Source organism: Rhineura floridana, chromosome 12 (assembly GCF_030035675.1).
Source record: "Rhineura floridana isolate rRhiFlo1 chromosome 12, rRhiFlo1.hap2, whole genome shotgun sequence".
Classification (NCBI taxonomy): domain Eukaryota; kingdom Metazoa; phylum Chordata; class Lepidosauria; order Squamata; family Rhineuridae; genus Rhineura; species Rhineura floridana.
The window spans coordinates 43,149,065-43,437,422 of NC_084491.1; the positions used below are offsets into that span (position 1 = coordinate 43,149,065).

General features: G+C 45.0%; 2 protein-coding genes and 1 pseudogene across 8 annotated transcripts in view; 2 read left to right on the plus strand and 1 right to left on the minus strand.

Annotated features, from left to right (window-relative positions):
- Positions 1–4,629: 4,629 nt before the first annotated feature.
- ZBTB16 (zinc finger and BTB domain containing 16) lies at positions 4,630–212,123 on the minus strand. 7 transcript variants are annotated; one of them, XM_061592324.1, is made up of 7 exons: positions 212,067–212,123; positions 206,439–207,766; positions 121,004–121,101; positions 88,281–88,367; positions 22,257–22,427; positions 14,508–14,675; positions 4,630–11,264 (listed from the first exon to the last, which is right to left on the minus strand). In XM_061592324.1, exons 2-7 carry the CDS (start codon positions 207,683–207,685, stop codon positions 11,035–11,037), a joined length of 2,001 nt encoding a protein of 666 aa, XP_061448308.1. In that variant the 5' UTR covers positions 207,686–207,766; positions 212,067–212,123; the 3' UTR covers positions 4,630–11,034. The 7 variants fall into 7 exon arrangements, with proteins under 7 accessions (XP_061448308.1, XP_061448310.1, XP_061448311.1 ...); XM_061592326.1 differs by lacking the exon at positions 212,067–212,123 and adding an exon at positions 211,610–211,629; XM_061592327.1 differs by lacking the exon at positions 212,067–212,123 and adding an exon at positions 210,882–211,209 and having other exon boundaries at positions 88,281–88,364.
- A 24,776-nt stretch (positions 212,124–236,899) lies between these two features.
- LOC133368351 (NXPE family member 4-like) lies at positions 236,900–275,357 on the plus strand (annotated as a pseudogene).
- A 10,964-nt stretch (positions 275,358–286,321) lies between these two features.
- The window catches only part of LOC133368352 (NXPE family member 4-like), a 7,651-nt gene continuing 5,614 nt past the window's right edge, over positions 286,322–288,358 (plus strand). Inside the window, exons 1-2 of the mRNA XM_061592491.1 lie at positions 286,322–286,402; positions 287,134–287,203. Coding sequence (XP_061448475.1) covers positions 286,322–286,402; positions 287,134–287,203 — 151 coding nt within the window. The remainder of the gene's footprint in view (positions 286,403–287,133; positions 287,204–288,358) is intronic.

Sequence of the window (288,358 nt, forward strand, 5' to 3'; positions counted from 1 at the left end):
TGGACCCAATGACCCAGGGAGGTGGTGGGCTCTCCAACTCTGGAAGTATTTAAGAGGCAGCTGGACAGCCACTTGTTGGATATGCTTTGATTTGTGTTCCTGCATGGAGCATGGGGTTGGACTTTATGACCTTATAAGCCCCTTCCAGCTCTACCATTCTATGAGCAGTAATTTTTAGAACTGAACTGGCTGCTGAAGGTGTGAAAACTGACTCTCAAACTAATGGGGTTGTGAGGAACCAAGAATGTCTTCTCTTGTGGTTCTGTGCAGCCCACTCGGGATCCTTCAGTAGGAAGTTGCCTTATACCAAGTCAGATCATTGGTCTATGTAGTTCAATGTTGTCAACACTGACTGGCAGCAGCTCTCCAGGGCTTCAGGCAGAAGCCTCTCCCAGCCCTACCTGGGGATGGCAGGGATTGAACCCGGGGACTTCTGCATGTAAAGCAGGTGCTCTGCCACCGAGCTGTGGCACGTCCCCCAACAGACTTCCCTCCCTGCTCTTAAGCAAATCTTCTGAAGGCATTCCAAGACATTCCAAGTTGTTTGCCCAAGAAACGATTGCCAGGGCAAGGTGGGAAGAGAAAGGCCCAGGTGACGTTGGCAGAAGCCAAAGCAAGAGAAAGGCTCTCCCAGTCGCTGGCCACAAGGCTCAGCATGATCCAAAGAATCATGACTGGAGTGGGAGACGGTCAGATGATCCACTCCAGTCTGCGAGTCTGCAGCAGGAATGAGGTGTCCCTAGGGGCAGAGACCCACTCCCTGCCCTGCCGGTTCCAGTGTGTTTCCACTTCTCTCTTCTGAAAACGGGGGCACATGACGCTACTCAAGCCCTGCCCCTTTTGACTGTAACACCTGGTTGGGTCAACTCAACTGTGTTTTTTTCAAAAGTTTGACTTCAAAGGCACTTTGCAACTGATCAACCCGTTCCCCTGCCAGGTGTGGCTAATGGAAGTGCTTTGCTCTAGATGAGCGGTGTGCTCACACCCTACAGCTCCCAGCATCCTAGGCCATGCTGGCTGAGGTGGAATACAGGCTCCCTATTCCTGGCCTAGGAGCATTATTCTTGCATACAGTGTGCAAAGGGGACATGGGTGGTTCTACCTTTGGGGACTGGGCTGCAGCACAGTGACAGACACCTGCTTTGCTTGCAGAAGATCCCAGGTTCAATCCTCAGCATCTCCAGGTAGGGCTGGGAGGGACCTCTGCCAGTCAGGACAATGTGACACTAGATGGACCAATGGTCTATCCCAGCATAAGGCAAGCTTCCATCCATCCATCCATCCATCCATCCTTTTATTTGTATGCCGCCTTTTCACAAAAAATTGTGCTCAAGGCGGCTTACAACAAGGTGAACAGAAATACATCTCAAAAACAATTGCAACAACAATTTCCTAATAACAAAAAATAATAAAACAGTAACATAACAACAAATATAGCAGCAAGCAAAAATAACGTTTCAATATTATGAACATAAAACAATCTTTAGAAACAAAGAAGTAACCATTAACCCCCCTTCCTATGTTTATATATGTTTCGCTCACTCACAGCCAGCGAGGGGCTGAGGGCGAGAGGTCTGCTGCACCTCTTCACATCGTGCCATTCTCTCAGTTGTCCAGGCTTGGGTAGTCGTGCCCAGTGAGGCCTAGTCTGGCAAACCAAGCATGTTTCCACACAGATTTTTTCTTTCTTTTGGGGGAGAGTTCAGCTGTGTTTTTTCTGCAGAGCCAAGACCCTGCAAATTACTGGGCGCACTGGACTCTGCCTCACAAAGGAAGCTGCCGTATACTGAGTCAGATCACTGCTCCATCTAGCTGAGTGTTGTCTACTCTGACTGGCAGATCTGAAGTGTTTCAGACAGGAGACATTCCCAGCCCTACCTGGAGATGGGGATTGAACCGGGGACTTTCTGCATGCAAAGCACATGCTCTTCGCTCTTTGATGCCCCTTCCCCCTTTGATATAGGCCTCAGCCCCACAAATGGCTATTATTGGAGGCTGCTTCCTTGCTTGCTCCCACACATCAAATGTAGACTCGCCACTACACCACATTGCCTGAAGGAAATGTTTGATGTGATTTTGGAGGTTCCTGCTTGGGCAAAAAACAGCCAAGGACATGTCAAAGTAAGGGGAAACAGCCTCAAGAGGCCAGCAACATTTTGCTGGGAATGGGTATGGGGAGAAAGGTGTGCCCACTGCAAAACCTGGAGTGGGACTGAGGTTCTCGACAGGGCAAAACTCCAGGCAATGATTCTGCCAAACAGAGAGAAAAAAGGATCTCCAGGGAGTAATTTGGGAAAACCTTTGCTTTGCTTCTCATCAGAAATCAAATATAACTATTCTCCTTTAATCACACAAGCGGAGGAAATGTATTTCCTTTTCCTGTATGGATTTTTTTTAATTCCAAAATTGCTCCATGTGATGAGCGAAAAGTATGACACCATCACATACAAACATTTTAGCAACCCAGGAATAAAAGCCACATGCTGTAACATTAGCAATTACCAAACAGGAGATGTTAAGTTCCAATGGCTCTTTCATCTGGACCAAATGGCAACTTCATCTGCCTCACCCCCTCCTGCACAAAATAAATGGGCCACTCCTCGTTGGGAATCTCGTGGAAGACCCCTTATGACAGACAGTCATGGCTGAAAAGTCTTTCTCATTTTCGACTATGGGATCTAACCACCCCGATGCCCACACCAGCTCAGTTTTCCTTCTGTGGCTGAGTTGCCCCTATGGGGCGGTGCAGCAGCTGAGCCTATCTATAAATATAGGACTTTAAGCCACCACAAAGCTTCTCCAGGCTCACATTGTCAGGGTCCCTTTTCTATCCATTAGATCATATCTGGGTCAAAGAGCACAGAAGGTGGGGGGAAGCCCCCCGCCACACAATGTCTATTCAACCTCAGGCTCTATTCATTCACTCCGGTCTTCTCCCCCCACAGCCAAGAACACGTGACCGTCCTCCCTGCCCCCTGCCTCTTTTCCTAAGCCCTTCCCTTTTGATGTCTAACAGCAGAAAACCGCAATTAAATGTTGTCCTCAAGAGTATGCCCTAAAGTAAGCTCGGGTGGGATTCGTTCAAGCAGGCAGCAGGCAACGCAAATGTACGTTTATCCAAGGGATGGAGAAGGGAAACCTTGGACCAGTCAGAGATTTAAGATGACATTTCTTATGCAAAGAAAGTGACATCTGGAGACAGTAAAAGTTCTCCAGCACAGGAGGGACAATGCAGACATGCAGATGAATCCTATGTATGTTTACTTGGAAGTAAGTCCACTGACCAAATTGTATTTCTGTTTTGGGGTGGTGAAAAAGCTACCTGGGAGTCAGGTTTGAGATACAGTTGTGATGACTCGGGGGTGTAGCTTGTAGATTTCATTAAAGGTCCTCTATCTTTCCCTCCTTGATTGGACAACCCTACTGAGTTTAATGGGACTTGCTTCCTATGAAGCATGGCTGTGGGGTAGCAGCCAAAGAGAAGGATAAAATTGTACTGGATATGACATGCATTTTATGGATATAATGTACAGTATTTATGCAACACTGTTTATTATGCTGTAAGCTGCCCTGTAGCCTTTGGGCGGTATACAAATGCCTCAATAAATAAATAAAATATAACACTGAAAGCACAGGAACTCGGCAGTGCTGCACAGAGTAAAGGACGCTCTATTTGTCTCGCTGGTGAGCCTTCAGTCTCCCATTTTCAAATACCTTCTCTGTTCTGTCTTCCGGAGCACTCGTGACAAATTGCTAGAAGTTCTCCTTTGGACAGTTTTGTACCTCACAAGGCAGAGGGTGCCGAAGGACAGCTCCTCCTAGTGGCCTGGATGTTTGACTTCTGGTTTTCATGCAGCAGGAACACCAGGGAATCTTGTTGGCCCATCATTATTACATCTTTGATACAATCATTTGGAGAACCTTGCCCAAACTCTCTCTGTCATTATACATTTTGAAAAGTTCAAAAGTTCAAAGTGAGCCTGTTTAGAATCAAAACATATATTACTGTCAATGGTAGAAACTGGGGGTTGTTGATATTCATCAGAGAGTGTTGATAACCCCTTCACCATCAACTGCAGCATGGAGGTGAGCCCTGGAGATCCTCACAGCTGGAGGGGATTTCATGGTCTGCCCAAAGTTTTGGTGGGGCAGAATGCATGTGCATCTAGTTCCTTTAGATCAGGGGTTCTTCACCTGTGGTCCATGGAACCTTAGGGGGCCCACGGATGGGCATCAGGGGGTATGAACTGGACTTAAAAAAATCCAATTCAATAAAATAAATTGTATGCAAAATGTTGTGTTTATGTGTTTGTGTGTCTAGGGAGGGGGTCCATGGTGTTCATCAGATTCTCATAGGGGTCCATGTCTTAAAAAAGATGAACAGCTTCTCTAGAGTGCTCTAGAATGAAGTGAAGTGGTTCAGCAGGCACATTCCAACATGCGTCCCTCTGCTCTTCACACTGCCCCTTTCCCCAGCAGAAGTCATGGCCAGGGGTACTTGACACGAGGCAAGTTAACTGACCACAAACAATCGGCAAAAACGGAAGAAGTGAAAGGAAACAGCAAGGCGACAGGTATCAATGACTGAATTAACTTTATTTTTTTTCTAACTGCAGATTCAAGGTATACAACTGAACATTGCTATTTTCCTTATGAGACTTATAAATAAAAATACAAAAAATGTCCACTACAAAAAAATCTACTGTTAGTAGGATGTAAAAAATATTCTCTTTGCTATAGAAGGCACAAACTTCACTTAGTGACAAATGGAGAGAAAAAAAACCTGCAGCAGTAAATTCTTTATTTTTTTTAACCTTTTTTTTTTCCTCGCCAGAAACACTGAAGGTTTACAAAGGACCACACCTGCACCCGACACAGAACAGATGCAGAGGTGGAGAACAGCAACTAGTAGTGGGGGACATCATGATTTTTCAGGGGTGGGGAATCTGATTTATGTCATGTGTGTGTCTGTGTACGTGTGTGTCTTATCTTGAAGCTAACTGCATCTGTGACTCTAGAGAAACACATAACAAGACTCACAAGCAGCACTGCAAAGAAACTAACAGAAGAGTATTTTGTACAGGGGAAAAATACATAATGGGGGGGAGTCCCTCAAATTGAAACATAACAACGGCATAGAACAACAACCAAAAAAAAACAGGCACCTTCTAAAGTTAGGCTAACAGGAGGTGCTGAGGTAGACAGAGCCAGGACAGCAATTAAAAACACTATTTTTTTTTAATACGAAGCAATCAAACTGGCACTTGTGCTGTCACAACGTTAAGAGACAAGCAGAAACAAAAACAAAATTAATAATAAGCTTTAAATTTGCTTGGTCCAGAAGGACAAAATTGGTCCTCAGTGCTATAATATATATTTATATATATATATTTATGAACATAAATGTCGTGGAGACTTAGCATGGCTTCTTAGCCTCAAAAGATCATGCATACTTTTAACACCATGTAAAACAAATACCGAGACACACTCCCAGATGCTGGCACCCAAGGGCCAAAGGACGTCATGGTAGCAGGGGAGCAAAGGTGGCTTCGGGAGGTTCCAGGCCCGAGGAAACCTTGGATTCTCTTCCTTTCCCTGCCCCACAACACAACTTGGTGAGCTACTGAGCAAAGGAACCTCGCAGTGCAACAGAACAGGAAGCTTCAGAAAAAAGGGTCTGGCGGGTATATGTGCCAGAATAATTGTGGGGCAACTGGAGTGAAAACAAATGGAAAAGCTGGCTGACCACAACCCTTCCTTTGACAGAGGTGCTTCAGCACTTTGGACAGCTCCGTGAAAGTCTGGACCTAAACCCGGAGTGGATTCCACTGCCCCACTGACATGGAGCCATTGGCTGTCTTTTTTAGCACAACCGAGCAAGTTCTTTAATGTAATGGCATTCCAGGACAAGAAGAAGCAACTTCAGGGTTTAAAGTTCTAAAACCTACAGCATGCCAGGAGCTCTGAATTGTAGGTGAGGTTGAAAAAAATTGCTCAAATTAAGGATGATACAATACCATGGCATCCCTTAGCAAGACAGTCCAACCCATTTCCCCAAGGTACCACATAACTGAGGGACCACTGTAGCATTTCCCCCTCTTTCAAATATGAAGAAACAAACAAACCCTACCCTCTTTTTCAGGCACAAAGATAAAACAAGCCAATTTCCAAAGGTGTGTTGGGGATTGTACTAAAACAGCGCCAGTCTTGCTCCCCACTACAAAGCAGCGAAGAAGAAATAAAAAGTTATATTTCTCTCACACACAGACGTGCACAAAACACACACTCACACATGTATGTATACAATACATCTTAAATGCTTTCAGTTTTTGAAGTTTATTCCCAAAGCAACAATCACAGACAGGTAGGAATATATACTTGCAGGGGGATTCTGTGCAGCAAATAAAAGCGTTTTGTGAACTAGCCAGAGTTGGAGATTTGCATATTGTGAATGGGTAAAGTTTGAAGAAAATTCTGTAAGGCATTTGCAACTCAGTATCATAAAGAGTACTCAAAATGGGGTCTTCAAGTGGGTGTTATTTGTGTGGCAAATGGAACGCAGTGAACAGGCAACCTCACAGACTGCCTCGTAAAAATTGCCAGTACTTGAAAGCTGGGGACTCCATTTCCCGTCTAAATTCAGATCTGGTTTGAACAGTCCCAACTTTTAGGTCAAACCAGTGGCTCCGTCTTCTGGATTCCATGCCTTCACCACACTGCCACAGATCAAACACAACCTCACCCAGGTTCCCATCAACATTCACAATGTGGCAGAAGCAGACTTCTTCCAAAAAGCTCAGGGAGAAACTGCGTCTTCCTGCAGTGCAGACGTGCAATTCTGCAAGGAAGTATTGCCCCCTCCCAACCTCAAGCCCATGTTCCTGGATGCAGGAAGAGCCCACACAAAGGGTACCCAGATAGTTAGATGCATTTCCCCATGTGTGCTTGGAAGCTGTGATTTCACCCTGATTCAGTACTACCCTATGTGGCGATGCTAGATTGCAACAATACTGCTATTATTTAATTCGAGGATTCACACGCACGCAGACGCCCACACGCACAGGCACACCCACTGATTCCTGTTCACATTACAAAAGGAGGGGAAGCAGGGGAGGGGAGAAAACATCCTGCTGAAAACTGACATGGGGATTAACAATTGCTACAAAAATATTCCACTTTGCCAATAATGTATCAGTCCAACACTTTTTTGGTGGGGTGGAGGGGCAAAGAGGGGGAAAGGCTCCTCGAGCGAGCAACCATTCATAAAACAAGAACAACAACAACCATCAATAACCCAACAATGTTGGGAGCACATAGGTACAACCTTGTGGCCATCTCTGGCAAATGTGACATTGGGACATTTACTGCATATTTCCTTTAAAGGGTCTGCCTTAAATGACGTCATAATTTTTTCACATTATAAACAAAACTCTACTTAGCTACTCACATATTCAAGTTTAACTGTTCTTTTTTTTCCTTTACCAAATTGCTAACTTTTCACTAAATTGTCAACTCTCTCAACTGTTACAATGACATATACTCTTTCTCTCCTCCCCCCCCCAAGTTTAAGGCCTTTAGTATTTACCAACAGTTGAGACAACATCAGTGTGGAGGAGGACTGGGCAGCAGTACAAAGACCCCCCTCTTCACAATTCCCTTTTCTTCTATCTACACAATGCTTCCCTAAGACCTCCCCCACCCATATATAAATGAAGCTAAATTACAAAATAAAATTTACACTTGCAAAATATAAAGCATGAGATGAAAATTGAAATGAACATCACAATGCAAAAAAAAACACCAATCTAACAACCCCCCACAAATATTGCAAAAATGTGCTTCCGTTACTGCAGTCCCCCCCAAACCCCAACAACTTAAAAGAGGTAGCTTTCAAGATCATACAGCCCACTTTCCATCAGGTGGGCCATTAAAACAAAACACCAATTTTGGTAATAATAATACAGGATAGAAACAAATAAAAATAAAATAAAACATAAGGCTGACGTGGGAACTGACGGCCACGCTGCTTTTGTGGCTGTGCTGTGGCACTTTGGCGCTTTGCACAAATACTCTCTCTGTAGGCCCTGCGATATGGCCTTTTCAACAATCAACCAAAAACACATCTCCCTGCACCCCCCCCAAAAAAATGCCAATGCAAACAAGCTCATGAGGTCACAAGAAACCGAGGTAATTTCAAGTACAATGTGCTAAAGGCAGAAATCATTAAACATATCATAAAATTAAGAGAGCAAACGCAAAGAAAAGCAACAGAAACCCTTTATCGCTCAACTCCTTCACAGGCAGAGGACTGGGCAGACAGATCAGGCGGGCGGCAGGTTTCAAAAGCCACTGCCAGGATGGATGGGTGGCCATGGAGGCTGGTGGCTCCATGTCTGTGGGGCAGTGGAATCCACTCCAGGTTTTAGTCCAAACTTTCAAGGAGCTGTCCACAGCTCCTTGGAAGTTCAGACTAAAACCCGGAGCACATTCACTGCCTCACTGACATTGGAGCCACCAGCTGGCACGGGTGGGTGCGTGGGAGTGGGCAGAGGGTAGAGGAAGAAGAGTCTCACCTACAGAAGGGGTGCTTAACATCAAGACGAGAGGGGCAAAGAAAAATGAAGAGCGCCACCAGCTTGCAAAAAGAGGTGTGCATGGGAAGGGAAAGAACTACACACATCAGAAAAAGAGAGGGTGGGCAGCACCCAAGGGCCTAGGGGCACATCTGCATTCCTGCTACTTTTGCCTGTGTGCGTGCAGGGCAGGATTTTCCCCTGCCTCTAAGCCATGGGTGGCTAACCTGTGGCGCTCTTGATGTTGCTGACATCGTCTCTTGCTGTTGGCCCTGCAGGCTGCTGGGAGTTGTAGTTCAGCAACGTCTGGAGGGCCACAGGCTCCCCCTCCCTGCTCTAAGATGATGGCAGGCAACCAGTGGGACAATTGATTCCCACTTGGCCCGCCCTTCCTTGATGCCCCTCAAAGTGGCTAAAATAAGCCCAAGCTAAGTCCTCTCCGATGGAGCCAGGAGGGGAAGTAGAAACCTGCCAGAAGACACAGCAGGCCCATCTGTGTCTTTCAGCCTTTGGCTGGACCTACCAGGATGGGAGATCTATCTGCGGACTACTGCAAACTGTCCTCGTCCCTGCCTTAGGCAAACCACCCTTGCCTCCCTGGCTCTGCAGTTGTGCAGATGATGTGAGGGCTGGCACTGGGGTGGGGGAGCAGACTTGTTTGGGGAAAGCGTGCGTGTGCGATGCCCAATCAGCCCTAGGAAGGATGACCCATGGCGATGTGACAATGCTACCAGAGCGGCTGGCTACAAAGAGCCCTGTGCATTGCAGCACATCACTGTCCCAATTCAACAAACCATGTGCCACACCCGGGCACCATTACTAGCTATGGAAAGCATGAATCTGCAAAAAGCAGAGTGCTCCATTGCAGTTTTTATGGGTCACTGGCTGGATAGCTGCCACACATCTGGCCCTGGCCTGTCTCAAGGTCTCAAAGACTGCAAATGGACCTCCAGCTTATGTCAGTCGCCTCTTTCAGTTCAGTGGTGAGGCTGGCTCCATGCACACAAAGGAACACGAGCAAGGACCTCACCCCTCCATGGAAGGAAATGGGGAAACTCTTGAAACCCCTATATGCAATCGGCTGCCTCCCCAGCTCATTAGAGCAGAGTGCCAGAAGCTCTCAGAGGCCTCTGCTGCATCTCCTATTAACTAGGAGGAGCTGAAAAGTAACTGCACCCCTTCCTGCAAGAAGGATGACCACTCATATTAGCAAATGTGCAAAGTTATGCTGTTTCTATCTGGTTTCTCTCTCACCCAACACTCTCTCCCACCCTCACTAAAAAAAATTAAAATTAAAAAGTTAAAAAATGCATAGAATGGTCTTTGGTCAGGAGAAAGGTTTGTGGGCTAGAAGGAAGGGTCTACAGGTGAGATGTGTGGTCTTGTAAACTCAGCTTGCCCTCGGTCAGGCTCTGTTGGGAAACCAGATTTCGCCTAGTAGCACAGCTGTGGCACAAGCCTTAGGCCAAAACTGGAAGCACAGGGAGGGGTGTCTATGGGGTAAAATAAGACGATGTGATGTCAAGACATCAGTGCTTCAATTGTCCTCTTCCCCTTGTAGTCTGGGAAGCACAGCCTTCAGTCCCCTCCCCCATTGGCTAAGGGTAGCCCCAAACATTCTGCACTCTCTCTACCCCACAGCAAATGCACCATGAACTCTAGGAAGAGCGCCTGTCAAGATCCTTTGTTCAGGAGTCAGGACACAATGCTCCACATTCTCTTTCACCCCAGCACCTTCTGTGCCCCACAGTTCTGATTGCACACTACCACTGGTGCCTTCCCAGCCCCCCAAAGACTCCCACCCCAAGATTGGATTGGGCAGTTGGGTTACCTGCCAAAGGGACAGGCAGGGGAAAGAAGGGGAAGAGCAGCTGTCAGGGAATGTCTACACTGTAAACTGAAGCCTGTTCCAAGGGCCATCCCTCTCCCGAAGGATCGTGGGGTGCTGTGGATCTACATCTGAACAAGGGCACAAGATACCTAACAGGGAATCCTCAGCAGCCTTGTAAAACTACAATTCCCAAGGTTCTTTGGGGGAAGCCATGACAGCAATGCAAGGCGATGACCTGGTTTCAGTTTACAGCATGAATGAGGCCTCAGTGGACTCCTACAGCCCTGCCACCAGGAGGCGGAGGCTGCATCAAACCCCTTCTAAGGCCCTGAGGCGCATGGAGACATGGAAACACTCATGAGACAACTGAACATGTGGTTAGGGCTGCATTTTGGCCGGGGTGCTCCAAAGAGTTTTGCTCCTCTTCCTCTCTTATTCCTGCTGCAGTTGAAGCAAGGACCCTTGCAAGCTGGAAAGGAGACAACCAGCAAATCCTAGTTGGGCAGAAACAGAAACAGGGGGGAAGCAAAAAGAAAAACGAATGAAAAGAAGAAGAGAAGGGAGGCTAGAGACCTTCCAGGAGTTTGGCTTTGCCCAGTCCTTCCCAACTTCCTCCCTCCTCTTGTCCCGTTAGACATAGCAAAGGTACAGATAGGTCTTCTCTATCCTCCAGTCGGCGGGGATCTCTTCTGGCTTGTGCCCCTTCATGTGCTTCTGCATGGCAGAAAGACTCGGGCAATATTCCAGGCAGATGGTGCACTGATACGGGGAGGCTCCATTGTGGGTCCTGAGGTGCTTGATCATGGCAGAGTAGTCTCGGGACCGCTGGTGGCAGAGCTTACACTCAAAAGGCTTCTCGCCTGTCAGGAGAAAGAGGAGAAAGGAAGAATCACTCATCCAGGGAATGACAGTCCTGGGTGGTGCTGGGCTAAAACCAATCCTTCAGTCTCTCAAACATTCTCTTCCTTTGCCAAAGAGGCTTCCATTTTTTCCTTCCCACTCTCAAGGCACTCAAGAAGTTCTTTATTGTTTTGGGGAGCGCACAAGGCGGCCGAAGGTGATGGGTGTGTTTCTCTTTCCAGTAAACATGCCTCCAGCACTCTGGAGCCTCCATCGTTACCCAAGGTTCCAGATATGACAAAGCCCCATGACAGGAGTTAACCTCTAGTACTTCCCCTGGGCTTTAATTGAAGCACAGGCACTTGGATAGGCTGCAGAGTACAAACTACTGCTGAGATGATTTGTAGAATGAAAGAAAGGACCTGCACAGACACCCCTTGGCCACTATATAAAATAAGGTAAGTGTGATAAAAACTCTGCATCCCACTGATGACAATTTCACCAATGACAATTTTTGAATGCCTTTCCCCCCCTCATTAATTGATGGTGAATGGTTAAAAAAGCAGGATTTCTTTTTGGCACAGTGGTAGTTCTGGGCATTACCAAGAAATAAGCAAGGAGTGATTGGGTCAAACACCAGAGCACCAGATGCTGGAAACTTCCAGAGAAGCAGTGGTGGTACCTAAACTAGGCAGGGGCATAGTTATGGGGTGGCCTAGGGGGCTAGGTCTATGGTGCCAGGGCTCAGATCACCTGAGCTTTTCCCTCTCCATTAAAAAACTTTACTTATGGGCTGCTGCAAAATGTAGTGACATCAGCCACCATCTGAGGCCACCCACCATCTATGCATATAAATTAGCATATGGAGATTTTATTCAAATTTGACTTTTAATTACCCAGCAATGCCCCCGACCTAAACATTTGAAAGTACTTCCCAGCCCTCTAAAAGGAGCCATTTGTTCTTGGCTGCATAATTTTCCCTTCCTTTCTTTTTAAAAATGCTCAGATGCAGACATATAAATAAGTAGGATGCAACTTAGTTTCCTTCAACTCTTCCTCCTTCCAGCATCCACAGGGAATTAGGCACATGTAAGCAGCTGTGGGCCCAAGGCTGATTGCTGATGAGCCCCCGTGCAGAGGGCAAGTTGTTGTAAGCAGCACTGTGTGCTCTGTGCTAACATCAACATACTGTGCCACGGGAACCCAACAATTCTGCAATAAAGTAAGACTGAATTCTGCAACCTGTGTAAATAAAGCAAATTTGACCCTTTTTTTTTTTTGCATCATTCATTCTGCCTTTGCCAGTCATGGGGAGGGAGAGGAACTATGCACAATGTCTGAGAGTCCAGCAACCATTGATCATCTTCTGAACTTTCAAGACTACAAGCTTTAAAAAGGGCAGAAAACATTATCCTTGGGAACTTATTGTGTCCAACCTTTTCTGCCCTCCTGTGCAATCGCAGCACACAGAGCTCTGGTTAAATACAATAAAAAGGAGTACCCTCAAGTATTTTGTCAGTTGGCCATGGGCTTATTCCATCCTTCCAAAGGGCTCAGGTTTCCAGGCAGGGGACCATCACCTTCCAACTCAGTTACTTGGTATTTCCCAGAGACATCTCTCCGATACTGCCCGCAGCAGCTGCAGTCGAGAGCCGAGGGGGCTCATTTTAACGCAGTAATTAACTGCCTCAGTCTTCTCAATATTGATACCTGCTCTGTGCACAGACAGAGCGAATAATGAAGTAATGAACAGCAAAAGTGATCTTAATATTGATCTGCTGTTTACAATAGTCACGTGCTGCTGATGCACCCAGCGATCCGCTAGCTGACAGCAAGAAACCTGGATTCTGCAATATACAAAGACCTTCCGTCTTGTACTCACAAAAGCTCCCTAACTGTTCTCAGAGTGGGAATTTCCCGGTTTGTGCCAAACCATGGGGAAGGGGTGGATGAAATAAGGGAAACTGTCCTTAGGGGAGAGGACTAGGGTGCCTATGGAGAGGGTCTCCTTCTGCCCTACTGATGAAAGTAGATATTTTAGCACAGGGAGACCTTACACTGAATCAGGTCATTGGTCCATCTAGCTCAGTATTGCCTACACTGACTGGCAGCGGCTCTCTAGGGTTTCAGAAGAGTCTTTCCCAATCCCTGCCTGGAGATGCCCTCGGGGACTGAAACTGGGACCTTCTGCATGCAATGCAGATGCTCTGCCCCTTGAGCTTTCCTAACAGATTGCACAATGCAGCAGTTTTTCAAGTTCTTATCTTCACCTCCTTCCAACTCATTATTTATCACGGCACCCCTGAATGTCTCCTATGAAGCAAAGGGCTCTGGGTCCAAAGGCACATTTGCCAGCTCATCTTGGGCATGGTGGGGGTGGGCTGAAGCAGGGAGGGGGGCTCCACAATGCACTCAACCCTTGTGGCATTGCAAGGGCATTTTGAAGTGGTGTGGGCAAGCTGTCTTTCAAGGATGTGAGCGCCTTCTCCTTGAGGGGGCCCGGTCCACTTTCATAGGGATCCAAGGGACGCAGCTTGGAGTCACAGCTCTAGAAAAGCACAGGAGCCAAGACTGAGCTCGCAACCCACTTTTCACACTTTTGCTCTCAGGTGGCCACTACACCCAAACTTGTCCAGGACCAAGGGAGAAGGTGGAGTTGGCAATGGGAGCCCCTCTCAGGAGCTTGCTACGGGGCCAGGGGCCACCAGTCCTCTCTCCTCAGCCCCCAATGCACATAATCTCCCATGAATCTGGGGCTCCTCCTCCAGTTTATATGGCGTTTAATGCTTAAACTGGCCTCTAAGCCATTTACAAAACATAGCGTTGCAAGAGCTAACAGGATGATGTTAGGAGGCACAAAGGCCACAGGGCCCAGTTTGAGGGTGAGCTTTGAACCTTATATTGAGTCAGACCATTGGCCCATCTAGCTCAATACTGTCTGCTCCAACTGGCAGCAGCTTTCTTAGGTCAAAAGACCTACTGCTGGAAATCTTTTCAACTGGAGACTCCAGGAACTGGACCTGGGGCCTTCCCCGTGCAAGGCAGGTGTGCTACAGCAGAGGGAGCAAAAACATATGGAGCTGCCAGATCCTTGCCCCTACTCCCTCCATCCTGGCTGCTCTGACTGACAGCGGCTCTCCACATCCTTCTCCGGCCCTGCAGCTGCTGGTCCCTGAGCTCCTTTCACCTGGAGGTGCTGAGCACCGGACCTGGCACCTTCTGCGTGCAGAGGATGAGCTCCCCTGCTCGGCTCCATTCTGTACCTGTGTGAACCCTGTAGTGGGTCTCCAGCTGATGCTTGAGGCTGAACTTCTTGCCGCAGCCGTTGCATTCGTAGGGCTTCTCTCCGGTGTGGATCCGCTTGTGGCCCTTCAAAGTGCTCTCGTCCCGGAAGCAGCTGCCGCAAAACTCACACTCATACGGGTGGTCACCTGAAACCAAATTGGGACATGCACAAGTTGGGCATAAGTCAAGAAAGGCAAAAGGGGCCACGAGCAAGAGGCCACGGGGTGCAACAGACCCTGGAGGCGAGAGGGAAGACTGCAGTGAGCTGGAGTCCTAGGACCTTGGACAGCGCCCAGCTGACTGTTTGCTCTGTCTAGAGACTCCTTCAGGTGTGAACAGTGTGAAGGGGGGATGGGGCCCTCTTGGCCTTACCAATTCCTGGATGAGACTGAATATCTGGATCCATTCCAGTCTGGGTTCAGGCCTGGGTTTGGCTTTAGTCACTCTTTTTATAACAAAATTTATATACCTCTTGGATGTAAAGACCTCTTAAATGGTTTACAAAAAACAAGGATCACCTTTATAGAGAGAAGGACAGGAGGAGTGCCATCCTGCTCCATGATGATGATCATAATTTTCATTTATTACCCTCCATTTGCCCTGAGGTCCGAGGGCAGGTTACAACAGTTTAAAATACATCATTAAAAACATATTCAAAGTCTCATCATCACGAAAAACAGGGTGGGGCCTAGAAATATACATCTCAGGTGTCAAAGGCCAGGCTTAAGGAAGTGTGTCCTCAGCATTCACCAAAACTGTACAGTGAAGTTGCCAGACACACTTCTGGGAGGAGGGAGTTCCACAACTCAGGGGCCACCACAGAGAATGCCCTCTCCTGGGCTGACAGTCCAACCCAAGCTTCTGAAGGAACTGCCAACAGGGATCCTTTGGCTCGATCTCTCAGCAGCTTTTGAAACCACTGACCATGGTCTATAAATATTTAAATAAATAAAAATAATTCAAGTAGTCTCTAATGGAGCAGCACCCCTCCAAAATCACATGTACCCTCCTCCAAAGAATGTACTGCAAGGGACAGAGACAAAAGCCCTGGGGAAAACCTGTCCCAGTTCCAAGTAGTCATCACCAAGGTGTCTCAGGAAGAATGGCAAGGCATCCTTCCTAAATTCACCCAACTTGGCTTTGAACCCGGTGAGTACCTTTGTCACCAAAAGTGTCCCAGGGAGACTATAATAAAAGGCGCTGCCATTAACCGTACAAGCACAAGAAGTTAAAAAGATCCTTCTTGGGAATTACAAGTTTCTCGGTTGAGCATCGGGGCTACTGTACCTATGCACAGCCTGCCTTGACTTTGAATCCGGTGCCCTCGAGGGGATGGAGACCCTCACTCTGGACAGGCAGGTGCTAACAAGGCAGGCCACTTCCTACCCTGAGAAGCAAATCCAGAGAAGGGACAAGGAGTGCTCAACAGAGCAAGGCAAGGCTGACGGCCAGGGCTGCTGTGGTGGAGACAGGAAGGGACCCCATTAGGGAGAGGTCACCCCCCTCTGCATGCCGCTAATAAGAACGAGGAAGTCGATGTAAGAGGCCCCTTCTGTCCCTCTCCAATACGTCTCTCCATCTCTTGCTGGGAATCTCTTTAGGGGTGCCTTCATGAGGTTGCAGTGCATGGAAACGGATGTTCTGCTCAGTGTAAAGGTGGGGAAAGCAACAGCACAAAGCCTCAGGATGGGGAATGACTCAAGTGTGCCATCTTGCAAGCTATTACAGCAGGTGAAGGTAGTGCAGAGGTCACAGGGTGGAGGTGGGGAATGAATATCAATGATCTGGCACATCCTTTGCCAACCTGGTGCCCTCCAGATACAGATGGACTCCCATCAACCCCTGCCTGCCCCTGATGGAATCTGTAGTCCAACAAGAACTGGAGGGAGCCAGGTTTGCAAAGGTTGATCTAGCAGATCTAAATGGCACTCAAGTGGCAGAATAGCATCCTTGTGGCAAAACACCACCTCTCCCCCCTGGAAGCACCCTTGATGCCACATATTTGCTGTCTTGTCCATGTTGATTTAAAACAGCTTTCTCCACTACAGCATTTGTCGATTTGGTTATGGAATCTAGCCCCAGTCCCAACCCATCTAGCTTTGCTAGAATCTGGGGGTCCAGAGTTCCACCCTGCCCCCACCCAATCTGCCCTAGCTTCCCTTCGAGGTCCTCGAAAAGCCATGGTCCCGCTCAGCCTCAGGGCTCCATCTACAAAATGAGGCAGGCAGCAACTTGATTGACAGGTTGGGTCTTTGGGACAAGAATGTATGATCAAGCCCAAGGTCTAACGCAAGGGCAGCCAATGAAGGATCCTCCAGATGTTGTTGGACTAAAACTCACATAACCCTTAGTCATTGATCATGTTGCCTAATGGGAGCTGTAGTCCAACATGCCGCTCCAGGTGTAATGGATCCCGATGTCGATGATCAAGAAATGTTTTCACCCAGGGTGGCAACTCTCTAAGAGTATTTTGCCTTCCCCTACAACCTCGCTCCCTTTCTTGGAACAAGATCCCCATTCATACCATCTGCTTCCAACGTGCCACTGTGCCTTGGGTTAACCAAGTGGGTTAGAATTAAAGAATCATAGAATCGTAGAGTTGGAAGGGTCCGGTAAGGCCATCGAGTCCAACCCCCTGCTCAATGTAGGAATCCAACTTGTGGGTTAACCCACAATTAAGTGAGTAATCAATGTACATGTAGTTTCAATCAGATTTCTAATTGACTATAACCATAGACTATTACAAAAAAGGGCATATAATTAAGAAAAACGTGTGTTCCTGATGCTTCTGGTTTTGGGCACAGGGATTGGGTGAGTCTTGGTGGAATTCACATATGAAGTGGAAAAAAAGGATGGACACTCTTTTGAGGAACAGTTAAGGCATGCTCACGCAACTTCCTTTGGCCTATACTCTTCCCATCTCGGTCAACAACCCACAATCCAGATGAACCAGGGCCCATCTCGTGTCTGTGTATGAATGAAGATATATTCTGTGGTGTTTAGAGGACAATTAGCCTGCTTTGTCACAGGTCTCTGCTGCCAAGGAGAGCTCATATCCTAAGAAACCACTCTGGAATTAAAGTAAATCTTGGGCACAATCCACTGGGCAGTTCGGTTATGGAAGCCCCATTGACATAAAGGGAAGCTGTGCGAGGGCACTAGTGCCCTCGCACAGCTCCCCTTTGCGTCAATGGGGCTTCCATAACTGAACTTCCCAGCAGATCATGCCCTATGTCTTTTGCTCTTTAGGGTGTCAAGCACAGATTTTTGCCACTGGCTCAACTAGTCTATCCCTCCCCCACCTCCAACCCCTCGTATCCCTTCTTAAGGCAGGAGAAAAAAGGGTGAGGGGCTTCCAGCTCCTTTTAGTTTTTTTTTTAAAAAAAAATATTTATTACAGAAGCTGAATGGAAGGACAATAAAGATAGATTGATCACCCAAGACTTTGTTCATGAATATTTAAATATCGCTGATTTGTCTTGTCAGTGTAATTACAATCTTCTCCGGGCTTGGTGCATCTGACGACCACAAGTTTATGGTAAAGAATGGCCCAACTGTATTTCACTTGTCCCGTTGCAGATGTGCAGAGCCGCCAAGCGTGTAATGCCGCTCACATTTCATACATTTTCCTCAGCTGCTGAAGGCTTAAGTCATCCACAATGACCTACGCTTTTTCATTATCCCCATGTCAAACCGAACTCGTGCCTGAGCATAAATTGTCCTTCTTGTTATAGACTCGCAAGCTGCCTCCTCCGCTTCCTCTTTACAGTGATATTTTACTCTCTTCCTTTCCTTTCCCTCCCTCCTTCTCTGAAACTGGGACCCTCATTGCATCAGTTACAATCCTGCAGCACAATTTCCCCCCAAACGTTGTTAAATATACATCTTTGTGCCTCTCTTTCTATATCTTTATATCCCAGCCCAACTTGCCCACATGATACTTCTTTTGTTGCAGAGATGAGCACGGCGCTCACTGGGCATCCCAAGAGTCTGCTTGGCTCCAGAGCAGGGGCCCAAAAATCGAGGCCAACCAAACATGTGTGGTCGCCAAGACCCCGCTCCTTCTGTAAGAGATGGTGTGCCTGAAAAACCCAGCATGAAGTCAGGAACATGAGGTCCTTGGTCCCCTCCCCAGCTCCCAAATGGGGAGTGAGGTGGGGATGCAAAGCCAATCCCTGCCCTTGTGATGGGTTTCTGAAGTGCTCCAAGTATCTCAAAAGTGCAGTGTGTGTGTGTGTGTGTGTGTGTGGGGAAGACCTGGCTTTGAACCTGCTGAGATACTGAGCCAGCTCATGTGATTCCACCATTCAACACAACAAATGTGGGGATGATCTCCCACTCGCTGGAAATCATTGTTGCTCACCAGAGGGTGATAGAACATTTGCCATGGTGAGCGTGGTGAGTGGCGCTATGCGCTCCTGCTCTGGGAACTGTTTTTAACAGAAGACTGAGCTGTGGAAGGTGCATGGAGACATCACACAAGGCTTAAGGCTGGCCCCTCACTTGTAGTGAGGAAGAGTCGCCTTCTGAAGACTAACAGGGGAGATCTGGGAAAGTGGAAGAGAGTCTGTCTTTCCTCTTTCTCCTCTCCCTCGTTTCAGCCTCGCTAACAGAGGCAGATGTGAGCAGGCAGACTTGCCGCTGGCGTGAAAGCCAGGGCGGCGTAGTGACAACTGGAGTGTTGGAGAGAGCCGGGTTCAAATTCTTACTTAGCTGTGAAGTTCAGTGGATCACTTTGGGCCAATCACAGCATCTCAGTTTAACCTTCCTCACAGGGTTGTTGAGGATAAAAATGAGGGGGGAGGGAACCACCTTTGCCACCCTGAGCTCCTAGGGAGAAGGATGGAATTAAAGTGCCATAAATTAACAGTTAAAAATATGGTTTGCTAGCAACAGCTGTGTCCTTATTTACAGCAGGAGTGCAACAGTGCATGTTAGGGTGTCTATGCCTGAGCATGGGCAGACTGCACTGAGCCCTCATGTCTCATTTCCACAAACTGGCTGTGCATATGGGTCCAAAGCACTCTTTGCCTCCAGTACCTTTGGTCAGGAATTAACCACTGTGAACCCCCAAAGAGCTTCTGCCGTTAGAACCGGTTTCTGTGCCACAGTTCAAGCCTAGGACTAGTGAAGCAGTAATTGGGAAGTGTTTCTCTGGGCATGTGTAGATTGCTTCCTCCTCTTCTCTGGGAAGCCATAAGGTGCCTTCTCACATCTGAGATTAAATGTGGACCTCCCACATCAGAGCAGTTCAGAAATGCTTGAAGCCATGGCAGTCTCGGTTGTTGATCACTGGGGGCAGAGGCTATGTGTTTTGGGAACTGAGTTTGAATTCCCAGCTCAGCTACATGCGCACCCAACAAACTTGGGCAAGCCACTAGTCCTCAACTTCAGCTCCCTCATTTATACAATAGGAACCAGGCAAAACAACTTTGCAATGGTGGTGGGGAGCTAGAGGCCACACAAAGGCTGTGAAATGCTTTGCGGTGGAAATAATGCTATCAACATTCCTGCTGCGGGAGGGATCCTGGATTTTGCTTCTGTGCAGCCATTCTCAACTGTCATACTGTTGGTACTTTTGGGTCCCATAGGAAAAATACCTCTCAAAACACAGCCCTAAACAATATCCATGCAACTTCAAACTATGTCAGAGCGACAACAGTTCTCACTGTCAAATTAATATTTGAAAAGGGACAACTAATGAGTGTTAATGGTGATCAGCTGCACAATTCACATCTTCCAAGTACCTGCATTCTATGGAGGGTTTCTGAGAGTTTAAAGTAATATAAAAAAAAGGTTTCCCCCCCCTTTCACATAGGCTCACCATTCTAAATGGAGCGTTGAAATTGTGGAGCCTGTATGAGCAAATTCAATTATCAAGCCAATCACATGTTAAATGAGTTTAAATCTGGATACTTGAAGTACTCATACCAATAACACCTGCTTTAGAAGCCGTACAGAGGGAGAAAATTGGAGCTGCATTTGGGATACTGTATATACACAATCAAAAAACGGCTGCCAGAGTTAACGATGACAACAAAGAGCAAAAATTCCCATTTCTGGCACACTGATTAACTTTGCAAGGCCTCTTAATGAGGTTGACATTAGGTCCAGGACAAATGGGACTAATTAGAGCCCCTCTGGCCGCCCAGCTGCACCTGTGACCCAGCCTCTCCATTGTTACCTGGCATATTCGTTAGCCAGCTAAATGGCCAATCCAGAGGCCTGTAGACCGCCTCGCCGGCACAGCTAAGTCCTCCATTATATAGCCAGCCAAGCAAATCAGGGCTCCGACAACGTCAGCAGCTCAGTTGGCCCTGTGTACTGAACGCAGCTGCTGATACTAAACACGCAGGACTGGAAGCAAATGGCGATGGGGCGGATGGAATATTAATGAGGCAGAGTACAGAGAGCGCACAAGTGACACGAGCACCAGCTCGACTCTTGGAAAGAGCCAAAGTGCAACCAGAGCATCCCTGAGACAGGTGGGCCTTGCTCAAAAGCATGGTTGTGTACTATGTCCATTTTGGGTCTTTACGGAGAAGGAGGCATCTTACATCGTGCAACCCCACGTCTCACAGAGGAGGAGGATCTGCACTCCTGATGCCTGGTATGCAGATTTTGCATGAGGGTATGAAGAGTGTGTGGGACTGAGTGCTAACACTGCACTGCAATGGCTGGTGCAGAGGTTTATGCAGTCCCAGAGTTCACCAGTCTACAGCGTGTGTGTGTCTGTTGGTATGAATACTGCCTGACCTTACCGGCATGCACACACACCTGTTTCTGTGTATCAATACTATTGCTCCATCCTATGGCATGTGTACTACATATTGTGTGTGCAATACAGAATTTAGGGGAATGCTTCAACAGTTAGGCGACAAGGAAGAGCCCTACTGTATCAGCCCAAAGGTTCAGCTAACCTGGCATGCTTTCCTCCAGAGCCGGTCACTTACCGCTGGGAACCTCCTTCAGCAAGGCACAAAGCCAAGAAGCCTTGCCTGTCGTTTGCCCCTAGTGTGTGGTGCTTACATGTAGGCTGCCTCCAATCAAGCAGGCTCTGTTGAGCTATGCCAACGAAGAGCCACTGCCACTCAGATCCCTGTCCTTTATGAATTTGTCTCCTCCTTTTAAAGAGCTGATGGCCATCGCGCCATCCTGATTGATCATCCAGGTAAAGCCCTAAGTCAGATTCCCAGCCAATGCCAGCACCAACGTGCAGCTCAAGGAAAGAAGGAAGAGGGATTTCAAAAAGGGATGACATCCAGATACATCCGGACTTATTTCCAGCTACAACTGGACTTACAAACAGCCTTGTAAGGAAGATGAGTATTATCAGCCTCATACTATTGCTAGCCTCATACTGCAGATGGGGAGGATGGGGGCAACCTATTTGCAAAATGGTCACATCAACACATAGGTGCAGCATGGCCTCTCCTTTAAAACAGAATGTGTGTCTGGGTTCCTTCTCATCCACTCCTCTTGGGGTGGGTTTGATGAACATGACCCTCCCTCTTGAGCAGTGGCTTCTTGAAGACTGACCACGTGGGGGCTGGAACCTTGGACAGAAAGAGTTGCCTGGAGCCAGAAACCTTCTAACAGCAGCTGCAGCAGCATTTCGAAGGAGCAGAAGGACAAGAGGAGATGACATGGGCCAACAAAATGACGCCCACAAGCCAGCATTAAGTCAAGCACCAAGTACCCTGTGTGGGCCCGCCGTGGCGGCTTACCTGTGTGGGATCGCAGGTGCCTCTTGAGGGCTGTGTGGCTGGGAAAGGTGCGGTTGCACTCACTGCAAATGTAGCTACGCACGCCGGCGTGCACCTCCATGTGCTGCTGCAGAGCTGTCTGTGTCTGGAATCGTTTCCCACAGAGCAGGCAGAAGACGGCCATGTCGGAGCCTGGGGAAGGGGGGCAGGAGGGGGAGAGAAATGGAAGTTCTCATCAGCACTTTTTCAAGTGGTTTCATCACACATCCCCACTGAAAACATGGGCTAAATGCACAAGGGGGAGGGGGTGGAACTGGGAGTGGAATTCAGCGTCCTGAGACTCTTGTCTTAAATTATATCACAGGTTTCTAGCCCTCGTGGCTGTGAAGGTGAAAAATGTGCTGGTAATATGGCCCATGAAAATCAGTTGAGTAGAGGAAGGAGAAGTTCCAGTTGCTGCTGGGTAAGGCTTTAGGCGGGGCTAAAAAAAAGTCCGTGTTAAATAATAAATATTTTCCCACCCATTTTTATCAATCTGCATCATTTATTCTGGTCTTGCATAGGAAGCAGCCAAGAGTTAAGCAAACCAGTCACCCTCTAGCCACTGGAAAACTTATTCAGCCATTTTGCTAGCGTCTGAGATTACCCATCCACTTTCATACATAACTTGGTGACCATATGGACTAGAAAGAAAATAAAATAAAGCAGACCATCATAGACTATTACAAAGCTGAATCCAGTGCCTTTTCTACTGATCCCCATGAATCCTGACATACTCAGCATGTTGGCCATTCCCTCAAAAAGGAGAATTAAGCAAAACCAAGGAAATATTCAAATAAGCTTAATTTGCACCAGCTTATTCAGAATCTTTGCTTTGCTTTTTTGGAGAGAGAAGCATACACAGGTTTGTCAATGGTAAGGTGGTTGCATAACTGGAGGGACAACTTCCCTCCTGCGAGATTATGCACCAATGCAGTGACTTTTAAGACAGTTACATCAAAAGCAGTCATCAAAAGAGCATATTAGGAAAATCTAACCCCCACTAATGAAACCTGATTGCACTAGTCAGGAAGGAAATTAAAATAAAATAAAATGAAATAAAAGGCAAATTAAAAAAAGGAAAAATAAGTGTTATGATGTGCACAGGGTGGCTTTTAAATTTCTTCAGCTGAAATTGGGGAGAGAGTGCTTTTCCTAATGTGCTCCTAGAATATCTGTCTGCAAGAAAGAGGTAATTTTGAAGAAGCAACATTAAAAATATTAACAATCACTTTAAAAATGCCTCTTTGCAGGAACAGAGAGAGGAAAGCTGCAAAGAGCCCCGGGCTCCAGTTTCATCTGATGACTAGTTAACGACAACAGTACGACCTTTATAATGGAACTGCAATCTGGAAAAGCAGGGACGCAGTGGGGTCTGGTGTATCCATGTCAGTGGGGCAGTGGAAGCCACTCTGGGTTTTACTCTGAGCTTTCGAGGAGCTGTCCAAGGTGCTGAAGCAAAATTCAAACTAAAACCCAGAGTGGCTTCCACTGCCCCACTGACATGGTGCCACCAGCCGCCACTGCAGGGATGTCAAAAAACAGCCTTGCAGGAGGGCAAACTACAAAGGAAGGAGGAGGAGTTCTGGTTATAGGTTTTGGCATGGTTTACTTCTAACAAACAAACAACAACAATACAACAACCAGACCTACCAGCCTATAAGCCCATCTTCAAAAATCCAAGCCACATTCTTAGCCAATGTTGCCTTTTGGGGACTTTAGCTCAGCGGCAGAGGGCAGGGTTGTCATGCCAAAGGTCACAGGTTCCATACCCAGCGTCTGTAGGCAGGGGTGGGAAAGCGTCCTGTGCTGTGTTTTGAAATCCAGCCGGTCAGCTGATTGTCAGCACTTCAGAAGCCCCGTGATCGCTGGGGCTTTTGAAGCACCACAGATCTGCTGTTGAGCGGCACTTGAGAAGCCCCTTTTGAACCAATCTAGCCACCTTTTAAAGTGCCCACACCTGACACCATAGATGAGAGCAGGTGATTGGCAGGTGTGCCCTTGTGAACCAAATGGGGAGGCTTAGTTAGGCCCAGCGGCCCAGGTTTCCCTACCACTGTTTTATAGTAACAGTCCATCTGAATGGCCAATTGTATCCCGATTCCTGACCTGAAATATGAAATCAGAAGTGCACTTCACATTTACTGCCAGCTAAGCACGACCTCTGTCATTGTCTATACCCATGGCCCACACAGCCCCTAAGCATATTTGCTCAAATATTACATCTTTCATGTCTTGCATTGCTTGAAATCCACTGGAGAAACATTAGCCAAAGAGCCTGGAAGCCTACGAACCCAATACAAGAAGGCATTCAATGGATTGCATCCACAGAGGTGGTAAATCTCTCTCTCCCCCCCCATTCCAATATTTACACATTGTCAATAACAAATACCCAATGACCTTTGTGCTATTAAACAATTTGCTTTTGTTTATGCATAGTTGATTGTTCCAAAATGTATGAGTCAGTGCAAATTACATTACCCAGGGAAGATTAAAGTAGGCAAATGCTGGCTTTTCGGAGGCCCATTAGAATGTGGGGAGGGTGGAAATAAAATTATCTGGAAAATTGTATTAGCAATTCATTAGCAACGCTATGGTAGTGCAAGGTAACCACTGAATCCGCACTGCCTTTAAAGAAAAAAAAGAAAAAGAAATGAGAAGCAATTCTTACTTCATTTGTGTGCCAGAAATGAACCCTCCAGGAATATGTTTGCAAGGAGCAGGAAACAATACCAATTGCTTGCATCGCAATGGCCAAATCTGGCTGAATGCCGGACATAGGTCGCTACAGGATAGCATCTGAATGCCAGAGCTGTGATGGTGTAGCACTGTTTGGTCCAGGTGAGAAGAAAGAGGGGGGCTAAAAGTTGCCACCAAATGTGGAGGTTAATTTGGGGGGTACTCACTCAAGGGAAACAACCGTAGAGAGCCTAACAGAATTTCAAGTAAGAGTAACATCAGAATCTTACAGAAGTTCCATTTTCATCTTGCAAAATAGCATCTATTTTTGCAGATGGCAGAATCCTGCAATAAAGCATTCTAAGAACGTAGGCTGAATCCTGCTGGGTCAGATCAAAGGTCCATTTAGTTCTGCATTCCACGGTGGCCCACTAGATGCCATTTGGAAGCCCACAAGAAAGCCACAAAGGCAAAAGACAGACAGTGTGGTGTAGTGGTTAGAGAGTCAGACTAGGACCTGGGAGACCAGGGTTCAAATCCCCCTCAGCCATGAAGCTCACTGGGTCACCTTGACTCAGCCACTGTGTCTTGGCTTAACCTACCTCACAAGGCTGTTGTGAGGATGGGGAGAAATGGAGGGGGAGAACCATGTACTTTATGCCACCTCGAGCTCCTTGGAGGAAAGGTGGGTTATAAATGTAAGATATAACTAAAATAAAAAAGTCTGCTCCCAAGGTGGTTTCCCAGCAACTGATGCTGATGATGGGCAGATTGCTTCTGAAGATGGAGGTTCATTTAGTCATCAGGACTAGTAGCCACAGATTCTCTCGGCCTCTATGAATTTTATTTTAGAAAGTCATCTAACTTAGCGGCTATGACCACATCGTGTGCCTGCAAATTCCATCATTCCATAATCATAGAGATTCTTTTGCATGCTAAAAACTGGGATCGCTCTTCCCTCTGTCTTCTCTGCGGAAGAGATGTTCACATACCTGCTGGAGTTACAGCGAAATCTGTTCACAGCTGCACTTGCCTCCATGCAAATTAGACCTTCAAGGGAAAGCAGAAGAGCAGGGCAAGAGCGCAGCACAGCACAGCACAGCTGGAGATTCCAGGTGCTTGCACCTTCAGAGCGCAAGGCTCTCATTACTCTGCATCGTAAACACTGACTTAATCAGGGAGAGGGACCTCTAAATAGAAACAGGCTTTTTTTGGGTAACAATTTGCTAAAACAAGAAATGTGTCAACGCCAGGGAAGAAGGTGGGGCACTACTATGAAGTCAGCAAGGCCAAAGCACTGCCAAAAGCACCCTTGGGGAGGGGAAGAGCAGGGGCCGTTCCTGAGGTGTGCCTGTCCTACATTTTCCCTACGTCTCCAGAGCAGGCAGAAGAACAGCCAAGGATTACAAATCCCCTTCAGTGGCACCAGCCGATCCACTGACGAACAGAACGCAGAGGCTCCGCATTGCTTAAACAGACCCCTGTAATAGCTATCCATTTCTGGGTTGCTAACTGACCAGAGAACCTCCGGCCAAGCCTGCTTTTAAGCTTCTGAAGGCAGCCTCACATGTGGAAGGGTTGTGGGCAAGGCAGTAGCTCAGCCGTCAAGCACTTGCTTTGCACGCACAAGATTATAATAATAATAATAAGAATAAGAATAAGAAGAAGAAGAAGAAGAAGAAGACCCTGGAGAACCTGCTGCCAGTCAGTGTCAACAGTACTGAGCTAGATGGACCAGGGACCTGCCTTGTTCTGAAGCAGCTTCCTACTTTCCGATGTTTGTTCCTAAACCACAAGGGGAACTTTCTGTGGCTTGGAGAGGAGCACGATCTCCTGGTCAATGTCTGAAGGCAGAGGCTGCTGCTCCACTGGGGCTCGAGGGGTACTGCCCCACCTCTGCCCTCAGCCAGCTCCCACCTGCTGGCCATCTGACTTACAAGCAGCCCAGGGGGTGGCAGCCATGCCTGTCAGCTTTCAGCTTCCTCCTCAGTCACAGTTTTGCCCATGTAGAACTCGGCAAAGAGGAGGACGGGGACAAAGCTAGAATGATTTGGCTCCGCCTACCATTGGCACTGGCTCCGCCTTGTGTTGCCTGCTCCTCGCCATCTTCTGCCCTACCAGTCGCAGTGGGCAACAGCCACCACTGCTTGGAGGCCAAGCTGCCCTTAAACGCACAGGAGCTGACATCCGTTCCGTTTCCCCACAGAGCACTGCTCTGTCCAGGGCATTGTAGGAAACCTAAACTGGTAGTCACTGTTACCAGGTCAGCCTGAAACTGGGGGAGGGGGGGCACCAGCGTAGCAGGGCAGCCATGGGGGAGACTTTTTCACGCTGTGTCCTATTGTGACATCTCAACCTCCTGCTCCTACAATCCCCATAAGCAGCAAGTAACAGGCCCGGAACCAAACCAACCCTTCTAAGAATGGGTTGAAATCTCTCCTTAATGCAAGCTGCTTTCTTGTGCCACAGCAACCGTGGATGCATTTGGCGAAACCTCCTTTTTCATTCAAGGATGCGCCTGCCTCCTCTTTGACACAAAACCCTGCAGCACGCCGGCTCCATGGGAGACAGGTTTCTGTCTGCATCTTAAGAGGATGCAAAAGAAGTTGAGCTGACAGCAGAACATACAGGTCGGCTCCTTCCCACCCACCCCACATTCTCTTTATTTCCTCTCCCGCCCCAATTCGAAGCTAGCACTTCCTCATCTGTACCTCTTTTGGAAGCACCCCGCCCTCTTCCTAGTGGTACACTTTGGACTCAATACCAGCTATTTTTTGCCTCGTGGTGTTGATACCGTATGCATCCCTCTGTGAACACACTTTGCAGCTGACGCACAACAGAAGCTTTTTTCTACTTCAGCACCCAAAAAAAGCCTTGCAGGAAGCAGGCTAGGAGGAGTTTTTATTGGCAGCTCTTACAGACAACTGTTGTTGCCCCCTAAGGGCAGCCAGGAAGGAAAGGTCAACGAAAATGACAGCACAGTCTCTACCTAGCAAAAAGTCTTGCAAAACTCAAAGAGCTTGCAGATGCCCATATCACTTTAGGATGGTCTCCTCCACCCCAAATGCTGCAAATTCATTCTCTCTCTCTCTCTCTCTCTCTCTCTCTGTTATGCCAAAGAGTCCTCTTACTGTGATTGTTTAGGGGTGAGGATAAAACCTTGCCACTTTACTGCCATCGGAACTTACTTCTTTTTTCTCCCTTTCAATTTATATCCCACCATGGGCTCCAAAAAAAGCCTCAGGGCGGCTTTGTAAGGAGCAGACACAAATGCATTTCATTACGCAGCACCTACAGTAAACAAATTTGTCAGCTTGCTTGCTCATTAAGCTGTGGTGCCCCCTTGATGCCCCCCTCCCACTTCCTGGTACAGGAGGGATTTATTGGTACTTTTGCTATACAAGTAACATGAATGGATTTCCTAATTTTGTCAATCATTTTGAGGGAGGGTGAAGGAAAATGAAGTTCCTGAGGACAGACTCCCGGCAGCAAACTGGGTACTAACAATTCTATTTTGATTTTTCCCCTCGTTCTCTCTTTCTCTAGCGTGCAAGTCTGACATATGACTGTCCGCAGAATCAGATCTCTTCCACAAAACCTCGTCTCATGAGGTGGCCATTTGTTTCTCGAGACAAAAATACCTGAGCAGGAGAAAAGGTGCATGATGGTGGTGGACCCCAGCAGGATGGCAGGCAACGACAGCATTTGGGGAAGAATTAATGAGGCAGAGAATTAAAAACACACATTAAGAGACGCAATGGCTCTGAGCACCCGGCAGAATCCCTTTCTTATCTGCTTCCCAGTCGCGCTGGAGACAGAAAGAAAACCACACACACAGCCAATGGCAAACTCTCCACAGTCTTCCAAAAATCTGCCCCCCCTCCCCTGGAACAAAAGTGCTCGCACCCACAAAGGAGTAAATCCCGCAAGGTATGCAGCCCTCTGGTCTGTAACTTTCAAAATGACAGCAGGATCGGGGCAAAGGTCAGTGGGTCTGAGGCCCTGCGCACCTCGGCCAGCTGTGGAGTGGAGGCCCAAAGCCGGCAGGATGCCTGGCCGCAGAAGTCTCCCGTAAGTAGCACCCGCTGGGGCCATGAATAAAGGTCACCAGCGGGAGTGGAAGGCAGGACAAAGCCGCCAGGCCAGTGCGCAGGCCTGGAACAAATCTACGGTGGCACCGCAGGGTCCTCATTTGTGAAACTAATTGGCCCCCAAATGAAGGGGGGGGAATAAACCACACAACCTGGACCTGTTTCAGCGGCCAAGAGTCTTAGAGAGCAGTTGCCATATGCAAGTGGGAAAATGTAACAACAAAATAAGCCACCAAAAATGACTATAATTTTTTCATGCAACAGGACAGACACACTGGAGAGGGAACAGTGCTATCTCTGCACGAGCTGCTTCAAGGCTTTTGTCTACTACTGTGGGGCTGGGCCCCATTCTAGTTTCTTCTGTGGGCTTCTCCAGCAGTGAGTTACCCAGGCTGTATCCACACCATACATTGAAAGCACTATGATACCACTTTATGGCTTAGGTCCAGGCTATCTGTCAGACTGTATCTCCCTATATGAGCCTGCCCGGGCCCTGAGATCCTCAGGAGAGGCCCTTCTCTCAATACCTACGTCCTCACAAGCATGACTAGTGGGGAAGCGGGATAGGGCCTTTTCGGTGGCTGCCCCGAGGCTTTGGAACTCCCTTCCTAGGGAAGCAAGAATGGCCCCCTCCTTGCAGTCCTTCCGTCGGCAAGCAAAGACTTTTTTATTTCAACCAGCCTTTGGAACTGAAAGCTGTTAAGGACAGGACTTGAAGGGTGCTGCATTGCTATTGTCTAATTGTATTATTTTAAACTGAGTTTGAATTATTTTAACTGTATGTATGGATGGTTTTAATACTGTAAATTGTTTAATTTGATTTTAATCTAGACTTCTGTATGTTTTTAATTATATGTGTACTTTTATCTGGAAGCCGCCGTGAGTTCCAGTTTTGGAAAAAGGGCGGGGTAAAAACAATGATAGTAAATAAATAAATAAATTAATTAAGCAGTCCTGGTTTTCCCCAAAGAATCCTGGGAACTGAAGTTTGTTAAGGGCACTGAGAGCTGTTAGGAGACCCCTATTCCCCTCACACAGCGACAGTTCCAAGACTGGATGAACAGTGAATCCCTCTTCGCAGAGAACTCTGGGAACTGGAGCTCTGTGAGGGGGATAAAAGTCTTCTAACAACTCTCAGTACTCTTAACAAACTACAGTTCCCAGGATACTTTGGGGGAAGCCATGAATGATCACATGGGATCATAGTGCTTTCAATGTATAGTGCAGATGTGACCCCATTCTTGGGGACAGCATAGAAGAGAGGATGGTGGTCGTCTCACTTTGTGATTCCCAGGAGGTTTCTGGGCCCCGACAATAATGTCCTGGCTTGAACTACCTACCCATTCCCTCCTGTGCCCAGGCATCATAATGGTGAAAGAAGCCAGTGCCTGACCTACAAGGCCCTTGGTTTCAGCTCCTAGTGGTACCTGATACAACCTGGTGCCCTCCAGATGTTGCTGTACTCCAACTCCCATCAGCTACAGCCAGCATAGCCAATGGTCAGGGATGGTGGGAGTCGTAGTCCAACAGCATCTGGATAGCCATCATGTCGGCTACTCCTGGTCTAGCAATCCATAACTGTGTTCATGTAGGTCTATAATAAGACACTCTCCTTTAGACCACTGGTTGGTAATAGTTTCTGTAAGGATACCAGGACTGTTGTATGGGGGGGGGAAGATGGCTGTCCTCAGGTACAATACCCCAGGAGGTGGTGGCACATCATAATGTACTGCAGCTTCTAGTTCCAGTTCTAGGCCTTATTGACAAATTAAAGATAAAGAGATCACCAGAAAAACCAAAGGCTGAAGAGACAACCATGCTGCTGGTCCATATATAAATGAAAGAGCATTGATGCAGAAGACATCACTTTTGCATGAAGGTCCCCATCTCTTATTGTGCAGCCAAAGGGAAGGTAGTACATAGGAAACGTTTGCAATTTTGAGCAGGGGGCAATTATTTTTTCTGCAAAACCACTCCTGGGTGTGGGTGGGATAAAGGATAAAGCCCGCTCATTCCCCTTTAGCTCTTTACAAAATATGAAGCAAGATTCTGCTCTCCAATAAAGTGAGGTTTCATAATTGGATATCGTATGGGTTGCATCCAGTGTAGTGCTAAGTCACACAGCAGTATACTTGTTTCGCTGGCGAAAAGTTTTGCGCTAGCAAAATGTTGCATGAGAATGCACAAACAGGTCGCTGGCAACTTTGGTGCATAATACGATTGCCCAGTCTGTTGTGCAACAAGTTTCTGGGAGCGCAACTGTGGCATTGGATTCTTCTGTTGTGCGACATTAAACTCACCCATCTGCTAGCACAGGAGCCCTTCCTTGCACTAATGGATGGAGAAAGCAGGGTTCCACCCAATGCTTCTTCTGAAGTCCTGAGAAGGACTGCAGAATCTGTATTGTGAAGTATGGGCCGGGGGTGGGGGAGAGACACCTCCTCCATTTTGTCAGGAGAGCGAGTTTCTAGGTTCCATGGGACACAGGAAGGAGAAAGCTTCGGAGACCAAAAGGGGTGGGTTTTCCACAAGACTGAGCATGCTGAAAGGGACAAAGGGCGACATCATTTTCTGGACTGCTTCTCCTGGCTACCCTTGCCCAATTTTGGCAGATGTTCAGCAACGGGAAAGACTGAAGGGGCTGGCTGGCATCACTCCCAGAAATAAAAAGCTTTTTTTGCATGGCAAAGCAATGTGGAGGTGACCGGGGGGGGGGTTGACCCAATTCATGGCAACCGCCAAGGCTGTTTGTGTAGACTCTTACCATCTTGCCAATGGCTGGCACAGTGCCCTTCACGGCATCGTCCTTGGCGGCTGGCGTTAGATCTGCCACGTGGCAGAGAGGAGCCGCCTATCCCCACATCAACCTGAAGGTGTTTAAAGAAGAAGAGAAGCCTCCTCTTCTAGGTGAAGGACTGGGCTTAACCTTCAAGAAGGAAGCCGCAAGCCCAACACTGGGCCTCCCTAGGCATGATGGCAGTTTGGGAAAGAGGAAAGGTTCATCAGGAATTTCTTTAGGATCTCCTCCTGGGGATATTAATGGAAGGAGAGCATCCTGCTCTCCCAGAGCTGAGTTCTAGACTTGATTGGTGGCTAGGCTGGAAGATGGATCAATCTACTACAGAGCCTAGGGTTGATGGGTCAAGTGGATATTATGGATAGGCTCATTTTTTAAAAATGCAAATCCAAAAAATTTGGAAATGCAATTTTAAAAATTACGATCACAAATCTGTATAGTACGTTGGGGGTAAAACAAATGTTGCAATTCTTAACTCGCTCAGGCATATCTGAATGCACGTGTTTAAGACTGGATGGGGCAGGGCACCAGCAAGTCACTTTCATTTTTTGTGGTGCTCCACTGAAATGAGTACTCTTCGAGCAAATGAGCAAAAACAAGAGAGCAAGACATGGCTAACAATTTGAATTCTGGCTCAATAATGGGCAAAATAGCCTATTTCACTTAAATGCCACACTTCCAGCTCTTTGCACAACAGTATAGCAATTGATGAGGATTAAAAAGCATAGGTGGAGGTAGGTGAGCCTTAAAAACAGAACAGCATTGTAACTTATCTTGTCCATTTTCACCTGTTGTTTTTCCAAAGATGTGTGGAACAGAGCAACTGGAAGGGAAGTACAAACTCTAATGGAAGATGCCACCATTTTGTCTGTGCCATATTGTACATCTTCCACTCCAGTCGACCCAATCCAGATTTAAAAATATATACCTATTTATTTGCTTTACCTGATCTTAAAAGCTCCCCAAAAAACAAATTTCTATCTTTCCTTGCTCCTTCCTCATCATATGTTGAAACTGAAAAAAATGGGTTTCTCTTGAAAACAAAACAAATTAGTATTGTTTCAAAGACACACTTTGATATTTGAATGCTGTGGCAGTGAAAGAGAAGACGGGACGGAAATTGCCCCCCAGATAAACAAACAGCCACCAATGTCACCAGTGGCAGGGGTGGGGGAGAAGGCGCAAATGAGAAAAAGGGGGAACGCAGAGAGAGAGAGAGAGAGAGAGAGAGAGAGAGAGGTGGACTTATTCATTTCGTTGACGTTTTAATGGTTTTTCCTCCCTTCCCCCCCCCAGAAGATGATTACAAATTAAGCAGCATTTAAATGCTTTTTACTGTCAACAATTAAAATGGGAGAAGGGAAAAGGGTAGCGGCCGCCATTCATTTCCACGGCAACGGCGCTATCAGAGAACACCACGGGGCCTCAGCTGTACTGTACACCACACAATGGCCAAAAGAGAGAGAGGGAGAAGTAGACCATTAATTTTGTAGGACATTCAAAAGCAAATTAAAATATAAAAAGCTCGAGGCACAAAGATAGATATGTAGAGAGGGGGCAGGATAGGTCAAGCTTGTGGAATTAAAGCCTTAACAACAGTAGAGGTTTTAGGACAGCCTTATAACATTTCACTCAAGAGCCACCTTTTCTAATCTTTTTTGCTTTTTTGGGTGGGTGGGGGAGAAGGGGGTAAGGGGAGGGAGTGTGGAAAAAGAGGGGGGTATTATGTATGAAGGGAAAATACGCACCCAGGTGTATTATGTTAATTGTTTTCTTGAAATCAGCAGGAGCAAACCATTAATGTGGCATATATCAACAACGAAGGGGCCACAGGACAAAAACGGAACAGTCTGCTACTGAGATTAAATTTTTTGGATGTGACATTAAGTGATTACTAGAGAGAGATTTAAAAAAAAACAAAACCCACAAAGCCAACACTGATTGATTCATGCACGAATCCTTTAAACAACAGGTGTTTTGGAAAACAGTTTTTACCGCACTGATGCTCACTCAAAAAAAAAAAAGGGTGTTGGAAAAGTATTTTAAGCAATACTTGGGAGGCAGGGAGCTTTGACTGTTACTTTCCCCCTCCCCATGCCTTACCTTGCAATCCCAAAGAGGAAATCTGTTCCCCTGCCTACCCACTGCACTTTTAAAAGATTAAAAGTGAGTTGTTTTGAATGCCTTTCTACACCCACCCCTCTCCCAAGTCTGAGGTAGAGACAGACATTTAGAAACAAGCATTTTTGTTCTTAAATGTCCGCTTGCTTCACCTTCCTTTTCAAAACGTTGAGGGGCAACTGGTTAAATGCACTGCAGCTTTGTGGAAACTAGCAAGGCCCTCCCTCATCTCAGAGCAGAGTGTGCGAGGGAAATAAATATGTCTGGGGACACACATCCCATTAAAAGTTAAGCCAGGCGCGTACGCTGCTGCGCCGTCATGCTTAATATGCAGAAGGTAGGCCAAAGGCATAAAAGAGAGACGTCCCCTTTAAAAGGAAATATAATTTACAGTGTGCAGCCAGGCGCTCCATAGTTCCAATCTCGTTTACTATAGAGAAAACTCTGCTAGCTGCTCTGTATCCCACAAATCCGATTTAATCAGACAAGCCAGCCAGCGTGGCTTGAAGTAAAAACGGATAATTAGTAAACAGAGAGCTACTTCAGTGCTTCATTGGCATTCGAGCCGGGCTACTGTGTCGCATTTAAAATGCAGTCTGATGAAGTTTACAAAATCAAACCATTTGTTACTCCTATTGAAGAGGCTTCGGGCCACTCGCAATTAAATTGGAATTAGTGCTCGGAATGAGATACAGCAAATTCATACTAAAAAGGGATCTGACTTTGAGACATTTGACTTCAAGTCTTCTTATACATACATACACACGCACACACACACACCACCACCACCACCAAAAAGAGAGAGGACACACGCACACAGCCATACACAGCCTGCATACATGCTTTTGGGGCCCTGTGACTGTATGGATGGAACCTGGGCTGGTTTTGTGGTGATGAGGTTCTATCAAAGGCTGTGTTCACAAGAAACAAAGGCTAGGGGGTTTACTCTCCTCCTTCTGGGAGGAAGGGCGTGACAGAAATTAAATAATGAAATAAATAAATAAAGCCATTCCAAGGTACAGCAAAGTCTGAAAATGATCCTGCCTATTCTCCCTTGCTACCTCCTAATCCTGGCATCCCCTCCTGCAACACCTACAAGGCAGCCCACAAGAACATAGCCAGGGAGAGCCAATGCGGTGCCCTGTAGGTATTGTTGGACTCCCAACTCCCATCAGGCCAAGCCAGCATGTCCAGTGTCCGGTTGGTGGTTGCGGTCTTAACAACTGCTGGAGGGAGCCACGAGCACTTCATGCCTTGCTGTTCCTCTCCCACTGAAATGAATCTTAAGTACGTATTGCTAAGTACATGTTTGCACACACTCAGCCCTCATTATCCTCTGGAAGCTGCCTTATACCAAGTCGGACAGTTGGTCCATCTAGCTCAGTACTGTCTGCACTGATTGGCAGTGGCTCTCCAGGGTTTCAGGCAGGGGTCTCTCCCAGCTCCACCTGGAGATGCCATCGGGGACTGAACCTTCTATATGCAGAGCCACAGCTGAGGGGCAGAGCACCAGCTTTGCACGCAGACAGTCTCAGGTTCCCCAGCAGCTCAAGTGAAAAGTAGCAGAGAAAGCTGCAATTGGTATGCCTAGTTTAGTTTTTTCTATATTGACTGGAAGTGTCTCTCTCAGGTTCCATACAGGGGTCTTTTCCAGATCTATAGGAAGTGCCTGGGACTGTGTGCTTGCAAAGCTTGTCCTCTGCTACGAAGCTATCTTGGCTTTGCCGTTCCTCTATGGTCACCTCCTCCTTGCACAAATGGTTGAGATTTAGATAGTCATTTCTTACATCCCGCAGCTATCTTTTTCGTATGTCATTCTGTAACATAACCAATGATGTTATGCTACCTACCCTATGGTTCTCCTATGTTATACTTTCTACAGAATAATGAGTCTCCCTGGTTATGGTGAACAGGGGCACCTTGGGAAGGAGTGACGCCCACCCTGATAATGTCCGCAAGGACAGGCAGCTCAAGAGGAGGGGTCCTTCCTTCTCATTAAAGTGAAGCCCACCATTGTGTATCCTCTTCCCTCCAGCCTTCTTCGCCTAGGAGAACAACCGTAGAAATGATGGGACTTTGATTGCTTGCTCCACTTAAATAACTATTCGTCTTTAATGACAGCCAGTTCCCACCTATCAGGCACTTGTATAATTCATGCAGCTGCTTTGATATGGCAAAAAGGTAGCATGCCCTCAGCCGGTGTTCTTTTATTTTTGCATGGCTACCAACCTCCAGTGCTTGGCTCTCAACCTTCTGGAACCCCTTCTCTCCCTCAAAGAGCAGAACCAGGGAGTAAGGGGTGGCAAGAGCAACACATGGTAGACTAACCTTCATGCAAAAATGAAGGAAGGAAGGAAGGAAGGAAGGAAGGAAGGAAGGAAGGAAGGAAGGAAGGAAGGAAGGAAGGAAGGAAGGAAGGAAGGAAGGAAGGAAGGAAGGAAGGAAGGAAAAAGAAACTGTAGTGAGATTTCCCCTCCATATCAACATGGTTGTGTCAGGTCTCCTGGATCTAGCAGGGGTCCAGACATGGAGTCAGAGGCTGCAGGGACATCAGATGGCGAGCTGGGTCAGATTTAGGGTTCGGAGCTGACTACTGAAGATAGGGAGACCATTGTGCCTGAGGTTGTTGGACAGGAGGCCTAGAGGAATCTCCCAGACCACCAGGCCTGTAGGGCCAGATCCTGGACCTTGACGGGCACCTTCACCTGAGGAACCAGAAGCCTTCCACTGCACATTACCAGTCTGATGGCGCAGGGAGCACATCATATATATGGAGTGGAGAAGGAATGCTCATCTTCAGGCTAGTAGGTTAGATTGTTTGGGTTCTGAAGATCTGTACAAAGGGGTGGAACCTGGAGAAGGTAATCTGGAAACAGAGGATTTACAGGCATCGGTAAGAACCTAAGAAAAGCCTGCTGGATCAGGCCAGTGGCTCATCTAGTCCAGCATCCTTTTCTCACAGTGGCCAACCAGATGCCCATTATGGGAAGTCCACAAGCAGGACCTGAGCACAAGAGCACTCTCTTCACTCCTTCTCCCAACCTTTGTTGGAGCCAGTTGCTTGCTTGGAGTTACCCATATTCTGGCAACCTTCGACCAGACTTGCAACTTCTTTGTCGTTAGACCAGAACGTGACGTTGTGTGAGTGAACCTTACTTCTCATCCTTCTTTTGCATGATGGGTTTTAAAACAAGGAGGTAAGCCAATAATTAAAAGAAGCAACACAGCTGTTGATGATGCCGTTTCCAGCAGAATGGAGGGGGGAATGCTCTACCCACAAGAGGGTGATGGCATCTTTCCCATGGGTCCTCTGTGCTGCAGCATGTGATGCGTCCTTCCCTGGCTCTCCCTGTCAGGTTCCTACCTGCTCGTGGTTACTGCCTGTCTCTAGGCACCACCAGGGACTCCACCAGTCCGGACCGCACTCTCTTATGGTTTACCTATCCGCTCTAGCACAGATCTCAACAGATCCCCCTGCTAGGCAACCACCAGTAACGTCCCAATACTAGTATTCCCAGAGACTCTGAATACTGGTATTGTTATTCTCTTCACCGCTGCCACCATTTGTTACAGTTCCCCTTCAGCCTTGGTCATTACCTTACCCTCCCTTCTGGTCTGTGAAACCTCAGCCAAGGATCAGGCCTTTGGTAAACCAAATTAAGTATTTATTACAGATAACAAAGCTAACAAGATTAACAAGATTTCTTCTTAAGGCACATAAGCATATGGTTTTACTCAATACTAATCCGAACTCCACCCCCCTCCTGGTAAACAACTCTCTAAACCCCACCAAGCCATCCACTCTTTCTCTTCTCCCCCCTATTCCACAATTCACCACCTCACATTCACCCAGATTTACCTGTCATCCTTTCATTTATACTGTCAGCCATTTTAAACATTCAGCCAATCATCAAGCATTCTATTGCCCATTCACTCCCCCTCCTCTTTCACTACTTACCATGTATACTCTAAACAACCAGCACTTACCATATATACACTAATATATAGGAACATCACACAGCACACAACCATCTTGCTCTATGCAGCTATGGGATTCTTGAACAAGCAGCCCAGCATGCTTCAAAAACATCAAGGGTGCCTGCTGGAACCACAAGGGCAAAACTTCCATTCTCTTTACGGAGCAACTTGCACGCTTCCAGATTCCATCACTCGGGAACAAAAAAGGAGAGCTGAACGAAATGAGGGTGTAGCCATATTGTGTTATCAGGAAAGTAAGCAGTGTTACCACAACTTCTGGGAAAGGCCTTTTGTTAATGGCCACTTGCTGAATATTCTTTGCTGGGTTCCAAACATACCTTCCTGCCTTCTCTGATAGGGTGGAAATTAGGCATCATCTTGACCTCGTCTGTCACCATGATAGTGTAGAGCAGAAGTAGTCAACATGGTGGCCCTCCAGAAGTTCTTGAACTCCAATGCCCATTAGCCCCGGCAGCCTGCATGGCTAATGATTGGGGATGACAGGGGTTGGAATCCAACAACATCTGGAGGACACTCCTTAGCTACTCCTGGCAGTGTCCTTCAACCCTGGCTCCCCAGATGTTGTTGAACAATTCCCATCACACCTAACCATTGGGATAAGATGGCTGCAAGGGAGTTGGAGCTCCACAACATCTGGGGACCCAAGGTTAAAGGACACTGGTGTACAGTAACATGTTTGCCTTTACAAAGAAAGAGGTAATTTTTCTAAAATATTTGCTCATTTGGTTATCAGTGCAAGGACTGCTCCATGTAACTTGCTGTGCTATTGAGACATTAAAAGCAAAGCCTCCCTCCCCCCTCCTTGGCTTTGCTTCATATTCCGTTTTTAACAGGTCCTGGAATATGTGACAACCACCTTTCGTCGGGACACCTGTGCTGTTCCAGACCTTCTGGGTGGTTGTGCTGAGGTTCCTAATGCAAAGTACGGCAGGGCTTGGGGGGGGGAGGTCTCACAGCAGCAGGCAGAGGGCGGTTGGCTCTTAATGGCACGATGCAGAGCAAATTAACATGGAAAATGCTCCACCAAATTAACAATAGCAGTTGGAGATTATGAGGCTTAAACATCTGATTCCTTTGCATTTCAGGCTCCCTTCCTTCCCAGACAGCACACAAAATGGGAAAGAACCCACCATGTATGCAAGCAAGGCAGTCTCCATCTAAAGGGCAATGTAGCATCTCTGCCCACTTGGGGCTTATCTTATGTGGCAGTTGGGCATGTCCCTTTGGTTACCGTGACTGGGGCTAGCTTTTGGGCATGAATTAGAAGCAAAGATTTCATCTCATACTTGCCTAAGCGTGAGAGGATCCATCCAGGACAAAGCATTCGGTATCCATTTTCTTAGCGAGAAACAATTTCTGATCTATGTCTCTTTTGAGCTACTCTTACTACTTGTTGGGAGACGTGGCCCCCACAAAGGCAGGAAGTATGCCCTGCTTCTAGGCAGTGGCAGCTGGTGGCGCCATGTCAGTGGGGCAGTGGAATCTGCTCTGAGTTTCAGTTTGAACTTTCAAGGAGCTCTCCGACTGACGGCACTTTTAAAGTTTGGACTCAAACCCGGAGTGGATTCCACTGCCCTACTGACATGGGCCATCAGCCGCTACTGCTGCTAGGGGCAGGCAAATCTGTCAATTTCAGTTTCTCAGTTTTCAATCTTAAATTCCATTCTCCACATTTCCACCTCAGTTTGCCTTTTAAAAAAAAGTCCTCATGAACATTTAGCAGCATTTTAGTATGAATTTCTCCTAATATGCTCATGCTTGTATTCAATTCTGCCTAATATACAAAGCATTTTTGCTTAATATAACCCTATAATATAGTTACTTTCACAAATATATGCACCATTCATCCTAGCACGGGCATTTTTGTACACGTTACTCGGCTGGGGACCTGCACTGCAAAATTCAGGGAAGTGCAAATTTCAAAGGATGTTTGTGTTTTGGTTCACGTATTGTTTTGGAAATTGTGAATTAGGCAGGTTTGCCTTTAAACGCAAAATGAACATAAGTTCTCCCCCCATCCCTATATGGGAGGGGGGTAGGAGAAGGGGGGAGGCAGAGATTTGGAGTTTCCCTTTCCTGCAAGGGGAAGAAGCTAGGAGGAAACATCCCAACCTCCACAGCAAGAAAAGGAAGTTCCATGTATCTGCTTCTACCTCCAACCTCTTTCTCAACGGGTGGCATTGGGGGATGAGGTCTCAGACCCTTGGCCTCTCAATTGTGGAGTGCCACAGGGATCTATCCTCTCCCCCATGCTATTCAACATCTATGTGAAACCGCTGGGAGCCATCATCAGGAGTTTTGGGTTGCAGTGTCACCAATATGCAGATGACACTCAGCTCTATCTCTCGTTTAAGTCCTCACCAGAGTTGGCTGTGGGTACCATGTCCAAGTGCCTGGACTCCGTAAGTGAATGGATGGGAAGGAATAGGTTGAAACTGAACCCCGACAAGACCGAGGTGTTGCTCGTGGGGGACAAGAGAAGGTTGGGAGATATAGACCTGGTGTTTAATGGGGTAAGATTACCCCTGAAAGACCAGGTCCGCAGCCTTGGGGTCATTCTTGACTCCCAGCTGTCCATGGAGGCTCAGGTTTCGGCAGTGAGCCGGGCGGCTTGGTATCAACTTCATCTGATACAGAGGCTGCAACCCTACCTTCCTGCCCATCTGCTCCCATGGGTGATACATGCTCTGGTCTCCTCCCGCTTAGACTACTGTAATGTGCTCTACGTGGGGTTACCCTTGAAAACGGTTCGGAAATTACAACTGATACAGAATGCGGCGGCACGCTTGATTAAGAACAGCCGTCGTCGTGATCATATCACTCCAGTGTTAGTAGATCTACACTGGCTGCCAGTTGTTTACCGGGCCAATTCAAGGTGTTGGTGTTGACCTTTAAAGCCCTATACGGTTTCAGCCCAGTTTATCTGAAGGAGCGCCTCCAGCATCACCAATTATGCCGCCTAACGAGATCAGCCACACAAGACCTTCTCTCGGTCCCACCAGTTAAGATAGCGAGGCTGGTGCGGACCAGAGAGAGGGCCTTCTCGGTCGTGGCCCCCACCCTCTGGAACTCCCTTCCTTTCCATCTTCGTCATGCCCCCTCCCTGACAGGGCCTTGAAGACCTGGCTGTTCAGGCTGGCCTATGGGATCTCTGGGATGGGTTAGCTTTTAATGCTGTTTAGTTTAATTATTGAATGTGGTTTTCTGGTTTTATATTGTACTTTATTGTGTCAATGTCCGTCGCCTAGAGTGACCGTTAATTCGGCCAGATAGGCGACTCAGAAATAAAATTGTGTTATTATTTATTATGATTATTATTATTCTCCTTTCCTATATCAGGTTTACTGGCTTTGGGAACAGTGCAGGTGCCGGGGGACTGCATTGCAAAATTCGGAGAAGTGTGAGCTTCAAAGAATGGCTGTGTTTTAGTTTGCATATTATTTTGGAAAGTGCAGATTAGGAAGGTTTGGCTTTAAACAGCTGCTAGCTCCATGTCACTGGGGCAGTGGACTCCGCTCCGAGTTTCAGTTCGAACTTTCAAGAAGCTGTCCAAGGTGCTGAAGCTGCCACTGAGTTTAAATGTTAATTGGATTGAATTTTTCTCCCATCCCTGCTTAATCTGTAACCTGGCTTCAGTGTCAGTTGCCATGAATGCTTTGATTTGGATTCCTGCATTGAGCTGGGGGTTGGACTTGATGACCTTATAGGCCCCTTCCAATTCTATGATTCTATGACTATGTGCACTCCGAGGACAAAGACAAAGCACAAACCCTTCCTCCCATGGCACTACCCTAGTACACGCTTATGGCAAAGCCCAGAAAAAGAAATCTTTGATAACTGCTGTTTTCTGAAGACTCTTTCACATTCATGCCTGCATAAAATATATACAAACACACACACATACACACACAGAGTGTCTCATCGCACCATCACAGCTCTCGCAAAATCTGTTCTTTTTTTTTACATTTCCTCCCATCTCATGTAATCCGGCTGCCACACTTATTCATGAAACAATGATGCTATTGAGAGATGATTGCTGTTTGCTGTTAATACAGCAGCTCTGGAATGCTAAAAGCACACTTTTAAAAGGATACTGTATTTAAAGAGTCTTTCAAAAGGAAACACGCAACAACAACTCTTTTAGATGCTGGGCTGTAAAATGTAAAAGGGAAAGAAAAGAGAGTTGCTGTGCACACTCCTCAGCCATTCAGTGTTTGCAAAAATGAGCTGGTTTGTTGTTGGCAAGGCTGGGAATCCTTAATGTTGGGCCACTAGCCCTGCCATTGACTTACTTTGCAACCCTGGACAACTGTCACTTGTGTTGTGTCATACAAACCTATTGCTCCCCCTTCCCCCCTGGAAAAATACTGTCACCGGTAGACAAAAGGTCCACTTGCACCCACCTTTTCAAATCCAGAGGAGGGCTTAATATTGTAAACGGGTATTTCTGCTATCGCAAATGGGTCAGTGGAAACACTAAATGAATTTGCCCAAGAAAGGTAAATCTGGATTAAATGGGAAAGGGGAGGAAGATGGCCTGCCATTTTGATGCCAATAACTTTGTGTGGATGCTGAGAAAAATGTGCATGTATGAGGAGCACCCATCTGGATGCCCCCTACATTCTACACTTCTGCACTGTTTGAAAGCCACTTGGAGGGGCAACAGAGCGCTGGCAAAGAATACATGTTGCATGCAAAAGATCCTAGGTTTTATTTATTTATTTATTTATAGAAAATATCTGTCTGCGGCTATTTTGTTAAAAACATCAGCGGTTTACAACACGTTTAAAACAACAACCACCACAGAATAAACAAAATTAAAACTACAATGAAAACAAAGGTCAACTGTTGCAAAAAAAAAAAAGCATCTTCTTAATTGCTTGCATAAGCCTGGTGGGACAGAAAGATTTTCTGCAGGTGCTTAAAAGTTAAAACAGAGGGCGCCTGCTGAATCTCTTGGCAGAGGAGAGAAATTATGGCTATCCCAAAGGCCAGCCTCCATCAGTATGGCGCTGTCCAGATGTTTTGGACAGGCTGATCTGGAGGGTACCAGGCTGGTGAAGGCTGCCATAGCATGGTATAATCAAGGAAAGTTGGGTGAAGGATCCTGTTACAAACCCTAAGCAATAAAAACAATACATGCAGGATAGTTGAATGGAAGCCATGTTCACAGGCTACCTGACAGAATGTGAGCAATTAAAACTGTGCATTAAAAAGGTGACAACAATTTAAAAACAACAACAAACCAACCACATTTTGCTTCAGGATTAAATGTGAAGAAAAAGAAAACATTTTTTTCTTCGGTGCTGGCCTCATAGTCAAAGTCAGCAACATGTTATCAAAATCACAGGCTCTAGGCCAGGCCAATGAGAAGGGTCTGCATTATGAAAATCCTGGGCCCTCAACCAGGGCTCTGTCAACCACTTGATCATCCGGCCCTGGTCAAAACCGCTTCAACCTCAGTGGACAGAGAACACAGGTCAAATGCAGGACTAGGTACAGATATCCTCAACCTTTCTGCAACCTCTTCTTGTGGACCAGCTAAATGGACCACAATTTGTGAGCCTCTGGGCTAGAGCATGCACACAGTGACCTCCTTTTAAAATGAGCACTTTATCCCAACATACTAGGAGAGGTCTCAATTAATGTGCATCTTGTAAAGCTGCAATAGTGTGGTGTGTGGATTAACCTGGCACTGCAACGATCCATAAGGCAGGTTCCTTCCTCAGTTGCCTGCAACATTGCTTGGCAAATAATACAAAATCAGCAATGTAAATATTTATAGTCCCATGCAGGCAAGTCACTTGTTGCATGAATACCTGGTATCTTTTCATTCCATCCGACGAGTCCTAGAAGTCCAAAGAGTTTGCAGACTATGATGCTAAAGCATGCTTAAATAAGTTAACCTGTAGGCCTAGTTCCAGAGGGTGACATTGGGAGATTGTACCTCACCCCCCTGACAATTATGCTGTGGGGTGCCCGAGTTCCACCTTGTCCTCAATGCTGTTCAATATCTACATGAAGCCACTGGGAGGGGTAACTAGGGGATTTGGAGCGAAGTGTCACCAATATGTGCATGACACCTTGTTCTATTTCTCTGTTACATCTGTGCCAGCTGTGACTGCGCAGGTCTAGGACTGGTGCTTGGATGCAGTGACGGGCCGGATGAGGGCCACTAACCAGAAACTGAATCCTGACAAGACAGAAATCTTGTGGTGGTAGTTCTCATGCCCAGGAATTAGGCAGGTTGCATGTTTTGGATGGAGTTGCACTTCCTCTGAAGGAACAGGTACATAGTCTGGGGGACGCTCCTTGATCCATCATTGTCATGGGAGACGCAAGTGGCTACCTTGGCTAGGAGCAGCTTTTTCCAGTTTCAGCTGGAGCATCAGCTATAACCATTCCTAAACAGGGTTAACTTGGCCACAGTGATCCATGTGTTGGTAACCTCAAGACTAGATTACTGTAATGCACTCTATATGTGTTTGCCCTTAAAGCTGGTTAGGAAGTTGCAGATGTTGCGGAAGGCAGGATTTAGGCTGCTGAGTGGGCCAACATACTGTGAGCATGTATGAGAGGTTCAAGGCTCTTGTGCTGATATACAAATACCTGAACAACTTGGGTCCGGGATACCTTAAGGACTGCCTGAGCCCTTCTATCCCAGTCCAGATGAGATCATCTGGAGGAGCACTGCTAGTTGTCCCTCATGTTACAGAGGCTCCACTGGTCTCAACCAGTAGTCAGGCATTTAGTGTTGCCAGTCCCATGCTCTGGAACATGCTTCCAGCAGAGATGCGGCAGGAATCCTCACTTTTGATTTTTTTTTTTTTGCTGATAGCCCTATGCAGCTGTTTAAACTGGTTTTTTAAGTAGTCATCTTAATGATTATTTTGTACTGCTTTTAAATGTTCTTATGTTGGTGATGTTTTGTGAGAGGGTGGTATATAAATACTTTTATAAATGAATGAATGAATAAATAAAACTGCTTCTGAAAGAGTGACATTGGCTGTCAATCTGCTACCAAACCAAATGTAAGGTTCTTTGGTTGATGTACAAAGCCCTAAAGAATTTGGAACTGGGAATCTGGAGCATCTTCTTCGCTATAGATGTGCCCATCAGTGGATCAGGCCCTCTTCGTTGTGCTGCAGCCTGCTGAGGTCCACCTTGTGAAGTCAACGCAGAGGTGGACCCAGCTTACAGAGTCACTCTCCCTCCAAAATTAAGACCAGTGCTAACTTTGAATGTCTTTTTGATGCTTGCTAAAGACCCATTGAGAGTCAGTGTGGCATAGTGGTTAGAGTGTTGGACTACGACCTGGGAGACCAGGGTTTGAATCCCCACATAGCCATGAAGCTCACTGGGTGACCTTGGGCCAGTCACTGCCTCTCAGTCTCAGAGGAAGGCAATGGTCAACCACCTCTGAATATCGCTTACCATATTCATAGTATTGTAGTTTGTCTGGTATTTTATGTTTTATTGTATATTTTATTGTATATTTTGTACATTACTTTGGTATTTTATATGAATTGCCATCTACCTTAGTATTTATTCATAAAAACAAGCTTTAAGTTGTTTTTATGATGATGTAAGCAGTTCCCAGGTCCCTTTTTTGTTGCGAGATTCTGGGGGTGAGCTGTGTTTGGGTCCTGAGTGAGAGCCGGGAGCCTGAGAGGGTGTGTATGTTAGAAGCAGAAGGGACTGATATGGGGTTTATTTAATAGTAATCTGTATTGGTGCAACACTTGTATATGTAATATTGTGTATTTTTGTAACATTTGTTGCTTAAGCTTATTTTGTATTAATTTATATTTTGTAGTATTATAGGATGATTACTTCTGTAGATTTTTGTCATTTCTATGGTTGTAAACCACCTTGAGTGCAGTGATGTAGAAAGGTGGTATACAAATTAGAAATGAAATGAAATGAAATAGGGTTACCATAAGTCGGAATCGACTTGAAGGCAGTCCATTTCCATTTCAAAGACCCACCTATTCACCCAGGTGATTGCAGACTAATACTGAGCCTGGGTGGTGTCTAGCTGCAGGCTGTGATGTGTTTTATTGCATTTTAGCATATTGATTTTATTAGAATTGTATTGTGGTGTTGTGAACTGCCCTAGTCCTACTGATGAAGGGAGGTACGGAAATGTTTTAAATGAATGAAACAGGCTGTGTTGCAATGTATATTTAAAAAAAGGTAGTAGAACTCAAAGGAAAGGGGAAGCAAAGTGTATTTGGGGCAGATGCTTTGACGGAATTCTGTCTGAATGGCCGTTACTCAAGGCTGGGTTCTCCGTTCACAGTCCCTGTTACACACCAGGAGAGTCACGGAACAAACATTCTCTTATACTGGAAGGCTGTTTCTGCCTCCCCTGATTGATTCCAGTGGCCATCTGGACCTTGGGAACAATGTGGCCCCATGTCTGAATGACTGGCCACGTTAGTCACACCCTCTTCCCTTGACCCCTGCATCCCTAATCTTCACATTCTCCCTCGGCCCCTTTGAGTGAGGCAAAATGACCGGATCCATTTCTCACCTCTCCTTTGGCTGCTGAAGTTCAGAAGAGACAAAAGGGGCCTGCCTCTCTCTGCACATCAGTGCGACAGGGAGCATAAAAATGACATATGCAATGGCCCACCCCAATTCCCCAGAGGTGGCATTCCACGTTTCCCAGCTAAAGCTCTCCTCATTTCAAAAGTCACAGAGCTTAAGGGTCTCTCTCAATATCTCACATCTTGCAGGGGCAATCAAACCCATGCCAAACATTTGGCAAGTTATCAAAACTCCATCGGTTTTGCTTCCAGTTCCTGCATGGGGAGGAATCTCCAAATATGTTTTGAATTTTACTTTGGACAATATCCAGCCCAGAACAGTTTCCCAAATCTTACAGAGAGTTTCAGCAGCAGCAAAGTTTCAGAAGCAACTCTTACATCACGGTTCATCTGGAGCCGGGAGGTGGCTACACCTTTATCGTGTCCCCTTATGAAAGATCTCTCCCCTTTATTATGAGGAAGACATTGCTAACACTGAGATAAGACTGATTAAGTTCTTGCAAAACTTTCTAAGGAGGGATCTCCCCCCCCCCCAAAAAAAGGTTTCTCTTCCGGGATGCAGGACCAGTGTCACGTCTACCCCTTGCTGCGACATGCATTAGGCAAGGCTTTCTGCAAGCTCTTATCCTCCCCTCCATCACCATCCACCGCCATCATCCGTTTACTTATACTTTATTGCACATTTTCCCCGGCAATTGCCCAAGGAAGAACGATTATGCCGAAAAAGGAGCAGAGAGGAAAAGAATCAAGCGGCTATTAGTGGCAGCCGTTCTATAGCAACAGGCACACAAGCTCATTCCTTTCATGTTCCCTGGAATATAAAAGCCCCAAAACATTTTAATTTTAAATTCTTATCATTGAATTTACTGCTTTTCTCTCCCAATGATTTGTGTTGCTTTTTAATTTTTACAGTCTCTACAGCAGCCAGATGCTACTGCCTCAGGCCAAAATAATAAAAAAGGCTACTGCAGTCATGAGTTACGGGCGGGGGGGGGGAGGGACACACACACACACACACACACAAAAGCATGCTTGACAGAAGTTAATATCTCAATTTAATAGTGCTGGTTTGCTAATGATCCTTTGATATGTGTTTATTTAAAAAGGTCTGATCTTGACCTTGAAGGGAAAAATGAAACCACAAAGTCTTTATGAAGCGGGGGGGAATATATATATAGTGGTGGTGATGGGAAGGACTTTATTTAGATATTGGCTTTGTGTCAATCACCATGGCAGCTGGACCCGGGGTGAAAGTCACTAAAAAGGGGGAGTGGCATCGCCTCTGTGTTAATTTAGGTGTTCAAGGAAGCTGGACCTGGGGGGGGTTGTGGGGAAGTGAAAGCAAAAGTGAGTTTTGAATGAGGATCAGCGTCCACGTGCTCTGCACACCCGGCACAAAAGGGGAAAGAAACGAAGAAACAAAAGAATTCATTGTGTAAACATATTTTGCCAGCCATCAACGACGCCACTCCTGTAGAGACTGTGCAAAACGGCCAATGTGGCAAGACAACAGTGACTGATGCTGAGAGAGGTGGAGCAAGGGCTACTACCTCCGAAACATGCGCTTCTTCAGGCCTGCAGGAACTTTTATGTGCACCCTTTGCAGCGGTTCCATTCAGTGAAACAGCCATCAGGGCCCAACATGCACTCTTCCAAAAGGTGCCATCAACAACCCTGGAAACGGCAACATTTCAGCCTTTGGGGCTTTTCAGTTTAGAGAAAAAGGAAGTCAGAGGGGTCATGGAAGAGGTGTATAAAATTATGCATGGTGTGGAAAAAATGGATCGAGACAAGTTCTTCTCCTTCTCTCTCACCCTAATACTAGAACTCGTGAGCATCCAGTGAAGCGGAATGTTGGAAATTCCAGGGCAGACAAAAGAGAGTATTTCTTTACAAGGCTGTCCATGGATACTAGCCATGAAGGGTGTGTTCTACCTTCACTGTCAGAGGCCGGATTCCTCTCAATACCAGTTACTGGGAATCACAGGTGGGGAGCGTGCTCTCATGCTCAGCTTCTCCTTGCAGGCTTCCCACAGAAGGCATCTGATTGGCTTCTGTGAGAACAGGACACTGGCCTAGATGGGCCCCCTTTGGCCTGATCCAGCAGGCTCTTCTTATCAAATGGGTGTCCCTCTCTCTTGCCTGATGAAGGTAGCAAAACTCAGGTCCAGTTCATTCATGTTGCTACGGCAAAGTTGTTTTTATTGCATGGTGAGGAATCTACACCACAGTGATAGCACAGATTGGCAACCGTGTGGGTTTGGTAGATTACAGGCATAATTTTAAAGGGTTAACTACTATGTGAGGGATGGTTAGTGGGGGGGAGGAGCATGCTTGGTCCATCCCGCTGCATCATGGTTTACATCATCTTGTTGACTGTGGAGAGAGACTATCTGGAATGGGGAAGCTTCTGCCTCCACGGAGGCTTTTAGCAGATTTTAGAGCCCTGATTGGCATAAAAGGCTATAAAGTGATAAGTCACACACACACACTCCTGACTGCACCATCTCATGTGTTAGCACTTTAAGATAACACAAAGGCGGCTGTCAGACTGATAAAAAGGCCATAGGATACCTCCACCCAGAGTTTGCAAGGGTGATGGAGTAGACATTTAAAGCAGCCCACATCAACATTTTTTGGGTACCATCTCTGTGCAAATATTTTTTTTGAAAAATCGACTTTCTTGGATGCCAGCATGCATTTTCCCCCCTATCAGCCTGGGAACCCTAGGAACCTGGGTTTTTCTCTTGCCCTGTTTTAAATGGTTCAGAAGTGTGTTTCATGCACATCCAGACTTAACAACAGACATGCAGAGATAGGCAGTGACTCTTGTGTTTTGGGGAAGGACTGGCAGAAAAGGAGAGTATGCCAGGAATCACCACCACTACTGGCTATGAAGTCTATGAGGCCAATCTTCTGGGGAATGAGTATCTTCTTCCAATATGTGTTTGCCTGGAAACAGACTACAGTAATACCTCAATTAACAAAGTAGATGCGTTCCTGGACGTGACTTTAAGAAACTTTGGTACCAGAGGTAGGCATAACACGGAAAGAATAGGGATAGGTTCCTACACCCACTCATAGTTGGTGGGGGTAGCTTCAATAGGGGCTTTAAAGTGTGCCTGTCTGGCATCCATCCACTCCCCCTCCTTCCCTCTTCCTTCCTTCTCCTCCTCTGAATCATATTGGATCCTTCCTTCCCCTTCCTTTCTTCCTGGGAGAAAGCAAGAGATCTCTTCTAATGCAAAGCAAACACACAGGCTCCCCAGTTTCACCCCAGAAAAGCAGAGGCACAGGCATATCAATTTATTGATAGCAAAGCAAAGGCACAGGCTGGTCAGTTTCACCTTAAAGCAAAGGCACAGGCTTGAAAGTTTATCCATAGCAAAGCAAGGCTGGTCAGTTTCACCTTTTAAAAAAGCCTTCCTTAAAAACAGCTTCATTCCTAGATGGTTGGTTAACTGAGGTTTACAACAGTAAACCGCATAATGCTATTTTGTAGCCCACCAGATGTTGTTGGATCCCCATCAGCCTCAGAGAGCATGGCCAACAGTCAAGGCTGACAAGGGCTGGAGTCAAACAATATCTGGAGAGCCACAGATTAGCCTCCCTTGGCATAATGGTTAATCTGGATCAGCAAAATGACACCACTTTAGCCTTGCAAATAAATCCACAGAAGCTGCCGGCCCCCAGAAATATTTTACTAGTTTGCTTCCATATGCTTATATAAGCCAATTTTTGACACATCTATAGCCTAAACGAAGCACCAGCTTTTTTCAGTCTATCAGAAATTCCCTGCCTGGTCACTGAAAGGCATTTTTGATTCACTCTAGTTGAGCAGAGGTAGGGCTGTTTGCGAGTCAGCATTACCGGACAAGAGAAAAGGAGCTTTGGCAAATGAATCAGCTCCTGCCACTATTACTTTGCATCTTTCAAAGATTTCTGTTATATGCTTTCATTTAAATAAAGTGCTTAAAGCAGATTACAAAGTTAATGATATTATGATAACCACAAAATAAGAACAGCTATAAAACTTACAAAAGTTTACAAAAAAGCTCAGCAGCAAAATCATTAACATTCATTTATTTATTTACCAACCACCTTCAAACCAGAAGGTACCAGGCTGGTGTACAACATAATAACTTAAGACGATCCACTAAAACACATTAAGCACCATCACAGTATGAAATTTTACATCTGCCATACAGAAGGAGCCATAAAAACTGGTGTAGTGTATAAAAGGCCCAGGAAGGCCTGAGTGAACAGATATTTTTTTTACTTATGGGGAAGGACCATAACCCAGTGGTGGAGCATCTGTTTTGCATGGAGAAGGACCCAGGTTCCATCCCCGACATCTCCAGGTAGGGTTAGGCATGTCACCTATCTGAAGCCCAGTAGGAGAGCTGCTGCCAGTGAAATGAACATAGTACTGACGCAGAATGACCCATAGTCTGGCTCATGTTGTTCTGAACAGGGCCAAAATCTAGGGCTATAAGCATGTAGCAATCATATATTTTACGAAGATACTGGCCCTTCCTCAGATTAGCCAGCGACCATGATGAAACCTTTGTTACCACCTCATCGGCCTGAGTGGCTGAGGTGTACATCATTCACACACAGGGCCAGTTCCAGGTTTCTTGGGACCCCTGGGCATGCAGCCTGCACACCCAACAACGAAGAGGCACTGCCGCCGCTGCCTAGCATGGCATGAGTGAGTGGCTGCCCCCTTTGCCCGGCAGTTGAGCTGAACTGCATCAGGTGGCAGCGGCACCTCTTCCTTATCCCAGCGTGCACAAGCAAAAGCCTTTCCCCCGCCGCTCCAGCCCCTGAGGCCCGCCATCAACTCCTGCAGCCCAGCAAGTGTGGCCAATAGCAGTGGCAGCCCACATCAGGCTTGTGCAGAAGCAGGAGTGGACGAGCCAGATCTGAGGGTAAAGGAGGCGGCGTTGGACATGAAAGGAGAAGCACCGGCACAGCAGGGTTGGGCTCAGGCTGGTGAGGGCGCCCTGTGAGTTCCTGGGCCCTCAGCCAGTGCCCGACCTGGCCGACTGCTAGCACTGGCTCTCTCTCTGTCTCTCTGTCTCTGTCTCTGTCTCTCTCTCTCTCACACACACACACACACATCTTCTGCAAAAGTTGACTTAAGATTGTTCTTACCAAGAGTAAAATGGGCACAATGAGTCCCATCTGGCCAAGCAGCTGTAAAGGCAAAGCTTACATGACATTACACCATAATTACAAACAGGTCTATATTTAGATGCACAAAGAGAGGACAATGATATTTCAATCTTTAAACCAACATGGAAGATGGAGCAGGCCAAGAGCTTATGCTGAAAGAAGCTATTATCTCAGAAGAGGGAGATGTGGACACTCAGCTGAGTTAGTAACACAAGAGCCACAGCAGCAGCAGCACCACCAGAAAATACTGCTTATCATCCCCAGTCTTGTTTCTTCTCCTGACCGACCATTGCCATTGGGTGATTTTCAAAGCAGGGCCAGCAATCAAACAGGATGCTGCATCCTGGCCGTATCTACAGCTTAGCTGTATAATGATGAATCTTCCCTGTAACATTTCCTGTTTCCCAGTGCAGATAAAGCCAGATGTGAGGTGGGAACTAATGTAAACCAAAGGGCTCTATCACCTTCTTTATCAGATTCTGGTCTAGACTTTGGCTTAATAAAAAAGAAAGAAACTGAACACATTGCATATGCCTCTCCATCCATTCATACACACTCTCCCTTTCTCCTTTTAAACTAAAGGCCCATTCATAAAAATCAGCCCTTGCGTCACTGAAAAGGCCGGATTCAGTTACGAATAATTTTCTCCTCCTCTTCCAGAATTACAAAATGAATTTCTTCAAGAAGTGTAGTACTTTTACAAAGAAAAGGTGGGCAAGACAACACCAAGAGAGAGCAGCAAGGTAAATATTTGGGCAGTGCAGGAGGTAGTGGATTATTCTCAGGGGTGTAGTTATCCAGGGTCTCAGGGGGTCTTAGACCCCTTACTTTTTTGGGAGCAGGGTCCCAGCAGGGTCCCTATGTCTCCAGCACTCTACAAACCAATCAGCATGGAAGGGGAGTGTATTAGTTAGTTAGTTAGAACATAGAACATAGACAGTGGGGTGTGTGATGGGCGTGTAGACCGCAAGGTGTTTTGCCTGCCTAGTGTGAAGGTTGCGGATATCGCCCGTCGTTTAGATAGTTTGGTAGACAGTGCTGGGAAGGAGTCAGTGGTCGTGGTGCACGTTGGCACCAACGACATGGGGAAATGCAGCCGTGAGGTCCTGGAAGCAAAATTTAGGTTGCTAGGTAGGATGTTGAAAGCCAGGACCTCCAAGGTGGCTTTCTCTGAAATGCTACCGGTTCCACGTGCAGGACCAGCCAGACAGGCACAGCTTCGCAGTCTCAATGCGTGGATGAGACGATGGTGTCGGGTGGAAGGGTTCGGATTTGTTAGGCACTGGGGAACATTTTGGGACAAGCCGGGCCTGTACAAAAGGGACGGGCTCCACTTGAACCAGAATGGAACCAGACTGCTGGCACTTAAAATTAAAAAGGTAGCAGAGCAGCTTTTAAACTGACTGAGGGGGGAAACCCGACAGGAGCTGAGAAAGGTTCGGTTCGGAATAAACCTCCCCCCTGGGATAAAAACCAAAGAAATGATGAACTTTTAAAAGGGGTAGGCCTAGAAGTAGGCATTGTGAGAGCAGGGGCACAGGATATAAATTCAGAAGAGCAAAATTACCACAGGCCTAACCACAAGTGCCAAAGACACTTGAAGAGAGACACTGCTTACAAGTGCCTGTACGCTAATGTTAGGAGCCTCCGAACCAAGATGGGAGAACTGGAGTGCTTGGTCTTAGAGAAGAGCATTGATATAGTGAGCATAACCGAGACCTGGTGGAATGGAGAAAACCAGTGGGATACGGTTATCCCTGGATATAAACTATATCGGAAGGACAGGGAAGGACGTATTGGTGGCGGAGTCGCTCTATACGTGAAAGAAGGCATTGAATCCAGCAAGCTCGAAACCCCAAAAGAGGCAGACTCCTCCACAGAATCGTTGTGGGTGGTGATACCGTGCCCCAGGAGGGACTTAATACTGGGAACGATCTATCGTCCCCCTGATCAAAATGCTCAGGGAGACCTGGAGATGAGATATGAAATTGAGGAAGCATCCAAACTAGGAAATGTGGTAGTAATGGGTGACTTCAACTACCCGGACATAGACTGGCTGCATATGTGTTCCAGTCATGACAAAGAAGCAAAGTTTCTAGATATTCTAAATGACTATTCCCTAGATCAGTTGGTCATGGAACCGACCAGAGGGACGGCAACCCTGGACTTAATCCTCAGTGGGGACCGGGACCTGGTGCGAGATGTAAGTGTTGTTGAACCGATTGGGAGCAGTGACCACAGTGCTATTAAATTAAACATACATGTAATTGGCCAATTGCCAAGAAAATCCAACACGGTCACATTTGACTTCAAAAGAGGAAACTTCACAAAAATGAGGGGATTGGTAAAAAGAAAGCTGAAAAACAAAGTCCAGAGGGTCACATCACTCGAAAATGCTTGGAAGTTGTTTAAAAACACTATATTAGAAGCTCAACTGGAGTGCATACCGCAGATCAGAAAAGGTACCGCCAGGGCCAAGAAGATGCCAGCATGGTTAACAAGCAAAGTCAAGGAAGCTCTTACAGGCAAAAAGTCTTCCTTCAGAAAATGGAAGTCTTGTCCGAATGAAGAAAATAAAAAAGAACACAAACTCTGGCAAAAGAAATGCAAGAAGACAATAAGGGATGCTAAAAAAGAATTTGAGGAGCACATTGCTAAGAACATAAAAACCAACAACAAAAATTCTATAAATACATTCAAAGCAGGAGACCATCTAGGGAGACAATTGGACCCTTGGATGATAAGGGAGTCAAAGGTGTACTAAAGAACGATAAGGAGATTGCAGAGAAGCTAAATGAATTCTTTGCATCTGTCTTCACAGTGGAAGATATAGGGCAGATCCCTGAACCTGAACTAACATTTGCAGGAAGGGATTCTGAGGAACTAAGACAAATAGTGGTAACGAGAGAGGAAGTTCTAAGCTTAATGGACAATATAAAAACTGACAAATCACCGGGCCCGGATGGCATGCACCCGAGAGTTCTCAAAGAACTCAAAGGTGAAATTGCTGATCTGCTAACTAAAATATGTAACTTGTCCCTCGGGTCCTCCGTGCCTGAGGACTGGAAAGTGGCAAATGTAACACCAATCTTCAAAAAGGGATCCAGAGGGGATCCCGGAAATTACAGGCCAGTTAGCTTAACTTCTGTCCCTGGAAAACTGGTAGAAAGTATGATTAAAGCTAGATTAACCAAGCACATAGAAGAACAAGCCTTGCTGAAGCAGAGCCAGCATGGCTTCTGCAAGGGAAAGTCCTGTCTCAGTAACCTATTAGAATTCTTTGAGAGTGTCAACAAGCATATAGATAGAGGTGATTCAGTGGACATAGTGTACTTAGACTTTCAAAAAGCGTTTGACAAGGTACCTCACCAAAGGCTTCTGAGGAAGCTTAGCAGTCATGGAATAAGAGGAGAGGTCCTCTTGTGGATAAGGAATTGGTTAAGAAGCAGAAAGCAGAGAGTAGGAATAAACGGACAGTTCTCCCAATGGAGGGCTGTAGAAAGTGGAGTCCCTCAAGGATCGGTATTGGGACCTGTACTTTTCAACTTGTTCATTAATGACCTAGAATTAGGAGTGAGCAGTGAAGTGGCCAAGTTTGCTGACGACTCTAAATTGTTCAGGGTTGTTAAAACAAAAAGGGATTGCGAAGAGCTCCAAAAAGACCTCTCCAGACTGAGTGAATGGGCGGAAAAATGGCAAATGCAATTCAATATAAACAAGTGTAAAATTATGCATATTGGAGCAAACAATCTTAATTTCACATATACGCTCATGGGGTCTGAACTGGCGGTGACCGACCAGGAGAGAGACCTCGGGGTTGTAGTGGACAGCACGATGAAAATGTCGACCCAGTGTGCGGCAGCTGTGAAAAAGGCAAATTCCATGCTAGCGATAATTAGGAAAGGTATTGAAAATAAAACAGCCGATATCATAATGCTGTTGTATAAATCTATGGTGCGGCCGCATTTGGAATACTGTGTACAGTTCTGGTCGCCTCATCTCAAAAAGGATATTATAGAGTTGGAAAAGGTTCAGAAGAGGGCAACCAGAATGATCAAGGGGATGGAGCGACTCCCTTATGAGGAAAGGTTGCAGCATTTGGGGCTTTTTAGTTTAGAGAAAAGGTGGGTCAGAGGAGACATGATAGAAGTGTATAAAATTATGCATGGCATTGAGAAAGTGGATAGAGAAAAGTTCTTCTCCCTCTCTCATAATACTAGAACTCGTGGACATTCAAAGAAGCTGAATGTTGGAAGATTCAGGACAGACAAAAGGAAGTACTTCTTTACTCAGCGCATAGTTAAACTATGGAATTTGCTCCCACAAGATGCAGTAATGGCCACCAGCTTGGATGGCTTTAAAAGAAGATTAGACAAATTCATGGAGGACAGGGCTATCAATGGCTACTAGCCATGATGGCTGTGCTCTGCCACCCTAGTCAGAGGCAGCATGCTTCTGAAAACCAGTTGCCGGAAGCCTCAGGAGGGGAGAGTGTTCTTGCACTCGGGTCCTGCTTGCGGGCTTCCCCCAGGCACCTGGTTGGCCACTGTGAGAACAGGATGCTGGACTAGATGGGCCACTGGCCTGATCCAGCAGGCTCTTCTTATGTTCTTATGTTCTTAGTTAGTTAGTTAAAGTAAAGGTGTCCCCGCACTTGTAGTGTGAGTCGTTTCCGACTCTTAGGGTGACGTCTTGCGACATTTATTAGGCAGACCGTATATATGGGGTGGGATTGCCAGTTCCTTCCCCGACCTTTCTTTACCCCCCAGCATATGCCAGGTACTCATTTTACCGACCACGGATGGATGGAAGGCTGAGTGGACCTCGACCCCTTTTACCGGAGATTCAACTTCCTCCTTCCGTTGGAATCGAACTCCGGCTGTGAGCAGAGCTTTCGGCTGCGTTACCGCCGCTTACCACTCTGCGCCGTGGAGTTATTAGTTAGTTATTCTTTATTTATATCCCGCCATCCTTCCAATACTGGAACTCACGGCGGCTTCCAGATAAAAGCACATCTAATTAAAACATACAGAATCTACATTAAAATGAAATTAAACTACATCCAATATTAAAACCAATCATATTGCTAGATATATTAGCCGCTGAGAAGAGTCTTCTAACATGCTTCCTTGTCCTTTCCTGCTGTTTGGCACCAATCAGAGTGAAAGGAGGTGAGTCAGCCACTGAGAAGATTCTTGTTGGTAGCTAACACTCTCCCCTTTCATTCTGAACAGGGGGCATGACTGTGACTATCATGAAGGGACTCTACAATTCTGACGTTGTCACTGTACTGCTGATTGTACTCTTTCAGCCTGTGTGTAGATGCTGGATTGCATTTCTGAATGCTCCTCCCATGCGGTGAACATTCCTGTAGGAACAGCACACTACGCATAGAAGCAACTGGAACTTGCCTCTAATCTGCTATTTTTTTTTTACATCAGGAAGGCTTTAACAAAACAAACATGGTGAAGTATTCAAAAAATGTCCCCAGTTCCATTCCTGCAGTCTGAGCTTTGGGGGCTAAGTTAAAACCACTGAGTGGTATTCCACTGGCAAAATCTTTAGCACCAGCTGAAAGTTGTTGTGCAAGGGAATGTACTGATGGGTACAGTATTCATATTTATTTAGTTATTAGATTTATATCCCACCCCTCCTCCCAGAAGGAGCCCAGGGCAGATTAGCAGATTAGAGGAAACTGATGGTGGTTTATTGTTATTATGAGTAGCATTCATAAATATATTTTCTTTATTTTTTTGTACATTTTATATTTTTATTTAAATTCTTTATTCCTTTCTTTTCTCCCCCTCCCAATTGTTAAATTTGCAAATAAAAATTCATATTAAAAAGAGAATACATAAACATGTTGCTGGCAACTTCTTTGCACGATAGATTGTGCAATGAGTTTCAGCGAGCGCAACTACTGCATTGGATTCCTCTGTTGCCTAACTTTCAAAGGCATCCCTGCCCTAGCAAAAGAGCCTCTGCAGTAGCAGAGAGAGAACGATGGACATAGCCCTCGGTCACTGGGGAATCATATGTCTGAATGCTCTGCGAGATAATTAAAACACACTTCTCCACAAGTAGAAAACTAGCACTGCTATTGAATGGGCTGGGCTAGAATCTCTTCTCTGGATGGCTGGGTCTTCCTCTTGCAGAGTGTTTATGATGAGGGGAAGTATTTTAAAAACAGCGTCTCTCTTACTTGCCACCTGAAGTGATAACAACCCACTCAGCATCCCCCCCCCAAACTCTTAACACCTCATTCTGCAGCATGTATAGACCAGGCCCGAAATGTTACAGCCCAGAACTTACATATCAGCTCCAATGACCACTCCAATGAGGAAGTGAAAGGAGATACCTGGAAACTAACGGGAATGTCTTGGCCAGGTGGTTGGGAAAAGGTCCAAGATCTGTAGGCTGCCTATTAAAGAACCAAAGAAATGGGAGAGAGGAACAGCTATGGGGCATCAGTCAGAACTCTCCCCCATAGCAAGTTTTCAGAGGATGCCTGTACACTTTTTTGCACAACTATTAAACTCTGTTTATTTTAAAGAGTGGAACTGTTCACACTGTGGAAGCTTGGCAGTAAGGTGAATATCCTGGCTACTCACAGCACTGCAGAACAATCACAGGCCAGTGGATAAGTTCTTGAGCACAGCACCCTTCCAGGCCTAGAGAGCTGGACCAAACAATCCACCCCACATGCACAAAATGATGACTTTTTGAATGGGTGTACCAGCAAAACAAATATTAAAAAGGCTATAAAGATATATTTTTTTAATAGAACAAACTACCACTGCCACCATTTGGAATTTTTTAGAGGCTCCTAAAAGTCCCAGGTCCTGACCCAAAACTCCAATCTAGTCCATGACCCATTTCAGGAGGATTTTCCCCCTGCTGTCCTCGTTGCATTGACTTAACAGCTGATGAATTCCACACCCGAGAGGGCAGCATTCCCCTGATAAATATCTAGTTATCCTTACTGGCCCTACACACAGAGCTATCTACCAGCTGCACATCAAAAGCAGCTTTTATAAAATAAAAATCTATTTTATCTGTCAATATATAGACACACAGTCACATGCTGCCTTTTACTGTCCAAATCTAAGCAAAAAGTAATGTGTTTGTATATGAAAACTGGTCAGTGCTGTTTGCAAACCAGCTGCCCAACAGACTACAGGGCTTGTCCACCACTTTCCTTGTACATAAATCGGCAGCCTAACAGTTTGTTTTATGGGAAGAAACTCAAGCTATTAAGTTGCGTGTATTGTCATCTGGCTAGAGGACCTGGAACAGGAGACGTGCTAGCATGAATTGCCTGCAGGAATTTCACACTTGTCACAAAATCAAACACCACAATTGTGGGTAACTTCTGAAGAAAAATCGGCATGCGCAAATGCATGCTTTCTTTCTTTTCTTTTTTACATTTCCAAATGCATCCTTTTTATTTTTCTTGTTGGGGACAGAGATTTAATTAAAACCATAGACAGACTAATTAGTAACCGGGGAGGGGGGTGAAATGGGGGGAAAAGAAGCCATCTCCAGCATCCCAGCCGTGGGTTTTAAGGGCTCCAGGACACACAAGTAACTGTTAAGGTAAGCTAAACCTTGTCAAGATGAATTTTTTTCCCCTGCTACTTTTAATTAAAGTTCTTTAGAATTAAAAAGGACACTATTCAGGGACGGATGGAAAAAAAAATCATTGACACTGGCCCGCCCCCTCCCCTTTTTCCCAAGGAAAAGAAAAAAGGTGGGTTTTGTGTGCTTGTTCACCCAGCCCTCACTGTACAAAAGGAAACGGATTTGCGGCAGGACACACGAGATGACCCCTTGACCCTCAACCGCTGAAAACTCCTCCATGGCATAAATACCAGATAATCAATCACATACCAGGAGGCCTGGGCTGGCTGCCCTTACCCCAGTGGTCGAGTTTATGAGAGATGAACTGTAAATGGACACCGGCTTAAGAGAGGCCCCTTCTGGCATTCCACGGGCAGGCCGGAATATTTTACGGTGGACAGAGAGGGAGAGAGAGAGCCCCTTGACCAGCTAGCTTTACACATTTCACCACTGATTTATAAAGAGGCAAAGCTTTGGTTTTGAAATGCCGGGGTGTCTGATGGTGCCTTCCACTTGGGTGACCCCTCCCCCTTTATCCCAGGGTCTGGCAAGAGAAAAGTAAAGAAAGAGGGAGTGATGGTGCACAGAGCTTGTTAAAAGTGAGCTAATAAAGACATTGAAGGATTGGTTATCTGAGCGCCGATGGCACGATGCACAGCGCTTATCCTCTGGTGGGTCCAACCCACCAAGCGCACACCCACAGCATCGACGCTGTAGATTGCTTGCTCTCCCCAGACGGTGGAAATCAAGATGCCGCTGGAGGAACATCAAGGTGTAATCGCAAAGAGGCAGGGGACAGGACATCATAGCAAACAATTTCAAACGTCTACACAGATTGCAGGGGCAAGGGGAGGGAGGCAAAAACACAGGAGCCCTGATCTCTTGCAAGGCCAGTGTGGGATTGTTTGTCTGGGTATGTTACTCTGTGTGTCTTCCAAAATCTCGTGGTGGCAGATCCCCAACATATAGGCAAGGCCAACATCTATACCCCATCTATCCCCTGACAAGCATTTCAAATCTAAATCTGAAGAGAGAACCGTGGAGGCATCCCATTTAACAATAGATATTTGAACTTTGCCTCGCTCTTCAGGATAACAACAACAACTAAAAGCATGCCAAGATACTGAACTAGTTCAGTTAAATGGAGACCTACTTGGCCACTAAATTTGATAATGCTTTTGTCCGAAGGTCAGAGGCTAAATATGTTCACACTAATCCCCTTCATCTAGAATTAAAGGACAAGAAAGGTTTTCTGTAGCTTAGCGAGAGAGGGCTTTTCTCATTGCTGTCTAAATAGTATTTGCAGAAGGGAAAATTAGAAGTGAGCCAGTAGATGTGAGTTTTAAACATAGATCTCGAGAGAACATTTCTTCCTTTATTTTTCAGGGAAAACATGTCACCAGCGGAGTAAACTCACTCTTGTTTGAGCCCCAGAGAAGTTGAGGTCTGGAAATGTAACTTTGCTACTAACTTTTTTAAAAAAGTGCCTAAGGTTGCAGTTCCCTCTCCCCTCCCTGACTTGCTCTGTTGAAAACTAGGGAGATCCCCCAGTTTTTGGAATGTGTACTCAGGCTCAAATTTCAAATGCCGCCATACAAAATTACAGTCACACAAAGAGACTCTCTGTTTAGTTATCCTGGAATTGGGAGGGGGATGCATTAAGCCCACGAGAGCCAAGACATTCTAAGGTATAAAATTGCTAACCTTAACTAACCCCAGTGCTATGCAATGCAAACGCAGCTTGAGATATGTAACTCCTCTAGAAAACCACATTGCCAAACCTCACAAAGGTATAGTGGAAGTGGCCAGAGGTGTGGCATTTCAAAGAACGAAGGTTCCACCTTGAAGGGACTTGTTTGCATTTCCTGCTCTGGTCACTGGGTGCAGCGGAGAGCCAGCAAGGAGAAGGCAGGGCAAAAGTTTTTAGCAAATGGCTGCTTTATCCATACAAGTGAGGTCAGGATTTTAATAGGGCAGACTTGAGGCCTGGCTTTGGAACACGTAAAACATTTCTTAATCACCTTTTATCTGAAAATTCCAGGACACTGTGTACAAAAGTGTGACAACAATTCACAGAGCATAGAAATACAATATTAAAACAATAACAACAACATAAAATGCAGGCTGCAAACATTTAAGTAAGGAGCAGAAAAACAGTTCCGACTAGAACGCCATCTGAAATGCCAGGGCAAAAAGGAAAATCTTAAACTCGGTGCCAATAAATAAATAAAATAATGTAAGGTGGGTGACAGAGCCTCCACACTCTGCTTCAGGCACTTCATCCTCCCACTGAATGACTACTAGAATTCAAGGGCTAAGTGGTAAAGTGCATGCTTTTCATGTGGGTGGTTCCTGGCATCTCCAGGTAGGGAACCTGTGGCCCTCTAGAGGTTGTTGGGCTACAATGAGCATCGTCCCCTGACCATTGGACCATGTTGGCTGCTTGTAGCTGATGGGAGCTATAGATCAACAACAGCTGGTGCAGAATGCTGCGGCCAGAGTTCTTACTGGGACAAAAAAATTTGATCATATAACACCTGTCCTGGCCCAGCTGCACTGGCTACCAATATGTTTCCGGGCCAGATTCAAAGTGTTGGTTCTTACCTATAAAGCCCTTAACGGCATCGGACCGCAATACCTGGCGGAACGCCTCTCCCGCTATGTACCTACCCGGTCGCTGCGCTCGACGTCGAAGGCCCTTCTCCGTGTCCCAACGCATAGGGAGGCACGGAGAACGATAACTAGAGCTAGGGTCTTCTCAGTGGTGGCCCCCGAACTATGGAACGCCCTCCCTGATGAGATACGCCTGGCGCCTTCTTTGTTATCTTTTCGGTGCCAGGTAAAGACCTACCTCTTCGCCCAGGCATTTTAAAAATTTTAAAAATTTAAAAATTTGAATTTAAAATTCAAAATTTTTAATTATGTTTTATTGTGTATTGTATTTACATCCACTTGTATTTTAACCTGTTTTATTATGCTGTACACCGCCCTGGGAGCTTATTGCTATAGGGCGGTCTAAAAATGTAATAAAATAAATAAATAAATAAATAAATAAATCTGAAAGGCCACAGATGTTCCGCATCCCTGGTGTAGATAATACTGAGCTGGGTGGGCAATCTTCCTAATTGCCACTAGGTTTCATCCAAAGAGAAATGACAAGGTGGATTCTTTAGAGTTTTTCTTTACGGATTTAAAAAAAAAAAAAACCTGTGCCCCCATAACAAACCTGCCACATCAGTCACCATTATTCCCTTATAAAAATGGGGTGAGGGAGGGAGACTGAAGCAGAGAGTGTGTGTGACCTGTACCCAAGACCACACAAATAGAATAAAGTGGATGGAAGATTTAGTCCTGGTCTTCCAAATCAGTCCTCCATATCACACTTGATTTGTAAGCTCCAGTTTTAGAATAAAACCATTAGCTTACGGGCCAAGTTCGAGGTTCTAGTTTTGGTGTACAAAGCCCTATACAGCTTGGGACCAGGATACCTGAAAGATCTCCTTATCCCTTATATATCCAGTCGATCACTGCACTGTGCAGGTGAGGGCCTCCTGCAGATACCATCTTATCAGGAGGTCCGTTCCGCACAACATAGGAAATGGACCTTTAGTGTGGTGGCACCTACCCTGTGGAATTCCCTCCCCTTAGATATTAGACAGGCACCATCTCTGTTATCTTTTCGGTGCCTACTGAAGACCTTCCTCTTTCAACAAGCCTTTTAAGTAGAGACCTTATCCCAGTCTGCGTCTGTGCTGGAATTTGTTTTTTAAGATGTTTTTAAAGCTTTTTTAAAAAAATGATGTTTTTAAAGATGCTTTTGTTTAATATGTTTTTGAGGATGTTTTGGTTTAATATATTTTAAAGTTTGTTTTTATGATGTTTTAGAGTGTGTTTAGTGCTTTTGTTTGCTGTGCTGGGCTCCTGCTGGGAAGAAGGGCGAGATATAAATCTAAATAATAAATAATAATAATTCACGAAGATGCAGGTGAGCCTTGTCCCAGTCTGTGTCTCTGTTGGAATTGCTTTATAAGATGTTTTTAAAGTTGTGTTTTTTAAAGATGTATTAAATATGTTTTGTTTTAATATGTTTTTAAATATGTTTTGTTTTAGTATGTTTTAAAGTGTTTTGTTTTTAAGATGTTTTAGAGTGTTTTTAGTGTTTTTGTTTGTCACTCTGGGCCTTTTCTGGAAGGAAGGGTGGGATATTAATTAATTAATTGATTGATTAATTAATTAAAAAAAAGTCATGTTTCATGTTCCAGACTCCACTTCAAATCTCTCCAGAAAATCCTCCTTCCCCAAGAATACTTTGGACTAAGCCCCTCAGCTCTCATTCCTAAACTGAAAGCCAATCTGCATTGCATTCATCCCCCCCTCCCCAATCCTTGCCTCCCTCTCTGCACTCTTTTTGTTGTTGTTGTTGTTATTCCTTTCCCTGGTCAAAATTTAGATTATGAGTCAAAAAGTGTGGATGCTTTTCACATGATATCCGTCAGTGTTGTATGTTTCCCCCCATCTTTTGGTGATTGTTTTGAAAAGGGACACACCTATTCATGAACCTTTGCCCTTGCTCTGAATGGGCTGTATTATCCTCGATGACATCATCTCATTCACTATGTGATCCCTGAGTGGCTGGAATCACACTAGGAAGAAGCCCCAACCAGGAGTAAAATAAAGCAGTAAAGAAAATGAGGGGAATGGGGGTGAACGGGGTCACAAAAAAGCAAGCATTCACCCAATGTCCCTGAAGATTCTGGAAGATCATGTGGTCTAGAAGCCATACTGACCTTTTTCAGAGACCTCCAGCCATTGCTGTCTTGAGGTCTCCCTGCAGGATTTCTTCCACGTGGCGTCATCTGTATGTGTATGCGTGGATGCGCATGCGCGTGCGATGTATTGGGTAGGTCCCAATCCATCACAGGCAGGCAAGAACCAGCCCGAAGACCCTGAATGTTTCCACATATATGAATGATGCTACTGGAAGAACTACCAGGATGAAATTAATCAGGAATCTTCTGGGATCCAGCTCTTCGATCTGAGACTAGAGAATAGGGCAGGAATCAGATAATCCACAGATTTCCCCCCCAAGAGATTTCACCCATTCTTAGTTTAGAGTCATGGAATACCATGCTTGGAGTGTGAGAAAGAGAGAATGAGCAAGTGCTATATTAAGTGCTAAACCTAACTCAGACCAGGTTTACCTATGGAACACAATGAACTTGACGTAAAATCCTGAGATGTAAGAGCCACTTTCAGCTGTGAGTGGGATGCCTGTCTCATATAGAAATATTTCCACATTTCTTTTTTTAAAAAAAACAACCATACCACACAACCAGGGAGTATTGTTTTTCCTTTCCTCTTACCTCCTCAATGGTTTTTCCTTTTGTGTCTGTAAGACAGTAAACCTTCAGGCTGGGGCAGTCTTATCTTTTTTATTTTCTGTACAGTGGTTAGAAAATGTTAGGCACCTTATAACTGATAAATAACAAATGATAATTCAAATAATTCAAATGAGACCCTCCACCTATAGTCTGAAATGTCCAACTGATCCTATCCTCCTCAGGGCTCTGGCTTGCCTCCTCGTTCTGCTGTCTTTGCAGATAAGACCTTGCTTCGTACAGCCTGAGTTCATCTTTTTGCCCTCCTGGAAAAGCTTTAAAGTCACGCGTGGAAAGCCTGGAATTCGGCACTCTTGTGCCTGATGAGCAGAGGTAGATGCCAGCAACCCTTTTAAACATTTTAGCTGAAGTTCATCTGGCTGCAAGCAGCCCTGGGGAGGCAAGGGTTGCTTTTGTGAGGGGGGGTGGCAGCTCGCAAAGCATTTCATTTTCAAAGCGTGAGCCAAAGCACACAGTGAAATATTTCAGCTGCAAGTCATAAGGTACTGATTATGGAGAGGAGGCTTTCCAAAAAGGGACAGCATCTCCGGGACTTGCTGTTCCTCTGTAAACACACTGATGGCCTGTTTTCAAGTTGGTCTAGAAGATTCTGTTATTAGGAGGCCAGGCTTACACTCACTGTACCCATTTCAAAAAACACAACAACCCCAAAGTGTGGCCCGGGGCCAACTCAGGCAAAAATACATGTCTAAAGTTAGTTTCCCAAATCCATATTTAGGCACCGAGAAGAAGTGGTGTGGTTCTCCAAAAGTGCTGAGCTCCCAAAGCAGTCAACTGTGGATGTTATTGGCCAAGGGAACATGTGGGGCAGGGGCAGTGCACAGGAAATGTTGTGCTTGGCTTATTTGTTTATCCTTGCCATATGCCTTCTCACAACAGGTTGTGCACTGAGAAAGAATCCAAGGAGAGGCTTCTGCTATTTGCAAGTCTGGCTGCTCCACCTTGAAAAGGATATTGAGAAACTGGGGGTGAAGAACAGAAATAATCAAGGCATCAGGATGTCTTCCCTATGAAGAAAAAGGAGATCAGACTAAGAGTGGGGGCACTGAACCTCACCAAGAAATGGGTTGTTTACACAGGGTGGGCAAACTGCAGGCGTGCAAGGTCTACTTTGGTGTTTTACTAAAACCCCAAGATCTATTAACCAGAGCCAGTTTCCAAAGACATTATGTTAGAATTAGGAAACAACGTGTGCCTGAGCATGCTCTGAGTCTGGAAAGCTCCAGTCTTTTCACACCAAAGACTGCTTGTTGTGAGCTTCCTTCATTTCTGCAGCCTTATTTAGGTAAGACAAATAGTTTTGATCTTGCTATCATTGACGAATTGGGAGTCACAGTTGTGACCATCTGTTTCCACATCATAGGAACATAGGAAGCTGGTTATACCAACTCAGACCATTGGTCCGACTAGCTCAGTACTGTCAACATTGACTGGCAGCAGCTCTCCAGGCTTTCACACAGGGTTCTTTTCCAGCCATACTTGGAGATGCCAGGGATTGAACCTCTGACCATCTGCATGAAAAAAGAGAGATGCTCTAGTGCTGAGCTCTGGCCCGTCACCCAGAGATCTGCTAGTAAATCCTACTTACCTTCTGCCCACCTCCACCCTCACGCATCACAGGCGGCTGGTGAGATGGTACTTCACTTCTTCCCAGAAGTCATTTGAAGTGTGGGGTTGACTTGACACTGAGACCTCATCACTTGGCCAACAGATACAAGAGGAGAGTCACATGAACCATCACAGGGCCTCCCTCACAGTTCTTAGGGTGCGAGTAGGCAGGCTTGGATTGTGGACTAGTAGCAAAATTGGCTGCTGTGGAGAAAGAAAGCTCCACATGCAACCATAAAGAACAAATTGTTTTTTTAAAAAAAATCGTCAGAAGATCCTGGATGGATCAGAGCAAAAAGCTCCTCTAGCCCAGCATCCTGCACCCCACAATGGCGAACCAAATGTCTCCGGGAAGTTCACAGGCAGGGCATGAAGGAAACATGACATCTTTCTTCTGACATCCTCCAGCAACTGGTGCCCAGAGGCATTTCAACCAGCTACAGAGCTGGAAAAGAACCTTGCCACATCCAACTATGGCGACCTGGTTGTGCAATGACAAAAGGAACCCACAATGGCACACATTTGGCAGCGGGGGGCAGGGGAGATGCCATGCATTTCTTGAGTAGAAGAACCATTATAAATATTAGGCATTGGGACAGAAAGCCAAAAAATTAAAAACAGAATTGTAGTGCTGGGACAGAGAGAGAGAGAGAGACAGACAGAAAAGCTCCATGGACAAGGCAAAAAGCACCCAGCAACTCATTTCATTAAGAAGAGCCTGCTGGATCAGGCCAAAGAGAGCCCAAGTAGTCCAGCATCCTGTTCTCACCTGGGCCAACCAGATGCCTCAATGGCAAGCCCACAAGCAGGACCTGAGCGCAAGAGCACTCTCCTGTATAATTTCCTACAATGTCATTATAGTCAAGGAGTATTGCCCTTGGCATCTCCACCTCTCAAGAGGTGCTATTGAAGCAGAAGAGGACCCAGGAGGTAAATGTCTCTTTTAGCTGCTCCTTTTGTGTCGAGTTCAATGTATTTTTTTGTAACCTGGTAAACGATACTTGGGCACCATCTATTACCTTCAGAACAGCGCCCTCTGTACTTCTTCATCCACCAATTAATTTCTTCTGATCAACATCAGCAACTCACAAAAGACCCCAAGAGTTATGCTGTTCATACGCTACAGATGGCAACATCAACGTCCTGCCTATGGGACAGAACACGCATTGTTGACCCCACTTTCACTGAAATGGTTGTTGCCAACACACACCTATTTTTAAACCATCGCAGCTGTCAAAACAGGATTAAAAAGTTAAGGCCCACATCATGTAAATAATTATACACAAACACACACACATACACAAACCCTAAGTAGTCTGATGACCTAGAAACAAGGACCATCCAGGTTTTGTGGAAATACTCCATTACCACAATGCCACCCTTCCCACATCCAGGCAAAACAACCTAAAAAGAAAAGAAAAGCAGAATCCCCAAAACCACTTTTCTATATATCTTACAAAATGCTGCCCAAGGAAAATGTGGAAATCCTGACAATATTTTAGCCATTTAACACTGGGGGAGAAACAGCTGACCGCCATCTTCCATATGAGTGTGTGTGTCAGGAGGAGCCTGCTCTGAAGCTCACAGAAACGAGGGTGTGGCCTTTCAGAGTATCCTCTTTTGACATTGCACTGTTCACAACAGTAGACCACTTATACAAATGGTTAAATATCAAAGAGAGATGGCAAAGTTATACAATGCAATCCTGTGCATGTCTATTCACTAGGGCTTACTCCTATAGCCTTACCCAAATACAAGATGGAGGCACTTCCAGTTCTTTGGTCAACATATGACTGTTATTTTCAGTCATATTGAACCACGCTGGAGCCCCCCCCCCCCGATGTCTGGGCTGCATCCAACACTCTCTGTCCATTAGCACAAGGTGGCTCTTGCACTAGCAAACAGGTAAGTTTAAATGTTGCAAAACAGAGGAAAACAGCAGTGCCAGCAGAAACTCATGGTGCAACTGATCACACAATCTATTGCGCAACAAAGTTACCAGCAACCTGGTTGCTTGTAAACTGCTTAGTGGTTTGTTTGTTTTACAATCAAGCAATATATATATATTTGTAGAACAAAACTTAATCAAAATAAAAATTGCTTATGCATTCTCTAGCACAACAATGTTCTGCTGGTGCAAAACATTTCCCTAGAAGAACATGTATACAGCAAAGGGACTTTAACTTAGTGCTACAATGGACACAATGCTTTCTCTTTCCCTCCGCTGAGGATGGTGATCTTCCATTTACCACCTGAGCACTTGGGCATAATCAGAGGGAGCAGTTGATAGGGCCATAAAACCAGAGTTGTGATGCTGGAGTAACGACTTGCTTTCAATGATGGGCATCACTGTTATGTCAGAAGAGTCACAGTAGAGGGCAGAAAGTGGATGCCCCATGAAGTTTCACAATGTATAGGGAAACCTGCGATGATTTCTCAGGGAGCCCCTAAAATGCAGCTGTTTTAATAATGGCGGAAGCAGTGAAACGGAGAAGTCTCCCACTAACAACTGGTTACCCCTCTGCTACCAAGCTCAACAAAAGGTGTTGGTAAAGGCTCTTAAATGTCTAGTTAATGTACAATGTCTAGTTAAAAGGTCCAGTCAGATCACTTGGGGTGTTGGTTGGCAGAAACGCAACCAATGAATTTCATGTATAAATGGATTGGCACACTGCTGTGCAGGGTTGGATGAATGTCAAGTTTGGTTTCTCTCAATTTCTCATTCTTCCATCTTCAATTCACCAAATTTCTGAGTGCAACACAGAAAACTCACAAAAATATATCAGCATTTTAATGTGGATTTCTCCTAATATACAGAGTTTTCTATGCAATTTTGCCTTATATACATTTTTTCAAGCAATTTCCCCTAACAACGCATTTTCTATGTCATTTTCACTAATATATCCATTTTTATGCACACTTTCCCCTAATATAGGCATTTTGTATACATTTCTGTGTTTGAGAACTCAATTGCAAAATTCAGATTAGTGTGCATTGCAAAGGATAGCAGTGTTTCAGTCCGTGTACTATTACAATAATTGTATAGAAATAGAAGAGGACAACAAAAAAGGAAGAACAAGAGCCCTATTCCAAAAGATTAGAGAAATGAAAGGCAAATTTAAACCAAGAGTAGGGATGACTGACCGAGATGAAATAAAAGGAAGATGGAAGCAATACACTGAAGAACTCTATAAAAGAGATGACAGGATGACAGATTCATTCATGGAGGAACCGTATGATGAAGAACCAGAAATTTTAGAATGTGAGGTGAAAGCTGCTCTTAAAATACTTGGAAGAAACAAATCACCAGGAATAGATGGCATACCAATAGAGTTGCTACAAGCTACCGAGACGGAATCTGTCCAAATTTTGACAAAAATCTGTCAAGAAACATGGAAAACTAAACAATGGCCCACAGACTGGAAGCGTTCAATATACATCCCAATTCCAAAGAAAGGGGATCCCAGGGAATGCAGTAATTACCGAACTATTGCCTTAATATCCCATGCAAGTAAAGTAATGCTCAAGATTCTACAACAAAGGCTCCTACCATATATGGAGCAAGAAATGCCAAATGTCCAAGCTGGATTTAGAAAGGGAAGAGGCACCAGAGATCATATCGTAAACATACGTTGGATAATGGAACAGACAAAGGAATTTCAGAAGAAAATCACCCTGTGCTTTATAGATTACAGAAAAGCCTTTGGCTGTGTAGATCATAAAAAACTATGGAATGCTTTAAAAGAAATGGGGGTGCCACAGCATCTGATTTTCCTGATGCGCAACCTATACACTGGACAAGAGGCTACTGTAAGGACAGAATATGGAGAAACCGATTGGTTCCCAGTCAGAAAGGGTGTGAGACAGGGGTGTATTTTATCACCCTATTTGTTTAATCTGTATGCAGAACATATCATACGGAAAGCAGAATTGGACCAAGATGAAGGAGGTGTGAAAATTGGAGGGAGAAATATCAATAATTTAAGATATGCAGACGATACCATACTATTAGCAGAAACCAGTAATGATTTGAAACGAATGCTGATGAAAGTTAAAGAGGAAAGCACAAAAGCAGGACTACAGCTGAATGTCAAAAAGACTAAAGTAATGACAACAGAAGATTTATGTAACTTTAAAGTTGGCAATGAGGACATTGAACTTGTCAAGGATTATCAATACCTCGGCAGTCATTAACCAAAATGGAGATAATAGTCAAGAAATCAGAAGAAGGCTCGGACTGGGGAGGGCAGCTATGAGAGAACTAGAAAAGGTCCTCAAATGCAAAGATGTATCACTGAAGACTAAAGTCAGGATCATTCAGACCATGGTATTCCCGATCTCTATGTATGGATGTGAAAGTTGGACAGTGAAAAAAGTGGATAAGAGAAAAATCAACTCATTTGAAATGTGGTGTTGGAGGAGAGCTTTGCGCATACCATGGACTGTGAAAAAGACAAATAATTGGGTGTTAGAACAAATGAAACCAGAACTGTCACTAGCAGCCAAAATGATGAAACTGAGGTTATTATACTTTGGACACAACATGAGAAGACATGATTCATGAGAAAGGACAATGGAGGTCACTGATTCATGGGGTCGCCATAAGTCATGATTGACTTGAAGGCACATAACAACAACAATTATTTCGGGAAGTGAGAATTAGTCAGGGTCGTATTAAAATGCGAACTGAACTAAATATCTTCCCCTTCCTGATTGCTGTGGGGGCTGAGAGAAAACAGGGCACAGTTTGTGACAGGAAAGTTCATGCCAACAGAAGCCTGTGACCGATTGCTGATGCCAGACCCAAATGAATAGATAAATCCCACCCCCATAACAGTGAATGAAAGCTTCTTCCGCTACTTGCAGAATGAACACCAGTAGGGGATAGCATGTCATCAAAGCTTATAATTGTCACCAAGTTCCTCTTAACCCATCCCTTATCCACGTGGGACTACTGAGCCCCACACCTCTAACTCCTATTTCCTTTGCTTTTCATGTAACCAATATGAACAGGGGAAAGATAATTACCCTTAAACATACTTAATGCCAACAGTACATTATCTCTGTCTGCGGAGTAGCATGCTGATAGTATTTTCCCCACAAGCTTAATCAAGCTGCTATCTTAAAACTCTCCAGAGTACCGTGAAACAGTAATAGAAAGTCATAGGCTGCTTGGGGATTTTCATTTGGGGTGTGTGTGTGTGTATGTGTCTGAGAGAGAGAAGAACCTGCGCAGGCAGTTTGTACACAAAGCCTCCCAAGTGTAATGGTGCCATCTTAATGGAGCCGTCTTTTGGATTGGCCAACAGCCACAGAGAAATCACAAGCTGAGAGATCAGAATTGAAAAGCAAACATGTACAATTTTAACGAGCAACAATGTTCCCAGCTGTACTTTCTTTTACTTTACATCAATTAAGTATGTTCTTGTGGTTCTACCCAGAGCTTGGAAAAGTTACTTTTTTGAACTACAATTCCCATCAGCCCCAGCCAGCATGGCCACTGGATTGGACTGATGGGAGTTGTAGTTCAAAAAAGTAACTTTTCCAAGCTCTGGTTCTACCTGAGGTCAGATGGGGGCTTAAAAACACACTTTCACTGGAGATATCTGAACTGGCATCAAAGAAAGATGCAAAAAGAAAGAAAAGGAAAATGTAAAAATGTATATTAAAAAAGAAAAAGAACTAAAATTATGAAGGGACCGGCACACTTTGTGAAGAAAGGATAACCATCTGGTGCTTTTTAGTTAAGATAAAACACGACTTAAGGTGGGGAGACAGACAACAGATCTTTGGACCTCCAGGAGCTGCTGAACTACAACTCCCATCAGCCCCAGCAAGCATGGCCAATGGCAAGGGATGAAAGGAGCTGTAGTTCAGCAACATATGGGTGGGCAACAGGTTCCCTACACCATCAATAGAGATTTAAAACATGCTGCGGTGCAGCAGAAGTGACAGACAGCTTTCTCTGTTCCACCATAACACTGAAGCTCAGGGTCAGTTGACGAACTGATGAGCGGCAGCAGGGATGGGAGGGTCTGCCAATTTAGGCTTCTCTCCGTTTTTACTTTTTTTCAGGCTTCAATACAGTTCTCCACATTTCTGCAGCGAGTCCATGATATTTATTTTTAAAAAATCTTAAGAAATTTTATCAGCACTTGAGTACAAATTTCTCCTAATAAAACATTTTTGTATGCAGCTTTGACTAATGCACACATTTTCGCAAGCAATCTTCACTAATATATTCATTTTTTTGCAAACTTCTTCCTAATTTTTGTAAAGATTGGTTGGAGAACTGCATTGTAAAATTTGGATCAGTGCGAATTTCGAAGGCTGGCTGTCTTTCAGCCTGCATGTTCTTTCAGAAAGTGCGAATTTGATATATTCACCTTTAAATGTGAACTGAATCAAATTTCTTCCCCACCCCTAGCAGCAGATTCAGGAAAGACAAGAGCCCCTTCGGGAGTTGTGATTAAGAGCTCAGTGAACATGTAAGGGGGAGGGCAATGTGGATGAGCACACTAGCTTTGCCCCCAGTGCCATTCCTGTAGCCTTCCAACCCATGGAGGGCAAAGGTCTGAAGTGGGGAGATTCTACAAGGACAGGAGGGTTCCTTCTTCAGGCCTTCACCCTTCCCAAGCTGGAGGGCAATGAGCAAGGATGCACTGAAGCTGTCAGTAGCCCTGGTCTGACCTTCTCCTCATGTACAATGGATGGTTGGTGAAGAGCAGAATGGAACCCTGTCATCCATCCACTGGTGATCACTCGTGGCCGAGTAAGATTGTCTTCCAAGATAATTTGGTTGGAAGATGCCTGTGTGTGAATTTGTTTTATGTGGGGAGACTGGCGCACAACGATCAACCCACAATCTTGACAGAAAAAGGTGTTGATCCAATGGCATGGGTACCACGACGATTGGAAGTCTTTTATCTGCTGCAGCCTTCATTCGTCTTCACAGCCGTTGTAACATACACATTGTTATCCTCCGCCTATTCTGCCGTTGAAGACTTTCTTGGATTGTTCTTTGTCTGGTTCCTCTCCCTTGACCTTACCGCCATGGGTGACCCTGCTGGGAGTACATGACTCCCGACGGCATCGCTCACAGGGTTCATTGGAACAAGCAAGCCCACTCGCCGCTACAAGGTGACGATCCAGCGAGTGGAGAACCATGTCACAGACCTCTCCTCACTGTCACCACCCTGCCTGTCCTGGCCCCTTGACTTTCAGGCATAGTGCCAAGTGTCTGCAAAGGGGCGTCTATTTCCTTTTGCCAACCTGGGCACAGGACAGGGTGAGCCACACAGGCTCCCTTCCTCCCTTGTCCATGTGTTCAAGGCATGCAGTTTTGTGGCAGCATGACAAGCAGCTCACAATGAATGAATCGGAAACTCAGGTCACCACAAACTGGCACGCACCACGGACAGAGGCCTTGACTCAGCGGTAGAGCACTCACTGTGCACACAGAAAGCCACGGGTTCAATCCCTGGGGTCTCCAGGTAGGGCTGGGAAAGACTCCTGCCTGAAACCCAGGAGAGCTGTTGCCAGTCAGTGCAGCCAATACTGTTTTAGAGGGGCCAAAGGCGTTGTCGAGTGGATTTTTAATGGAAGGTGTGCAGATTTTCCCAGATTTGAAAATATGTTTGATGCACTGTAAAATGAATAAGTACTTTAGTTTTCATGCTAGGAAGAAGACAAAGTACTTTTTAATGCTTCCCAAGAAGGTGCCTGAAGTGAACATACATACATATATATACAGTATATATAAACATCACTGTTCTGCAAACCGGCTTGTTGCCACGATAATGAGCCTCGCTGAAACCAGGACCACAGCCACCTTTCCTCCTTCCTAGCGAGTGCGGCACTCTTGCGAGACTCCCCCCCTTTCCTTGTACCTCCACTTACCACGATACTGTTTTGAATCTCTAAAATAATGTGACAACTTAATGATGGCACAATTATCTAAATGTTTAACAGACATGTTATCTAAGTGAATCGGATCGAGATTTCATCCCGCTGACAATAAAGATCAATTGAAGCGCAGAAAGTGATGGGCAAATTATCACAAACCCTGCAATTTCAATGCTATTAAATTTGGAAGAATAACAGCCCCGAGGCCTGTAAACGCTGAATAAAATAGACCCTTGTGTTTGTCCAACTATTAAATCAAAATGCTACCAACATCCTAGGGAAGGGGGAGAGGGGAAGAGCAAGACAATTTATAGCTTTTCATGTTTCAGTTACACATTGGTTTTATAAATTCCTCTCTGTCGTTTGGGTGCTGGTGGGTGGGTTTTTTCCCAGTGAAGCTGGGAGGTGATGGGGCAGCATTAAGCTGAATGGCTTTTACCGAACGAAGGCCAGTTTAAAGACTAAGAGTTGCAAAAGAAGAAGGAAACATATTTTCTGCCAGGCACTATGATATTCTAGCATGTTTACCAATGATCAGAGAAGAGACATGTGTGTGTGTGTGTGCTGGAGGGAAGAACAGCATAACTGCAGGACTGGCAGATGATGAAAATCAAAACAAGAGAATGCCAGGTAACTCTTCAGCAGGCACAGGACCAATGGCAATTGCAGGGATGGAATGCCCACAGCAGCAGGTGAAGTTCCATGCTAGCAAATGCACGGTGAAAATGCTAATTTGAGCTACCCAGGTGCAAGTCTGGTTCTTTACATTAAATCACTTTAACTTAAATTAAACCAACAATGCCTATGAGGAACAATCAGTGTCAGTGGAGAATGGGCTTGCATACTCTTCAGTAGTGGAAAACATGCACGCATTTACACATAAGGAGAAGTGAAGAGAAATTGTGGTTCCCAGTTTTCTGGTGATGCCTTTCTTGAGATCACTCAAGAAAGGGTGTGTCACATTCCACAGGAGGAAGCCATAGCAGAAGGAAAGATTATTTATTGAATTTATTTAATTTATATCCCACCCTTCCTCAAGAAGGAGCCCAGGGCACCAAATACATCAACAAACCAATTTAACAACAAATAACAAAAAGGTGTATTCTAAAAACAGTTAAAAACATTCTTTCATCCAGTGATCTCTGGGTTGCATATCGAGGCTGACCTTTGTTAACCTGGTACCTTTTAGATCTGTTGGACTACAAGACCCATCAGATATGATGCTGGGGCTCATGGGAAATTGTCCAAAACAGTTGGAGGGCACCAGGTTGGTAAAGGCTTAAATAGGCAATCAGACCCTGTGTGTGTGTGTGTGTGTGTGTGTGTGTGTGTGTGTGTGTGTGTGTGTGTGTGAGAGAGAGAGAGAGAGAGAGAGAGAGAGAGAGAATCCTAAATTGAACCCTGGGGATAAAAGCAAAATTGACCGAATGAGTACAGATTCACACAATCACACAGTCACTTTTACTACTTGATTTGGGTTGGAAAAATAGGTGCCTTTCTTCTCATGCAATTGCTGTGCTGGTGGAAAGGAAAATGTTTGTCTAGCATAGGGATGGGGACAGTTTGCATTTAAAGGTGAACGTAACTAATTCACACTTTCTGAAAGAGATGCAAACCAAAACACAGCCACTCTTCGAAATTCACACTTCTCTGAATTTTGTAGTGCAGTTCTCCAGTCAAGTAATATATAAAAAAATGCATATACTTGGATAAACTATGCATAAAATGCATGTATTAGTGAAACTTACATACAGACATGTTATACTGTGTTACGGAAGACTGCTTTGCAAAAGAGTGCATATTAGGCAAAATTGCATACAAAAATGTGTATATTAAGAGAAATTTGCTGATGATTTTCATGAGGACTTGTTATTAACAAAAATAATCTCAAACTCATGTGAAAATGTGGAGAACTGCCGCCTCCTGGGAGAAAGGGTGGGATACACATTTAACAATGAATGAATAAATAAATAAAACTGAATTTAAGATTGGAAAAATGAGAAACGTAGGGAAACCAAAATCGACACATTCACTCATCCCTAGTCTACAGAGTCACCACACACATCCGCTTCAGGAAGACCCTACCCTGTCACTCTGCACAGACGCACGGAGCTTTTTACAGGAAGCTTGGACACTGGGTTAAGTACATCTTTCTTCAGGCCCCCATATACCCCCCCAAAAGAGACATATTTGTAACTCTTTCAGCCTAAGCTCTTTTTCTCATACATCTGGAGAAAACAGTTGCAGCTTCTTCTACTTTAAGAGAACCTGCTTGTGTTTTTCATCTCAAGATAGAAACAAAGCATGTCTTCTGATGGCCAAGTTGTACTAATTTGACCCCATGCTCACTTAAGTCCCCATGAGATATTTCCCACAATGCTTGGCTATGCCAGGCTCACACAGAGGCATTGGACGTGAAAGCAGTGCTGCTCCACCCGGCAGGCGAAACCTGGGAAGGAATCGGCCCCTCCTATACCAAAGAGCATTGCTCAAGCCACAAATCAAACCACGTCATGGCAGAGAAGCCAGATGCTAAGGAAAAAATAAACTGTATTAGGCATCAAACATGACCCTGTAGTAGCAGAATGTGAAATTAGGTCAGGAGTAAATCCATGCCACAGTATTGACTATACAAACACAAGCACACGACAGCAACTTGTCAGGGGGTGCGGAGGGAAAGGAGTGTTGAGGTTACACAGCATTCTGCTATCAGTCTTCTGCGCATGTGAAATACTTTGGCCCAGCCTAGGAAATCATATACATATCACCTCTGATATTTCAAAAAGTCAACAGCTATTACATTTTTAAAATACATGTGTATATAAAGAAGCATAATCTTGCTCGTACAACTTCCATGTAACTTGAATACCACAAGCATGCTGCCAGTGGCTGCAGCTGATTGGACTCATACTTTCTCTTTTTTTAGTTTGAAAAATTTATGTTGTGTCTGTATATATATATATATATATCTTTCCCCCAGGCATGGCAGAGTGCCCAAATCTTTTCCTGTGAACGCAGAAGCCAAGCCAAGCGATGGTATTTCCCCCCAACCTGAACAGAAAGAGCACCAGTCACTAAAAGAAGAGAAAGGTTTGCTTGGTAGAAGTCTTCATTAGGTCAGCTTTGCATGCACTGATTCCCAGAAAACATAAAGAAGTGGGTGAACAGGAAACAGAAGCTGAATCCACACTAGATGTAGGTGCTCTGGCAGCTAGTGGCTCCATGTCAGTGGCGCAGTGTGGAATCCGCTCTGGGTTTTAGTCCAAACTTTCGCGGAGGTGCCCAAGGTGCTGAAGCCGCCACTGGACGCAGGTGTTGTGGCTGGGTGATTCCCAGATCCAGGATTCTGAGGAGTGGCCTGTTCTAGATGGGGTTGCATTCCCTTAATGGAACACATGTGTAACTTGTGGGTACTCTTGGGGCCATTTTTGTCACTGGAAGCCAAGGTGCCTTCGAAGGCCCTGAGCGCTTATGCTCAGCTCAAGCTGGTTCACCAGCAATGGCTTTTCCTGGATGGGATAGTCTAGCTATAGTTATCCATTGTCTGGTAACCTTGAGATTGCACTATTGTGCAGTCATGGGGCTGCCCTTGAAAATGGTTTGAGGTTACCAGTTTGACATGGTACAGAATGTTGCAGCTATAGTACTAACGGATGCTTCTGGCTGCTTGCATACAGTGCCAATTTTTTTTAAAAAAAATTGCATTCCCAGCCCAATTCATGGTATTTGTGATGACATATGAAGCTTTAAATGACATATGCCTGAAATATCTGGAAGAGCAGCTCCTCCCATAGTAGCCAGCCCATTGGTTAAGATTTGCAGAGGAAGCCTGTGATGTTCCTGTATTAGTGTAAATAGGGTAAGTGCTGTTTGTATAGGAGATACATGGTAAGTAGAATGAAAGAGGAAGGGGGAGTGAATGGGCAGTAGAATGCTGGATGATTGGCTGAATGTTTAAAATGGCTGACAGTATAAAAGGAAGAGTGACAGTGGAATCTGGGGGTGATGAAAGGAGTGGGTTGTTTTGGTGGGTTTGAGAGAGTTGTTTGTCAGGAGAGCGTGGAGAAGAAGGGGGGTAGAGTTCGGATTAGTATTAGATAAAACCATATGCTTATGTGCCTTATGAAGTAATCTTGTTATCTTTGTTATCTGTGTTATTTAATAAATACTTAATTTGGTTTACCAAAGGCCTGATCCTTGGCTGGGGTTTCACAGACCGGAAGGGAGGGTAAGGTAAATACCAAGGCTGAAGGGAAACTATAACAAATGGTGGCAGCGGGGAAGGGAAGAATAACACCACAAGTATTCAGAGCAAACCAGAATTATAAGCAGTCTGAGTAAATCAAAGGGATTGGGACAGCTTAAGCACGCAGTCACAGAGGTAACCTAATTGAGGGAGACTCAGGCAGAGTCTCTGGGACTACTGGTTATAGGACGTGACTGGTGGTGCTGCCTAGCAGGGGAATCTGTTGAGATCTGTGCTAGAGCGGGGAGAGAAACCGTAAGAGAGGACAGTCCGGACTGGTGGAGTCCCTGGTGGTGCCTAGTGACAGGCAGTAACCACGAGCAGGTAGGAACCTGACAGGGAGAGCCAGGGAAGGATGCCTCACAAAGCCCTCTTACTGGTCCCATCGCTGAGCAAGATTTGCAGCGAAGGGCCCAAGAAGAAATGTTTTTCTGGTGGTGGCCTCAAACTTTGGAACAGTGGTGTGTGATGCCTCTCCATTATTTCATTCAGACAAGAGGTTAAGGTGCACCTCTTTGCTCAGACATTTCCCTGTTCTCCATAAACAGACTGACTTATCTCATGGTTGGGAAAACTGCCTCTCCAGACATTGTTGGGCTCCAATTCCCATCAGCTCCATCCAGCATGGAAAATGGCCAAGCATGTTGGAAACTGGGAGACCAAGAACATCTGGACGGCCACAGGTTCCCCATCCCTTGCCTAGAGGACCTCAGCCTGACCCAGCAAGACTCTTATGTTCTTATATTCAGTGGAATTGCCCAGTGTCCATGTTCAAAGAAAACAAGGGACAAGGATGGCTGACTCCAGCCCCCTTTGCAGGATCAACAGAGTAGCTATCTCAGCAGAAAGCCAGGGGAATGATAAGCCTGGGAACGTTTTCTTTCAGATGTGCATCTTTCACAGGGAGCTTTCACTTCAGAAAACACTTATAAGCACTGTGTTTCTTCCTCCAATACCAATGCAAGACAAAGCTATCAACTTCTTCAAGCCCATTTTGGACATGTAATGTAGAAGCACTTGTTTACAGCTTGAGAAGGCGATGATAAGCCTGCTCCACTTGGGTCACCCTGACCCGGAGCTGCCTATTTTTGTTCCTCGATTCTGCATGATCATGTCACCCTCTGAGCTCTGGCATGGGAGCAGCCTGCATTGGCAGCCACTGACATTCTTGTCCCAAATTTTAAAATCAAAACATGCTTAATCTGCCTCAGGAGTGTCCCCCACCCCTCCCAACCAAGGTCATTGGTGAAACTTGATGATTAGTACCTCGCTTGTACTGTATTTAAATGGCCAGATGGAGAATTAGCCATCGATGAAAGCTGTCTTGAAAAATACAAGCTCTCCTCTTGCAAAAAGCATGGCATTAACAGGTGGATCTGCCCATCCCCATATCTGGGACAGAAGAGGTACAGAAGACCCATGTCAAGATCCTGCCCACCCCAGACTTAAGAGACCTCTTTGGAGGGAGTGGCTTGGGGACCCATGGAGAACAGAAGACCAGGAGGAACCGACAGTAGTCCAAAGGCAGCCTGAAAGGACTCATCTCAGGTGTGCTTCACCTGACCCCCGTAATAATTCCATCTCAAGTCCTTCCCTGATCCCTGATTCTCTCCACCATAATTCTCAGGCCTCAGGATCATAGGTGGCAGAAGAACTGATGGGAAGCCCACAGTTGCCAGAGGAGTACCTGTTTGGCTGCCAGACCACTCTCTTGACAGGGGTCTATTTGGCATTGGGGAGAAGACCCAGCTTCAAGCAACATCCCAGTCTAGATGCCTAGGAAGAGGCAGAGCTGACAGTGCCGATACACATTTCCCAGTCTCCTTGGACATTTGCTGGGGTAATAGCCTCCTTTTTGAGCTAATGAATCTCCAGCTTCACCCTCCACACCAAGGGCTGGCCGCGGGCAACTCTGTTTTGTCAGAAGCACTTTGCTGAACAGAAAGGCAGTGCCTCACTGGGAGAGTCCCCAGTTCAACCCCCAGCATCCCCAGGTAGGACCCCCTCTAAAACCTCGGAGAGCCACTGCCAGTCAGTGTAGACAATATTGAGCTTGATGGATCAGTGGTGTGGTGAGAGATAAGGCAACTTCCTGGGCTCCTATAGTCCCTACAAGACTTGCCAGAACTGTTGCTGCTTAACTCTCGGTGCCAGAAAGGTCTGACCTAACTGTGCACCCAAATTACGAGTGCAAGTTCTGGGGCAGCAGCACAAACTGTACCCACTTCAGTCTCCAGGTGAATGCAGGGCCAGGATCAGGAGGTAGCATCCTGAGGACATGGGCCCACTGCTGCTAACCACACTGCCCTGCTGCCCTTTCCCAGGGTCTGGAGGAGCACAGCCAGCACCTGCCTCCTCTCCCGCACCTTCCTGCTCTTCTGTTGCTCTTATCACTAGGTTCCTCTACCTGCCCTCACATTTCAGTGGAAGCACCCAGGAGGAGGGATTGCTAGCTGAGATGGGGCCCCCTTGGCATGCAGGGAGCCTATAAGAGGGCCCCAAACATGGAGCTAGCTCTGCTTGATTGCTCCTTCATAAACACACACATGCACACATGCATATGCATGCACACAGGCATGTGCGCATGAGCACACACACACACACCTTCCGAATAGGAAACTAGTACGGCAAGCCAAGGAACCTGGGTGGGTCTTGAGCAGTCAACCCTCAGCACCAGAACTTGGGTGCCACCAGGGCTCTCTACTGAAAGACTGAGCTCTGTGCATGGAGGGTTCCACTGATGTTGCGGGGCCTGCCTGCCTGACTACCTGTGGGCACCACAGGACTATGTCAGCCCATTAGCTTGGCGTGAGGGCACTGCCTAAGCTCCTCCTCCCAATCCTCCTTGATTGATGCCTTGGATCTTGACCCCTTCCACTTTGGAACATACACCTGTTTCTGGCCCATCTGAACCCACAGCCAACTTCCCTGAGTACTGTAACTCAACTGCCTGGAGTCAGAACTTTGTTGAGGCCTGATACTAGATCAGGACACTTATCCTTACACAGAAGCTTTTAACTTGCAGGGAGGAGTTTTGTTATTTTGCATGGAGAAGCATTTGAAAGGGGGGGGAGGGATGGCAACAGTCTCTCTCACTCAGAGAAAGCATCTTCCCCATGGGTTTCTTCATATGAAACCTTCCCATTTTCAGTTTTGCAAGCCTGGACTGATGTCTATCCAGGCTCTTTGTGAGATTTCCCGAGAGGTGTTAGTTTCAGTTGTGAAAACTCAGAGGGGCAGCTCTTTAAATAGATCCGTTTGCTTTTTGGTTCAGTGTTACTGACAGATTAAGCACACACTTAACAGTGTCGTAAGAGTGCACCTGGGCAGTCAAGGGGGTCAGAGAAGATTGCCACCACCCTAATATCTAGATCCCAAGAGCTCACTGCACATAGTCTTAATCCCATTGGTGGCATGCGTGAGGCTCCCATGCCTGTGACAGGAGGTTGGCCAAGCTTTATGCGCTCTTTGTGCGGTGGTTGGCACCACAGACCTGCATCCTCATAGATGGCTCCCACCTCTCATCGGTAATGTGGCACTGGGTGGCCCCAGAGGCTTCTGGGAGTTTGCCATCAGTGGCAGCGCAATGCCACTTCACACTGAACAAATACACAGTCACTCCAGTTTGTGGCCAATTTCCTTCCATCAGTATTTTAGGGTCTTCGTTACAAGGCCTTGAATGTGTCTACATAGGAAATGGCCTTATTCTAGGTCAGGCTATTTGCCGTCCAGCCCAGCACTCTGTGCACTGACTGGCAGGGACTCTCTATGGTCTCAGGCAAAGTTTTTTCCCCATGGATCCTGCTATCTGAACCTTTCAACTGGAGATGCCAGGAGTTGAACCTGAGATTTTCTGCATGCAGAACGTATGCGCTGTCCCTGAACTATGACCCCCAGGTTGCATGTGTTTAGTAATTTTGGTTTACTGCCCACTCTAGGCCAAGTAACGACGGTTGCCCAAACTCCTCATGGGTTTCATCTGCACTACAAAATGACAGAGGCTATATACCAACTGAGTGGCTCCCCAAAGAATCGGACCTTAGTGAGGGTATTGAGAATTGTCTGCTATGGATCCCTAACCCCCTTCATAGATCCACAGTTCTTGGAGTTCCCTGCGAAACCAGAGTAACTCTGTGGTTAAAAAGATATGCCAGCAATCTAAATGGCTAACACGGTATACAATAAAGAGCACCATATGGGTCAAGCGGATGGAGCACCTTTTCTTATTTTCGCTACAGCCAATGCCGACCAAAATGTAAAGCGGGATCCTCGCTGCCCTATGGGCTTTACAAGAGAGACAGTAACACAACCAAATACCAAGCTTGTGCCTGCTGGATCCCTTGGCCCTGGGGCAGATGCCAAGTAGGAGGACAACTAGGTTTTAGATAGGGACAACCAAGGTATTTGATGGCTGAAGGGGACTGTTCCTGGCAACCTTAAGATCACTGATGAAATAATGTGAAGAAGAGACCATCGCCCAAGGGAAGGAGAGGCTGCTGCTGCTGCTGCTGTGGGACCACCACCTCCACTGCCTTTCCCTGTAGGACTTCTGCCTGGCAGGACCAGTCCCCAGGTACCCAGCCAGCTAGGACTGATTTTCACCACCTGTCCCTCTTTGGAGGGATACATCAGCTGGCTGGCTTAGGTGGCCTGGGAGACCCAGTGCCTGCAGGAGGAAGAGACCATCGCCACCAAGGGAAGGAGAGGCCGCTGCCGCTGCCGCTGCCGCTGCCGCTGTGGTGGCGGAGGTGGTGGTGGCGGCGGCGTATTTGTATTTGTGTGGTTGTGTCAGCCGTGTGTGAGTGTGTGTGTCTGTATGAGTGGATGTTATGAGTGAATGTGTATTTTTTATTTATAAATGTGGAATGTGAGGTGTGTGTGGCAGGAATTGTATGTGTGAATGTATGAATGTGTAGTGGTTGTGATTTATTTTATACTTTATTAGTGCTGTTGCAATCTGATGTAACCCTCCCATTGATTGAGGGAGTGGCTGTCAGTTGCCGGAGCGACGGGGTATTACGGAGGTGGGCCTCCGTTTTTTATTTTGTTTAGGGTGGGTGGCCTGTCCATTAAGCGGACAGGGATAGGGGCATGTGTAAATCGGGGGGGGTTATGACAGAGAGGGAGGGGGGCCAAGCTATACCAAGACTGGGCGGCAGGCGCTGGGTTGATGCTGGGGGCAGACCATGTCAGTCTAGAGGAACAAGAGATAGATGTGTGATATCCATCCCTTGTTCTGGGTCTGCCCAAATCCAGAAGACAACTGGGAGACGCAGGATTCTTACCGACCTTCGACTGTTGTTGTGTAATGCCAGGTCTGTGTCACAAAAAACATCTATCATCCATGATATGATTTTGGATGAATGCGCAGACCTGGTGTGTGTCACGGAAACTTGACTGGACGAGGCCTCAGCTCCCATTCTTGAGGCCATGTGTCCGCCAGGTTTCCACTACACACAGCAGCCAAGGGCGGGAAGGCGGGGAGGGGGTGTGGCAGTCATTTATCGGGAATCTTTGGTTTTTACCAGACCTCCGCTCCTGAGGACCAAGTTTGTTGATTGCATGTACTGGAGGTTGGGCCCGAAGGGCAGTTTAGGGATCCTGCTTGTGTACCGCCCGCCCCGCTGCACGGCAGACTCCCTGGCCGAGGTGCTTGAGGTGGTCACGGCTGTACGGGTGTTGTCCCCAGAGCTGTTAATTCTCGGGGACTTCAATGTACACGCTGAGACCACTCTCACTGGAGCCCCTCGGGATTTCCTGGAAACCATGGCTTCCTGGGAACTGCACCTTAGTAACACTGAGCCCACCCACGTAGCCGGTCATGCTCTCGACCTTGTATTTGTCCTGAGAGAGGAGGGAAGTGTTCTGAAGTTGGGGGCTATTTCTTCTACCCCTGTGTCATGGTCAGATCACTATCTGGTGAATATAGACTTCTCGATGCCACACGCCCTCCGCAGGGGTAAAGGACCTATTAGAATGGTCCGCCCCAGGCGCTTGATGGATCCAGATGGATTCCTGACTGCGCTTGGGGAATTGGAATCTGCTGAAGGTCGTTCGGTTGAAACCCTGGTGATGGAGTGGAATGAGGGGATCACCAGGACATTGGACCGGGTTGCCCCGAAACGTCCTCTCCCCCTGAACAGAACTCAGATAGCACCGTGGTATACACCCCGGTTGCGTAATCTGAGGTGGGAGGTGAGACTAGAACGCCGGTGGTGGAAATCTCGCTCCGAAGGTGCTCGGACACAGGTCAGAGCAGCAGTAGCTGCCTACCAGGTGGCAGTAAAGGCGACAAAGAAGGAGTTCTTTGCTGCCTCTATTGCATCCGCAGAGTGCTGTCCCAGGAGGTTGTTCCAAGTGGTCTGAAGCCTGGTCGGTCCAGTTGCTCAGGAACCCTTGGAGCATTCTAAGACCTCCTGTGACAAATTGGCAAAGCACTTTGCTGATAAAATCGAACACCTAAGGAGCTCGATTCCGTACGCCGTGGATGCAGTGAATGAACCAGAGTTGACCACTTGCAATCCGGTCCAGTGGGATCGGTTTCAGCCTCTCCCTTCTGAGGAAGTGGACAAGGTGCTTTCATCTGTGAAGCCTACCACTTGTCTGATTGATCCTTGCCCATCATGGCTCCTTGTGAATTGCAAGGAGAAACTGGGCAAAGGGATTAGGGCGGTGGTAAACGCATCCTTAGCGGAGGGTGTGATGCCACTGGCCCTCAAGGAGGCAATGATAAAGCCTATCTTAAAGAAGTCTTCCTTGGATCCCCAAGTTTTGAAAAACTTTCGCCCAGTTTCGAATTTGCCATTTTTGGGTAAGATCATTGAGCGAGTGGTAGCTGACCAATTGTCAGCACACTTGGATGAAACGGATTATCTGGATCCATACCAATCGGGTTTCAGGACTGGACATGGAACTGAAACAGCCTTGGTTGCTCTGGTGGATGATATGAGGAGGGCATTAGATAGGGGAGAATTCACCTTTCTTGTCCTCCTGGATCTTTCAGCGGTTTTTGATACCGTTGACCACGGTATCCTGTTAGATCGCCTGGAAGGACTGGGAATAGGAGGCACTGTTCTACAGTGGTTCCGTTCCTTTCTCTCTGACAGGCATCAACAGGTAGCATTGGGAGATGAGGTTTCAGACCCTTGGCCTCTCACTTGTGGAGTGCCACAGGGTTCTATCCTCTCTCCCATGCTATTCAACATCTATATGAAGCCGCTGGGATCCATCATCAGGAAATTTGGGCTGCGGTGTCACCAATATGCAGATGACACTCAGCTCTATCTCTCGTTTAAGTCCTCACCAGAGTTGGCTGTGGAGACCATGTCCAAGTGCCTGGAATCCGTGAGTGGATGGATGGGAATGAACAGGCTGAAGCTAAATCCTGACAAGACCGAGGTGCTGCTTGTGGGAGACAGAGGAAGGTTGGGTCCTGTTGACCTGAGGTTTAATGGGGTACAATTACCCCTGAAGGACCAGGTCCGCAGCCTTGGGGTTGTTCTTGATTCCAGGCTGTCCATGGAGGCTCAGATTTCGGCAGTGAGCCGGGCAGCCTGGTACCAATTACACCTCATACGTAGGCTGCAACCCTACCTCCCTGTTCATCAGCTCCCACTGGTAGTACATGCCCTGGTCACCTCTCGATTAGACTACTGCAATGCACTCTACGTGGGGTTACCCTTGAAAACGGTCCGGAAACTTCAACTGGTACAGAATGCGGCGGCTCGTTTACTTACAAACAGTCGTCGCCGTGATCATATTACGCCAGTATTATTCAATCTACACTGGCTTCCAGTAGTTTTCCGGGCCCAATTCAAGGTGTTGGTGTTAACCTCTAAATCCCTATACGGTTTCGGCCCAGTTTATCTGAAGGAGCACCTCCAGCATCACCAATTATGCCGCCCGACAAGATCAGCCACGCAGGGCCTTCTCTCAATCCCACCAACAAAAGCAGCTAGGTTGGTGGGGACTAGAGAGAGGGCTTTTTCGCTGGCGGCCCCCACTCTCTGGAATTTCCTCCCATTTGATCTTCGGCATGTCCCTTCCCTGGATACCTTCCGCCGAGCCTTAAAAACGTGGCTGTTTGGACAGGTCTTTGGGACCGCCGGGATGGGCTAATTACATACTGAATGCCCGTTGTTGTGTACTGTATATGTTGTTATTTTTGTTACTGTTGATTATTTTGTATTTTATTGTAATTATTGTATTTTATTGTATTTTATTGAAATTTAATATGTACGTCGCCTAGAGTGGCTTCGGCCAGATAGGCGACCTAAAAATTAAATTTACATTTACATTTACATTTCTTTCCCCAACCTTGCCAAAACGCCTCTGCTATCAACTCTGTTAGAAACAAATAGCTTTAGCTGATCTTTGGAAGAGGAGGACAATTATTTTAAAATTTATTAACTGCTACTTTGCCAACAAAGTTCCCAGATCAAATGGCATGGCAAATATCCATTGTGCTCTACAATGCATGCACAGGTCAGTGCTGGCTGTCCAAACCCTGGTGCACACAGTCAACTGCTGTATATTTGGAAGTGAAGACAACATCTACAGCGTTAAATTTCAACACCCTGCAGATGTATACATTCCATCCTTAATGGTATTTATTGGTTTATCAGTGCTAAAAAGATTTCCTTGCCCTAATACGGTCCAGGAGGGAGCAAGTTGTCTTCTGCCGGCAGTCACACTTTGCAGAACTTCACAGAGTGATTCGCAAACTCTGAATGAAGCTTGAGCCTCCACTGGGACCACTGAGCCGTTCAAATGCTCAGACAAATCATTCAGTGCAAGGAGGTGCTCACAGCACGAAACCTGCCATTAAAGAAAGGGAAGCGTTTGCCTCTCACTGCATCAGCCCTCCCTCCGAAATAAACCCCACTGAGATAAGGCTATGCCAAAGCAAGGTGCGGAGAGGCCAGATGCCATTGCAGCGAGAGTCCTTTCCCATCTCCCCAACCACCAATTCAGAGACTGCCCCTCCATTTGGTGGCAGGGAAAATGTCTGATGAGCACAACAATTTCTGTCTCTTACCATGTCAATTTTCTTAAACTTGGTATGTCTGAGAACAGAGTTATTAGCTCAAGGATACGTTCCCATAAAGAAGGGATGGAGACCTGTGGCTCTCTGGATCTAGCTGCTCTCCATCTTTCATCATCCCTGATGACTGGCCACCAGGCTCTTCATCCCTGATGAGGTAGGTCAAGGTAGCTATGGAAGTTGTGTTTGCTGGAACACATTGCCTCCACGGCCATCCCACCAGTTCACAACTGGAGCTTCATGACATCTTGTACAAAGCATGTTTTCTCTAACATAAGGAGGGGAAATGGGCACACAGGGTGAACTCATTCACAATGACAGGCTCCATATTAGTGCTACAAAGGAACCTTCCAAAAGTCTTTCAGTGGGAAAACTGTTGATCTCATACATCCCAGCTCAGGTGAGCTGAATTAAACAGTACATTGATCAAGACTGAAACCAGAGATTGAGCAACTGGTATTGAGCAAACTGTTTATCAAAAGCGTTTGCCTTCCTCCAACTTGTGATGATCAGAGGCACAGCAGCCTTAAGTCAGTTGCAAACATATTGATGATTTCTCTCCGAAGATTATTGCAATGCCTGACACTGGCCTTGCCCAACCAGATGTTTTGGAGCTTTTCAGCAATTTCCACACCCAGAATTTTGTCAGAATCCTCTGACATCCCTACATGTGGGGTCTTTCCAGGAATCCTGTAATAGCAATGCAGTTGTGCAAACAAACCACAGTGTTGAGAAATCTGGAGACTGTGGCCACTCCCCAACACTTACCAGTGTGTGTCTGCCTGTGAGTCACCAGAGCATCTTCTTTAGAGAACTGGGCACCACAGTGATCACAGACAAAGGCTTTGGCACCTGCTATGAAAGAGAGAGAGAGAGAGAGAGAGAGAGAGAGAATTATAAAATATATATTTCCAAGATTCAACGATCAATCTTTAAAGTATCCCTGTCAAAAAACTCATCCCAGTGGTAACATTGAACATTCACAATAAAATGAATAAAATACACTTCTTTGAACAGAGAGACCCCAGAACAGGTGCAGGCATACTTAGAGATAAAATAAATAAAATTTGAAGCCTCTGGATTGTATCTAATTTTTGTTTAGAATAGTAGACCCACTTAGATTAATGAACCTAAGTTATTCATGTCCATTAATTTCAAAGGGTCTACTTTGAGTAGGACTAACTTTAGACTCTATGGACATGCAAGATCTACACTCGGGATAAACCATACCAGAATGTTTTTAGGATGCAATTCACAAGGAAGGTCTCTTGAGAAATCCCTTTGCAATGAACGGCTGCTACACAAAAGTGCAGTTGTAGTTTTAAGTATTTTAAGGAAGATGCAATTAACAAAGGGGCAATAACTTCTCTCCAGCACTGCTAAATAATTAATTAGCAGTTATATAACACCATGGCATGTTCACAGTACTCCACATATTTTCAAGATACTTTATGCATTATTCCCATCATATAGATAGGGTGGCTTGAGGTTGAGAGAAACAGGTTTGCCTAAGTCCACCAAGTTGCTGTGTCTAGATGTCATGATAAATCATGGTTTATTCTGTTCAGCACAAGTTTAGTCTGCCTCTCCTGGTGCATGCATTCCCCCCTCCCCTTCTCCAGTGCAGCCATAGACGTGATGTTCAGAAGCTTTTGCTTCTGTCTTTGATTAACTACAGCTTGCTGTGTTGTCTGAACCTAACAAACTATGGTTAACTGTTAACTGTGGTTTGTTGAAACAAGACAAACTTCAAACCATGATTTATGAAGCTGTCTTGCTTCAGCATAATATATCTAAGATTAATTTAGAGTTTGGATGCAAGGTTGAACTGTGGTTTATTGAAATTGAAAGTGAAAATTTCGAACATCTCCTTGTGGCCATACCAGAGGAGAGCCTATGAGCCAAGGCTCACTCACCCAGGCTCATTCCCGTTATGATAAACCACGTGATGTCCAAACACAGCTTCTGAGTTCATGGTTGACACAAGAGTGAACTTTGGACATCCCAGCTCACACACTTGGCCAAATTGCATGTTACCAGTATGACCTCTTGTTAGGGTTGTGCAAGGAGTGCCCCCATTTTGACCTCCATTTGTCTTGAGGAATCAAAAGACTTATTTGTTTCATTATTTAATTAATTAAAATTGCATTTATTTCATGAATGTTGAGACCATGTTTTGTGTGGCCCCTGGACTCAGTGCTGCCACCACCACCCTAATAGGCTAACTCCCAAATGGGTCTCCTGTTCAGACCTTCTTTTTTCCTCTTTGCAATATTTTGGAATTTTAACTGGAATTTCATTTAAATTTTAATGAAAATTTAACCCAGCTTTTGCCAAACTTGTGCCCTCCAGATGTTGGCCTTCAACTCTAATCAGCCCCTGCATCATACGGCACTGCAGGCTGGAGCTGATGTGAGTTGCTATCCAAACTGTCTGGAGGGCACCAGGCTGGTAAAGGGTTAATGAAATGGGCCCCATTGGGTTCTATTTTCACTCATCCTGAAACAAAGTGCACCCCAAGCTCCAGTACCTCTGAAGGTTATTAGACCAGGGAAGGGAAACTCAGTGTTAAGAGCAGCTTCTATTGAAACATCAACTGGCTTCGTTGCAAGGCTCTTTTCCCGCAGAATTTCCTAAGCCTATACGTAAATTTGTGCAGATGATGTGCCCCAGCATCCAACAACAGTTAATAGGTTTTTCAAACAAGAAAACTGTTGAATCCTCAGTTGGATAAGGTTGGGGTGCTCTGCACCTGACAGTTAAGAACAGCAGTAGGAGCATTCTTAACATCCTTCCTACAGTGAATTCTTTTGGGGTCTAGAGGATTCCTGAAAATACTTTCCTAAATTACAAATTGTTTTTTAATTTATTTTTAAATGGTCACTTCTCAGCTCCAAGAATTTCTCTATGTGGAAAAGGTTAATTCATAACCACAAAGATAAGGAACCTCTAAAATATGACCTCGTGTTTTGTAAACAAAAGAGAACATCAAATGGTTCAGAATCCAGTCCACACTGACACTGTGATATATTTGCAGTTAAGAGCTGCTGTACATTCAAAGCAGGGAGGTAGAAAAAGAAAATGTCCACTTGAACTCAAGGGATTTGAGAAGCTATGATGTATTGGCAGTAGACATCGATATACGGCCCGTCCAAGCTCTGCCATCGATACGGAAGGAACACAGATCAGTACGGGATCTTCTAGGAACGGGAAGGGATTTGGAATCAACATGTGAAAGAATTTAATTCAGAAAAGATAATCTCCCAAGAGGCAGGCTTTGTTCTCCACCTAAGTGGTTCTGCCTCAATTTAGCTTCGGGTGGGGGCTCCGACATACTCTAAACTCTCCTATACATGTGGCAGGGGATATACGCAGCACTCTGTGGTCAGGATGGGGGCCCTGGTGGCTTCTGGAGACAGAGAGACAGAGGTGGAGACAGGGACAGTCAGGACCACCTATGTGGGAATTAGCACATGCATTTCTAACATACTTGGTAGCTACATGAAGCCTCAACAGGGGGAGGTTGTTGCAATCATGCCCTGCTTGCAGACTTCTCGGTAAGCATCCGTTGGCAATGGTGTGCCAAAACAGATGGGCTCTAGGTGTGATCCAGCAAAGCAATCCTGATGCTGCAGTATCAAGATGGCTGTGAGCATGGATAGATGTGGATTATTACATTGACCACTTCTTTGCAAAGACAAACAACAACATCATGTATATCCCACCCAAGGAGCTCAAGGTGGTGTACACACATGCTTCTCCCCCTCCTGATTTTATCTTCACAACAACCCTGTGAGGAAGGTTAGGTTGAGAGACAATGACTGGCCCAAAGTCACCCAGTGAGCTTCATGGCACAGTGAGGATTTGAGCCCTGGTCTCCGACGTCCCAGTCTGATATTTCCTTGAAAATCATTATACATCAATGCCTTGTCAGAGAGGCTAGTAATCTCATTTTAATTGCCTCCCACCCTACCGCAACAACCCCCCCAATAATACATACCGTCTGCACACCATGGAATTCACAGAGAAAGACTATGTCACTATCAGATAAAGAAAGTGGCAAAAGCAACAGAGTTCGCCAAGGCATACAGTTATTTCCACAACTATCAGTAAGGTGTGGTATTTGTGGTATTTCTTAGAAAATTGCTACCAAGATATGCGGCGTCTGTTGGGTCACAGGCTCTCGTCATAATGAGGGAAACAAGTGTGCACCGGATGTCTAAACAGCAGATAAGAAACTTGCCGATAAAAATAGACCCCACTATATAGACACAGGCACAGTCTTCTGAGCATATGCTGTTAGGCCAAAGCTGTGAACATAACTGCTAGATTCTGAAGTTCGATTCATCTGTTCCAAGAAGCTAGCACACGGGATTTGGCTATGATAAAAGTAACCTTGAATGTTCTTTTGGAAAGGAAGAAAAAGGAGTGAACAGAAAGGAAGGAGAGGACTGGAGGAGAGAGAGTTATAAACTGGTCTTTATTTTAAAAAACATATTTTGGGGGAGGGGGTGCTTTGCACTTTTGATAGCTCTTTTGCATTTGAGCAGGGAACAGGCATGTTTCTTTAAGAACTCCTGGTTGGAGAGGGAGGGGCCTCTGTGTATATGGGGAATCTATGGCCCTCTCCATGTTGCCACCATCGGCCATCATGGCAGAGACTGATTGGGGTTGGAGTCCAATGAAATCTAGAGGGGCCAGGTTGACCAACCCTCAGATATGTTTGCATATGTATGTTGTTTTGAGTGTATGTTTGTTAGAGCCATCCTATAAAAGTCTACCAGAAGTAAGTCTCACTGAGTTCAATGCAGTATGCTCTCAAGTACAATGCTCATGTGTCCTGGCCGCAGTCTTCTCTGCTATGGTGAGATGGATTGCATTTCCATATACACTATAGTAATCATTTCTAAATTCACACTGATATATGTATAGATCAGCACATGCAAACCTATGCAAAGCTGTGCATTCTTTTGTCCTCTTTTCATATGTGATGGGTTTCCTTTTCTGGTGATGCCTAAGTGGCCACCTGACTCCCAAGTAAATGGGTGTGAGACTGCAGCCTAAAGCAGCAATCAAACAAATGAGTCACTGAAGGCTAGCAGGAACCCGATGTCTCCTTCATCCAGACAGCGAAAAACCAGCCCTCTTAGAAAACTCAACTCTTAACCAGCTTCCTTAGTGGCAGAAGCAGGGAAGTCCCAGAGGTGTCGAGGTCAACACAGAAAAGGCCCTGATTGACCATCACTTAGTCCCTGATAGTGGTGGGTCAACAAGGTCTAGTGTGTGATCGGCTACTGTGAGAACAGGATGCTGGACTAGATGGGCCATTGGCCTCATCCAGCAGGGACTAGCTCATTTAGATCAGGTATGCAGAACCTCAGGGGAGCTGAATGTGGCCCTCCAGACCTCTCTGCCGGGCCGTCAAAACTCTCCCCAAGCCACACCCCTTACTGGCCCCACTTGGCACCCAATATTTTTGTCTGGCTGGGCTGCGTCCTTGGACTCTGATAATGTCTCTTGCTGGTCTGGATGGAGAACAGAGAGGGGTGTGTAAGTCTGTGTAGAAACTTACACACTGTACTGTACACAGGTAAAATTCACAGTAGTTGCTCCACCATTGGCATGTGGCCCCTGGAAGGCTGCCTAGAAGGAATTGTGGCCCTCAGGCCGAAAAAGGCTTCCCCAGCCCTGCTCTAGATAATCCAGATTCCTGGAATACCGCTGGACAAATGCGGTTTTAACAGAAAAAAATTGTCCAAGTTGGAACCTGGCAAGCCTGTTACATGCTTTGATTCAATGCAGGCACCTGCCTCCTCCCACCCCCATTCCACAGGGGCAGCCCTGCTATGTCTGCTGCAGTAAACGCAGCAAAGAGTCGTGTGAAATCTTAAAAGTCTAACAGATTTATCGTGGCAGACTCTGGCCCACAAAAGTTTAGACTAATTAGTATGCATTTGACTAATGCATGCATTTTTGTATGAAATTTTCACTACTATCTTCATTTTTATGCACACTTTCCCCTAAAATATTCATTTTTGTAAGCATTGTTTGGAAAACTGCATCACAAAATTTGGATAAGTGCAGATTTTGAAGGACGGCTGTGTTTTGGTTCTCAGACTATTTCGGAAAGTGCAAAACCGATATATACGGCTTTAAATGTGAACCAAATGGAATGTCTTCCCCGCCTCTCCCTTGCCACAGCGAGTGTTTTGGCCTTGAAGGTATCGCAACAAAACTGTTGTCCTTCCACCCAGTATTGCTCTTTCGAAGTGTGCTCCCTCCCACAGAGCATTTCACCGACAGCCTCTCCTCGCCACACTGCACTGGGTCCCCAAATAAGCCGCAGGAAGAAGGAGAGCCCCCCCCCCTTCCCTGCTTAAAAGAATCCCTCTGCCTTTAAATTGTCTCAGTAACGGCTGGCTCACAGGCAGAAATATTTGGCAGCGGTGAAATTAAAAGTGATAAATTTTCTCGCCAAGGTTTGATCGATAATAGAGGTCTCATCTGTTAATCAATAAGACAGTCTGCCTGTTTACTGTGCATACGTTGTTCATGGCTGCTTGCGGGGCGATGTCAAGTTTGCATTCAAAACAACTCAAGTGTGCCTAAACCACATGGCCAGTCCCTAAAAAGAAAGGAGGAATGGAGTGTGTGTGTGTCTGCGTAAGAGAGAAGAGGTAGGACAATGACATCACATGTCTGCTGAGAGATTAGAAAAGACAGTCCGCACGCCTGTGTTTCCTTTGCTTGCCTGTACATTTCATTTCATTTTATGAACATACAGACTTTCAAGGCACGGGAGGCCGTTTCACAAAAGCTGTACACTGGAGGGCAACTAAGAGCAGCCAATTTGAAATCCATCCAAAGATGCAAGGCCTAGGTTGAAGGAGAGGAGTGACGAAAAAAGGACAAGATGCCAACTCTCTTGCCCATGTCTCTCTCTCACCCCCCATCCTTTTCACAACCAAGCCCTGCTTAAATAATAAACACAGCTATATTACCGACATAATTAGAAAGGTCAGTTCTATTTGAGAACTATTACAGCCCTTCATGCTAAAGGCACTTCAGGGAATGTTTTGTTCCAGAATCGTTGACCTAAAAGGCCAGTGCGGTCTCAGCCACTACCTTGAAGGCTCTGGGGTGGGGGAATCAGAAGGTTTATTTTGGCTCGCATCAGCCCAACACACTTTCTAGGCTGGTGGTGGTAGTGGGGAAGCATGGAAGATGAGACAAGACAGGAGAGAATTCCACAAACACTGGTTTCTATTGTCTCAGAACAGGAGAAAAAACATGCCCGTTACGAGTGCTTAATTTGATTCCTAAACCCCACAAGAAGCAACCTGTAATTAGTGCAAAGAGAAAGATGCTCTGTGCATGAGTTATGACAATGCTCACAGCTCCCAAGACTAATTTTGGCTTGGGATTCAGCCCCTGCCCATTCTCCCAAATTCTGTATGCTCTCATGACCCCCTGCACACTTCCAGCCGCCTGAGAGCCCAAGAGTGCCTCCTAGATTCAAGATTTCAGCCTCTTATTTGCAAATCATTCTCCACAATTTCAGATGAAGGGAACGAGATGTGGCTGGCGGGGGGCGGGCAGCAGAGACCACTCTGTACATATTCAAGGATGCTCTCTTCTCCTTCTTCTGGTACTTCACTGTCACAGTAGGCCTGTGGCTGTTCTTGGTTTAGCTGCTCTGATGCCACAACGTCCACTCATCTGTCCATGTTTTTTTATCACTGTTCTTTGCAAAAGTAGAGTGAGCTGCATTTGAAACTCGGGTGCAGGATCTTATCCTGTGATGATTTACTTCTACATTAGCCATGGTTTTCTCATTGGCTGTGCACTAGAGGAGAAAGAAGGAAGAGGAGGAGGAGGAGGAGGAAATGTCTGGTGAAACACGTCTGGCTCCATTTGGAGAAAACAAGCTGCCAGCTAGAGGAGGAGCACACAGCACATGTCCAAGCAACATGGACCACGTCGAGGCAGTCACTGAGCATCCAATGTTAAAAGTGGGGATGGCAGTGGACACTGGTCCACGGAGGTGAATGGGGGCACTGCCACCCCAACGTCAGGGCAGGATCCAACTAACCTGTCTCATCAGTGCAAGGACTTCTGCTTGCACAACAGGATTTCCCCCTTCTCCTCTTCCCAGCGTGCCCTTCCCAAATCTGCTCTGGAGGGTTGGGGGTACCCCTAGAACAGATCTGGGGGGAGGAGAGGGTGGGAAGTCCCGCCACTCAAGCAGGAGTCCTTGCACTGATGGGACACATTCCTTAGCACTACTACTGTGGACGCAACCCTGAGTCTGCCCTCCTCTGCTTGCCTTCTTACTTACAACCAGTTCCGGGGGGTGGCACTGGTTGTCATGTTCCTCCTCCTTAGTCTGGGGTAGAAGCACACCCCTTGTTCTGCCGGTGCCAGGGTGTCTCCACCTCTCTCTTCTGAAAGCGGGGGAACACAGCGCTAGACAAACCCCACCCCTTTTTACTGTCAAACCTGGTGGGAGCAGCTCAAGTGTGTTTTTTCTTTAAAAATTCACCTTCAAAGAGATTTCACAAGTGACCAGCAGTTCAACCCGTTCCCCCTCCAGGTGGGGCCAATGGAAACGCTTTGTGGCAGGCGATGGGTGTGTTTACAGCCTCAGTTTTGCCCCCTGTAGAACTCAGCAGGGAGGAGAAAGAGGGGGACAAAACCAGATTTAGTTGCCTCTGCCCGTCACCGGCTCTGGCTTCGCTTACTGTTGCCCCCCCGCCTTCTGCTTCACCAGTCCGAATGGGCCTCAGCCACCACTGGTGGAGGGGGAAAGGGTGGTGCTGCAAGCCCCACCCCCAATGTCCACATGCATGCTGGCCCCACCCACTCAGACTGTGACCTTCCTGTACCGAGTGGGGAAGGTCTGCTTTTATTCATGTTCCACGCAATTGAGGATGCACCCCCCCCCCAGAAAAGGGACGCTTGGGTGAAGGGTTCCACTTGCTCTCAAGCGAATGTGAGTAAAACTCCCCCCTGCAGACCTTTCTAGCTCAACACAGTAAGGTTGGGGGACAAAGTTTCGGGAGATGGATTTGCGTGGGGATGTTGGGGTTTCATGGGTCCCCCTGCACTAAGCCTACTGCCCTAGACCTGCCATTCTAAATATTGGAGGTGGGTGGGGGAAGGCGTGGGAGGGGCCACGATGGTCGAAGGGGCACCCACTCTAGCCACTTCAAGAGTCACCGGTTCTCTGATCTTTTGTACCTAAGGAAAGGAGGCCTCAAAAACCTCTCAACATCCTAACAATACTAAGATTTAAGCGTAATCTGTAAACAAGAGGTTTGAATGCAGAGATACTGCTTAATAGCAGAGCATCTACATGCACACACAAAAGGACTCCGTTAGGGATGGATGGGTCAGCCCATTTCTGGTCCATTTCAATTCCACATGTGCTCATTCATTAGTCCGTTCTGCTTTAATCTGAGAGCGTTGCTTTGTGAAATCCACACAAAAATTCATATTCAGTCACGTGTTTAATCTCAATGCATGCATTTCCTGAATGTATTTTAACTTTAAAAATATACATTTTAACATACTTTCATGTTTCATTTTATTTTAGAGCCAAGACCTATTTTACAAAATTCAGAGAAGTGTGAAATCCAAAGGATTATTGCATTCTGGTTTGTGTATTGGTCTGAGAGGTGTGGATTAAGGGCTGGTTATTCAGACTGAACAAAATTCTTCTCTTGCTATACTCTCTGGAACAAGGCTGATGTCCACTGGCCTCATTGTGGCCTCAATTTCCAGGAGTAGTGATGGAAACATGGCATGCTCAGGTCTCACAGATCCTGAGAGCGCTAACAAACACCCTCTGCTCCCCCTCCCCAGATACACATTTCTAGCATAAGAATTTAATTTTATGATTTGTGGAGAGGCAGGAAAGGGCTGTAGCTCAGTGGCAGACCACCTGCTTGGCTTGCAGAAGGTCCCAGATCCATCTCCAAGTGAGGCTGGGAAAGACTCCTGCCTGAAACCCTGGAGAGCCACCGCCAACCTGTGTCGACAATATTGAGCTAGACGGACCAATGGACCAATGGACCAACAGCCAAACTCTGTCCTATTACACCGGAGAACCAGAGCGGTGTAGTGGTTAGCATGCTGGACTAGGGCCTAATTAATAAACAATAACAAATAAAAAGCCATGCCCCTCGTCAGCCCTCTCGCCCATGGAAAAAGGCACCTACCTCAGCCACCGCCACACTCGTTCACAGAGTTCTTTGCACCTCTCCTCTCTTCAGAATGGAAGGGAAGGAGGGTGCCCGACCCCATGGTATCCCATGAAACGTTGGCATGTCTAAAGCATGTTCAGTGTAGGTGAGAGAAGCTGGACCAGCGCAAACAGGAACTGGGCAGAAAGAGGAAACAGCCTCTCATGCATTATGGATTTTGGAGGGGAAACTTGGTCAGCCTTTCACAGGCTCCACAGGAGGTACTGAGGGGGGGCGCAGTGGCACTTGTGGATGCTGACCCATCCAGTGTTGGGGAGCCGGGCCGGTGGGCTGCTTCAGACAGCTTCACATATGCCTAAATTAGTGGAGAATGCACCCAACTACATTTCCCTGGGAGAATGAGTGGGTACCTTCTCTTCATTCCCAGGTTCTGACTGGGCAACCTATTTGGGGTAGAAAGCCCCATTTTCCTGTCCTCAAGGAAGGCTTGAGCTGCATGGAGCAGTTCCCTCTGCAAGGACCTACTTGCACCTTGTGTCCGTGGGCTCTGGGATGGCATTGGCCTGATGAGCAGGGAAGCTGACTGGGGTGGGGCTGGACTTTGATGAAAGGGGTTGGACTAGATTGCCTTTCAGAAAGAAAGGGGGAGGAAGACTTCAGTAAGAAAACTGGGAGAAGAAACCACGGGGGGGGGGGAAATGAAAAGCAAGTGAAGTGTTGCCATCATATCTATTTGGGATGTTTTTAAAAGGGGGGAGGAATCCTGGAGATTTTAAAATAAACATCTTGAATGTTCCAATGTGATACGAATGCTTGGTTACATAAGGGAAGTACAGAGCGTCCCAAAACAGTCGACCCGCAAAAGCAAAAGCTGTCAGAACAATAAGTGCAGACACAGGGCATCTTACGACAGGCTGCGGCGTACAGTTTTATTTACAGTACCTCTTATCAGTCAGGGAACAGTACGCGACCTGCCAGTTTCCAAAGGCTAGAACTGGGTGTTCTTTCTTTTGCTTAAGTAGATGTGTACTCCAGGCTGAGATATTCTCCCCTCCCCTTTCCCTCTAAATCAAATCAGCAAAACAAAAAGTGATACCAAGCCAGAAATCTTGTAATGTACACATACATAAGAAAGACTTGGGAGATGGGGTGGGGTGGGGGGCAGGAGAAAGACAGTGAACGCCAAGGCAGAGAACAAGGCGACTGAATATGCAAATAGTTCAAGGTTAATTTTACTATGTGAGTCACCAGGAAAATGTCAGCCAGCATCAGTGCTTATTACACCAGGGTTTCAGAAAAAAACAAGGAGAGATATTTATTAAAAGCGTGGAACATCAGGGATGGAACATTCAAAAGCAATACATCAAAGAGTGGTTGTTTAGATTTATTTTTTTAAGGAACCCGCTGAAGCTAGCAGCTTCAGTGTAAACAGGATTGTTTTTTAAAAAAATGTTTGGCATGGATTTTGTTTTGGTGGGGGGAGAAAGGAAAAGGTAAAAGGCAGTATTTTTAGCAAGTTGTTTGAGCTTGCGTACAGTATAAAGATATCTTCCGATGACTGACCCTGGAGAGATGGGACCCCGTGTGCTGCCAAGAGTCAGCTGTGTGTTCGAGAACATGCCTCATCTCCTGGCACCGCATCCTCAGCCGGTCTTCTGCTGGTGTTTATACAAGCAGATTTATAGCCCCCTGCTTAATAAAGATACTTGCTCAACACGGCTGGCAAAAACAGAGTGCTTTTTCCATTCAAGCAGGATTCTGCAGTCACTTAGGCCCTCTGGAATGACAGCAAGTTCTCCCCACGCTCTTCCTCACCCAAACCCCTGGGTAGTTGTCCTTCAGCACGCATGGCGGGAAGAAAATTGGCAGCACCCCTTTTGCAAAAGCCCATGACAGGCTTTGAAAGCCAATTTCCCTCTCTGCCCTAACTACTCAGGATCCAGGAATGTTTGCCTTCATTTAAGGCCAGCTGGCCTGCCACTCACTTTGTCAAGAGGGATGGGAGCAATGGGCATGGATGGGGAACCCAGACATAAATATGGAGGCTAGCAAAGAAGTCCCAATTCTGACAGGCAATGTTTCCAAACTCAACAGTAGGCAAAAGCCTCCCGCAACATCCCAAAGATTTGCTATCTATTCAAAGCTAGAGGAGAAAGTTTAGCAATTCCTTATCTTCTAAATTTGATGCCCAACAGACTGATGAGCCCTTGAGGCACAAGGCACAATCCTGTCAGTCTGTTGGGCATCAAGGCCACTTGAGCCATTCAGCATGAAGAAACTCAGCATTTCACGTGGACTGGAAACTCTTGGGTGAGTCTGGAGTTGTGGGAAGCCATCCCCAAATCCAGACTTGAAGAGGATGTTCTCCAGCCCCAGGATTTCTAAGGTCAGTTGCTGCAGCTGAAGGCGGAAATAAAGCAAAGGGCTGACCCAGAGCACTTTAGGCAGAAGATTCTCCTTCTCTTCTGTTGACCAAGCAAGGGCAGAAGGACAGGACAGAGTCCTTGTATTTTCACTCAGCCTAGCCAATCAGGGAACATCATACCACCTGACAATCACAAGAGCTGATGGTGCCCATCTCTGTTCCCTTCTGTGCTTGAAAAGGACTCAGATTCCCATGGACTCATTTGGGTTCCCAGTTCAGGACTAGTTCAAGTACTTGATCATAGCCCTCACTTGCTATTTTATAGTGTGAACAAGTGAACCGGGACAGTACACAATCTCTTCATCCTCTTTCAATGATTTTAGTGTGTCTCACTGTTCCTGCAAATGGCATAGCAGTGGTTCCCAAACTTTTCCCCCCATGGACCAACTGAAAATTGCTGATGATCTTGGTGGACCACTTGATTATTTTTGCGCCTGTTGTAGCAGTTGTAATGCACTGTGCTAGATACTAGATGGCTTTTAATTATATGTTTATTGCTCCTTTCATGTCTTATATTGCATTTTACTGTATTACAATTTGCATCCCACAGAATTTAAACTGTAATAAAATAAAACAAGCAATGGAAATACAATTAAAAATCAAAAGGAATATTTAATGTGGACATGCCACGGACCACCTGAAATGAAGCTCACAGAGCACTGGTGGTCCACAGACCACAGTTTGGGAACCCCTGGTCCAGAGCATACTACAGTAATGGCTCATCAGTCACATTCCTAGTTCCTATGGTTTCCTGGGATGTGGAGAGTTGAGATCCAATTCCATTATTGGGTCATTCAAAAAATGGGGATACTCTGCAACAATAAAAGCACAAAGTCCCCAACAATAAAAGTTATAGAGACAGAATCTTTTTTTGTGTGTTTGGGTATATAGGACACTCTGGCTACATAATGAAAATAGCCATGTGATACAGTCCACGTATACAAGGCACATCAGGCGCGACAGGAGGCCACCACAAGAAGAGCCCTGCTGGTTCAGGCTAAAGGCTCATCTGCTTCAGAATCTTGTATGCACAGTGGTCAATCAGGTGGTTCCCGGAAACCACAGGCTGGGCGTAATGGCAACAGCCCTCCCTTATTGTGACTCATATGAAGAATCTGGGTGCTGGATCAGTCCAAGGACCAGTCTAGTTCAGCATCCTGTTCTCAGAGTGGCTATGCATGCTCTCTGCCCCTTCTCTTAGGGGGAATCAGCCAAACAGACCAGGAAAAGGGAAGCCAGGACAGGAGTGGAACAGAAAGTATTTCCTGGTCTTGAATATAAAACCATCAAACTCCTTCTGCCAAATCTTCCTAGGGAAAGGTTAGCACCTGGACATCCACAAATCCTTCTCCAAACTCTTACTTGTTTTGCATTCGTTTAAAGGGGGTGGGTGGGAAATAGATTCTCTTCTACCTCCCTTGGGCTTTTGCACTGAAAAATGCAGAGGCAATTGATCAGCTGCCAGCTGTCTCCTTCAGCTCCTTAGAATAAAGCAGCAGCAAGTCTTTAATATCTGTCCATATCTTCCGCGAAACATCCAGCAGGTCACAAAATATGCAGCCGGTTAAAGGATGGCAGTTGCAAAAACCTTCAACACACTCGTATGTTCTGAAACCGATGCTTTGCTATTTTTATACACCCAATAATACTCCCCAATACCCATTCAGTTTAATGGTTTTATTGAGGAGAAGAACTGGGGCTCCCTGGTTCAGGGCACTTCTGATGTTAGGAAGTAGTAAAAAAGTTCCAACGGGTTAAAAATGACACTCGTCCAATTGCCTTTGGTGTGTCTGAACCCTTAATTGTTGTCACCGAGGCTGTTGGATGTAAAGATGGTTGCTGATTTTCATAGCTTTGATTTCTCCTTTCTTCTCTCCATAACTGAGGTGTTACATTACAAGGTGCTGTGCTTGACATTTTTGGAAAAGGGCGAGGTGGTGAACACCTAAACATTCCCCATTCTGAAGACCAGAAGCTCCACACACAAAACAGAAACACTTGCTGAGTGGCAGTCAGAGGGTCCCTTCATCTTTTTTCCTCCTTCACTTCAGGCCATGCCAAGAGCGAGTGTACTCAACTGCTTTTACTGTATCATTATCTGAGCATTATTAACGTCTACCTGACAACTAAAAATGACACCCAAATTGTTGCCTGAGAAACTGGAAAGATTTGGGCTGCAATACAGGAACTGAAAATGGGTAATGGTAAGAATACACAGCCAGCGATTATGTTTCATACAGTTATTTGCATTTGAAAACACTGCCACTTGGGCGGGGGATCAATCTACTATGCAGAGTTGCTGTCTGTATGCCACCCTTAATTTAATTTTATGGGGGAGCAACAACTGTCAGTCACTAGTACAACATGTGGTCACTTGCACCAAATATTCTTCTTTCAGCAGCATGGCACCAAAAGATGATTCCACCTTCCAAACACCTTTTTTGAGGAAGTCAGCCCAGATTTACCCTCAGTGTTCTCAAGAGGATCACCGAAGAGCATCTGTTTAAAATGCAGTGGCAGCCGACGGCTCCATGTCAGTGGGGCAGTGGAATCTGTGCCAGATTTTAGTCTGAACTTTCAAGGAGCTGTCCATGGTGCTTCAGCTTGAAAGTTAGGACTAAAACCCAGAGCGGATTCTACTTCCCCACTGACATGCAGACACCACCATAGCCCTGCAGGATTCATTCCCTTTTGCTTAGATGTTCAAACAGTTTCCAAAACCCTGTTTTTTCCCTCTACAAAGCTAGATAAGCAATGGCTCATTAACTTCCCAAGCCTACAACTGGGTAAGAAGCTTGTTGCCCTGTATCCATTTAACTGTTAACTTAGCCACGGTAAAGTTTTATGAGGAGGATGGGCAAGGAGGTAGTGAGAAAATGATGAGAAAGGACAGAAAGAAGGGAAGAATTTCCCAGGCTATGGTCCCAGGCTATGGTCTGAAGGCACATGATGCCAGCACCCTGCTGAAGCTAAGCAGGGTCAGGCCTGGTCAGTGCCTGGATGGGAGACCACCTGGGAACCATATGGAAGCCACCTTGGGTTTCTATCATGAAAAGAAAGGCGGGGTATAAATGTAATAAATAAATAAATATAATAAAATAAGAATGACACAGGGCCCCCAAAGAAGGGATTTGTGATTTTGACATGACCAGGAATCACGTCAGAAGAATGTCAACTCCTTCAAGTTCAGCTACATCAACAGCAGGTGCATTTGAGGTGAGGAATCATGTGAACAGTGAGGATTCCACTTGACTAAGCCTGAAGGAGCACCCACTCCATCTTTGGAGGAGTGATACAACACAAATCACTTCACCTCCCATGCACAGTATCCTACGAAGACATCTCACCACAATTTGCTTCTAGCATAGACATGTCTGGTGGAAGACAAAACACCTTCCATGTGTCTATTCCTGTTTCCTTTCCTAAGCACCAAGGAATGGTCTACCCTGCTGGCCTTAGGCCTTCAGCCTTCTAGAGCAACTGCCTAGCCCGAGGACTCAACCCTGGAGGGAGGTGACAATTGATGGATAAATCAATGGAACAGATGGGATAGCTTAAGGCCTTGAGGCTCGTCCTCCTTGTTCAAGCAGATTGGCTCCATTCACAGTGAGTGGGCTGTCAACCATAAGCAGATGTTGGCTTCCATGCCAATCACAAGAGCAGCGACCCATGTCCCTTCTGTATATATAGAGAGAAGGGAGAAGTGGAAGAGTTGCCTGCTCCCAGCTTGTGCCCGGCGGATTAGTAACCCTGGGATGTCACAAAAACCTTTAGCAGGGCCAATCCATGCAACCATCTCAGCATGCCTTCAAGAGACTGGCATGACCTAAATTGTTTTTCTAGCATTCAGACTGGAAAAGGCCACATCCTGGTCCAAGCTTCTCTTCCAGTTGTCGCTGGACATTGTGTTGAGTAACGATCTGGAAGCAGCATCTCAGAACGCCAGCTGATTAACTCAAACTGATTCAGGTCCCCTGAAAACTAAGAGTTGTTATTAGGAGACCTCTGTTCCCCTGACAGAGCTCCAGCGGCCAGAGTGGTTTAACAGTCAGCCCCTCTTCCCAGAGAGTTGTGAGGATTGTGGCTCTGTGAGAGGAATAGTGCAATCTCAGCACCCTTCACAAGCGACACTTCCTAGGATTCTTTGGGGGAAGCCTTGACTGTTTAAAGTGGAATAATAGTGGAATAAATGCATGGTGTGAATGTGGCCTATATTTACCAGGTCAGACCATTGGTTCAACTTGCTTAGCATTGCCTACACCAGGGAGAGCCATCGGGGTGCCCTCTAGATGTTGCTGGACTCCAGCTGCTGTCATTCCTCATCACTCACTGTGCTGGCCGGGGCCGATGACCATGGCCTGGGACTTTTGTATGTAAAGTATGAACTCTACCAAGAAGAGACGGTGCTCCTAAGTGGGAATTGTCCTCCTCTTTTCTTCTATCCCTGTTCAATTCATCGACTCTCTCCCTCTCTCTGGACTTGGCAGGGTTTGGAACCGGGCAGAAACAATGAGGAGGAGGGCCCAGAGATAGCAGTGGGCCTCCCTCCTGAGGCCAGCCTCTGTGTGCAGACACTCTTCCCATGTGGAGCAGGGACCCAACTCGGGGAGAGCACCTGTGTTGCATGCAGAAGGTCCCAGGTTCAATCCCTGATGGCATCTCCCGGTAGAGCTGGGCAAAGGCTCCTGCCTGACACCCCGGAGAGCTACTGCCAGTCAGTGCAGACACTATTGAGCTAGATGGGCCAGTAGTCTAACGCGGAACAAGGCCGTTTCCTACCTTTCTCCGTATCCTATAGATAAAGTGAATGGCAGCCCCCTCTTACAGGAATGAATACGGGATGCATTCTTGGCGGATGAGAGGGGCTGACCCTCACTCCTTTATTTCTCCCTATAAGAGAATGGCCGCTGTTTACTCCTAATGGAGGTGTGACCATCGCTCAGTGGCAGAGCACACGCTTTGCACGCAGAGAAGGTCCCAAATTCCGTCCCCAGCATCTCCAGTTGCAAGGACCTCAGTTGGCAAGGGATGTGAAAGACCTGCTGCCTGCCAGAGTAGACAACACTGGGCTGGATGGGCCAGATATCCCCCCTGATATAATAAGACAGTTCCCCAAGTCCCTAAAAGGAAACAACGCAGTTGGAATGAGAGCTTCTAACCTAATCCTGGGCAGCCCGGCCCACACTAGGTGGGACCCCACCGGAGGCGAAATATGTCTAATAATAATAATAATATGTCTAAGTGTGCACTCCTTCCCCCTTACACACACAGGGTGGTATCCAGCTAACCCATTCTACCAGCGCAAGGATACCCACTTGCGCAACAGAACTTCCCCCCTCTCCTCTCCCTGCACCCCCTAAATCCGCTCTGAGGGCTCTCCAACCCTCTGGAGCAGATTTGGGGAGAGTGCAGAGCCTGCACAGGGAGAAAAAGGAAATGTCTACAGTGCAAATGGTTATTCTTGGGCTGAGGAAGCCATTATTTGGTGCTATAATGGATACACCCTCACCCAAAAAACATTCCTCCTTCCACCCTCTTGTTCATCATAAGGCTGACCATGCTATAAAAAACTGATCAGGGGATACAGACACATCCAGATCCAGCCCCCCTCCATGTATTTCGCCTATTTACATCCAAAGTGACTTATGGAAATGAACAGTCATGTTCTTGGCATCAAGCTCCTGGTCAAGTTACGGCCGGAACAACTCCAAGCTGCATCCCCCTTTCCAACCACAGTTTCATAACTCGCATATTTTCTGACGCTGCAATCCTCAGAAATGTTCACAGGCACCAAACAGCTCTCCTTCCCTGCAAGCCAGAGAGCACCATGTGCTATTAGTTAAAATAAAAAATGGGGGGCTATATTCAAATTATGTGAGTGTTGAAACTGATAAGAATGAGGGGCAGCGAGAGAGAGGCGAGGGAGGGAGGGAGGGAGGGAGGGAGAGGCAAATATGGATTTGCAAAAAAAAGTGGCAAAACAAATTTATGCATTGCCGTCACTTTACTACTTAATTAATTCAGTCATTTTTTAAAAAACCCCACAATTTATTTATGTTCCATTTACCACATCAAAAGAGCAAAGGAAACACACACACACACACACTGCTCCCCACACACTGATGCTAAAATAATACCTCAAGGCATCTATTTTTAATCAGTCTGGAAAAAAACACACAAAACACTGGATTCTATAGAATCTCTCTTGGGCAGACCACCAACCCTAGGAGAGGGAAGCGGCCAAGTTTTCCAAGTGCCCTTGTTGGCTGCCGAAAACTGTGCTTGTCAAAGAGAGAGAGAGAGAGAGAGAGAGAGAGAGAGAGAGAGAGAGAGAGAGAGAGAGGAAAGAAGGGGGGGGAAACTCCACAGAAATCCATAATGGCCTCAGGCTCCTCTCCAATCTATTTTCTGCTCAGCTGGTTTTAAATGAAGTTATTATGAGTCATTAAAACACCCGCAAGCTTGTGGAAGTCAGCCAATTACAATTTTAAATTTAGCCTGTTCTCTACCCCATTCCGTCGTTTTCTTCTGTTGCCCGCAAAAAGCCACTGGGTTTGGTCTGGTTTTATTTTTCTCTCTCTTCCTCTGCCCCCCTCCCCCTCCCCTCTGCACCCAAATTTCACTCAAACAAGGAGATATAACCTATTAAAATCATGTTGCATAAAGAAGCAATTGTGACAACATATCACACAGAGAGACCTTCCTGGCTTTTGCAGGACTAAATAATAATAATAATAATAATAATAATAATAATAATAATAATAATAATAATAATAATAATAATAATAATAATAATAAAATCATCCAGTACTACCCCCACACATACATCAAAAGTACATATTAGATTTTGTTTTAAAATATATCTAAGTCAAGCATGATTGTTAGGGTGATGTCATACTTGATATCTTATTTCATTTTTAAGCCTACAAGGTTGGACTATTAGAGCAATGTCTGCCCACCTGCCTGCCAACTTTCATGCAAATGGGAGTCCCTCCTTGCAGGATTGGTCATCCAAACCACACTAGACTACTGCAGTCCTGTTGCAGAAACACTGGGCATTATCCTCCAAAACCATCCTCTGTGAGAGCCCCATCAAAATGAATGGGAAGTCACCAAATTTCAAAAAAGGTACCACCAAGAGGGGGACAGCTCAGTGGCAGACCAGCTGCTCTGCATGCAGAAGATCTGCGGCATCTTCACTGAAAAGGCTCTAGGGTAGGAGGTGACCGGGGGGGGGGAGAGACCCTTCTCTTGTGAGACCTTGGAGATCGGCTGCCTATCAGAGTAGACAATTCTGGGTGAGATGGACAAAGAGCCTAAGAATACGTAAGCTACTAACCTGAGAACATAGGCTACTAGCCATGATAGCTATGTTCTACTTCCCCTGTCAGAAGCAGTATGCTTCTGTATTGCCGCCCTGGGCTCCTGCTGGGAGGAAGGGCGGGATATAAATCAAATAATAAATAAATAAATAAATAAATTCCAGTTGCTGGAATCCCCAGGAGGGGAGAGCGCTGTGGAGCTTGTCCTGCTTGCAGGCTTCCCATGGGCATCTGGTTGGCCACTGTGAGAACAGGATGCTAGACTAGATGGGCCATTGGGCTGATCCAACAGCTGCTTCTGATGCTCTTATATCTTATACTGAGCCAGGCCTGGAGAGTCAGACCTCCAGGGTCTACCTGGAGATGCCAGGGATTGATCCTGAGACCTTCTGCATGCAAACCTGATGCTCTACCACTGAGCTACCAGGCCTTTCTGACCTGGTGTAAAGCATCTGGGTATCTTCAGGGTCTTTTGCAAACCCCATTCATGTCAGGTCATGGCAAGTGAGGTCTGAACAGATGACGCACTCGCTTTGGATTGTGCCCAGAGGGCTCATCATCACTACCAGAATACAGAGCCTTCTGACAACAGCCTTGAAAGGTGGGCCAGTATTAACAGCATCACTGCAATATTGCAGACAGAGCTGAAGGCGAGTGATAAGAGCCTGTGGTCATTTCCTAGCCTCTGAGTCATGGCCAGCATTAGATTGGACTCCAGAGCCTTCCTGGCTCCTCTGAACCAGTGGCTACTGTAAACTGCCCAGAGAGCTTCGGCTATGGGGTAGTATACAAGTACAATAAATAAATAAATAAATAATGGCTGGATGGTGCTGCTGCCACCACTGCACTCTGGGCCATTGTTAGCCAAGGCTTCCGCTTCTTCTCTGGGCCAAATTTGTGCCGCTCGTTTGCATGGCTATGATGCGCTCCAGCCCTATGCTAATGGCTGTAAGACAGATGAATGCTCAGGTGTCACTGATAATATGGCTTCTGCCTTCCACCCTCCCTCCTCTCCGTGAGCAGACAGTGAGGGGCGGATGAGAGCTTTTGCAATGCGCCGCCAAGACATCAATTCTGCCTCCTGATTTCCTTCAGACATCAAGAGTGTGAGGTGTGCACACATCACACACAGCTTCTTTAAAGGAGAATTGTACATTGTAAAGTGGGGGGGATCAGTATTTGGAGTTTAAAAAACCACAGGATGCAGGCTAAAAGGCACCCTCGTTGCATGAGGAGCACTATTTGTGTGTTTCACGGATTCACAAGGATCTGAGGGAGGAAAGAGAGGATGCAGCGAGGGATATCTATTTTGGGTCCATGTATCATTTTGTTTTAGCAAACAAAACCAACAAAACCCCAAATCATACACACACACACACACACACTCACACACACAGAAGGTGGGGGAGAAAGTGAGGTTATTACATAATTGCCGGGTCCTCCTTCTTTAATGTTCTATCTGACAGCCTGAGTGTGGGGGGGTAGGAAATGACAAACCCTATCCAAAATTCAGCAGCCTGTGTTCCGTTTCAGAAGGCACACAGTGTACTGTATGGCCTATAAAACTCCAAAACAGCCTCCAGACACTTCTGCAATCGTTCTCCATCAAAACACTTTGCCTTGCATACAAAAATAAGACACAGGGCTGAACGGAATACACAATCAGGCCATTACAGTACAGGGAGGCCTGCTACTTAGCAACGAGGGGGCTTTAAAGCGGAGATGCATGAGAGGAAGCAGAAATCTGTCGAGCCTGTTGGGCAAATGATAAACATTAGCAGGTTTTTGTTGGGCTGGTTTTTGGCTTTTTTATTAAAAAAAAGGGCGGGGAGCTGCAGAAGCCATGCAAAAAGAAAAAAAAATGGATAGTGCATTGTTTGATTGCATACATTAAAATAACACGCATGGGGTGGGGGGAGAGAGAAGAGGACAGAGGTTCAGGATAAATATATAAATCAGCTCATCATCTGATCTCTAACTGACAGCTAGCCGCAAACACGTTTGCATTCTCATCTTCTCCTCCCACCCTCAAAAAAGAAAAAAGAGAGGATAGAAGGATGTTTTCTAGTAGAGTGACCTCTGCTGAACCCTTAGGATGTTCTCCATCTCATGCAGAGGTCTAGAAGCTTAAAAAGCAAGAACTTGCTGGATGGTGGTGATCCCATATATTTTGCAGCACCAGACAAAAAGCATCTATGACATACTGGCTTTCAAAGGGGCCTCGGCATCCCATTTGGCACATCGGGGGCATACCTCAGAACACCATAAATAGCAGAGCAGAAGGGAGCTTTGGGAACCAAACACACAAACAAACAAAAAGAGAAAGACAGACAAACAAACAGGAGTGCCAAGAAATAAAATACATTTCATCAGGTATGGGCTGGGGGAGGGCGGGGTGGGGTGGGGGAGAAGAAACAGATCCCGGCAGCAGGGAGCAAAGATCCTTGCCAGAACAGGAGCGCAAACACAAAACCATATTATTCTAGTCAGTTTAAACTCTCAAGGCTGAGGGGGGGGAGAGAGAGAAAGAAAGGGGGAGAGAAATAAATGCATTTTTCATCAGCAAGTGTATAATTTATAAACAGCATTAAACAGTTTGTTTTCTGGGGGGGCCCTCCTCTCCTGTGTGTGAGGGTTGGACGGCACTCAAGCCTGCATTAATTTCTGCTCTGGGTACAGTGTGTTCTTGGAGCCGCATCTGCCAGTGATCATAAACTCTCTGGAATGCTGGCAGAACATCCAGACCTGCCGGCAAGCTGATGACATCACTCTGGGAATAAATTCGGGACAGTGGCCAAAACACGAGGCGGCAAGAAGAGGAGGGGAGCAGGAAAGGAAGAGATTGGGGAGGGGAGCACGGACACACCGGGACCACTTTGGTGTGGTTTTTTTTTTTAGAAAAAACACCTTGGGTTGTATCCACCTAATCAGAGGAGACTCATAGTAACTAATGGGCCTGAGTGAGTTGTGTCTAAAGGCTGCAGCTCAGTGGCATCCGAGCACTCGCTTTGCATGCAGAAGGTCCCATTGGCATCTCCAGGTAGGGACGGAAAAGTCCCTTGCCTGAAATCCCATGAACATAATTCTGCCAGCCAGTGTAGTCAATACTGAGCTAGATGGACCAAGTGTCTGACCCAGTTAGGGATGGAAAGATCTGTCAGCTTCGGTTCTCCCACTTTCTCACTTTTATAATGTTAAATTCAGTCCTCCACATTTCTGCAGCAATCTGCGAATGTTTTTTTTTTAAATCCTCATGAAAATTCTCCACCATTTTAGTGTGAATTTCTCCAAATAAACACATTTTTAGGCAGTTTTGACAAAGGTGCACCTTTTTGCAAGCCATTTCTCATCATTTCATGCCTTTTTGCATATTATTTTCAGTCATGTATTCCTTTTTAAGCACACTTTCGCCTAATATATGCATTTTTGTAAATGTTGTTTAGTTGGCGAACTACATCCCAAAATTCCAATAAATGAGAATGTCGAAGGGTGGCTGTGTTTCGGTTCTCATATTGTTTCAGAAAGTGAGAATTTGATAAATTCTGCTTGAAATGCGAACTGAATCGCAGTTCTCACCCATCCCTAGACTCAGTATAAGACAGTTTCCTCTGTTCCTATTAATTTCGCTCAGTGGGTCAACTCAGAGTAAGAGTAGTGATGGATGGATACAACCCTTCATGGCAATGAAGCCCCTCACCCCCCGCTGCCAACACGGCCAATGCTCCAGGATGATAGTAGGTGGAGTCCAGCAATATTTGGAGGGCCACAGGTAGTCCAGCAATATTTGGAGGGCCACAGGTTAGCCGCCCTGACTTAAAGAAAAAGATAACTGACTCTGTCAACAACTTTAAAATGAACTGAGGATAGTCAGAGAGAGAGAGAGAGACCAATGCCATATGAATCATTTTAAAAGAGAGCTCAGTAGATACCATGGGATATTCATAAACATCCCTACTGCTTGGGGAAAGTTGACAACAATAGAGTATTGACACACAATGTGGATTCTTTGAATGGCGGGTGGGGGACTATAGCAGGACCTGCAGGCAAGGGGGTGGAGAGGATGCAAAGTACAGAAGCAGGAGATAAGAAGGTGAGGAGTTAAGTGGCAGGAGACCTGAGAAGCAAGGGGGGGGGAAGGAAGGGAGGCCAATAAATTCCTTCCCATGAGTTCTCCCCATTTTTGAAGCACACACATGTTTAGCAAAATGGTTATAGGTAGACAGGAAGTAGATGGTCCCAATTATTATCAGAGGGCAAACAAGACTTGGGGTGTGAGACACTGTTGCCTCAAAACAAGCAGGCAGAGGAGAGCTGTTGCTGACTGTCTGGTTTTTTCACTCTTCCTTTGTCATTCAGTGCATTTTGTTAACTCTTGTTCAACAGCGTTGTCTCCACCAGGCCCCCAAATCCATCTGTCTGTCTAGCAGGACACTTCTCTGTCCTTGGCACACAAACAGCTGAAGTTGGAAGGCCGGCCACACCTCACCTTCCCGTCATGAAGACTCCACATCAGATAGAAAGAAAGCCGGAAAGGAAGGCTGCCTCTCTGTTTCAGGGCTCCCATGAAGAAGGAGGAAGTGGATGACGAGAGGAGAGACTCCAGATGTCAATTGCAGCCATACAATTCATGTGACGACGCTCCAGGAGTAAGGGGGAAGAGGATCCTTAGACTTAACTGCTCACATACACAACAGACCTGGAAGGGACCAAATGGCAAGACTGGAAGCTCCTAGGGGCAGGGACCTGCCAATTTGGATTATGTTACCCTGCCAACAAGTACCAAGTATTCTCATGGTGCTGTAAAGATCAACAAGCATCGTCATAATTTCTGAAGGAGTTAAAAAGTGTCTTCCACTCTCAAAACTCTGCAGACTACTGGGCAGGATGGGGAGGCTGACAGCTCCCTTGTGGTGGCAAGATGCGGGTTGTCAGCACACAACCAACTGCAGAGTTTGCCTTCCTGGCCTTACTCCCTTTGAGCATAAATACCACATCACTGTATGGGAAATGTTGAGAGCTCATGGGTGGGTTGGGAGCGTCTGTAGGGAGGGGGGATGTTGCAACCCATCTGCAGTTGCCCGAATAATCCCTGCTGCTCAGGAGCACAGATGGGCACACTGTCCCACTAGTCAGCTTCTCTCTGTCCAAAGGCCGAGGTGCTGCAGGGTGGGTGACAGAGCCCAAGGGCCCTATTTGGTCACTAGGAGTCCACAAGTGACTTATGGGGCAAACCATGAGGCCAGCTAGAGCTGGACCCAGAGCTTTTAGTCGCCTATCAATGCTTTAGAAGCATTCCATTTTTACCAATCACCACATGTCACATGCCCAGTCCACAAACAGGTGTGTGCATGTGCTTTGGATAGCTATAATTATTCCAAGCGTACACGAAATAGTTGCTATAAACACAGCCATGAGAAAGCTCACCCACACAAAACTACAGACATAAAAGAAAACAATGGAGTGATTTTATGGACGGGTGGCACTTTTCCAAGAAGTTCTTCCACCACTGGGTACAACAATTCACAACACTGCTGCCTTGGTGCTCTCTGCAGTGCCCATGGCATTACTGTTTGCTCATCAGTCTTATAAATGCTCCGTCCAAAAAAGGGTACATTTATTAGTAGTAGTAGTAGTAGTAGCAGTAGTAGTAGTAGTAGTAGCAGTAACAGCAGTAGCAGCAGCTGATTTGCAAAAGCATCTTACAATACAACGTATGAAAACAAAACAATTAAAAGCAAAGCACAATATGAGGCAGAAAACCATAAAAACAACCTCTCCAATGCCAAACATGGGTTTAACCAACACAAGCAGTTCTCAAAGAAAAAAAAAGTAGCACAAATTGCTGCCAAGAAAAAAAAACCTAACACAGCATCTGGGAGAAGAGGAATGCTTTTGCTTGGTGCTGTAAAAATGTCAGTGTCAGGCGAGCCTCCCCGGGGAAAGCATTCATAGACAGGGAGCCACAACTGAAAAGACCTGTTCATTCTTAGTGATTTGCTTTGCCTGATGAAACAGGACATGTTCCCGTGGCAAGAACTGACAGGGATGCTGGGGGCAGGGGGATTTTTTAAAAAAAGCATTCTGAACAGCAAGATAAACAGTTCTAAGTTGAAGGGAGATGCAATGAAAGCTGAAAGACAAAAGGCAGATGGTGGAATCCACACCTAGGATCCAACAGGGATTTTTCTTACATTCTTATATGGTTTAAAGGGGAGTCAGACAACTCCCCTGGAACAGGAAGGAGCCTAGGCTCTCAGATATGATGGCAAAATGGAGCCTCCATGTCCAATGGCAGTCTGTCTTTGAATACCAGTTGCTGGAGAGCAACTCTTGCTTCTCGGCTCCCTGGCGGGAGCTGGTTAGCCACTGTGGGAAAACAGGATCCTGGACAGAAATGGAAAAAACTGCACTGCCCCTCCCCCCCTTTCTTTTCAATCCTCAGATTTAGAAATAAACTGAGCCATTGCTTTAACTTTTATTTTAAAAAGTTGGAAATAGTTGCTTTATTTTCTGAGCTCATCAGAGACTCCCAAAATAACCCTGCAGTCCCCACAACATCAAACATTATGTGTGAATAACTGTATGCAGTGGCGGCTGGTGGCTCCATGTCAGTGGGGCAGTGGAATCCATTCCGGGTTTTAGTCTGAATTTTGCTTCAGCACCTTGGCCAGCTCCTCGGAAGCTCAGAGTAAAACCTGACGTGGATTCCACTGCCCCACTGATATGGAGCCGCCGCCACTTACTGGTCAAAGCAGAGCCATCATTAGGAACACAGGAAGGTGCCTTATGCCAAATCAGACCTTCGGTCCATCTAGCTCAGTACTGTCCACACTAACTGGCAGCAGCTCTCCAGGGTTTTAGTCAGGGGACATTCTCAGCCCTAGCGGGAGACAACCTGAGACCTGCAATACCTGCATTCTGCCACTGAGCTACATCCTTTCCAAAATCAGAGCGTAGAAAGATGCTTTATACTGTATCAGACCCTTGCTCATTCTGGCTCAGCATTGTCTACACTGACTGGCAGCAGCTCTCCAAGGTTTCAAACAGGGGTAACTCCCAGCCCTAGCTAGAGATGCCAGCGCTGATTGAACCTGGGACTCTTCTGCATGCAAAGCACATGTTCTGCCGTTGAGCTGCAGTCCTTCCATGTACAGAACCTCATCAGTTCTTCACCTTCTGTGGCAGACTGTCATTTTTCCTCTGCTTGTTTTTGGTGGACAAAAGCATCACAGTTGTTGAGAAAAGGCCCAGAACATGGCGTTCAGCACTCAAGTGCACATTACAAAGAGCAGCATTGATCTGACTCTCATTATCCCACATGCCACGCCCTGCACACACCTCTAATGTCAGAGCAGTGACCTCAATAGGACACATGGCAATAGGAGAACCCCTGATCAATCATGTTATTTAATGTGAGGGTTTATCATTTGTTAATTGCTTTTTTTTAAAAAAAAATCTTTTTCATCAGGTATCGCTCGTAAACACTTGATTAGTTAACACGCATCCAAAGTGAATTAAAAAACACACCGCTCCATCTTCAATTAAGCCCAAGGTTTTAGGGCTACATATCCAAATACCACAAAACATGTTAAGCATGGAGGGGGAGGGAATGTGTGAGCAATAAATGGGGGGAGGGCTGGCTGGTCTACCTAGGGAGCAAATTTCTAATTAAATAAGTCGTGAATCTCTCTGCAAGCTCTGCTGAAAAAAGGGAGCGAAAGAAACAGGCAAATAAATAAATAAATCTATTGTTCCAGCATTAAGAGGACGCCTTCATTCAGTCAAATCAGTGTAAGTTTATCTAGTGCGTGGGGAGAGAGGGAGGGGGCAGAGAAGTTGGAATAAGAAGGTCCAAGGTTGAGCCGGTGCCTTTCATAAACAACAGCACTGGAATTTAACGCGGCTGTTTTCGAGCATCACAGCAGCTCCTCCCCCCTCCCACCCAGGCAGGAAGAAAAAAAATTAATCTTTCATGATGACAAACTTGGCTCAGCGCTCACTGTACATACTGTACCCGCAAAGCAGGCAGGCAGCCAGCCAGCTGCTGGCACTGGGCCCAAACGGCAACAACAAACAGAGGCAGCATGCGCCAGGAAGGGGGGGTGAGGAGAAGGGAAAACACAGCTGAGAGGCAGCAGAGCGCGCTCTACACGCGGCCTGAGACCGGGCTGCCCTCAGACAACGTGAACAGGCATCACAGGGGAATCGCTGGCAGGTTTGGCCATTCCCAGTTTTGAAGCTCTTGATTTAGATGATTAAGGAATATTTATGCACACACACCATGAATTCTGTACATCTCGTTCTTGTTTCCTAACATCCTGTACTCATTTACCAGCTGTTTGCATGAACCCAAAGAGAGAATTTTCGGGGCTGAACTCAAGGTGCTGGTGCTGACCTATAAAGCTCTAAATGACTTGGGACCCAAATATCTGAAGGAGCACCCCCTTCCTGGCTCAAGATCAGCAGGGGAGGCCCTGCTTAACATTCCACCTCCAGCGGGTGCACATTTCAAGGTGATGAAGGAAAGGGCCTTCTCTGCAGTGGCACCTTGCCTGTGGAATCCTCTTCCTCCCCAGAACACATCTGCCTCTGACATTTTTGCTGTTTTGGCAGCAGGTAAAGACCCAGTTATTTGACTGGGCATTTGCAATATACTAATGCTTATACATGGAAGTAAACTGCCTTGCTCTGAAGTTTTTATTTTAATGTTCCGATGTTTTAAGGTTTGAACTGTATTTTTACCCTGTTTTTTTTGTAAACAGATTTATGCTTTGTTTCAGTGCTTGGCATATTTTGGGAATTACAATTTGTATGTCCACCACTGTGAGAACTTGTGATGAAAGGCATGTGAGAATTGTGCCAGATAGGTAGGTAGGCATGCAGACAGATGAACACTGGTGCTGAAAAACCATATCCTGGCTCCATGCGCATGATACAAAAGGGGGTATATTTTGGTTATTTTCAGCTGTGTTGGGTGGGGATTAATTTCAGGAGATGGAAATGCCCCAAATTAACCCCACCCAACACAGCTGGAATGCCTTCCATACTTTTTGTGGCAGCTGATGCCCTCCCAATTTCAAAAGAAAAGTCCCATGGAACAGAGATGGCACTTCGGGAATTCTGTGAAGTTTGGTCGCTCTCCAAAATTAACACACACATACCTGGAAAAATGGGAAAAGGGGATGGAGTTTGGCCCACTCCACCCCCTCCTTTTACTATGCATAGCCCCCCTCCAAATTCAGGTAGAAAGTTCTCTTCTGAGCTTTCAGCCCACCCTTTCTCTATCTGCATCCACATCTATAGCAAAATTTCCACTGGGGGGAAATAAAAAGCACCACTGGAGAGACAACGTTTGTATGGGGATATCTTCCTATAATCCTAAAATTCTGAAGGTCTGTCAAAATTGGGCTGGCATCATCTTTCATGCTTCACTAGAGTGCCCACCATTAAGGCACTTCCTAAACAATGAGGCGTGGCTGCAGCTCACTGGCAGAGCACCCAAGTTGCTTGCAGAAGGTCCTACCGTTCAATTCCTGACATATTTGTAATATGAGACCCAATGTGTTGTACTGGTTAGAGCAGCCTTTCCCAACCAGTGTGCCTCCAGATGTTGTTGGACCACAACTCCCATCAGCCTCAGCCAGCATTGCCAATGGTCAGGAAAGATGGGAGTTGTGGCACACTGGTTGGGAAAGGCTGGGTTAGAGTGTTGGACTACGACCTGGGAGACCAGGGTTTGAATCCCCACACAGCCCTGAAGCTCACTGGGTGACCTTGGGCTAGTCATTGCCTCTCAGCCTCAATGGTAAACCCTCTTTGAATACCGCTTACCATGAAAACCCTATTCATGGGGTTGCCGTAAGTTGGAATCGACTTGAAGGCAGCCCATTTCATTTCCATATCTTTTTTTAAAGGAATATTTTAGACTGTCTTAAACTTAGAGGACTTATTTTCTAGTAATTGGTAAATAACTTTTGTTAGATAGAGAGATGATAATGATAGATAGATAGATAGATAGATAGATAGATAGATAGATAGATAGATAGATAGATAGATAGATAGATAGATAGATAGATAGATAGATAGATAGATAGATAGATAGATAGATAGATAGATCTCGGTGAACACCTTGCAACTGTTGACTCTTCCCAGTGTTTACAATGAAGACCAGAAAAACTGTCTTCAGGCCAAGGCCAGCATCAGGGATTGGCATAACTGGGCATTTGTCAAGGTCCACATTGTAACAGGGGGCCCTGCTGCTGCTGATCCCTTGCTGCTATCACCTGCTCACCTGTCCCTTTTAAGCAAGTGAGCCAGGAAAGGAACAAATAGCACTCATGTTTCCCTTTCTCTCTGGACTGCTGGAGGTATTCATACAAAAATGAATATATTACAGAAGAGTGGGCATAAAAATGCCTGTATTACTGAAAATAATCAACAGCAATCTGTTACATTAGGGGAAGATTGCTTGTAAAAATGTTTACATTAGTCAAGACTGCATACAAAAATGTGTTTTTCAGGAGAAACTCACACTAAAACGCTGATGAATTTTAATGAGGAATTTTTTTAAAAAAAATGAATTTGAGACTGAAAAAATAAGAAAATGAGAGAAACCAAAACTGACAGGGGGAGAAGGTGGGGTCCCACTGTGGGCATCTAAACTCTAGTTTCTTACACAATTAGGATCTCACAAGGGAGAGCAATCCTTCAAGCTCCGTGGTCCCCCCTCACTGTCATCACCTCCCGTGAATTGGAGGCAAATGTCTGCAATGGGGAACCTGCCCTGTTCATGCCTAAGCTTCCTGCATGACTCAGGACCTTGATCTTGCAAGGTTCCAACATGAAGAGCCAACATGAGTAGCGAAGGCTCCCCACGTCAGAGACTGTCCCTCCAACCCATGGAAGGTGATGGGGACTGTTGTTTTCAGAGGCTCTTAGAAGGAGCAATCAGGGTTCTGGCTCCACTGAGCAGAGGCACACTTTTATTTTTAGAGTTCCTTCCTTGTGTACGAGTACATGCAGATGAATGTTCTTCCTTCCAGAATTCCCTTTGCCTGGGGTGGGGTGGCCTGAGCTTAGCATTCTGAAATCTTGGTCTGGGTCAAGGAATGGATCTGCTGTAAACGTGACAGGGCTGGCAATTGGTCTGGTGAACTACTCGGCTCATGCCCGCTCCTTCTCATTGCGTGAAGGGTTAGAGACCTAAAGGAGGCTAAAATGTTGCAGAGTGGAATGCTGCTCTTCAAGATCCCAGCCAGACTTCCATTTTCCTCCCTCCCCTTCTCCTGGTTTTCAGAAGTCTGTCTTCCCATGGCAAAAAAGTCAGTCAGTCCTCACTGGGGTATTTTGGGGTCCTTTCCCCCTTTAAAGTCCCCCCCAAATATAGTTTTTTGACTTCTCCAACGCTTGAGGTAACCTTAGGTCCTGGTGAGGGCAGTGACATTTAGGCTAGATAAGGAGTGGAACTTGGAGAATTGAGTATCTAAGATGATCACACACTGAGCTGCACTTGCAAGAATGTTTGGGGCTGATTTTACTTGCAGGATGCCATGTCTTCCCACTAGTTTAGCATTCCAGCCCCTCTACAACCATTTAATTAAAGGGCTTGCATAATCTGAACCCAGTAGTGACGTTCATTACAGGCAGCGAGTACCCAATTCTGCAACAGTTTTACTAACGAAACTTCAGTGGATGCTCAAACGTGGAGAATACTGTTTTCATGACACATGCACAAAAATGCAGAATACATGGGTGGAGATGAAGATGGGAGGGCGTAGGGATGGGCGAAATTTGATTCAGTTCAAAATGAATGTATCAAATTTGCACTTTTTGAAACAGTACGTGAACCCAAACCCAGCCATCCTTCGAAAGTCACACTGATTTGAATTCTGCAATGCGGTTCGCCAACCAAACAATGTTTACAAAAATGCATATGTTAGGAGCAAGTGTGCATAAAAATGACTATATGGGCGAAAATAACATGCAAAAATGCATTATGTGATGAGAAACTGTTTGCAAACATGTGCACATTAGTTAAAGCTGCCTACACAAATGTGTTTATTAGGAGAAATTCACATTAAAATGCTGATTATTTTGGGGGGAAATCGCAAATTGCTGCAGAAATGGGGATTTGAGACTGGAATTGAGACTGGAAAAATAAGAAATGGAGAGAACTGAAACTGACAGATCTTTGCATCCCTGTCAGGGATGGGATGGCGGAGGAGCCGCGTCTGTCCATGTTGGAAGGAGAGAACAGGAATCAGGCATGTGGGATTCAACATCTGTCATTCAGGGCTGCACGGAAGCATCTGTGCCGTTACAGAGCTAAGGACAACCCTTCGGAATGACAAGACCTGGCTCTGAAGACCTCTGCACATCTAGAAAAGTATAACCCATTTGTATAATAGCTGGGAAATAGATTAGAGATTAGAGTTTGCACTCCTAGGCAGGGCAAAGTCTGACATTCGGCTCATGGTTTGAATGTTTACGTGTTTAAACCAACTGTATTCCTACCACCAATGACAATGTTTGGAAGTGTGTTTTTGGTTCATGGAGAATTCTCCGAACCCAAAGGCTTCTGAATTTTCAGCAACCAAGTTTAAAACCACAGACCACATCTTCTAGTGGCCAGAGAGTGGAACATTCATGCCTCCAACACTCCTTTGTCCTAGTACAATAGCCACCACATTTGGCAGCCAACTGGAGAGCTACTGTAACCTAGTGGTCAGAAGACCACACTATGGACTAGGAAGCTGCTGGTTCAATCTTGTGTTGGCCATTAACTTTTTAGGTGGGCTTTGCCGTTGTTCTCTCAGCCTCGAGTCCCCTTTGCAATATGGGGATGATATTGGTGTAGCTTACAGGGATGTTAGACGAGCCTCAGATACTGGCTGCGCAGCATTTTGGATGCACCAAAAGAGTGCCACCTGTCATATCCACGTTTCCCATCACACAGTCTTCATCCCAGGAAGCCCAGACAACAAATTTTAGACAAACATAATATATGCAAAATAAGAAAAGCTGCTCTATTCTTACAAGATGGCTTTTTAAAAGAGACCTAACAGGCTGGCTGCAGAGCATGCAAGCTTTCCACTGCCACAAGTATCCTCATTAGGCAGACTAGAACAATATTTCACAGGTATGAAAAGCCAGGTTACAACAGCAAAAAAGGTTGATTGTCAGCAAACAGCTCAGCTCAGTTGCTTTGAAAAACTTTGCTCAGTGTATATCTGTGATTTGTTTTCTTCCCTATTGTTCAAGATGAAGACTTATGTGAAACTGGAAAGCCATTTTAAAATATACATTTCCCTCTACTTTGTCTCCCCGATATCACACCTCACCCCAGTCACTAGTGTTAAAATGGGGGAAGAGACAAGTTAAATGCATCCACATGTTTAGCATCACATCTGTTTTGGTTGTTAAGTGTCCATCTCCTTAGATGCCCCAAACTCAAGATGTTAATAAAAACATCCAGTCCCAATCAAGCTAAAACGGCATTAACTGGGATGGTGGATGGGCCCTCAACTTTCCCAAACTTACCGGAATGAGCCAATAAGTGCATCCGGAGGCGCAGGCTGTCAAGGAACCTTTTCCCGCACAATTCACACCCATATGTCTTCATTCCACTGTGCAGTTTCCTATGGGAAAGCAAAAAGATGAAAAAGAACACTTGAGTCCTTTTGATATGGCCAGAGATTCTGAGTGTATGGAAAGAGTTCATTTTTAAAATGTCAGCACTTACGCCTTGGGAATATTTCACAAAATCTACTGTTACTGACAGAATCTCCCAATCTAGGAATCATAGAAAGGTTTCAAATTCAGCTGACGGAGTTGAATGAGGGACCTTTGTTATCCCTGAGTATCACCCTCTGCTCTGCAAATGAGGCCTCAGCCCATCTCTGCGTGCCTCCTTCGAGGGAGACGTGCAAGGTGGCAACATGAAAACTGGCTTTTTTAGTGGCGGCTCCCTATCTAGGGAATGCAAGTCACTTTGACACATCTTTTTGCAAAGAGCAATGAATAAATGTAAATCATCAACATCATCATCTTGTTAACAAGCAAAAGAGTGGACCAGCTTGCATGCAACAACAAGGCACGGTTTAATGGCTTACTTTTCCATGGGATCAAGGCTGCAGAAATCAGCGATGGCAAATTCCACTACTGTGGGCTACGTTTTTTAACTAATCTCTTTATTTATTTAGAAAAGTATTATATACCGCCCTCTCATAAAATATCAAGGCAGTGTACAGTAAAATAAAAAAAAATAAAAGCAGTACAGGACAGTCATTAAAATGACTGGCTATCAAGAAAATATTAAATAACTGCATAGGCCTGTCAGCATAAAAAAAGTCTTCAAGACTTCACCTGAAGGATACTGTGTATCAAATCGAGGAAGGTTTTAAAAACAGAAGCTTGCCCAAACACATCGCACCAGCAATGTGATGTGTGGGGCTGTCCATTTGACTGTATAATCTGCAATGTTACAACCATCGTTCATATGACATTGTTAGCTGGTAGAGATTTTCGCATTCACAAATCCGCATTAGAAATACCACCAAAAACTGATCAGCTTTCTTGTATCCATAATCAATCGCATTAACATCCGTGCACTCGGATACAATGCTGCGGACTTTCCTGCAATAGGTGGGCCACGGGCGTTCCTTGTCATTATGCCAAGTCCCTTGTCTCCTTCCCACCCAATAGCACATCCACAAACCTGCACATGGGTGGGAATTTATACGTTTCTGTGCTCTTCTCTTCCGAAAAAGTGTGTGAAAAGCACATGACCATTACGGACCAATCACTGAAAAGGGTGGACTTAGGGGAGTGGCCAATCTTAAAGTAATTTACACACAAAGAAGCCCACATGTATGGATGCTTCATAATCAGGTTTTCACAATAATCCTACCACAAACAGGACATGTATGGATCTTGAGGCCACCAACCAAATATGGAAAACGTGGATTTTGTGGTTAGGTATGGATGGGCCCTGTGATAGTTGGGTTTGTGCCTGCTCGGTGACACACTCAATTTGTTGTAGCCTTGCTCATCCTGGCCTCAGTCCTGCATATGTAAAATGGGTGCTTCTTAGGACCAGAATGGGATAACAATTGGCAGGTTGATGCTGCAATTTTAAACATATTTCCCAACTACTGATAGCCCACCTTTCAGGATGGCGGGTAAGCTAAGAGAAGGAGTCATAAAATGCTTTTTTACATTTATAAAGCATTGTGGAAATGAGAAACTGCAATATATGAGCTCAGGGAGGGCAGAAATGCCAACTGAATTATTGGAAAGGGGGGAATGAAGATGAAAAGGTTCTAAATCAACACCCTGGGAGATTTATTTTCCTGCATCCACCTCTACTCCTAACCCCAGGCTGTGAATCCAGACACTTCCCAAGACAATTGATGAAAGACAACCCATCCACGGCATTTCTGGTAGGGAGGGTATTCTGTCTCTTTTATAAAGCAGCCATTCACTCAAGAGTCCTAGAGCCATTTGTCAGGTCCAAATGACATTTAAGTACAAACAAAAAGTTTGTAACCAAAAAATGAGGGACCCTCAAAAAACTAGGAAAAGCAGGCAAAACGCATGGAACAAAACGAGTATGATTTATTGTCCAATGCATTTTGGAAATCTACATATAAAGAAGTCCAATACGTTGCATGTGTTGGAGAACATGTCATTGTCTTTTTCCTACCTTGTGCTTTTTGCTCCTTCTCCAAATGATATTTAAATGATCCAAGTATACACCAAGATGGGACAACAGCTGAAATCGTCTCAAGGAGTGGGCGGGGAAAATATATATCCAACTTTATAATTCCTAAATTCTCATTGCTGAAATTCATCCGCACACAGACACAGACACCCTTGTGTCAAAGGCACATGGAGGTAGCAACCACTCAGCCTCTGCTAAGCTACGGGGCATATGGAGAATCTGTAGCCCTTTCATCAAAGCCCTTCCCCAAGCAGACTCACAGGGCCACAGCTGCCTTCAGATCAGGCACAAAGGGCTCGAGGATGCTGCAAAGCACGGCAGGTGAGGGGTGTGGCCTGGATAGGGGGTGCAGTCTATGGAGAGTTGCAGGGGCTGGACAGAGAGGCCTAGAGCAGTGGCTCCCAACCCTTTTTTTCTTGCAGACCACTTGAAAATTGCTGAGGGTCTTGACAGACCACTTAATGATTTTTCCGCCTATTGTAGTGCCTGTAATGCACCGCTCTAGATGCTCTATGCTTTTTTCATTGTAGTTCTATTGCTTCTTTCTTTTACATTATATTTTGTTGTATATATTGAATTCCAAAGAATTCAAATTGTGATACAATAAAATACCGGTTGCTTACCGAGCCCAATTCAAGGTGTTGGTTTTGACCTTTAAAACCCTACACGGTTTTAGCCCAGTCTATCTGAAGGAGCGCCTCCAGCATCGGCAGGGATGCCGCTCAACAAGATCAGCCTCAAAAGGCCTTCTCTCCATCCCACCAGTTAAAACAGCTAGACTGGTGAGGACCAGAGGGAGGGCCTTTTCAGTAGTGGCCCCCACCCTGTGGAATTCTCTCCCAAATGACCTCCGCCATGCCCCCTCTATGATAAGCTTCCGCCAGACTTCGAAGACCTGGTTTTTCAGGCAGGCCTTTGGGATGGGTTAAGTTTTTACTGTTGGGTTTTAAATTTTAATGTTTTAATGTTTATGTATTTTTCTTGTACGTCGCCCAGAGTGGCTGGACAACCAGCCAGATGGGCGAATAATAATAATAATAATAATAATAATAATAATAATAATAATAATAATAATAATAATAATAATAATAATATGTAGGAAATCAAAGCAGTAAGAAACAACAATTAAAAACCTGGATGAATATGTAGTGCCGTGGGTGTGCTGTCGTCTTCAACCACAACTCCATAGACATGCTGCAGAGCACCTGAATGAAGCTCACCGACCACTGATGGTCCACGGACCCCAGTTTGGGAACCCCTGGCCTAGAGAAAAACATCTGGCCCCGAAGTCTCAGGTTCCCCACTCCTGCACAAGTTCCGCACACTCACATTTTAACAGTGGAAAGGGTGACACAAGCTGAAAATGGCAAATGTTGCTGCAGAGTAGCCCTATCTAAAGGCCGCTGTGTTTTGTGACATGCAAGGGCAAAAGGGAGACTGAACCAGTTGTTAGCTGTTTGGCCACATAGAGCATTATGTAATCATTTGCACAGGCCGAATCCGAGCCCACCGCTCTGCACTGGAAGGATTAACTGTCACGCACCAGTTCAAACCAAGAAGGTTTACATTCTGAAATGGATTTATCAGCCTTCTGCAAATACACATGCAAATGGGTTTAAGCCCCCATATTAGCCATCCACTGCCAATGTGGGCAAGTTAAGTATTAAAATGCTCATGTTTAAGTAGCCCTGAGCTAAAATGCCCGCACACTCTCCCAAAATTTGCTCCGTCATTGTCAGGAGGCAAAACTGTGGGACAACGCTGACTATTATTCTGAGTGCCTCCTGAAGATTATAGGAAACCTTTTGGGCCCTCCCAGACCTTGGGTGGCAATGGTGGTTGTTCATTTAATTCTTGTCTTTCAACTCATGCTTGAAGGAAACCGATGGCAATGGTGGCACCAGGGATCTTCCAGATGCTTTTGGCCAGGATTTCCTCCACCTAATGTGCCCTGGAATGAAGCTATGTTGTGATGTAGTGTCATTCCAAAGGAACTTCCAGGGACGGGGGACAGAGACCTCCAGCTGCAAGGAAGACCTCTAGTGCCAATGCTGCCACAGGTGGCCATAAGAGTGCCACCACTGAACTTAACAGAGGGGTTCTAAAACCCCTTGCCCCATTTTAAACCACTGGTGACATGGGAAGTTATGCTGGGAACTCCCTGGACCTTATTGTTCTGCTGATGAATGCAAGGTCTAATAAAATCACATTAGTTCACGACATTGTCCTGGATGAGTGCACTGACCTTGCTTGTATGGTATCCTTCTGGGCCATCTAGCTGGAATGGGTTTGGGAGGCACTGTTTTGCAGTGGTTCCAATCCTATCTGATGGACAGGACCCAGAAAGCAGTGACAGGAGACTATTGCGCATCCTCCTGGCCTTTGGCTTACAGGGTCCTGCAGGGTTCCATTATATCTCCCATGCTTTTCAGCATCTATATGAAACTGCTGGGAGAGGTCACCTGGAGATTTGGAGTACCAATGTCATCCTGATGACACTCAACTCTATCTCTCCTTTCCTTCTGACTGCAAGGAAGGAGTACTCATCCTAAACAGGTGCCTGGAGGCTGTGAAAGGCTGCATGTGGGTTAACAAACTGAAACTTAATCCAGATAAGACAGAAGTGTTGCCGGCCAAGGAGAAAACTGTGCCAGGGATAGGGTTGCAACCTATTCTGGATGGGGTTGCACTCCCCTTGAAGGAGCAGGTCTGCAGTTTGGGAGTTCTCTTTGATCCTGCCCTGCTGCTTGAACCTCAGGTGGCTGCGGTGGCTAGGAGTGCTTTTGGCCAACTCAAACTGGTCTACCAGCTGCACCCGTTCCTGGAAGCAGTTGACTTGGCTACAGTGACACATGACTTGGTGACATCAAGGGTTGACTGCTGTAATGAACTCTACGTAGGGTTGCCTTTGAAAACAGTTCAAAACTACAGTTGGTTCAAAATGCTGCAGCCAGAATGTTAACTGGAGCATGGTGCAGGGATCATATTACTCCCGTGCTTTACCGACTCCACTGGCTCCTAATTTGTTTCTGGGCCCAATTCAAAGTGCTGGTTTTGACCTTTAAACCCTAAACAGCCTTGGACCAGAGTATCTGAGGGACCCCTTGCATCCATATGCTCCTGCCCTGGATTTAAGATCATCTGCCTCTGGTCTCCGCTGCAGGCCTGGAATTAAAGATGTCAGACTGACAGGCATGCGTGAGAGAGCCTTTTCAGTTGTGGCTCCCAGGCTTCGGAATTCACTGCCTCAAGAAGTCCGTTCCTCTCCCTCCCTGATGGTTTTCCAGAAACTTGTAAAAACCATCCTGTTCCAGAGAGCCTTTGGGAGGGTCTGACGGGTGAGTCTGATTTTTTATATTTAATTTTCTCTTTTTAAATTTTTATTTGTGGTTTTTACTATTATCTCCCCATATTTGTACTCATACATGTACAGTAGGGCCCTGCTTTACAGTGCTTTGCTTTACAGAGATTCACTAATGCAGCGGCTTTCAATTAGGGAAAGTCCCCACATTAAGGCGCTTGTTCCGCTTTTACGGCGTTTTTTCCCGTCACGCGCCATTTTGACGTCATTTTCGCATGACGCACCCCATTATCGTCAATGGGTTCCACTTTACGGAGATTTCTGCATTACGGTGGCAGTCCGGAACGGAACCTGCCGTATAAGCGGGGCCCGCCTGTACATGTATGTTTCTCAGTTTGTTTGTATATATATGCTTATTGTATTTTATTGTATTTTATGTATTTTAACTTACTATTTTGTCTTGTGTTTTTATTCTCTATAATTGTAATGTGTGTGTGTGATTTTATTGTAAGCTGCCCTGAGTGCCCCATTGTGGGATAGAAGGGTGGGATAGAAATATTTTAAATAAATAAATAAATCACTCACTTTTTGCATCCCTCTATCCAATTCTGGCTCAGTACTAGGTCCAAGTAATAGTTTTGTAGAAGACCCACAATCATCCCCACCCTCCAGAGGTTACATTTGAGCTCCGAGCTCCAAGCTCCAGGGGGCTGAATGTGCTGTTCTGAAGACCACCCTTCCATACTGCTGCTGAAGGATACACAAGTGTTTGAAGCGAACCATAATCCGCCCGGCACAGCTTTTGGAGATAAGACCCCTCCTCTCTTCTCCCCTTCCCTTCGCTGCTCCCTCCCAGTGCCCCAAATGAGGCATTTGAACAGGGTGTCAGAAATGACAAAGGAACACATTAATCTTACTACACCCAACAGCTCACCTAGAGATCTACATGGCAATCAAACTCCATGCCCCAACACTTCCATCCGTTACATAACAGACCGATTGTTTTTTTCTAAAAAAAAAAACACAACGCTTTGGCTTTCGGCAAGTCATTTATTTGAAATATCTCTATCAACAAATTTCAGCAGGAACAAAAGTTTTCCATTTGGCACCTGCTTATAGGATGATGTTATCATAGCCAATCTTATACAGTCTCTTTCAGCAAGGTCTTAAAAGCACTTTATCTCCCGGGCTCCTGGAAGCAAAATATGACTGAAATGTTCTATTTATGCTCACTGGATTAAGGCAATGTTGCAAGAAAAAAAAAAGAATCCTAGCAGATGTAAGCAAGGTATTATAGCCATTTGTGCTGTTAAGATCTGAAACAGAAAGATCAATAGACAAGTCAGCTGTTTTCACTAAAGTTACGCTTTCAAGAAGGAAAGGAAAAAATAACAAAACACATTCAATATGCAGATATTGATTCTCAGTTATATGCTCCCAAAATGGCAGAGCCCAGAAAGATGAGCTGCACTTTCATATTCAATATCTGACTGACATCATAAATCACAAATCTCACATGCTTCCTACATAAATAAATAAATATCCCCTGGAAGCAAATGAAACCCAGAAAAGTGATCTAGAAGGATGAGAGGAAGCCACACTCTGGACACTCTCCTTTGGCCTCAGGAGAACACAAGCGACAGTCACGGGCTGGTCCTAGGGATGGAAGAATCTGTCAGTTGAGTTCTCTCAGCTTCCCATTTTTCTAATCTGAAATTCAGTTCTCCACATTTCTGCAGCAATTTGCATTTTTTTAAAAAAAATCCTCATGAAAATTCTTCAGCGTTTTAGTGAGAATTTCTCCTAATAAACACATTTTTAATGGCATTTTGACCAGCATACACATTTTGGCAAGTAATTCCTGCTTATATAATGCATTTTTGCATGTTATGTTCATTAATATGTTGATTTCTGTGCATAATTTCCACTTATATATGAATTTTTGTAAGCATTTTTTGGTTGGAGAACGGCATCACAAAATTCGGTTATATGCAAATTTCGAAGGATGGCTGTGTTTTAATTCTCATATTGTTTTGGAAAGTGCGGATTTGATAATTTTGTTTTTAAGGGAAGTCCATACTTCACATAAAAAAAAAGTCTTGCACTGATTTCTTTCAAAGTAAAAAGACTGCACTTAGCAGCATGTGGGTGGAACGAAGAAGGTCCCAGGATCAATTCTGAGCATCTCTAAATAATAGAATCTCAGGAAGCAGGACTAAACCAGTTCTCCGCCTGAGAAGATGGAGATCTTGTATCAATCAGAATAGTAAGCACTGAGATAGACTGGTCAAGCATCTGACTCATTAATCAGACAGACCATCATGCCTTAAAGGTTGGAAGGGTCTTCACCAGATTGCTTTCACATGGATGGAATTCTGACCTTTATGAGTGTTAGCAAATCCAGGATAGGTTCTGAACACACACAAACTAGTATCTTTTTCCACTGATGTTTAAGTAATCAGAACTGTTTCCTAAACAAAACAACAGATTGCCATAGGTTGCACAAATCCCATTTTCAAAGGAGTGCCAGAAATACGTATTTATATATAAAAAACCCAAACAGGTATGTCTAGTAAGCAAAGGTGTAATAAAGGTCAATGTGTCTTTACAGAAGGGAGTGGTCCCAGACACCCTGAAAGAGGTGGTGATGCAACTGCTCCTGAAAAAGTCCCATCTGGACCCTTTGTGACAACTACCACTCAAATGAAAATACCCCCTTTTTAGGGAAGGTGATTGAGAGGGTTCCTGGATGAAACAGATTATCTTGACCCATTCCAGTCTGGGTTCAGGCCTGGCTATGGGACTGAATCAGCCTTGGTCACTCTGATGGATGACCTTTATCAGGAGAAGGACTGGGGGAATGCAACCCTGTTATTCTTACTTGATCTCTCCACGGCTTTTGATACCATTTACCATGGTATCCTTCTGAGCCGACTTGGTGAGATGGGTATTGGAGGCACTGTTTTACAGTGGTTCTGATCCTATATCCAGGGTTGGGTTCAGAGAATAGCATCGGGTGACTGTCTTTTGGCCCCCTGGCAGTTGTGCTGTGGGGTGCCACAGGATACCATCTTGTCCCCCATGCTGTTTAACATCAATATGATATTGGGAACAGTCATCAGGAGATTTGGGGCAAGGTGTCGGCAGTACGCTGATGATGCCCAGCTCTATTTCTCTGTAACATCTGAATCCGGAGAGGCTATGCAAGCCCTGGACTGCTGCCTGGACTCAGTGGTAGGCTGGATGAGGGCCAATAAACTGAGTCTGAATCCTAGCAAGATGGAGGCGCTGTGGGTTGATAGTTCCTGAGTTCAGATAATTGACAATTGCCTGCTTTGGGTGGAGTTGTACTCCCTCTGAAAGAGCAGGTCTGTAGTCTGGGGGTGTTCCTGGATCCATCTTTGTTCCTGGAGGCCCAGGTGACCTCAGTGGCTAGGAGTGCCTTTTACCAGTTTCAGCGGGTAAGATAGCTCCTGCCATTTCTGGACTGGGATAGCTTGACCACTGTTGTCCACGGACTGGTAACCTCCAGGCATGCAAAATTATTAGATCCGCTCCTGTCACTTGAGGCTCAGGTAGCCTCGGTGGCACGGAATGCATTCTACCAGCTTCGGCTGGTAGCCCAACTACGACCCTATCTGGACAGGGAGAATCTCGCCTCAGTTATCCATGCTATGGTAACCTCTAGATTGGACTACTGTAATGCACTCTACGTGGGGCTACCTGTGAAGACGGTTCGGAAACTTCAGCTAGTGCAAAATGCTGCGGCCAGAGTTCTCACTGGGACAAAGAAATTTGACCATATAACACCTGTCCTGGCGCAGCTGCACTGGCTACCGATATGTTTCCGGGCCAGATTCAAAGTGTTGGTTCTTACCTATAAAGCCCTAAACGGCATCGGACCGCAATACCTGGTGGAACGCCTCTCTCGCTATGTACCTACCCGTTCACTACGCTCGACATCGAAGGCCCTTCTCCGGGTCCCAACTCATAAAGAGGCCCGGAGATCAACAACTAGATCTAGGGCCTTCTCGGTGGTGGCCCCCGAACTATGGAATGCCCTCCCAGACGAGATACGCCTGGCGCCTTCTTTGTTATCTTTTCGGCGCCAGGTAAAAACCTACCTTTTCGCCCAGGCTTTTTAAACATTTTAAATTTAATTTTAAACCTAATATGGATTTTAATTTATAAACTCATGGCAATTCTATTTCGGATTTTTATCATGTTATATTTTTCACACTTGCTCATATTTTAATTGTGATTTTATTTGTTGTACACCGCCCTGAGAGCTTTCTGCTATAGGGCGGTCTAGAAATGTAATAAAATAAAATAAATAATAAATAATAAATAAATAATAAAATACAGTGGCACAAATGGTCACTGGGGCAAGGTATCACCAACATGTTACCCCATTGCTGAAAGAATTGCACTGGCTGCCCATTAGCTACCAGGCCAAGTTCAAGGTTCTAGCCTTGGTGTACAAAGCCCTATACAGCTTGGGACCAGGTACCTGGAAGATCATTTTACCCCTTATATACCCAGCAGATCACTACGCTCTTCAAGTGACGGCCTCCTGCAGATAAAATCTTATCAGAAGGTCCATTCCACATAGCATAGGACGTGAACCTTTAGTGTTGTGACACCTACCCTTTGGAATTCCTTCCCCTTAAATATTAGACAGGCGCCATCTCTGTTATCTTTTTCGTTCCTACTGAATTCAATAAGGCTTCTTCTTTCAATAAGCCTTTTAAGTAGAGATCTTATCCCTGTCTGCGTTGGAATTGTTTTTAGGGTTTTTTTTAAAAAAAAGTTTTAAAGATTTATTTTAAAATATGTTTTTAAAGATTTTTTGTTTTTAAGATGTTTTAAAGATGTCTTTAGCGTTGATGCTTGCCGCCCTGGGCTCCTTCTGGGAGGAGGGGCAGGATATCAATCAATCAATCATTCAACCAACCAACCAACCAATCAATTGAGATTCCAGCTTAAAGATTACCTTCATATAGTGCTGGTTCCACCTGAAGTAGATTGTGCACAGGAGGGCAACGCCTACATTTGTGATCAAGTCAGTGAGGTGTTCTTTTTTCCAGGTGTCAATTGCATGCAGGAGGCTCCAAGTTCAATCCCTTCCACCTCTTATTACAGATAGGAACATCTTCTACCTGAGACCATTGAGCCCGACTGGCAAGATAAAATGCCTGGTTTGCCAGCACAACAGGTAATCCAGACTAGGATAACTCCCAGTGGCTAGTCTTTTGAGCACCTAAAAATCAGACAATGGCACCTACAAATGTTGGCCTTTTCCCAAGCTCCCACGTGGAGCCAATACCAAACACATTTGATGCTCTCTCTTAAAGTTTTGGGAATCAGCTACTAGAAATTGGATGAATTTTACTCCTTCACTAGGAACATTTATGAGATCATGGTTCCAGCAACAGATGGTGCCAGGAGGCCAGGCTGTAGATCTTGCAAAGTTGACCTGCTCCGGAAAGATGTTCTCTCTAAACAGGAAGCATGAAGCAGGATTGACGGTGTCTTTTAAACTACTGGGGAAGGCCAGAGCAGAGTGCGGAGGAGGGGAGGAGAGAGAATTGCCGCAGTCCTGCCTTCTGAACAGGCCACTGGAAAGAACAAACAATCAAAAGCTGGACTGGAAAGCAGGGGGCCTCTCGCAAGCTGTACGTAATTAAAAAGGCCTGTAAAATCTCCTGCAAAAAAGCACTTCAAAGAGACAGTAATTCCAGCACTGACCAGTCAGGACCGTGTGGTGTAAAAATTATGAGTTTTCCCAACGGGGTGCTTTGTGTGAAAGAGCAAGGGGATTGGTGGCAAGTGATTCGGCACCATTCGGGAGAACTTTATGTTTGTGTGTGTACAATGGGTGTGCGCAGGCATTTGTCAACGCACCCGCACACAGGAACAGTGGGGGGCAAGAGAGGAGAAAGGCTCACACACATGGCCACCTTTCACTGCGGTCTTTGTTCCAGCTAAGCCAGACCAATCGCTGTTCCTTGCTGGCCCAGCAAGAACGGGTGGTGCCACTGGCATGTAAAGTTGTTATCCCAGGTCAGAAAGACACTGGAAATAAGAAAAGCCTAGCTGGATCAGACCTACAGACCAGCTTCCTGCTTTCCACAGTGACCAGCCAGATGCCTCCAGGAAGCTAACAGGCAGAGCTGGAAGCCAACAGCCCCCCACCCACCCCTTGTTTGACTTCAGCACAATGGTCTTCACAGGTAGATGGGGGAGTTCAATTTCCATTGACTTCTTTAGGGATGGATGAAAACTTCACTTTTGGTCTCTCTCAGTTCCTCATTTTTCCACTTTTCTGTTTGGCAGATAATTCCACATCAGTTTGCAAACCTTTTTTTTTTTAAATCCACAGGAAAATTTGTCAGCATTTTAGTGTGCAGTTCTCTTAAAAGACATTGTAGCATGCAATTTTGCCTAATATGCCTACTTTTTGCAAACAATTTTGCTAATATGGAGAATTGTCCATTCCTGAATCCACCAGCACTCCATTTCATTGAGCGACCCTGAGTTCTAGCATTATACCCAAAGGTCACCTCCATAAGCCAGTGGTGGAGCAAATGCGTTGGATGAGGAAGTTCCCAAGTTCAGTCCTTGGCAGCATCTCCAGGTAGGGCTATGAATGTCCTCTATCTTAAACAGTGGAGAGTTGCTGCCACTCAGTGTAGGCTAGATGGACAAATGGTCTGTCTCGATATAAGGCTGCTTCCTGTGTTCCTGTGTAAAAAACCCAACAGGGGCTGACAACTGCTGCAGCATGGAGGTTATGGCAAAACCTCAACAGGCACAACAGCTACAGATTAATCCTTATTTTTCAGTTTCATGCAATGTCTGTGGCCACATTCACACCATTAATTTATTCCACTATTATTCCACTTTAAACACTATTATTCCCCCCAAGAATCCTGGGAAGTCTAGTTTGTTAAGAGTGCTGAGAGTGAGGAGACCACTATTCCCCTCAGAGAGCTACAATTCCCTGATTGGTTCAATGGTCAATCCTACTTCCCAGGGAACTCTGCATTTTATTATTTATTTATCTTGCACAACAATGTTCCACTGGTGCAAAACATTTTGCCAGTGGAACAAGTGCACACCTAAATTACTTTAAATTAGTACCACATTGGATACAACCTTGGATATGTCACTTTGTCCAATGAAAAATGGCCATTCTGCCGCCCCAGGGGCCTCACTACCAGGGTGCGGAGGGTGCGGCCCGCACCCGGGTGTCACCATAAGGGGGGTGACACCCAGAGCCGCCCTGCCCCGCGCCGTTGCCCAGCAAGGCTGCTCCAACTCTTCGGAGGAGGGCGGGCGGGCGAGACCAGGAGCAGCGTCGGTGGGGCGAGCGAGGCGCGCCGGCATTCCCAGGCCTTCTCCGGCTGGGTGCCCCTCCAGTGCACGCCCTCCCAGGGGCATGGACGGGGTGGCTGTCCTCGAGTGTGCGTGCACGCATGCGTGCACACAAGCCCAGCCACCCCATCCATGCCCCTGGGAGGGCGCGCACCGGAGGTCCGCACCCCCCTGCACTCCCGCTAGTGACGCCGCTATGCCGCCCCATTTTACTGACCCTCCAACCCTCCAACCCAACACACAAAATGCCAAACAGAGATGCAGACCATCTCAGCATGCAGAATATTTGCTTTTATTGTGTTGTTTCTGCTAGGGGTGGGCAGAACTATCCATTTTGCTTTCTGTTGGTTACTCATTTGTCAAGTCCTAAGTTCAAGTCTTCACATTTCCACATCAGTTTGTGATTATTATTAAAGTCCTTGTGAAACTTCATGAGCACTGAAGGTGAATTTCTCCAAATACAGACATTTTTGTATGCAATTTCACTCAATATACACGCTTGCAAAGCACGTATTCCCTAAGATTTACATTTTCTCTAATGAATCTTTGTTATTTTCACTAATATATGCATTTTAATGCACAGTTTCCCCTAGTATCTGCATTTTTGTAAATGTCAGTTGGTTGGAGAACTGGACTGCAAAATTTGGAGAAGTGTGAATTTCAAAGGGTGGCTGCATATTGTTATGGAAAGTGCAAATTAGGTAGATTCACCTTCAATGACAACTGAAACAAATTTCTCCTCCTAGCCCTGCCTTGTGGGGGCCTTGTTAGGGTTGAAAAGTAGCTTGTAAAAATTGGATTACTTTTATTTTTTATAAATAAATAAAATTGGTGACGACTTTTATCCCACTGTAAAAGAAACTGTACTTGTTTGCAGCCGCATGGTCTAACTCTCCTGCTTAAAAAACACCCCTGTGCATAAAAAACACCTTTTATGGCATATTTATTTAACGAGCTCCCACTCCAACCCCTCCCCCGTTCTTGCTCCCCTTTTCTTATTTAATGAGGAAGAAAAGGGTGCCTTGCTCAGAAGAGGGGAGGGGGAGAGAGGGAGCATAAAACTCTTAGTCGGCATTCAGAGAGGCCTGGAACGTTGCACAAAGATCCTGTACCTCTAGACAGGGTTGATGAAACCAGAAGGTGTATAGATTTTAGAACACTTGATTATTATTTTTAAGTATGTGTATAATTCTGCTCCAACTCCTCAAATAGACTGAATACAATGGTTAGGAAATTTGACAGAAAACTATTCCTGGTCATTTATTGCTTTAATACGCACCTTTGTCCAACAGGCAGTTTTGACAGGAGCAATAAATCCCAAATTTATGTCAACAGAGCATATGTTGAACACCTCATTTCTGAGCTAAAACGGCATGCCGCCCCATAAATCACCGTTCTGTTTGAAATGAAAGTAGATTACAGGCCCGGGTTATTGAGCAGTTAGAGCTACAGTCATATAAATCAGAACTTTTAACTCTGGGCGATCCGTCGCGCAATTAACTAAAGGGTGCTTTGTCATTTCAGGGCTCACGCACAGGCTTGGCAATTGGGGCAAACAAGGGGTAGTGGGAGGGAGAGAGGGAGAAAAAAGTTTATTTAGCAACTGTCAGATTTGGTGCACCAAAGTTTTACTAAATACCTCTTGGACTAGTTAATTTTACAGCCAACCAACTAATTCTTTCCAATATTTGCCACTAAACTCTAGGGGTGGAAGGCTCTGTCCATCTCAGTCCTCTCTGTCTCTCATTTTTCCAATCTTAAAATCAGCTCTCCACATTCCTGCAGCAATCTTGAGGTTTTTTTTACATCATGAAAATTCTTCAGCATTTTAGCACAAATGTCTCCAAATGAACACACTTTTGTATGTAGTTGTGACTAATGTACACATTTTTGCAAGCAAGTTCACCAAATTTATTGCATTCTTGTATGTTATTTTCACTTCTATATTCATTTTCATGCATATTTCTCCCCAGTATATGCATTTTTGTAAACACTGCTTAGTTGAAGAACTGCATTGCAAAATTCAGTTAAGTGCCAATTTCGAAGGATGGCTGTGTTTTGATTCTCAGATTGTTTTGGAAAGTGCAAATTTGATAGATGCAGCTTTATATGTCAACTAAATCAAATTTCTCCCCCATCTCTACTAAATGCAGATGGAGGGGGAACACACTTGTCAGCTCTGCCCTTAGGAATCTTAGTAGTTGCTCGGGAAACCTTATAACACAGCAGTTGTGATCCATGGTGTGTTCCTCTAGAGCCCTGCATTGCAAGGGATCCTGTCTATTACTTCACCTCTAGCACTCTTTCTTAACACCTATGCCATACTGTAAATTAACAGTCGTGGTGCAATAACTACAGTCACCACTACACCACTTTTATCTTGCAGTTTAGACGTTACAAAGACTAAGGGTAGAGACATGCTTACTGTTCTGCTGATTCCAGTACGTCTCCACCTCTCTTTTCTGAAGGGCACATGACGCTAGTCATAACTCACCCCTTTTTTACTGTAAAATGTGGTTCCAGTTCATTTTTTAAAATTCATTTTCAAACAGATTTTGCAACTGATTGGCAGGTCAACCCGCTGCCCCCCAGGTGTGGCCAATGGAAATGGTTTACTGTAGGTGACTAGTGTGCTCACAACCTAAATGCTACTTCAACATGACACACAGATCAGCTTTAAACCAGTTTAACTGCGACAGCTTCTTCTCTCAAATAATTCCTGTAACTGCAGTTTGTGAAGGTTGCTGCCAGTCAGGGCAGACGATACTGAGCTAGAAGGACATACAGTCTGACCTGGTATAAGGCATCATCATCATCATCAATTATTAAATGTATATCCCACTCTTCCTCCAAAGCAGCCCAGGTGGGATCTAAAAACACAATTAAATCTTCTTTAAAAACAGCCTTCTGCAGACAATTAAGAACTCCTAAAAGCAATTAGAGCCTTTTTAGTTGTGGCTCCCCATCTGTGGAATATGCTCCCCGGTGAGGTCTGCCTAGTGCCGTCATTGACATCAGCACCAGGTAAAGACGTACCTTTTCTCCCAGGCATTTGATAGATTGTTTTGTTCTTAATATGCTGCCAAACCTTCCTGTGGCTGTGGGGTGGTGGTGATATCGTTATTGTTTTGTTGTTGTTTATTGTTATGTTTTTATAATGTCTTTTATTTGTTTTGTTCTAACATTGTGTAAGTCACTTGGGGTTCTTCGGGTATCAAGCGACTAATAAATCTAATAAATAAAAATAAATAAATAAATAAATAATAAAAAGCTGCTCTCAAAACTTATAATTTCAGGTGTTTCTGTCATCCAATGCCTGGGTAAACAGGATTCCCCCCCCCAATTTCTTCTAAATGTTAATAATGAGGAAGACTGATGCTCTATACTAGCGAGGGCATTTCACAAAAAACCAGGGAACTACCACTGAGAAGGCCCTGCCACAAGTCACTGCCAACCAGGTAGCTTGTCATCCTTTAAAGAAAAAATAGAATTATGAGACAGGTGAGGAATCTTGTGTAATCCAATGTGACATCACTGCAATGTGACATCACTGCACTCTTCCTAACAATCCAGCTCAGTCCAAAGAGACTGGAGGAACATCTCTTCCAATCCTGTGTAGGCAAATATCGGCCAGATGTTCTATTTACAGACCTGCAAAATTCAGCCCAGCCTGTGCTGGTGCCTGTCAGGACTGTGGAACGTCACCTGCTGCTGGCTTCCAATGGGGAAGGGGCATGCCTCTCCCTAGCAGACATCTCATTATTTCAGCCAGGTGCTACAAAGGCATACCAGGATGAGTGGCAGCTGTCTTTCTACTACAATTCCTTGCTGCAGTTTGCTGCTTGATCTTGATATACCATTGAGAGACTATCATTAGACAATCAGCCCCTGGGAGAATCCACAGACGCCATGTTCTCTGTGCAATGAGTGAACACCCAAACACTGAGGGCAATGAATAAGGAGGTAGCATATTGGCGAGGGTTTGGAAGCCAAAAGCAACTTCTCTAACCCTGAGCTGATTATTTATCCCTGAGACACACAAAATCAACGGCATCTGCTATGGACCAATATATATATGCGTTTATGTAGATGTTTCTAAAAGGAGCTGTTGTGATATAAGAGTGCGATCTGGAAGGTTACCAGCCATACGAGCCGCCGCCGCAGAAGCACTATAAAAAGATTCAGATGCTAAGTATTTCCTTCCTTATAAAATATTCATTGCAGCATGTGAGCGCCAAGGAGCCGAAACCTTACGCCTTTTCTAACTTTGTGCTGCAGTAATAAACAGATTTTTATAGGACCCTTCTGATTTTATTTATATCAGCCTATAAATATGTTGTTCTATCAGAGACAGAATCACAGGCAGGTGTGTACGGACCCTTTGTGGCTCCGCCGGGGCACGCGCATAAAAATGGAAAACGAGCAAAATTATGCATGCCGGCTTTACGTTCGCATTTTAAAATGAATAAATAGATACAATAATTTGCAAAATAAAAATAATAACTACCAGTTTTTTAAAAACAGAAAAAATAAGGTTTCTATGCTTCCTTTATGATGATTGGTGCAAACTTGGTACATAAACAACAGATTCTTAGCTTAAGCTCACTTATCCTAATAAAAGTTACATCAGCTGTCAGCTTAGACCTTGGACTGAGCACATACTTAAGAATCTCTATTTTACTTCTGGGACTGGGGGAGGAGAAGGAGGGCACAGTCAAGGTGCTTACAAAAAAAATTCCAGAGAGTGGAAATTATAGCCTTGACTCTTCTTTTGTTGCCATGCAGTTAGGCTGTTTCAATTTTGTGCTACCTGTTTGCACTCATAAAAATGGGATAAAGGGAAGGAAGGGATTGGACAGTATATGGATATCTGCAAATACAACCACACCATCTCCTATCCACTTCCCTTCTGCAGAGAATGGTGCCACCCACTGAGATTCCACACGGGAGTGGTCTAGACTAAGGATGGGATTCGCTATCTGATTCCATTCCGTTTTTCAATTAATCAAGTGGGCTGCCAGTTTCCATTCGCTATAAATTGTGTTCTGCTAGTTATAGTGATTTCCAGCTCTCCTTTCGCCCCCATCGTTTTTTCCAAAAAATTACATAATTTTCTCCATTATTCCTTGTGCTGGTGTATATTTATATAATGTAAACAGCAGCAGCAGATTACAAAAATAATTACATAATTTTTTTAAAAAAATGTCACTAACAGCCACAAACGCATGCAAAGAGTGGGAGCCTGTTTGACGATGAGATGAACTTGCGGATTATCCCAGAATTCGATGCCAAATGCGATTTTGCAAATATTCTACACCATCTCCAGTCCAGACACACCCAAAGGGGCCTGCAGTTTCCCAACAGGATGCAGTCATTAAAAGATGAAGTAGCGGGCACTCAAGCAGCTCAACTGGAAACATGGGAAAGCACATGCATCCTTTGAGGCAGTCTTCTTCACTCTCAGCTCCCCAGGTATTGTTCAACAACAACTCCCATCATCTCCACTCAGGCTGGCCAGTGGTCAGGAAATACGGAGTTACAGTCTAGCAACTTTGGGGACCCAAGGTTGAAGAACACTGCTTTAAGATACCAGTGAGTTTAGACCTCCATGTCCAAGGTCCTAGGAGAAATATAAAACAGGGCTGCCGTAAGCACACAAGATCCTCAAGCAGCTGCTGAGGCTTCAGCATCCATGCAAGACTCACTACTGACACTTGCCCTGGGCCCTCTTTTCATTTAAAAACAAAGAAAGAAAGGCACACCCACACATTTAAAGCACTATTAAACTAACAAAGCTCACCCACCCCCTAGCAAGCTGGGAACTATAGTTTGTTAAGAGACCCCTATTCCCCTCACAGAGCTACAATTCTCAGAGTGGCTTAACAATCAAATCCCTTTCCCAGGAACTGTCGCTCTGTGAGGGGAATAGGGGTCTCCTTACAGCTCTCAGCACCCTTAACAAACTATAGTTCCTAGGATTCTTTGGGGGAAGACATGGCTGTTTAAAGTGGTATCATAGTGCTTTAAATATATGGCACAGATATGCCCAAAAATTCTCTTACTGGTGCTCAGAAGCCGCCATCTTTGTTTGTGATAATGCTCTAGAAGATAATTCATGTTTTTAGGAGTTGTGTGCATGGATGTATGTGGGGGTGGGAGAGGGGAATAGCTACTGGCCGGTTCTCCAGGGCCCCCAATGAATTTTATAGGACCCCATTGGATAGTAGTTCACCAAAGGTCCCTCAATCCTGGAGGGATTCCCCAGCCCCAAAATTCAGTATCATGCAAGGCCAGTGGGACTGCAAGAGGATTCAGTTGGGACACTTCTTACTACACGATAGATGAACGTTCTTCCCACGGGATTGGAGGGCTCAGTAAAAATGGCATCATAGCTGCTGCGGAATGAACAATGTTCAGCATACTGAAGTAGGTAATGTTCAGGGAGCTTAATGTAAATGTACTGCCTTCAAGTCAATTCCGACTTACGGTGACCCTGTGAATATGGTTTTCATGAGGCTGAGAGGCAGTGACTGGCCCAAGGTCACCCAGTGAGCTTCATGGCTGTGTGGGGATTCGAACCCTGGTCTCCCAGGTCTCAGTCCAACACTTAGAAGCTGGGAAATGAAACAGCAAGTCCCAAAAGCTCTCCTGACTCAAGGGAGGAGAAAATGTGCCCTGACTGAAGCAATGCCATTCAGCAGTAGAATCCAGTCCCAATGGCGGCAACCAGAACGAACGGCAAAGCTGGGAAGGGAAGACACAGAAGTGGGGCGCTGAATACACTGTCGTAAGTGGGGTGACCAAGCAGAGATGGCAGTTTAGCAGCCTACTTAGAGAGAGATGGCCAAACTACATGTTCTACAGCGTTCCATGTCGTTCCTGACAAATTTCATGGGGTGTTTTTTTTTCTGAAAAGCATCTTCCAAGGATGCCAACTGAGGGAGGAGGAGCACTGAGTAGTAGTAGTAGTGTGTGCGTGTGTGGAGATTGCTTATGAGCATAAGGAGAGCCTGTTGCTGGATCAGGCCAGTGTCCCATCTAGCTCTCACAGAGGCCAACCAAATGCCTTTGGGAAGCCCACAAGCAGGACCTCAGCACAACCCACCTGTACACTACGCTCAACATCAAAGGCCCTCCTCCGGGTGCCTCCTCCAAGGGAAGCTGGGAGGATGGCAACAAGGGAGAAGGCTTTCTCAGTGGTGGCCCCCAAATTATGGAATGATCTCCCTGACGAGGTGCGCCTGGAGACAACACTGTTATTTTTCAGCGCCAGGTCAAGACTTTCCTCTTCTCCCAGGTATTTTAGCATGTGTTTTTAAATTGTTTTTTTAAAAAATGTTTTTAAATTTGTATATTTGTTTTCAATTGTTGTAAACCGCCCAGACAGCTTTGGCTATGGGGCAGTATACAAATGTAATAAATAATAATAATAATAATAACAACAACAACAACATCAACAGCAGCAGCAGCAGCAGCACTCTCCCTGCAGTTTCCAACAACTGGCATTCAGAAGCATAACAGGTATCATGCTTAAAGTTTTCTGTTCCTGCTTCTCTTGACTGCAGCCCCCAAGGCAGCTTTTTCAGAGTGTTTTTTTTTAAAATCACCAGGGGGAAAATGTTCAACTTTGTGTAACATGGAATTTGATCCCAAGATGTAGGCAGCACAGGTCCAGCGTTGTTGTAAATTCTTCTGCATAAAGGCTACACACAAAGGAATAACAAGTCCAATGCACAATTGGAGTCCCTGAGTCCCTGCAGTTCTCGAACAGTCTCCAAAGGCAGCCCCACTTCCAATGCATTGCAGTAGTCTACACAAAATATTATCAGTGCACAGATTTATTTGAATTTGGTGATTTTTAAAAACTGATTTCCCCACCTTACACATACACACACACACGCCACTCAAGGTAGCCTGACACTGAGATGGGAATACATCCAGACAAAACAAAAGCCCTCTCCACTCCACAAGTCTTACAGTAGACGTGGTTAACTTCACATGCCAGCTCTGATTCCCCGTCTTTGGAGTATGCCACTAAGGAGGCGGGGGTTTGATTTGCCTCTCACTCGCTCCACTCACGCCATTTCGTGCTCCGGTACATCAATATGAAAATCAATTCATCCACTGATACATTTTATCAAGATACATGCGGCAGTGCCACATCTCATTTACAGTGCAGATATTGCAGAGACCCAAGGTCATCAGACAGAAAAACAGTCCGAGGAAAAAGAAATTCCCTGTTATAGATTGCCTGCAAATAAAAAAAACAGTGAGTGGGCAGAGAAGATGAGCCTGGAGAAGCAACAGTTACAGGGGAGTGGGCAGAAACCAAAGCCATGTTCAAAGTGCACTCAACAAATGCAACAGGGGGGAGAGGGAGATCAGACCCAACTGACTGCATGTCCACGCCCATCTCATTTTATTTATTTATTTATTTATTTATTGTATTTGTATACCGCCCCATAGCCGAAGCTCTCTGGGCGGTTCACAGTAATCAAAAACTATTTGCTCAGCTATGCATTAAATGGCTTATGCATGTTCATTAAAGTTAGAGGATGCAGGATCTTGGGGTCCACAGGGCAGTGGTGATGAACAGCCTCTTCCACGTTAAGTGTGAGGCAAGAGAAGGCAACCAAGGGCTCTGGTCACCTCCCGGTGGGCCCTGCTGAGTTTGGGAGGCTTAGAGTTATCCGATGCCTTAAACAGGCAGGCGTGGCCTGAACTTCCAGCAGCTCCACCCCTCTGCCATTGCTGTTGGCAAGACTGAAAGGGCCTGTAGCGGCGGCTGGTGGCTCCATGTCAGTGGGGCAGTGGAATCCGCTTCAGGTTTGAGCACTGTGAAAGCCCCCTGGAAAGTCTGGGCTCAAACCCAGAGCGGATTCCACTGCCCCACTGACATGGAGTTACGAGCAATCACTGCCTGTGGAGCAGAAGAGGCTGCATGGAAACCATCCTCAGACACCAAGGGAGATGGACGCGCCCACATTCTCAGGCCAGGAAAAGGCGGAAGGGGCTGCTGAGGGCTCAAGTGGGGTGACTGCTGTACTGCTCAAAGCTGAGCCCTCCCCGGGCCAACACTGGGACCCTGAGACAGGGGGCATGACAGGGCCAAGGGGGGAGCAGAATCCAAAGGCGGGTGCCTCTAGCAACCCTCATGGAAGTCCAGGTCCATCCAAATAAGAATGCATTTTTGAATCTGCATCTAGGCAGCAGCACTGAGAGTTCCCCCTCCCCCCCAATGAACGAGAGCAATTATTTACTACAAAACGGTGACATCAGCCTTCAGGCGTCTCACAGAGCTCTGGCAGGCACCACTGCGTATCACATGTACATCGTAACTGCACTGTCACTTCAGCCTCCTCACCTCTAAGCAGAGGCGACGAAAATAGGAGCTTCCAAAATGGGGCAGAGGAGTCAGCTGCAGCTTTTAAAAAAAGAAAATATGGCAAAGCCTGGGGGGGGGGGAGAGAGAGATTAAACAATATTGCTGATTTCTACAGTGTACCGGGGGGTATGTGGGAGCATGAGTATTATTTAATAATAATAATAATAATAATAATAATAATAAAGTTCCAAGTTTTAAAACTACACATGGCACCTTCACTGTACGGCTTTCATTGTTGAATTGTTGGCTGAAGACACCCCTCTTCACCCTGACACTTTGACACTTGAGATGTATATTTTTAGGACCCTCTCTAGTTGTGAATGTAATTTGTTTTAAACTGCTTTTAATGATGTATTTATATTGTTGTGACCCAGCCTGGGACCTACTGGTGAAAGGTGGGTAATAAATTTAACAGCAGCAACAAACCATGAGTTTTACATGATAGAGGGTCACTCCTGCCTCTCTCCCCCAAGGCGATTCTTACATGCAAGTGGAGCCAACCTAAGGCTCTTGTTACACCTGAATGGGCCCAGACAAACTCAAATAAATTTGTGTGTGTTTTCACTGGCCCCCAATGGTACCAAAATCAGCCAGAGATACAGCTCCAAGCACAGAATGACAGAATCAAGCACAGTAGAATTGGAAGGGGCCTACAAGGCCATTGAGTCCAACCCCCTGCTCAATGCAGGAATCCAAATTAAAGCATTCCCAACAGGTGGCTGTCCAGCTGCCTCTTGAATGCCTCCAGTCTTGGAGAGCCCACTACCTCTCTAGGTCATTGGTTCCATTGTCGTACCTCTCTTAACCGTTAGGATGTTTTTCCTGATGTTCAGTTGAAATCTGGCTTCCTGTAACTTGAGCCTATTATTCTGTGGCCTGCACTCTGGGATGATCGAGAAGAGATCCGGGCCCTCCTATGTGTGGCAACCTTTCAAGTACTTGGAGAGTGCTATCGTATCTTCCCTCAGTCTTCTCTCCACCAGTTATTGATCTTACCTCTGACTGCTCAGGATAGGGCCTTGGGGTGCAGGGTGAGTGCACAGATATGGAATTGCCTAGAAAGATCTCTGGTTGGACTTCATTGCCAGGTTATGATCTTTTTTAAAAAATGCTCCTTTACATTTTATCTTTAACTGTTATAACTGAAGACCTTCCTCTTTCAACCAGCCTTTTAAGTCAAGACCTTATCCCAGTTTGTGCCCATTTTGTAATTGCTTTTTAAGATTTTTTAAAAGCTGTTTCATTTTAATGTTTTTAATATGTTTAAGAGTGTTTTTTGGGCTTTTGCTTTCCGCCCTGGGCTCATTCTGGGAGAAAATACATACAAATACGTAACTAAATAAATAAAAACTTGATAGGATGGTCAGGAGAGAGCAAGAATGGGCGAATCATGCTATTTTCAATGTATGTCACTTTCACACGTGTTCACTTCATTAAGCTTGTTCTTTCCCATACCTGCATAAGTCTAAATCCAACTGAAAATGTGCATTTCTCAGTGTGCATGGAGGTTTTGAGCCAAGAACTGGGTTGAAACATTTGGGAAGTGCAAAAGCCAGGGGAAAACTCAGTTCCAAACTGCACACTAGTCTAGGAGGTATGGATCAGGTCAGTTCATATTGGAATTAGCAATGATTGAATTCCTCAAGAATCCCTCGGGAGGGAGGGAGAGAGAGAGAATGAGAAAGATTTAGCGGCATTTGTTTGTCTTACTTGTTTTTGAAGCTTTTAGGTATTTATTCCAGCCACCTTGGGCCTTTAAGGAAAGGCAGGGGAAGACACTTTAATAAATAAATTCTACATTGACTAAGTGGAAAAAGAGCAAAGGGAAGATTCTCATTGCAAAGTGGGTCGAAGGAAGAGTGGAATGCTGCTTGCATACATCACACTTCATAATCAACGTTTGTTTTGAGGGAGCAGGGAAATGAGCCTTAAGACTGAGGGTGCACCTGAGACGCTTGAATTCTGCAATGCCACATCAACCTAGAGAGGGTGGGGGTGGGAAGGGGAAGTTTACAGTTTGTAAATGGGAGCTCCAGCCCCCACTGCCAGCAGCAACAAAAAAGGCACCCACCTTCTAGAACCCCTCCCCCCAGAAGAAACTGACTGTAACCTCATTTGCCGAGGAAAAAACGATGTTGGCAGCAGCAGATAGGACTGCTTGTATTTCTCTGCTTCTAATGTATTCTAATGTCCTGGTTCCAAAACAAATTTCTTTGTTCAATATTCATTAATTGCTCAGTTACCTTGAAATGAGAATTTTTGATAGCCTGAAGGAATGCATTAAAAGGCCGAATCAACGAGGAACCAAAAAGGCAAAATCTTTGCAACCCCGATGGGAATTTTGAAAAGGGATCCCTCGTGCCAGTTTGAAAGGGACACATCCTTCCCATCGGCACTTGCTCTAGGAGGCGCATCACCAGTCCATCCACGGCATGGCAGAATCTTGCTGGGGCCAAAAAGAGCATGGGCTGATGTACAAGACCTTTCTCGGGAAATGGGGCTGAAAGGGGAGGGGCTCCAATCTCTTCTAGCAGCTGCCCTAGAGAATGAGAGGCCCTCTCACACACACCTAGACAGAGAAGCCAAGCCAACAGATATTCCTAGTGACTTAGGCTGCATACACACCATACATTTAAAGCACATTCTGCCCCGCCCAAATCCTGGGAACTATAGTTTTTTTATGGGTGCTGGGAATTGCAGCTCTGTGAGAGGTCAAGTACAGTTCCTGGAATTCTTTGGGGAAAGGAAAATCTGCTTTAAACATATAGTGCATATACAGCCTCCGTGGAAGTGGCATGGTATTTTTGTTTGTTTATCATTCTACAAGTTATTCTACTTCCCTAATCCAGCTAACAATGGGCAGGTTGTTTTATATTTCACAACAATGCCACCTTACTCTAAGCTAAAGCAGAGATAACCAACGTAGTGCCCTCCAAATGTCGTTGGACTACAACTCCCATTGGCAATGCTGATGGGAGTTGGAGTCTGACAACAGCTGGAGGGCACCACCTTGACTACCATGGATTTAAAGAAATGGGAGAAGCCAGAAAGGCAGCGCCTTCTCTCTTTTTGACCCCAGGATGATTTTTCCCCCTGTTGGTCATTTCTCCATTGATAGATGGGGATGGGCAGAGGAGGACATACTGTGTGTGTAGAATCCCTGGCAGTATCTCAAGGCAGAGCTGTGAAAGACTCTCATCTGGAACCCGGAAGAGCCATCACCGATCAGTGCAGGCCAGAGGTGCGGGGCCTGTGGTTACAGAGGGGGGAGAAATTTGATTCACCCAGCGTTTAAATGCGAACCTACCTAATTTGCACTTTCCGAAACCATATGTGGACTGAAATGCAGCCGACCTTCGTATTTTGCACTCTTCTCTGAATTTTGCAATGCAGTTCTCCAGTCAAGCATTGTTTTCAAAAATGCATATCTTAAGGTACAGTTCATAAAAATGCACAACACACAAAAATAGATATATTAGGAAAAATATAAATATTAGGGGAAATATGTCTTGCAATAATGTGTATATTAGGCAAAACTGCATACAAAAATGTTTATATTAGGAATCATTTGCACTCAAATGCTAGTCAATTTTAATGAGGGCATTAAAAATAATCACAACCTGATGTAGAAATATAGAGAATTGAAACTTAAGAATGGAAAAATGAGCTGCCATTTGGCTGGGAGTTATAATCCAAAAGTTCTGGAGGGTACCAAGTTGGCAAAGCTATCTTAGATGTTCTTTGGGCATATAGCAACACTGTTTAGGAAAGCAAAAAGGAGATTTCTTTTGTGAATCACACACTGATCCTGGAGGACCAGTGCTTGTTTTGACAGGTAAATTGAGGAGACCTGACAGGCTAACACTTTTTTTTCAGTGACCCCCACCTTCCCCCAAAGAATTAAACAGAAAACAAGATGCTCCCACTGAAAAAAAGAGAGAGGCAAAAATGACCCTAGAACCAGCAGCAGCCTTCTGCCAGGGGCACAACTGATTACTCAGACATTTTGAGTCCTCTAAATATTCAGAAATAATAAGCAGTGCACAAATTCCAAATGTAAAAATACACACATCGCCTGATCTCTCTAGCAGCACATTCCCTTGCTGATATACTAACACATCCACATAGTCCACATATGAGGGAAAGTTGTTACCCTTGTTACAGGAGCTTCTGGTGTCGAGCTAAGAAGAACCCTGTAGGATCAGACCCCAAACCTCTTTCCATTCTGTCTCAGTTTCACACATGCTCAGTTGCAGGTGCATCCCATCCCCATGTGAGGGGAACATGTTTGTTCACAACATCTGGAACTCAGAGGCACAGGGCCAATGAATCCACAGATTCCACTTAGCTATCACAGCTGAAAGCTGCTGGCAAGGTATATCCACCATGAACCTGCCTTATACTGTCGCAGACCACGGGTCCTGGTAGCCCTTGCAGCAGCTCTCCAAAGACTCAGGTTGAGGTCCATCTCACTGGAGGTGCCAGGGACTGAACCCAGGGTCCTGGGGCCATTGGCATGAGGCAAATCACATGCTGTGCAATGAGTGATGATGCCCCCTCCATCCCGCATGAGCCGAAAGCATGAATTAATTCAGCTGGTGCAAATCCTTTCTTCATCAAGTCGCAAATGTTGGAAGGTAAATGTTTTCATCCAGTAAAAATATTTACATTCCCACTGTCTCTCTTCCTCCTCCTCAAAACCACATCCTCTAAAGCAGCAGTCACCAACCCGGTGCTTTCCAGATGCTTTGGGCTACAATTCCCATCAGCCTAAGGCTCTGCAGTTTTCTTCAGAAGTAACTTTCCAGAATTTAACTAGATCAGACCTAGCAACAGCCAGACAGAATGGCTTCCAACCTCTTATGCATTAATCTGCAAGGATTAGGTTCGTGACCTCTGGAAACAACATCTTTGCCCTTTGGAAGGGAGTAGGAAATAAGCATGTTCCCCTTCCCTCAGGACCAGAGCCGAGCAAAGTCTGCCTGCCCCTTCCCTGCTCAGGTGAAAGAACAACAAGATTGGCCTCAGAAATGGGGGTAGGTCTTTTGCACCCACTAACTCCTGCATACAACCACTACTACCCCTGATTATATCCAGAGAGGGTGTGGCTCATCTCCTAAGAGCAAGGCTGTACCCTTCCTCTACCTGCCTATGTGCTTTCAAGCTTCCTCCACCTCCTCAGGCATCACCCACTGATAAACTCACCATTATGAGCCAACCTCCTGCTTCCTGGCTTAACTAGGTCGTCAGCTGTCAAGTGAGATGATAAGAAAGCTGGAGCAAGGAGTGACCTGCTCTTCTCAGGGGGTTTCTAGGATATCCCCTTTTCCACCCGAGAGAAAAATCCAAGCGCTTCCATGGTTGCAACTGCTACCGTGAGCCATTTGTCTTAAACATTTGCTAGTGCTGTGCCTAATGGGTAAAGGGTTGGTTCCTCCTCTCCAGCAAAAATTCTAACCCATTTTCCCCACTAGCCTTATCTGGTTGATACTTACTTTGGAAAGAAATGAGTTTTCAGGAGGAAGATTGTTGCTGTTTTCATTGTTGCTGTTAACATCAGAAATGATCCAGGTTCCTTTTCATAGAGGTGGGAGAAGATAATCCAAAGGAGAGGGGTGTTCCTGAAATAGCTCCTTGGTTCCAGTTCTATCAAAGGATGTATCTACACATGATGTCTGCTGTGAACTTTCGGTCGCAGCAAGTGCCAACACACACTGAATTATATGATTCCAGTGGAGAATCCAAACTGGACAACCCCTTAAGTAATGCTTTAAAGCAGCCTTCAACAAGCTGGTGCCCTCCAGATGTTGTTCAATTACAACTCCTAGCCAGCTGATGGGAACAAAATCTGGAGGGCACCAGGTTGGCAAAAGTTGCTTCAACTTAAAGGACCAGCAACTTAAAGGACTAGACTGAGGGTCAGCTGATATATGAGAGATTTTGATAGGGTTATTCTGAGTAGAATGGATTCCAGTACCTCTATACCTTGTAGCCCACCCTGGTGTTGCATTGCAATGAACAGCAGGTTAAAACACCAACTATGGATAAAGAATATTTTAGCGATGACCTTAATCACAGTCCATGTTGTTGTTATGTGCCTTCAAGTTGATTACAACTTATGGTGACCCTATGAATCAGCAGCCTCCAACAGCATATGTTATAAACCTGTTCAGATCTTGTAAGTTCAGGTCTGTGGCTTCCTTTATGGACTCAATCCATCTCTTGTCTGGTCTTCCCCTTTTTCTACTCCCTTCTGTTTTTCCCAGCATTATTTCATCTTAAATCAGAGTTTGCTAACCAGCTTCAGACCCTGGTTATAGCTAAACTCTGGTTAGGGTTACCTTTCAGTCATCCAGTGCAGATGCAAATCTTCCCAAACCAAAACTCTGATTAAAAGTAACATCAGCATTGACCTTAGCCACGTATAATGGTAACCATGACTAAATTTGCGGTTAATGCAACCCACATCTCAAATACAGATCAAAACTGACTACAAACCATTGAAAAGAGGGGAACCTAGTTAACCACAGTTGGTCAGTGTTGACATAACCCTTAACCATGTATGACATGTGCACCTATGCTTTGAATGCTAACAGAATGTCATAAGAAATCCCACTGGTGAAACCACCGAACACTTCTCAGCCTTGATAGTGATGCACCTGGGGGGGAGGGGAATGCATATACCTAGGTGAGAAACTGAATACGTGCCCCAGGGGAATGGGATTCTTCAGAAATCCTAAAACACTTGTGCTTATGGAATATATACATACATAACTAATATATGCAATGCCAAGGTACTGTATATAAATGTTTCCAACACTGACCATGTTAAGAATGACAAATTCCAACATAACAGTGGGGGGTGGGGAAAGGGAGGGAGAGACAGAGGGATTCTAATTTCCATGCTGTCAAGCAATTCCTCAAAGATTTTCTTCCTTCTGCTAGTCTCATTTGGGACACGTACTGTGCCACACCAGCCAAGTCCATTTAAAGACCAGTGGATCACACACCCCTCTCTTGCAGCTTCAGCCTAGTGCATGATTCGAAACAGTAACTGAATAGTTTTGGTACAACAGGAGCAAGATCTGGATGATGATGATGATGATTACAGGAAAGCAATCAAAAATGCAATAGACTCCACAAACTAATTTCGTGAGCACACCTGGGGACTTTTGATAATGTCAGTTATGTCTACACTGCACATGGATTAAAATTTCATAGAACCGTGATTTCATCAGTCCCTCAACTACAAAGGATTAATTAACAGCAAGGGAAGAGCTCCTGAGTTGAAAGTACAGTGTTTTTTGGGGGGATGGGGGACAGTCTCCGCAGGTGTTGAAGGGGGAGGGACACTTTTATGAGAACACAACCCTCCCCTTTACTATTCAAAGGTTCAAAATACGTATTGTTTCTGCAGCTATATATTTACATACATATTTTAAAAGAGGCAATCTTATTTGGTTTCCTGCTAGAGATGGTTAGAAAGTAGCTCAAACAGGCAAAGAAATAGGAGTTCCTCTCCCCTCGCCATCCAAAAACAAAACAGAACACCAGGAACTACCCCCTTGTCCATCCAAAGCAATTTGGAGGAAGATTTCTTGAACGTAAAAAAAATTAAAAATAAAATCTTCCCTTTGAAGGGGCAGCTTGGTTAAAACAAAAACACCTGGTTCAGAACCTCACGAGTCTGAGCCTCTTCCAGGCAATTTGAAGAATTCTCGAAGACCTGCATCACATCATTCAGTATTAAGACAAATGTCTGCAAAATGGCTGTGGGGTTTATTTTGGATGGAAGGGTTTTCTGAAATTATCTCAGAAAACCATTATTTTGGTAGTATTCACTATCCCTGCCCCCTCCCCATACACAGTGCCCTGAAACTATGCTGGATCCAGAGCATTTGGGGGGGGGGAGAGACAAAATGCCAGGTAGGCTGTCTGCACAGCTGATGCGGCTCTGCTGCTTAACCTATAAATGACTTTTAGAAAAAGAAGCCATGCCGCTTCCAGTGTTGTACCCCCAGAATAACTTATCCTCCACACCACATATTATTGGACAAAATGGTACTCTTAATTCCACTGCCTACAAACAGAGAGACTTTTCTTTTTGTTCAATTCTAATATCAGTGATCTATGGGGATCCACGGGGATGCACCTGCTAGGGATAGGTGATGGTCCAAGCAAGAGGGAGGTCAGACATCCCAGGTTTTCAGGCAGACCGAAAAGGCAAAGCAAAATCAGCACCTTGGAGAGAGATCTACAGCTGACTTTCAGGACCATGGTTAGAGATTCTGCAGCTGAGTCAGAACATACAGGTTGTCTCAGCAGGATCATGAAGCAACTCACAGGTCTTAAGATGTCATGGCCCCTTCGGAGGACTCGTCAGACGAGGACGACTCAGGAGTAACAGCCACAGACCCAGAAGAGGAAACAGAGGAAACTCCTGAAAATGCAGCCTCTACTCCCCCTCAGCTGGAGAGCGTCCAAGATACAGCTGAAGCTCTTCAGCCTGAATCAAGCAGTGACCAGGATGCTCCCCTCCCACCTGCAGAGCAGAGGCGACAGAAAGTCAGGCAGCAGAGGGGCCGACCTGTCCGTTTAAGGCTGGCACGCTTGCAGAAGCCAGAGGGGTGATTGTTCCCACCTGTCTGCAGAGGTGTTCTTTAAAAGACAGACCCTGGCTTCAGAGTGTTGCTGACTACAATGTCGGGCGTGACCTCCACGTGAAATGAAGTTCGCAGACTCCAGACCCTTCAGACTGAACCCCTGGCTTTCTGAACCTAGCTTCCCCACCTCGACGACGCTTACGGACACCGCTACTGGTACAGTTGCTAGAGGCATTCCTTTCTCCAGCCGGCTCCTGTTATTTGCTGGCCTTGGCAGATTTGTGACCTGGCTAGCTGCCGGCCGCTTAGTTACAGCCCAGCTCCCAGCCCCAAAGCTGACATAAGAGCCTGGACTATGTTCCTTGACTAGGGCCCTCAGGCCCTGAACCCTGCATCTGGCTAGTTAAAGAGCCAGTGTCTTTCCCTGCCTCTGTTGGCTTCTTCTAGGTCCTGGGGTTTCAGGCTCTAGTTATAACTCTTCAGGGCTCTCCTGATCCTCCAAGGAATCTGTGGCCCAGTCAACTGAGTCTGGTCATAGAGGTGTTTCCTCAGGGTTCTGGAGAGGTATGGGCTCTGAAGCCCACAGCTCCACATGGGGCAGACCAGGGAGTGGATCCACCTCCCCTCAGGGCTACCATCATTGGAGAACTCTGACTCTGAGGAAATCAAGGTCAGGGAAATTGCAGTGAATGGTTGCTTCAGTTTAACAAACCTCTTAGAAAGGCAAATTAACTCCTATGCTGTGATCACTGAAGAGAGAGACATAAGAAATTAAGAGGTCCCCTCTCCGAGTCAAAATAATTGGGTTGTGTGTGACTGCCACCAGAATAGAGCCAGAATAGAGACAGCGTTTTGTGGAATCTCCCCCTCAGCTTGTCTCTCTCACTCAACACAAAGTTGGAAAATGTCTTTTGCTGGAGGATTTTCCTGGGACAAAAGCCTAGTCCTATAATCTTATGTAAAATAGGCCAGGAATCCTCAAAGAGAATGCTGTGAAAAACAGATTAATTCAAGTATCATTCCTCTTGAAAGCCTAGGGTACCTACCTATGAAGAAGGCTGCCCAGGCCATGATTTGATGTTCTAGCCTTGCTTAGGAGGCTAGCCCAGAACAGAGACTTGGGAGATAGGGCTCCTCTGGAGAGCACAGACTTTTACAAAAGGAATAAGGAACAGCATCTGGAGGTTCAACAGCATCTGGAGGGTCACAGCTCCCATTGTCCCTGGTTATTGTCCACGCTGGCTGGGGTTGATGTGAGTCCAGCGGCATCTGAAGAGCCACAGGTTCCACATCCCTGCTTTAGAAAGACCCCTACTGCCCTCACAGAGCTATAGCTCCCAGAGTGGTTTATCAACCCCTCTTCCTGGGTAACTCTGGGAACTGTGAGCTCTGTGAGGGACATCGTGGTCTCCTAAGAATTCTCAGTACCCTTAACTAACTACAGTTCCCAGAATTCTTTGAGGGAAGTCATGATTGTTTAAAGTGGTATGATAGTGCATTAAATGTATAGTACAGGTAGGAGCTCTATGTGACACCCTTACTGCTACACCATGCTGTCTTGTATCACCAATGCTGCTGCTGCTGCTGCTAAGTTCAAGGTTCTGGTTTTGATGTACAAAGCCCTATACAGCTTGGGAACAGGATACCTGAAAGACCATCTTATCCCTTATATACCCAGTCGATCACTGTGCTCTGCAGATGAGGGCCTCCTGCAGATACCATCTTATCAGTAGGTCCATTCCCCACAACATAGGAAACAGACCTTCAGTGCAGTGGCACCCACACTTTGGAATTCCCTCCCCTTAAATATTAGGCAGGCGCCATCTCTGTTATCTGTTTGGTGTGTATTGAAGACCTTCCTCTTTCAACAAGCCTTTTAAGTAGAGACCTTATCCCAGTCTGCATCTGTGTTGGAATTACTTTTTAAGGTATTTTGAAAGCTTTTTTTTAAAAAAAGATGTTTTGTTTTAATATGTATTAATGTCTGTTTTTATGATGTTTTACAGTGTTTTTGTTTGCCACCCTGGGCTCCTACTGGGAGGAAGGGTGGGATAATAATAATAATATGGATATAATTTTATTATTATTACTATTATTATTATCATAAATCGTCATCATCAATACATTTTTCTGGTTGTGCTCCCTCATACTCCCTCCCCCAGTAAATCAGCAATATTGTGCAATTCCCCCCCCTTCCAGGTTTTTGTGATCTTTTGCCTCATGCAGTCTGCCTCCAGTCCCTGACTCATGTTTTCATTAAGAAAAAGAGCATGCTTGAGGCACTCTGTTTTGCTTCCCTCCCAACTATATCAGATGAAAAAAGAGCTCAAGAAAGGGGCCACATTTATCACTGGCAGGTCCTCCGTTCTGTCTGGCTTCTTCAAACTTTAGACCAAAGAGACAGGAGAGGAATGAACTCAGAAAATAAGAGGGAGTAGAAAGGGCACTTCTTAAAAAACCCAGGCAAGGAGACAAAAGAAACGATGGCGCTTTGCTTCATGCAAAAACATACCCTCGTGCGTGGGACTTCAATCCCTAAAAGAAAACATCCGCTAGGCACAGCACACATACCCCAGCAGAGATCCGAGCTGCTGCTGAAGTTTGTGTAGCACAAGTGGCCAAGAGACAGACTTTTCTTTTTCCCTCTCGCCCCAGGAAGATAAATTAACAAGCTGTCAGCGGAAGACAGCCAAAGCAGTTGTGTTTCTGTAAAGGGGCAGTGGAAGTGTCTTTGATTAATGAAACCTTAATACTTGGTCGTTAGGAAGCCTTTCTTCAGACAGGCCAAGGAAGATAGATCCCTTCCAGGCAAGCAGGCCTGAAGAACTGGCGGAGATTTCCCAGGATTCTGCTCAGATAGAAAGGCGTTGACAAGATAGGCAAGGAGGGAGATGCACGCACAATTCCTTCAAGGGCAGGAAATGAAGCTCTTTGCATGGGATTTCTTGAGCAAAGCTCCCAAATGACACAACGGTTACAGCCCTTCTTCCAGAGGGAAAATGCCACAGTCTTAGGAAAAGCCACATTGGGCAATAACCTGCCAAGAGTTGGCTTGAAAAGTCTTGAGGATGCATCCAGGGTATGTATCATCTGGGAGTTTAAAGGTAGAGCAGGAACAGGAAGAACAGAAAGCAGCAAACCTTCCAGGGCCTAATTTGGAGAGCGGCCAGTGCTTGGAATAAGCCACCCAGCAACTATATTTTAACCAGAGATGAGGGAGAAATTCAACTCAGTGTGTATCTTTTGAGGCGAATCTCCCTAATTGGCACTTTCGGAAACAACACACAAAACCAGAACACAGCCATCCTTCAAAATTTGCACTTCTCCAAATTTCGCAGTGCAGTCCTTCAACAAAATAATTGTTACAAAAATGTGCATATTAGGGTAAAGTGTGCGTAAACATGCATGCATTAGTGAAAATAACATTATATTCACAGAAATTGCTTTGCAAAAATGTGTATGTGTATACTAAAATGCTGATAAATTTTCATGAGTGCTTTTTTTAAAAAAAAAAAGCAAACTGATGTTGAAACATGGAAAACTGAACTTAAGATTGGAAAAATGAGAGCCTAAAATGGACAGATTCGCCCAATCCTAGCAGAGATCCACCTTGAGGAGGGCCCAGAGAATCAGAGTTTTCCTGGTCTTAAAATTAAAATTCCAAAGCCACAGCAGCTGAACCTCCACACACACCCTCTTTACTGTGGGGTAACAACAAGGGAGGGGCAAAATTTGCCCTGGAGCACCCAGCTGCTGATGTTTACCGCAATGTATCTTAAAAAGCAGCACTTGGTGAAAGAGGAAAAAAGACTGCCCAGTGTTGGCCTAAATTTCTCCAACCTGATGCCCTCCAGATATTTTGGACTACAACTCCCACCAGACCTGCCCCTAGCCAGGTTCAAATCCCTACTCAGCTATGGAGCTCCCTGGGTAACTTGGGACAGTCAACCTAACCTACTTTGAGGGGTTGTTGTGAGGATATAAAAGGGGGGAACCATATATGCACCTTTGAGCTCTTTGGATGAAAGAGAGGGTATCGATGTAATCATTATTCCTTCCGTTTGCAAAGTTCTGGCTGTGAGTGCCATCACTTATGAAACTGAAGAGACTAGACTGCAATATTCGTGAGCCAGGGGACCAAAAAGTAAAACCCGTAGAGGAAATTTATTATTATTGTTGTTATTACTACCATTTATTTATTTATTTATTATTTGATTTATATCCCGCCCTTCCTCCCGGCAGCAGGTACTACTACTAGTGGTGGTGGTGGTGATAGTAATACTACATGGAGATCCTGCCTTTCCTTCAAGCAGTTCAAGATAATGTACATGATCCCCTCCCCCATTTTAAGCTCACAACAACCCTGTGAGGTAGGTTCTGAGAGACAGTGGCAAGCCCAAGGTCCCAGTTAGTGGAGATTTTTGAAAGGCCTTGAGACCACTCCAAGGATAAGGTACACCCCCTGGGGACAGAAGCATAAATAAGGAGACCCAAACATCAAATCCTTTCCTTTCCTTTTGAACATTTGAAACAACACTAATAGGCAACTCCAAAGAACCTCTCAGACCCAAGGTGGCTAATAAACCGGAAATATATGTGCATGCTCCAAAGAGTCCTATTTAACAATGCATCTACTAGAGAATATAATCATAAGACTCTAAATCAAGGCCCTGATTTTCAAAAGCACTGGCCAAAGATGTTCTTCAGAACTAATCAGGTCACTTATTCAGGCAAGTAAACAAGGACTCCCAGAGCCTAATTGCCACCTTCCATCTCAGAAAATCTTGGCCAGGCCTGGCAGAGGCAGTTGGCAAAGCCGAATTTTGTGATGCAAGCTCCTTGTTCTCTCTCTCCTCCCAAGCAAGTTCTTGGATTGCAAAGAGCGAAACAAATTGCTTATGATTAATCACTGCAAGAACACTTCTCAAACTACTCTTCCTTTCAAAGGAGATCAGCACATAAAGGAGAGGGCAAGGGGAGCAGACTTGACGTGCGTCCTCCTCGTACCCTGACTTTACAGTATGTCGAAGTCCATTACAAAGTCATCTGATAAAATGAGGCACAAGGTTTCCCCCCAGCCCCCAAACAAAACATTGTTTCAGCGCAAGAGACCTGTCAAATCAGGAGATGCCAAACTAGCTTTTGTAAACTCGCTCCCTGAGGAGTTTTCAATATTACATGGTACACGGTGGTCTCTGCAAAGCTCATTCATAATGTTTGATTTGGCTCCAGATCCAAAACCACATTAAAACACACACACACACACACACACCTCTCTCTGCACAGAAGGAAGCAACAGGCTCAAGAAAAATCACTCTGGAAACTTTAAAAATGTTAAATTGAGACTAACAACAGTATAGTTAATGCTACTCCCTGGAAGGACTCTGCAGTTAGCAAGCCATGCCAGAACTTTTCATAGGCTCACTAACGGGGAGACCGGAAGGGGGCGGGGAGAGAGAAGCATTTAAGGAGTGAGGCCAAGTATGCCGGGATCACTTACATTTTTTTAAAAAACTGGCGGGTTTTACGGCAATGGCCATAGAAATCTACACAGAACAGCCAGGCTCACTCAGTTTCAAATGTATTCCACTATAAACAAAAGAAAGCAGCAGGAAATGGAAGGCAGGGCTGCAAGTCACCCACACCTTAAAAACCAGGGGATAATGTAATATAGGGCAACCACAGTGGGGTGCAAGCTTCACACAATGAGAGCAGATTCTGGCATAAAACCAAGGCAGGGCTGGAAAAAATCCCAGGTACTGGGTCACCCAGGGACAGAAGGATTGCTTCTTTCTACAAAAAAAAATCAGCTTTATGCAGAACTGGTACACTAGTTCCTTTTGTGCTCACCAGTCAAATCAGTTAGGATGGCAAGCACGTGACACGGAGCCTTCTCAGTGATGGCCCCACAGCACTGGAGTTCTCTTCCAGTTAGCATTCATTTCACCCCTTCAATTCTGGCATTCAAGAAGGCCTGTCAAGAGAGTTTATAAGATCTAATTCCGTCTCTCTCACATTTATTTGTCTGTATCCACACTCTGTGTGAGGTTCCATTGCTTTGCTGCATACCGCCTTGTGAGGGCCTAGCCCTGAAAAGTGACTAACAAACAACAGAAAAGAATGAATGAATGAGTAAACAAAGGCACAATGCCACCGGGACATTCTCCAGCACAAGCCCCATCAAAAATTGAACAGGGCATCTTCAGAAGCACCACATTGCTCTGCTCCTGGACAGCACCTCCTATTTTTTATGAGAATGTCCCCCTGGGTAGCACTACCTTCTGGGAATCTGAAACTTTTTCCAGGCCTGAGCTTTTAAAGTCAGCCCAAAAGGGTTCCTACATATTCAGAGGGGCTCTGAAACCTACCAAGTAGGAGCACAGAAACACAGGATGGTGCCTTATAGTGAAGCAGACCATTGGTCCATCTAGCCCAGTACTGTCTACCATGACTGAATATGGCCTTCCAGAGACTGGGTTTTTACCATCACATGCTAGCTGATCCTTTTAATGAGAGAAACCCAGGACTGAAACAGGGACTTTCTGCACGCCAAGCTTTGAGACCTTCTGTCCTCCCCTTTGGAACACACATTCCCTTCCGTCAAGCACAACCAAATGTCCACTTTCCCCATAACACCTATATCCACATTCCGTGACTGCCCTTCCCTCTTGACAGTTTCAAAACCTCACAATGGCTTTTGAGAGAGGAGTGACTGTAAACATACCACAAAATCTGTAACTTTAATTACCCGCTTGTTCTACAGCCCTTTTCAAAGGCCTCCCTCCCCCAGCCATTAATTATTTTATGAAGTCACACGCGCATGCACCCAAAGCACACCCAGCGCCCCCTCCCCTCCATCACCCCACACAACAGGTTCCATGCAAATCCTTGAGCTTTTAAATTATACTGTTAATGAAAGCAAATAAAGGCAGTTAAAAGGCAATTTGCTCAATTGGTGTTAATATTTAAGCACAGCATGTGCAAAGACAAGATCGCAGAATTCAAGGATTTTTCCCCCTCGAAGAAAAAAAACTTTTAGCCCCAACTGGAAGAGGGGAGGGAGTCAAATGTGTGTGATGCTGGGAGTGTAGTTCTTCCCCTCATCTCCCTCAGCATCAGGTAATGAGGCTTTTTATTAAGCTGAAATTTCTCGCATTAGCTTCATCTGTTTCTGTCTTCAAAAATCTCCATCTATAACAGCTTTCCCCAAGCTGGTGCCCTCCAGATGTTTCGAACTACAACTCCCATCAGCCCCAGCCAGCATGCTCCAAAACTTCTAGAGGGCACCGGCTTGGGGAAGGCGGATCTATAAAAGTAAAGTCAGCTTCCTTGCAGCAAACTGAGCTGGCTCTCTCCTCTTCTGTGGGAATTCACCTGCACACACCCCATCCTAAATGCCTGGAGAAGGCATTAAGAGCCCTTTTGCTGAGCACTTCTCACTTCTTGACCTCTCCAGTCTTCTCTCCTTGGTTTTAAGCAAATAAAATAAAATAAAATAAAATAACCTCTTGAACTCTGTTCTTCGATTCTTAAATTGCCTCCCAGTTTTCTGTGCAATGTTTCATCTTGCTGGATAAATATTTCTAAATGAAGTTGCTCACTTCCTATTTCCAGCTGGCAGTTCTGGTCCACTGCAGTCCGGAAAGGTCTCTCTCCCCATCCCCCACCCCAGGCCCAGTGCTGTTTTCTATCTCCAGCAACAGGCACTGCCAGGCAGAAGGCCAGAAAGAAACCTGAAGAGATGCCCACTTCAGTTTCTCCTGGATGGCATTTTTCCCACCAGTTCAAGACATTGCAAAGTGTCCATCAGTGGGGTTTGAGTTGGCTTCTGCTCACAGCCAGTGTTGGTATGGTCCAACAGCTGCACTTTCTGAAGGGCCCATCAAGCTGAGCCCTAGCCTGGCACAAAGCTTAATCCCACCTCATTGCCTGGCGCTCTTGTGGCATTCGGAAAACCAACTGGGGGTGGAGGCGGACTCAAAGCCTAACTGGACAATCTCCATCTTCTTAGGTTTGACTGAGAGACATCAATGCATTAGGAACACCTTTATTGGAGCAGACAGCCAGTGAAGGGCCTCAGACAAAAAGATGTCTTGTGTCCAAAGGGCGGTCACTCAGTGGTAGAGCATCTGTCTTGCATGCAAGAGGTCCCAGGTTCAGTTCCCGACGGCATCTCTAACTAGGGCTGGGAATGTCCCCTGATGGAAAGCCTGGAGAGCTGCTCTTGGTCAGTGTGGACAATACTGAGCTCAATGGACTGACTCAATCGAAGGCAACTTCCCATCTTTTTTCAAAAGAAAGGACCACCATATCTCTGCTTCCTACTATGGCAAAAGCTGGACCGCCAGGTGTGGCTTTTCTTAGGATGTGAAAGGAACGAGAAAAACCTGGATCTGTGCATGCACAGATGTGCACACTCTCTCACACACACGTGTGCTCACACATCTACAGAAACTAGTTACAAGCAAAATAGGAGAAACAGAGGGGGAAATCCTGAACAAAACAGTTCAGAGATCCAGAAGTAATTTTATAATGCAAGCAGGAGAGATGTGTTTATTACCATTTATTGCTTATTCATTTAGCCCACCACCAATGCACATGGCACCATATAAAAGTGCTGTAAAGGTTTCTCAATAGGCTCAGAGGTCTTCTAGACACAGACATGCACAGACCCCGCTGTTTATGCGAAGAACAGCACTAGAGAGACTGCGCATGGGGGAGTTGCTCCCTCCCTCTGTCCCCACCCACCCCCGATTCCCACGCCACTTACATTCGGCCAACAGGAATCACACTGAAAAGGATGTTTATGTTAGTCTAATTTTGGGGCTGTTACCTGTCCCTGGGGAGCACATCCTTGCCCCAAAACGCAGGACACAAGGTATGCAAGCCATCTGGCCTGGGGGAGGACAAGAACTGGGCTGCCCCTTACAGATGGACAGGCCCTGCTCCAGTTTGAGGAGGCCTCTATGGGCCAGAAGCCGAGTTTCGATCCCCCTGTCCTCAATGCATGAAGTCTGGCTGCAATTCTTAGTTGTGAGGAAGAATGTGTATGTTCAGAGATAGCCTTCCTGCCAGCTCTTCTGAGTGTGTGTGAAGAAATAGAAGTCCAGCTGATGGAAGAGACGGCAGGCTAGAATTCCAGATGCAGAGCATGGAAACTGGAATGGCTATCCAGCTATGGTAAGCAAATTGGGAAACCACTGGAATAAATGCACGCACGCAGATATACACACATTCACTCTTCCCAGAAGTGACTACTGGAAATTCTTACTTTATATCTAACACTTTGCAAATACATTCCTTCTAAAACACTGACAAGTTCCTCTCCATGTATGCACCTACAAAAAAAAAATGCACCCTGAAACAGTAAGCATTGTGCAGCTACAGTTATCCCATGAAGGATTTTTTTTGGGGGGGGGCAGAATTTGAAGTTCTGGAAAATTGCCATATATTGGAAACAAGTTGCACAATTAAAAATGTACCGATCTTGCATATTCAAAAAGTGAAAAGTCCGGCTCTTGGGGGATATGAGGAAACTAGGTTTAGCATTAATATTGCAAGATCTCTGTGGGGTGACCCGCATTGCTCACTAAAATGACATTAATCCCTTGTTGCATTAGCAACAAGGAAACCTGTTTTCTTTTGTCAGAAGTAGGAAGGCTTTAAACACACACACACACAGAGGGAGAGAGAGAGAGAGAGAGAGAGAGAGGGAGAGAGAGAACTCTTCCACCAGAGTGTGTTCATTCAGTCAGACTTAAGTGATCACTAACTACACAAGCCCACCTGCCCCTCCCCCTCTCGTCGCTGAATCTAACCCCATGAGGTCATTTACTCAAACAGTGGAAACTGAATTGTACAATAAGCCATCCCCAAACCAGGGCTTTGCGAGACATTTAGTACTGTGCTCCCAGCAGCACTGCGAGAGGCCATTTTGACACTTGCCAGCGTACCAGTACTCAAGATAGTTGTGCTTAAGTTGCACGAGCAAAACATTTCCAACTAATTCTCAAAAGAAAAAAGTTCCTTCGCAACCTAGGCTCATAGGAATCTACCTTACACTGAGCCAGGACCTCGGTCCATCTACCTCAGTATTGTCTACACTGGCTGACAGCAGCTCTCCAGGGAGTCTCTCCCAGCCCTATCTAGAGCTTAGAGCCGTCTGCATGCAACGCAGACGCTCTGTCGTTGAGCCACAGCACTTCCCCAGCATGCTGAATTACAACAAGTAATTAAAAACCATCATGGTCGAATCTGAGAAAATTGCATCTGGGGTAAGAATAAAAATCTCATCTTTAGTTAGAGAGCTGGGGCTGAAACACACACACCACACTGCAGCAACTGGATGCAAACGCTCCAAGTAAGAGCCCCAATTGTGCTTCACTGCACACGCTGGGCTCATATTTATTTATTTATTTATTATTATTGTTTATTATTTGATTCATATCCCGCCCTTCCTCCCAGCAGGAGCTCAGGTCAGGACGGCATATGGGCACATGATGCTCCCGTCACTTCAAAGACCCAACTTAGTAGAGCAGACTGGGGTACAGTTTGCTACTGTCAAATCCAGTGCTTGGATTTCCAAATACCTGTGTGAAAATAACAGCCGGCAGATCCATTGTGTGCCTTCTCCAAAGAGTCCATTGCCTTTGCCATTAACTTGTCTTTAAGATATCATATTAGGGCTGTTCACACACACACACACACACACACACACACACACACACACACACACACACACACACACACACACACACACACACACACACACACACACACACACACACACACACACACACACACACACACACACACACACACACACACACACACACACACACACACACACACACACACACACACACACACACACACACACACACACACACACACACACACACACACACACACACACAGAGTGACAGGAGCTGTGGCAAATGAGACCTGGTTTTCTAATGGCTGGAAATATTTTGTACACTCTGCTGCTCCCTCTGCAGCCCCTTTGTCAGAGCCAGGCTCTCCAAGCTAAGGCGTGTACCAAAAGACCATCTGTACTACCGTCTTTACAGAAAAGTTTAAATAAAAGGATGAATGAGCACAGGAATTAATGAATGATGAAGCCGTATGGTCCCACTCAGCTGCCTCGACTCACATGTGGCATTCAAACCCTCCCAGCCTTCTGCTACAATGGGGGGGGGGCTCCTTAAAAAGAGACAGAGACAGACAGATTTAACATCCACACTGCGAAAGAATAAGAACAGCAACTTGTGGCAAAGTTCCCACAAGATTAAGCCACTTCATCTTAAATCAGAAAAGGCACATTGCAATCCAAAATGGGAGGATTGGAACATTTGTCATACAGAGTCCAAAGCTTCAAACAATGCAGATAGGAATCAAAATCCTATCATGCAAATATGGGAATGATGTCCATTTTACCACCGATCTCCAAGAAGAGGAGGAAAAAATAACTAAGAAAAATACTACAATCTAAGAAGATAAAGACATTCTATGGCAACCCTAAACAATTACACTTAAAGTATCAGTACGGTGTATTTTCCAGCTAGGCTTCTTCTTCTTCTGAGACACTTCTGCTGTGGTACAGATAACTAAGTTAGGACTGATGCCACTTTATATGCCCCAAATTGTAAAGCCAAAGAAGTGAGCAAAAAGATGCCAGTTCCTTGTAACACTGGACAAGTCGAAGCCAAGGACAGACACACCAGTTCCAAAAATGTTCCAGCCTATAACCTGGTCTCATACATTCATCTGACCCGTCCAACATTTTTTTAAAAAGAGATATGCACTTCTAGTCATGTTCCCTATACGCATTTTTAAAATGCAGGCAGGGAAATGCAACTTCTGAAGCAGTCCAAGGATTGTTGCATAGGGCATAGCTGAACATCAGTGCAATGTTTTGCAATGTCACTTGACAGGCAGGGCTCTGACAGGCCTGAGTACACATATGAGAATTCCTGCTTCCTTGTGAGCTCTCTGAGGTCCTGCAATATCCAGCTGGCTGCCTTTAAGCCAGATCTCTATTATCCAACATCAGTTTTTTCACATCCTGCCACCCACCCACTATCCCATTAGGGACTGGGGGTGGGGGAGAAATTTGCTTAAGTTCACTTTTAAAGGCAAACCTACCAAGTCTACATTTTCCAGAACAATACACAAACTGACACAGAATCATCCTTTGAAATTCAAACTTCTCCAAATTTTGCAGTACAGTTTTCTAGCCAAGTGATGTGTACAAAAAGCATGTGCCAGGGTAAAGTATGCAGAAAAATGCATATACTAGTGAAAATAACATACAAAATGCATTACACTAGTGGGAATTGCTTTGCAAAAAATGTGCACATCAGGCGAAATTGCATACACAAATGTGTATATTAAGAGAAATTTGCATGAAAGCACTCACAAATTTTCTTTAGGGGTTTAAAAAAACCAAATTGCTGCAGAAATGCCGAGAATGGAATTTAAGACTGAAGAATGAGAAACAGAGTGAACCAAAATTGACAGTTCCTTCCATCCCTACTTCTCCCTCGGACTTCACTGGCAGAGTTTCATGCCGCTGGCCAGAGGCTCTTTACTCTGCCAACCTTGCCCACTGCTTCCGTCTAAAGACAAGCATATATTATTATTGTTTTGGAAAATGTTTATAGCTTTCCACTCCAAAATCCAAATGGTGAATCAAAGATCTCAAGAGGTGTTTTTTTTATTCAATCTTTCTCAAAAGGAAAGCCCAAAAGACAACTTTAAAACAAAACACAATCTGAAAAAGGAAAACACTTCTGAACATCCACACAAATGACCAAATAACAGTTATTTTCATTGAGAATCCTTGTTGCATGAAGCAGGATACAACAAGATATCGTATCAGTTTTGAATCGGAGGCACGTGCACTCCAAAGACTGGCTCTTCTGCATCCAGCCCCAGTGCACCCTAGGACAGCGAACAGAAGCGGGCAGACTGATGAACCAAGGTTTCTCTTCAATCATCATGGAAGGTAAATTTAAGAAAAAGATGTCTAAAAAATCCATTAGTAACCAAATCCAAATCTTCCCCACACAAGCAGCAGCAGGAGCCTTCATTGAGTTTTTAAAAGCAAAAAATCTCTCTCAATTGACAGTACAACAGCGGCAGCTTGAAGATTCCCACCAGCTGAGCAGGGAATGGCAATCTCTTTTATGTTCCGCGTTCACCAGGAGATGTTTGTGCCTGTTTGTTGTCTCCACAATTGCCAACTAAAGGTTAATGCAATACACGAAGCAAAGCGCAATATTGGAACGCTACTTTTATTTTAAGAGCTATCATGTGTAAACACGTTAGTGTTTTTGAAATTGCATTCTTGGAGTTAATTAAATGGACAATCTTTTACACATAAAAAGTGAGAGAAAGCAATTAAAAGCTAAACAGAGAGAAATGTTTTTGCAAAGAGCCACACTCAACCCCCCCTCCCCAGAATCCTCCTGCGTTCACTTCTTGCAAAAAACGTGGGCCTCTGCGGTGCACTGGCTGCCCAAATGCGGCTCTTAATGGCACCCCCGGTGACAGTTCCGTTGGTACTTATTTCCCTTCCAAGTTTACCTGGGAGATTCAGCGCAGCCAACGCAATCTTTGCTTAGGCAGAAAACACGCAGCAAAGAATGAATGGCTGGCAGCTTCCAGACCCAAAAGCAAGGTGGGCCCTTCAGTGGGCACCTGTGCCCCTTGGCAGAACGAAAAGAGATGCCATGTGACTGGCATGCAGCATGGCTCCTAGCCCAGTGATGCCAGTGTGGCAAAGGATGTGACTTACAAATGTCTGAAATTATGAGACAACTGGTGCAAAACAGAAGTTGTGTAGACTGGCACAACTCTGGATGCACCAGCTGTCCTGAGAGACACAAAGCTCTTTCAGGGCATTGCCAGCATGCAGCCAAACAGCACCAAGCACCACCTCACTATGGCCCTGCTGGTGCAAAGAAGAGGAAACACACACCTCTAAAAGTCCTGGCATGAGCATATACCTTCTGTCTGAAGGTATGTTGAACACACCGGAAGTTGCCTTATACCGAGTGAGACTGCTGGTCCATCTAACTCAGTATTGTCCACCCTGACTGTCCAGCAGCTCTCCAGGGGATGCCAGGAACTGATCCTGAAACCTTCTGCATGCAAAGCATGTGCTCTACCAGCAAGCCACAGCCCGTCCACTCTCGGAGCCAAGGCGCATGGCCATCCTGCAAATGGTGTGGTATATCTGTTCTCCTCCTTCAACAGTACATTGCAAAGAGAGAAAATGAATAATGTGTCACCACTGAATGCTGGGATAGCTGCATGGAGGCCCATCACAGCCTAGTGACGTCATGTGCTTTCAGCCTTTATGCAGGCGCATAATAAGCCCCATCCCCGGCAGAGCTCAGCGGCGGCGGATAGTCCTCTTGCACACAAGCTCCGCTGTCATCCACCCCACCCCGCCCCTGATTCCTGCTGCCCCACACAATAGTTGCTAGACAAACCATAAGTCAATGCTCCAATTGAACATCCCCTTGCCAACTTTCCTTACACAAGTTCAGCCAGCAGAGTGGCACGTGCTTTTGCAGAAAAACATTACACCAATAGTTTGCTGGTCTGCAGCTTCAACTTATATCCTACTCTTCCTCCCGAAAGAGCCCAGGGCAGCAAACATCAATAATAATTCTGTTGGGTTTTTTTAAAGCATTCTAAAAACAGGTGAAAAGCATACTCTCCCCCAGTGATCTCAGCATTGCCAGGAAGTGTGTCTGTCAGCCGTGAAATGCCTGGAGAAACAGGATTCACCCCTACCCGGCCCAGATTCTTTCTCTGCTTTTGAAAAAGTGCACAGCCCAAATCACTGTGACTAGTTTTATAAAGGTGCTTGGCAACTCCTTCCTCTTTCCATGTGCAAGGTTTCTACATGAGGTGCTCTCTCCACATGCTCCCTAGAGAGGACACCTTTCTAATTTTGAATAAGAGCTAATGCACACACACACTCCCCTAGAAATGATGGTCCTCCTAGTGACCGAAATGCTGGGGGTGAGGGAGAGCAACATCAGGTGCCAAAGGAGAGAGAATTGGGAGGGTCACGATCCAAGTGACCAAGTGGAGAGGATTTTTTTTTCTTTTTATCCCAAAGGGAGCTGAAGGAAGAGAGTCTGGTGGCCAGGAAATGCTGCTTTTCAGGATTTTTCTACTGCAGTTTCAGTGACAACTTTCCAAAGACTCTAAGACCATCTAAAGCATCAAGAAAAGCATCTGAGGAATAGTTGGCCCAAGAAGTGGAAGTGGACTGCCTTCAAGTCGATCCCGACTTATGGCGACCCTACGAACAGGGTTTTCATGGTAAGCGGGATTCAGAGGGGGTTTCCCATTGCCCCCCTCTGAGACTAGTCCTCCCCAGCTGGCCAGGGCCTGCTCAGCTTGCCACAGCTGCACAAGTCAGCCCCTTCCTTGTCGGCAAGTGCCTGCTGGGGGACGACTGGGCTCCTTGGGACTATGCAGCTTGCCCACGGCTGCACAGGTGGCAGGGCAGGTAACCCCTGAGCTACTCACTGTGGGGGTGATCTTTAGCTGGCCCTTGACACCCAGGAGGCATGAGCGGGGATTTGAACTCACAGATTCTGGGCTCCCAGCCAGGCTCTCCTCCACACTGTGCCCAACAAGGAAAGCAAAATTAACTAGATTTAAAAAGGCTGAAAGGGTTTCCCCACCATGCACACACGCACGCACGCACGCACGCACCCACCCTGTTCTGAGAAATGCATCACTGCAATCCCCATAAGCACTTTTTCTGCTCCCTGCAAAGCCATCCATCCAATGACTCTCAAGTAGTGCTATTAGCAGGTTTTCCCCTTCTCTGCAGTTTTGCAATAGGTCAGGCTTAGTTTCAGGTATAATGTGTCACACCCGCTTGGCGAATAAAGTGTCTCTCCACCACAAGAAAGTGCTTTTGAAAGAAAGAGTGACCCAGTAAGCTACACCAGCCTTCCCCAACTCGGTGCCCCTCCAGATGTTTTGGATGACAGTTCCCATCAGCCCCAGAATCATGTGGCCATAGTGGCACATAGAAGGCACAAAGGGGGAGGAGGCTGGGGAGCCGCAAAGGAGGATGGAACAGGAATGGGAGGCAAATGCCTACTGAGTGCAGTGTCATAGGTCAGGGTTGCCAAAGTAAGAAAGGACTGATCCAACTCTTGATCCAACAAGTGACTGGCGGGGAGAGCCCATAGCACATTGGCAGAGTCCTGCTTTGCCCGCAGACAGTCCCAGGTTCAGTCCTCAACGCCAGTAACTAAAAAGGTCAAGGAAATCCCCAGGCTCAGGTCCTAGAAAACTGCTGCCAATCAGAGTTCTGGGCGAGAAAAAAAACACACTCTGACCTGTCATAAGGCAGTTTCCTATATTCCTATTAAGAAGGAGGGGGAATTACAGGAAGGCAAAGGGGTTGGCAACATACACCGTCCAAATTCCCTGGTCTGAACAAGCACTGAACCCCAAGAGGCCCAGGATTGCTGGCACAAGTGGCATGAACGCTACCCACCCGGTCAATTTCCGTTTCTAGCAGTTTCTGATTTTTTCAACCTTAAGTTCAGTTCATCACATTTCCACGTCAGTTCATAATTATTATTATTTTAAAAAACAAGTCCTCACCAAAAGAAATCACTGCACGTGTCCTAATATGCCTATTTTATAAGCAATTTTGCCCAACAGAAAGATTTGGCAAGCAATTTCCCATAAAATAACGCATTTTTGTATGTTATCTCCCTTACTATGCACACAGAGCCAGTGTGGTGTAGTGGTTACAGTGCTGGACTGAGACATGGGAGACCAGGGTTTGACTCCCCACACAGACATGAAACTCACTGGGTGACCTTGGGCCAGTCGCTGCCTCTTAGCCTCACCTACCTCACAGGGTTGTTGTGGGGATTAAATGAGGAGGGGGAGAACCATATATGCCATTTTTAGTTCTTTGGAGAAACAGTGGGATATAAATGCAATAATAAATAAATGTCAGGCACTTGTTCGGCGAACTTCTTTGCAAAACTTGGAGAAGAGTAAATTTCAAAGAATAGCTGTGTTTCACTCTGCGTATTGTTTCAGGTAGTGCAAATTAGGTAGGTTCACCTTCAAATGCCAACTGAAGCCAATTTCCCATCCCCCTTCCCTATGGCTAAGCAGAATGTCAGCAAACACCTCTTCAAAAGTTGAGATAGTCCCAAGGTGAAGGTGGCACACATCCCCCCTTGACAAATGCCTGAGTTCGCCGAAGTTAATCAGTATGTGTCAGGGAGCCTGCAAAGGAATCAGTTCAGGGTTCTCAGAATGACAGAAGAAGCTCATTTCTAAAGCCCCTGGCTAGTCACAGCGCCATTTTCTCCTGGCAACCCTGGCTTTTTCCAGCAGAACATATTCAATCCCCACTAGGGACGGATGAGTCTATCCATTTCAGTTCTCTGTATTTCCAGTCCTAAATCTAGCTCTCCATATTTCCACAGCAAGTTGCAAGTATTAGTTTAAATAACCATCATGAAAATTCATCAGCATTTGGGTGCAAATTTCTCCTAATACATTTTTGTATGCAATTTTGAATAATATGCACATTTTTGCAAGCAATTTCCCATAATATTGTGCAGTCTGGTGGTTTATTTATATGGGCAATTTACGCTAGTATATGCATTTTTGTACACATTACTTGGCTAGAGAACTGCACTGTGTGTGAATGTTGAAGGATGGCTGTGCTTTGGTTTGCATCTTCTTTCAGAAATTGCGAATAAGGTAAGTTCAAACTTTAAATGCAAACTGAATCAAACGTCTCCTCCATCCCTAGTCCCCAAGAGCCGTACCTGAGGCTCACCACCTGAGCCTGCAGGCAGGGGCTCCGCCATGAAAATATTTTCCTAACTTTTGGAAACAAGCATGGTCTCCAAATGCCACAAGCAAGAGTGGGCCAATGGGCACAGAGGCGTTGGTGTCATCGCTATCACCACCACAACACACACTCCTCATTTTCCACAGTGGGTGAAGCTGCTGCTGAGAGAACTCCAGGATCTCCTAACACAGCCTCTTTATCAGTCCAGATTTTTTTCCATTTGCCATCATGGGTTGCCTCTGTCTTACCTAGAGGTGGCCTGAGCAACTAATGCATTTTGTTTCAGTCTTGGTGCCACCCAAATACTAGTTCCTTCCTGTCCCCTGCCATCCTGTTGCATCACGTTCCATCCTGTTGCATGCATTTTATGCTCACTTTTTTAGGACAGTTGAATACAACCCTATGAAGAGAGCATACTGCACCAGCAGCCGTGCCACTAAGGTGGCATCAAATAAGTCCTCAAGTTCTCTTTACAATTATGCTCATTGTTTCCATTGCTGGTGTAAACCAACCTATCACAGAAAGTCATATGTCATTCCAGTTTGAATGAAGATCCGAGTTGTCAGGAATATGCAGCAATCCGATGGCGGGGGGAGCTCAGCTTTGTCATTATCTGTGTAATGACAAGGTGATGGAAGCCAATCTCTACGTCAATAAATACTGTGGGCGCTTACCAATCCACATTCCACCAGAGGTATTCAACTGCTCTAACAAGGGCGCAGAAATGAGCGCCTGTTATCTTAACCCAATAAAACATGACCTCTTCTTTAGGAAAGAGGTAAAGTTCCGTATTGATTGGCTATTCAATAATCTACTCATAATTAGTATTATCTTGCTGACTTCATCTTGTTAGGAGGTCAACAATTTTGCATTAAAAAAATCTCACAAACCATGCTGTTTGATTGCTAACTTCATATTTGGGCCAAAAGATCAATTGCTTCCGACAGCTAATATTATCCTGCTTTTTTTTTTTTAAGGGAAGAGAGAGTACAAAATTAAGTCATTACATTTTATTTCACTTCACCTCTTGATCCTTAACATTATAAAAAGCCAAAGTCGATGAGAAGTGTGCTATGGTCAAACTGCTTTGAGTTAATTATAACTAAACCCTTGGCTCCTAACATATAAGTCAACACTAACTCTCTCACTGTGGGACATCTGCCAGCTTCAGTCTATTCTTCTCACACTGTATAGAACCAAAAAGGGTTCCCCTGCACTGCAAGCTCAGATACTTTGCATTCCTTCAATCCTGCAATGTGTAATGAGGGACAAGCTCAGCATGGTTCAGATGGTTCTTGCAATGGTAGGACCCAGACTCTCCATGGATCAGGGGCATGCAAACAGCATAGCTGAGCCTCTGATTTAAAACCATGGAGATCTGCCTCTTGAGATCTTCCAAACTAGGTTAATGATTGGCACTTAATTACCAACACAAATGCAAATCCTTGGGGAACAAAACGCAAGGCCAAGATGTCCAAGCATGACTCACTCAAATGGTAGCATGGCTTCCTTACATTTGATTATCTTGTTTGGTTTTATGGCATGTTCCTATCCAAATATCAAGGGAGGTAAATACGATGTTTCCTTATCTCAGGTTTCTGAAGTGACCTTTCATCAGTTACATATGAGGCTGCCTCACATGGAGTCAGGCCACTGGCACATTTAAACAGCGTAGAGCAACCCTCACCAGCCTGGAGCCCTCTAGATGGTTTGGACTACAACTCCCACTGGGCCCAGGAGCATGGTCAAGCTAGGAGATGGCTGGCTAAGCAAGTGCCTGTGATCATTACCCCATGGCAGACCAAGAGCTGAGCAAGAGAACTCAAACCAGGAGCTGGACAAAGGCCCTTGACAGGGAGTTGCTGATATGGGAAGGGGCTGTGGCTCAGTAGCGGAACATGTACATTGCATGCAGAAAGTCGTAGGTTCAATCCCTGGCATCTCCAGGTAAGGGTGAGAATGTTCCCCGCCTGAAACCTTGGAGAGCCATTGCAAGTCAGTGTTGACAATACTGAGCCAATATAAGGCAGCTTCTTCTGTTCCTATGAGCTGTTACACCAGCAAGAGTGCAGCATCAACAGAGGTTTATAGCCGAACAAGCACTCATACACCAAGCCCAAGCTTCCCACTGGGTCTGCAGCCACCTTTGCTCTTGAGGTCCAGGGGGAGAAGGGGGAGAATCAGGAGATGAGACTGGGTTCAGGTTGTACCTGGAGAGGTTGTTGGGATGAGCAAACAAGATGTCCATGAGACCAGGTACTTTGGGCTGCCTTGGGCTCTAGTGGGTTCTTCCAGGTCCTCAGCTAGGCTAGGGTTCTCCATGGGGTGACATGCCTCTTCTTCTGAGGAGGTCATCTCTAGGGTCCTGGCTGAGTGGGATCCTGATACCAAGCCAGGATCCAAAGTAAGGTACTTCCCACCTAGCCACAAGACCCGACTGACTCAGCCATAATTTCCACCACCTAAACCAAACTCAAGGTTTGTGTGCAGGAAATATTGGGGAACTAAACTAATGACAACAAAAACAACCTCAATACATGATTTAACAGACTCTCCCTGAGGTGTTTTTTGTGCATCTGTAGGCTACGTTTGTCAGGGCTGCTTCATGAATTATCGAAAGTGCAACACATTTAGCACATCTGAGCATTCCCCCAACGGGTCAGACCTTTCAGCCTGGATTACGGAGAGACATACCCAGCATTTCAGCAGAGCCATGAGCATCCATTCAAGCTCTTTCTTGCACATTTTGGCTTCAGAGGGGAGAGGGATGTAAAAATGAATGAATAAATTATACATATGCCACAGAGAAAGAGATTTCCTTGCCATAATTTAAGAGAAGAAGGGATGGAGAAAGCACAGGGGAAGGAGGAGGAAGAGCTGTCACCAGGAGAAACTAAACTGCCTTCCACAAGCCATCAACTGTGCCACAGGGACACTGCGCTGGACATGCTCGCGGAGGTGATTTCCTTAATAAAAGCCCTGCCACCGCAGCTCACCTCCCAACGGCACAGGATAAAGCCTACTGGGTCTAAGCAAGCGGTCTCGCCACAACTCCCCCGAGCTATGCATGTGGATGCCCTTGCAGGAGGCAAATAAGCCTACAAGAGCCACTAGCACAAGATGCAGGGATATCCATTAGCTTTGGGAAAAGACTGAGACAAATTCATGCAAGGTTGGCTCTTACCAGGCATCTGTACTTTTGCTCACCACACTCAACCGTGGCGAGGATCCCTCCCACATCTGGTGATGGTGATGAGAGGCCAGCCTTCCTCCCAACCTTGCAGCTGCAGAGATGAACAAGGATCATGATGGCAGGTACACAGCAGTCAGTACCCCTCCTCAGTTCCTGGAGCAATCAGAAAGCATTCCACCTACCCTTTCTGCGGGGAAGGCTGGTGGGGTGCTCCTGAGCAGAGCAGGGCCAAACCAGATCCTGGCAACTACAATTTTTGGCTTGGGTAGTGAGGCCACCCAAAAGCTGTGAATCCCCCTCTCTTCTTGATGGCTCAGTGGACTAGGCCTCATCTTGAATACTGCTCAATGGTTAGGCCTCATCTTGAATACTGCATCCAGTTCTGGTCTCCACACTTCAAGAAGGATGCAGACAAACTGGAACAGGTTCAGAGGAGGGAAACAAGGATGATCAGGGGACTAGAAACCAAGCCCTATGAGGAGAGACTGAAAGAACTGGGCATGTTAAGCCTGGAGAAGAGAAGCCTGAGGGGAGATATGATAGCATTCTTCAAGTACATGAAAGGTTAGCACACAGCGGAGGGCCAGGATCTCTTCTCAATCATCCCAGAGTGCAGGACACGGAATAATGGGCTCAAGTTGCAGAAAGCCAGATTTCAACTGAACATCAGGAAAAACGTCCTGTTAGAGCCATACAACAATGGAACCAATGACCTAGAGAGGTAGTGGGCTCTCCGACACTAGAGGCATTCAAGAGGCAGCTGGATGGCCATCTGTCGGGAATGCTTTGATTTGGATTCCTGCACTGAGCAGGGGGTTGGACTTGATGGCCTTATAGGCCCCTTCCAACTCTACTATTCTATGATTCTATGACTCTCTAGGCAAACATGTAATATATCCCAGAGGCATTTTTTGGAAACAATGTGATGGACTAGTGGACTGACCCAGTTCTGCAGGTTTTATGTTCTTAGAAACACCGGGTAGTATCTGATTAACATACCCCAACAGCACAAGGATTGCCACTTGAGCAACGGAACCTCCCCCCTCCTCCCTGTGTACCCTCTCCAAATCTGCTCCAGAGGGCTGGGGGAACCCCTACAACAGATTCAGGTGGAGAAGTCACAAGTCCTGTTGCACAGGTAGAAATCCTTGTGCTGATGGGGTGCATTCCTTGGCACTACTCGGGGTACAACCCATCCTCTCCTGGTGCTGTGACCTCCAGGCTCTTCTGCAACCTTAGCATGCAGCCAACAAGTTTGCCCTAGTGCAAAAGCAAACAAACTGCGGTTTTACACCCTTGCCCCCCTCTTCTTGCAGGTTCCCCCCCCCTTTAATTAGATTGCAACTCATTCCCTGAAAATGGCTTATAATGAACAAAAAGATTGCTTGGAAAGGAGAAATCGAAAGGTTTATAAGTGTGGAACGAAAGAAATCAAAGCAAGAGAGAAATGGAGAAACACGTAGAGAGAGACTCCCCCTCCCCCCAAAAAAGATAAGGCAAGACTCCACCAGACCCTCCATTTTTGGCTGGTCATCTTTCCAGCCAGCTTGCCTTGCGCATTACAATCGAATCTTGCCACTCGTGTTACTTTATCGTTTACACATGCTGTTCCGAGGTGGAGAGAGTGAGAGGAAGAGGCAGACTCCTCCAACGCCAAGACATCAGTGTTCAAAGAGCGTAATACCATACTTAGGAAGGAAGAGAAATCAATAGCTGTTGCACCTTTTCCCGGTAAGATCACGACTCTGTTTTAGGAGGAGGGGGACTCTCTGAAACGTAGCCTTAACAAACAGAACATTGCTCAAGCATTCTAGAGGCGAGTGTCATAAACAAGCAGGCACATGGCAAACATATTGATTTCCTCAACCTTATCGCACGGCAACCACTGCTCAGTTACCAAGCTACTTTAATATGTAATTTACTGCAAGGAGAGAGAACAAGGGGGAGGGTGTCTGAAATATTTACTGTAGAAACTGATGGGGAGAAAGGAGGCTCAGTTGCTTCCCTGTGTGCCGCTTGGTTGCTGACAGCGTATCAGCAAAGAGAAGGGAGGCCCTGTGTCTGGCCAGATTTCGCCAGCGGTTCAAGTATTTACAAACTTTTTAGGAGGGCTGGGTGAAGCAGTCCATTCCAATGTCTCTCAATTTCCCATTTTCCCACTCTTAAGGTCCGTTCCCCACATTTCCACATCAGATTGTCAATTATTTTTTTAAAAAAAGAAGTCCTAATGAAATTCAGCAGTGTTTTACTGTGAATTTCTTCTAACATACACATTTTTGCAAGACAATTTCCCCTAATATAATGGGTTGTATCCAATGTTGGTCCAATTCAGAGTAGACCCACTGAAATTAATACACGACTGACTTGTATCCATTAATTCCAACGGATCTACTCTGAGTAGGAGTTAGTTGGATACGACGAAATGCATTTTTGCATGCTATCTTCACTAACATATCATGTTTATACTCTCTCCTGGTAGACGCATCTTTGCACACGTTACTTGGCTGGAGAGCTGCATTGCAAAATTCGGAAAAGTTTGAATTTTGAAGGGTAGCTGTGATTGGGTGCACATATTAGTTGTCCTAATGCGCAAGCCCTCTTGAGTGTATCGTACACAGATAAACAAGCAAACAAATGGAAAAGCCCCGAGAGAAAGAGAGAGAGCAAGGCAAGGTGAAGTTCTGGTCCGCCGTCTCCTCACTGCTTGAACATTCGGAGGAGGCAAACAAACAGGCCATGAGAGTAGGAAGAAGAGCAGGACAGGAGGCCATATGGGGGTCAGCAGGGGGGTCCTGCTGGATTGTAAACCTTGTCAGGTGCCTAACCATGCTGAGCGTTGACACAGGCCATGCAAAAATGGCCTGAACTAACACACGTCAGGCTCATTTGCCAATCTGTCTGTGTTCATGGAGTATAAGGGCTATCAGTGGTGACTTCACCACTGGAAGCGGCCTGCCTCCAGCTGACTGCTGGCTGACTTCCCACTGGGGCATCTGGTTGGCCACTGGGAGAAATGGAAGCTGAACTATTTTATTTATTATTTATATCCTGCCCTTCCTCCCAGCAGGAGCCCAGGGCGGCAAACAAAAGCACTAAAAACACTTTAAAACATCAGAAAAACAGACCTTAAAATATATCAAAACAAAACAACTTTAAAAACATTTTTTTAAAAAAAACTTTGAAGACTTTTTTTAAAAAAAGTTTAAAAAATATATTGGTTTAAAAAAAAAGGTTTAAAAGCATATTAAAAAGCAATTCCAATGCAGAAGCAAACCAGATGGGCCTTTGGGCGGAGCTCGTTGTAGCATCTTGTGAAAAGGAGATAAATTTGGGGAGAGCCCATAGCTTGGTGGCACAGCAGCTGCTTTGCATTCAAAAGGCCCCAGGTTCAATCACTGACATCTCCAGAGAAGGCAGGGGGGGGGGGTCTGAATCCCAGGAGAGCTGCTGGCAGTCAGTGTAGGCAACACTGTGCTAGATAGACCGGATGGTCTGGTTTGGTATAAAGCAGTTTCTTCTGTCCCTAGCAATGTTAGCCATTTTGCCTCGGCTTCAGAAACCACCCCATCTGTACCACATTCACCCAGTCTGAGAGAGAGAGAGAAAATCGTCATAATAAAAAGGAAACTCGTGGCAATTCATCAGGTTAGGAAAATAAAGCTTGCAAACACGGCGGCAGCAGAATGCCAGCCAGAGACAGCCCAAACATTACAAAAGTACTTGTGTCGAGCTCAAAGGAAAGCTATGGCGACGGTTGGAAGCCGCTCACTGGAGCCAGAGTTCACTGGAGTTCAACATCAGAAGCGTGCAATAACAAATGATTCGTAACGTATGGTAAATCTTGCTGAACAGTTTAATGGGGAAATTAATGTTTTAACCAAGCAAGGCCCTTTATGAAGCCAAAGTGTTACAAGACTCGGCTGCGTTCAACATTTGGGCATAATGCGCTTTTTTGGATGGGAGGGAATAAGTGAAATTTCTGGCGCTCCAGGTACACGTGGATTAAACAGGATAAACGGCCTTTCAGGCATCTGGGCCTTCAAACAGAGATAGATTGTTTATTTTGCCAATAAAAACAAGTGCAACACAGTTTATGGCTTTTGTTGTGGATGTTAAACCAAAAAAAGTGTCCACAGTCCAATACATTTATCCAGCAGCTGGCCTTTGTTGGAATGCAGAAGCATAGCTCAATTAGTGTGGCACAGCTCTGGGTTCAGGAAAGGTCAATGGTGTTGGGGCTGCAATCTAGAATGCAAGAATAAATTTGGAAGAGGGTTCCTATGAGGATGTGCAGAGTGCCTTTTCTCTGCACCAACTAAGCACAGCCAGCCTCAAAACTTTGGGAATGGCACCTGGGCAAATCTGCCTCATTTCCTAAACTAACCACAAACAGAGATGGAAGGTACTCTTGGAAACTGAGGAATAACTGCTTTTCTACCTTCTTTAGAGTGTGGTGTAGTATCATAGTATTCTTTAGATGTACAAATCCATTAAGTTTACATTTTTATAGTGTAAACTTTTTTCTCCTTAAACAGACACACACACACACACACATCTTAAGTAGATCTTCTGGAATTTACAAGATAAATACTGGTAATTTGATTCTTATCTCTTTTAAATCCAATTCTAAGCCAATTCCGTGTAAGGGACACTAATTATAGCCTACGGGGGAATGAAAAAAGGTAACCTATCAGCACAAATGCGCTCAGAACACTTTAAAGGGTATGGGATGCTGAAAAGTTAAATGGATTTCAAAGCTGCTCTTTCACAAGGGCTGTAATTTGTTAAGTGAAAATTATTCTCTGCACCCGCTTCCACGGAATCACACGTGCACTGTGTAATCTTATCAAGGCTTCACAGAAAAACACACCAGGCAATCGAGGCGGGCAGTTGGGTACTGCAGTGTTTAAGCCCGCTGATCTCTTTAAGGCTACCCAATCTTGGTGCAGAAGATGTGGGAAGGGGGGGACAAGAGAGAACTAGAACTTTATGCTGAAGGAAGACTCTCTCCCCATCACTCCAAATTTCCCTTGCCTGACCCATTGTCTCCTCAAAATAAGTTAAGAGCTATTAGCTATGACAGCCAAGCTCACCATCCACGTTCAAAGGTAGGATACCTACATGTCCTGTTTATAAGCTTACGGGAAAAATATGACTGACCACCATTCGAAACAGGATAGAGGGTTAGGTGAACCTGATCCAGCAGACTGGCACTTACGTAACCTTTTTTAATATAATATATATATATATATATATATATATATATATATATATATATATATATATATATATATATATATATGCGTTAAAAATGGAAGAGACTAAACTCACTGTCTACTAGGGATCTGGGAGAAATTTGCACTAAAATCTAAACCTGCATAATTTGTACTTTCTGGACCAATCCATGAACCAAAACACAGCTATCTTTTGAAATTTGCACTTTTCTGAACTGTGTGGTCCAGTTCTCCAGCCAAAACAAGGCATACAAAAAAGAGTGTTTATTAAGAAAAGTGGGGACAAAAATGCTTATATTAGTGAAAATAATGTACAAAAATGCATTATATTAGGGGAATGCTTGTAAGAATGTGTGCATTAAGCAAAAATGTGTCTATTGTGTAAATGTATACAAAAATGTGCCCAAATTTTAATGAGAACCTTTTTTTAAAAAACTGCACATTAATGCAAAAATGTACAAACTGAATTAAGATTAAAAAGATGAGATGGAAACCAAAATTGACAAATTTGTCCCTCCTTACTGGCTATATAGAGTGTCAGGCTTGCCAGCCAGCTAGAAAAAGACTTCACATCGCCTTAGGCGGACCTTTTGCTTTTGGAACAGTTTTCAGAAAAGCTTGTCATCATAATCATTATTATAATCATGATTAATTTGTATGCCGCCTTTCCGTAGTGATCTATGCTCAAGGCAGCTCACATGAAAAATATTACATAATTCACTGTTACAAAACAAAATTCAAATAGTCAAAATTCATATAGTCAAACAATAATTCAAACAGTCAAAGAAAACATCTTACAAAACATAAGAGCAATAACAGCAAAAAATAACTGAGCAGCAAAATTACATTTTGGCCCAAGCTGAAGCCCCTAAACATTTGTCAAGTCCAAGTTCTCTTCCCCTCTCCACCCCCACCCCCCAAAACTCCTTGGGTATGCCACCACTTTTGCCTGCATCTCTAGCTTCTGTGGAGATTCCCAGAAAGTATCATTTCAAAACTTTGGAAATCTATCCTGCAAAGAAGGGATATTCTATTCCATTTTCAGTAACACGCCAGTCATCGTGATGGTCTCTGTGTGTACTTTGCATTGCCCACTGCAGTCACCATTAAGAATGGGAAAACTGTTAATTTCAGTTTCTCACTTCCCCATTCTAAAATTCAGTTCTCTGCATTTGACTTTTTACTTTTTAAAGTGATCACTGGGCTCCTACTGGGAGGAAGAGCGGGATATAAATAAAATAAATAAATAAATAAAAGTCCTCATGAAAACCCATCAGCAAATTTCACACAATATAGATTTGTGTGTGTAATTTTGCCTAATATAAACATTCTTGGAGAGCAACTTCCTCTAATATAATGCATTTTTGTCTGTTATTCTCAGTAATGTCTGCATTTTTATGTACATTTTACCCTGGTATCTGCATCTTTGTACACATCGCTTGGCTAGAGAACTGCATTGCAAAATTCAGAGAAGTGCAAATTTCGAAGGATGGCTCTTTCGGATCATGGTTTGTTTCAGACAGTGCAAATTAGGGAGGTTCACCTTTAAATGCAAACAGAATGCATCTGAGCACTCTGCTTACAAAGACATGCTACTCTCTCTGTCTGAAGGCCACAGAAAACCAGCATCAAGAGAGGGGAGGGAAAGGCTACTACAACAATGTCCCCCAGTTGCAATGCTTCACTTTCCCCTGCAAAAAGGCTGCAACTGTTCACACAAACAGAAAAGAGCAAATGGGTGTCCTCGAGGTCCCCAGTGGAAGTTCAGATGTGCAAAAAAACAAGACATTACAGGGCGAGGAATCCACACCTCCTGTTCTTATGCAAGGGTAGGCAAGATCTGTCCCTTTTCGTTTTCTCAGTTTCTCATTTTTCTAATCTGAAATTCTCCACATTTCTGCCGCAATTTGTGATTTTTTAAAAAAAATAACCTCATGAAAATTCTCCAGCATTCTCCTGAGCTTGCAAGTTTACCTACATCAGTCTTCTAAATAGGTGGGCTAATGGTTAGAATCCCTCCCAAGAATTCTTGGGACTTGGGAAACATCAGGAAAATAAATGGGAGTTCAACAGCAGAGTAACTTTACAATATTTAATTCTTAACCTCTTAACACTTACATGTTTTACAGGAATGCATACAGTTAGCCCTAGCTAATAAATCAAAACCAAACAAATTACATTGCAATATATCTTAAGGCTATCTTCCAGTGCCCTGTTACCTTTATCTGCACTTCTCATTCTTATCCAGAAAGTAAAAGAATATTTATCTCACTCAGTGTGGGGAGTCAAACATCAGGCTGTCGACAGCAGCTGCAGCATCTTCGACCAGGCTAATAAGCGCTGGTTGCTTGCTTGCCCCTCCTTTTATGGGATTTATTATCAGTGACCCTGACCTTGCTTATTAAGGTCCTCATCCCCAATGCCTTCTGTGAGAGAGAACCAACTAACTAACTAGTCAACTAACCAATTACGCAGTTAATAAAGACTCCTTTCCTGATTCTCCATATAAGGCTATTCCTCCTGGCACGACTCCCAGGCAGTGTTAAATCTTATCTCACTTTGTTTATCTAAAAGTGGGCAAGATGGCAGACTGCCCAGAATCTCTGGAAGGGTAAAGAAGGAAAAATATGAGGCTTATAAGTTTATATTTGTGAAGGCTCCTACTGTTCTTCATAGAAGAAATGTTCATACATTAACATATAATATTTCCTACATAAATCAACATAAATACATAAGGACAGTCCATAACCATGAAACAGGGTGGGTTCCTTAGAGCAGGGATGGCTATCATGGTGCCCTCCAGAAGTCGTGGACTATAATTCTCAAAAAACCCAGTCAGCATGATTAATTGTGAGGGATAATGGTATCACATCTGGTGAGCATGATGTTCATTATCCTGCCTTAGAAGAAGAAAAAGCCTTCCTGGGGAGAAGGTCCTGGCATGTTAAATATCAACCAAATCCTTGCATGCTAGTTTTTTTCCCCAGTAGCATCTAATTACATTTAGTCCCAGTCATGGAAGAGAAGTGCAAAAAACACATGACACAGTTTTCCACCAGTCAGAAGTGCAACGTTTGAAATGGGGCTTCACATGAAAAATGGAGCGGTAGGAGATCATGCAGAGGGCTCCAACTCCTGTAGCGGTGCGTGTACATAGGCTTTCCCTCAGCAGCTGTCCACACTCAACACGAAGGTGTTAGAGGCAGAGCTGTGGAGCTGTGTGACCTCCAGGATGTGGCCAGCAATAGGGCTCTGCTGCCCCTTTAATCACAGGAATGGGACCAGAGATACCAAATGCAACATACAAGTCAGTGTAAGGGCTGTGGGGTGTCTCATTTACCCTATACCAGCCTTCTCCGATCTGGTGCACTCCAGATGTTTTGGACTACAATTCCCACCAGCCCCAGTCAGCACAGGCACATGATGCTGGAGGTGATGGGAGTTGTGCTCCAAAACATCTGGAGGGCCCAGATTGGTGAAAGCTGCTCGATGCAAACTGCTGGCTTCAAATTGTTTTTGGTTTTTAAGAAACTGCTTGCTCAATGGCAGCCACACCACCAGTTCTGAACGGCCAGGTATCCTTTCAGACCTATTTGTTAAAATTAATTGCTCGACATAGCAGTGAACCACGTGTATTGATTCTGGTTATCATAAAATGGGCAGAGATCACATTAGGAAAGAGAAAAAAACAGGCCCTGGAGAATGCTGGCGGGGGTGAAGGGAGACGGCATTGTGGATCTCGCAAACAAAAGAAAAACTTTACACTTGCTTCAAAATCGGCTGAGAGCAAAATGCAGCCTTTCCTGAGTCAAGCGATGGCAAGATGCTCTGACAGTGGTTCACCCCAGCGTGTTCAAAGGGGCTGAGCCTGCATCATAACCTCTACAACAAGCCCTGGACCATAAATTAAACACCGGGAAGCAGTAGGCAATGTTTAAACAACCTAAAACTTTTCCACGCACACACAAGGCTGACGCCATCATCCCTTTCCTCGGCTGTGACTTACAATAAAGGCTCCTTTAGTCTCCAGAAATCTGCATCGGTTCTACTCCCCTCCCCTTGCCCCCAACCTTTGTGCCCTGTCCTCTCTGGCCTGGGTAGGCCTGACTGAACAGACACAGTAGCCTTTCAAGATGGCCTCTCGGGAGTCCCATTTCCATGGGCCAATAAAAGGGGCTACTGTAAATAAATGGGGCCTTCCTGACCTGGCCATTGTCTCCCACTCTGACCTCTTGCGTCCAGCCTACTGTAACAGAGCAGCCTCCTGACAAAGGTCCCCTTCAGAGGCACCTCAGAGAGCTTCTCCTGCGTGAGAAAAAGCCACCCCCCACTAGGATGGGTTTTCCGTGCACATCAGGTTTTCACAGTGCAGAAGGGAAGCATCTGGCAGGAGGACGAATAAGATCTTCTGTTCAGTTCGCTGTGATCAGTGAACCTACCTCATTTGCACTTTCCAAAACAACAGAGAAGCCAAACCTCAGCCATCATTTGGAATTTGCACTTCTCAGAATTTTGCAATGCGGCCCTCCAGCCAAATAATGTGTTCAAAAATGCATCTATTAGTGAAAACAGCATTCAAAAAGACATTATATATGGGAAATAGTATTTGGAGAGATGAGTGTATTAGGCAGAAAACTGCATACAAAGACAGGAGAAATTCAACCTAAAATGTGGCTGAATTTTTAGGGGGACTTATTTTTAAAAACTGATGTGGAAATGTGGAAAGTTAACAGTAGGAAAAAGTGAGAAACTGAGAGACTGAAACTGACCTATTCCCCCATCCCTTATTGGACAGCCTTCCCAAAGGACACATTTGGGGCTAAAAGGTAGAATTGCTAGCATCACTTCAGAATATGCACAAAGTCTGAAAGCGTCATCATGCATGGAGCTGGATAGTGGCTTTTGCACTGTGGCTTTGCTTACCAGCATGGGCCTTCCCTTCGGGTGTTTCACAAGCAACTCTCAAGTATTTTTTTAGGGGTGGGGGCAGTGTGGGAACAAAATAAAAAGGGGTTTGCCAAATTATTACCTAGACTCCAAAAGAGAAAATATGTTGTATCTGGAAACCAATGGTGAGAAGATAATGCATTTTCTACGTGCTCAGAGGCACTGTCTTCCTCTTTAGCATTTTGTATATTTAAGGGATGAGCTCTACCATTCAAGGCACAGCATGGCCTGAGGCCCAAAACCTGATTCTGCTGCTCATGTGTGGCATTTTGTAACACAGCACTGCTTGGGTTTATTTCATTTTAAGTACATTTACGATCTTGCCTTTCTTCCAACATGAAACTGAGGGGTCCCCGGCTGGTTCACATCTAGGCACTGAACAGATCCTGTACCTGAGGAGTAGAATAATCCTTCAACTGGAAGGAAATAAGGTTTCCATCCACCCAATTTAAGAACCACAAGAAAGAACAGCACAACATGAACGCTAACCTTGAAAAGTAGGGAGGGACGAATCTGTCTACTTCTGGCCTTTGCCATTTATTTATTTATTTATTTATTTATTACAGTTATATACCGCCCCATAGCCGAAACTCTCTGGGCGGTTTACAGCAATTTATGCCCACAGTTCCACTCTGTTCCCATATTTTTTAAAAACAATCTCAAAATATATACTCCAATACATTCTTATCTTAAATGCATACTTAAATCTGTATTCTGATACATTTTAACTGCCAGTAACTGTGCAGCAATAGTTCAAGAAGTGCCAAATCTATTTGATGAGTAGGTTCAAGTCCATGTATTAGTCTATGGGCTTTTGCATAGGAATTGGCAATGATCAAATTACTCAAGCATCCCTATTCCAAGGCCCTTTCGGTGGGCACTCCGGAGCAGGTAGCTGGGGGTGGGGAGAAACTGATCACATTTCCGGGAGTGGTTTGCATGCTCCTGATCACAATTAACATTACAAGGTGGCAAAGGGCTGTGGGTGTTCTTCCTTTTAAATCATCCTTGTGCTTCTCTCTGGCATCCTCCACATTTCCTATAATGCCCATAAGTGGACATCCTGATGATGTAACATCCTCCCATGTCAGAGAATGGCGAGAGGGGTGTAAAAAAAAAAGTTAAAAGGTGGAACACCCACACTGCTTGGCTACCCTGTGACACTAATTATTAAGATGACCCCACCCCCTGGAAAATGTCACTGAAACTCTCCCACCCCCTCAAAAAAGACATACGAACACAAGAAGCGCCCTGTTGCTGGATCAGGCCCAAGGGGGCCCATCTAGTCCAGCTTTCTGTCCTCACAGTGGCCAGCCAGATGCCCATGGGAAGCCTGAAGGCAGGACCTGAGCGCAACAGCAGCTCTCCCCTCCTGAAGTTTCCAGCAACTGGTATTCGGAAGCATCCTGCCTCCAAACATCGAGGAAAACAACTGGCATTGTTATTGTTAGTATTGTTGTTAAGATGCCTTCTTCTAAAACATTCAAGGGGGCTTGCAATAGAAAACATTATGCAACACAAAGTACATTGTTGCAGGGGTGAAGACGTTTGGGAAATCTGTAGACAGAGAGCGCCACGATAGCCCAAATCTAGAAAGGCTTAACTGAGAAAAAGTTCCCACAGCTGTTTTCAGTGCCATAGCTCAGTCCTGAAAAAAACAAATTAGATCTCCGAGCATGTATAGAGAAGCTTGCCACCTCTGGGGTCAGTTCATACTTGCATGCACACAGTCAGTGGCTTTTAGCCAAATGGGGGAATTGATGCCACCAAAAAGTTCTGCGTTTCAGGGGGCTAAGCAAGTCTGTCCTCTCTCATGCCTGATCTGCATTGACCTGTTCGCGCATGTGAGGCATCACATGAAGATGACCAGGCATGCCTGAAGCAGCTGTGAGTACAACGGACACGACTGGAGCAACGGGCAGCAGGTGCAGCACAAAACTTGGCACCTCGCTTTTTTTAGGAATTAAAAGGATCCAAAGGACTCTCCAGTTTCCTTCCAAATGTACAAACCCCAGTAGCTTCCTGTCTAGGCCATACTGGAACATAGGAAGCAGCCTGATACTGAGTCAGGACAACGGTCCCTCTAGCTCCAGCTTGTCTGCACTGACTGGCAGTGGCTCTCCGGGATTTCAAACTGGGTTGTCTCCCAGCCCTGCCTGGGATAGAACCTGGCACTCTTTGTGTGCAAAGCAGACCCTCTGCCCTTTCTGCAGGATGCCTTTGGCTGGGCTGCTGCTCCTCTCTCCGACTGAACTGTGCCCCTCCCACCTGCATTGTGGCACATGCCCCCGACCCAGCCACACAATACCTGCCAGCCAAGCGGCACGTACCAGCCCATCTCTAAATTATCTCCAGGGGAGGCTGCTGTGGCTTTTACCCCTCTAAATAATGCATTTGCAGGCCCTAATTAATGCGAGGGAAAGGATGATATACATTTCTCTGTTGCTTTAAGTTACATCTGGTTAGACACTTTGAGAGAAGAGCAGCCTCTAGCTAAAGGGCCAGATAAGCTAAAAATCAATACGCGCAACGGGCTTAGAATCCTTTAAATCAGAAAGGCCCGTTTCCAAACTCTCCCTCGAGCGAGAGGGAGAGGCACAGGAAGAGATGCCAATTCATCAGCACCATTACTATGGAAATCCAAGCTTGGCTTGGAGGGAACAAGAAGGCTCACGCGGCCCACCTCTGTGGCCACCTGCAAAGGCAGAAAAAATCCCATCTTTTGGGTCATCTTACCCACTTCCTCCTAGGGAAAGAAGAGCCACCACAACCAGGGACAGTACACCAGGTTGCATGGAGAGGGCCTCGCTGGCCATGTGCTGCTCATGCTCAGCTTCACCAACAGCAAGAAAGAGGGAGCAATCCATTCCTTCAGAGGCCGGCTCTACCATGAGGCAATGGTGAGTGATGGCCACCGAGAAGGGGGGCAAAGCAGGAGACAGACAGATCCGATCAACGGGGCAAAAATCTTCCTCCTCCTCCTCCTCCTCCTCCTTCTGTGCAAGCCATGCTGAAATGTACCACTGTGTTCGGGCCTAAGATGACTTCCTGAGCAACTGTACCCATGTAAATCGACGCTAAGGGCCACCACAGGCACCAAAACACCTCCAGCTAGCCCAGCTTGTTCAACCTTCTTTTTCAAGATCCCAGTTATAAGCATGACAGGGTGGCAAAAGGGCGTGAAGGGACAGCTAATCCAAGTTAAAGTATCCTGGATTTCGACCTCAAACTGCCTCCTTGAACACTTGCATGGTGCCATTTCTCTTACTCTTCAAGTCCCACCCTTTCCATAAAGGCTTATTTGGCACAACCCATCCACCCCCCACCGCCAGTCCCAGGACCCTCCTGTAACTAAGCCAGCCTTCCCCAACCTGGTGCTCTCCAGATGTTCCGGAAGGCATCGGGCTGGGAAAGGCTGAACTAAGCCTAAGCCCCTGCAACTGCAATAGCCACATATTTTTTTCACTGCCTTCATTTCCCTTCCCTTCTTCCTCATATCACATTTCCAATTGTGAGCTCCTTGGAGAAGGAGCCCGTACTTTGTGGAGTGCCGCGCCCATTAACCATAATAAAGGAGCTAAGCATGGGGGAAAGAGGTCTTACATGCCCTACAACTGCTGCTTCAGCCACATGTGGGAAGCTCCTCCAGATGGCGCTGGACTACAGCTCCCATCATCCCTGACTATCGGCCATTCCTATTGGAGCCGATGGGGGTTGGAGTCCAACAACACCTGGAGGACCACAGGCTCTCCACCCCAGCTTCAAGACAGCTATGCTCTCTCTCCACTGTCAGAGGCAGTCAGTGTGCCTCCCAATGCCACTTGCTGGGAATGACAACTGGGAAGAGCACTGCTGTTGCGCTCAGGTCCTGCTTGTGGGCTTCCTGTACGCATGCTGTTGGCCACTGTTTTATACTGGGAAAGACCATTGGCCCACCTAACTCAGTACTGTCTACACTGGCTGGCAGTAGCTTTCCAGGGTTTGGGGCTGCGTACTACCCCAGCGGTACCTGGAGATGCCACTGGGGATTGAACCTGGGGCCTTCTGCATGCAAGGCAGATGCTTTGCCACGGAGCAGTGACCCTCCCCATGCCGGACCAGAAGGGCCTTTAGCCTGGTCCAACTGCAGGGCTCTTCTGATGTCAAAAAGTATCATTTTTCTCTCCAGCTTCTCTGAGCATTTGGCTCTGCAATAAATTTTTAAAGCAGTAAAATTAAATGTGCCCAAAGCATTTGGCAGCGTTGTCATTTTGCTTCCTGCTTTGACCCGCCAGAGCAGAGCCAGAGAGGGCATAAGGAGACAGCGGTAAAAAAAGAGCTGGCCAAAACCTCAGCAGAGTAAGCAGACAGAGGGGGAGTGGGGGGGGGAGAAGAGCAGGCTCTTGCCTTGAGGTTAGCAGCTTTGAAAGAAGCGGGAGGGGAGAGAGAGAGAGAGAGAGAGAGAGAGAGAAAGAAGCAAACTGCTGGCAAAGAGCCAGTATTACATGACACACCTCTCTGCCTTATCTCTCCAACACAACGGCAGTTTGTGCATCTTGCAAAAAGTGTGTTACAACCACAGAAACCCTACAGCCAGCAACAGATAAGGCTCTGGTACCTCGGGCAGTCAGCAACGAGCAACTCCTCAACAGTCAATCTGAATCCAGAACAATTTGTGAAAGAGGAAAAAGTAAATAAATCAAGATAGCATCACCGCTTCGGATGGTTGCCTTCCTCCTCTCGCGAGTGAAGCACCAGAGTGCTGCAGTGGCGTGAACTCTTTCTGTGTGGCAAGTGGGATGCGGCCAGGGTGGCTCAGCAGCGCCGCGCAATCTTTGATCACAAGAGAGACCTGCCACCTCCCGCTTCTTCAGCTCCGCTGTGCGGAACCACAAAGGCCACCACTGAGCTACAGCTTGTTAAGAATTTATGTCAAAGCCCAACTGAACATACAAAACCTACTTTATATATATACATACACACTGAAGGCCACAGCCTGTTGTATTTATCTTTAACAGCTACAGAGATCCCAACAGATCCAACAGCACTGACTAAGAGGGAGAACATCTGGATATACCCCCTGGACACAATGGCCCCACATGGCCTGAACCTGGAGGACAGTACCAGCATCAGTTAGCTTCCGCAAAGGAAGCCCCTCTGAGCATTCCATCCGCAAAGCTCTGTAACTGCCACCTTGGTAACAGCATTTGCATGTTGGCAGCTGATGAAGGCAGAAGCTGAAACGTTTTGCTAGTAAAATAAAAACTTCTGTTTGGTTAATCACAATTACATGTATATATTTTTAGATGATTAATGGAATCCTTATAGGGATCCAGAGCAAGCTTGGGTGATATAAAGGAATTTGGGCATCCAGTCCACTAAAGGATAAGAGTGAATATCAGCAGCAGCTGGTGACTCTAGAACAGGAGACGGATCCTGTGCAGACACATGGGCTTTAAAAGGTGGCCTCACCTGGCTTAAAAGGCAAAGTAATCAATCCAGAATCCCTAACCTGATGCAACTAGAAACCAAATTTATCAAGCAAGGCAGGTGTCAGCCGAATCTCCATTTTTATCATTCACTCCCACTTCCAAGAAAAAAAAGGGGAGGAGAGTGAAATGTTTTTAAAGTGCCCAGAAGTTCTCTTCTCTTAATACCTTTCACTTCACAACTTCCAAATTTCACACTCCCAAATTAGCAGAACCTTTCCTTAAAAGAGAGTCAGGTTTGCTGTTGTTGGCTTTTGTTTTAACACAGGCATCAAGCACTTTGTATTTATGTCATCAATGGTTTCAAGAAAGGTGAATCACACGCCCTCCTTAACACTCTTCTCTGATCTGCTATGAATAACTTTGCAAACGAGGAGGGTGGGAAAATACATGCACCCACAGCCACTCATACCGACATGACACGGCAACCTTCATCAAGCATAAAGGTCAGCACCATCTCACACGGGAAACCACGATGCACCGTAATCACGTTCGGCAAATATACTGACTTGTAAATTACCTTCAGCAACAGACAAAGTAAAGTTGGCCCCAAATCTCCTTTAGCCCAACTACTGGGTGGGACACCCTTTAAAACACACTTTACAGCAGTGGTCCCCAAAACATTCCCTCCCCCGGACCACTTGAGAATTACCAAGGGTCTTTTAGGATCACTGAATGACTTTTCTACCTCTTGTAGCAATTGCAATGCACTGTGCTAGATGCTGTATGATTATAATTGCATTTTTATTGATTCATTTCTTGTGTTTTGTTGTATTGCAATGTGAATTCCATAGAATTCAAAATAATCAATAAAAATACAATTAAATATCGATATGAATGTTTTATGCAGATACACCACGGACCACCTGAATGAAGCTCACAGACCACTGGTGGCCCACAGACCACAGTTTAGGAACCCTTGCTTTAAAGCCCTATCACTTGAACTCTGACTACAAACAAAACACCAAAGATGTGCTGACTTTCTATGCTCCTAGCCTGCCTTGGGAGGTGCATGTACATGAGCTTAAATATCCCAGTTAACATCTGTTTTGCTTGCACAACAAAACAGTATATTAAGTAAAAGTGCAACATCCACTGTCCTCAATGTAGTACCTGATGCACTGGGGGAAACATCTGTGCAGTTGAAGGTAGAAAATTCATTCATGAGTCTACGTACACAAGCTGGTCATTAAAAAGCTATAACTGCAGCAGAACCAGTAAAAATGGAAATATCATTCTCGTTATTTTTACTGCTGTACTGGCTGGGGATAATGCAAGTTGTAGCCCAAAGCATCTGGAGGGCACCGGGTTCAGGAAGACTTGGACTAGAGAGAGCTTTGGGCTGGTAAAATGGCAAATACTACCCAATGTGAGCAAGTGTAAAGTGATGTAAGTCAGGGCAAAAAATCTTAATTTCACACATACACTCATGGGGTCTGAACCGGCATTGGTAGTGACTGACCAGGAACAAGACCTTGGGGTCATAGTGGATAGTTCAATGAAGTGTACAGCAGCTGTGCAAAAGGCGAATTCCATGCCAGTGATCTTTAGGAAAGGTATTGACAATAAAACTGCTGATATCATAATGCAACAGCATTTGGAATGCCTGGTCACCTCACCTCAAAAAGGATATTGCAATTGGAAAAGGTTGAAAAGGGGGCAACCAAGATTATCAAAGGGATGGAGCAACTCCCCTGTGAGGTTTCAGCATTTGAGGCTTTTTCGTTTAGAGATAAGGTGAGTCAGAGGCGACATGATAGTTTATAACATTGTGCATGGCATGGAGAGAGTGGATAGAGAAAGGTTTTTCAACCTCTCTCATAACACTAGAACTCATGGACATTCAAGGAAGCAGACAAAAGAAAGTATTTCTTCACACAGTGCAGAATTATACTATGGAATTCCCTCCCACAAGAGGCAGTGATGGCCACCAATTTGGATGGTTTTAAAAGAGGATTAGACAAATTAATGGAGGAGAAGGCTGTCAATGGCTACTAGCCATAATGGCTATGCTCAGTCCCCAGGGTCAGAGGCATTGTGCTTCTGAATGCCAGTTGCTGGAAACTGTGGGGGGGGGGAGCTGTTGCACTTAGGTCCTGCTTGCAGGCTTCCTATGGGCATCTGGTTGGTCACTTTGAGAACAGGATCATGGGCTGCTGGCCTGATCCAGCAGGCTCTTCTTACGTTCTTGTGTCTTACGCAACTGTAGTTCCATGTTACTTACCCAAACTAATCCACCTTTATCAATACCCTTTTATTTAATTTATAAGCCACCCTTCAGAAATAAGACTTCCACACTGGCGTACAGGAAAAAAACACGCAATAAAAGCAAAACAAGTTAAACTATTGTATAAAATTAATAGCAATCATCGCAGAAAAAGTGCAAGAAAACCAGGAATCTTCAAGGGCTCCTCTACAAACAATGCATTGCAGCAGCACAGCCTAGAGGTTGCCAGAGCATGGAAAACTACAGCCAGGCTCTCTCTATCTAGGAGGAGTCTCAGCGGGCACATCACTTGATGGTGACTACCAGTGCCATGCTGTTGCCATTTAATGACGTACCTGTGTACTAGCTGAAGTCAAGGAGGAGAGAAAACTTGGTAAGCAAGATCTGCTTGGTGAACTGCACTGTGCTCTATGGTAGATCACCCACTCTGCATGCAAGACATCACAGCTAATGTCCCTTTGCCTGAAGCCTCTGGAGCTGCTGCCACACAGTGAGTAGACCAAGGATGGCTATCCCTGTGGCCCTCCAGATGTTGTTGGACTACAACTCCCATCATTCCCGAACACTCGCCATGCTGGCTGGGGCTGATAGGAATAGGAGTCCAACAACATCTGGAGGGCCAGACGTTCCCCAGTATGAGAAGGTTGCCTATTTCCAATCCATCTCAATGGTCACAGAACTATCAGACTCTTCACTTGCATCGTTAAGACAGTGTTTACCTTCCCAAAAATTCCAATTAATAAATAGTTTGGCATTACATCCAACCCTAAATCATCTCAACAATGTTTTTCTGAAACAAGCCAACTTTGTGAACTGTGGCTTGAAGTTGGCTTGTTTCAAGCACGCCATAATTAAGATTAACCATAGTTTGTGTCAGGTTCAGATGGCACAGCAAGCTGCAGTTAATAAAAAAACAGAATAAGAAATGAAGAGGGAAAGGGGAGGCATGAGCCTGGGGAAAGACCAGGTCCGTTCCCATCACGATAAACCTTAGTTTGTATCATGCCATCCAAATGCAGCCATTTGTTCTCCCTCTCAAAACACACACATAGAGGCATAGCTGCTTGTGTTTTTTGCACAACGAAAACTGCAAATAACAAAAGGACGGACTTTGTATTACTTCTTGTTTGCTTCCCGGTACAATAAACTCTTCAAGGAGATACCAGAGAGTTCTTTACATAGCTGGCCAAGTTCTGCAAACACTGGACAGCAAAGCCACAGCACAGCACCCAATTCAAACAGCTTTGCCATTTGAGTTTTGCAAGACAGATCGCAGAAACTGATTGTGGCGTCGATGCAGGGTGGGTCATTTTCCAAGTTATTCAGCTCAAATTCTGAACACAAACCCCAAATGCTCTCCAACACTGTTTATTTACTAAGATGAAATTTAAATAACATGGCATACAAGGCAAGAGCTACCAAGACAAAAATGCATTGCATGACTAATGCATACACCTCATTTGTTTTGTATTTTATTTGGCGTTTTAAAAAAAACGTTTTTATGTTGCTGTGTACCACCCTGATGTTTTGTGAGAAGGCAGTAATAGTTTCATTTATAAATAACTTACACTTATAGAATGATAAACACATTAACATAATCTAGATAGGTTAAGTCATCCTCTGTCTCCATTACAAATTACTCTTTTGATACAACAGAGACATACCCATATTTTTGCAGGTATAGAGCCTTTTTGGATGTCACACTAAACTACTGTTGAGCATAATGGGGTCGGGGTGCTTGAGGAATGTGACGCGCAGTAGGGCCCCGCTTTACAGCCCTTCGCTTTACAGCATTCCACTAATACAGTGGTTGTCAGTTGCAGAAAGGCCCCGCTCCTACGGCACTTGTTCCGCTTTTACAACGGTTTTTGCTCGTCGCGCACCATCTTTGCGTCATTTTCGCGCAACGCACACCATTATCTTCAATGCGTTCCACTTTACAGCGGTTTTTGCTTTACAGCGGGGGTCCGGAACGTAACCCGCTGTATGAGTGGGGCCCTACTGTATATGAATCCCAATAAGAAGTGATCTGATCCACAAACCTCAGACTAAAGTTCAGACCAGAACCTGAGTTCCCATCAGCTTTTGCACTTCCTGAATGTTCTGGTGCCCTTCTCACAAAAAATGCACTTTAAATTATGGTTTTTAAAATATGTATCCTGACTGGTCATGGACCAAAATAAATTTTCATTCATTCATTCATTCATTCAAAATATGTATCTAAATGCAAATTTGCACAGTGGTTTGTGTGTGTGTATGTTTAAATGCAGATCCATGTAGAAATGGGATGTAATGGAATGGACTTATGTACAAGCACAAGTTAAAGTAACTGATGCCCATTATGTGCTCAAGCTGAGACAAGTGTCAGAATCACTCCCACTGCGCTCTGCTCCTCTCTTACACATGTGAGGCGGAAACTGGAAGCTTTTGTTTCCACCTGTAAACTAACCAAAGTTCCCCCATTACATCCAAACTCAAGGGAACTCTGGTTAGTTTCAAGTATGGTTTGTTTAAACAAGCCAGTAGGAAGCCATGGTTTTGATCCCTGGCTGGTTTGAACAAACCATAATTTAAGCCAGGGTGGGAGACCTTTGGTCCTCAGAATGCTGCTGGACTCCCATCATCTTTGGGAATGGGAGACCAACATCTGGAGGGCCTCAGATTCACCACCCCCAGTTTAAACTAACCAGAGTTTCCCAAGTTCAGACACAGTGGGGGAACTCAGCTCAGGTCAACAGCAGAAGCTTCTGATCACCTCCTCCTTGCAGCAGTACCAGAAAAGGTGAGGAGAGAAAGTAAGAGAGTGAACTCAATACTCGCACAGGTAATGTTGAACCAGGGTGGGGACCTGTGGCTTTCCAGATGTTGCTGGGCTACAGCTCTTGCCAGCCCTAGCAGCCAGCATACCCAATGGTCAGGGATGGTGGGAACCAGAATCCAAAGGACACCAGTTTCCCTCATTCCTGAGCTGCACCACAGCTTCGCATTACAGCTGAACTGGGTGACTATATATATATATATATATATATATATATATATATATATATGTATATATATATGTTTGCACCACCTAATTTGTAGATAAGAGTTCATTTCATTTTATTTCTCTCTGCTTGAACAGGGAGATCCAATTTCCATCCATCCCACCACTCCTTAGATCTTTCTCTTAATCTGAAATCATTTCCCACTTGACAGTTTGCCTTCATATGCCGGTAAAACCTGGCATTTAAAACAGGTAATCAGCTTCATACATAGCTGAACAGACTGCAGGGTTATCAGTAAAACTGATATATACTCAGATAAAAACAGCAAACCTTTTGTACCAACACGGTCCAGGAATAGCGCTCTCTCTCTCTCTCTCTGCCCCCCCCCAATCAGCACTGCTGGCTCCAAGCCAGTTAGTTTCCCTATTATGTACATAAGGCAGAAAATGCCCTGAGAAAAATAACAATCCATCTAGCAGCAGGTTATGCTGCCAGTTTCAGTGGGAGAGAGTTGAACCTGTGCCTGACTCTCCCACTGAAGCCAATGGTGCATAATAGTGTTTAACTCTGGGGCTGAATCATGGCTGCAGTGCTAACTGTATGCTCCTTGAGGCAGGGATTTTATGGAACCCTCCCAAGAAGCATGCACACAGACCATGCTGTAAATAAAATGTAATATTGTTGTACTACTTGAAGGAGAAAAAATAACAGTGAAAGTTATGATGCAGGCCATCATTCATTACCACCTATATCTTGCTCTACCTAGCAGGAGGCTGACAGCAACATCCATGGAGAAGCTCACAACATTCCTGGCAGGTAGGACAGACTAAAAGATAGTGATTTGCCTCAGCTCATTCACTGAGCTGAATAGGCCTCCCACATCCAAGATTAGCATTCAGATCACTATACCAGCCTTGTAAATAAGCCCACAAAAGTTGCAAATCTACAAAATATTCTACTTGCTTGCTGAGGGCTGGCAAAGGAGGGCCACAGTGTTCCACCCTCCCTTCAACAGCCCACTCTATTTTTTGATGCTGGGTATAGAAGAAGAGGCTCCCTCCCCTGGCAGCCTGCCTGGTTTTGATGCTGGCTGCAAAGGAACATTAAAAGAGCCTGCCTGCTGGATCATGCCAATGGCCCATCCAGGTCTGCATCCTTTTCCCACAGTGGCCAACCAGTGCCTCATCTGGGAAGCCCACAAATATAGCAGCCCTCCGTTCCTCCTCCACCAGCCCACCCTCTCACTCTCTGGCTAGCAGGTAAATGCTCCCATGCCCAAGTGAGGTTGCATTAAGCCACATCCAAGAGGGGAAGTTGACTCAGCTGGCATTTATAGACGAACCTACCCAATTCACACTTTCTGGAACTGCACAAATGGAACACAGCCATCCTGCAAAGTTCACACTTCTCCAGATTGTGCAATGCGGTTCTCCAGCCAAGCACTGTGTGCAAAAAAAGTACATATACTAGGGTAAAGTGTGCATATAGATGCATATATTACTGAAAATGACATACAAAAACACATATTAGGGAAAACTGCTTTGCAAAAGTGTGTACATCAGGAAACATTCACACTAAAATGCTGATGATGTTCATGGGGATTTAAAAGAAACTTGATGTGGGAATGTGGAGAACCAAGCTTAAGATTAGACAACGTAGAAATGGAGGGTAAAGCTCCCATATCTGCCCATCCCGCCCAAGAGGCATCAGAAGGTCTCACAAAGAGAATGGACTCCACTGCATCTTCAAGGCAAGGTGTGCCTATGCAGAATGGTGCCTTCGAGGCTGACTTCTAAAGCAGCCCCAGGCCCTTGGGCACTGGCTAATGCAGCACGTTCTCGGCAGACTGGCACTGTCAAATTAAGTGACTGTGTTGGACAGACTGAAAACACCTTCCGATTAAAAATCTGCCCCTGGTTAAAAAAATCAGTTTTTTTTAAAATAAAATTTTTTAATGCAAGTATTTGCAAACACTGTTGGCAAACACTCCCCTTTCTCTCTCTGTAGCCTCTAAGGTGAGGTCTGCTGCAACAAATTCATGCAGCATGTAAAATCAAATGGCGTGTGCTTTTGCTTTGTTACTGTTGCTGTTAGTCCTCTGCACATTTATGCAGGTGTAATCTATTAATTAATTAAACTCATTTAAACTCATGCATTTATTCAGGTATGATTTATTTAACATGGCAACACCCCTCCTTCAAATGTATTTTCTTCCTAGCATAAGAGTCTTGCTGGATCAGACAAAAAATGGGAACATCTAACCCAGCATTCTGTTTCTAACTAAGGCCAGCCAGAACCAGGGAACCCTCGAGCAAGACACAAATGGAACTCCCCCCTTTATTTTTTTTGTATTCCAGGCACCTTTTCGAAAGAGGTGTACTGCCTCTGAACATTTTTTTTAATTCATTTAAAACATTTCTATTCTGCCCTTCAGTTCAAACGTTCCAGGCTGATTTACAATAATAAAAGCCTATGAATGTCCCCTGCAGGAAATAAAAGGTTATAGCTACTAACCATACTAGGTTCCATAGCTAGTAGCTATTGACCTCAGTGTTGCAGGGAACACTCAGATTGCTTCCAAGTATTCAAATCTGTACTACCTCCAACAGAGAGACCATATCTGACTTCTTCAGCAAGACTCAATCTCAGAAGTCAGGCCAAGCATCTTACACCCCTAATGACAGGCTGAGCCTCAGCACACGATTGGATAGATGCCGGGGTCCCCGGGTCCCCACAGAGCTCATCGCAGACTCCTGTGCCTTGGGGACCCTCCTTTAAATGGTGCACCAATCCGATTGCTTTGATTTGGATTCCTGCACTGAGCAGGGGGTTGGACTTGATGGCTTTATAGGCCCCTTCCAACTCTACTATTCTATGCTTCTATGATGGTTGCCAGGCAGCTGGGGCAGCGAGCTGCCATATGAATTCCCCCCAATGCCCCCAATGTAGCATTACCCTGGGGCATTGTGGGAAATTAACATGACAGCCCAGAGCAGCATTGCTGCTGCAAGCGATGCCTGTGGAGGCATGGGGGCACAGTGACCAAAGAAGAGGCTGACCCGAGGGCACTAGCTGATGGCGACCTCAAACTTAAAGCTAGCCCTACTGGGGAAGGGCCAGTGCTCCGAGACAAAGCACGTGCTTTGCATGCAAAAGGTCCTGGGATCAGTCTCTGGGAGAGGCCCCTGCCTAAAGCCCTGGAGTGCCACTGCCCGTCAGTAGAGACAATACTGAGCTAGATTGGTCCAACATGGTATAAGGCAGCGTCCCGTGTTGATGAGGAGAATGTGCATGTGCGACTACAAGCGAGAGAAGCTCCATGAAGAATTAAGGCTATATAAAGCACTTAGCTGCCAAACACCAGGGCAGGAGAGAGAGAAATTGCAGCAACAATGACAGAATCCAGGTCTGGCCAGTATGAATGGAACAAGCTAATTTACACAGGAAGTAAGCACTTACCAGACCCTTCATCCCAACACACAAAAACCTCAGCCAAATCTGGAAGCAATTACTGCCAGTTAACATGATCGGCCTGCCACTAAAATTAACTGCAGACAGAATTTTTCTTCTTCTTCCACTTGGGCAATAGGCGACACAGCAGCCCCCATGTTTGACTGATGGGAAATATTCAGTAATTACTCATTTTTAGAAGTCAATCCTTGAAACCATCAAGGTGGGTGAAACAGTCGGTTGCTAATTATGAATGAAAAGGAGAGTGTAGCTCATCTTGCTAGTTGCAAGGGAAGCAAAAGGCAACTGCTATTCACACACCAGGGTATGAAAACGATTCTGCTCCATGCACGCAAAGACAAAGGTGATTACTCAGACTTCTTAGAAGTTCGGAGTCATTCTGACACATGCAAGCTTTTCTGTGGCAACTCTGGGCAATGAGGGGGAAAACCCTCTGCACTAATATTTCCATGTTCTCCACTCACTCACTCCTCTTTTCTCCAAACCTTGTGACCAATCAGTGACATGCTTGTCACCAACACAGATTTATTTCCCAGTAAAAAGAGGAGGGAAATCGTCAACACATTAAAATTAAGCCAAGTTTGCAAAGAGAGGGTGGGAATGAACACTGAAACTAGATAGCTGATAAGAAGATTGTGACACTGTGCTTATTTCAGTCCATTCAGTAATTGTTCCTTGTGGTCTCCAAAATACAATAAAGCACATGGCAAAGTGGTTGTACTGATCTCCCACATCAAGAGCATGAATGAATGAAATGCACATGACACGAGTCACTGGGAATGGGACAACGATTTATGCTCCTAGCGGCCAATCCATACAACTGACTCATTCATCCCCCATGCGTTCAAGCAACCAAAAATGGCTTTACAGACTGAAATTAGCCTGATCTGGGATCATGTGACTTGGCCTCTCAATCTCAGGTTGGTTTCATAAAAATATGGGTCACTCCCAAATGTTGTTAATATGGCAACAACAACAAAAAGGCAGTGAGACTTAAAAAATAAAATAAAACAATAGCGTGGATTTCTGAATCAATGTCCTTCATTTGATTTAACAGATGTAGGAAATTCAGGTGTCGGTGTTGGAATCATTTGCAAAAAAATAAAAAGCACACTCCAGCCTTTAGTGCAGGATGTGAAAAACCACAGCTCTGTGGTTTCAAAAGTTCTATAAGCATGAAAAAGATGGTGGGCTTGGAGGAAGCTGGGGAGGGCAAAGCCATGAACACTCAGCCATCACCGTTCTGTGAGTAATGAAGTAGCTTCCATTCTACACTCAGGTGATCACCATTTTTAAGCTGAGCAAAAGGAAAAAGCCTTTCTTTGCTGACACTCAACCCCAAACTTGTGCAGGGGTCTCATCAATTAACATCACTAGCGAGTCCCTCCTCCCAAGTCTCTTTGCTGAAAGAAGCAGCGGTCAGGTGGGAGTTATGGTTTTATGGCATTCCCTTCTGAAGAACACTTGCTGTTATTTAACCTGATTTGATTTTAGAACTTTCAAGATCCCCCTTTTGGGGGATCCTTTAAATGTGTAATTTCCTGATTGATGGCGTACAGTACAAACCTTTTTAGATGACTTTAAGTTGGGGTTTCTTTTATAAGAACAGAGGTATGTAAGCACTAATCATGCTTAAAGACTAACTAATATCTACTCAGAGTAGACCCATTGAAATTAATGGACCCAAGTTAGCCATGCCTATTAATTTCAGTGGGTCTACTCTGGGTGGTATTCAATGTTAGTCCTTTTCAGAGAAGACCCACTGAAGTTTAGAGACATTACTAACTTAGATTATTTTCAGTGGTCTACTCTGAGTAAGACTTGGTTGAATACAACAGTTTGAGTATGACTAGCATTGGATAAAACCCATAATCTTAAAAGTACAAAAAGGGAGTGAAGATTAAATCCACTCCCTAAAATGAGGAAGTTCTATTTTAAGGCAGCTACCAAACGGGGGGGGGGGAGGCAAAGGAAGAATCACTAGCTAAGTTATTGTTAAAAATCTCCTCTCCCCTCCCACCAGGATCTGCTACAAAGGGGGAAGTGCATTGTCCGATGAGGTGGCCTGAGCAGCACACATTTCTCAAGGGTGCTCTCCACTGCCAGCCCACATTCCATGCATGGAAACAGTTAAGTCCCCCCCCACAGGATAAATCAAAAAGTTCAAGGCTGCTACTCTCCACAATGTGGTCCCTCTTCTCCTAGTGACAAGAACCAGAGAGGGCTGAACTGGCCGCCAAACTTCCTGAGGACGGGTCTCATCGGTGCTCGCAGGTTACACGATCGGGGTCAGAGCCGCAGACCTTAACGGCAGCATTCATTTCCTGAATGGGGGGCACGTTCTCTTGGCTGTAAAGCTAATAAGAACTTCCTCGCATGGCAAGCGCTGCCTGACAGAGCTACTTGTCAGCCAGCCCATAGTGGGAGAATGCTGGTTTCCATTAGCGGGTTACGATGCCAGGTGCCACTAATAAGGTCCATCAGTAAGAAACAAGAGACCGCTAAGCTAGCCTACGAACTCTGGAAGTAATCATTGTCAAGAGGGTTTTTCTTTTCCCTGGGGTGGGTGGGGGGGCTGGACAGAAGAAGAGATATCAAGAAATTCAGGTTGCAGGGAATTCAGGAGTGCATAAACCACGGGGTGATTAACACAATACTAAAAGGAAGGGGGGGACTGAATCACCGCCAGGCATGGACAAATCTGTCCGTTTTCATTTCTCTCCATTCCTCATTTTTCTAATCTTAATCTTAAATTCAGGTCTCAACATTTCCATATCAGCTTGCCAATTCTTAAGAAAACAAGTCCTCGTGAAAATCAATCAGCATTGTAGTGCAAAATTCCCCTATTATACACATTACTGCATGCGGTTTTGGCTAATTTACACGTTTTAACAAAGCGATTTCCCCATAATATAATGCGCTTTCATCAACATAGGCATTTCCATGCACACTTGACCCTAATATATACATTTTTGTACACATTCCCTTGGCTAGAGAACTACACTGCAAAATTCAGAGAAGTGCAAATTTCAAAGGATGCCTGCATTTTGAATCACACATTGTTTCAGAAAGTGCACACCGGGTAGATTGACCTATAAATGCCAACTGAATCAACCTTCTCCCCCCTTCTTAATCACCACCACCCAAACCATAAGGCATCGAGGAGGGGTAGATTCTTCAGGGACACTGTGCAGGCTCCAAATGCAGACAAAGCCTCAAAAACAGCTCTTACATAGCACTAAAAAGGACCCACAGAGCCAAGCTGGCCAAAGAAGCACCCATAAGACTTGGTTATGATGACCCAGCCAAAGTTGAGCACTACATGACCTTTGTAGTTCTATGGGGGAGTTAAGCACATGCTTAATTCTAGCCCACTAAATCAATGGGATCTAAAAAGTGCTTAACTCTGGCGGGATCATGCCCTTTGCTCATCGGAATGTGGGTAACACCCTCATTAATATTGCTGTGTTTAAGTGTGTTTGAACTCTACAGTTTTCTCTCCCACTCTTTGCAATTAAAAGCTACAATCAATGCTGACATTAGATTAAGTCTGAACTTCCTTGAACCTTGACGAAAACCTTTTATTACAAAGAACAAAATAAAAAGTACAGTTCTAAACTCAATACCCAGCCAATTAGTCAAAATCATAAGCTCAGTTTAAGAAAAAGAAGGGCATTGAGCAATGTTGACATTTTCTTACTGAAAAGGCAGCTTTGCAGACATGATAAACTTACATTAGCATACAGAGCTTTGTAAGACATTTGGGAAGGTCAAAATTAGAAACTTGTTTAACAAGGCATTTCACAGGGCCACAAAGTTGGCTCAACAAGAACCAATGGAATGCTAGAAAAGATCTTGCACTATAAACGTTTCTTTTTAAATTTTTGCCAGACCCTGTCTGGGTCTTAGATTTACCACACTAATTAAATGTTGCTTCCACCAGCACCCACCCACCCACACAACCTTAGAAAATGCATCATATGTGTTACAACAAATGTTAGAAATTCAGTTAATATTGATATTTATCCATTGATGAAGCCAGCATGAAATATCAGAAAGCATTATGCACCTTTGGCTAAAGTCCACTTAAATTGTCCAAGATTTTCAATTAATTTCTGTATAGTACTGGACCAGTTTCTCAACTGGCCTTTGTTCAAAAAACCCCCCAACATTTACTAGTAAATGATGGAAATGAGAATGAAACAGATTTGACATTCTTCAGATTTACAAGTAAGTATCAGATAAGACTGCAATCAAACTGGTTTGGGAAACTTACAAACATACTTTGGCAAATGTCAACTTTTTCTGCTAAATAAGGTTGAAAGCCGGTCATAGCCAAAGCTATCAGACACTCGTGATTTACCAGTAAATTTTCTGCCATTTCCCTTGGCTTCTGAGAACATTGAGAATTATTATTATTATTAATCATTTATAAATCACATAAAGCTTCCTAGAAGCTGTACTAAGAGGTTTATAACATTTACCTTAACAATGTAGGTTAAAATGAATTATAGAAATGCTATAAATGCTCTCACAATAACTTTTTCAGGATAGACAATCTGCTCTCAAGGCAAGTTAAAACCCAACACGTATGAGAAAATGGTGCTTAATCAGTTATATACCTCCTAGAGTTTAGAAATGTTGGGTTGTATTCAATTAAGTCCTACTAACAGTAGATCCATTGAAATGAATGAGCCTAAGTTAGTAATGTCCATTAACTTCAATGTGTCTACTCTGAGTAGGAGTAGCATTGAATACAATCCTTTTGTTTCACCCCTGGGAATTTACCAATCCAAGCTAGCAGAGGTTCAAAATTAATTAAGGACCATCTGCATGAGCCCTGGCTCTGATTTAACTACATGGCACAAAATTCTGCAAAGATTAGTTGCACCAAAGTCTGACTGAATCTGTGGGAAGAGAAAGATTTAGTAACCACTCCATCGCCTTCAATCAGACACAGCCATGATTAGTTTCTGCAGGATCATGCCCACCAATTTAAAACCCACACCATTTACTAGATAGCCTCCTCTATATGCTTAACATCCAGTCCCTGCATGTATTTTTTTCCTGAGAAAGCCAAGAAGATGATGTTAAGAGCGTCATAAATAAATAATCCCGACAGCTACAGTTGTTGCTTTGATTGCATCTAAAAGAGCACAAAACACAGAGCTTTTTTTAAAAAATGGCTTATTTAGAGTTCTCCAGTGCCTTATCCATAATTTTCAGTAAAAATGAACAAAAACAGCCTGACAGCCACTTGGTAAAATTTAGGAAATCCTAACCTGCAATTGGGGGGGGGGAGAGATTATTGATCAGGTCTGGCAACTCCAGGCTGCCTCAGCGTTAGAAATTCTCTAGCCACAACCTTTGCCAAGTTGCCAGGCTTTGGCATTGTAGCAAATGTAGATGAATGCTTGTTCCGGAGACTCGGAGAAAATGAGAAATGCTACTTATCAAAAAAAGATTGTGCTTAACATTCCCAGACAGGTTACACACCCAACCTCAACTTCAAAAATATATTATTTTCTAGCACAACAAAATTATTAATTATTTCCACCACACTTTTAAGTGTGTCTGGCATTTTTCAGGGCCTCTATCACTCCCCTCCACTTACCACAACTACACAGAGAGCTAAGCCACAGATGTTCCCATTTTACAGGTGGGAAAGCAGAGGTTGAGGCATAATGTCTGTCTACACACTAGTCACCAGATCAAATCATTTCCATTAGCCACAGCTGAAGCTGATTTTTTTTAAAAAATGCACTCAAGCTGCTCCTACCCGGTTTGCATGTAAAAAGGGTTAGGGTGCCCCTATTTTCAGAAGAGAGAGGTGGGGATGCACTGGAACCAGCAGAAGAGGGAGCATGTTTCTACCCAGTGACTGGCCCAAGGACAGCCCAGGGCAAGGGTAAACAGCTTTCTGTGTCTCCTCATCTTACACACTCACACATATTTGACAAAGGGACTTGTTTTATTAGATGTTTGTCTTTAAAGGGTTAATGCCACTTGTCTTTATGAGGCAAACAGCAGAAATGTCAGAGAAATGCTAGTGTGTATGAATCTGTACACACTAAGATCTTGTGCATTTGTGGTCCTTGTAAATTGCAGAGATGGGTTTACATATTTTGTGCAGTCCCTGGCATATCAAGGGTGTTAATAGCCAGACCTCGTGTACTCAGAAATAGGTCTCGATGAGTCCCATGGGACTTGCTCATAGGAACAGAGGAAGCAGCCTTATCCTGAGTCAAACCATTAGTCCATCTAGCTCAGTACTGTCTACACCGACTGGCAGCGGCTCTCAGGCAGACTTCTCTCCCAACCCTATCTGGAGAAGCCATGGGGGGCTGAACCTGGGACCTTCTGCATGGCAAAGAGATGCTCTGCCTCTGAGCTATGCCCCTTCCCCTTGCTTTCACTCCCAGGAACCTAAGACTAGCAGCCGCGTGGCTCTGTGACCCCAACACTCTTTTGTAGGAAAACCTGGAGATCCACCTGCTGGATCTCCCATTCTAGGCTGTTAGATAGAAACTCCTCATTAACAGCAGATGAATGTACATGCCTTTCTCAGGTACACCACTTCCAACTGCGGGCGAGGAACTGAATGCTTTTCCAGTCAAGAAGTGTGGGGGGGGTTTTGGAATCCCTGCACAAAGAAGACTAGCATGCCAGGGAGAAAGCTAGGACTGAACCCCTCTGCTCAACATGCTAGATATCCACATGCATAGAATTTGCAATTGTTATGGAAGAACATTCCATTATACAAGATCCCACCCACAGTTGGAAGAAACTGCTTTACCTCCTCATCAGCTTTTGGCTAGAATTGGTCTGACAGCCTGTCATCAACACAGGACACTGATTTTGGTCCAATGATAAGAACTGACCAAATGTCACAATAATGCATCATTATATTTTTAAAAGGGGGGGATATTCGCCAGTCCAATCTGAATCCCAACAGCACATAATTGTTACAACACAATCGTTGCTGTGGATTGTATAGTCTCGGATTGCCCAATCCTGTACACCTAGGGTGCTTAGATCCAAAGCCATCATCAATCCTGTATGTGAATGCGGAGTGGCAGACTTAGAGTGCTCTTAAAATGTGGAAAGATGAGTCTTCCGTTGACTGGTGAGAAATATTCTCACATTAGCCACTAATACTGGTCTCCACTGGCAATTTCTAAAAGCAGCAGATGATTTGACAGATCTTGCACGTGCACACACAGCGAGTCACACAAACGGACAGAGAAAATGCACATACCATCGGAGCCTCTTGTGTACATTATGTACATTTGGAACTACAGTAATTAAACCTGTTGGTTCATTAAAACACTTCAGATTATCTCCAGCACTCTTGCTTTGAATCCTATTAGCAGACTGCCTTGTAATACGTTTGTACAGTATTAGATACACAAGAAATATGCTTAGTTCTTATATATACAGTCCAAATGTTTGCACAAGGCTAAAGCAAAGCACGTTCAGGCACAAGTTTCAGCTTTCTGCTGTTACAGGCAAGACAGGAATAAGCAGCAGTACTGTGAGACCCACACAACCAATTTGCCAGACTGGCTCCTACCCAGAGCCAAGAAAATAAATCCCACAAGAAACCGATTCCCAAATCAGCCCTCAACCAGGAAAGGGAAGAGGTTTTCTCTCAAAGTAACAGAGATTTTCTAGGGTTCGGCCCCACAGATATAACCAGACACTTGCTGAGAAAAAACAAAAGATCAATTACATTCTAGGACCAGAAACGATGTATTCACTAAAACTAGAACAGCTAAATTAAGTCATTGCGAACAGAAAAAGACCTGCCCTACTGCCAAAGTAGGTTCATGGACTGCCAATTGGATTTTATCTTCTATAACAAGTCCATTTCTGCAACATTGTTCAAACAAAAACAAGAACCAAATTTGTGAGTTAGTTAGTGAAGATCATTGTATTTTCATTTATTAGTCCTTGACTCCTTACCCTGCCCCCCCCCAAAAAAAACCAATGTTATTCTTAATAGGTGAAATTGCTTTTATGAATCAGTTTTAAAATCAGCTGCAAACACTGACAGTCCAAATGGACAGCATCACTCACTCTTTTCAGGGAAAATGTGTTCAACAGGTCCAAAAGATAGAGATTTAAACCTGAGGAAACCCAGAAGGCAGCACAAGAGTGTATTAATCAGACTTTCTTTATTTTGGATGTATTAAAAGTCTGCATGCCTGGCTTTTCCATCAATCATGTCCAAAGCAGTTTACAATGTCAAACAATAAAAAAATCACACAGCAATTACAAAATGGCCCAATGCCAAAAATCATTATTATTGCACAGATATCACAAGAGTGCTGGGAGATCAGGGCTAAATCTTGCAAAGAGATAAGGGTTTTGTTTTTTTAGGGGGAGATCACTGAAATAAAGGACACCAAATCACTAGCTGTTCCAAACTGCACTTCATAATAGAATGAGATGGAAGCAATAAGATAACTGATGCTGGCACAGCTAATTTTGTGGGCTCAAATGTAGTCGTAGTTGGTAGCAACTAACAGCCCAATCTACGCAGAAGTAAGTCCCATTGAGTTCAATGCTGCTTTCTCCCTGGTAAGTGGTCACAAAAGTGCAGCCCTCAGGGAATCATTTCCATCCAAGCAAGCTGGCGGGGTCTCGTTTCTCCAAAAATGCTCACATGTACATCACAGCCTACTTCCATACCATCAGCCCTTCCCCAGTAAAACTTGTGAAAAACATTGCCAGAATGGCAAAATGTTAGAGGGCACCTGCTTCATAATAAACGCCAGTCTGAATGGAGACCATTCCTCTTGCTACCCTCTCTCAAAGCCAGAAGTGCAACTCTGGAAATACCAACTAGTGAAGACATTGCATTCCCCACAGGCCTCCTGCCCCACTTTACTTTGCTGGCATTTCATCTGGTCATCATCTTGAATTCCCTTCCCCCCCCCCAGGTTATTTTACTCCTGCTAGTAAGACTGTTATGTGAAACTCTACTTCATGCTTCTAACTTTAAAATATAAAAAATAAGATAGCAGGACCATCACCAGGAGGTTCAGTTTTGTCTGTTGATGTTGAGCAAGCAAGGAACAAGGTCACACAGAAGGGGTTGAGAAGACCTCCCAAAGAGACTCTGGAGGCAAGATCTGGCTGTGGAGCTAGAGTGGCACAGGGAGGGGGGAGGCAACCAAAAAAGGGCATACCTGTGCTGCTCCACCGTGTCGTTGTCCGGAAGTTCTGCCCCACAGACGCTGCACTGTTCGCCAAGGGCTCGGTTTTCCGTTTTTATACCCACGGCCAGTTCCCCGAGCTTGCTGAAGAGCTCTCTCTGGATGAAGCCTTGTGGAAGGAGTCCCCCATAGGCGCTGAAGTCCATGGACACCGCAAGGGCTGGCTGTACATGCAGCGCAGGCGCAATGGAGGACGGGATGCTAAGCATGGAGTCACTTTTGTGATTTGGCAGCACTGAATAGATGCCCATTGGCTTCTCACCATGGGAAACCATGAGGTCTGGCCCAACCGGTATACCTTGGACCACCTCAGCAGACTGCTCAGCATTCTCATCACGGGGGTAGTGGAGTTCGCGGGCACTTGTGATGACACTGCTGCGTGTCGGGGTGCCAGGCCCTTGCTTGCTTTTGTCCTCACTTTTGTCCCCTGTGGAAGTGCTCAAGTCAGCCGTCCTCGGGCTCTCGTGGCTGGAGGCCTCCTCGACCTGCATTGCTTCCGTTTTCACTTCGGACATGCTTGGGTGGCGGCCACCAGCAGAGGGCAAGTCCTCAGGGGTGTTGTGCTGCAAGGCCCCTTGCAGTAATGACTGACCGATGGTCATCAAGCTATCGACAGCAGCCTTAGTGGGGCTCATGGCTGAGAGTCCAAAGGAGGTGGAGACGGAGGGGCTCTGTTCTACCATTGTCCCTGTTAGACTCTGGCCAGCCAAGCTGGAGTAGCCACTCTCTTCACTGGAATGCTTGGAGATGAGTATATTTTTAACATATTTTGACTTCCGGTCTTCGTCTTCTTCAGTGCTGCCGTCAGCCATGTTGACTTCGGCGTCATTGTCATCTGATGCCTGAATAGTCTCCAAGATCTTCAAGCACTGCTCCTCCAGGTACTCAATCTCAAGGATCTCAGCAGCATAGAGAAGGTCATCCAGATCTTCTACTTTAGCCTGCAAGGTAGCAGTGTAGGCGTATTCCAGGATCTGCTGGAATGTCTTTGGCGAGAGAAAGTCCAAGGTGTAATGCTGACTGTTGCGGTGGAACAGTATTTCGAACATTTTGCTCGTGCAAGCCAGCACTGTCCGATGGGCGTGAAATTCTTGGCTGTCCACCAGGATAACCACGTCACACAAGGTCCCCGCCAGGCGCATCTGGTTGGCTTTCTGCAGGAGCCCCGTGGCGTGGCTGGGGTTCTGCAGCTGTATCATACCCATCTTAGTCAAATCCATAACACTCCCGGAATCTAGGCATTAGGGAGTCTTTCCACTGTGCTGTCCCGAGCTGGCCTGGCTTCCTCGTGGGCCGGTTAACTGTCCAAAGAAAGAAAAAGGAGGGAGACAAGAAAAAGTTTTGTTTTTGGTTTTTTTAGGAGGGGGAGGTTGAAATATTAACAACTACACAATGTTGCAAAATCAATCTGCGAACTCTGAGAAGACAACCATAGAACTCCAAAAGGCACCCAAGGACAACTAAGCCCCAGTGGCAAGATGGTGCCTGCATCTCTGTCTCTGTGGACTGGAGAGAGGAGGAAGATGGTGGGGCCTAAACATGCCAAACCCCTCTTTGGCAGAGAGACAATGGAAGGCTTGGTGTGGGGGATGGGAAGGATGGCTAACACTGGACATCCTGCTAAATGCGAGCGAACCTGAGAGCAAACAAATTTCTGCCCCGGAGCAACCTTTCCCAAACATTTCCCCACGACTTGAAAAGGAGGGGGGAGAGCAGAGGGTAACCCTTCTCCCAGCCTATAGCTGTGGCACTGGGCAGCTTGTAGAATCACCTCTGAGAGAGAGAGAGAGAGAGAGAGAGAAAGAGAGAGAGAGAGAGAGAGAGAGAGAGGGACTTTGCCAGCACCAGAGTGCAACAGGGAGACTCTTGGGATCCCGGCTGGCAGCATTCCTCTCCTTTGTCCCTGGGAGGAAAAACGTCCCATGCAGCCCAGAGCGAGCGAGTGAGAGAGCGTGCACTCAGATTACTCAAGCACTGAGGAGCCTCAGTTCTACCAGCCAGCCCCACACACCCCTCCCCAAATCCATGCCTGCTCTCCTCCAGAAGAGTCCAGGATGACACCAGCCAGTCTGCCAGACAATTGACGGCATCTGGTTTATGGCAACAAAATGAAGATGTACGTAAAAAACATGCAACATCCTTTTCCCTCCCCCCCCACACACAAGGGGATGGGGGTGGGAATATAGGTTCTAAGGCTATGCACACACACATGGGCACACATGGTAAAAGCAGACTTAATATTCAAAGGTTAACCCCAACTACTGGGGGGGGCAGAGGGGTTTGTTCCCCTTTTATCCCCCCTGCTCATTTAGAAGCAACGATACCCCCTCCCCACAACTTTCTAGACTCAATGGAGGGATGGCACATCAAGGCACACTCCCAGATGTCTCTGAAGGCTCTGGGAGTCTCCATCTGCAGGGCTGCCCTTCCTGGCCATGAAGGCGACTCCTCTCTGTCCCACCCTAAGCCTCTGGGGGAGTGGGGTGGTTTTTGTTTCTCACCCCACCCCGTGAAGCAAGGAACCCCTGACCCTCACCCAGTTCCAGCTCCTTCACACACTGGGGGGGGGGAGCGGCGCATAGCAAACAGAGCGCAAAACTAAAAAGCGGTGTCGCCTCCAAAAATCCAGCATCTGAATCCCAAAGAAAACAGGTGCTGCGGGGAAGCCTCTGGCCTCGATCCCCAGGACCGAGCTGGGCTCACTAGCTTCCCACCCGCCCGGCAAGCCTCCCCATCCGGAGTATTCTTTGCCATCTGCAGCCGCGGCGCCCGAGGATCTGAGCAGCGCTCTGGCTTCCCGCTTGAACCGGAGGGCGGCTGGCAGAGTAGCCTTTCTTTGGGGGGAAGGGGGTGTAATTTTATGGCTTTGGGGCAGAGAGACATTTGTGGCGCAAGCCTCCACTGTGCCATTAAGAAGGAGCAAGAGGGAGAAGCAGGAGGCGTTCAGGAGGTCCAGAAGCCGCGATTAAACCGGGCAGGGGAACGACGGGGAGAAAAGCCCCGGCGCATTTGGCCACCGAAGCAGAGAAACAAAACACACACGCACACATAGGATCGATCAAAAATCGGGGCGGGGAGGTAGGGGTGTAGGGGGGTGGGGAGAGAAGGGAGGCTTTTTAAAAAATCCCATCTTCTTTGCACCTCTCCGCCTCGCAAACACAACCCGATGCATAGCACAGTTTTGAAACGGGGAAGTTACAGGTTTGTTTTGAAGAAGTCAGATCAAGGAGATTTGCACCCAGCACATGAGTTGGGCTTGGAGTGGGGCTGATGGATGCCCGTCAAATTAGCAGTCAAAACTCGCTCGCGCCTGGGTGATAAAAAAAAAACTTCCGAAAATCTTGCTACGAAAATTCGAGGTTTTATGTTGCTTCAGCTCCGTGGTCCCGTGACTCTTTGCGCCGCGCAGGCACATTTCCCCCAATCCACCGAACACGCGCATCCACACACGACCCAATTCTTACAGTGGGGCCACTGACCTATTCTTCTGCGGCCCCTCCCCAAATCATTTGTCTGGAATTACCTCCAGCTATTTCGACCAACAGTTGCTTCCGATCAGCCCTGCAAATGCATCTGACTTCCCTCCCAAAAGCAAAAATCCTCGAGCAGATCCCCCGTTCCCTCAGGCAGGAGGCTCCTGACCCCAGAGCGGACAACCCAGCCAGCTCTCTCCTTTGGCAGTCATCGCGCGCAGCAGCGCGCAACCAAGGGCCCCTTGTGCTCCCTTACATGCAAATCAGCCCCGAAGAGGTCAAGGGTGGAGCAAAGCGCAATCGCCCCGCTCCCCCCGAATAAGAGCAAGTTCGCAGCCCCCTCCCTTCCCCCCCCACGCAAAAAAGAAACCCAAAACATCATTTTCTACTGCATGGGATGCTGTTCCCTTTGCAATTGCGTAGGAGCGCACAGCGCAGCTCCTCTGCCTTTTAAGCGCAATTAAATTTTTGATTAATGAAAGCATTTCTATGCCATCTTGTTTGTTCCTTCGCGGTATTTTTTATATAAATTTAATATATTGTGTTCTGCCGCTGGGTGCAAAAACTGCTTCTTCGCGTGCCCTGCAGCCGGGCATGCACACTACGCGGCTTTGGAAACTGCCCCGGCCTCGCACGCTCCCCGGCTCCCGAAGAAGAACAAAATGCCACACGCAGGTGGAGCATCTCCCGGTTGCTGCGCGCACCCCGGTGTGCTTTGCGAGAGTCCCGAGCTGACGAGCTGCCCAGCAGGTTCCCCTCTCCAAAGAAAGGAAAGAAGCCACAAGAAGAGGAAAGGGGAAAAGAGCCTCCAGCCGGGGACTCTGCGGCTGGTTTTGTTCGCGATCCCCGCGCAGCCGGCGCTCGCCACGCGCGCACTTGCGCACCAACTTTGTTGTCGCCCGGCTACCTACTTGCTCTCCCCCTCCCCGCCTGCGAGACTCACCGGGCTGCTCTGCCCCGCGGAACTGTGGCGGGCTTCTAAAGAAGCGGCGGCGGCGGCGGCGGCAGGAGGCGGCGGCAGTGGCGGGCGGAGGAGCAGCATCGCCGGCGCGGCACGCGAGTTCGCAGCGCCCGCTCTCACCCTCTCTAGCTGGGCTCGGCGGCGCTGCTAGCAAATCACCAGCCGCTGCCTGACGTTGCCGCGGCTGGCGAGGCGCGTCGGGGCCGCCCCCTCCTCTCCTCCCCTGCGAAGCCCCAGCCAGGCACCATCTTGAGTGCTGGCACCGACGGCTCCTGCCCACAAGCGGCCACACGCTCGCCTCGGCTGCTCGCTTGGCCCGGCCTCGCCACGGCCGGCCCACGGAGCGGGCCGCGCAGCCAAGCCGGGGATGGCCTGACCCCTAGCTGCGAAGGCGGCGCGCTGCTGCTGCTGCTGCTGCTGGAGAAGGGGGGCAGAATGGGTTGCAGGGGCGGAGGTGGCGGCGATCCGCACGACCCCTCCACCTTGGACTCTTTTAGGGGTCCGGCGGCGCACAGACCTCAGCCCCCCTCGTTGACGGGGCGGGGCGGTCTGGCGGCCCAAATTCAACAGAGAGACAGAACAGGGCAAAGAGAGAGACTCCCCTGTTGAATTTCGACCTCCTCGGCGGCTCTTCGGGGCGCAGCAGGGACACCTTGAACAGAAGAGGGGACCAGGGGACTTGCTTCCAACTCGAGGGGACTTCTACACACCCGTCGGCCGCCGCGCGCGGCTCTCATGTGCAAAGGGACCTGCTGGTGGCCGACGACGGGATGGGCTGCTCGGAGGTGGCGGAAGACGGAGACGGGGCTGGCTGGGGAAAGGAGAGGTGCCGGGGCTTAAGCAGTGGGTCCGGATAGCTTGCCTGCAATTCGGTGGAAAGGCAGAGTACGCGCAGGAGAGGCGACGTAGGAGGGAAATGCGCTCTGCACGTGCCCAGAGGCATTCTGCTGCCCTCTGCTTGAAAGATCCGCCCCGAGTTTGTTTTAAAATTTTCTAGGGTTGAATCCTGACGCTTCAAGAGCCACCAATCACTCGGATGCCCCCCCCCCGACTTGCCATCCCCAAACACGCGGGCGGAGGGACAGCAGAGGGGCGCACACACGCACACGTTCACCCCTTCACCCAACCTCACCGATTGGGAGTTTAAAAGCCACACACACACCGCACCATTTAGGCCCCTTTGATCCAGCCTCTGTTGGGGGGCCACTTCAACTGTAAAGCATTCTGCGATCCTATGGAAGCAGCAAGCGGAGCCCACGCCGCGCGCGACACTCGGAGGCGCGGTCTGAGGCGTCCGTTCAGTGGGGCTCAGAAGCCCCGCCCCAGAAAGTTGCGCAGGGCTACGCGGAGAGCCCGCTGGGGGCATCTGGGGGGGGGACCAAAGGGAGGCGAGCGGCGAGCCCCGGCGGCTCCCGAGGGGCTGGGAGGCTGCTGGACAGCGCTTTCCCTTTGCCCGGATCAAAGATGGAGGCGGTGGCTGCAAGGCCTAAGGGAGGGGCGGAGGGGGAGGGAGCAAGAGCCCCCCTCCCTCCCAGCGGGCACCTGCTGCTGCTCAAACTCTCGAGACGCAGCCTGACCTCCCCCGCCCCCCCGGACGAAAAACCCAACGTGTGATGCCCACCCAAAAAATTAGGACAAAGACTCGCCCCCTCCCGCCGCCGCCAGTGTTCGCTGTCCATGCACACATCCCTCCACCTTTGGGAGTTCTGACCCGTTGCCGGTCCCGGTTGTCTGCCCCACACAGACTCCCTTCCCACGTCCAGCTAGGGCCAGGGAGGCAGTCTGCAGCCCTTGTTAAATAGGAACCCGCAAAGAAAGGAGCGGGGGGGGGGCATCGACTCTGGCGATGGCTGAGAGGCAGATGGGCTTCAGGTTTCATCCTGACAAAGAGCTTCTTCCCAAGTCAAAATGCCCTGGAATCCAAAAGCAGGTTTCATGCACTGCAGCATGTTTGGCGGAGGGGGAGGGGGTTGCTTGTTTTGAAAGTTTGGTATTGTTGTTACGTGCCTTTAAGTCGATTACGACTTATGGCGTCCCTATGAATCAGTGACCTGCAAGAGCATCTGTCATGAACCACCCTGTTCAGATCTTGTAAGTTCAGGTCTGTGGCTTCCTTTGTGGAATCAATCCATCTCTTGTTTGGCCTTCCTTTTTTCTACTCCCTTCTGTTTTTCCAAGCATTATTATCTTTTCTAGTGAATCATGTCTTCTCATGATGTGTCCAAAGTATGATAACATCAGTTTCATCATTTTAGCTTCTAGTGACAGTTCTGGTTTAATTTGTTGGTATAGTTTCTCAAAAATTGTACAGTCTATGGAGAAGAGGCTGCAGGAGTGAAAGGGTTTAAGAAGCCATACATCTTCAGTCCTTCTAAAACCAGTCATTCCCAGGTTTGGGGGGGGGCAGGGATTGGACAACACCACTTTGTGCCACAAGAGGTCTGATAGCAGGTGGCAGTGAAGAAATCACTGAAGTGCCTCTCCCTCCAGGCATACCACCTTGCCACACAAGTGGATGCACCCCACAAAGAGGCACACCCTGCAGCACACGGTGCATGGCCACACTGACACCCCAAGGTATGGTCTGAAGGCACACGAGGCCAGCTCCCTGCTGAGGCTAAGCAGGGTCAGCTCTGGTCATTGCCTGGATGGGAGACCTCCTGGGAACCACATACATGCCGCCTTGGGATTCTAGCATGAAAAGAGAGGCAGGGTAGAAATGTCATAAATAAATAAATAAGCAATCTACCACGCGGCTTCTGTGTCAAGGGAAGGGCCGCAGCTCAGGGGCAGAGCATGAGGAAGGCCAAGGTTCAGGGAGGGCTGGGAGAGTCTCCTTGGCTGAAACCGTGGAGAGCTGCTGCCAGCCCATGTAGGTAGGACTGAGTGAGGTGGACCAATGGTCTGACCCAGGATAAGCTTCCAGAGTCTGGCCGGCCCTGGTCAGAGGCAGGATAGAGAAAGGCCCTCGGGGAAGATTGGGGGAAGCTCTTGTAAGTTATACATTGGACCTGCTTCTTTGACACACACGCACATCCTGGCGTGATAAGGCTTTATTGTGTATTTGTTATAGATAAAGCACCAGTCAAACAAGCCGGGCTTATAGACAGGACTGGCTGGGCATTTTGTAGTGTCACAGAATGGCCATGAAAGGCTCAGGGCAAAGATTTACTGCTGGCTTTTATGGAGGGGACAAGAATGGGAAACTGCAACATTATAGGGAAATTGGGGGAGGCACACTGATTGGCACGAGAGCAATGCTGCTCCTGGGGGTGAAGAGAGGCTGTGATAATGGCTGGGATTTGCAAACTGGATCCATTTAACTTATATCTCACCTTTCCGCTTACCAAAGTAGTGTTCAAGATGGCTACCTAGCACCAACATACAATTAAACCATTAAAAAAAACCCAAAACAAACCAACCCAGAAGTAACAAAGCAGGTAATTACAACAGAATCAGCTTAACGTACTCAAATTAATGGAAAGGCAAGTGCTTGAACAAAACTGTTCTGATGGCAAAAGCTGGAAAGGGAGGGAGCCAAGTGAGAGATGGCCATGGGGGGGAATACAGAAAAAAAAAACCCCATGTATCCTTCCTGACTAGCCTAACACCCACCCGTGCCAGGACCCAGAGAAGGGCCTCACCATCTTAGCATGTGGGGTGTTGTGAGCGGGCACTCCTGTAGGTACAGGAATTAAAACAGGCCTCAGTTGAAGACAGGACTCGAACCCTAGGTCTAAGCCGGGGATATTCTGAGTAATGGCTTGCATTCAACTAAGTCCTACTCAGCATCGACCCACTGAAATTAATGAACCTAAGTTAGTCGTGTCTATTAGCTTCAATGGGTCTACACTGAGTAGGACTAGCACTGAGTACCACCCAGTGACTCTGAGCATGCACAGAAGAGTTTCCCCTCTCAGCAAGGAGCTGGCAAAGAGGTGGGATTAGAGGCCAAGGCTCCAGATGGAACTGCATTCCAGTTTGGAATTGCCTTCTAGGGTGGAACTCTGTGGTGAGAGTTGCTGGTTATTTTCAGTCATGCTGGGAAGGGATGCAGCACCCACGACTCACCCCCATGGATCAGGCCCCATAATGAATTTACCTTTTGATAATTATGTCCAGGGGAGACTGGTGGCCCCGATGTCTGTGAAGCAGCTTCTTCAAAGTTCTCTTTTTACAGGAGAGAGCTCTCTTTTTAAGAAAGTGCTCACCTCCCCACCTCTTGCATGGTACAAATAGGCTGTGAACTGATATTATTACCAGTTAAAATAGGAAAATAAGAAACGCATTTAAGTCTGGAGATACCCTGAGGCTCATCACCGGGGCTAATGTAATCTGCAGAGGGAAAGTGTGTTTATAATTATAATGGGGTTTAATGTATGCCAGGAACAGATGAAGATGGCACTCATTTAACAGGGACAGCCTAATATCACAAGCCTTGCAAAGGGTGATGGCACGGAGGTTATTAGATTTTTATCAAAGTGCTGAGCCACACATTCTGCAGCCAAGGAACTGATACAAGGACCAGCTTCACAGACTGTGTGGGCACCTATGTCGTCAAAGCTCCAATAGGGGTGACCTGGTCTAAATTCAAGATACTAGCGAACCTTTCTGCATCTCGGTAACTGAGGTACGTGCTTTCCAGGTTTTAAGGTCTGGAGATGACGAGGCCTTTTTTCTGAGTGGCAGAATCATCAGACGTGAGGATGTTTTTTAAAAAAGTATTTATTACATTTATATTTCACCTGTAGCGATTGGCCCAAGGTCACCTAGGGCGCTTCATGGCTAAGTGGGGATTTGAACCAGGTCCTTGTTCAGCACTCTAACCACTACATCACACTGGCTGTCAGTTGTATGTCTCTGTCAGTAGCAGGGCCTACTCAGTGGTGGCTTTCGCCACTGTAGAGTTCTCTTACATGAGAAATATACCACACTGGCTCAGTCAGTCCTCTTAGATGCACCATGAACACGCAACAAATCTAGAAGAGGATCTTTTAACAAAAGGACAATAAAACATAACATGATATACCATAACAAGCAGAGTACATGCAATTGCTCTACCAGTTGAAATGAAGACATCCAACACATGTGTGGCGGTAATAGATCATTTATCTCCCCTTAGGCAACTGAGGCTGTCACTTAAGTCCTACCCTGTACGCAGAGCTTGGAAAAGTTACTTCTTTAAAACTACAACTCCCATCAGCCCCAGCCAGCATGGTCACTGAACTGGGCTGATGGGAGTTGTAGTTCAAAAAAGTAACTTTTCCAACCTCTGCCTGTACACAGTGCAGAGTTAAACTATGGAATTTGGCACCATAAGAGGCAGCAATGGCGACCAACTTGGTCAGCTTTAAAAGGGGTTAGATCAGTTCATGGAGGACACGGCTATCATTAGCCGCTAATAGTCACACACCACCTCCATACGATGCTTCTGAATGCAGGTTGCTGGGAAACAATAGGAGGAGACGGCTGTTGCGCTCATGTCCTCCTTGGGGGTTTCCCATGGGCATCTGCTTGGCCATTGTAGGCACAGGATGTTGAGTAAGACAGGCCTAGACCTTTGGTCTGACCCAGTGAGGCACTTCTTACATTCTTATGAAGAGAAACCTAATTGTTATGGGAGACACAAACTTAGCAACATTCTGCTGCCATTCTGGATAGCCAAGAGGTGGAGAAGGGGAGTTAAAATAGTGGATGTAAGAGAGCCAGGTAAGGCAGGGATCGCCAAATGTTAGACCCATGGGCACATTTGGAATTTTTCAGCAGGCGCCATGGGTGCTGCCCCCTCTGCTCTCTTCTATCACCCCTCCCTTGGGATCACATATTTCCCCTTAAAGTTAGAGTGTTCTGTAGTATCACTTGTCTCCTTCTTACCCAGTGGTTAGGACAGGTAGGTGATAGGCAAAACAAGAAACAGCCAGCACTTAGCCTACTATGCAATCCTACACACACTTCCCTTTGGGAGCAAACTCTGTTGAGCTCACTGTCAGCGGAATTTACTTCCAAGTAAACATATATGGGAAAAGGCCCTGCCTACATATTAGGTGCCTATCCGCAGCATGCATTGAAGAATCCACCTTGTTAAAAAGAGGGTCTGATGAAGAGGACTAAAACCCGAGCACAAAGAGAATAGCATTATAGTGAGGAGTTTTGCTTACTTACTAACTCTCAAAAGGCTGGAACTCAGAGCTGGAATTTTGTAGCTAAGGGGGCTATTTTTACTGCTGCACGCATAAAATTAAGCTGCGTGAGTCCCATTAGCAGTAATGGAAACCCCATCGCTAAGTCTCTGCTGAAAGTTAACTCACTGGTGCATTTAACCTTTTTGTGTGTGTGTTAGATGTACAATGTTAAAAGTACAAAAGTGATTTTTGTTTGCTAGTATGTTTGTTTTACACAGCTGGTGATATCTAGAGGAAGCCAGCCTGAACATTAAACTGCCAATGCTAATCTTCTAACAGGTCAGACGGTATAAGGAAGAAAAGTTGAGTCTTATACTTGCACCTGCTAGAGCTCAGCCTTACCTCCTGCAAGCAGGCGCCTGATTCCCACACTCTCCCAGGCAGAGATGGGTACCCCAAATCAAACTCCAGGGGTAAAAAAAAACACTCTCAATGGAGAGGGGACCACACAACAGTTGCAGTAAGCCATACAGACATCAAGAATTCCTGTAGCCACCTAGGAACCATCTCCCTCAACAAGTCTCATCACCTTGTCACCGGACTACACACTAGTGCCTCTGCCAACATCAGGGATTCTTCACTCGTCTCACTTTCTCCCCAGAATAAGGTCTTGTGTAAACGTACAAGGGTAGGCATCTCCCTAGTGCAGGGATGGGGAACATTTTTCAGCTTGAGGGCCACTGGTCAGTGGGCGGGGCCAGAGAGAAACATGGGCAGGGCAAGTAATGGGAATGTTTTCCTTTATACAGTAGGCTACTTTCTATGCACACCCACACATCCCTCTCTGATCTCCCTCTGGGCAAGGAAGAGGCGTGATCAGAAATTTCAGGACACTTTCAAGTTTGGCAAAAAAACAGAGTGCAAGGCACAGCCAAAGAGTGGTGTGGCCTGGGGAAGAGATTTGAGGGCCAGATAGGCCTTGAGGGCTCCATTTAGCCACTGGGCCTGCTGTAGTGGATGTCATTAGACTACCTGAAACCTCTCATAGATTGGGAGTGAACTCCAGATAACAGTCTCTGAACTAGGCATGGAAAGATGTGTGAATTTTGGTTCTCACCATTTTTCATTTTTCCAGTCTTAAATTCAGTTCCCCCCCCTTAAAAATTCTCCAGCGGATTAGTGCAAGTTTCTCTGAATAAACTCATTTTTATAAGCAGTTTTGAGTAATGTACACATTTTTGCAAGCCATTCCTTGTCACATAATGCACATTTTTGCATGTAGTTTTCACTCACATATTCATTTTGATACACACTTTCCCAAAATGTATGCATTTTTGTAAACATTGCTTGGTTGGTGAACTGCATCGCAAATTTCAAACACATGCAAATTTCGAAGGACGGCTGCGTGTCGGTTCTCACATTGTTTCAGAAAGTGTGAATTTGGTAGATTCGGCTTGAAATGCAAGCTGAATCGAAATTCTCGCTTATTCCTGCTCTGAATCTATATTGTGCAAAGGAGTTTATAGCTGATGGCTTTCCCCAACTGGATCTCCACATTTGCTGAACAGCAGGAGTGTAATTCTGTCTCCAGGAGATGGGATCAATGGGACTCTCCATCCAATTGGTCATCAGCTTGCAACTAGACCTAAGCACACTTCCTCAGGAGTAAGCCATATTGAGTCCAATGGGGCTTACTGTCACGTAAATGTACTTAGGATTGGAGTTTGAGATTCCAAGAATCACTCTGAAGCTTCTCCTGAACCCTCCAAAGACCATATTCCAACCCTGGTGGTGGGGATGCTGCAGGGTAGGTAGAAATTCAACAGGGGAAGAGTCATCATAGCTCAGTGTTAGTGTATCTGCCTTGCATGCAGAAGGTTCCAGGTTCAATCTCCAGCATCTCTAGTATGGCTGGGATTGTCTCCTGTCTGAAACCCGGGAGAATTGCTGCTCATCAGTGTAGGCTGAGCAACATGGATCGAGGCTCTGATTCAGGATAAGGCAACTTTCTATGAAGCAGGAAAGGTCTTCTCTGTCATCTGTATTTCCATATCATATCAAGAAAAATGTGCAAGGCTGAATTTCTCCCTGTTAAGAGGACAGCTTTGGAGGTCCTCCTCTGATTGTCCATGCCACGCTCAAGGGAGATGGGTGGTCAGTGAGGAAATGGCCTGCTCAGTGGTGGCACCCTGCTTACAGAACTCTCTCCACAAGGGGGTGCATCTGTTTCCCCAGGCCTTTTAACATTTGATGAGATTTTTATTTCTAAGACAGCCTTTTCCCAGCCTGGCACTCTCTAGATCAGCCTTACCCAACCTTTGGGTCCCCAGATGTTGCTGGACTACAATTACCATCATTCCTGACCACTGGCCATGCAGATAGGGGCTGATGGGAGTTGTAATCCAACAACACCTGGGGACCCAAAGGTTGGGAAAGGTTGCTCTAGATGCTTTGGACTACAATCATCATCAGCCACAACCAGAATGGCCAGAGTGGTCAAGGACTATGGGAGTTGTCCCGTGAAATGCCAGAGAAGAGATGTGAGGGGAAAGTGTGAATGACAACAATTGTAGCTTGCAGTCCTGAGCCTGCAAACACTTAGGGGATCTCTGTAAGCTGTGACTCAGGATCACTTGGACAGCCAAGGCCAGCCAGCCCACATTGCAAGACTTTATTCCCTCTGCGCTCTCAGCTCAGCAGAAGAAAATATTCTCAACAGTGACTCAGCTACGGAAGGCAGACTTTTATAAGGCTGCAAAATGGGATCCAGGCTCTGTGCTGTCATGTTTATTTTTCTCTTCTCTTTCCCTCTCAGACAATGCATGGTTTGGTTTGTAATTGCATTAAAATGTCTTCTCTAGCAGCCTATGACCTAATCATATCTCTGACGCCTATGTTTAGAAGCCATCCTTTGTACTCCAGAGAACTAAGGCTAGAAGGATGTCTTAATAAGCACAGGGATTGTTTGGGGTTGTTGGGGGTTTTTTTTGCTCAATTTGCTGCATAATTATTTATTTTCTCCCCCACCCCACCCCACCCAACATTTCCCTTCTTATCTCTTTAGCCTAAAAGGTTTGACATTTTACAACATCATGGTTACATTTTGCATACTTTCAAGGGGCTGCCATGAGACAACGTGGGGGTTTCCCCCCCTCCACTATAAATGCAGAAGGCCAAGTCAATGGGAAGTTGGTGACAAGAAGTGGAATCAATTAAAAATGTAAGAATAAATGATTTTAATTAAAAATAGCTCAGAGGCAGAAAGGGCGAGATGGAAGGAAAGAGTAGACACTCATTGCTAAATGATTCTTCGGAAACATTATTGATGACATAATTTTACTTGGGAGGATAAAATTCGGGGTGTGGTTTGGGGTGATCTGGTAATCTGCATGATGATGTTGTGGAGAAAAAATGGAACACATGAGCTGATACTTGCATTGCCCCCTCAGTCTTCCTCAGCATGGTCAGTGATGATGTCTTATTGTAGTAATATCCCATATTTCCTCCAAGGCGCTCAAGATTCTCTCCCCCCTTTTATTCTAACAACCATCAGGTGAGGTAGGTTAAGCTGGAATGTACTGTTTGGTCCAAGGTTCCCTAGTGATCTTCATAGATAAGTGAAGGTTTGAACCTGGGCTGTCACTATACTAGTCTGACCTTATAACCATGCCACCATATTAGTCCTCAGGAGGCCCCAGTGCCATTATTATTACCCACACTACTGGAAACCATTAACAGACCATTGATACAGTTTTCAAGAGATGAACATAGGGGTTGCCATTTTGGGCCAGACCAAAGGTCCACCAGTCTTAGCCATTTTCTGTCAGCCAACATTGGCCCAGCTAAGACTCCACAGAAATCTCTTCTTGCAAATCAACCACGCTTATAGAGTAGTTCAGTCTGTCAAAGTCACTCTAATGCCTCCCAGATTTGGTCACCTAATCAGTAAAGAAAGCAATGTAGGGAGATTGTGTGTGTGCGTGTGTGCGTGGGCGTGCACACCATTTTAAGGTGATGTGCATGTGTATGTGCGTGGGCATTCTTATGAATAAATTCAAATGGTGATTTCTCTCTCACTTTGAGATCTACAAAGAATTGCATCATCCCCAGAATCCTCTCGCTCATGTTCCACTGGAAGGCCATTAACTTAGCAAGCAGCAAGTAATCAGTGAACTGATTCATGTTGGCTACCAGTCAAAACACACGCCTTGTACCTTCATGTGATCCCATTCCACATTGATATAGATGACTGAAATTAAAAAGCCATCTTGTACTAACAGGGAACTGGCCCTCAATCTCCACCCTGTGAGGTACGAAGATGAACCAAGGAGATGTTGCAAGTCTAATTAAGAAGCCGCACCTCAATGTTACAGGCTGGCTGCCAAGTTATTTATTAACCAATATTGTTTCTTGAATATTTGCAGGGGATACAACAGGCCCTTGGTATCTTATCTTTCTGGAAATTCACATGCTGCTGGGTCTTCTGATAACATTTGTAAAGCAGGACAGTTGGCAAATTCTCCAGACTTTGAAAAAAAAAAAGAGCTTTATGGATACCTCATCCAGTTCAGAAGAAGCAGGCTAGGACCATCCAATTATCTTTGTCAGTGGAAGTTTGGGTTATTTCTTAACCGTGTTTGCATCCTGCTCTTCCTCACAAAGTCCTCCTTAGGGTTCTGCTGCTGGCAACTTTACAGTGCTGGTGATGCATGGGCAGCCCTGCTGTGGGGGCCCCTTACATCTGGAATGCCCTCCCCCTGAGACATTCAGTTTGCCACCCACACTAATGGCATTCAGACAAGTACCTGGCTGCTGGTTCAAGCCTATGGGATTTAGTCCTGCTGTTATCTGATATTGCTAATATTTTGGTTTTTTTATTGTGCTTTCTCTGGGATATGTGTTTTAAACTTTGTTTGCTTTATTGATTTTATTGCAACCTTTAGGGTAGGAAACAAATAGCTTGGTTACTAAATAAACCTGCAGCACTATACCTGAAGTACAATCCTGCATCTAGACATTTTCTCCTAGTCAAGTCTCCATGGCGGGGAGGGAAGCTTCATTTCATAAAGCCTTATTCAGGAAGACAGTGGATTTTGCCCACACTGTTCCCAGACTTTCTCCCATCCTCATTCTGGCCAGAAACTGGTCTGTTCCCCTTCACAACTGGAACTACAACATATGCTTCAAGACCCTTCTCTGGGCTCTGATTAAATATATTGCTTGACTGTTGACTTTCCATGCAATCATGGGAAGGTCACTTGCCTCCTGACTAATCAAACTGCTTGTGCACCACTTCGCTCCAGAGTACAGTAAGTTGCTGCGTGTCCTCCTGATTGTAGCCATATCAGCTTATCAGCCTCTTCAGCTGTAACCCTTGTTTTCTTGTAGTCAACCAGCACTATTGTCCCATGAAGGAGTGTGAATACCTTTGCTCCTATTTAACTTCACCCATGTTTTTTTAGAGAAATAAAAACGGTATTTATGTGTGACAGGTTGGTTGTGCCAGAGTGTGACTGGAGATATGCATCTAAATGCACATTCAATTGTGCATTCCATCACTTGAAAGCAATGTAATGTGTATAGGTGATGGCATTCTGCTCTGGTGCTTATTCATTCTGGATCTGGAAAAGATGCACACATCACCTCAGTTTATACCCCCAGTTCCTGTTCCAGTGAATAATACACAAAAGTGTGGTTCTCCATAGATAGATGGGATATAAATCTAATAAAATAAACAAATAAATAAAAAACTCAACCCATATCACCATATAAGTTGTAATGAAGAAAACAAATCCTGAACCCTACATTGCAGACTGGAGAAGGGAAGTCTCCAGCGGCACCTGTGTGGACCACTGTCAAACGGGAATGGAGTTTCTTGGACATATCTACATTACAGACTTAAACTTGCGACCACATTTGGAACACTGTGTACAGTTCCGGTTACCTTACCTCAAACAGGATATTATAGAGGCAAAAAAGGGAAATGAAGATGATCAGGGCCCAGGGGCTGGAGCAACTCACTTACGAGGAGAGGTTACAATGTTTGGCTTTTTAGTTTAAAAAAAAAGATGAGAAGGGGGGATGAGAGATGTTTACAAAATCATTCATGGTGTGAAGAAAATGGATAGGCAAAAGTCTTTCTCCTTCACTTATAATGTTAGATCCAGGCAGACAGTGGCAGCTGGTGGCCCCATGTCAGTGGGACAGTGGAATCTGCTCTGAGTTTTAGTTCAAACTTTCAAGGAGCTGTCCAGGTTCAGCACCTTGGACATCTCCTTCAAAGGTTGAGACTAAAACTCTAGTTGTCATATTCACATATATTTGTGATATGGACAAATGATAGCATATATAACTCCTTTTGTATTACAACAGAAAAATGGCAATAACATTTTTGATATAATTTACTGGATTCCCAAAGAATTTTCGTTTTACACAGTTCTCGCAAACACAACAATTTCTGTATGAAAAATTACCATCAATGTTTGCTCCCCACGAGTGGCCCTAGGTCTGCACATACTGTGAACCAATATATCCCTTGTGTTTTGCGAGCAAACACTGGACCATTCTTGCACCCAGGTAAATGTTCAATCAGATGCCAGTGTTTCTTAATTCTTCCAGAGTAGCTATCAAAAGCAAGAGGAGCAACCATATTGTCTATCTTTTGTTTAGGCTTTGATAGCGTCGGTACTCTTTGGTCCCTATTCAAAGCGTTATATTTATATATTTAGCCTCTCTCAGGAGTGTCAGTGGCTATCCTTTCCTAGAGAGTTGTTCTATGGGTTTTCTTGCCTGTACATGGAAATCCTGTGTCATACTGCAATTTCTTCTTATTCTAAGCATCTATGAATAAAGTAGGTTGTGCTTCATGTATGTTGGATGGTAACAAATACATTGTAAGGAAGTATTAGCACCTGCATTTTTTTCAAAACACATTGGTGGTAACTCCACATGTAAAAAACAAATTGTAGATATGGAATTTTATATTTTTGGGTACCCCATTAATATACTTTAAGAACTCAATGAGTGTCTTTTCTGCTCCCACCCATATAATAAATTTATTGTCAAGGTACCTCTTGTACAATGTTATGTACTTTTAAAACATATTTCCTTCCTGCAAACTATGGGTACACTCAAAGTGATCCATATAAATATTAGCCAATTCAGGAGCAAACCGACAGCCCATAGCTGTACCTGAAATTTGGACACACACACACAAAATCTAAGGGCTAATTCTGCTAATGAGCATAAAAATGTTGTAAGAAGAGAAACTTCTTTTCTATTATCTAAAGTTAGTTCAATGATCTCCATAGCCTCCTTTTGAGGAATATTGGTATATTGTGATGACACACCCAAGGTCACTAGTCATGTGTCTTTAGACTCTGTACTAACACCTTCTAAAATATTTAAGAAATGAGTGGTATCCTTGATATATGATTCAATATTCTGAACAGAAGGTTTGAGGAAGGTGTCCCCCTAAGTGGCTAGGGATTCCAATATCAATTTATAATGCAGATATATATTCTCCATCTACCACATCCCATCTGGGTGGGGAATTAGCAATACCTACCAACTCCTCTGCAAATTCTTCAGAGATATACCAGGTGATTTCCATCTCAGGAGCTCTCCAAGCAACTCCTTCCACCAGTTAAGGCTGGCAGGAAAACAGCTTGGGAGGCAAATAGAAAGAAATTAGCCAAGTGTTGGGCAGGCTCTGAAGAATAAACCTGGGCCCTAAGCAGGTGTAAATTGCTGTGAACCCAATTGACCCTAGTGGATGTCAAACAACAGGCCTCTGCTTCCTGCTTTCCCCCGAATGCAACTAAACCACCCTGGCCAGAGCACCTGCTTTATTTTAAACTAAGGAGGAGTAAAAAGACGAGCTATTTATTTTTAAACCCACTTAATAAAAAACAAAGCAGCAGCAGCTAATTTTCCTCATTTTCCTTTGGACTCCCGCCCAGCCTTCTCATTGCACACACAGCTCTCCAAAGTCAACAAACTGGCGGTTACCAAATGCCAAGTCAAGCTCAGAACAAAGAGAAAAATCCCCAATGCGAGGGGCTGCCAGGAGTAGAGTTTTGTGCTTTGACTGCTCACTTTGCAGGGGCTACTGCTGACCTCTAGTGGTTCCTGAGGAGAATGGAAGGCTGAGGCCCATGCGCAGGACTCTTGTCACCAGCCACAGCACACCAGCGGTGCTTGCCAAAAGGCTTCCAACAGACTGCATGTCACCTTCCCCTGCTTCTGGTTGGATGCCAAAGGAAATGCTTTCATTTTGTTAATTGCTGCTTTTGTAATTTTGTTTGTTTGTTATAGATTAGGTTATAGTTTATGCCATTATAATAGGTGTATTAGTCTTTAATGTGCTACTAGACTCTTTGTTCTGTTTGCAGCAACAGAATATCGTGGTCATCCCTGTGGAGGATATAGATTGAGTTGCGTTTTGTTAAAATCAATATTCTTGTTTCATTTCTAATGCAAATATTTTTTGGAGGCAGAAAGGCATGGTGTAAGTACCTTAATAAAGCAATATTAGTAAAATTACTTAATAAATAATAATATAAGTGATATATGTAATTAAGTAACTTAATTACTTAATAATATTACACAAAAGACATCAAGGGTGGCCAGATGCAAAGAGGACTTTTTTTAAAAAAAATGGTTTGTTTATTTACAATTTTTTGGCCTAAAGGCCTCTAAAGTGGTGAACAGCTTATTAATACAAAATGACACAATAAAAATACAATAAATACAATGAGACAATCAAACCAATATAAAAACCCCCACCAAATATCCACCAATCACATTGGATAAGTGTTTGTGGACTGCATTCATGCTCTCACCGTAGACACTGCTCTCTAGCATTCCACCTCTCACTTGGAAGCCAGGTTAACTCACATCTCCACCTACCTGCTCCAATCGCTCACCTAAGCCCATCCAGAACCGTTCATTCATGGGGTATTCCCTCACCCTCATCACACCTCAAAGGAGTGCCCCAAAGGGAAACCCTTTGGGGTTGTCCCACCAGGGCTGGGTTGAGTCAGGAGCTGCTGGGGTCTTTGGACAGCTACCCTGTGTGGTGAGTTGGAATGTAGCTGACGGCCTTCTCAGTGAAGCACCTTCAGCTTCTGGACTGACTCCGCCCATCCAAGCTGGCCATTGGATCTTCCTGGGCAGGAAGGAACATAAAAGGCTTCCTATTCCAGATAAGCCTTCCTGAGCTCTGGAATGTTCCTGTGGACTTGATTGTTCTTTGGTCCTGACCTCTGGCTTACTTCTAAGTCCTGCCTACTGTTTGGCCCTTTGGTCCTGGATTATCCTTGAGTCCTGACTGCTAACTATATCACCATCATTATCACCATGTCTTATTTGTATGCCGCCTTTCCCTCTGCTCAAGGTGGCTCACAAGATGAGAAGGTTACAGAATTCACTGTTACAAAACAAAATTCAAATAAACAATAAGTTAAAGAAAACATCTTAAGAAATATGAGATAAACTGAAACATCACCATTATAATTCATAATAAGGTCCAACAATAACATACAAAAACGTAATTCCAACAACAGCAAAATAACTGACCAGCAGAATTAAATTTTGGCCTAAACAGATGCCCCTCAACAACCCACCACAGTCAAGGTGGTCTCTTGCATCTTTACATAATGGCAGCTTTTATATGCCACAATTTCTGGCTCCTGGCTCACCTTAGACTCTTGCCCACACCTAACCCTGACACTTGAATAGTTGTATAGAATTAGGGATGGATGGATCAGTTTTTTTCTGGCCCATGTAAATTCCATATGTGTTCATTCGTAAATGTCTTCCATCCCATTTCCCCATTAACCTGAAATTTTAAAAAGTGTGAAAATCGATATTTAAAAATGTACTTAAATATATTATTTATTTATTTATTTTATTTATTGCATTTGTATACCACCCCATAGCTGAAGCTCTCTGGGAGGTTTACAACTTTATTGTATTTTATCATAAAATACATATTTTCCCTCAATGTATGCATTTCTAAATATATTTTATCAAAACATACATATGGGGGGGGGAATATAGATATATTTTTGAGCCAAGAAGTTTACTGCAAAGAAAGAAGGACAAAATCTGAAGGATCATCGCATTCCAAGATCTGTTTTAGACTGGGAGGTCTGAGTTAGGTCAGCTTGCTTAAAGATGAAGACCAAACAAAATTCTCCTCCATCCCTAAAGAAGGAATTTTGGCTAGTGAAAATTTTCTATGTGCATGACATCCAAAGTAGCTTTCTTCCTTGACCTCAAACCACTGGCCTCCAGGGTGTCTTTGATTACATGCTGATCCTGTCGTTCCTTGAAAGAGCTTGGGTCAATGCAAAAGGGGCTGTTCTGCTTGATCTTCATAATGGTCCTGTGAGTTAGGCTAGGCTGAGAGACACACAGAGAGAGTGATCAGCTTGACGGCTGACCAAGGACTTGAGCCCAACTTCCCACAGTGGGGAGCAGAGAGGAGACACAGAGGTTTGGATGGGTTGGAAATGAATGTAATCAACAAACATTCAGTTCTCTGCCCACCCAGCAATGAAGCCCTAGTCCTGGCCCTTGGATGACATGAAATAAATATGGTCAAGCAACGAAAACACTAGAAATAATAAATAAAAATCCCATTCCATCCTGTGTATGGTTCAAATGAAGCCTTGAACATCAAAAGCTGCCATATACAAAGGCAAATAATTGGTCCTTCTGCCTCAGTATTGTCTTACACTGACAGGCAATGAATGAATGATGAATGACAATGAATGATGAAATTCATTCATGACAATGATGAAAGACAATGAATGAATGATGAATGACACTGACAGGCAGCCGCTCTCCAGGGCTTCAGGCAGGGGACTGTCACATAAGAACCTAAGCAAAGTCCTGTGGTTGGATCAGGCCAATGCCCCATCATAACCCGTCATCCGGTTCCCACAGTGGCCAACCAGATGTCTGTGGAAAGCCCTCAAGGAGGGTCTGAGCACAAAAGCACTCTTTCCACCCGGGATTCCCAGCAACTGGCATTCAACCGCAGACTGCCTCTTACACTGGAGGCAGAACATAGCTGTTGTGGCCAGTACACATCGATAGTCTTCTCCTCCTCCATGAATCTGTCTAACCCTCTTTTAAAGCCATCCAAATTGGTGGCCACCACCAATGAGGCCATCCCACCAATGTGGGAGCGAATTCCGCAAGAACATACATAAGGACACAAGAAGGGCTCCACAGCTGGATCAGGCTGGTGGCCCGTCTAGTCTAGCATCCTGTTTTCACAGCGGCCAGCCAGATGCCAAGTTCCAGCATGTGCTGTGTGAAAAAGAACTTCCTTTTGTCTGTCCTGAATATTTCAGTGGGCAGCTTAATTAGATGACCCAGGTTCCATTATAAAGATAAAGGGGGGGGAAATCTCTGCCCCCACCATGCATAATTTTAAACACTGGAATTTGCCAGCCTTCCCTGGAGATATCAGGCATTGAACTTGGGATGTTCTGCATCCAAAGCATGTGCTCTGCCTAGGGATGGAAGGATCTGTCAGTTTCAGATCTCACAGTTACTAATTTTTCCAGTCTTAAATTCAGGTCTCCACATTTCTGCAGAAATTGGCGATTAAAAAATCCCCATGAAAATTCTCCAGCATTTTAATGGGAATTTCTTCTAATAAACACATTTTTGTAGGCAGCTAATGTACAGATCTTTACAAACAATTTATCCTAATATAATACATTTTGTATGTTATCTTAACCAGTATATGAATTTTAAGCACATTTCCCCTTAACATACACATCTTTTTAAAGATTATGTGGTTAGAGTACTGCATTGCAAAATTTGGACGTGTCTGAATTTCAAAGGATGGCTGTGCTTTCACTCTCGTCTCATTTTGGAAAATGCAAATTTGATAAATTCAGCTTTAAATGCAAACTGAATCAAATTTCCCGTCCATCCATATCTCTGCCACACAGGACTTTGCCTTCTCAATTCTGCTGGCTTTGAGGAGACTGGAATTTAACACAGAAAATGCAGTTACTTGCACCACGGATAAAGCCACCATTAAGAGCTATTATGTGTATTGTTGTTTAACTTTTGCAGCTTGTATTTTGTATTTGGTATTGTTTTATTGATGCATCTTTATATTGTATTTTATATTTGTGTTTTTTGTAAGCCACCTTGAGGGCCTTTGGCCAAAAGGCGGGGTATAAATAAACTAATCATCATCATCATCTCTCCCCCCGGAGATGCCAGACGTTGAACTTGGGATGTTCTGCATTTATTGCTGGATTTTATTAGGAATTATAAGGATGTATTCATTTATTGTATGTTTTTTATGATGTTTTTGTTAACATTGACCATTTGAATTTATTTCTTACAGTGAGTTGTGTAACTTTTTTCTGTTCATGTTGTGAGCCGCCTTGTGCATAAATTCTTATGGAACGGCGGCATACAAATAAACAATGATGATGATGATGAAGCATGTGCTCTGCTACTGAGTGATGCCCCCCCCCAATGAGAGCACAGGAATCTGCCTTATAGTGAATCAAATCATTGTTCCATCTAGGTCCATGCAGTCTGCACTGGTTGGCAGTGGCTCTCCATCCCTTTAGCCCTACCTGGGGATGCCAGGGATTGAACCAGGAACCTTCTGCATACAAAGCATGTTCCCTACCACTGACCTATGATTCCCTTGAGCAGCAGGGATTTGAATTCTGGTGGAAGAGTATCCATTTCAAGTCTTGCTTTGCTCATTTTAAATGGCTTTCAAGCAGGAGGCATGGTACACTGGCTAGAGATGTGGAGGTGGAAACATGTGGGAACGGGTCACGATGAGTGACACCATCACCTACTGCAAATATTGGCAAGTCCATTATGAACCTGCGTTTCTGTTAAGCAAGCTGGGGACCCTGCCGGTCTGGAGGAATTATTTATCTCCTCCATGGAAGAAAAATGTTTCCATATTCCCTCCTGCTGCTCCTGACCTACCATCCTAGAGAGTCCTTTTGCCCCCGAGAGCCGTAACGTTATTTGTTTAACACTTTTATGATGCCAAATGGTCTGCGCTGGAGCGGGTGCCATTCTTTAGTTGGGAAACCATATGGCATGCCACATAATAAATAAGGTATTGTGATAGTTAATGAACCTAATTGCTAGCAAAGGCTTTAATACAAAGGCTGTGCTGCTGAGAATTTAGCACCGCATTAGAGATGCGATGGAGCTCCTCTGACTTCTGAGGCTTAATTTAAGTTCTATATTGCAAACTCCAGAAAATAATTCCATACCCTCCTGCTGCAAAAGCAACCTGCTGCTAGACTGTGATTATACTGAATTACTAAAAATCACAATCCGTTTTGTACATGCAGTTAACCCTTGCTAGGTGTTCTCCTGGAGATGATTTGATTTTTCAGCCACCTAAATCAACCCTTGGGAAGAGATTAAAAAATAAGCCCTGGATAATGTTCCATTTGCAGGTCCCCATCACTGGGCATTGCCCCTGTGGCCGGGGTCATAGAAAGTCCTAGGTTCAATTGCCAGCAGGGGTGTAGTCGTCCAGGGTCTCAGGGGGTCTTAGACCCCTTACTTTTTGGGGAGCAGGGTCCCAGCAGGGTCCCAATGTCTCCAGCATCCTATGAGACAATCAGCATGAAAGGGGAGTGTGTTAGCCATGAAGAAGCATCTTCTGACATGCTTCCTTACCCTTTCCTTCAGATCAGAGCCAATCAGAGTGAAAGGAGGTGGGTCAGCCACCGAGAAGACTCTTCTCAGCAGCTAACACTCTCCCCTTTCACGCTTATTAGCTCCTAGGGATATCTGTTGTTGTGGCAGAAGGCATTAGCAAGGATCTCATTCGCAACCCAGCAGCAAAAAAAGGGGGGAGGTATGGCTGTGATTAACATGAAGGGACCCTGCACTTCTGAATTTGCCACTATGCTACTGATCGCCAGCATCTCCAGGTAGGGCTGGGGAACGATTCCTGCTTGAAACCCTGGAGAGTTGCTTCCAGTCAGTGTGGAGGCAATACTGACTCAGTATAAGGCAGCTTCCTGATTTCCTATGATGCTGTGACTTTTCTTTCCAAGCCAAAAAACAAAAAGAGCCTAGTCCGAGAAATGCTGTACCAAAACCTGCCCTCTGGTTTCACAGATGCTCTCCTTTCTCATGAACAAGGCTTCTTTTTCTCTGCCTCTCCCAAAGGGCAGTTTAGAATTTCTTTATCGTTTTGGTGAGTGTGGGGTTGAGACAGTCACAGTGTTTGTGGACTTTCAAAAAGCTTTTGACAAAGTACCTCCCCAAAGCCTTCTGAGGATGCCTTTTGGATCAGCTACTGGCTAAGTAACAGGAAGCAGAGAGTAGGAATAAATGGACAGTTCTCCAAACAGGGATAATAGAGATGTAAAAGCTGAGCTCTCCCCCCAAGGATCAGCACTGGAACCTGTGGTTTTTAATTTGCTCATGAATGATCTAGAGTTAGGGGTGAGCAGTGAGGTGGCCAAGTTTGCCAATGATACTAAATTGTTCAGAATTGCTAAAACAAAAAGGGATTGCAAAGAGCTCCAAAAGGACCTCTCCAAACTGAGTGAGTGGGCCTTAAAATGGGAAATGCAATAAGTGTAAATAAGTGTAAAGTGCAAATAATCTTAAATTCACATATACACTCATTGTGTCTGACCAGGAATGAGACCTTGAGGACAGTTCGATGACGATGTCAACCCAGCATGCTGCAGCTGTGAAAAAGGCAAATTTCATGCTAAGGATCATTAGGAAAGTAACTGAAAATAAAACTGCCAAAATCATAATGCCATCATAAAAAATAAATCTATGCTGCAACCACATTTGGAAAACTGTGTGCATTTCTGGTCATGTCACCTAAAAAGAAATATTGTAAAGTTGGAAAAGGTTCAGAAAAGGGCAACCAAAATAATCAAAGGGATGGAGCAACTCATGTATGAAGAATATTTATTTTATTTATTACATTTGTATACCACCCTATAGCCGAAGCTCTCTGGGCGGTTTACAACCATTAAAAACAAACACACAAATATACAAATTTAAAAACACTTAAAAAAAAAATTAAAAACACATGCTAAAATGCCTGGGAGGAGAGGAAAGTCTTGACCTGGCACCGAAAAGATAACTGTTGGCACCAGGCACACCTCGTCAGAGAGATCATTCCATAATTTGGGGGGCACCAATAAATAATCATAATCATAATCTGTGAAGAAAGCGTGTGGGGCTTTTTAGTTTAAAGAAAAGGCAAGTAAGAGATGACATGATAGACGTGTATAAAATTATGCATGGCATGGAGAAAGTGGGCAGAGAAACATTTCTTCTTCGCCTCTCAAGAACTCGGGGACATCCAATGAAGCTGTAGGTTGGACAAAAGAACCAGGACCGACAAAAGAATGTACTTCTTCACACAGTACATAGTTAAATGATGGAATTTGCTCTTACAAGAGGCCATGAAGGCCACCAGCTTGGAGGGCTTTAAAAGATAATTAGACAAAAGGCCACAATGGCTCTGGTCTACCCCCAGTGTCAGAAGGAGCTTCTGAATACCTGTTGCTGGGCACTGCAGGAAGGGAGAGTCACCTTGTGCTCAGGTCCAGCTTGCACGTTTCCCAAAGGCATCTGATTTCCCATCGTGAGAACAGGATGCTGGACCAGATAGGACATTGGGCTGATCCAGCTACAGGGTGCTTCTTGGGTTCTCCCTGGCTTCCTCAGCTTACAGGAAAGCTCACCTGAGGATGTCTTGGGGTTTTCAGGAATGATAGGCAACTTGGAAAGCTGAGAAATGCAGACCACTGGAAAAAAATATTTGTAGAATGAAAGAAAAGACCCCCATAAGCACTCCTTGGCCAGCTTGAAATCAAGGTAAGCGCAACAGAAACCTGCAGCCCACCCAAGGGAATTTACCAAACTTTTCTCTCACCTTTTGATAATTTTTGAATGCAATTTCTTTTCTCATCCACTGATGGAGAAGGGTTAACAAACATGGAATAAATCTGCAGCACAGCACTAAGCCAAGGACAAGGCCTTCAGAAGCCTTGCAGCAACATAAGATAGGGCCGTTGAGCTCTGCTAGCTCCAGGCTGTACACAGTGGCAGAGCTCAGGTGACATTCAAAGGTTGAACCGCCATGCAGGCGTGTGGACCACAGGCAGGGCAGGGTGGCAGCAAAGACTTTGATAGCTGTTGGTCTCAGGAAGGGATGTGCTTCCCTTTGCTGCTGCTGGTGAAATGCTCACCACTGCTGTGTGTGATGTGTGTGCACACATGTGGGCATAACTAGAAGCAGCCATGATTAGGGATGGGGGAGAAATTTCATTCAGTTTGCGTTCAGAGATGAACCTACCAAATCCACACTTTTTGAAACAATACGCTTCTTGAAACATGAAATTTTGCACTTCTTTGAATTTTGCAATGCAGTTCTCCAGCCGAGTAATTTCTACGAAAATGCATATATTTTAGGGAAATGGGCATAAAATGAATATATTAGTTAAAATAACATGCAAAAATGTATTATATAAGGAGAAAATGCTTTGAAACAATGGTAAAATTTATCTAAAGGAGCGCCTCCAGTTTATCTAAAGGAGCGCCTCCAGCATCACCAATTATGCCGCCTGACGAGATCAGCCTCACAAGACCTTCTCTCGGTCCCGCCAGTTAAAACAGCTAGGCTGGTGCGGACCAGAGAGAGGGCATTCTCGATTGTGGCCCCCACCCTCTGGAATCTCTGCCCTATGATATCCGCCATGCCTCCTCCCTGGCAGGTTTCCGCCGAGAATTGAAAACCTGGCTGTTTCGGCGGGCCTATGGGACTTTTGGGTAATCTCGTTTTATTCTGTAAAGATGTGGGTGGGTTTTGATTATGTAGAGTTGCTGTTCATTTGTATTTATATGTTATTTTATTCTTTTGTACGTCGCCTAGAGTGGCCGTTTCATACGGCCAGATAGGCGACTTAGAAATAAAATTTATTATTTTATTATTAAAATTAGGCATAATTACATACAAACATGTGCATATGAGAATTCTGCATTAAAATGCTGCTGAATTTTCATGAGGACTTGTTTTTTGTTTGTCTTTTTAAATGACCAACTGGTGTGAAAATGTGGAGAACTGAACCTAAGAGTAGGGAAAATGAGAAAGTGAGAGAAAACAAAATGGACAGATTTGGCTGGAAAGATGAAATACAAATTTTGCAGTTGGATAAGATGTAACATAAATAAGGACATTTGCACCTGGAGGCTTCTGGCAAATGGGTGGGAAGTTCTAGGAATGTTCTCTGACCTCTTGAGCAATTTGCACACAGACAACACCTCCCTTTGAGAATAGCATGAGAAGCACGTGTCAGTGTCTAAGAAGGTGTGACTTTGACTGATCTCCAGGATGCTCATAGGAACAGGCCCGAGGTGCAAGCCCAGCCCTGCAGTGGGAAAGAACAGAGCAAGGCACAATGTTTTAGGAGCGTCCTCAGAATCAGGTGGGAGGTTTGGTATGTGTTTGTTCTCCTAAAGGAAACAGGCTTCATCTCTGGGAAGAAATGATCAGACAATCTGATAGACAGCTGGCCCAGGCCGCATCCTATACAGTATGCAGCCAAGCAGCAGGCAGGTTGCCCATTGCCTAAATGCAAAGATGCCCTCCTGTCATTACCTCCCTAAAGCAGGGGTGGGGACCCTGTGGTCCTCCAAATGTTGTTGGGCTCCAACTCCCATAATCCCTGAGAAGTCATCACCCTGGCTGAGGCTGATGGGAGATGGTCCAATAACATTTGCAGGGCTCCCTGTTAGCCGCTCCTGCTGGGAGGAAGGGATATAAATCAAATAATAAATAAAATGTTGCAGCTTGAATTTATAGGACATCGTTCCTTAAGACAGCCTGGTGGTGCCCTCTGGCTGTTTTGGACTACAGCTCCCACCAGCCCCGGCCAGCATGGCTGTATGGTGTCAGGGTTGGGGCTGACGGGAACACAGCTGTGTTGGCTCTGTGGCTGATGGGAGTTGTAGTCCAACACATCTGGAGGGCACCTGGCTGGGGAAGGATGCCCCCTTCGGACAATCTCCTTTAAAAAAATTATTTATATACTGCTCCGTTATACACACACACACATATATATAAACCCTAAGCGGTTCACAAGAAACATTAAAGTTATATAAAAAAGGAATTAATTAAAAACATTTTAAAAACGATTAAAACAACAGTAAACTAGAAAGAGATTCTGGTGGGATGATGGCCCAGGATAAGGGCCCTTTCAGCATGGCACCATTTTGGGTGCATTGCATGAGCCTCATTTATTACTTGGCAGTGGAGTCATCCATAACTCTTGCCCTCCTAGGGGCTGGGGACTGAGCTCAAGGACCTGATTGTTGTGTGGGAGTGAGAAAGGTTGTTTGTGTGCATGTGTCTGTGCGTGCATGCGTGCTATCCATTCCAATTGCACAATTTAAAGTACTTTTAAGTCAGGGATGTCTGACCATTTTGGGCCTGAAGGTTGCATTTACTCTTGACCAGCCCTCCAGGGTGACATGCCTTTGGTAGGGATAGCCATCCCACATTCTCACATGCTTGGATGCATGCACAGGGCATAGAATTAAGTCCTACTGTGATCAAGGGGGCTTAACTCAATACTATGTCTTCTTTTCTTTTTCAACGATGCCAAAATTAGTAGGGTCTTCTGAGACCAGAACAATCTGCTTGGGACCAGATCAGCCCCCCAGGATAGCCGCTCCAGCTTTAGAGGACAGTTTTTTTTCTTTCCAGCTGGTGAATGTCTTGAAAACCTCTGATAAACCTGACTGCTTCTCAAGAGCCAGACCACAGAAAAGTCCACCACCACTAGCTGAATGTATAATGGAGAGTGCTTCCTTAGTCTGAGATTTAGGCTCGTTTTTTACTTTATTAAATTTATGAATTGCTTCTCAACAAAAAGGCCCGAAGCAATTTACAAAATTTTTTTTACAGTACTAAAATTACATAAACATAGTTAAAAACATAATCAGAGTAAAAACATCCAATCATTGGTGCTGCCCAAAAGCTTGGAAAACAAAAAATATATTTGTCTGGTGCCGAAATGATGGCAAACTTGGTGCCAAGCGGGTCTCCCTGGGAAGAGTGGATGTAGATGGGCCCATCGTCATTTGATCTAAAGCTGCCAAATCTGGGTGTGGTTTCTTAGGAAGCCTTGAAGAAGACTCTCCTCTCCTGCACATGCAAGCAAGTTCTTATAAGCCTTATTGATGAGGCTGGGCATGGGCAGTCATAAGAACAATTAAGAAATGAGAAGCAAACAGGGCAGGAGCAAATGGCATCCACAAAGGCAAACCACAAAGGACACGTAGAAACGGCAATGTGTTGCCGCCCTGGGCGCCTACTGGGAGGAAGGGCGGGATATCAATCAAATAATAAATAAATAAATTTATATCCAAGGTTGCTGGCTGCACTGTCATTTCCTCCTCCCACTGCCCTCGCTTCTCTTTCTGTTGATGGCTTGCATGTTGAGTTTTGAGTGTCTGTCCTTTTGTGGTGTATATACACACAAGCACAACAGGTTTCATATGGGGAACTTTAATCTGTATAGGATAAAAGGGGCCATAGCTCCAGGGCCGGCACCAGATTGCAGCAGGCTCTTGAAGGTGGTGGCGGCAACACAGCAGCAGAGCTTGGAAAAGTTACTTTTTTGAACTACAACTCCCATCAGCCCCAGCCAGCATGGCCACTGGATTGGGCTGATGGGAGTTGTAGTTCAAAAAAGTAACGTTTCCAGGCTCTGCACAGCAGCACTACTGCTGCTACCACCACCGGAGGATTAAATAGGCCCATCCACCTGAGTGTGTTATCGCGGTGTGTGCATACATCTCCCCTCACCCAAGATGGCATCGGGGCACGTTGAGGGCAGTGCACATCAGAGCAGTGCACTGATGCAGCAAGATGGGAAGTGGTGCAGCCAGCCCATGCCTGTGGTGGGGAAGCGGTGCCTAGGAGAGTTGCTCCCGCTCCGTGATCTGTGCCAGCATGCGTTCGCTGGGTGCATGCTCTGTGACCTCATGCTAGTGCAGATTGTGAAGCAGGAGCTAACCCACCCAGCCCCAGCAGCAGGGGTCCCTGTCAGCTGCAAGGGCCCTCGGCCGGTGCCCAACTTGGCCAGCCGCTGGTGCCAGGCCTGCATAGCTCAGTGGGCAAGCACACGATTTGCACAGAGAAGATCCCAGGTTCAATCCCTTGCAGCATCTCCAGGTAAAGCTGAGATATCCTTCTGCCTGGAACCCTGGAGAGCTGCTGCCAGTCTGTGTAGAGAATATTAAACTATATGGAGCAACGATCTTACTCAGTATAAGGCAGCTTCCTGTGTTTCCTATCCTATCCTATCCTGTCCTGCTCTAACCTTCATGTGTTTCCTATGCTTAAATTTACATTTCTACTTCCTGGTGAAAAGAAAAACATCGAGAAAGCAACAAGCAGACAGAGATTAAGGGGGAAGCAGCAAGGAGAAGTGTGGAGGTGCTTGGTTCTGTTTCAAAAAATGAGTAGGGAGGACCCAGATTTTGAGAACTTCCTTCTTCACAGACCTCCACCTTGTATTTCAGGATTGGGCTGGATGGCCTAGCCTCCATCTGTTCCATGTCAGGTTCATTGGTGCTCAGTCATAGGTCTGTTCCATCTTGGGTTTTTTTTACAGACTTTCCAAAAGAACACACACAAAACCCCCACATGTAAACTGTATGGATTTTATATACACTCTTGTATACCTGCTATCTTTGTGTCTATGCTTTGCAATAGTGCAGTGGCAAATTCAGAAGTGCAGGGTCCTTTCATGATAGTCACAGCCACACTATCTCCTGCCCTTTTTTGCTGCTGGGTTGAGAATTAGGTCCTTATTAATGCCTTTTCCCACAACAACAGACATCCCTAGGAACCAATAAACATGAAAGGGGGAGAGTGTCAGCTACTGAAAAGAATCTTCTCAGTGGCTGACTCATCTCCTTTCACTCTGATTGGCTCCAATCAGCAAAAAAACAGACAAGGAAGGATGTTAGAAGAGTCTTCTCAGTGGCTAACACACTCCCCTTTCATGTTGATTGGCTCATAGGACGGTGGAGACATAGGGACCGTGCTGGGACCCTGCTTCCAAATAAGTAAGGGGTCTAAGACGCCCTGAGATCATGGATGACTACACTCCTGATTTGTTTTGAGACTGAAACTGCAATGCAAAATCAGGAGAAGTGCATAATTCAACAGACAGAAACATAGGAACGGGGGATGAAGTGGAGAATAGCAACGTATAAAATGATGTATGATATGCAGAATGAAGATAGAAGTTTTTCTCCCTCCCGCATAATCTGGATTCATCCAATGAAGCCGGATGTTGGGAAATTCAGGACAGGCAAGAAGAAGACCTTCACAAAGCATAGAGTTAACCTGTGGAATTGGCCACCAACTTCGATGGCTTTAAAAGTGGAGTAGCCAAATTCATAGAAGATAAGGCTATGAATGGCTACCAGTCATGACAGCCATATATTACTTCCAGTAAGAGAGCCAATATGCCTCTCTGAATACTAGTTGTTGGGAACCACAATGAGTGAGAGGGTGTGACTGAGTTCACAGAGGATTCATAGAGGTTGTCAATGGCTACATAACCTCCAGTATCACAGACAGGATGCGTCTGAAGACCAGTTGGAGAGAGTGCTGTTCTGCTCAAGTCTTGTTTCTGGGTTTCTCACAGGCATCCCTGAAGCCACTATGACAGCAGGATGCTTCAGACTAGACAGGCCTTTAGCTTGATCCAACAAGGCTGTACTTAAGTCCTTAATGTTTATTATTTATTTATCAAATTTATATCCCGCCTTTCCTCTGAGGATGAGCCCAGGGTTGCAACCAAAAACACTAAAAGCACTCAAAAACATCTTAAAAACACAAGACTTTAAGACATATTAAAGCAAAACATCTGTAGAAACTGGGTTGTTATTTTTTAAAAAAACAGCTTTAAAAAATGATGAAAAGCAGTTCCCAACACAGATGCAGACTAGGATAAGGTCTCTACTTAAAAGGCTTTTTGAAAGAGGAAAGTCCTCAGTAGGCACTGAAAATATAAGAGAGAAGGCGCCTGTCAAATATTTAAGGGTAGGGAATTCCAAAGGATCGGTCCCACTACATTAAAAGTCCACTTCCTATGTTGTGTGGAACAGACCTTCTTATAAGACGGTATCCACAGGAGGCCCTCCACCTGCAGACTGCAATGATCGACTGGCTATATAAAGGGTAAAATGATCTTTCAGGTTTAGAATTCACCCTTCCCAAAATGAAGTCATTATTTGCCTTCCCTTTCTGCATTCCCACCTCTCCAAAACTGCCAAAAAACTATGGATTGAATATTTTGGCCTTGCATCAAGTGCAAGATAGGGTGAGATTGTGGAATCTCTTTCCTGGGTGCCTCTCTACTTTTTTCCTTGCCCAGTAAGCCACAGGACCAAGCCTTCCAAGGTTTTTCTCAACATGTTGTGGGACCCCACAGGAAAGTGCAACCTGGTGGTTTTAATCTCCGTGTACCCAGAACCATTTTAATGGCCGTTCTAATTGTGCTGCGCAACGTTGATGAGATGGGAGACAGCCAAAAATGTCTAACAGTGGCTGGAGAGTCCAAAGAGCAAAAGTGCCAAGACAGAGAACGGCATTGGGGGATTTAATATTTTACATAAATACACCTTACAATCACAGAAAGCCTGTGTGCTAAAAGGGAAAAAAAACAACCCATTGGAATATTTTATAGTGATGCAGATCGAGTGAAAAGGCTGTGAATAAAAAAAAGGTAGATAATTATTTGATGGAGTTCTTTTAGGATACGCCACAGCAGGGAATACTTACAGAGAATACATATTACTGGAGAGACACAGCTATTCAAGCATCAAACTAACCTATAAATTGTCACAGGAGAAAATTGGAGGAGAGAAATGGAGAGGGGTTGAAGTGCCGGCCAGATTATTAACGTCGGGTTCCGCTTCCTACCTCGCTCGCTGCAGTTGTCTGGAGCTACAGAGCCCCACAAAAAAAGGGAAGACTGCATCTAATAAATGCCTGGTACAAATTATGGCCCAAGCGCTACAGTAAAAAGGTGGCATCATTTATCTCTCCACCATCTGCGCAAAATCGTTTGGCTCAGTGGCGGCATCCTGCGCTGACTGAGAAAGTTTTATTTCACAGGCCCTGTTTGGCGGATTGGTTCCTATTTGCAGAGATGCATCTGCACCCTTAGCCCTGGGGTTGCAGAGCAATGGCCAGTGTTTTGGTCTGGAGTTCCACCAGAGCTAACTGCAGTCATTAAGGTCCCACTTGACTGAAAAGATCTCTTCTGACTCAAGTGAACTAGCCAAATCACAGAGTTCAGGCCACCATCTCCCTCTCCCTCTCCCCATCTCTCCAATATCACTAGCCATTTTGACCTGAGTAAAATATTGGAAGGGCCATAACTCAGTGGTAGAACATCTGCTTTGCATGCAGAAGGTCCCAGGTTCAATCCCCAGCATCTCCAGGTAAGGTTGGTTGATAACACTGTGTGAAATATCGGACAGCTGCTACTAGTCAGTGCAGATAGTACTGGGCTAGATGGACTAATGGTCTGACTTGGTATAAGGCTGATTCCTTCCTACCAAATAGGACATCTAGACAGGCTCAGGTGCAAGCAGAGCTCTTGAGCAAATACCAGGCATCCATATGTAAACTGTCTCCTTGATGATGCATTTTCCAGCACCAACTCTAACTGAAGGCTGTTGGAAAAGCACAGAAGCTCTGTGATGCAGCTAGGGATGTCAGAGAATTCCAACAGAAATGGGAGCAGAAATTGCCAACATTAGCTTATTTGTCCCATGTGTGGAACAGAAATCAATCCAGCGAATACAAACAGTATTCACTGTTGTTATTGATTTTGGTCCAGAAATGATACATCCTTCCCCCCATTTGCACTGTGTTTCCTTTGCACTGAAATGAATGGGTGGGATAACATAATAATAATGTAATTAGGTGTTGTTATGTTTTGAAATGATTTGACTGTATTTGATTGCTGTTGAATTGATATATTGATTTACATATTTGTTGTTCTGTTGTGAGCTGCTTTGAGCATATTTATATGGAAAAGCGGCATACAAATTTAAATAATAAATAAATAATGTAAAATTCCATCATAGCGGGCACTGAGATGAATAACGTCGGTTTTCGTCAGAAGCCAAACTGCAGCAGAATAGAAACAGCACTGCATGCGATGAACAGGAGTTGAAATGGAAATTGATGCCCTCTTACAGCCCTATATACAGCCAGAATAGATGAGCTCTGCAGTCTGAAAAGGACCAAGAAGCATTGTCCCCTCAGCCCTGATGCAGAGGAAGGAAAAAATGATACAAATGTGCCAGACTCGTCTGGCAACCAGTGCATACCTCAGCCCTGGAATTTAATTCTGCCATCCTGAGCTCCTTTGGGAGGATATAAATGCAAATAAATAAATAAATTATCCTCACTAAAGTGGGACTGCGGAGGACTAGCTTGATGGGTAGAGTGAACCAAATGAAGAAACAGAACCAAAATCACCTGTGCCCTTCCCTGCAAGCATGCTTCCGGCTGCTCTCTGTGCCTCTCGTCCTTCAAGAATCTCGCCAGTCTATCTTAACCAAAGCTTGACATCATTGCTCTTGAGAAGGCATTTCTGCAGCTCATAGGAATGAAGTGGGCAGGCAGTGCCCTGCTCTGCTCTCAAAGCTTCCTCGTCCAGCCACTGCAATGAGTCTAGCAGCTCTATCTGTAGGAAAGATCTGCTGTAGGCAGGATCCCTCTTGACTCCTTGTGCCAAGCAAGAGCGAAGGGGACGCTACAGCTCTCGGTAAACAAGGCTGCAAGCGTGTTGGGACTCCTTCCATGAGGCGGAGTCATTTATCATCATGAGGCCTTATGCAAAAAGGCAGGCCCGCCACCTGTTCTACCTCCTCACATGGTCAGATCAACACATAGTTCAAGGTGCCGCTGCTGCATCAGCAAGAAGGAAAGAGGGTTCCCCCTAGCACTGCAGAGGAGTGGCAGGGTGCTAGTGGCCCATTTGACAGAAAGGAGATGGGCTGTCATGATGCGAGGTCATTCAACTCTTCATCCCAAAGCAATTTAATTTTAAACATGCCAGTTACCAGAATGCTTTTATATACTTTAGCGTTGTTGTGATGCCACTTCTCTGGGATTCTCATTCCTTAGAAGTGAAGCAAGCCCTAACATTGTTATGCTTTCGACACTGGAAACTTTTTTTTCCTTCCAAGCATTTCCAAATAAGACCATTTTATTTCTGAGGTTTTTTTTTAAATCCTTGCTGGCTTCTATGTTTTGACACTGTTTTACGATCAGTTTTATGTTTTAGACATTATTTCTGTACACCACCCAGATATGTGCCTAGACCAGTTTATAAATTCTGAAATGAACAAACAAATAAAGAGAAGCCACTTTTGGAACATTTTGCATGGACACCCCCACACCAAATCTTGAACAGAATGCAAAATGGCAGAAAAGGTGTAGCAAAGTGAAACCCCACATGATCAGAGGGTTAGAGAGCACTTTCCTCATGAGGAAAAGCTACATTGTTTGGGATGTTTTAATTTGGGGGGGGGAAGATAACTCGCTGTAATCCTGTACCCATTTTCCTGGGAGTAAGCCCCACCAAAGTCAATGGGCCTACAATTTTCTACTCAAATCAGACCCACTGAAATTCATGGACCTAAGTGAGTCACGTCCATTAACGTCAGAGGGTCTCCTCTGCACATGGCTAACACTGGATTGGGGGTGCAGCTGTCCATTTCGGTTCTGTCCGCTTCTCATTTCTCAAATCTTAAATTCAGTTCTCCACATTTCTGCAGCAAATTGCAATTTTTAAGAAAGAAGCCGCATGAACATTCTTCAGCATTTTAGAATGGATTTCTCCTAATAAACACAGTTTTGTATGTAGTTTTGACTGATGTGCACATTTTTGCAAGCAATTTTCACGGATACATTCATTTTTAATGCACCCTTTCTACTAATATATACATTCTTGTAAACATTATTTGGGTGGAGAGCTGCATTGCAAAATTTGGATAAATGTGAATTTTGAAGGATGGCTGCCTTTCAGTATTGTCTGGAAAATGTGAATTCGATAGATCCGGCTTTGAATGTGAACTGAATCAGATTTCTCCCCCATTCCCATCTCTGAGCAAACAGGGATAGGATTGTGTTGCAAGGCTACAATCCTATGCATGCTTGTGGTACCAGAGGGAATGGTAAAGTTCACAAGCAAAACTGAGGACCACTACAAACAGCCAACGTTTGCAAAGAGGAAAGTTCACAGCTAGAATTAGAACTGGTGCTGACTGGGAGACCAGTCAGAAAATCCCTTGCTTGAATCTCACCTCTGCCCTGAACTCACTAGATGGCCTTAGGCAAGCCTCTCTCTTGCCGTCCGCCTCCAATATTCAGGATAATAGTGCCTACCTTACAGAGTTGTTGTATGGACTTCTTCAAGAGGATGTTGTGAAGTGCTCTGAACACTCAAAAGCATTGTATAAATGCCCAGCAGTTTTTGAGTGCTTTTAGCATGCAGTCCGAGGGGTATGTCCCTTGAGAATTTGGGAATGCACCAACTTAGGGGATACGTTGCTTCATCACTGGTGCCCTAAAACACTGCTTGTCCTCAAAACATCTACTTGGTTTATGTGTCCAGTCAGGGCTGCCGCTGTCTCCATTAGAGCAAATTTAAAACTTCTTGAATATTTATTTATTTAATTAATTAAATTTATCGGCTGCTGTTTCTTCACAAAAGGGAACCCAGCATGACTTACAATCAATTAAAAAGCTTAAAATAATATAAGGAAACGAAAAGAAATAAAGAATGTGAAAAGGTTTTATTATTTAGTTATTAAATTTATATTCCTCCCTTCCTCCCAAAGGATCTCAGGGTGGCAAACCCCAAGCAATAAAACATCCAATAACGTCTAACACAGATGATTCCTTTACTGGTAGAAATGAAGGTATTGTCAGCCTAGTCTATTTGGGTCCTTCTGCGCATCTCAGCCATGACCTCCTTAGCAAAATTATTCTGCTGCTTCTTCCCAAGGAGCTGGGCGCTTCCATCAGGAAACCGGTTAGATGATGCAGAGCAATGCCAATATGGAGACTTGATATGAATGACAGAAAGTTTTATAGGCAAAGATCCATGAATGAAACTGCTCTGAGCCCCTGCGGGTTCTTAGACAAGTGCTGGAGAGATGAAAGCCTTATTTATGTGTAAGATATATCTGCAGAGAGGGAGCTGTAAATGGCCAGGCGCAGTATGAAGGTTTGCAGCAAATGCAGTAAAGTTTTATATTCCTGAAAACTAGGAATAAAAGATAGCACAATTTTAAAAGAAAGTGGATAAAACTGGCCTTCCGTGCAACTGAAAAATCATCTCATTGTTGGAATGATTCAACTCGAACTGGTGGATTGTGTCTGCATGGGGTTAAAAAGGGTAGCTAGAGAGCAGACCTCCTGATTGAAAGGCTATACCTATCCTTTGATCTCCTGCTGACTCTTCCTTCTTGTTAGACTGATATTCTCAGGATGTTGACCACATCTTCCGGTTTCTTCTTCATTCTCTTGAGAGGGAGAGGACATCTTCTCTTTGTCTGTCTCCTGCCAGCATGAGGGCAAACACTATGCTTAGTGTTTGCGTCTCCAACTTAGCTAGTTAGCTAGATGTAGAACCCTTTCCTATCAAGTATGTACTTCCAGAATAGTTATTTCTTATTTTGAAGCTTAAAGTCTCAGTCTGACTAATTCCAGGGAAGGTGTAATATCTCGCAAGGATTCAAGCACACAAAGCTCACTCAGGTGCTTTTTGCTACGCTGCAACACTTATAAGAGTTAGTCGCTGGCTTCTTGTGACAGCAGAGCTGAATTCGAGCAAGAGACGCAAGAGCAAAAATGCTTTGAAATCACCACAGGAGGACGTGAGGAAGAGGAGGAATAATAGTCAAATAAAATAGTCGGCAGGGTGCCTAGGAGAGCTGAAAGCAGTTCAGCATGCAACAGTAGTTAGCATTTGACTGTGTAGAGCTGAGGTGCTTCGTATTTATTTATTTCCTTTCTGACATGCAGTCAAAGTATTTGATAACTGATATGCAACGGTAGTTTACTAGGTTCCATAGGAACATATGAACATAGAAAGCTGCTTTATACTGAGTCAGACTTTTGGTCCAACTAGTTCAGTGTTGTCTACACTGATTGGCAGCAGCTCCCCATGTTTTCAAACAAGGGACGTTCCCAGCCCTACCTGGAAATGCTGGGGATTGAACCAGGAATCTTCTGCCTGCAAAGAGGATACTCATGTGAGCTATATGGGCCTTCCCCAAGTATTCTATACTAGGGGTGCTCTGTCCCCCTGCTCAGTTTGCTCACCAACCCCCCCCCAAGCACTCACACCCCAGGCACTCCCAAAGGCACACACACCAGTCATCTCCAAATACACACACACACACCAGGCACTCCCAAACACAAACACACACACACACAAATGGGGGACTCCCCCCCAGGCATTCCCAACACACATACACACACTTACATACTCACACAAACACACACACAGGGACTCTGAAACACACATATACTCACAAATGCAACCCTCAGGCACTTGCAAATGCCCCCAGATGTCTCCAGGCACCACACTTCCCTCGCCAACCCCACTCACAATTCCTCCCGGTGTCACCAGCCAGGGGCCCACCAGCGCTCCTTGCCTGTCCCTCTGCTGTGTGACTGCCCCACCCCATATACTGTTGCTTCTCCCTCGGCAAATGGTGTTGCATTCAGTTCCATGCAACTTGTCTAGGTCACCTCCCTACTTCAGGTGTTTACCTGTCTCCTGCCCAGGCCACTTGCCACCCGGCCACTTGCCCACTTGCTCCACACCCACCCACTCACCGCTCTCGGTCGCCTGCTCCACAGCTGCTCACTTGCCTTACCCGCCCTACATCCGGCTGCCCTGCTCACTCGGTTGCCCCCCCCCGCCAGCCATCCTTGCTTCTCTCACACCCCCGCCTCACTTGCTGACCTGGCACCGCACCATCCCCGTCCCCACGTGATGCAGCATGATGACATGATAGCTTAGGAAAATATTATATAGTTAGATAGAAATCAAAGCAATTAAGAAGTCAAATTTGGAAGAGAAAAACAGATTATAAATTCCAGCTCCACATTTGAAGTGTCATTCCAGAACTCCATATTCACTTCGGCTCTCTAGCCTGAGCAGACATCTTACATTGCATGTTACTTCACGGTACAGTTCAATATTGCAGCCAGACGTGTTTGCAGCATCCCACAGAAATGGTATGTGTGGCTTTTCACCACCTCCTGTCATTAGATACCCATGTTAGGCACCCACAGGCTTCTGCCAAACCCCAGAGGGAAAATTCAAGTGCAGCACTTGAGCAAATAAAGTGGATTTAAGCCCTTAAAAGCTTCATTGTTGTCTCATTTTATTTTATTTTTGAACAAGTAAACGTGAGTACTCAGCTCAAGAACTATTAGCTGTTCTCCTTCCCCAAAGACAAAAGTAATGGAAATATTGGCTTTTAAGGAACTTTTAGCCATACTTATGAGTATTAATAACTCTAGACCACATTCAATTTAGCTACACTTGTAAAACTGAAAGTATCTTTTGCCCACAACATTCTGATTCAGTGGACCTATTTTTCTGTACATGATTATTGGTTAGCTGAATGCCTGAGTGTTTTGTTAAAAGGAGAATTCATCCCAGCTGGATGAACAGGTCTCTGCCACTGTTTTTCAATTGATTTGGTGTGGTTTTCTGGGCTATAGCTGTTTTTATGATATCATGCACATTTCCTTGAGACATAAATGTGGAAGGCAATAAAGCAACATCAACAATGACAATGATAACATGAGAGGAAGAAGAGCCCTGGCTGATGGGACGGCAGCAGAGAAGTCTTTGCCGCCTTCTGTGTGAAATGAAAAGAGCAATCATCATGACTCCCTCATTCTTTTCTTCTCCAGGCTAAACACACCCAATTCTTTCCACCTTTCCTTGCTTTCCACAATCCTGGCCATCTCTGTTGTCCTTCTTTGAGCCCTTTCTAATTTATTTAAATAGCATCCTTCTTCAACTGTGATGCCCAGAACTGGACACGCTGTTCCAGAGGAGGCCTCGCTAGCATGAAGTAAAGTGGAACTGTTACTTCTCACAGCTGGGAAACGGTGGTTCTTTCACTGCAGCCTAAAATCACATTAGCCTTTTTTGCAGCCCCATCACACTGCTGCCTCATGTCAGGTCTGCTCAGAAATAAGACTGCAATCCTTGTCTGTGCACATTTCTCTAGGAGTGAGCTCCACTGAACACAGCGGGATTTACTTCTGAGTTAACATGCATTGGAATTACACTGCCATCAGTCTACTTCTCTTGGCTTAATACAAATAAGTGTGCAGAGAACTGCAGTCTCAGTCATGTTGTTAGCTAATCAATTGTTTTGTCATTGCCATTGCTTGGGAGGGATGGTGGCACATGTTGGTTGCCATTCGCTTCCACCGAGAAGGAATTGCCTTTCCCTCCCTTGGTTGCAGAATGTCATGGGGTTCCCCTCTGGAATCTAGAATAAGCCCTGGAGCCTTCTTATGTTACTCACAGGTGGAAAAGATCCAAGGTCAAAGGGAAACTGGGTGCATGTCAGAAATTCATATGGGCTTGTTGCATGAAGTGTTTTGGGGTGCATTTTTATTTTAACATATGCCACTTACACTCATCTCCAAGCAGTGTACAGGAAAAGCAATACAATGAAAATAAAAATGAGTTAAAATTATACCATCAGAATTCAGTTAAAATACCTGCTGGATTTTTTTAAAAAAAGTATTCAGTAGGTGTTGGAAGTTCCGAGAGAGGGAGCCTGACTGACCTCAACTGGAAGGGAGTTCCATAAAATTGGGCCCTCAATACTGAATGCTTGGCTCCTATTGGATCCGAACCATGCATCCAAACCATGGAGGGCCACTTTCAGTGACTCTCCCAAAGACCTCAGTGATCAGGCAAGGATGTAAGGGATCAGGTGGTCCCTAAGGTGTGCTGGATCCAAGTTATTAAGGGGTTTGTAAATTCAGACATGAAACTTCACCCTGGCCTGCTAGCCTATGGGCAGCTAGTGCATGCTTTTGAGCACTGGAGATATGTGCTGGCAATAATCGGTCCCCATCAACAGTTTAACCTCAGTGTTTTGCACCAGGTGGAGCCTCCAGATCAGGCCAGTGATTGCTGTGTGGGCTCATTTGCCACTGGAACCTGGCAAAACACCAACCCTTCCTCACTTGTGCAGCTGTTCTGCAAGTATCTACTACTCCAATGGAATAGGTTTGCTGTGTCCCTCAGACTGTATCTTGTACTTGAGCACCATCTAGTGAGAGCAGTTTGGAACAGCACCTCTAACTTCTTTAGTGCAGAGCTAAAAGCGCTTTTTGGCTTGAATCCAGTAATAAAGATATTAAATGTAGAAATCCAGCAAGGTTGTGGAAGCACTCCAGCCTGTTCTTAACTGATGGGGTGAGACCATGTCAACATTTAACATCTCTGCTCAGAGATATGCACTAGTTGCCAATTTATTGCCAATTTGTTACCAAGTTCAAGGTGTTAGTGCATGAAATCCTTAACAGCTTCGGATCAGTTTCCTTGTGAGACCTCCTTACCCCATATGTGCCCACTTGAGCACTTTGCTCTGTGGAACAGGCACTGTTACAGATGCCACATAACACTTGTTCTGCACTGGTAAGAAATCATGCTTTTAGTGTGGCAGCACCTACTCTTTGGAACTCCCTGCCTATTGACATCAGGCAGGTGCCCTCGCTGTATTACTTTCAGCACCTACTTAAACATTTTCTGTTCAGGCAAGCCTTTGCAGACACAGAAATGTAGATCTGTTTTAATAGTCAGTAGCAATTTTAATTATTTTAAATATGTTTTAATTACTTGTTTTTAACTGTTTTATTAATAATTTTAACGTGTTTTGTAAACCCCTTAGGGTTCTTCACATTCAAGCGGTATATAAATTTTGTTAAATAAATAAATAAATGTAAATACAGTAAAGTGAAGAAACTTGATTGCGTTTCTGCTGGATTATGGGCACAGTTATTTCAGGGATATCACAACAGCATGACAGATGCCCCTTTGCCAATGTTTGAGTGATAAACTAACCAGACGTTCCTATCCCAAATTATCTTCACTTTGGAAAATTGACCAATGGTGAGCCAGACATTTTGCTTGTCATCTGTCCAACCACTCCCAGGATCTTGATCTTGAAAGGACGACTGTGACATTTTAGTTACTTCCTAATTAAGGAATCGCCCTCCTGTGGTTTGGCTTTTATGTATATTTCTATCCCACCCTTCTACCCTACAATAGGGCATTAAGGGCAGCTCACAACAAAATCATACACAATAAAACACACACACACAAAACATTAAAATAGACAAAATACATAAAATGCAGTTAAGACATACTGTATGGGAGAGGGATATTAAAAGGGACTAAAGAGGTAAACTAAAAGGGGGGGGATAAAATCAGTTTGAGGCTTGACCTGCAGTCCCTCCAAATTCAAATGGACCAACATGACGAGTTGCAACTTTTTTGTCTGCTTTGGAAAAGAACAACAACAACAAAGTCTTGGTGTGGCATCTTTAAAGCTAACATACACTTTTGTGGGCCAGAGACTTCTACTCGGACATGAGGGTAAAGGCATTGTTTCGAAGCACATTGGGCTCTTAAAAGGAACAATAGGCAAGAAAGGGAGGGCAGGTTAACCCTAACCCTAACCTTCCACCCCCCCAATCCTGATTAAAATTGTGTCCCCTTTGCATTTGACTGCATCCAGTTCTGGTCTCCGCACTTCAAGAAGGATGCAGACAAACTGGAACAGGTTCAGAAAAGGGCAACAAGGATGATCAGGGAACTGGAAACAAAGTCCTATGAGGAGAGATTGAAAGAACTGGGATTTTTATAGCCTTGAGAAGAGAAGACTGAGGGGAGATATGATAGCATTCTTCAAGTACTTGAAAAGTTGCCACACAGAGGAGGGCCAGGATCTCTTCTCGATCATCCCAGAGTGCAGGACACGGAATAATGGGCTCAAGTTGCAGGAAGCCAGATTTTGACTGGACATCAGGAAAAACGTCCTGTTAGAGCCATACAACAATGGAACCAATGACCTAGAGAGGTAGTGGGCTCTCCGACACTGGAGGCATTCAAGAGGCAACTGGACAGCCATCTATTGGGAAAGCTTTAATTTGGATTCCTGCATTGAGCAGGGGGTTGGCCTATAGGCCCCTTCCAACTCTACTATTCTATGATTTTCCCCTAAGGCTAGTAGCAATTTGGTCATGGCATTTTTGTAGGGATTGCAGCTGGAAAGGGAAGGGTTAATCCTACCCTGACACACACACACACATGTGCTGCATCTTCCATGAAAACTGAGGCCCCTCACAGGCCTATTTCATTTTTCAAAATCCCTGACATGTTTGCATAAGTAATTTGGCTCCCAATGGGTGGGCATCAATGTCCAGAAAAAATGTCTTTTCATGAAGTGAGCCCCAAAGGTCAAGTAATTCTTCCTAGAGGTAGTTGTCTCACAGCAACCAACGCCTTCCAGAATCCAAATGAATACAGAGTCCAATCAACTGAATCCAGTATTTCCATAAGAATGGGGGCGACTTTTCTTCCCCCGCAGAGCCACTGGTGGCAAACAGGCATCAAAGCATGAAGCTCTTGCCGGCCAGATCCAGCCCCCCCCCGGCCAAAATCAAACACCTGAAGAGGGACACTTTGCTTTCAGTGGCAATCTAGTGTCACCCAGGATTTCTTCAGTCAAGTTCCTTATAATCGCAAACAAAGGGCAGTGTGTGCAACAGAGATTTTAGACTCCTGGGTCATTGCAGGATCCGCTTCTTAAGTGATTTATTCCAGTTTCACGAGCCTGGATGTTGTTTGCGAGCCTCTCTCTGAAACGTCCTCAGTCGTTCATTTCTGTTCTTAGCAATGGGACCAGATAATGGGCCCACAGACTGAAAAGTCCCCGTGCGTGAGCAGACCACGCTACGCTGCAGCAAGAGACGCTTATGAAAGAGGCCATAGAAGAACAAGCTGGGTGAGTAAGGGGTTAACTGGCTCTGGACAGGATCCAGCCCCTCCACGTCCCTTGCAGCTGCTGCAGAGGGAGAGGTGGGTTAGCAGAGCCCACTTCATCAGTTCGGCCAAAAATCCAGCTCCATTTGGGTGCTGCACCCCCTGCACTGTTTCCATTCAAGGTGATCATTATACATGAAGCCTGTGAGGTTAAAACTGGTGCCAAAGTTTGCTTGTTTCCATCTTCCCTTCTCAAGCCTTTCCCCCTTTGGTCCAGTGAAGTCAAGGACTGTCTCTTTTGTTGCTGGTCTCTAGGAGCTTTTTCAGCTGAAAAAGGGGGCAAAAATTGTGTGGTGGCTGGAGGGTGGAAGAGAGACAATTGAAATAGACTGACAGCCAGGTATGATAGGGAGCTCAGAGCCAACTATAGACCAGGAAACTCCTTTTCATAGAATCATAGAACATTAGAGTTGGAAGGGGCCTATAAGGCCATCAAGTCCAACCCCCTGCTCAATGCAGGAATCCAAATCAAAGCATTTTAATTCAAAGGAAGTCGATGTGAAGCAACCCTTTAATCCTGAGGTTCAAAGTATGTATCAGTATAAACATGGAAACTCAACAATCATGATTCCTTCTCATTGGGATTTAGCCCAGCATAGTTGGGCATGCAAGCAAGAACTCAAAAGGAGAAAAAGTCTCCCTGACTGGAAATCTAAAGTATGCCTTTCTTTTCTTTTCTTTTTTAAAAAAAGTAAGTTTATCTGCTTTATAGAAAATATAAGTAAAGCATATTAACACACGTTAGAGTAACAGAGCAATCCAGTCCAGCAATCCGCCATGCTGGAGAGGTTGGCACGGAGCAGAGGTGTTCCTTCACCAGTCTTTGCTGACGGGAGAGCGCCATCATGGGTGTGGAAGCCCTGCCAGAGCTGGCCAGAGCTTGGAAAAGTTACTTTTTTGAAATACAACTCCCATCAGCCCCATCCAGTGGCCATGCTGGCTGGGGCTGATGGGAGTTGTAGTTCAAAAAAGTAACTTTTCCAAGCTCTGGCAGCTGGCACAATTAAGAAGCATTTTTCCTGTCACCCCTTCTGCCCTTGAATAATGTGGACGGGGCACTGACTGAGCTGCTCCGTTGAGCCCCCGCCCAGTGTGGGCCAGGAGTTAGGATTGGACCCTGCAACAGAGTACAAGTCGATAAGAAAATCTGTTATTCTCCTTATAGCATGCCTGATGTCGGACTGACACATTATGTGCTACTGGACTCAGGGATTTTCAGGGTTTTCAACAATATACAGTTGGACACTTCTGGTGCAATGTATCGTGGGAGGCTTAAAATCAAAGGGGGTGACTGACAGGGAAGCCCTCTCGTCCTTCCACAGAGGTGAACAGAATGGCTTTAGCTTGTATCTTGAGGCCAGCAGCTTTCTTGGCTCTTGAGGTTGGAGCAATCACCGCCCTCAGCTACATGTTCTACAGAACCAAGTCCAAGGTAGGAATCCTTACCCTGTTTTCTCTAAATAACAAACCCAAACCCAAAACTCATTCTGAAAGCACAAAATGTGTGTATATATAAACCTCTTCAGTCACTTAATACCTTTGTACTTATCTGGCAAAATCATTGCATCTGATGTTGTGCCTGATGTGTACAGGGACCCAGAAAGTGTTTTTAGAGTGGAGGGGGGGTTAGAAAAGGGCAACTAAAATAGTCAAAGTTCTGGAGCAGCTCTTTTAAATGGAAAGGTTACAGTGCTTGGGGCTTTTTTAGTTTAGAAAAAAGGTGTGGCATGATAGAGATTTTTAAATTATGCATAGTGTGAAGCAGAGCTTGGAAAAGTTACTTTTTTGAACTACAACTCCCATCAGCCCAATCCAGTGGCCATGCTGGCTGGGGCTGATGGGAGTTGTAGTTTAAAAAAGTAACTTTTCCAAGCTCTGGTGTGAAGAAATGGATAGACCTCTTTCATAATTTGAGAACTCAGAAGGGACATCCCACAAAGCTGAATGTTGGGAGATTCAGGGAAGACAAAAGGAAGGAAGTATTTCTTCACACAGAACTTAGTGACGTGAATATTTGCTTTCACAAGGTGTAGTGATGGCCACTAACTTGGATGGCTTCATAAGAAGGTTAAACAACTTCATAAAGCTATCAATGGCTACTAGCAGGGGTGTAGTCGTCTTCTTTTTAGGGTGCTAGATGGTCTTACTTTTTTGGGAGCAGGGTCCCTATGTCTTCAGTGTCCTTTCCTGCTGACTGGAGCCAATCAGAGTGAAATGAAGTGAATCAGGCACTCAGAAGGCTCTTCTCAGTATCCAACACACTCCCCTTTAGTCTTAGTATTAGAGACTTCCGGCTGATAGCAGGAGCTGATAGCTGACTGGGAGAGGCTCTCCCCAGGGAGAAAGCTACACACGTTCCAGATCACGTGGAGAGAATGCAGGGAGACATGAACACACACAACTAAAGACAACAAGATAACCCTCTGAACTAACAGTGATGGGAATTTAAGACCTTGAAGCCTAAAAAAATAAAGAAAACTTAAGGAAATTGTAGCGGCTGCCAGTAAACGCCTACGGATACCCTGCAGTAAACTTCTTAGTAACGAGATAATTAACTCTGCTTACTTAATATCTGAACTTTTAAATTCTACTCGCTTGTGGACTGAAAGAGAGTGTTTAAGGACTTTAAATTTGAAAAAGATACAAGAACTAACCCCAAGGCATAACGTTGCAGTTGTACCTCTATCTCAGGAAAGAATGGTTCTAACTAGAAAATCCTATAGAGAGTTGGGAACATTACCCACTCCACTCACTTCACTTACTTCTCAGAAGGAACCTTCGAACAGTTCTAAGCAATCAAAGATTACGAGATACTATAAGAAAAAAGAAATAACAACAGTCAATTTAAATAATGACTCAAGCCTGAGAAGTAATGTGGCTGAGTTAACTTTTAAAAAGCCTGCCTTTACAGAGCTTGGAAAAGTTACTTTTTTGAACTACAACTCCCATCAGCCCCAGCCAGCATGGCCACTGGATTGGGCTGATGGGAGTTGTAGTTCAAAAAAGTAACTTTTCCAAGCTCTGCGTACAACTACAAGATATTAAAGGAACATATCCTTTAGGACTACAAAACTGTGAAGAGTCTTGTTTAAACCTAGCACAAGAGTTAAGAATGGCAAAGGAACTAGAGGATATCTCTTCAGAACCTAGTATAATTATCAATGAACTGACTAATGAGATATCTCTTTCGAATTCTATGCCCACACTTGAATCTTCTCATAATGACCTATTAACTGATTCACTCTATCATACTAAAGATTCTGAAAATCTAATCCTTTCTTTAGACTCATCTTTGCAAGAAAGTCTTATGGATGTGAATTCTTTTAATCTTACTCAGTTTATGGAAAAAATATATAAAGAAACTCCAGCAAAAGAAGCTTCCTCTTTTAATTCTAACCAAAAAAAGCTTAATCATTCTACGACAGCTACTCAGAAAACTCCTTCCATAGATGGGATTTGGGCGTCAGCGGTATCACAATCTCTTTCACAAATATCAAACTTTGTGGCGGAAGCAATTTCAATTCTATCAATGTTAACAGAACTTATTTTAAAAGCTCAACCACACCCAAAGCCACAGAGTGACTCTTCAACTCAAACATCTCATGATAGAGGGCTCAAAACTCTGTAACTACAACAAAACAATTATCAAACAAAATCAAAATCAACTACATAGAAAGAGTAAGAACATCAAGAATCACAGATCCAAACGAAAAACACATATGAATTTTGGTAAACTTTATAACTTATTAGATGTCTCTCAGAATTCACAAAAAAAGAAAAAGAAAAAAAGAAAAAAAGAAAATCTAAGAAATCTAAAAAACACTCTCCTGAAAAAGCCAGTGGACTTATAATTGAAGATGCTTCTCAAGAAATTCTCCCAACAGCAACAGTAGAGGACACTTCAGTCCTACTTACCTCCCCTCATCGCATTCAACACTCTTCCATAAGTGATAATATAAGGAACACAACCATACAAAAATGGAAACTAACTTTAAATAAACAAAAACTAGTTATATGAAACCTTCCAAAACCTATGGGATGGCTTAATCATAGAGGACGAAGACAACATCTTTGGGAATTTCTTGAAAACCTACTTCCGGGTGTGATTAATTTCAACACAATTAAAGCAGTTCAATCTCTTTCTTCTACTTACTCGTCGAGTAGAGCAGTGATAACTTTCAGTGATCCTTTTGCGGTAAAACTGCTATATGAGAAAAAAAATCTTTTAGCTACTCGTCATCTTTGGATTACAAGATTCTTTGAAAATCAGGCATCCCCTCAACCTATATGTTCACTTAACCGACTGCCTTCGAAACAACACAATCTGATAAAAAAAACCCGAAGAGATAGAAAATGCTGTTTATACAAACTCACAAAACCAATCTTTTTCAGCAGAAACTCAATCCCAAGCTTCAGGGATCTTAAATAATCAACCTATTTTGAATAGCATTTCTACACGAAAGAAAGATGATATCTTACCTGAAGAGCTTTTCCTTCTTGACTCCTATAAAGATTTTACTTTAACCGAGCAGTCTGAACTAATTAATAGGCTAAAACACCTAGTGTCTGCCCTTGAAAATAAGAGGACTAGGGACAACCCTCCAACTTACTCTATATCATCTTCAAGGGAGTCTAATTCGACATCATGTACAAACTTACTGTCATCCAATGAAAATCATCAGATAAGGTTGAAAGATCATCGGGGAATTACATTTTTACAGTCTCCTAATTACTCAACAGAAGAAGTAGTTTCTACTGAATCAGCAAGATATCGAAGAGATCCTTTAAATCAATGACTACACCGACTAAAAACCACTTTACCTCTAGAAACATTAAAAATTATTACATGGAACATCGCAGAATGGAATTCAAAAAGCATAAAAGAAACTCTGTCCAGATATGATATTGTTCTGATACAAGAAACCTGGGCAACGGAAACTCCATTACTTGATGGTTATATACCTTTTGACCTCCCTGCAAGTCTGAGTTGTAAAGGGGGTCGTCCTAAAGGCGGTATTTGTACATTCATTTCAACTGCACTAAAGATAAAAGTTACCACCTTAACTCCGTTGCAAGATATGGTACTCCCAATTATACTGGAATTTCCAATGTTTTCGTTAATAATCCTTAATGTATACTTACCTCCTATTTGAACAAAAAACACCATAGTGGAAAAAATTTCACTTTTAGAGGCATACATAATGAACCTCACTAATAAATATCCAGAAATGTATTTAATTCTCTCGGGTGATTTCAATGCTAGGATAGGTGCTTCGGATTTGGCGTTGTATGAGAAATACCATCAAACACCGCTGATACCCGATGATATTATAAATATTCCCCCAAGACAATCAAAAGATTTTGGGATAAACTTTACAGGAATTTCGCTCATGAAGATGACTATTAGAAATAACTTAGCTCTTTTAAATGGTCGAGCTCCAGGGGACGCTACCGGAGATCTAACATACTTCTCTGCTAATCGCTCATCACTTATTGATTTAACGTTTATCTCGATTGAACTTTTCCATAAGATAAGACAATTTAAAATCATTAATAGACCAGAAAGTGACCACCTCCCAATCGTAATAGAAATTGAGAGTTCAGAGAACAATATATATCTTAATTTTCAGACCTTCTCTAATAAGGAAGCGGATATTTATCCAACTAGAGTTAAATGGATTCCCAAATTAGAAAAGGAGATTTCCAATATTCTGGCTTCCCCAGAAATTCTTCGAATTAAAGAGGAAATTATACAAACATTTCATAATAATAGTCCACTTCCGATGTTACAGGAACTCATGTCAAGATTACAATTAGCCATCTTCAAAAGCTCACAAAAGAATCCAAAAACCTTGTTTCCTAGATCTAAGTCGTGGTTTGACAACGAATGCCTAGAGCTTAAAAAGCAATTAACTAATACTTACCAGAGTTATATGATGTTCGGAAATAGAGAATTTCTTCAAGCATATTGCAATACAAAAAAAAGATATAAGAAATTAATTAAGAGAAAGAAACTGCATGAAAATACAATTATATGGCAACAAATTTCAAATGCTGCAAAACTTAATAACCCAACCATATTTTGGTGTCTCATTGCTAGACAATGGCCAAAATCCCATTCGCAATTGAATGCTGTGATCCCGGCTCACATTTGGGAAAATTATTTTTACAATTTATATTTGGATCAAACTGATCTCAAATTCTATCAATAACGTTCCTGCCCATTTGGCTGGGGCGGATTTGCCTACACCCTATTATTGGGAAGGCTTGGGAAGGTTCCAGAAAATTGTGTAATAGGTCAGGTGGTGCACCTTGACCAATTGGGCAAGGGTTTTGAGCAGCTATATATAGTATGCTCCTCCTTAAGTGCGCACCTTTTTTGCCTTGCGGCACTTACTGCTGGTTCACGCTTGCAGGGGCTCTTTCAGCGTTCTGTTGGTGATCGTTTCCTTGCTAAATACCTCGTTTACCCTCTCTGCTCTTTCCTCCCGGTCCCGTTGTTCTTCATCATTCTCTGTTGTTGTTTTGAGCCCCGACGAGCAGCTGGGCTGCGGGCGTCCGCCCACGCGCCCTGCAGCTTCTCGCCGGCTTGCCGGCTGTTTTCCTTTGTATTGCCGGCGCTTTAAAGCGTTTGTTGCTTGTGTAGAGCCCAGCTTGCTTTTTCTTAAGGTGTTTGTGGGTGGTGACGTTCCTGGTTGGGGTATTCCCTTGGTTATATATACAAATTTTGATTCCGTTTGTTTTGCCCCCCCCTTTTCTTCTGGTTTGTCTTTAAATTGTTAAAGTTGCTTGCATTTGTGTGCCTTGTTAGTTAGTTTCAGTGCTCTTTGGTTCTTAGATATATATATATATTTCGATTGTTGATATATATATTTTTATTTATTTGCTATTGTGTTATTTATTTATTTATTTATTTATTTTCATTTCTAGACCGCCCATAGCTAATAGCTCTCTGGGCGGTGTACAAAACGAGATTAAAATACAATATAGAATAAACTCAGTAACAAAAAAGAACACATTAAACTAAAACATTAAACATTAAAATGCCTGGGAGTATAGCCAGGACTTAACCTGGCACCTAAAAGAAAGAACCGTAGGCGCCAGGCGTATTTCCTCCAGTAAGCTGTTCCACAATTCGGGGGCCACCACAGAAAAGGCCCTAGATCTAGTAACAGTCCTCCGGGCATCCTGGTGAGTTGGTACCCGGAGGAGGGCCTTAGATACTGAACTAAGTGAACGGGTAGGTTCATAGCGGGAGAGGCGTTCCACAAGGTATTGCGGTCCCACACCGTGTAAGGCTTTATAGGTCAACACCAGCACCTTGAATCTGGCTCGGAAACAAATAGGTAGCCAGTGCAAGTGAGCCAGGACAGGTGTTATAAGCGCGGACCGATTGGTCCTCGTCAACAGCCTGGCTGCCGCATTTTGCACTAGCTGAAGTTTCCGAACAGTCTTCAAGGGCAGCCCTATGTAGAGCGCATTACAGTAATCCAATCTAGAAGTTACCAGAGCGTGGACAACAGAGGCGAGATCATCACTGTCCTGATAGGGGCGTAGTTGGGCTACTAAGCGAAGGAGGTAAAACGCATTCCGTGCCACCGAGGCCACTTGAGCCTCGAGCGACAAGGAAGGGTCAAAAAGGACCCCCAAACTACGAACCTGTTCCTTCAAGGGGAGTGTAACCCCATCTAGAACAGGATAAGCATCCACCATCTGGGCAGAGAAAGAGGTCACCAACAGTGTCTCAGTCTTGTCTGGATTGAGTTTCAGTTTATTAGCTCTCATCCAGTCCATTATTGCGGTCAGGCAACGGTTCAGCACATCAACAGCCTCACCTGAAGAAGGTGAAAAGGAGAAGTAGAGCTGCGTGTCATCAGCGTACTGATGGCAACGCACTCCAAAACTCCTGATGACCGCACCCAGAGGCTGCATGTAGGTGTTAAAGAGCATGGGGGACAAAACCGACCCCTGAGGGACTCCACAATGGAGAGTCCAGGGTGTCGAGCAATGTTCCCCAAGCACTACCTTCTGGCGACGATCCGCTAAGTAGGAGCAGAGCCACTGCCAAGCAGTGCCCCCAACTCCCAACTCCGCGAGCCTCCCCAGAAGGATACCATGGTCGATGGTATCAAATGCCGCTGAGAGATCAAGGAGAATCAACAGAGTCACACTCCCCCTGTCCCTCTCCCGACAGAGGTCATCATACAGGGCGACCAAGGCTGTTTCAGTGCCAAAACCGGACCTAAAACCGGATTGAAACGGATCCAGATAATTGGTTTCATCCAAGAGCGCCTGGAGCTGGCCAGCGACCACCCGCTCCAAAACCTTGCCCAAAAAAGGGACATTCGCCACCGGTCTATAGTTGTTCAAAACATCTGGGTCCAAAGAAGGTTTCTTTAAAAGAGGTCTTATTACTGCCTCCTTGAGACTGCCAGGGACTACTCCCTCTCTCAAGGAGGCATTTATTACTTCCTTGGCCCAACCGGTGGTTACAGCCCTGCCAGTCTTCACCAGCCAAGATGGGCAGGGGTCCAGAGCAGACGTGGTGTGTTGGCAATATTCTCTTGCTCCTCAATCGCAAGTTTGGCCTCCAGTAACAACGGAAGAAAACTCCTTACTGATTACTAAACTTAAATCTAACAAGGCCCCAGGACCAGATAATATTCCCCCGGAGGTTTCCAAAGAAAATAAACAATGGTGGGCTCCGCTGTTGGCCTCTCTTTTTACATATATCGATTCTTCTACTATAATACCGGAAGATTGGGGTATATCTACGATTGTTCCCATATATAAAAAAGGGCTTTCTAATGACCCGGCTAATTATCGTCCAATTAGTCTTATTAATATAATAAGTAAACTATACACAGCATATCTTGGCTCTAAATTAATCAGTTGGATAGAACAGAACAATATTTTAGCAATTGAGCAAGCGGGTTTTTGTTCAAAAAGATCAACAATAGACCATTCCTTAGTATTAAATCATTTAATTGCCAAATAAAAGGAGGTACTTTTTATACGGCATTTGTAGATTTAAAAGCTGCCTTCGATTCAATATCTCGTATCCGTCTATGGACTAAGCTTGATAGCTTGGGAATTGATAGACGCTTACTTATTTTGATCCAAGGTTTATACCAAAACACCTCACTCCAAATCAGATGCAGTACTAAAGGCCATCTTTCTAATATTATTCCAACAAAGAGAGGGGTCAAACAAGGTTGCGTTTTAGCTCCAATGCTTTTTAACTTGTATATAAATGATATAGTTTCAAATTTAGCTAAAGCTTCTTCACATCCTCCTATATTAGCTAATAATCCTAGAAATATATTACTATACGCAGATGATGTGGCCCTTTTATCTAGGACTCCAACAGATTTAAAGAGATTGTTATCGAAACTTGCTAATTACTGCTCTGCGGAATTTCTAACAATTAACTATCAGAAAACAAAAATTATAGCTTTTACAAGCAAGAGAACTAAACATAGATGGCAAATTGATGGCCAACAAATTGAGCAAGTTCAATCTTACAAATACCTCGGTCAAGTGTTCCAATCTTCCGGAGCACACCACCTTCACTCTAAAGCAATGATACTCAATGCCCAACGAACTATGAAAACGCTATTGGCATTTTATTACACTAAAGGTGGGCAATCCTTTCCTCCAGTTCAAAAATTTTTTAATATTAAAATCATTCCTCAAATGACATACGGAGTTCAAGCTAACACAATCACGAAATTCCAGGATTTTGAGGTAGTGCAAAATATATTTCTAAGATCAATAATGGCTACTCCTAAATGTATACCTAACTGCATACTATGTAGAGGCAGGTGTTCAAACTATAGAGTCTAAGATATGGTTTCTGAGAATCTCCGAATGGCTAAAATTTATTTTTAACCCAGTAGGTCTATCCCCAGATATTTTAACAGATAATTTTAAATCACCTTGGGCGAAATTAATACAAAACAAACTTTTAGAAATAGGTTTTGCGCTCTATACCATTCAATGACTTGGCTTGGAAAATGCTCTAATTCAAGTACGCCAACGTCTAAAGGATATTGACCTACAGCATCAACTAATGCTTGTTAAAAACCAAAGGTATAATCCCAGAATTTTATCCAAATGCCATACTTATTGAATTTAAATATTTCTAAATATCGTAAGGCATTTACTCTGATAAGATTAAATGTTCTTCCCTCGGCTCTTGAGGGACGATACGCGAAGGTTCCTTATGCAGATCGTCATTGTCCTTGTGGGCAAGGTGTGGTAGAAAATAATGTTCATGTTTTATTTTATTGCTCTCTTTATAATACTGCAAGACAGCAATTTATATTACCTCTTTTATCAAATATAAAGAATAAACCTTGGGTCTCTCCTGAAGAATATCTCTTAGAAGACCGAATCTCAAAAATATCATTAGCAGTAGCAAAATTTTCGGTAGTGGCTATAGCTACCAGATGTAAATTTATGAGTAACTCTTAATATATTTATGAAATTATGAAATTAACAAGAGTCTTAAGTATTTATTTAAACTTCTACTGACCTGATAAAACATCTAAGACAAAATTGGAAGAGCTATCGTTTTTCTCATACGAAATCATTGGAATTAATGCATTTTATTTATAGCTACTTTGTATTGGTGTATATGTTTGTATTTTATAACTTTGTATTAATGTGTATTAATGGCTAATTGGCCGTAATAATAAAATTACTTACTTAGTATTAGAACCAAGAAGGGAAACTCAGCAAAGGAAGTTCCTTGCCCTACAGCATCTTTGTACATTAGCCCATGTGGGTGCATAGAAAATAGATCTAGTTGAAAGGCAACACATGGAGATCTGCATTGACTGTTGCAATGTATCACCAAGGGAAAGGACTCCAAACAAAGTAAGAGACTGAAAGATCATATTATTGTATAATCTTAGAAGGGGGAGTGGCTGTGAGGGGGCATGGTGTGACTATCATGAAGGGACCCTACACTTCCAAATTTGCCACTACTCTACTGGCTACGATGGCTATGCACTACCTCCAGAATGAGAGTTAGCATGTCTCTGAACACCAATTGCTATGGAACAAGAGCAAGACACGGCTATTGCTTTTTGTTTTCAGCAGTAGCTAAGCAGATTCCTCTGGGAAGTGCATAAGTGGGGCATGAAGATGACCCCCTTCTCCAGTACTTTTGCCCTTGACATTCAGAGATATACTGCCTCTGGACCTGGAGGTTTTACTCAGGGATCAGGGCTCCTTGTTGTTGATACTCTTGCTCTCCATGAAGCTGGTGGCTCTTTTTGAAAGTGAAGTCTAAGCTTCTGCCCATTGCCATCTTGAAGTGCCAGCTCTTTGAGCTGAGCCCTCCTGTCCTTCGAAAGATTTGAGAAATGCAGGCTGAAAATGATCCACGGGAAAGGCCAAAGCTCAGTGGCATACATAGGCAGAAATGGGAAGTAAATGCTGGGACATTTGACCAACAGACAGCACATTTGAAGGACATCTGGGTTGAACATGTGAGGCACATGTGGGCAAGAGATGCGTGTCCAAAGGTCGTCACTAAAGGAAAAGTGTGGAGTTAAACAACTGTATAGAAGGCAGTGGAAAATAGGCAGAGGGTGTTGTTGTTTGATGTGGATTCTGCCGGTCCCTGCATTGGCTGGGCTGAGGTGACTCCCTCCCCTGGTATATGTCAATATTTGTATTCTTTTGGCATGCTTCAGGATTGTACTTTTCTCTTTTACTGGTTGTATGAAGTTGCATGTATGTTTCATCAATAAAGTTCTGTTAAACCTTTTAACTAGGGTTTAACTGCCCATTCACTGTCCAATGGGTAAACAACAGCTCAGTAGGCTAGAGATTAAGGTGGAATCTGTATAAAACCTTTGATTCAAATTACCTAATTAAAAATCTCCTAAAATTTAATTCCCATGGTATTAAATTCCCACTGCTGAGAGCCAGTATGGTGTAGTGGTTAGAATGTTGGACCTGGGAAACCAGGGTCCAAATTCCCCACTCAGCCATGAAGCTTGCTAGGTGACCTTGGGCAAGTCTCCCAACCTAGCCTACTTCACACGGTCATTGTGAGGATAAAATGGAGAGGGAGGTGAATTATGTATGCCACCTTGAGCTCCTTGGAATAAAGGTGGGATATAAATGTAATAATAATAGTATCCAGGAAACTGCCATACTAGGTCGTGCTATTGGTCCATCCAGCTTAATATTTATTTATTTATTGAATTTCTTAGTCGCCCATCTGGCTGGCTATCCAGCCACCCTGGGTGACGTACAAAATAAACATACAGATACAATAAGCATTAAAAATCTGGAAACAGGAATAATAAAATCTACCCCACCCCAAAAGCCTGCCTGAAGAGCCAGGTCTTCATGGCCCGGTGGAAACTCATTAAAGAGGGGGCATGGCGGAGATCATTTGGGAGGGAGTTCCACAGGGTGAGGGCCACAACTGAAAAAGTCCTCTCTCTAGTCCTCACCAGTCTGTCTGTTTTGACTGATGGGATGGAGAGAAGGACTTTTGAGGCTGATCTTGTTGGACGGCATAACTGATGATGCTAGAGTCGCTCCTTCAGGTAGACTGGGCCGAAACCGTATAGGGATTTAAAGGTCAAAACCAACACCTTGAATTGGGCCCGGCAAGCAACTGATAACCAGTGCAACTCTTTTAGCACTGGAGTGATGTGATCTTGCCAGTGGCTGCCTTTGATCCGGCGAGCCGCCGCGTTCTGTACGAGTTGCAGCTTCTGGACCATTTTCATGGGTAGCCCCACATAGAGCGCATTACAGTAGTATAGGCGAGAGGAGACAAGGGCATGTACCACCGATGGGAGCAGATGGTTGGGAAGGTAGGGGCGCAGCCTCCGTATCAGATGGAGTTGATACAGTGCTGCCCGGCTCACAGCCGAGACCTGAGCTTCCATGGACAGTTGGGAGTCAATGACCCCCAGGCTGCGGACCTGGTCTTTCAGGGGCAGTTGTACCCCATTGAGCACCAGGTCCAAATCCCCCAACCTCCCCTTGTCTCCCACAAGCAGAACCTTGGTTTTGTCAGGGTTCAGTTTCAGCTTATTCCTTCCCATCCAGCCACTCACTGACTCCAGGCACCTGGACAGGGTTTCTACAGCCTCTCCTCACTATAGCTCTCCAGGATCTCAGTAAGAGGAAGTCTTTTGCTCCTCCCACATACTTCTTGATCCATTTATAAGGTGAAGATGCAAGAACCTTTTGCTGGGAGGGGGGGAAGTTAAGCTTTCTCCTTGTGCGTCTTGTAATTATTTCTTTCCTGTTGAATGATCCAGATTGCCATCTTTGGAGATCTTATGAGGCATGTAGAAAAGATTAAAGTTGCTACAGATGTTGGAAAGGTGTGTTCTTTTAAAAATCATATTTACACCAGGCTTTATTTCCAATAATATATCAGAGAGCATTCTAAAGCACATTGTAAATCATGCTTCTTAAATCTGGTACTGAATTTCACAATCATAACTATATATATTAAATATAACAACACTACAGAAACAAGACAAATGTACTACTACTACCACCACTACTGCTTGTAGTAGTGGTAATAATAATAGGTGTAAATATAAACGAGAAAGAACAAATAATCCTGGGAACTATTATATTACAGAAGAACTGTTGTGGACTATCAGTACTAGAACCATTACGTTTAACTTTAACATTTTCCTTTCCCTGCTCATTTATTTATTTAATTTATATCCTGGCCTTCCTCCTAGAAGGAGCCCAGGGTGACAAGCAAAAGCACTAAAAGCACTTTAAAACATCTTAAAAGCAAAAGACTTCAAAACATATTAAAATAAAACATATTTTAAAACATATTTTAAAGAATCTTTTAAAAATCTTTAAAAAACAACTTAAAAAGCAATTCCAGCACACGAACTGGAATAAGGTCTCTACTTAGAAGGGTTGTTGAAAGAGGAAGGTCTTCAATAGGAGCCAAAAAGATAACAGAGATGGTGCCTGTCTAATATTTAAGGGGAGGGAATTCCCAAGGATCGATGCCGTAACGCTAAAGCTCCACTTCGTGTGTTATCTGGAATGGACTTTCTGATAAGATGGTATCTGCAGGAGGCCCTCACCTGCAGAGTGCAGTGATCGACTGGATATATAAGGGATAAGATGATCCTTCAGGTATCCTGGTCCCAAGCTGTATAGGGCTTTGTACACCAAAACTAGAACCTTGAACTTGGCCTGGTAGCTAATGGGCAGCCAGTGCAATTCTTTCAGCAGTGGGGTAACATGTTGGCGAGACCCTGCCCCAGTGACCACCACATTTTGCACCAGCTGCAGCTTCTGGACCAACCACAAGGGCAGCCCCACATACAGTGCATTACAGTAATCCAGCCTGGAGGTTACCAGTGCGTGGACAGCAGTGGTCAGGCTATCCTGGTCCAGAAACACGCGCAGCTGTCTTACCAGCCAAAGCTGATAAAAGGCACTCCTAGCCACTGAGGTCACCAGGTCCTCTAGCAACAAACCTGGATCCAGGAGCACCCCCAGACTACAAACCTGCTCTTTCAGAGGGAGTATGACCCACATCCAAAGCATGCAGTTGACTAATTATCTGAACTCAGGAACTACCAACCCATAGCTTCACCATCTTGCTAGCATTCAGACTCAGTTTATTGGCCCTCAACCAGCCCACCATAGAGTCCAGGCACTTTCCGTGTTTATAAAACCTTCAGGGAAAGAAACACATCAGGTGGAGGCCAGCCATGTTCCTCCATGCTTGTAAACACGATGAAATCATACCCTATTGTCAAAAAGTAATCATTTCTACACTGGCACCTTAAATTTCTGTGTCAACTTCTCAAGTCATGCTATGTCCCAGATCTTTTGATACAAGGTGTCTATTGTTACTTGACAGAAGCCATGCCAGATTCATGCCACCAACACTCTGGCTGTTGATAACAAATGACTTATCAGCAACCTACTTTTCAGATCTATATCCTGCCCTAAATCTAAATTTAAGAGAGCAAATTGTGGAGGAGGTTTTACAGCCTGTCTTGTAATAGCACTAATTTCAGTAAAAAACCAGTTCCAAAATCCTTGTACTCTGTGGCATACTACCCACCACATATGAAGATACATTCCAATAACCTGACACCCCCTCCAGCACAATGGACTGATAAGAGAACAGAAGAACATAAGAAAAGCCTACTGGATCAGGCCAATGGCCCATCTACTCCAGCAACCTGTTCTCACAGTAGTCAACCAGATGCCCCTGGGAAGCCCACAAACAGGGCCTGAATTCAAGAGCACTCTCCCCTCCTGCAGTTTCCAGCAACTGGTAGCTTCTCATGGAAGATAAAGCTGTCAATGGCTACAAGCCATGATGGCTATGCTCTGCCACCATAGTCAGAGGCAGAATGCTTCTGAAAACCAGTTGCCAGTAGCCTCAGGAGGGGAGAGTGCTCTTGTGCTCAGGTCCTGCTTGCAGGCTTCCCATAATGGGCATCTGGTTGGCCATGGTGAGAATAGGATGCTGGACTAGATGGACCATTGTCCTGATCCAGCAGGCTCTTCTTATGTTCTTATGTTCTGTGGACAGTGATACCATTTATGAATAAGCTTTAATGATGACTCCTTAATCCGAGTTGAAATCAGTTTGAGTAATTTTAATAAAAGGGGACAATACATAACATGTTTCCTTGCTGTGCTTTCTAGATGCTTATTTATCCCAATTTCTACATATTTTCCTAGTAAGATTTAGTTTGTTCTGATCCAATGGTACTGTTAAGTTATTTCAAACGAGTAGCTGGTGCAAAGGCTAGAGACGTAATTTTCATTTAATTTTAGCTAAACATTTTTTGTAACTCAAAAGCAAGATAATAGAATAGGAGATGGGGAAGTCAAATGCAGCAGTTTATTGAAAAGTTTGTTGCAGGCATTTTATTTATGATTTTGATTAGGAGGAAAGGAGAGGAGTTAGGCTTGGAATGTTATAAACAGATATTTCCAGTTCAGACAGCTTTGGTAAATAATTGGATGGAGGTTTTTTTATGCTTTGAGAAATGTAAACGGGATGTATGGATAGTCGTAGTACAATATAATAAGTAATGTACAGTAGGGCCCCGCTTTACGGCGCTTCGCTTTACAGTGCTTCACTAAGGTGGCGGTCTCAATTAGACACAACTAGACTAAAGCCCCACTCATATGGCGCTTGTTCTGCTTTTACAGTGGTTTTCGGGCATCACGCACCATTCTATTCAATGAGTTCTGCTTTTCAGCGGTTTTTGCTTTTTGGTGGGGTCCGGAACGTAACCCGCCGTATGAGTGGGGCCCTACTGTATAATACTATTGTAATGTCATATATTTGTGGAATCCAGCGTTTGTCCCTTTGATGCCCTAAATAACAGTCTGGAGCTGTTTGGGAATAGACATTAGGAGGCTAGAGCTGTGTAAAATGGATAATATTATTGCCGATATATCTCCGGGGGATGGAAGGATCCTTGTAGTGGGCGATTCGATCATTAGGAACATAGACAGTGGGGTGTGTCATGGGCGTGCAGACCGCAAGGTGGTTTGCCTGCCTGGTGCGAAGGTTGCAGATATCGCCCGTCGTTTAGATAGTTTGGTAGACAGTGCTGGAGAGGAGTCAGTGGTCGTGGTGCACGTTGGCACCAATGACATGGGGAAATGCAGCCGTGAGGTCCTGGCAGAGCTTGGAAAAGTTACTTTTTTGAACCACAACTCCCATCAGCCCAATCCAGTGGCCATGCTGGCTGGGGCTGATGGGAGTTGTAGTTCAAAAAAGTAACTTTTCCAAGCTCTGGGTCCTGGAAGCAAAATTTAGGTTGCTAGATAGGATGCTGAAAGCCAGGACCTCCAAGGTGGCTTTCTATGAAATGCTACCGGTCCCACGCGCAGGACCAGCCAGACAGGCCCAGCTTCGCAGTCTCAATGCGTGGATGAGACGATGGTGTCGGGTGGAAGGGTTCGGATTTGTTAGGCACTGGGGAACATTTTGGGACAAGCCAGGCCTGTAGAAAAGGAACGGGCTCCACTTGAACCAGAATGGAACAAGACTGCTGGCACTTAAAATTAAAAAGGTGGCAGAGCAGCTTTTAAACTGACTAAGGGGGGAAACCTGACAGAAGCTGAGGAAGGTCCAGTTCGGAATAAACCTCCCCCCTGGGATAAAAACCAAAGAAATGATGAAATTTTAAAAGGGGTAGGCCTAGAAGTAGGCATTGTGAGAGCAGGGGCACAGGATATCAATTCAGAAGGGCAAAATTACCACAGGCCAAACCAAAAGTGCCAAAGACACTTGAAGAGAGACACTGCTTACAAGTTCTGTATGCTAATGCTAGGAGCCTCCGAACCACAATGGGAGAACTGGAGTGCTTGGTTTTAGAGGAGAGCATTGATATAGTGAGCATAATGGAGACCTGGTGGAATGGAGAAAACCAGTGGGATACGGTTATCTCTGGATATAAACTATATCGGAAGGACAGGGAAGGACGTATTGGTGGCGGAGTCGCTCTATACATGAAAGAAGGCATTGAATCCAGCAAGCCGGAAACCCCCAAAGAGGCGGACTCCTCCACAGAATCGTTGTGGGTGGTGATACCGTGCCCCAGGAGGGACTTAATACTGGGAACGATCTATCGTCCCCCTGATCAAAATGCTCCAGGAGACCTTGAGATGAGATATGAAATTGAGGAAGCATCCAAACTAGGAAATGTGGTAGTAATGGGTGACTTCAACTACCCAGACATAGACTGGCTGCATATGTGTTCCAGTCATGACAAAGAAGCAAAATTTCTAGATATTCTAAATGACTATGCCCTAGACCAGTTGGTCATGGAACCGACCAGAGGGATGGCAACCCTGGACTTAATCCTCAGTGGGGACCGGGACCTGGTGCGAGATGTAAGTGTTGTCGAACTGATTGGGAGCAATGACCATAGTGCTATTAAATTAAACATACATGTAAATAGCCAATTGCCAAGAAAATCCAACATGGTCACATTTGACTTCAAACGAGGAAACTTTACAAAAATGAGGGGATTGGTAAAAAGAAAGCTGAAAAACAAAGTCCTGAGGGTCACATCACTCGAAAATGCTTGGAAGTTGTTTAAAAACACTATATTAGAAGCTCAACTGGAGTGCATACCACAGATCAGAAAAGGTACCACCAGGGCCAAGAAGATGCCAGCATGGTTAACGAGCAAAGTCAAGGAAGCTCTTAGAGGCAAAAAGTCTTCCTTCAGAAAATGGAAGTCTTGTCCGAATGAAGAAAATAAAAAGGAACACAAACTCTGGCAAAAGAAATGCAAGAAGACAATAAGGGATGCTAAAAAAGAATTTGAGGAGCACATTGCTAAGAACATAAAAACCAACAACAAAAAATTCTATAAATACATTCAAAGCAGGAGACCATATAGGGAGGCGATCGGACCCTTGGTTGATAAGGGAGTCAAAGTTGTACTAAAGAACGATAAATAGATTGCAGAGAAGCTAAATGAATTTTTTGCATCTGTCTTTACAGTGGAAGATATAGGGCTGATCCCTGAACCTGAACTAACATTTGCAGGAAGGGATTTGGAGGAACTGAGACAAATACTGGTAACGAGAGAGGAAGTTCTAGGCTTAACAGACAATATAAAAACTGACAAATCACCAGGCCCGGATGGCATCCACCTGAGAGTTCTCAAAGAACTCAAATGTGAAATTGCTGATCTGCTAACTAAAATATGTAACTTGTGCCTCAGGTCCTCCTCCGTGCCTGAGGACTGGAAAGTGGCAAATGTAATGCCAATCTTCAAAAAGGGATCCAGGGGGGATCCCGGAAATTACAGGCCAGTTAGCTTAACTTCTGTCCCTGGAAAACTGGTAGAAAGTATTATTAAAGCTAAATTAACTAAGCACATCAAAGAACAAGCCTTGCTGAAGCAGAGCCAGCATGGCTTCTGCAAGGGAAAGTCCTGTCTCAGTAACCTATTAGAATTCTTTGAGAGTGTCAACAAGCATATAGATAGAGGTGATCCAGTGGACATAGTGTACTTAGACTTTCAAAAAGCTTTTGACAAGGTACCTCACCAAAGACTTCTGAGGAAGCTTAGCAGTCATGGAATAAGAGGAGAGGTCCTGTTGTGGAGAAGGAATTGGTTAAGAAGCAGAAAGCAGAGAGTAGGAATAAATGGACAGTTCTCCCAATGAAGGGCTGTAGAAAGTGGAGTCCCTCAAGGATTGGTATTGGGACCTGTACTTTTCAACTTGTTCATTAATGACCTAGAATTAGGAGTGAGCAGTGAAATGGCCAAGTTTGCTGACGATACTAAATTGTTCAGGGTTGTTAAAACAAAAAGGGATTGCGAAGAGTTCCAAAAAGACCTCTCCAAACTGAGTGAATGGGCAGAAAAATTGCAAATGCAATTCAATATAAACAAGTGTAAAATTATGCATATTGGAGCAAAAAGTCTTAATTTCACATATACGCTCATGGGATCTGAACTGGCGGTGACCAACCAGGAGAGAGACCTCAGGGTTGTAGTGGACAGCACGATGAAAATGTCGACCCAGTGTGCGGCAGCTGTTAAAAAGGCTAATTCCATGCTAGGGATAATTAGGAAAGGTATTGAAAATAAAACAGCCGATATCATAATGCCATTGTATAAATCTATCGTGCAGCTGCATTTGTAATACTGTGTACAGTTCTGGTCGCCTCATCTCAAAAAGGATATTATAGAGTTGGAAAAGGTTCAGAAGAGGGCAACCAGAATGATCAAGGGGATGGAGCGACTCCCTTACGAGGAAAGGTTGCAGCATTTGGGGCTTTTTAGTTTAGAGAAAAGGCGGGTCAGAGGAGACATGATAGAAGTGTATAAAATTATGCATGGCATTGAGAAAGTGGATAGAGAAAAGTTCTTCTCTCTCTCTCATAATACTAGAACTCGTGGACATTCAAAGAAGCTGAATGTTGGAAGATTCAGGACAGACAAAAGGAAGTACTTCTTAACTCAGCGCATAGTTAAACTATGGAATTTGCTCCCAGAAGATGCAGTAATGGCCACCAGCTTGGATGGCTTTAAAAGAAGATTAGACAAATTCATAAGAATGGGACATACCTAGTCAGCTTTGGGAGGGTGATGTCAGGATGTCACTCTTGCTTATCAGCCCCAGTGAAGGAATTTCTGCCCTGTGGGCTGCCAAGAAGAGAGGCTACGACAAAATGGCTTTCACTGGCAAATTTTTAAATGGAACATCAGAAGTCTCCACTGATTGTGGTTGTGTCATTAACACAAATGCAGAACTGTGTGAGTATCTAGATGAGGGAGACCAAGAGGCCTTCTACTGCGTGAAACCAAAGAATGTGCCTTGTGAAGCTTTCATTCACCTGAAGTCCGACAATAAAAACATCTCATATCTCACATCCCTGGAACAAAGACTTTTTGGCAGGTATTTTCTATGCTGTTCAATATGCAAATGTTTTCTGTAGGACTGAACTCGGCATTTGTGCTTCTGGGCAATTGGAAGGTGACAGAAACATGTCAGTCTTGCTACCCCATTCCCAAGCTCAGGTCCTGCTTTTGGACTTGCTTTAGGAATTCAGTTGGCCACTGTGAGAACACAATACTGGTCTAGATGAACCACTGGCCTGATCCAGCAGGCTCTTCTTATGCTCAAATGATTATGATGATGATTCTTCCAAAAACAAAAATAATATAGTAATTCCTTAAGCTAGGGGAACATTCTAAGACAATTTGAGCGACTGTGAAGCCAGAAAGAGAACCAGTCATGAACAAAATGTTGAAATGCAAAATGTTGGCCCACCATTGATTATTAGCTTGGGGAGAAAGCCTCCTACTTTCCAGCTAGAGATGGGAAGGGGCTGAGTGGAAGTTAAGTTCCAGGGGAGATTAGAAGGAAGCAGTTGCATCACTAGAGAGACAATGCTGGTGTAGGCATGTGGCATTTGGTTTAAAGTCTATTTATGTATGGTCTAAGATTTAATCTTATTTTCTAACACCCCAACCACCAATTTTACTTTACAAGTCCACTAGGGGCAAAGATCCATCTCAAGTAAGTATATCTGATGTAACATGCCCTGAACCTATCATATAGGAAGGGTTATATGTCTGAATAGAGAGCCAGTGTGGTGTAGTGGTTAGAGTATTGGACTACGACCTGAGAGACCAGGGTTTGAATCCCCACACAGCCATGAAGCTCACTGGGTGACCTTGGGCCAGTCACTGCCCTCAGCATCAGAGGAAGGCAATGGTAAAACCACCTCTGAATACCGCTTACCATGAAAACCCTATTCGTAGGGTTGCCATAAGTTGGGATCGACTTGAAGGCAGTCCATTTTCATATCTCTTAATATGTTATGTAAACAATAGCATCAGATGCCTCGTGACAAACTAGATTCTGAATTCACTTGAACTGTTTTTTTGTTTCACCTCCTTTCACCTCCTCCACACTTGGAATGCTCTGGGGACATTCTTGAGCCATTTCAATAAAATTTCCTGTCTGCATCCAATAAGAACAACAGAATGGTCTTGTTGCATCAAACTAAGATCCATCTAGCCAAGGCTTTCATTTCCATTGGAAGCCACTGAGGTGTGGAGATGAGGTGGAATAAAGCCAGGCGCACTCTGGGTGATGGATGGATGTTCTGATTTGCTTTCCCAATGGCCATTTTCTCTCTCTTGAAGGTCCAATGTAGGACTTGAGATCCCGCAGACATTCTTGTACATTCGTGTTGAAGCCTGTGAAAGTGAGCCAGTCTTCCTGCTTCTTGCCACATCTTTGGTGACGTTCATGCCAAGCATATTTTTTCTGGGCTCTGTCCAACCCAGTGACCCAGGCCCACTTCCCCCCTCCCTGTAATCCCTTGTGTGCTTGTGGAAAGCCTGTAATGAAGATCCTTTTTATTCAGCCAGACCTTTCAGACCTTTTCATCTTCTGCTCTGTTTTTCCAACCCCAGGCATTTTGGCTGCTCTCCTGCCTCTCATACTCTTCAATTTTATTCTTTATTGCTAATCTTGCTTGTGGTCAGAGCCTCTGTATGTTCTTGGGAAAGAAGCAGGATATCAAATAATTAAAATAAACAGATAAGTTGTTCTTCTGGTTCCTGCCCATCCGTGAAACTGGCTCCTGCTTCAGAACTGGCCCACAGTTTGCCAGGTGCAGAATTGATGGAATACAAAAGTATCTTTGTAAAGCTTTCTTTCTTTCTTTCTTTAATAAATATTATTAAAAATAAGAATTGACAGGCTGTAATAGGATGTTGCCACTGCTGGCACCTCTCCCACTTCCTACTTCCTCCACCTGAAGCTTTGGGATCTTCTCTGATTGTCCCAGGGACTGTAGAGCCATTCACATTCCTTCCAGTGCTGGCTTCCTCTCTCACAATGCTACAATCACAAAGTTCATTGGGATCTCGTCTCTCATTTCATTTTGACAGAGAAAATGACAATGGCAACTGAGAAATGCCAGGATGGGATGACCTCCCCATCACCCAGTGGCTTCGTGCGGCAGAGCCAATGGCACCCCGTGTTCTGCAATGTGTCCACTTTCAACACCTTGGACCGCATTAATGCTTGCTTGAAAAGAAAGCTGATTTACCTCCTGGGAGACTCAACTTCACGGCAATGGATTGAGTATCTCACAAAGACAGTGAATAGTACATTCTCCCACCTAGCTATAACCCTAATGTAGAGTTGCTGCCTCTAACATGCAGTGTCTGCTTCTGAATACCCAGAATCCTTTTCTGTGCCTTCCAGGCATTAATTAATTAAGTTTAGGAAACATCTTATGCACAAGAGGGATATTGTGCTGATGTGGGCTGAAGCTGATATGTGAAATGATCTAGCTAACATGATTACTGGAACTTGCCTTGGATGCCACTACAGCTAAGTGAAAATGTCAAGGGTTAGGGAAATGAAAGGGTGATTGGCAAGAGATTACTCTGTAAAGCTGGTATCATTCTGAAATATGGCATGCAAGAAATTTATCTTCTCAGTCTCTGGGTGTAACATCTTTGCCTGTTGCTTGTTCACTTGTTTAGACCTACCAGAGAGCAATAGGCAATTTGGAATGGATTCAGCATGGGAGAGCGAGCTCCCAGCAGTGTTGGCCCACAAAGCTGTAGCCCCACCCATCCTCCTCATTAAGAAGGGGAGGAACCCCAGCTGCCAGTACCTTTGAAGCTCCTTTGGCTGGTGGGGGGGGCAGATGATCCCCTCCATGCCACTCCATTGCCAATGGGCAACTGATAGCAGTGAAGAGGTTCTAGGGGAGGGAATATCTAGAAGATGCTTGCCATCTGCTGCTTGTAAGGTCCTTGGTGTGAGGAGGTGGCCAATGAGCTACTCCACTCAGAGAGAAACGGTTGTAATCATTAGAAGGGAAATAGCATGCTGACCAGGAAGGAGAAAGAAAATTTGGCTTGCAGGAGACAGGAGCGCTTGCATGCTTCTCTGTGAAACAAATTTTGCCATTGGATCCAAGTGAATAGACCAATCATTCTATAGAGTTTCCCCCACAAGACATAGCCCAGTAATTTGTCAGAGGACAGTTATCAAAAACTGGTATTGATTTTGTGTCTCTTTCCACATTAGCACTTGAATATCTTGATCTCCATGCAATAGGAAAGCCCCAGAAACTGCTTGCAGTGGATATGGCCAGAAACATTCAAATTCGTTGGAAAAAACATGGTCACCCCTTTGTTGGCAATGACAACTACTTAGTGACAGACCACAGCTACATTGCTTGGGAGATCGACCACGTGGCAGGTGACAGAGACATGGCAATTGTCATTGCTGTGGGCCAGCACTTCCGCCCCTACCCCATTGAACTCTTCATTCAAAGGGCAATTAACATCCTTGGAGCCATCCAGCGCCTTCTCTTGAGGAGCCCAGATACAAAGGTCATCATCAAAGAGGAGAACACCCGGCAACTGTGGGACAACCAGGGACTGTTTGGGGACTTCCATGGCTATGCCCAATACCTTGCACTAAAGGATATTTTTTGGGACATGAAGGTGGGATTTATTGATGCCGGGGACATGACAGTTGCCTATGGCACAAACATTATTCACCCACCAGATCATGTGGTTAAAAGTCAAATTAATATATTTTTAACCTATGTATGTTAAAGCACTGAAGCAAATACAATGTAAAAACTTTAATTACACGAAGCAAAGGATTTTGGATCAGGAAACAGTTAGTTAAATACATGAAGCATATGGATACCTAAAAGATCATCTCACCCCATATATACTCAATCTGATCGAGCAGGGTCACACTTGTGTTCCTGTTGTTCATGGCTGAGTCAGCTAAATCACATCCCACCATTATAACAAGAAATTGGGGTGGGGGCAGTAGATTCTACAGGTTATAATAAGGAAATGGCACAGTGGATTGATTCAGTGTAGGAGAAAATGGGTCCAGGAGCTCCATGCCTAATTGCTTATTTTGAAGGAGTTAAACATTTGATGAGTGCTTAAAACAGAATAAACTCAAATTGGAGCCTCAATAGTGGGGAAATCAAGTAAAGTACAGATACTCATGATTTGTTGAGGTTCAGCATTTAGGAGAATATTAGTTCCCCCAACTTCACATGCCCTTCCCCGGGCAATCACAGATTCCCAAGATATAGCAGAGCATCAGTAATTCCTTTTCTGCAAGTTCTGCCTTGTCTTTCTTGTGCTGGATCCTCATCAGGGGTATATGTGAGTAAGCTTGGTATCGGTCCCAGTACGCTTGGTCAGTCTGTGGTAGGGTCTCTCCAGCTGATGGGTCCCAAGGCACCCCAGTAGCCCCTTTCCCAAAACCTTGAAGTTTGGGTTATGAAAGGCAAACCAGCCCCACAAAGTGACTAATTGTCACCCAACAATTCTTATTCTCTCCTGACTGGTGGGGCTGTTTCTCCCTAAACAATGGCTTACAGAACATGGAGGAGAGGCCAGCCAAAAATTTAGGCACTGCTGAGAATTCCTTATTGGAGTTTGGTATATATAACAGTGGAGTGCACAAATGAATCGTCTGCTAAGACTGGTGGTTGGAACAATAAAGAAACTCAAGGTTTATTGCTTCTTGGAAACAAAGCCATTCTTGTGTACAGACAGACATGTGGTAATTTATGGAGTCATGAGATTTACAATCACAAAAACACTATCTCAGAAGAAAGTGGAAGGAAGGGAAGCCTGAGAGAGTATATCTACACATTAACAAGTAGTTACTAAAGAAGGAATCGGTGAAGGAAGAAAAGGTTACCTTTCCATCTAGTCCACCACCACCATCACCCGCACTGGTTCAGGAAACTTGTTACAAGTGTTGGTGCTTTTCTCTCAATAGTTCTAGTCTGTTTTCCTTCCTCGTCTCTGTTTTTCTCCAAAGCCTGTAATGTGACTCCAGCAGCCAGGTAGGTGGGCAATGATTCCATTAGGCCAATGGTCAGGGATGATGGGAGTTGTAGCCCAGAGTTCCCCATTCTTCTCACAGGGTGCTTTAAGCGAGGAACTAATATATCTATTTTTATGCGTACACATTTTTTTGGGATGGAAAACTAAATCACAAAGTGTGAATTTTGTGTTTCAGTTTGTATATGGTTTTGGGAAGGGTAAATTAAGCAGGTCCTAGAGATGGGTGAATCTTGTCAATTTTAGTTTCTCAGTTTCTCATTCTTTTCAGTTTTCAGTTCAGTTTTTGACATTTGTACATCAAGTTTACATTTTTCTAAAAATAAATAGTGCTCATAAAAATTCATCAGCAGTATAGCACACATATCTCCTAATATACATATTTTTGTATGTGCTTTTGCCTAATATACAAACTTTGGAAAGCATTTTCCCCTAATATAACACATGTTTTTGCATGTTCTTTTCACTAATATATGCATTTTAATGCACACTTTAGTACATTTATGTACACTTACTTGACTTCAGAACCGCGTTGCAAAGTTTGGAGAAGTGCAGTTCTCGAAGGATAACTCTGTTTCATTTCATGTAGTGTTTCAGAAAGTGCAAATTAAGGAGGATTGCCTTTAAGTGCAAACAGAATCAAATTTCCCCTCATTCCCAGTGGGTCCACAATAAAATATGAATCAAAATAAATTTCTCCTGCTTCCCTAATCTTTAGGCAGAGACAGAGTTTCTTCAAGGGCAAGTTATGGAATAGGCTATTTTGCCATGTTAGGGTTATTGGGTTTGGGGGAAGATTTCAAAACTGTAGCAAAAATGAAAAACAGAGGCCAAAAAATGAAGGAATAAAGTCAGTCGCTGCTGCGGGATAATAGAAGTCCAGGCACCAAATGCCAGACGTCTGCTTCGCTACGTTCCTTTTACCCAAATGAGAGGAGATCTCTGCAGCTGCAGTCAGAGAATGCTTTCCTAGTTGTGTTTCCCTGAGATTCTTTCAAAAGTGGAGATGGTGGCAGTGATGAACCTTGGATGTTCTGATGCAAAAGCAGGTGCTCTATCCCTGAGCCCCTTCCTGAATAGTATACAAAAAAAAGAAAAGAACATTGTGGGAATAGGTTTGTCAAACAACAACAACAACAGCAGCAGCAGCAGCAGCAGCAGCTCTGGGGTGGGGGCAACTCTTGCCATTAAAAACTGGTGCAACATGTGTCCATGCAGAGCTTTCCTTGCAATGCAAACAGTGTTGAGGGGAGAAGCAGCAAAACCAAGGAACCATCACCTGCCTGTCCCAAAGTTATGCCCTAAATGCCTTCAACTGACTGAAACTCAATGAAGCTTGTGCTGGATTTCAAGCAGAAAGGTTCAGGAATATTGCAACATGACAGATGCTCCTTTGCCAGCATTGAGTGTGGAAGCAACCAGATGTTTCTCTCCCAAATTATCTTCACTTTGGAAAACTGACCAATGTTTAGCCAGACACTTTGCCTGTTATCTGTCCAACAAATCCCAGAATCTTGATCCTAAAAGGACAATTTTGACATGTTAACCGCTCCTAATTAAGAAATTGCCCTCCTGTAGGTTGGGTTTTTCATTCAAATGGACCAACATGACGAGTTGCAACTTTTTTGTCTGCTTTGGAAAAGAACAACAACAACAAAGTCTTGGTGTGGCATCTTTAAAGCTAACATACACTTTTGTGGGCCAGAGACCTCTACTCAGACATGAGGGTAAAGGCATTGCTTGGAAGCACATCGGGCTCTTAAAAGGAATAATAGGCAAGAAAGGGAGGGCAGGTTAACCCTAACCCTAACCCTCCACCCCCCAATCCTGACTCCTATGTCATTGCAGCATTCACCAGCATCCGCTTCTTAAGTGATTTATTCCAGTTTCACGAGCCTGGATGTTGCTTGCGAGCCTCTCTCTGAAACGTCCTCAGTCATTCATTTCTGTTCTTAGCAATGGGACCAGATAATGGGCCCACAGACTGAAAAGTCCCCGTGCGTGAGCAGACCACGCTACGCTGCAGCAAGAGACGCTTATGAAAGAGGCCATAGAAGAACAAGCTGGGTGAGTAAGGGGTTAACTGGCTCTGGACAGGATCCAGCCCCTCCACGTCCCTTGCGGCTGTTGCAGAGGGAGAGGTGGGTTAGCAGAGCCCACTCCATCAGTTCGGCCAAAAATCCAGCTCCATTTGGGTGCTGCACCCCCTGCACTGTTTCCATTCAAGGTGATCATTATACATGAAGCCTGTGAGGTTAAAACTGGTGCCAAAGTTTGCTTGTTTCCATCTTCCCTTCTCAAGCCTTTCCCCCTTTGGTCCAGTGAAGTCAAGGGCTGTCTCTTTTGTTGCTGGTCTCTAGGAGCTTTTTCAGCTGAAAAAGGGGGCAAAGTGGTGGCTGGGGGGGGGGAGAGAGAGAATTGAAATAGACTGACAGCCAGGCATGATAAGGAGTTCAGAGCCAAATAAAGATCAGGAAACCCCTTTTAATTCAAAGGAAGTAGATGTGAGCTGCTCTGGCAGCCTTTTCAGCCAAGAAGCAAGGTGAAGATGGTTTCAATAAATAAATAAATAAATAGTTGCACATTTTCCTTCATATGTCTGTAAAGAAAAGGGCCACAGAGTAGGAATGGCTGAATCTGCATATTTCAATTTCATTTTCTCATTTTGCTCGTCTTAAGTGCCGTTCTCTACATTTCCACATCTGCTTGTGATTTTATTTTTTAAGTCCTAATGAAAATTCATTCAGGAATTTCTCCTTATATACATGTTTGTTTGTATGCAATTTTGCCTAATATACATATTTTTGGAAGGCAATTTTCCATGTTTTTTTGAATGTTATTTTCACTAATATATGCATTTTTATGCACACTGTACGATAGTATTTATGTACACATTACTTGCTGAAAAATTGCATTGCAAAACTTGGAGAAATGTGGATTGCAAAAGATGACTGTGTTTTGGTTCATGTATTGTTCAGCAAAGTGTGGAATAGATAGGTTTGCTTTTACATGTGAATAGAGTCAAATTTCTGCCTCATCCCTACCAGAGAGTTATTTAAAAAATAAATGCAAGCTGGAAGTCCAGAGAGGGAGCTTGGTACCTCCCAAGAGGGGCTTTGCCCCTACAGGCTCCTCATAGCTGCAACTCGGCATCACATATACAGGATGATCAACGGAGCTGCCTATGCAAGTCTCAAGAGTGGGAGAGGGCTATTGCACTCACATCCAGCTTGCAGGCGTCCCTTTGGGGCATCTGGTTGGCTACTATGAGAAGAGGAAGTTGAACAATATGGGCCTTTCATCTAAACCAGCAAGGTTCTTAAGGTGGTCCAGTGTTTAATATTTCTAATTCCAGAGTGATCAAAGTACTGAAAAGAAACAATTCATGAATATTCTAGAATGTGAAAAAAACTAGATGCTCAATGTTTGGGAATCAGCCTTTCCCTTCTCAATTGCAACTCTGCATCCAGCTTTCTCTCTCTCTCTATGCATTAACATCTCCTCTCTCCACAGCAAAAGTCTGTTCCCCAATCAGATGCAGGGGCATACAAAAGGCCATTTATCCAGATGTTTCCCACTGTTCCCCCTTGCTCCAGTGGAAAGTGTGCGTGTGTTTGGACTCTATTTTGTAGAATGGCATCCCTTTTTTTCTGGGTAGAACTTACTTGGACACAAATGCGTGGGCACATTTCCTAGGTGCAGCATAATGGGAAATGCCAAGTAAATGGGAAGTAAATGCCAAGGGATTTTCTGGGACTTGGTTGGACATGGGAGCTGTACATGGGAAAGCAATGCCCAAAGGTCGTCACTAAGGGAAAAGTGTGGAGTCAAACAACTGCATAAAAGGGCTTGGAGTAGGTGGAAGGTTTTGTTCTTTGATGTGGATTTTGCCGGGTCCTGCCAGGCAGGGCGGGGTTGATGCCCTTCCCTACGAACAGGACATGTCAATATTTGTATTCTTTCTGCATGCTTCAGTGATTGTAATTTTCTCTTTTAATGTTTGTGTGAAGTTGCATGTTTTGTTAAACCTTTTAGATAGAGTTTTAACTGCCCATTAACTATCTAGTAGGAAAACAGCTCAACAGACTAGAGATTAAGGCGGAATCTGTAGGAAATCTTTGATTCAAATTACCTAATTATCCATCTCCTAAATTATTATCCTCACAGTGTATATATTTATTTTTTTATTTATTATTACATTTATGTCCCACATTTCCTCAAGGAGCTCAAGGTGATGCATATGGTTCTCCTCCTTCTCCATTTTATCCTCACTACAACCCTGTCCTACAATTTATTGAATTCCTACAACTTATAAGTCCTACAACTTATTGAATTCTGTGAAGTCAATAATTTGTTTCTTGCGAAAACATTTTTTGAGCAACCAAAAGACGACTGCACGTGGACATCACCAAATGGTCAACATAGGAATCAAATTGATTTTATAATTGGTAGCAAAAGATGGAGAAGTTCCATACTTTCTGCGAAAACAAGACCAGGTGCAGACTTATTATGAACTGGTAATATCGAAAATCAAAGTAAAGCTAGAGAAGAATAACAAAGCAATCATAATGCCAAAATACAATTTAAATAACATCCCAGAAGAATATAAAGATCAAATAAGGAACAGGTTTGAGGCTTTAAACTTAGTTGACAGAGGCAAAATGGAGACAATAGTCAAGAAATCAGAAGAAGACTAGGACTGGGGGGGGCAGCTATGAGAGTACTGGAAACGGTCCTCAAATGCAAAGATGTGTCACTGAACACTAAAGTCAGGATCATTTAGACCATGGTATTCCCGATCTCTGTGTATGGATGTGAAAGTTGGACAGTGAAAAAAGCAGGTAAGAGAAAAATCAACTCATTTGAAATGTGGTGTTGGAGGAGAGCTTTGCACATACCATGGACTGTGAAAAAGACCAATAATTGGGTGTTACAACAAATTAAACCAGAACTGTCACTAGAAGCTAGAATGATGACACTGCGGTTATCATACTTTGGACACATGATGAGAAGACATGATTCACTAGAAAAGACAATAATGCTGGGAAAAACAGAAGGGAGTAGGAAAAAGGAAGGCCAAACAAGAGATGGATTGATTCCATAAAGGAAGCCACAGACCTGAACTTACAAGATCTGAACAGGGTGGTTCATGACAGATGCTCTTGGAGGTCACTGATTCATAGGGTCACCATAAGTCGTAATCGACTTGAAGGCACATAACAACAACAACAAGTTAAAAGACAGAAAGAACAATATAAAATAAAATTATGTAAAAATGATTACAGTATAATCATTGCAATGAAATAGTTGCAATGGGTTGTATCCAGTCCTAGTCCTACTCAGAGTAGACCTGTTGAAATTAATAGACATGGCTAACTTGTGTCCATTAATGTTAATGGGTCAACTCTGAAAAGAAGTTAGCTGGATGCAACCCAATGAGGCTGCTATAAATACGAAATACAAAACTATTTTTAGTTTTAGATATAACAAGAAATTATGGATGAAAACTGAAATACAGGACAGCAATTCCTTTCTTGACAACCTCCCTCCAGCCCAGCTCCACAAGACAGTTTCTACAAAAGCATTCTAAAACAATACAAGAAAAGTTACTTAAGATGTTGACGGAAGAAAATGAAGTGTAGCAGGATGTCTGTACTACTTGCAGCCTTGCACCTGGTTTTGCTCAGGTATTCTAAAAAACCCCAAAGTCAGTGCAGTTTTGAAATCAGTGGCTAAAATCAGTGCAGCTTTGAAAAGCTCAGTCTGCCATCTTGAGTCAAAATAGCATGCAATTATATCCAAACATAAGATGGAAATGTGCTTCTTGATCTTACAGCAACCATCATACAAAGTTTGGTTGCTATATTTTAAGTGCATAGCGAACAAACAAACCACTTTCCCACACATATGTATTGTGTGTGTGTCGGTATTTGTCGATCAACCCTAAGAAAAAGGCTAAAGGGCTTTGCAGACTAATGTGAGTAATTAAAAGGTCCATATCTACCAAACGCTTTGCCGTGTGTATGGGGGTCCACTGGTTCCTACTGGAAGATTCCTGAGCAAAGATTACCCAGGAGAAAATATAGAAGGAAAAGGGAAGCCTCCCTGTTTCCCAACCAACCAACACACCTTCTGCATTCAGGAGAGATGCCACTGATTGGGGTGTGTGCAAATGACAGAGCATGCTAAGGGGTTTTTAAAAAGGAGGCAAGATTTGGGTAGAAAGGTGAGTAAAGGCAACCCTCCTTTGTGTGTCCCCATTATAAAGACCCCTCTCATTTCAAGTCTTTTCCCACATTCTGATTGGTTCTGTCTAGTTATACCCCTGGATAATTTCATCCTCATTCAAGTTAGCCCTTCATTGATTGCAGTCCCAACATTTTGGATTGTTTATTCCTTTCCTCATTGTGCCCTAAGAGCCTTCAATTGGTTTATCAGAAGTGTGTCATAATATTGTTGAGACCAAGGGGAACTTTGGCACCACCTGGTCTTTGGCTGAGAGAGATTCTGAATCTACCCCTCCCTTTGACAACTTCATTGCCCTTGGAAGAGGGAAACAATGTTATTTAAAAGAAAAACAATCTTCTAACTTCACAAACATACTGTGGGCTTTATCAACCGTTGGGGACATTTCAAAAATGAGGTCATCCAGTCCTCTTTCTCTCTCTTAACAGAGAGGAAGAAGAGAAGGTTCACTTTTCTTGAAATCAAAGTTCCCAAGATAGGCCAACACAGTGACAACCTTCAAGCAATAAAAGCAGTCAAGAAAAAGAAAAAGAAAAACAGAAATGTTTTGTATTTTAACTTAAAACACTCAACATTTTGTCTGGGCCTATATTAACATTGACTTTTAACTATGCATTGATTATAAGGGATCTATTTCATCTCATAACCAACGAGGACATTCTAAGAGATGGATCTCCATCCTTGAGTTTATTTTACACCTACTTGGGTAGTCACCCGAGAACAGGGAAAGACATCACTCACTTCACCCCTGAAATGCTCCATTCATGTTCTATAATTCTCTTTTCCTGCATGTCCTATGGTTTATTATATTTGTGGTGTGTTTCTGTAAGCCACTGTGTTGCAATTTGATCAAACAAAGAACCAAGTAACTCTTAAGTTTGAAAAGGGAACACTTCAGTTCAAAGTCACAAATTGGTCAAAGTAATAAGTTCTGGCACAGGCCAATGTGACGTCAAGTGCAATACATGAAACAAATAGCATCGTGTTTTTCCTGAATTTCAATAGGGCTGAATCAGAAATTTAAAAAATATATTCAAAAGGGGTAGGAGGCCCACTGTCTGCAGAAGGGAAATAGTACAGCTGCATGATTAGGCACTATCTTGCACCTGTCAGTCTCTTGCATGTAAGCAGCCCTCCCCTGTTGGGGTGATCAGTCATCTTAAGCCAAATCATGCTTAAGATGTTGTGCTTGCAAAGAGGCTCATTCACGCAGGGAGATGCCAGGAACACATGAGGCTCTCTACTTCAGAGGTTCTAAAGAATGGACTCTAAAGAATGAAAAGGTGATACACCAGAAAGGTGGGGCTTGCCACTCCCACCTCCACTCCACTCCCCTGCTCTTACTTGTGTGTGATTGTCACTGTTGGAATGTAGTTAACACTCAAAGAGGGTTTAACTATTAACTAATTCAGAGCTTGGAAAAGTTATTTTTTTGAACTACAACTCCCATCGGCCCCAGCCAAGCATGGCCACTGGATTGGGCTGATGGGAGTTGTAGTTCAAAAAAGTAACTTTTCCAAGCTTGTAATGCTATCACATTTTTTTGGCAAAACCAAAGGTCATTGGGAATTGAAGGGGAAGCTATACCATACCTCACAAAAACACAAGAATTAGACTTTATGATTTGTTACAATTCCAGAAGGGTCCCCAGGTCTGTCTGTTGCTGCAAAAATAAAAAGAATCCTGTGGCACACTGAATCTGAACAAATAGATTGTGGCATCATCTTTTGTGGGCCCGAGTTTTCGCCAGATGCAAGAAGCAGTCTTCGAAGTAAGTAAATATAGTCTGAATACAGAAGGAAGGGGGGTGGATAATGCTTTTCTACAAAATTAGGCCCCACAGTGAACTGATATAAGATATAGCAATGAGAACATTAGGAGATCTGTAACCGCTGGATCAGGTCAAAGGCCTTTCTAGTCTACTATCCTGTTCTCACAGTGGTCAACCAGATGCCTCCAGGAAGGCTTACAAGCAGGACCTGAGTGTAACTGCAGTCTCCCCACTTGTGACCCCCAGCAACTGGTATTCAGAGGCATCCTGCCTCCGCTAGTGAAGAACAGAGGCATCAACACTAGCAGCCGCTAGTCTTATCCTTCATGAATTTGTCTAATCCTCTTTCCAAATCATCTAAGTTGGTAGCTATCACTATATCTTGTGAGAGCAAATTCCATATTTAATTAGCCACCACCAGTCTAGACCACATAGTGTGAGAGTAAGTAATGCCCATTCACCCCATTTGGAGGGGTCGTTCCGGATTTCCTTGCAATCTCAGCAATGAGTGTGCCATTGCTGCCATACAAATAAAGAATGCAATTGGGGGGGGGGGAATGCATGCAAGATCCAAACAGTTCAGCATGGGTTTGACCCACTCCTGATTAGGGCCTACTGATGCTTAATAGGTGTTGAGCCCAGGGGTGTCGAACCTAGCCTCTCTGACGAGGAGCAAGGAGGGGGAAGGCACAAGTTTCAGGTGCCCCAGCCATTTGAGAGCAGGGACGATCCAGCTGTTGGTGATTCTAACCCCGACCTTGGGGAGGAGAGCGAGTTGGCCGCCCCACCAGTTCCCACGGATGCTCCTGCCCCTCAATGGGATAGCGCTCAAACTCCAAGCACCCCCCCGGGGCTGGTAGGGGACGATCCCGAGACCGCAGTAACTCCTCCTTCACCAAGCAGTATCCTAGAGACGCCCAAAGCTCCCCCGTCCACTGCTGTCCCATCTGTCAATAAGGAACCTGTTCTGTCAGATGAGCCCTTGGAGGTTCGTCCCCCTTCACCACGCTCATGATGTTGGGAGAAGTAGATGGGGCAGAGCGTGTGTGTGCGAAGGAGTGAGAGGTTACACTCCAAGACCTCTCCTATTTAAGACTGTCGCGTCCTGAATGGGGCGCTGAGTCAACTTTCATCACACCTGGCAGAGCATGTCTAGAGTGTAGCTAGGGATTGTAGTGAGTTAGCATAGTGTCTTTTCTATGAGGCGCACAGTCTTTGATGTATCAATTACTTTAATAAAACAAGAGTTACTTGCACCCTCATCTCCAACTCGTGATTCCTGCTCTGAACTGGACAATAGGGCATTTCAGAGTGAAGAATGTAAAACAACTGATATTACAAGTGCCAAATAACATTTCACTTTTGAAAAACTAATATTTTAGCATGGCAGCACCTATTATGTGGAATCCCCTGCCCATTAATATTATGTAGGTGCCTTCAATGTACTGTCTCTGAATCTTGCTTTAGTAATCACTTTCCTGATGTCAGACCAATACTTATGTGGTACAGGAATCTTCAACAAGTTTAAAACAACAACATGCTGCTGAATATTATTCTGGTTCAAAGTACTTGCTCCTCATTTGCTGCCCTTTGCTTCTGTGATAGGCTTGAAATCAAAGGAGGTGAAAAGGAATTCCTCTGCACTTTTCAGAGAGGTGGCTGGAACGTCCCCAAATCCACCATGAGGCCAGGAGCTTTCTTGGCCCTTCTGCTTGGAGCCATCGTCATCCTCAGCTATACGCTTCACAGAACTGGGATCCAGGTAGAAATTTCCACACTGTTTTCTGTAACAAACGGTCACAAAGATAACACACTTTAATTAATTAATTGGTATCTCTCTGTGTTAGCACCTGAGGAGGATTCCAAATAGCTCTCTGTTGATTTTATATCTATATCTATATCTAATCTATATCTATATCGATTGGATGGATGGATGGATGGATGGATGGATGGATGGATGGATGGATGGATGGATGGATGGATGGATGGATGGATGGATGGATGGATGGATGGATGGATGGATCGATCGATCGATCGATCGATGGATCGATGGATGGATATTTTAACAGAATGGAGTTTTAACCACGATATTAATTCAGAATAATTTTTTTCAGTATTTTGGAGGAAATATTTTCTTGCAGGAATAGTCCTTGCGTCCATCTCCAGCTGCAGCCAACCAGATGTTTCTGGGAAGTATGCACGTGGGGCATGAAAGCAACCCCCTTCCCCAGCTCATTTTCCCCTAGCTGCTGCTATTCAGAGGGTATGATGCCTCTAGGGACATTAGGAATCTGCCGTATACTGAGTCAGACCATCTTGCTCAGTACTGTATACACTGACTGGCAGTGACTGTCCAGGGCTTCAGCCAAGTCTTTCCCAAGCATACCTGGTGATGCCAGGGTTGGAACCTGAAATATTCTGCAGGAAAAAAAGCAGATGCTCTGCCACTGAGCTACTTTATCTCCTTGCTTCTTTCTTATTTGCATGCTCCAGAATGCCATCGTTGGAGGTCTCATGAAGCACTTAGAGACAAATCAAACAATTCTGTTTGCTAAAGACATTGGTAAGGAATTTATCATTTTCATAACTTCATAACCATTTCAAGTAATATCAGAAAAAATAAAACCCATTTCAACCAATGCCTAGTATTGGAATAAAGCAGGGATGAGGAACCCGTAGCCCTCCAGATGTTGTTGGATGCCAACTCCCAAAAGGCCCAGAAGCCAGAATGGCCAATGGCCACGGAGGATGGGAGTTGTCATCCAGCAACATGATCATCATCATTTCATCATTAAGATATTTTCAAAGATGTTTGGATTTAATATGTTTTTAAGGTGTTTTGTTTTAATATATTTTAAAGTTTGTAAGATGTTTTAGAGTGTTTTTAGTGTTTTGCTTGCCACCCTGGGGTCCTTCTGGGATGAAGAGTGGGATATAAATGTAATACATGTGTTATCATCATCATCATCAAGTTGTATATCCCGCCCTTCCTCCCAGACAGAACCCAGGGTGGCAAATAAAAATACTACAAACACTCTAAAACATCTTAGGAAAAAAAGGCTTTAAAAACATATTAAAACAAAACATCTTAAGAACATGTTAAAAAAAATTTTTTTTTTTAAATCCTAAAAAGTGATTCCAACAGATAAAGACTGGGATATGGTCTCTACTTAAAAGGCTTGTTGAAAGAGGAAGGTCTTCAGTAGGCGCCAAAAAAATAACAAGAGATGGCGCCTGTCTAATATTTAATGGGAGAGAAATCCAAAGTGTCAGTGCCACAGCACTAAACATCTGCTTCCTACATTGTGCAGAATGGACCTCCTGACAAGGTGGTATCTGTAGGAGGCCCTCACCTGCAGAGTGCAGTGGCTAACTAGATATTTAAGGGGTAAGACAATCTTTCAGGTATCCTGATCCCAAGCTGCATAGGGTTTTGCACACCAAAACCAGAACTTTGAACTGGCCCAAAAGCCAATAGGCAGCCAGTGCAATTCTTTCAGCAGCAGGGTGACATGTTGGCGATACCCTACCCCAGTGAGCAGTTGCGCTGCCACATTTTGCACCAGCTGCAGCTTCTGGACCAACCTCAAGGGCAGCCCCACATAGAGTCCATTATAGGAATCCAGCCTGGAGGTTACCAGTGTGTGGACAACAGTGGTCAGGCTATCCTGGTCCAGAAACTGCTGCAGCTGTCTTACCAGCTGAAGCTGGTAAAAGG

Excerpts from the sequence above, each read along its gene's own strand:
- ZBTB16 (XM_061592324.1), bottom strand. The coding sequence starts at position 207,685 with ATGGATTTGACTAAGATGGGTATGATACAGCTGCAGAACCCCAGCCAC. Across the intron at positions 121,102-206,438 it reads GACACGGTGGAGCAGCACAG|GAAACTGCACAGTGGAATGA; the intron begins GTATGCCCTTTT and ends GCTTTCCCATAG. Across the intron at positions 88,368-121,003 it reads GCACTTATTGGCTCATTCCG|CAGGTGCCAAAGCCTTTGTC; the intron begins GTAAGTTTGGGA and ends TCTCTTTCATAG.